Here is a 288,358-nt window from a genome sequence, read left to right as displayed (position 1 = left end):
ATAGCTACCGATAGGATGTTTGGTCATTTTAATAACATTCAAGAAATCATATGACCTTTCAGTTAGAGGTGCGTCTGGGAAGCCTAATGGTTAAAGGTCCTTTCGTCACGCTGAAACCCCGGGTTCTGTTCTCCACATCGGTATAATATGTGAAACCCTATTCTGATGTCCCCCAGCGTGGGCGGCGTAACACAAAACTCACTCAGGATGTGAGTTTAAAACTCATTTTAACTAAATCTTGAAATAGCAAAGTCGGATTAAATGGTAAATGGTATGACTCTAGGAAATGGCAGTGAGAGTTAATACTACGACAGAACAAGCCTCTACCTGTGCGTGAATACTGGACGGCAGTTGGGACTGGAACGGATTCGGTATTCACGGCAGATCCATGAAGGACATTACTATATGATGTGAAATGGACCCGTACAATGGGTATGTTCTTTATAACTGATTGCCATAATCAAGTAACTTTTTAGGCATTTAGAAGCTCGAGCAGTAAGGAAGGATAGCACTACATAGATGAACAACTTCTGCATCACAGTGAGAGCTGATGTGCTCTGCTCATGTCCTCTCACTGTGATGTAGAATTTGTTCATTTATACACATGTATCTTTACTCTTCCTTTTTTGCAATCACATTTCCGTCATGGCCAACGTTACAAAGGAAAATGAAAAAAGGCGGCATGTCTTATTTGGGGAATGGTTTGAGTAAATGGTACTCCGAAACGTCATGCTAACAAAATAAAGAAGGTGATATCCTGAAAATTCTTGAATCGTGTTAATCTCGCTTAAACACTATTCGAAGACCTTACGTTAAATCGGTACATTATCTGTGCTAACGGACCAGAACGAGAGAGAATAATAATATCTGATTTACCCAGAATATGATCTTCTCCTTAATGAAGGTATGAGTGTCTGTTTTACTGATGAAGCATATTAAGTAAGAGGTGTATGTTGTAGGGGAACACGCTGCAGCGGGCAATATTGATCTTTGCATAGCATTGGCAAATAGTATGATTCCACAGTGACAATGAGTGAGAGAGTGAGTTGCGTTTACGCCTCTATTTCAGCAATATCACACCAGAAATGGACTTCACACATTGTATAGGTAGGCATGAGGGGAATCGGAGTGACGAACCAACGCTTTAACCACTAGCTACAAGAAAGCTCCACAAAAGAATACGCACATGAACTGTATGAAAAGAAACACAGAATTTGCTCGAATGTGTTTGTCGGTATGTATTCCACAAGTTCATTCATCCAGCACTATTATGTCAAGGAGGATATGCATAGATTAAAGTTTTGGAATATGAGGAGCATGGTGTTTCGGGGTATTTAATTTTTTTTTTCATTCCTCAGGCCTTTCAAACAGTAACATAGATAAAATAACATTGTTTTCTGTCGGCTTGGAGTGCAGTGGGTTCATGTAATGGTTGAGCGTGATGTAAATCGTCTCTTCAGACTTGTCAAGACAAAGCTAACTTCAGCATCGTGAATCACCCGTCTAAAGAATGAAAGCACAATAGATAATATTGAGTCATAGGTTTTATTTGAAATTCAATCTTTATCACAGGCTTTGTGTTGGATACGTGCAAATGCGACAACGTTTATATATTTAAAATGACAGCACACGGAGACAAGTGATCTCCAGAGCCGGGTAGGTCAATGAACGGAGGGGCTGGGGTTGGGCAAAGGCGGGATGGAGCTAGGCTGGGATGGGACTAATGTGGGGTTTCTTGCGGTGGGTTGGTGAATGGGGGTGAGAAAACCGATGGTGGATGGAAACGGGGTATGGTTGAGATGGGTTTGATGAAGAAATGGGTGGGACGTCGGGTAGAGCTGAAGTCTGGACGCGTTAAAATAGTGCGAGGGGTCGGGTCGGAAGAGAGGGGTGGGGATAATGCGAGATAGAAGGTTACTGCGAGAAGGGTTGGGTTACCATTGTTAGGGTGGGGAGGGGAGGGTAATGAAAAGGTTGCACTGGACGACAAACGTTGATGAGAGAAAGATGATGAACGGAGGAAGAGCTCCTGTGAGATTACCATGTCCCAATACTGGATAAACAGTTGAATGTGAAAAGGTTGGAATGGAGGAATTATAGTACAGGTCGACTGGTATGAAGAGCAATGAACACTATCGGCTGCAGGAAAGAAGATTTTGAATATCGTCATTAAAGACAGACAGCCTTACAACAGACACAGTGGACAGATATGGAAACATACAAGCCAAGCATCATGAGGAGTATGACAACATGCTGGCAGAGTAGGTAGAGTAAATGTAAGAGCTGAAGATGTACGGGAAGAGGAATTCTGTTAAGTCGAGTATTATTGATATGGCAAAATTGAAGAAGCTACTGTAAAGCACCTCCCATTCAAAGGGAATAAAGATTCTGTACATGCGTGGGACTTTGGCAACTACTAGCTTAGAACAAGACCAAGGTTGCTGGATATATGTACACTATATACAACATGATCATAATACTTGATGACCCTTTCTGGTATCATCGTATAAATACTTTAGCCAATACAACGTGATTGTATGGCATAATCTAGCACCGTGTTTTGTTCATGATATGACAATACCAATCTATAGCACAATGTTTTGTCACACAGTCAATGGCAACGTTTTGATGAATTAGTTAGCTTAAGCCGATGTTAGATGACGCCTAAAGAAAGGGGTATTTCGCAAGGAATAAACTTCAATGAGATGTCTCTATAACACACGACTGGTGTTAATTTCAGTCATTAAACCAGTTCTTTGATGTAGTGTTATGACACAACATTCTGTCTTTCTCGTTATCTCTCTTCGCTGTCTCTCGCTCCGTCTCGCTTCAGCTAACGTCTGTCCAGGCAATGGTGTCGCCAAAGACCGATGGTTCCAGCCTGCCGGACTGTTATTCCTTTGGGGAGTCTGGGGTGAGACAAGGTGACGGTCCATTTCCCCTTCGCTTTGGTCTCCACGTTCGCCGGTGATCAGCATGACGGTGTAATCATCTTTGGGTGCTGTGCAGCACATTTTCATGATGTTTATTATGTCTAGCGGGACACGTCATTATTAGGATGACTATCAAAGTTTAACCTGCTTTGAAATGGTTTTGGACATATCACAGTCTTATCGGCTGGTCAGTGGATGACTGGCTGGCTCGTCACTTACAAACAAGGTTCAAAGGTTTGCCATTGTTATGTAAGAATATGAAAGTTCTCGAGCAAATTTCAGCTGTAGACTTCTTGACAGAATATTCGCCAAATCATTTTTATAACGTAACTGTCGCCTTTGTGAGTCAAAGGGATAAACATCTGGTCATGGAGCCCAGAAAAGTTAGATTGACCTTCCCCATCTCAGGACATGTCCATCTCCTCGCCCTTGACGACAACTGTCGTGTGATTGTACAACCCCTCCGCTATCAGCCGCATTGCCAGGGGGTTCTTGGAACCGGTGCTCTTTTTCAGCTTGGCGCGTTTATTCTGGAACCAGATTTTTACTTGGGATTCATTGAGATTCAGTTCGCGGGCTAATGACTGTCGTCGCTGTTCAGATAGGTAGTGGTTGTCGTCAAACTCTTGTCGGAGACGTTGTAGTTGTGCTGTAGAAAACGCCGTCCTTGGGCGCTTGTCGTCTTGTTTGTCAGTTTTCTTGCGAGGCTTACGACATCGTGGACCTATGGAGAAAGACACGAAATCGTTACGTGCTTAGCTAGGTTGTACATATAGGTTAATACTTGTAAGAGTGTCATCTTAAACAGACAACGATCCATAAAACACTGACATCGCAAATGTCATCATTATGCAGTACAAGTTTCAGATGAATTGCATCTTCCTAATTACCTTGATATGAGTTGATATGCTTGTAAAACTGTCCAGAACATACACCTCTCTCAGTCTGTTCGTTATGAAAATTGATACCTGTGTCAGGTCATTTACTTAGAAAATACTAAAACTAACATTGAAGAAATTCAAAAATTATGAAACTAAAATTATAGAATATTTTTCATTGTCATTGAAATCCCTAACTAAAACCCTTTTATATATGTTGCTAAAATAGCCAGATTAGACAGCCTCAAAATGTACACGCACGAATGACTACAAGGAACAACGTGTTTTGAAAGCAAAATGGAAATACATAAATTATATTGACCAACAATACGCATCGTCGCCTAACCAGTGTCGCTTGCCATATTATTGATTAATAAAACCATAATGCTCATTTAAACAACTTCCTTTCCACCACAGCGAGTTACATTCCGAGTGTGGTTTTCTTTCCACGACACGCGACGAGCCAGCAAACAAACTTCACAGGAAGTTTTAAAAACGATCAGTTTTAACTCCCGCCGAATTGCACAAAACACTAAGATCATGAATGTTAGCAAGGAAACGTTCTCGCCATGAGCATGACGGTATCAGCTTGACAAATGTTAACCAATTGAAGAAGCGATAAATGTTTGGGTTAGAAAGAAAAACAAGATAAACATATTAAATGAGGCGGACTAAAGCTCCGCGAGAAAACCTCTCCTAAGTCGGACTCAATGAGAGTTTCATTTCTGAGTGAACCTGAGACATATTTGTCGAAGCTGGTGTTGCGGAACAAACTTCACGCTTTAGTGGGGAACCTACGCAATCATTAAAGTTGATCAACTTGATAAATATTTAGGTAGGAAGAAAGAAACTGATAACGTTGGGTTTTGGTTTCTTTTGAAACTTCTGAATGATTTCCTCAGACTGAATGGAGTTTTAAAGCCTACTTTCGTTTGCAATGATATTTCATTCATAATTTAGGCACGCAAATTAGCTGGGGTTTCAGAGAATCAAGATCGCCATTTGAGATAAATATTATATTAATTTATTTACACAAACTGATGAAAACCAAACATCTCTGCAAATCCATAAGCTTAGAGCAGTATTGGCGTATTTGGAATATCGAAAGTATTAATATGGCAAGCATGTGTAGACGTTGTTTGTGATAATAATCTAATACTAAATTTCTAAGTATGAACAATAATATTTGAATTAATAAAAACAAATATTCACCTGACGATGGTCTGTCTGAATATCGGGTGCAGAAAACCCAGGCCGGCAGTTCGAATTTACCGGGGGACATGGGGATTCCTCCTTTAGGCTTGGTCACACTCGGGGGTGAGGCGATCTCCGGTGTCGTCACACATCTTGGGGACAGCGGGGGTGGAGAGGGTGTTGTCGACACCCGTCTTCCAAAGTCAGGTTTGAGAATTTCTTCGATGCTAAAATTTGTAATTTTTTTGCAAGGTCCGAGAGGCTGTTCGATTTCTGACATGTTCGCTTCTTTCTTAATATCAAGCCCGACCACCATTGTGAGGTAATACAGTGGAATTGTCGTGTAGAAGCCGTGAGACGTCGCAATGTGTACAAGGAGCTTCGTCGTACGCTATTTCATATAGCCGTGGTACACTATGAGGGCGGAGCCTAGGGGTGGCTAAGTGTCGGGACATCGACCAATGAAAACCGCGCATATCGTATAATCCCGCCCGCCCGGGGGAAGAGACAGGTCATCCGATCGCTTGAGCTCGCGAGAGAAGCGGTAGTGGACTGTTCCCATATTAGCGTCAACACTGGCCGAAAAACACTTCATCAATCAATTTTACCAATCGGAACTTTGATGTCTGGGGCTAATACAAAGATATCGCGACCAGGCGGGACCGATGTCTCGAGGGGTCGGAGATATTTGCTCAACTCTCTCACTTTAATGCTACACCTTGATCCAGTCTCGCCCAGAGCTATTGAACGTATCTATTTGCTTGTCTGTATATTTACCTGAACTTCTGTAATTGATCAGTGATCCCTAGTCGACCTTATTCAGTGATTAATTGATCTGTTATTGGTAATTTCCAATCCAATTGTTACACGTCCTGATTTCTCTGGCGTCTCCGACAAGTGAGCCGATGGGAAGTGCAATTATTGAGCTCCACTCAGCTGATGACTGGAATTACATGCGGGAATTTTTATATGCTGAAATATTTAGCAGATTAATAATGGTGTTTCCGGTTACTAATGCCAACTTTTCAACACAGATGGAGCAGAGAAAATCAGCGTTCCCCATTCTCACCGTGAGAATTAGTCTGATTACATTCCACAAGCTATCAAAGCCGTCTGTTGAGTATACATAGATTTGGGAAACCAATATCTTTGAACTAACATAACACTATTTTAAAAAAAGGTTTTAATACTGCTCTGTTAGTTTCAAAGATTGACTTTTCTGATTGAGCACATTCAGATGCTCTGTTTATGAACCTAGACAAAACATTAGCCGAAACAAAAAAAATGTTCCTCCTAAACGTTTCCATTTGTTAAAAACTTCTATCATCTTCGTTCAGATTTCTGTTTTGAAGATGCTAAAAATGGGAAAAATGTATGTTGCATTTGACAAAAAAAGTCACCTTCAATAAACGAACACAAGCGGGTATTTTGAAAAATAACAAACATGTAGTTGAAGGTAAAAACATCATACGCTGTCATTGTAAGAACAAGATATATTTAAAACAAAAACTACAATCACTTACTACAATGTACGATATTTTACACACCTAATAAAGGATGCTCACGTTTGTGTGAAAGTGTTGAGGTGCTAGTGTTATAGATACTGATGCTCTTCTATAGGATGGTAGACGGATAGGACACATGTATTATAGATTTTCTCGCATTCCCGTGTGTCTGGGATGTCCATCTAATATATCACTGTTTGTCCAATAATGGCGTGAAATCAGCTCATTATGACAGTCGCAGACAAGAAAAGTACCTCAGAAGAAACAGCCACATCCGGCACGTTCTGTCCATGCTGATGACCCGTATCTAATGACGTCATGCTGACGTGCAGGTCACATGATGATTGTATGCTGTATAGTGCTTATATTGATCGGACATATGCTGTTTTCCTGCAGGATGATGTGCATTAACTTCGTCTTATAAAGAAATTAACGAAACCATTTGATTATATTGGTAATAATAAAAGCAAATGTTTCAACATTCATCAGGGAAATATAAATAATGTAGAAGGTGTTTGTAAAGTAATTATCATTAGTATATTTTGTATAGAATGCAAACGAATTGAAAGTAATATAGCACTAGGACAATTTTGCCCGTTCATAGATAAAGAATAATAACAGACAATGCAAAAGACGCATTTTATACCACAGGAGATATTTTCACGAAGAGGCCTCTGGCCAAGGATTTCTAATACAATATCCGGCCGTGTAACAATTACATGTTGGGGGTGAAGAATATTGCCTTCATCAAGATAGACAGTACAATTACAACCATGAAATCAAGGCGACATCTAGCCTTTAATTAAAGCGAAATGAGAGATCCGGTTCTATTGACTACATTTACGAACATGAATCGCGTGGCGATGTCTGGAGAAAATGCCACACATAACGCAGATCACACAACAAGCAGGGCGTTCTTCCATTAGGCTGCTAGCACGCCATTTAATGTTCTTTGACGGTCGTGCAATTCCACAAGTGTAACAAAGTGTAACTTAATTCAACAATGTGTGACAGAACTGTGATGACGATAGGCTAATTACGACTTCAGCTGTTCTCTTCCATCACTTCCGGGTCACATTTGATTGAGCTATGAACTCCAAATGATAGCTTATTTGTAAACGAAATTGGCCTATTGACTATTATATCTTAAAACGATCAGGTATTTAAAAATGTTTGATACTTCAGTTATTCTATGGACTGGCAACTTTCGAAAATATCGCTGACAAATATATTTGCAGTAGTAACATTAGAATAACATATTTCAGTTCCTAACATATCTATCAATAGTTATTGGGGAGATTCTTGAAGTCCACTCGAAACGTACTGATGATGTTTGTGTCTATTCCACATATTCATTGACGGTTGAGTAATAGCGTTTTGAAGTTATCAGTGCTCCAAGATCAAATCTTTCCTCTGACATTTTATTACATATTTCAAATCTCCAACAAACTTTCTATGGATAACGTTTCAATTGATTTTTCCAGAACTTTGACTGTTCATTGTGTCTCACTTTAAGTAAACCAACAACGACTCAACAAATGTATAGTTATTGTGTCGTACTCTGTGTAATATCTTGATTGAGTTTATTTTAATTTTCAGAACACTTCCACCATTTAACTGATGCAGCTATATCACAAGTACCATACGTTTCTAAATCCAGTCGAACATTCGTATGCATTTTAGAACCTGGAAATGTACCGCACGTGCTGCTTCATGGTTGGTTATACGTACATATAATCACACAGATTTGGCAAAAATGGTACATCTTCGCTCGTCGGGTATATAGACGAAGAAAGGAAGCAGATGCATCCGTCCTATAGATGTTGTTCTTGCTCACTAACTCAACTTATTAATGTATATTTAGACATGGCAAACATTTCACTCTGTAAAACCTGTAAGTTAAGTCGTTTACCAACGTAAACATCTATCTTTAACATGAATTACCTTGTAACGATGGTATTCTGAAAGTCTACGCAATAGGGCCACTGCACTGATGATGACAGCTACTAAATCCCACACGAGAAACATCATTGCAAGCGTTATATATTTCATTGTCTCTGGAAACTAAACCCACTGTTTAAAACTAAACCCAAAGGAAGGTTCAGGAAAAAGAAAGGATTTTTTCCTTGGATGTCAGTCTTCCAGTGCTCTCTTACATATATTTCTCAAATGTGAAATGGAATCAAATGTATGATAATAAAAGTTAACATCCTGCTCCAGCACACAAAGAGCGTGATTCACGGATTTATTGTTTTGCGGACAGATGTAAATGCGCCAGGTGAAATAATAGGAAGCAATGATAGGAACTATACCCTCTCGCCCTTTGGTTACCCGATCAAGTTGTAGATTACAGAGAAATTGTCCAGTTTATATGTCATGGTTGTCGGCAACATGGCGCACCATAAACATATGGTACTTTTCGCGAGGCAATAAAATTGATTTGTTCCTGAACTCGTCAATTTTCTACATTTGAGTTGAAGGTAACCGCCAAATTATACGGAAATAAAATGGCGATATTCTCAATTATTTAATTCGTCATTAGAATGATAAAACGCCGGTCTTACCAACGACAGGTACTGGATAAAAGTCCAGGTATTGTTCATTGTTTATGTTCAGTCTTCAACAGGTTGTATCTTGATTAAACGACTACATTGTCTAAGTGCCGTGTTATATATTTGCATTGTAAATATCACATAAAGAGATTTAGTTTCCTGTGTGTTTGTGTTTGGGGGACGGATTTTGGACTTTACTGCTCGGCGCTTTGAGTTAATTACAAGGGAGGTAAATTGGTTAGCGGAGTGATACGCGAAAAGAAGAGATGTGATAGCGTTGTTTAACGTGAGATCTCCGACAGACAACGCGTGATAGGCCTGATTGCTTTCTCTGACGTTTCATGTATTCTGTGCTTACATACTAAAACAACTACCCGATGTACGTTGAAAAAGCAAGGGGCTAATTAAGAGCTTGTGGAAGTCAAATTTCCAATTCATCCGCAAACAGCAAGAACATAAGAAGAAAGTGCAGAGTGAAAACTAATATTATCTCATTTCTGTTTTTGTACCAAACGTCAAGCGTGTATATTCACAAGAAGAGTGTAGAGTTGTATGTAGAATGCAAAGCTTAAAGAAAATAGGAAATCAAAGCATTGCCCGGTGCGATTAAGTAAAACGCATTTTATACAGACAAAAAAGACTGTAGGCATTGTCCTCATCAATATTCCAGCAATATGGCGGCGGTCTCAAATTAATCGAGTCTGGACCAGGCAATCCGTTGATTAACATCATGAGCATCGATCTACGCAACTGGGACAAGTGTCGACCGAGCCGGCGAGCCTGACCACCCGATCCCGTTAGTCGCCATTGTTTGGAAGGTATTGATCTGGTATTCAGATCAAAAGTTTCATTAACATAAAACTAATCAGTACTTTACAAGACGTCGGTTATATTGTACAAATTATTGGCGACATTAAGGCCTTTTGATTGATAACAATCGTAAATTGATAGAAGAAATATAACCGATTTTTAATGTTTGTTGAAAACAAACCATTGTCACTGTTACAATACCGATAGCACTGTTTAGGAAGATTTAATTCGCATTAACGTTGTGTTCTTTGAATACATTTGCTTACAGATTTGCTTTCACAGAACCGTACACAAATTACAGTAATGACACACATAGCTGTCTGATAATGTTCGTTGTTAGAAGCAGTGGGGTACATGTTTTTAAGTTCTTGGTAGACGTCACTAACAAATGCAATGAATATCAGCTCCAGCTACAATAGTGCAAATACACGTTGAATGTAGTGTCTGTGAAATAGTTGAAATACATCCTACACTTAAGTTGATTGCAATCACGTATTACACCTTTTAACCAGTATACATATAATTACAGGTAGCCTCGCCAACGCCTAGCTGAAGACCTGACTGGGAATAAAGGGACAGGCCTGGGGCAGGGCGATTACTTCTACCCTCCCGTATTAAGATAGTGTCACTGATTAGAGAGGATACGAATAGCTTATCTACCTAGGCCTGGCATTTATGTACATCTCATTTATGGATAATTAGGCGTTAATCGCAGCACTTGGGACGTCCTTTTGTCTCTTACTAGTTGGTTAATGGGGTGGGGCTTTGGCGTGTTGAAGTATATCGTGAATCAGGATTGAGACTTGTTTTTGTTTTCTCTAATGCCAATGACCATTACTTATAACATACACAATCTATAATAACATAAAATGCGACAACACTAACGACAAAATTAATAATGTTGAAGAAGACGTTTACGGATAGACAACTTATTTATTGCATTTAAGTGGTCTATTGCAGTGAAAACGTTGTCATTCCATTCAATTTGTTCTTTGTCGCCATACCAGCTTCTATATGCCATTTAAACATGATGAAGTTGCCGCTAATAATAACAATAATTAATAGTATGTCCATTATAATGATATATAGAGATTATTGACCGCGTGTGTTTCCGTATCATTAATATCATATTATTAGGTATAAATATTGTATTATGCGAGTCTTTGCGAGCCTTAGGCGAGCATAATACATATTTTTATCCCTAATAATATGATATTAAAGATACGGAAACACACGAGGTCAATAATCTCTTTATCATATAATGTGATGCTTAAAAATAGTTTAAAAGTAGAGCAAATATTGTTTGCGTATGAATACATAGCACTGAAGCGAGGTCAAGGTCAGTGACCTTTCGCAACGGCGGCATATGATTGTGACCAGTCTCACATATAATCCAAACCTGAATATGAATTGCGGGAAGGAGGAGAATCTTTGTGACTTTTCTGGACATATCAATATCACTTTCTGATACCTGGCAAAATCGATTCGCCGTCTGCTTCGATTGATCGAACTCTCTGATTGATACTTTTCTCAGACGATTGCCTTTCATCCGAGTCTGATATTCTGTACCTTCTGTTTGAACAAAGTATTCAAAGTTTTCCAAAATTAATCACTGCAGTAATAACTCCAGCACCTCTATCGTCAACTCTGACAGAATCGCCAATATTGAACTTGGGGACAGCCAGGTTTGTTTACAAACTCACCCACGCAATGGAAAACCCCTCGAAAACTCCCGACGACGTCATCATTCAACGTTTACGTTGTATGGAGTTTTGTTAAAGCAGTTTTTCAGTTTTTTACCTAATTTGCATATTTATTAGATTTGGATACCGAGTTTATTAGATGGGTTTATTGCATCGATAACACTCTCCATTATATGATAACTGAAATTATCAACCCACTATCGAAATTTCCATTATGGCCGAAATTACCGATGATGACTGCGAACCTTAACAAATGATGATGATGATGATGATGGTGGTGGTGATGATGATGATGATATAGTACATGTTGGATGATCTGAGCCACAAGCATGATGTCTTCATAACATGCCAGTCTTGTGTGCATTGCAAAACTAAAACTTTGCCATCCGCGCGCAGCATATTTTCCTGTAGTCTCTTTACATGTAAAGAAGTCTTAATACAGCCATTCGGTTGTTTACCAACGCTTCATCAAATACGTGATGTTTACGTTTCTGTCAGTTGCAACATACCAAGTTACCTCTGATTATGAAATATGGAGAGAAACGACACAGACAGAAACGCCATTAGAACATATATTATTTACCTCTTTTCAAAGGAAAACGCAATGAACACCGTTAATACTTATCTCCGTTATAAATAAACAGAGGAAAGCAACTACAAAAAACTTAAGTATTTGATTTTGAAAATACAGGAAAACAATATCAACATTTTTGTTATTTACGTCTCTTAGACATGGTAGAAGGAAACTGCGAAAAGAAAAATTTATATATTTTTAAAAAAATTTCCCGACGTTCTTGAATTAACCAACTCGATACTTGAATGTCATCTTCTAGAGCCACCTACCAAGAAAATACAGATGCCCTGTTTTTCTCCCCCTGAACTTCCATTATGCCCTCCAATCCAAGGTTCATTATCATGGGTGCTGAACTAGCATCAGCTGGTGTGCATGACCGGCGACAAATTAGATTAAAACTTATCCTTGCGTAAGTTTCAATTCCTTTCATTACCTTCAGTAATATAAAACAAATATTTGTATTGCTGTTCATGATCTTGTAAAATTCAACGCGCTCTAAACGAGTATCCCTCAGAGATTAATCATTTTATCACGAACCTCACTTTAATCCACTAACCCTAAACGTTCTTAAATGATCACAAACTTGATATTAAAATAATATTTTCGAACGTTTCAAGCGGAAACTCTCCGAACCTTTTTGAGTCGTACGGAAATGCGCTTTCGAAAAGTTCTTCAAAACGGCTTATTTCTAAACTAATATTTAGCTAAGTATGAAAAAAGCGGGTGAGAATATTGGAGGTTATTAAGCAGGGAGACCGGTAGTTTGAGCGTGTAATGCATTCTACAGGGCTAAGCCGTATACTTTGTGTTTACAGCCTGTAGGCGCTGAACGGTGACGAGGAGACGATGCAAGCACGGTTGGGGTATGTAAAGTGGGAGGTGGGGGCTGGAGAAGAGGGGTTGGGAGGTGGATGTTTGATTTTTCTTTGATCGGATTTATAAATCTCAAATCTACAGCGATGTACGAAAAATTGTAAAGTGTAATTGCTGCACCTTACCCCATCCTCTTGAGAGGGTTCACAAAGTGTCAGTGCTGGTAGAGTGGTGGTGTGGGTAAAAGACTTCTTCGAGAAATGGATTCAGATAAGCGTTGTCTCTGGTTACGACAGTGTTGTATACGTAAGTGTGTATGGGTGTAATCTGCTTATCATACAGTGTGCTCGGAGTTAAGTGCTGCGCATCAAACAGTGTACTTGGCGTTAACTGCGTATCATAAGTGAATTTGGTCTGTCATCTGCGTATCATATAGTGCTCGCATAGTTTAATCTGCGTAACATGCAATGGGTATCTGCGCATCATGCGTACACACTGTTTTAGTTCTAGCACAAACAACGTGTTTTCACTACTTAAAATTCCTTTCCAATCTGCTAGTATGAATGATTTTTGTTCTTGTGCACGTTTGTCAGCTGCCGGGTACACGCGGACATGACTCTAAACTGAACAGTCTCTGCCTGATAACTAAAGGAAAACGTTGTATTAAAATCACTCAATCTTGTTTTAACCCGAATGCACGTGGAGTGATGATTTTGCAAACTATATGAATAAACATATTTTCCTTAAATCATTAAATGTGTATCATCAATCATAAACACTGGTCTCGACAGCTTTGTTGGACGAATACTTCTGGGGTGCAGTGGTCATGGTACTTGAAGCTTGCTGGCATTGTCGAACATTTAAAAGCTATATTAGCTGTGAACGATCTTGACAGTCAAAAGAGGCATTTGGTAAACTGTATCTTGTATCCATTTCTGATATTGATGGAATATTACCAAAAGCGACGTAAAACCTTATTCACTCACTCAAAATAGATATGAGCATCTATAGGAATTACTTATGAATAACCGTTCCTTACCTGAAGCCCATGTCTTGTATCCATTTCTGATATTGATGGAATATTGCCCAAGGTGATGTAAAACCTTATTTACTTACTCAGAAGAGATATGAGCATCTATAGGAATTAATTATGAATAACCGTTCCTTGCCTCACATTGTGTTTAGCCTAAACTACCTAAATTTTCAGTATCTTTTATTGCCTTACGCTGTCTCGGAACATCACTCTCCAAAGCTTAACAATTAACAAGCTCCAGGGATTCATGTTAAAGATATCTGTAACATACTTACAGACAATGCAGTGGAGCTCAACTCAATACAAACCACAACATGTCTGTTTCCCGTTTCTTATTTATGTGCTTTATTGTTGTGTGGAATAAACTTTTCCCCAAGAAGTATTATTTCAAACAAACACAATACAAAACTTTTTTTCACTCTCCCGTTTACCGCTATCACACATCTCGGGACACAAACAGTTATCTTTTTAACCAATTTTCTTGTGGAAAATGTTTTTTCCCCTTAAATTGTTTTCTCCCTTTCCATGAAATGGATTATGTCAACAATGTATCAATATTGTCCCGCCGACCCCCACAGTTTGACTACATCTAAATTGTGGAATAACCTAAGTTCACCGCTAAAGTGAAATAGGAGCTAGCTGAAAATAACTTGGGTAAAAAACTCGGAGTGATCCATAACACTGGCAATTAAAGTGTGAGGAACATGTGTAGAGGGAGCGGGCTGGGGAGCTATAACAAGTGTATCATGTAATTGGTTCATCACTCTAACATCCGAGAAGTCATTACATCACGGGAGGGGATGATGGGATGGGGAAGAAGAGTGAAAAAAAGTAAGGGAGGAATAAGAGAAGATGAAAATTGTGAACATAGAGAGAGAGAGTGAAGGAGTGAGTGTGTGTGTGTGTGTGAGACAGAGAGAGAGAGAGAGAGAGAGTTCCTTTAACTCAGTATGTGAGAGGTTCAACGGAGGGCGTATCGTAGTTAGACGTGTCGTGAACATTCCACATTTGTCGTCAGTGACAAATAAAATATCTATTGCCACTAAATATTTTGTACAGAGAAACTTTTTCCAGCTTTTATCCCACAAATATTACGACGGAGATCACAGCAATGGGGTGCACCCATGTGGGGAATCGAACCCTGACTTTACACGTGACGAGCGTCGTAATATAGTAGAGCATGTTGAAAATATTGAGTAATGGTGGAATTAAGCAGAAAGGGAGGATCACGGTAGAGAGGAAGAGTGAGAACGTGGTAAACAACGAATGAAAAGGAAGGAAGTGCAGAGAAATAAGCCAGCAAATGGGAAGAAAACTGGTGAGAACATAAGAGAGGAACTTGGTACAATTATCCATCATGTCTTGTCACTGTGTATGCTGGCGTGTGTAAATATTGAACTATCACTTACAGGACTTATGTACAGCCATACGAAAAACAGATAGTGATGATGGAGCTTTGAGCTGTCAGTGAGCCAGAGAGTTTCATCACATGCCTATCGCACGCACTCCGACGACAGAGGAAACACATCTCGTGCTGTCTCGCCAAATTCTCGCATGCAAGATAGATTCCATATGTTGCGCAACTAATCATAATGTTATCAGTAATTGCATCACCTTTACGCGTTTCGCTTCACGAGATTTACAAACTATTTTTCGTGTATACTTAACCAATTTTCTTTGATAGTCTTAGAAACTTTGGCGATAAAAAGAAACATTAGCGATTCAATATCTGACATAGAGGAAAAACGAACAACATTTCATCACGGGATATTAAACCGTTTTCCGGGTCTTTCCCCTTAGTTTTTCAGGAATCGCATTTAGTTCTGGATTTATAGGCGACACTGTCACTTTGATCTGTATCTAAGCAGAGATGAATATGTAAATTCATACAAAAAAGCAAATCTTTTTTAATATAACTCCTAGGCTGTCGGTTACCATTTTTGCGTTGACGAAATCATTCAAGTGACCGATTTTGAGATGGACATTAAATATGTTGCACACATCATATATTTGTTTTACTTAAAGAAACCCCGATCATTACATGTTGATCGCACTGCTTTCAAATAACGTCAGCGCAACATGGGGTAGCCAAATGAACAGCAGTTTCAGTCGCAACAGGAATAACAAAGGAGTTATACAGTTACTTCAAGACGCTCAATCCATTACAGCTGTCGCATTTCAGCTGCTGCAACAAATACGATCCACCACAACCAGTGAATTTCAACTACTGCAAACAGTACACCCCACTATAACTAGTGCCTCTCACACCGCTGGCCAGATGAGTACAATCAGTTGCAACTGTTGCAGCTCGGCTACTTTAACCAGTACAACATATCGCAACTGGTGCCTTTCAGCAACACCACGCAGTGTAATCTGTTTGAGCTCAAATCCTGCAACCAGTGCAATCTGTTGCGACTGTTGCCTCTCAGCTACACCAGCCATTACAATATATTGCAACTGTTGCCTCTCAGCTACACCAGTCAGTACAATATATTGCAACTGTTGCCTCTCAGCTACACCAGTCAGCACAGCACAAGATTTTGCATCTGTTGCCTCTCAGCTACACCAGTCAGCACAGCACAAGATTTTGCATCTGTTGCCTCTCAGCTAAACCAGTCAGCACAGCACAAGATTTTGCATCTGTTGCCTCTCAGCTGCACCAGTCAGCACAGCACAAGATTTTGCAACTGTTGCCTCTCAGCTACACCAGCCATTACAATATATTGCAACTGTTGCCTCTCAGCTACACCAGTCAGTACAATATATTGCAACTGTTGCCTCTCAGCTACACCAGTCAGCACAGCACAACATTTTGCAACTGTTGCCTCTCAGCTACACCTGCCAGTACAATCTATTGCAACTGTTTGCGTCTCAGCTACACCAGTCAGCTCAATCTATTTCAACTGTTGCAGCTCAGCTACACCAATCAACACAAGATATTGCAACTGTTGATTCTCAGTTACACCAGTCAGTACAATCTATTGCAACTGACAAAACCCGTCAAGCTGTTGCAACCTGTACGATAATGTAAAATAGTTTGGCGTTATTATAAAATGGCACAACTTTTAGGTTTGTACAACCATGGCAGCATGTACAGCGAGTCCAGTGTGTAAAACGTCAATACGACGTCTCAGCGGTTCCAGGACGCTGATACAACTTGGACCTCATCAGACATGTCCTTGCAGCAGTAGGTAAAGTCATCCACATTTACAATTCTGCTTCATCAGTAAAATGGATTAGTAAAAGGCCATGTGTACAGCCGATAATCCCCTTAGTCAAATCGACTCCAACTGCTCCCAGCACCATCTGTCGCCAGTAATAAGGGAGTTAACTCCGGTTCAATTACACGTCAGTGTGGGAGATGTATCGGTATAATTATCACCCATTAGCACGAGGTCGACAGCGAGGTCTAGTCACTTACAAAGTCCAAACCAAATGCCAACAATGGAAAAGTCCCAGGATAGCAAAACATGCTCCAGATGATTGTATTAAAAAATCTCCAGATGGAAACACAAGAACATGCAAGCAGACAGAAAATGGTAATGATAGTATTGGTCAGCACTGACTTCCAATGACGCATTCTTATATTTTTTCGTCAACACTTTTTCTAAGGCCTCTGTCGGCGGATGGTTGTTATTAAGTGGTGGTAATGTGTATAGTTCTGTGACATCGGTTTTGTACAGACCACTGATTTGGGTCGGAGAGTTTTTCATTTTAGGAACTGTGAATAAAGTGCTATAGTGGGTAATTCATGCGTGCAATATAAAGCAGAATTGGATAGGACACTAGTAGATGTACTTTCAGTAATCTCCCTCTTTCGCTGATGTTGGCGACGAGTGGAAGGATTCATGACCAGGATGGTGTATGCCGGTTGGCTTGTTGTTTCAGGATGGCATGACGAAATTGAGAGCACTTCACAGCATACATTTGGTTTCATATGTAGACACATACTAATGATGTGTTTATGCTAGTGACAGTTCCAGTGAAATGCTTTCACTTAGCATAAGGAGATATAGGCGTTCGTCAGCTGACTCCGGTTGTTTCAGAACGGCAAGATGAAATGGACAGCGCACCTAACAAGTGTACAGTTGGTTTCCAATGTTAGTGATAGTCCCAGAGACAGATACAAATGATGTGTTTATGCTAGTGAAGGCAGTGTCTCCGTTTCCAGTGAGATGCTTTCATTTAGCACAAGGAGATGTAGGCATCGCTCTTTTTTGGCAGCGCTGTAATCCCGCAGCAGTCAGGCAAGACTTCTGACTATGCCATTAACGAGTTTGCCACACGAGTAATCATCTCGAGTTGCCGTGTTTACCTTCCACTCACACCTTTACTCCGTCTCAAACTACACCATATCATAGCAAGATGAAACACTCATGGTCTGCCAGAAACATCACAGGCCCGAAAAAATGGCAACTTATTGAGATGTTTGCAGCGAAGCTTCGGAGCGGCAAATTATTGCATCTTTAGTTTGATGTTAAAACAATCGTGTAGGTTAAATATGAATCAGAGGATCTATATTAGGTGAAAATAAACATGCAAGATAAAGACGTGTTAGATCACCGGAGGTTTCGGTACTCGTACGTATGGCTGACTCAGTTCGTGTACAGAGTGTGGGCTTTTGGAGCACAAGTACAACGCCTGGTATCACAACTATTTAATATTTCTTCATAAACACGTGTTCACTACATAGCTGAAATAATATAATGAACTCTGCGTTTAGATTTATGGTAATGGATTATTGTTTTTGCTTATTTCACACTTTCTTCGTATATTGACATACCCAGAAATGCAACTTCATGTGACGCCCCGGAGCTAGCTATGGTTTAACCTGCAATGATGATGTTCATATGTGGCTAATGATGTGCTTATAGCAGAGTGGAGTACCTTGGTTACCTTTGATTGTCTGTTCTACCAACTTTTATTGCCAATAACGTTTCAAGATGGTAAAGAGATATATAGACTGCGTGAAGGTACAAAGGAGAAAGAATGTGGAGAACATGTCCAAATTTGACGTCAGTGACAAATAACATGTCTGGTGTAATTGATTATTTCCACTTGTGCTATACGTTCCCATGACTTGTTGTCACCAGATGGAGCCATATACACGAACTCCTGGTGCTATCAATTCTTGAAGCTAAGTGTACAGATGTTTATGCCATGCATGGACAGACTACGCATCATACTGCACAAGTAATTAAGTGTTGTATGCGAAGTGCGGCATTGTGTTTTGATACACGGCGTAACCTATATTCACAAAGTACATGCGACATATTTCTTCTCTGCTGTGTCATATTCCTAATTCAAACGTCAGAGTCGTGGAGCCATTAGTCCATTCAATCCTTGTGAGACAAATACGACAGTCACCTAAACTAACTGAGAGATCTTGTGTTATTGTTTGGCCTCCGCTTTCCTAACAACTGAATGTCTGCGAAATTTGTGTAAACTCTTAGTACCATGGCCATTCATACATAGTCCAATATGTTTACCATCGTGTGTCAGGGAAAACTAATGTTTGCCCATTTCGTGGTGAGTACAGCAGCTCATGGCCATTAGCCGACGGGAACATATACGTGGAACAACTGAAGTTCGGGTAATTTGTCAGAGATGACTAGCGTTTGAACACGTGCATGTTTGCTGCTGTTGATGGAGACAGTTAACATGGAGCCGGTATATCATTGGGATGTTACAAAATGTTTCTGTCGGTTCGTTCCTTCATCAGGCAGGAACATGTACCCATTTAAGACTTTACGCAACAATTACTAAACAACGTTGGAATGAGGATATGTTCAATACATATGTGAAACATTCGTTAATATGAAGTATTTCGAATAACATTTTTTCGTGGCAAACACGAGGAAAATATTGCCCTGTACGCGAAGATGGACCTACTGTGCGAACTCTTGAATTTTGTGAATTGAAGTTGATCAGCATTACAGTACTCAAAGTGAACCTCTTACCCTTTTCAGTATGGAATCCAAATGCATCGATATCGGTATAGTATTAAAAAAAAGAACAACGGTTTCAGCAAAATATTTGCATTTGTATTGGTTGAACCAGTAAAGAAGACAGAAGCAATTTGTCATCGAGTGTTGTTTGTCTTGGTGTAGCTTCTCTGTTTGGTGCACTGACTGCAGCTTGGTGCATATAATGATTATAACACTCACAGACTGTTATCGACATAATGCGGTAATCAAGCTGCATCATTGCCCAGTACATTTATACTTCTACATATGAACACTACAACAAATCGTGGTAAAGAAACATTAAGAGAACCAGTATCAAGGAATAGTTTGTTGTCAAATGCAGCACTTACCAAGCTTGTAGTCCTATGACTGGGAGTGTGAAAATAGTCTGCATGATACAATGAATCTATGATATAATGTTATGAATTGATCTCAGAATGGGATCAGAATCGACAAAGTTTGCGGCATCACTTTCATCTCACGTTCATCATAACTAATTTGGATGATTCCAATTTTTGTCCAAGTCACGCAAAAGACATTTAACATGCATCAACCTCTGAAACAACTTGACAGCTTTTTACAATATAATAGTTAGGTGCACAAACCCCCCTTAGTACCACCTTTGCACTCACGTCTTTTTTGACATAAATATTCGAATTTGTTTTGTATGATGGTAATATACACATCCCCCAATTGTTGGAAAGACTCGATTAACTGCAATCAAATAGACACGAACAAGTTAAGCAAAAATGTTGTTCACTAACATTATCAAAATACATGTTTTAGTGTTTGATGGGACAAATGACATGGGTTTAATGCCGCTTTGAACATGTTTAATGAATTTAACATTATATTTTGGCAAGCTCTCGAGGCAATTAATTTTATTTTGTCAGTTATTGTCGAAATGAGGCTGATTAGGACAGGAATCCAACATATACGTCTAATCTTTAGTTAATCGGAGTAACAGTTCCTGAAGCGCCATCTTGTAATCATAAAATTGATAACTGGTGGTTCCCAAATTAGTTGGTAATGTGTGAACATCAATCTGGAAGTAACAAGCACGTGTAGCACGACATGAACGTGCCAGACACAGTCTCGGACGCTCCTCTACCGTCCGTGTGTCCTGATAAATCGCATTAGCCATCTATCACAAGTCCACGTGACAGACGAGCGATAAGGCACACATCTCTCAGTATCGGGCCCTGATTAAGCGGCACCCATATTGATTTCTCTACTGATATTATCTCCAGTACCTACGGTGCATTTGCCCCGATTCTTACTTGTACTGAAAAAAGTTTTGCTTTGCATTTCAAGTGCAAAATAGTGAAAAATAGCTTTGTGCATTGTTATATACACCTGAAATATTTGTCCGCTGATGCGTCATCTTTGAATCTGAACGGTTCTGGTTTTCTGACAATGTGCAACATTAGAAAATATTCTTACCATGTCTGACGCCTGGGCAGGCCTCGACAAACGACGTCGATATTTCAATACGTTCACAGTATATTTTTGGATATTGACAGTAAAATCACTCATATACCTGCTAATAGTCAGCCAAAGGGTTGGGAGTTAATTCAGTATTACATATTGGTTTCTCCACAATGTCATTCCAATTCCAATTCTTCTCAGCTACCATATTATTGTGGCGGGCCCTACTTGGAGGAATCCAGGACCCCAAACTGCCAGAATTCACTACACGCGCAACTCTCGTACAATACTGCACGTGGTGACTCGAGCACCAGTGCTCGGGAAATAAACGGCCTGAGTTTGTCTAGTCTTTGTGGGAGGTCTATTGTCAGTAGAAATACAAACCAGGTTCCGTTATTTCTTAAACAAACCTGTTTCAATAATTACATATTGATAATAAGGACTGTTTATAAAAAGAAAATTTAGTAGGCCTTAATTAGTTTTCATATTCATAAGAAAATAATATCCACAACATGTTCTACTTGAAAATCTCAATAAAAGACTTCATATCAACACTTCTTGTATTACTAATGAGGATTCCTCATTCACGAACGTGGGCAGGAACTGTTTTATATGAACCGAAATCTCGAAGGATATACACCAGAGCGCCTTAACATAGTAAATTATGTTTTCTCAAACTACATTAAAAGAAAATCTTTTATATTTAAACTAAACGTATAAACCTGCAATGTATGCATCCAAAAAGCATCACTCGAAAACAAGAGTTGCAGCAACAGCAGCAATAGCATAATTTCTTTACGTACGCCAGCGACAACAAACAAGGCGGTGTAAGGTTACTCTAGAAATGCAGAGAAAACAATATCGAGTGTAGAATTCTGTTTATGATATAAACACGGATGCCTTTGACAGGTATATGTATATTTGTCTACAAATATGCTATGTGGGGTATATACAGAAGGCTCTATAAATCATATAAAGTTTCACATTATATTCGAGAATTGTAGGTCAACTATACAAGAGTTGCCATCATGATTTTCGATCATGTAAACTGTCCCTCATATACTGACGACGACCCCTGTGTCTCTGCGTTTCCCATCAGGCAGTGCGTGTAACGACAATGTTCCATAAACAAGTTGACATAACCTCTCCCCACCATCCAGATACAATCATGTATACGTTCTTCCTGTTTATTTTTCAAGGTTTAGAGAATATAAAACAACTCTTAGCGTCCCTTGCAGGAGGACTTGCGTCATGCTGGGTGAATTTAAAACAGATTATCAATGAACTTGAGTTATCTTACACAACTTTGGATCTGTGGATCCGATAACCATATTTTACTGTTGATCTGTTCTGGGCCTATTGAAAATACTTTCCCAGTCCGTTTGTGAATTTTGTGTTATTCCTAAATTTTAAAGATTTTTGTCTCTCCACAAATGTTATTAATGCATGAAGTAATGTATGGTCAGACTGAAGCTCAGTCCGAACAGATTACTCTGCTTTCATATATATATACCTTAAATGTTTCATGTAACACTAGAAACACATATATCGTTACGATTTGCAAGATCAGCATTTTTCAGTGATAAAGAGTTAAACATGTAGGAATAACGAAATGCATTCTTTATACACAAGTCATCGAGAACGGGGCATATCAGTTCTTAATTGTTAAAACGTTATTGGTGAAAGGGGGCATATTTACAAAAAAGGTTATTTTTCAAGAAAAATTGACAGGAAGAGTCCTTCCCTCGCCGCACCTTCCTACAAATCAATCATTGGTAAAAAAATATCAGTTTGTCATGTTTTGAAACGTTCGACCTCATTGTGCCACAAAATACAGTGCATTAACTGTGCTTTCATCAACTGAAGCTGTTGAACTTGTTCGGTTCTGCATCCAAGCCAGGTTCCCAGCAGAAAGATGTGCCCATTGACAGAACGGTTCTCTCATCAGCAAGAACAGTGAAGTAACACACCGATGAGAACGACGATTACATTCATGACACAAGTATTATCACCTTCACCAAAACGTGCAGGTAAAGAGTATAAATAGGTTCAGATCACTGTCATGAATGTATTCGCTGCTATCACAGCGTGTTTACTGCCAGTTACGGATAACATGTCCATAAAACAAGCCGCTGTGTTAACATATGTAGATAGTCAGTGCATACCTCAAGTGAATCATACAAAAAGATGAAAAGTTTCAAAGCAAATTCTAAAATTCTCAAGCGTTAAAGATTTTCATCAGTCATATATCCAAAGTTAATCTTCTACGCTCGGAATAGCAACTAAGCCTAATTCATGTTTGATAAGGATCAAGCATAGCAGGCATCGTTCCATCGCTTCCACCTTAAATTATGCGTTAAATTGGAGGCCATGGCTGGAAGAGGTAGCTGAGCACCACACCATAAAGCATACGTGCATGTGCCGTCGCACGTCCCGTATCAATGCAACGATAAAATTTCAACACAGGATTGTGGAAAGATTTGTGTCGGTTCTATTCAGACACGTTGATTCGAAATGCGAAAGTTGAAGTCCTTCAGACAAGTCAAATGGATGCCCGTTTCTTTGTCGTAATGTATATTTACTCATCGGGGATACTTCGGGTTATATAGGGTCATACGATGAAGAATGTCCCTGGGTCCCACTGCTGGCGTCCTTTAATTGACCGCATCGTCATTAGCATTACGTTAATCAGACAAGTCTTTCTTCTTATCTGAACAAGGGGTGCATATCTGATGGTACCACATCAGGTGAGCTTAGTAGCAGGGTAATGCATTGAGTTCAAAGCCACCTAACCATGCATGAATAGCTATTCGGATGCGTAGGTTCGGTTATGGTGGGTAAAGGCACTTTCGGAAAACAAATCTGAAGTGTTTAAACCTCACATTCTCATTCAGTTAGTGATCGTTAATGGCGTGACTGTTTGGGAGAGAGTGAACCAAAAGAGATTTTTTGGAACTGACAACTGACTTTGCCAACTTCAGGAGAGACGTTTTATGTTGCCATTTCTCCGCTGTTGGTCAATATGTTACTAGGCAACTCATTCGGTACCTCGTGGTAGTACTTCTGAATATAAAATAACACTGAACACGCATGATGCACGGAAATTTCAATGCAAATTGATAGAAAGGAGATAACTCTAAATCTCTTTTTCTTGTGTCTACTGCAAAATCTAACGATTAGCCATCGGACATATTTGCCTCGCATCCCAATCAATAGATTTTGATAAAACGTTCTAATGATTCACACAAGCTGGCTGAAGTGTACGATCCAATACCCATGCTTCAAACAGTTTAACATTAACATTGAGGTGTTCGGTGATATAAATATGTTGTTCACTGGTCCCTCGGGGCCAATGGCGTGATGTACTCTCGATACCCTCGGGCTCAGGGAACAAACATCGAGGGTACATCCACCTATGTCCCCCTCGTGACCAGTGAACAACGTATAATGTGTCTGCTTGAAAACGACCGATGTCAACATCTGGATTATATGGTCTAGTCTCGATCATTTTACGAACAACTGCCACAATTTACTTCGGGTGCTCAGACTCGCTAACTTTTTGCCATATGTCATGGAATCTCAATTGAGTAGAACGATGCTTATGCTGTTGATCACTGGGTTGTCTGTTACAGATTATTTGCAGACCCCACTATATAGCTGGAATAAAGGAGAGATGCGTAAAATAACCCACTCATTCACTCATTCTTTTGTTGAACAAATTGCTCGAAGGGGAAAGCGCTGTGTGGTAGAGCTCACTCGCTCGCTGTTTTCACTGTTGTTAAATACTGGTACTGGTGCTTGACAGTTGAGTGTCCATAAAACATCCACGAGTGTGCACGGCGTTTTTGTCAGAGACTATCCTGCAGAGAATGAGCAAGTTCCCCAATAAAATCCTCGTCAGGCTGCGTGCCCTCTCCACCATGACATAGACAGATGGTATGATATCTGCAGGAAACATGGCATTGAATATTACCTTTACACATAAAGAGCTTCCACATAAAAAGACCGTTGGTTGAGGACTTCTGAAGGGATATGAATATTGCCAGTGTTAAAAGCCCCACAACAATAAAAACTTGCAAATTGTCCATGGTGTGATACATGTATAAGGTGAATTTCATGGTGCTTTTTGTGTTTCTCGTTTTGGGAAGGAAAAATAAACATATTTTCTCTTGGTTTGTACTCATCTGGTAAAGTCATGTCACCGGCCATTTGCACCGAGGACTACTTTATCAATATGTCATCTGCTACATCAACAAAGATAATATGTCTATATACATTATCATGCATGCGGTGCTCACTGTGCGTGTTTTCTGTCCAATTCGTCATGGAGTCTGATTGTTGTCCATATGGAATCTGAGTGCTCAGCGCGAGAAGGGACTCGTTCGTCAGGTATAAACAGTGGTAATTGCTGCTCGCATGTATTCATATTTTGAAGCGTTAGTTCTTTCTCTACATCTATATTTCGACTGGGACAATGGCGGCTTGTTTGCGCTAAGTGCACATGAAAGCAAGTTCCTGGCACTGTTAAGCTTTTGCTGTGTATTTTGATAGGTTAGGTTTTTAGTTCTTGACAACTTAATGTTTCATTTGATTTTTGTTTGCTTTTGAAATGTTTATGTCCCAAATAGAACACAAGTAAAAGTACATTAACATAAGCAGGCCAAAACATATGTGAATAACATGCCAGAATAAACACCATGAAAACACCACTGAAAAGAATAATGTGCATATTTTGCCAACAGAACATTGCGATGTACATTATTCTCAGCGAGACTAGAATCACCTCAGTATTAACTGGGAACTAGAATAATCTCGAAATAACATAAATCTGAAATATAACTTCCACATGCTGCTGGACAGAGTTTATCAAATAATAGTAAGAAGACAACCCTGCATGCATCTCCATAAATCCCTTTTCGTCCTCTGTTTAAGCGTATACTACCTGTTCGGACAACAAGAGAACGCCGCCATAACGCTGGAATATTGCTGGAATATTGCTGAATGCGGGGTAAGACTAAACTCACTCACTCACTCGGACTTCCAGAACTTCCAATCATTGGATACCAATTGAAACCGGGCGCTGGAATAATATTCCAAGAGAAAATAGAACCTGTAAATTATGTGACTCCCCAGCATTTGCAGATGAGTTTCACTATATCTTTCGCTGTCCTGCCTTTAAAGAATCTAGGAAAATATTAATACCAACCAAATTATTGAAACACTCAAACATTGTATCGTATAAAATTTTGTTTACTTGTTTAGATTTTGATGTACTTAGCAAAGTTTGTGAATGTTATCTCTTCTGCTATAACAACTGTTAGGTAACAGACATGTCATATCATCAACTGATTTGTTATAATATATTGTCATACTCTGCCGCCATTTTGACTGTATGTAAAGATTGATGTGTGTACCATGTACTCTCATACCACCATTGGTGGTCTTTGGAGAAAAAATGAAGTTGAAGTTGTCAACATGTTCATGATATTTCGTCGCACTTGTGTGGCACAAGCTGATTTATTTTTGTATTTCTCATGATTGATTCTTTTATTATCCATGACCGTTGTTTAGAGTGGCATATAACCGGGGATGTAGGATACCAATCTTTGTTAACAGTCTATGTGTTTCTGTTTCAACTATACATTGAACAGTTGTTGTTTATATATCTGCGCAAATAGTGATGGTTCCAGGGAACGTGTGGTGAAAGTAAAACTAAATGAAGTGAAATGTATGTTCCCAGTGATAGAGTAAGCATAAATCTAGTATCTATCTGGTATCCGGCCTTTAACATTACCTATGTATCAGATAAAGAACTTCTCTAAGTTCAAGGACTTACCGGGAGAATTCAATGTGCATATCAGAGCAATTAACATTACTTTTCAATCAGGGAAAATGCCATTTGTATAATCATATAGTTACACAGAATAAATATCTGTCCATATCAGTGATATTAAAACTGCATACCTATCTTGAAGATTAACTCTATAGTTAATAAGTTGAATTAGTAAAATGTGTCTATATACATGTTTTTGAAATCACCTATGTATAATTCGGACTAGCTGTGTATTTAAAGAGTGAAACAGTCTATCTGTACAGTGCTATTACAATACTTTCTCTGTTGAGTTACAAGGTCAGTATACGGTCTATACGAATGCAGATTACATTACCAATGTATCAGGAGATAACCCTCTTTACATAAATACTGCTATAAGGGAAATGTGCAACAATCATGCAGCCCTATTTCGCTGATGTTATTTGTAAACAGGATGTAAATGGTTACACAATGCCGCCCTGGAGAAACCATCTCCTCTTTACGATTTCAGTGACTGTACACTACAAAGTTTGTATAATAGGCAATTCTTGCCATCCAAAGTTGAAAACCGTCCAGACTATCATTCACCTGAACCATTTAGAGAATCAACAACGCCATATCTCACTGAAGCAAGTGAATTTCGAGGTGTTTACAACTCAGAGGGCCATTTAGCCACGGCACGTATACCGGACATTGTCAATGATGCGATGTTCCGTTGTGCATCTCCAGAATACATCATGACATAAAACACACACAAAATGCCATTAACAAGTGTACATCCGCTGTGGACATGTGTTAACATTAGTAGGTTGGCCCGTGGCTGGAAATACAGAATGTTCACACCAGCCATCATGGATATGAATGCTTATATGAATACTCTATGTGAAAATATGGTCATATCATAAAGTATATACGCAATAAGTCACCTTTACATAACAGTGAAGTATCCTCATGTCTTCTGAATAGAACCTCATTACACCAGATGATACACCAAAACACAAACACACAGTTGCACTAGAATAAGAACATCATAGTATACCAGTACAGTCACTTCAACACAATAGCACAATACCACGATAACACTATAACCCTACAGCACAAGACTACCATGCTATTTTATTATTGTAAATAATATAAAAACAAAAATAATAAAAATATGATATAAAACAACACCATAGTACCACTTTCAAATTAATGAAAAACGGTGATACATAAAACGTGTAAATTCATCAGTCAGTCTTTATCCAGAATACAGGTACCCTGGACAAAGGAAAGAAAACCTACAGTACAAGGTCTGGAGAAGGGAGTGGTGGGATGTTACACGCTCATGCAGCTTCTTAGTTTATTCGCATGACTAATATACATGTAACGATATGATAGTTTCTGTACAGTCGTCATTATTTTTTAGATCGTTAACGTTTGGATTGTGGTAGAAATGGCCACTAAGATAGTTTGCTCTTAAATCAGTATACGTTATACATATACATTAAACGTAATAGTTATCCATAACCCATTACTCCCTACGAATTTTTTGTTCTCTTAAAACATCTACGTCCCTAAAATGTGTCTGTATAAATCTAACCTACATTGCCTTATGGTCATTTCGGAGATATTGTTAAAAGCTAAACGTAAAACCACATTCACTCACTCATTCAGTAAATACATAAATAATCCGTAGAAGCGGAAACCTTTTTTCCACTTTCGTAAGAAATGACGCCGCATTCTGACGCCGCATTCTGAAATATCACAAAATCACATGATCCACATGAAATCGTGAAATAGCATTTCTAAACTTCCGTAGGTTAGAATTTACAGTTTTGCAGCCTATAGACATGAAACGGAGAACACGTGTTAGGATGTGTGCATCATGTACGCTCATGCACATGTGCACACATACGCGATCATGTACATGCACACAAGGCCACTAATAAGGCAGCTGCATGTGTACATCTGATACACATTCAAATTTATGATCTGACCCAAGCCAAAACAAGCCGCGACATGAACATTGCGCTCAGGCATACTGTACACGTCAGCAAGACGCCAATAGGTTACAGTTTACTTCAAACACAGTTCGCGTTCATGCATCTTAAAAGACACCACGTGGTTCAAAGGAAACACAGCTCCGTCTCGTCGAACCGCGTGACCCGTGACGAGAACGTTATGTTGACGTCACGGTGCTGTGGCAGCGTGACAGGTGGACAAATACGACTTGGCGGGAATGGCTGAGCGTCAATGGGTCCCTGGAGGACGTTTTTTGTCACGCCAGTATTGCATGACATTCAGAGAACGGATGTTTTATTAGGGGAAACACTTCTAGACGTGTTCCATTGACACTAGTAATTGAAGTCGTCATGTTTTAAAACTTTATCCATTTCAAAATTTAAAAAAAAATAACATGTTAGGTTAGAATGAACATTATGAAATTTGAGAAATGAAGCCCTGTCAAGTTCATGAATGTATATGTAACCTAACTCTTTCTATAATAAACCATCATCTGCAAGCTACTGAACGTATAACCCTTTTCAACACTTGCTTGCAACAGTCATGCAAAGCATGCATTAGTTCAACTGTCTCTTGTCATTCCGTCAAACCATCAGGTCATACTATCAATTAAAATATTCATCCCCCCTATCTCCCATACCATCATCTAATTATATCTACAATTTACTTAATTATATATACAATTTACTTAATTATATATACAATTATAAGTATTCATTATCATTCAAATTGTACAAAATGTCATTTTCACGAAAAGGTGATTTATCCGGTGAGCAAATGTCACCTGCAAAGGCAGCTCAGTTGTTTACCTGAAGAAACCGGGAACATTTGATACAAATAGGAACAACAATTCCATCGGCATTGTCACTCGTCATCGTTTAATTTTCTTCATATATAGATGCCCATCTGCCTTCAGTCATCTGCATTTGTGTCTGCAAGTCTACATCCCAACCTGTCCTTCTTTTAACTGGTGACCAGTCTCGATCCTGCCATGCGTTTGTGTTTCAAGATAAGTATATATGTTACAGTCAGATTGTAAAATCAGTCATTTCGTGAAATGACCAAACATTTTAGTCATTTCGTGAAATAACGAAGATGGTCAGCCATTGCGCGTTATTTTGTGTAACAAAAATCAACTTACTTCAGTCATTTCATGCAAGTCCATTTAATAACTTAATCTACCAAAGTGGATCACCATTTCAGCATCACTTACTTGCACTAACAGTTAAATCAATTGTGGCAGCGACGATTGCACTTCGCCTTATCTTTGAAGCATTTGCCGTCCGTTTAACACTTGCTGTGACCAGAGCACCTCGCTCCTGTCCACCACATATACATACATGTAGATGAAATGAAATTTCATGAAAAGACTGGAGTATATTAATTGTTGCTACACGCTAAATGGCTGACCTCCTTAGTCATTTCATGACATGGCTGATTGTTTTTGGTAAATTTTATCATCTGACTGCAACATCTATAACTATGTACAAAACGTCAGCCAAACACATTCTCCTGCTGAAGCGATCATTAATGAGATGTGTTTGCCTGAAGTAAACGAAGATATCATACTAAATAAGAAATCAACCTAGTTTCACCAGTCTTATACCAGCAACAACAGATACTGGAAATTCAATTGGGTTAAACAGGAAATAATTGCTTGGTATGAACAGCTGGGTTTTGAAACTTAGATTCCCAAGTTGAAATGAAGGCTGAAATTGTAGTTGTGGTTAAACATGGACCCCGCTGTCAACGCATGTTTAATAAACAAACACCATTTTCCAAAAGAAAACACAAATTAAAACTATTCCGAAGTCATTTGAATTATTGCAAGTCCGATGATTGGTCTAGCACACGCCGGCGCCTGTAGGTGGCGTTCCGGAACAAAACAACTGCACGTGCAAAACATTAAAGGGAGACAAGGCCAGTTGAAAGACCCGCACATGTAATTACAGTGACATGAAATGTACAACATGTCGGGAATCGTAATCGGGAATAAATTGCCATGACTATCCTAAATGTTTGCTTTTCTTGTCCAAATTAACGAGTTACGGTTTCAAAGGCTGTAAGAAGTAAGAGTTGACATGCAGTTACTTCAACTAGGCTAATGATAGCTTACATAATAGACATGCTTCAATATGATGTGATAAATGGAACCATGTCAGCACTTTTCAACACTTCAGTGTGTATATTATTTTATTATGTTTGGAAGATATAAATACCCACGGTTTAGGTTTGAATCACGATGACAACATTTACTGTATAACTTGAAATATGACAGGTTGAAAGAACTCTAAATACTCTCAGCTACACAATAAGTACACGAACACGTGGTTTTATTTAACGAACATATTTGCGTTCTTGGTGATCATGGTTTTGGATTTGTGTAACACGATACTAGTACATTGTATATGTACTGGCATCCGCACCCGTCAAGTTTAGTTGCCAGCGTTTTAGACGTGTCTATTTCCATTAATTAATTTCACGATTTTCTTGTCTACTTCATGGATTGTGTATGTTCTGAAAATCCATGCCACTGGATACAAGGATATCATTTTTGACAGCTCATTGCAAATCGACAAAACAGTAATAACAGCTAAGACGTATAAATATGAAATTATAACATTATCTTACTATGTGAATATACTTAATATGTCCGAAGAAACCCTTAAGTATAAAATCTTATTCAGAGTTGCAGAAAGCAGGGATACATTACAACAGGGATAGGCCACTCGCTTGCTTTATTTAGCATTTGTACTAATTAACGTGTGCCTCGTCATTCTCCAAAGCACAACGTGACTTTGTTCGTTCCCATTGGAACTTCAGTTGTGTTTAACAGAACTTCAGCCAGTTTATTGTATCAGTCGGAATTTTACAATGATTGAATTATAGTAAGAATTAAGAGCAAGAATTATGTGAATGAATAAAAGAAATAAATAAAAAGAATAAAAGAAAGAAGTTCATCTGTGAATGAATGAAAGAATAAATGATACACCGCTGCCTTCTCTCCCAAAACATGTTAAAGAACGCAAAAGTATCGCGTTAACATCAGCTGTCCTTCTAAAAAATCTACTTTGAGACATTTTTGTTTACATTAATAATTAATTCAGATATATATTATTGTATGTGGGGAATGGAATGGACATTAACAAAATATTAACGGACACTGTCACACTGCCCTCAAACATAAATTGTAAAACTGTCACAAAGCGTTCTAAAACACCTTTCCAGTTTTGTCAAATAATAAGATCAACAAGACAGAAAGAAGTTATGGAATTATAACTCTCAAGCATCAATGGCGAATCAGATCAGATCGGCAATATGTCATATTTTTCACACACCTCAAATACACCCTAACATTTTGTTTTAGATTATGAAACTATCAGTATTGCTTGCAAACACATTTCACCTGATAGCATATTCCCCTGATATGAATTACAGGTGTATCTGAAAGATGTTTTGAAGAAATAACTAGAAACACTCAAACAATGGCGTGAAGCATTAAATGCCGGATCAGAACAGATCGACGAAATGTCATAGTTTTCACACACCTCAATTACACCCTAACATTTTTTAAAGTCATAAAGCTGTCACTATTACTTGCAAATACCTTTCAACTAAAGGTATGTTTTCCTTCTAAAAAATAAACGAATGTTTGAAAGAATTTTTATCGGCACAGTTTAGTCTATATTCGTGGTGAATCGAGAATAGGAGCCAGTGAGCTATAACATACCGACTTGAAACTTTGCTACAAATCTACTGTCCTAATACGGACACTAATACCAATTATTTAACTTAAACTGAAATCACAGAATAGTAAACCTATCTTCTACATGCTGGATTCAGCTGTTACAACACTCGGCGAACTTAATCAGCTCTTGAAAATAAACCGGGGTCAATCTTACATACTACGTTGCCACCATATTGGCTACACTGGTTACGTAACGACCCGAGACATGCGTTCAGCGGCTTTTGGAGGAGTTTCTTCTCCCCTCTCTATAAAGGCTCCCTGCAGAAAGGATTGAGCCCAAGCCACTGAGAACGGATGAGGATGGAACGAGGATAACTGCTTCATCAAATATTGAAACAGATATATGTTTGTTTGTATAAGTGTGCCAATAACTAAGAGCAGGGGTATATGTTTTGGTGAATGCAAAATCTCAAAAATAACGCATGTTATATTTGGGATTACGTGTTCTGGATTGTGTAAGGGCGAGAGATGCATGTTTTACAAGTTATTATTCTTTGGGTAATTGCCTGATGAAAGGTATGATATGTTCATAAGCATCATCAAAGTTAATAATATAAACTTAATTTTTGTACTAATAGTACATATGTCTCTCTTGTAAAGTATACGTAGTATGTATACAAACGTTGGAGAGCATTTGTAGGAATCCTAAATAAACATCCTTCAAAAGTAAGTAACTTTTGCGATGGATGTCACTCTACTAGAACGATTGTATAGATGGATTCTTAATGGCATAATTTTCTTTAATCAATGACATCACTATACTTCACCTGTCGGCCCCTCAAAGAAAGCAATCAAACACCTGCTGACAATAGATCAGCTTCATTTGTGGGTTACAAATCACTTGTTTTAAGAGAACAAAGTAACCGGCGATGAACTTCACGGGACCAGCACACCTGGAGGCGGAGTTGATACATTCACCTGTATAATGATTAGGGAAAGGTGAAAGTGCCCCCGGTCACGTGCCTCTGTCACCCCAAAACACATAGTCAAGTGATGGGATTGTCAGATGTAGTAAGTGTCATCACGGAAGTAAAGTGACTTCATCGTCATACATCTAGTTTTTGTTTATGGCTTTATTGTGCTTCATGAGTGAATGCGTTAATTATGTTACATATTAATCAGTGATAAGACAATCATGATCACAGGTGAACGCGAGATTCTGTTCTAATCAACAGAAGTATTCTCTCAAAATATTATTGGTAAAGTATAGCCCTGTTCTTCGCATATTGTCATTATTTATATCATTTTATATACTGTACATGTTCATATATTGTTGAGACCGAACACGAGGTACGGTATTTCTATTGATAATATGCAACTTGGGTTAACCTTACATTACAGTTATACAAAAGCTGGCAGTTGTATTGTGTGAAAGTATTTTTCAATAAAGTATGAGCCGCTTGTGAAGTAAACTTAATGAATTTTACAGATACAAGGGTTAGTGTTTTTCGTGGCAAGCAAAATATATAGAAGGACAAACAAATATTCACGTTCATATATCGTGTGTGTTGTGCTTCATAAATATTAGGAGAGGTTTCTTTTCATGTGTCTCCTTATTGTTTAATTTTTATTTGTTTCTGTTAATGTGTGGAATGCTGAAATTCTCCAACATACATTGCTGAGTACAGTCTAGTTTGAAGCGACGATTTAATACTTGGATAGTGGGGGGAGTATTGCAACAATTGCTTAAAAGCTATATGATCAATAAAATTAATTGCAACAGTAATGCTTTCAAACGTTTGTCGGGTGAGCAACTGATTTGCATTTGCATGTGTTTGTGACTGGTGCGGCAAGATACGTTATGATTTATTATGAACAAGAAGGCGAAAAAGGAAAATATTTTATTAATGTTTCAGAGGTTAAGATTCGGTGCATGACACGATTAAAAACGTGTTACATAGTATCTGGTCATTTGGCCGATCAGACACATGTAAACATATATCTCAGTAAAACATTTAAGATAAATAAAAATATATATTGCACTTACATCACAATTCTTGCGCACAAAAGAATATTCATGCATGCATCAAACTCACCCACACGCCCACAGACCCACACATCCACACATCCACACACCCACACGCCCACACACCCACACATCCACACATCCACACGCCCACACGCCCACCCTTCATTATGGCATCAGATATCACTATTTGACAGTCATTCATAAATACATACAGACGATATTTTCGGAATAGAACAATGGTCACTATGTTGTTGTATGTTATAATGAAGTCTTGTTGTTTTAATTAATCAATACCTCATTTCAGGCATTAAACGGCCTATATATTCACATTTGCTCCGTACATATCTGATTTATGGTAGTTATTTGTGAGTTATGTGTAGGAAGTGATGATGTGGCTATACCTTCAAACAAAGACGTAACGATGTACATATTTACGCTATTATCATACATATTTCACATATTCGTGTTGTTGTTGACTGTTACCACCATGCAATGTCATGAGACAGGTATGTCTGTGTAGTCACAAACCGCTGAATCACACCTTTAAAACACACACCGATCAATAATCAGTGATCAGTCTATCTCCTGCTGGAACAATACCCTCCGAGGGACTCCGTATACACCTAGCACAGATCAATTAACTAACCCCATCATAATTACAAGCGATTGCCTGACCTAATTACACCAGCATCCGTGGGAAGATGCGAGCTCTCCGTCTCCCGTCACTTCGGCTACTTCAGTCCACCAATCAGGTTGCATCTACGTCCACAAATGTCAATCATTAATTAATGACGCCATATTGCGATTGATCCCGTTGGGTGGCGCTGTAGGTACTAAGTACTGACGTGATTTCGGTACCCAGGGGAGTGAGGTGTTGAGAGCCCGGGGGTAGGGGATTGTTGGTTCCCTTCTATATCTCTACTAGCTTCTTATGGATATGACTTCATATCTCAGCTGATTATGCATGTTTAACTAGTTTAAGCAAGTTTGACATCCTGGTACAACATTGACAGATAGCGGCATACGTATTTCCATATATTGAATGATTAATGACATGTAGATTGCCCAGGTTAATGCTGAAAATAACACAGTTCACTTGGACTTGGCTGTTGAAAAAAAACTAACCCCCCCAAAAAAAACCCCAAAGAAAACAATGCAAAAATCCCAACAAAACAAAACCAAAAAAAAGGAGAAAAACTTAAAAAAAACCAAACAAACAAGCAAAAAACAAAACAAAAAACCCAAACAACAATAACAATTACAAAAAGAATGGAGCAATGCTACATTTCACAAACATTTTCACATGGGGGGCGAATACGAAGCATACGCGGCATGTGGTCTCACCTTAGTGTTTGTTTAAAATTCTGCCCAACAGTGAATGGATATTCGAGCGAATAAGTCATGTGACTGTTATCTTTATAGTGCCCTTCCAGCTTGTCGTAATCAGGGTAAGTCTGTATTGGTGCCTTGGGTTCGCACAAGTACATGTATTCAAACGCTTAATAAGTCATCATTCTGAATCGTTATTATTAATCCACTAAGTGTATTATCATCACAGTATATGGATCAGCCTGCAATTGCTTTTCTTTCTAACCTCCCTGGGGAATATATAGTTAAAGCTGCATGTGATGCACAGTTGAGGTTAAAGGTCACATTTCCTTCTCCTACCGAGTATCCATTTATTCCTTGGTGCAGTGATGCGCATTTATATCAAAGTTGTTTGACGATGGAGACGCCAAATGTCCTTCAGTTGTATCAGTGTTAGGTAGACCTGGGCCCTAGAAACTACCAGGAGTCAGGTTCTCGAATACGATCGGTCACCTACCCAATAACTCTTCACCAGCTCCCTCCCAACTGCTTAGCTTTGGGGAGTGATAGGGTAGTGTAGTGGTTAACGCCTACGCTCGTCACGCCGAAGACCCGGGTTCGATTCTGCACATGATTATAAAGTGTGAAGACCATTTCTGGTATCCTCCGTCGTGAAATTGCTGGAGTATTGCTAAAAGCGGTGTGATACCATTCGAACTCATTCACTCACTCCCTCACTCACTCAACAACTTTGTGACCTGCTCTGTGCGCAGCGCCACGTGACATCACCTGCTTAAACAGTTTTACATATCATTTGTCATAACACATAATATGCTGTAAGTACATGTATTCATAACATAAAAGGAATTACATGTATGATGCATATCTATCTATAGCATGTGTTTGTTGCGGGTAGTAAGGTGATACTGCCATTGTGTTTCGAAACATGTGGGAGAAATAACAGTCATATGTAAAGTAATACTAGTACTGCTATGCATAGTGATGTAATGATACACCTCCTTATTTACTATAAAGCTCCAATAGGACGTTATCTTCCTATTGGTATACTCATGAATAATAAAGCATACACAGACAAAGAATACTATGCATCAAAGTGAAGTCGACATTATCATAAAAATTTTGTGATAAATCTTTAACTATAGTTACCTTGATTATTTTAGGCTCATAGAACCTGTATGCTGTTAAATAATTGACTGACACTACACTGCCTCTCCATAAATAACGAAAATATAATCCGGTGTATGAGCGAGAAGACTTATCAGTTACACCTGAGTTATCTGTCCAATTCGTACAGATACAGCGGCCAATAAGCAAGATAAATTTCTCCTAACAGTAAAAGACGACAGGGTGCTTCCTCAGCGGTGGCGTATTAACTTCTTGTTAAACATAAAAGAATATAACAGCCATACACACGTCATTAAAGCAGCTTTCACCCTCGCCTGGCAAACTGTAGATTAATTTAACCCCTGTTAGAAGATGAGAGCGTCTTGCTACCGATAACAGCATAGTGATATCCTCAGTTAATTTAGATAACACTGTATTAGTTTCTGCTGACTGCCTCAGCGCCTCAGATCCCCTCCATGGTGACGAAACAGTCTTAATTTATAGGGATTTCGTCGTCGCTGAAGCATGGACGTTGGAACTAAATTATTTGTTGAATTAAAATCTCAGTGTTTGATAGCGGAATCAAAGAGGTTGGAGAGTGTGAGGCGTTTAGATTAGAGATATAAACAGTGGGGGAATGACTGTGAAGGAGACAGTAATAGAAGGGACACGATAACAAGACGGGCTTTATATCCAGTTGAGCCGGCAATGCCTTTGTCCCCTTGTCACATGTTTCAATTTGCCCTGTATAGCAATGGTTCTGATGTAAACATGTGCTCTGTTACAAGTGCATGTAAACCGTGATGTGGTACAGTATTCTTCCCAAGCACTGAGGTGGTGGTGTCCGGGACAACACGACTTTAATCTCAAGATTGTGAACAGTATAGTACACGCAATAGCTGATTAGTATAATTTTTTTGTGAATATTTTAAATCCTACAGAACATATATTATTTACATTAAGTTTGAAATATATATACAGAAAAGCCCTTTGGTATTTAGAAATGATACACGCAAGAGCATGAATTTGTCAGTGTCAACTTTTTTTATTTTAAAGAATTAATTTAAGAATATAAAAGTCGTGACTCTCTAAATGGAGAAGCTGACATCCATAAATTCTTGCCACTACATCCAAAAACGATTTTAACAAAATTTATATGGCTGAGATTTTGTAACGAAAAACGTTCCGTCCACAGAGCAAACAGCCAAATTATGTAGATATAAGAAAAGACGTGAAGTAGTGTTAAAATGATGAGCAAGATAATTCGACCTTTGTGTGACAGAATGTAAGCAGTTTTAAAAGTTAAAATAACCGAATATGTATATGTATACTAATACATATATATGCCAAGGTATGAACTATTTACAAATTCTACGTTTACATATAAAACTTATTTTACAAACGTGCTGATGGACCGAGGTCCCAATCAAAAGCTTGGTAGCGTATTTAGGTAAGCTTGGTCAACTACAAAATTAAAGTAATGTTTGGTCCGAGACATTATAACTGACCACATTGTGTTATGAAACCATTTTTATTCTTATAAACATCGGAATCGCTATATTTTTACACAGTTATCAGAATTTAAAATGACCTGACTAGATTTTCCGCTCCATTGATCACTTGATTGTCTGATTTTTTAACAGGCCGCCGTAGCACGTCAGGAGTACTCCTGGGCCTAAACACTTTTCTTTATCGACAAGGTGAAGGGTACTGGGAGAGGAGAACATGTTTACCCTTTTCGCAACCCCAGGGGCGGTATTCATAAAAGTTCTAAGAATTTTCTTAGGGTAAACAATTCTTAAATCCACCAAGAATTCTTAGTTTCCATAACAACGTTCTTAACTTGTAAGAAAACACTTAGACAAGTCATTTTGTTTTATACTTCTTAACTTTAAGAAACCTCATGACACCTAACTAGTTAAGAACATTCTTAGTTATCCATGGAAACGAAACGTCTTGCGCGCACCGCTAATACTGGTGATGTCATCATGCTTTCTTTACTTAGAAAATTCTAAGTTGTAAGACCATTTTAGCTAAGATTTTTTCTTAGTTTGGGTTAAGAGAGTATCTAAGAATTGTTCATAACCTAAGTGAAAAATTAAGAACATCCTTAAAAGCTTTATGAATACCGCACCTAGTGTTTTATTCCAGTGACCCATTCACTTTCCCTTTGAGACTAAACGGAACTTAGGTTTCCTAAAGAATTCTTAAGTTATATTTATTCACAATCTCCTCAGTCCTTGCACACGGCTTAAAAGCATATATATTCATAATCTATTACACAGATTAATATTGCTTAAAAGTAATCTCAACTATTCACAGAATATAATGAAATCGTCTACACATTTAATAAATACCGACAATTTCTCCAGTTTTCTCTTCGGGTTTGCTGCAAAAAAGCTGCGAATTCAGACGGCTGCAGTGTTGTGAGTTTTCACATTCTCAGAAATGTCGGCTCTGTAAATTGTATTGTATAAACTTCAGAAAAAGCCACTCAGCCCTTGCAGACATGGATAACAATCATTGCAAGAGTCAACTAACGGGATCAAGTGGTTAGGCTTTTACTGAATTGTTTGATGTATGTTGTCGAATCCGATTTGCGAACATCGATACTCATGTCAATCACTGAGTTATTTGGTTCAGACGTGGCCATATACAGATCACAGGCCACGTCTGAACAGGCCATACACACGAAGAGAAGCGTCCCTCAGCAACACCTTAGCTGCGATGACATTTTGTAATCTTTTTCTAAAACAAAGAATATCATTCAATTATAAACTTTGCAAAAGAGTCATTGAAATGTCTAGAAGCATTCTGTTTGTGTCTTCGTGGAGGGCTGTGTGAATATTTGTTTCATGTATTTATCAACATAACACCTGGAAATGTGAACAATTTCAAGAAACAGTTTGTAGAACGCCATGTGGAGAACAATGCTGTTTTTTTTTGTCGTGAGATCTGTCGTTGAAGTCGATTTAGATAAAAATCATCTAAGTTTGCCATCGGCCACAAAGCCTGGGATAGAGTTATCACAAGAAAACAATGACCTGATTGTTTTAACAATCACAATTGAAATATCGCTCGATGTGACGATGGCCCGTCTCACGAACATATTCTGTGACTCCACTTGCCTCTCTGGAAGTAAGTTTTTTTATCAGGTCACAGAGAAGTGCATGCAGGTGCTTCCGTGCACACACATCATGTACACGCGAGGAAGGTGCTGTAAGGCATCGGTGACCTAATCTGTTTGGGGCATTAGATGTGGAATTTCCGGGCACCAAAAACCACTGCCAAAGGCTGTTTTTCGGAACATTGAGGTGCCATTTTCATTGATCTGTGCCTCGTTGAACCGTTACAACAAGTACATGTGTAAACTGACCGTCTGAAACTAATGTTACAGTACTGTCATTAATTTGCTAACATTTGTAAACTATTTCTTACTATTCCTTTGTATTCGGTGTGAGCAGAATTACAAACATGGTAGCTACGCCGAACTGGACGAGTTGTGGTGATGTTGATGTGGCGTTCTACAGTCAAAGGGAGATAATTTTGCAAACGTGTGTCCCTTGCTTAGGACCAAAGCAATATTAACATCTATCGCGTGCGAGCATCACTTGATGGGAACAGTAATCGACATACCTATCAGTAAAACTATTTATACGAGAAAGATAGGGCGTATAAACGTGAGGCACCTTTGTACCCAGTCTAGCTTATTGGGTACATATTCTTTGCACGTTAGCCAGATGCGTCTTTTGCAAAATATGGGTTGAATTCCGAATGATGGTAACATAATCATGACCCGCTGCCTGACAGGAAACTCTGATAGAATGTCATATGCTGATGATATCTTTTAGGATATCTAGCTTTTAAATCCATCACAAAATCCATCATATTACAGTAATTGAAGCACTCCTAAAATAACCCAAAGCTCACAGTTGAGACCCGCCAAACATGTCCCAATTTGGGTGATTTCACCGCTTTTTCTGTCCCGACAAATTGTGTCCATTTTTGCAAATAATGATTGGTATTTCCCTTCAATTGATTGATGTGAGAGGACGTAGGTTGTGGTGGTTTAATTGTTGATTTAATCCTAAGGCATATATATTCGCTTTTCAGCGTTTCACACACACACATGAATACATACCGAAGCTGCAGTCTGTAGGATGATCGCGTTCAACAAAACGTACGTAAATTCAAGTGGAATTCAGATTTAATTTCCGAGTCTACTCATTGTGGCACTTGGGCCCGGGTGTACAAGGGATCGCGATGTTTTGTAGAACTTCTCCGCACACGTGCATGTGCAAGGGCTCGTGTCGTCATGGTAACTTGTCTTGATCCAGTTGAAAAGTGGAAACGTGCGTCACATTGAGGCTATGGCATAGTGTGGTCATAAACAACAACAACAACAACAACAACAACAACAACAACAACAACAACAACAACAAAAACAAAAACTAAACGAAAAACACAACTTGTGTTTTGGTTACAGTTCAACCTTAACCAGTGCCTTACTCGTAAACGGAAAGTACGTCACAGCGTAAAAAGTGTAGTAAATGTCATTTTCAAATTACAATATTGTGGGTTATAACAAGTGTTACGTATAACTCGTCTTCTACTTTGAGTATTGACTTTAACGAATGTGCATATGGATATGATGTTTTACTGCTTCGGTTATTGATATCTAATCATACTGTCTGTGATCAACCACCAATTAGTTCTGTCTTCAGTGTCTTACAGACGTTTCTAAGATATAAATAAGGTGGGCTCAGGACGACCATATTTGCAGATACATATATGTGCAATAGAACATGTTGCTCGGTTGATATGTCGCCAAAACACGACGCTGGCGGGCAATAAAGCTATCTGAAGTGTCATGTATATAGGTGATACACGTTCCCATCGAAACTACCAATGAGGACAACAGCTACACTGATGTAGATCTGGAGCTGTTACCGTCACACTCAGGTCAGAATGACCACATGCTTGGTCCAACAGAGACACGTCATTCTTTAGACATGAACTCTGGAGTGTTATATGGGGAAATATTTCTCACCAGCTCAGGGCAAAACTCATCTCTATACTGTTAAGGAGCAAGTGGCTATTAGTTCTAAACATGCTGTCGTTCAAATACTGAACTGTTTAAACATTTCAACAATACACTGCAGTATTGTTACAGATATCTGATCCGGCCCCACATCGCAGTGTTGTTACAGGTATCTGATCCGTCACAGCATTGCAGCATTGTTACAGATATCTGATCTGGCACTACACTGCAGATATTTGAACGATACTTATTTCTTCCAATCAATGTTTATATGCCAATTCTGAAATTCAGGGCAACAAACCACCATCTACCCATTGAGACCGGCCGCTGGGAGGGTATAACGAGTGAACATAGAACATGTAAGCTATGCGACTCCCCAGCAATAGCCGATATACTTCATTATTTACTGCGATGTAATTACTTTAATGATATTAGACTAAAATATATCCCTCCACGACACCTCAAATGGAAAAAACTTGGCTACCTTCCGCCAATTAATGTGTACAAATAAAACTGCAGAATTTAAAAAGCTGTCGATATTTATTAATTGCATAATTGTCCCAATTAGCAGAATTAAATCAAAATGAGTTGGATTTTGTGCCATGATACTCATAATTATATCCTCATTCATTTACAACCTCCAAAACACAGGAAAAGATGTATTTTGAGTGAAGGCAAATATTGGGCGCAAGACATTTTGGCCCTTGGGCGAGAGGTTTTGAAATCGCTCTCAGTTAGCGGAATTAAGCCAAAATAGGTTGAAATATTCTGTCATGATACTCATAAATGTACTTTCATTCACTTACATCCTCCAAAACATTGGAAAAGATGTATTTGGAGGGAAAGGAAATATTCTCGCCCATGGGTGAGATTTTGTTAAATCGCTCTAAATTAATGGAATTAAGTCAAAATAAGTTGAAATTTGTGTCATGGTACTTATGAACATACTTTCATCCATTCACAACCTCCAGAACATGGAAAAAGATGTATTTTGAGTAAAAGTAAATATTCTCATCCTTGGGCCAAATGTTTTTCTCCCATGGGCGAGACTTTTTTAAAAATCGCTCTAAATCAGCCGAATTAAGTCAAAATAAGCTTAATTTCACGATACTAATAAATATACTTTCATTTATTTCAAATGCAAAGCATGGAAAAAACATGTGTTTCCAGTGAAAGTAAATATTCTCGTCCATGGGTCATTTACAACCTCCAAAACATTTATTCTGGACGAAATTAAACATTTTCGCCCAAGGGCCTGCTTAATGGTCACTGTTAGCTAATGGGCATGCCCATGTGCGAGCGAGTTTAAATTTTGAGTTTTCGAAAAAAAATGTTTTATTTTTTCATCCTTAGCACATATACATAACAACTGCATGGTTATTTTTGCCAAATCCCTTGTGAGAGAGTGGCCACAGTGCGGAGAGTTTCTGGACTTTTGTGAGTCCTGAATTAAATTGTGACGTGTTCAGTATAATTACAGATATCTGATCCGGCACTACATTGCAGTATAGTTACAGATATCTGATCCGGCACAACCTTGCAGTGTAGTTACAGATATCTGATCCGGCACAACCTTGCAGTATTGTTACAGATATCTGATCCGGCCCCACACTGCATTATTGTTACAGATATCTGAGCTGTATTACAGGGAGTATTGTTATAGATGCTTTAGCCAGCATTACACACAATCCAGCCATGTGTGTTTGTGATATGCTGATATATATCAACCAAATCAGTGAGTCTGGCCACCTAATCTCGTACGTCGCCTCCTAGGACAACCATGGATGAGTGAAGATCAGGAGGCGATCAACAAGTCGAGACAACAGTAATCTTCAATAATTATTCTCAATCAGCACCAACGTTAAGATTTTCAGTAGATGTTGGCGACACGTTTTATGGAGGTGTCCGGTGAAAAGGATATCACCAGGTGTTGATCATCCTGTTTGTTATTATTACTGAGATTTTGATTACTAGTATTCAGAGTATCTAGTATTCAGAGAGAATTATATCAGCACTGGAAGATATCTCCACTACTCTAAGTCATTTTCGAGTGTTTTCTCAAGAGTACACCAGTCGGGAAGAATACGTTAACCTTTTTGCGAACGCCTGGTATCGTCACTATTTTACAGTGATTAATAGTGATTAATCTGAGCAAACACCTTCGATCATGGTATCGCATGGTGACAATCACGGGATTGTCTAGTCCAGACCCGATTTGTTTACAAACAATATCGTACAGCTCTAATTCCTGATGAGACAAATATTTAGTCACGATAAAGTCAAAATTGTACAATAGACGCTGCTTTCAGCCGATATTGTTTGATGGATGTGGAAATGGTTTTGTTGGTTTTAGTTGCTCACTACTGTCATTTGTTTCATTGTCTGATATGTAGGTTTCAGCGGCTACCTAGTCTCCCTCTTGTATTGCTTACCGTTGCTTTTTCGGTTTGTCCTTGAAACGTTCGTTGTTACATTGTTCAGTTTGTTGACTGGTGTTTGACACTGATAGTTTGAACGATTAATTGCAAATCTATATTTTGTGATTAATATTCTTTACTTTGAATAAAGCCTAATTTGAAATAAGGGGCGGACCATCTTAATCCAACGGATGACCGAGCAATACCCACAATGCAATAGTACTGTCTGAGAGAAAACTAACCAGACTGGATGACGGCTCGAGTGTTGGTATTTTTCAGTGCGTCTTAATGCTCACCCCTCCGCCAGTGGAGTTGGCTGACAATATTGTATTATGACAGGTGGATTGCTTCATTGAATCCACATCCAATAACATCCATCACGGATCTTTAGCTTGAGTCTTCTCAAAATCGCCTTGCAGTCAATATAAAAAAGCTTACCCCCGTACATTTTCGAGAAGTACTTGTGACAAGTGGAATTATTACATGTGAATCACCACACAAAAGTTGCAGAATCAGAAAAGAAACAGATCCAACTTGTTAATGATGTCCAGAGTCGTACAAAAAGCAAGGTGTCAAAACGCAAATATGATGTCAAATGGCATGCAATGTTATCTGACAAAACAAGATGGTGACGTTAAAGTGGAGGAAAAGCATTTAAGTCAAAGGGCTTCCCTGTTATACCAACTGTGATTGTCTCATCATAATCTGTTTCATTCTCTAAATGGATCGAAGGTGTTTGCTCAGATTGGGAAACAAAAGATATTTTAACCATGTGGGTTAACCTTATCTTTAGGAAACTAAATGGTAGCATATTTAAGTGCAAATATGATGACGATGACCCAGTGCAATTTGAAAGGAAGCGTGAAAGTCTGAGGTAGAATGTGTTTCGATTATCCTTCGGAATGTCATGCATCTAGGCTAAAAGCTCTTGCAATAATTGTCTGCTGTCAACTCTGACCCATAAGGTAAAGATATGGTTGCTATTTAGAAATTGCCTGATAATGGTTATGAGGAACAAGTACACTGACAACTTGATCAGTGGATACGGGATCTATTTTTCAGTTTGCTTGATGCTATGTGAAGGAAATAACTGCAAACATCATACACGGGAAGTTTGACGGGCGGTCGTCGAACACAGCATTTATCTAGTTACTGCATAAACAAATGAAGTCAGTTTCCAGCTACATGACCATGACGTAATCTGTAAATTATTGTATCGGTATATAAGGACGTGGGTCGTAGCCACCAAGGCAGTCACCATGTTTACATTCTCCTTGCTCTTCACTGGCTTCCTCACAGACACTCCGTTTCTGTCTGGGGTAGCCCTTAAATCAGAATGTGCAGTAGCCTGTGTGAACGACGCAAACTGCTCCTCATTCTTTTATGACGTGAACACACAGGCGTGTTACCTAGAGAAATATGTGTTCGTGTCCAGCGACAAGCTTCAGACTCGGAGTGATGTTCAATACTTTTCTCTGCTGAACGGTGAGTATTTTACCATCTAAGATGACAATCAGTAACTGGTGTCTGTTGAAAGAAGACATATGTAAACCTTTTCCACAATAATTTATAGGCAAATTATGAATTTCCAGAACAGCTGCATCAGTATGTTAAAATCGCCACGCAAATCATTTTGTAAGATAGTTTTATCTAATTAAATTAAAACCAAGGTCAAAACAAAGTATAAAAATGTCACGTATTGTGTGAAATCTACCACAAATACCTCCGAGGCTCAAAACCTTCTTAAATGACTAGAGTTTATAGACTAAACCCCTTAGAAGGGCAACGCCCTTTTAAGATAAATTTCATAAAAGAGGCGCAGTTGTACTGAGAAAGGATGAAAGGTGCTTTCACATCATGTAGGGTTTCAGTAATAGTCAGTCAGTGTCATCTGCGTTTTGCCAGGTGCTTGTCCTGCCAGCTACATATACAGTCGTTTCACAAACCAGTGTCTTAGGCGGTTTTGGTCTCCGATCATGACGTATCCAGCCGCAAAGACCCTGTGCATGGACAACTCGGGGCATCTCGCCTTTATTCGATCTCAGGAGGAGAACAGACAAGCTGCCATTGTTGCAAGGAGTAAGTCCATCTCATGTCTCGACTATCTTCAGGTTCATGATAATTGCAAGATCATGATCATACGCGGCACATGAATGAATGTTAGCTATTAGCAGCGCTGTGATCAGGAGTGACATTCTAGAAGCCATGATCATACCTTCATGTTTAACTTGTCATGCTAAATATTTTACTCGAGGATATATAAGTCTCAAAACATTCAAGCCCCTAGTATGGTGATCTACCTTCAGTAATCTATAAGGTGCTTTTATATTGTGTTGTTCTCTATTGTTAAACTGTTTTAGATTTGATTACTAGTTTTACGTTTCTATTTGTGATATTCTAGTTACTTTGTTGTCCTTCGTCGAGAGGTATTTGTAATTCACTCCATTTATTACTGATTCATACCCTGTTAAGTCACAATATGACTGAAATATTCCCTATGTGACTATAAATCTTAACTCACTCAGTCACTAGTCGACACCGCGTTCATCGGTCCGTCCGCCGTCCGTCCGTAATCATTTTGTCTCAGGATCATTAAAAAACCGCTCAATATATTTCAAAAGAAATTGGTAGGATTATCAAACAGAATCTAAAGTGGCGCCTTGTGCCGTTTACCGATATTTGTTGTTATATATTATGTATCCTGACTTACATGAATACGTTTTGGACTTGAGCACAATTTTAAAAACGTTAGATGTCTTTTAACAGAATTTAGCAGATATATGAACAGATATATGGTGCCTTTTGCTACTTGCGGATTTTTGTTATTTCCATATTTTTGACACGACTTTTCTCTAGACGAAACATTATGGATCGGCCTCGAACGTGACCCTGGTGACGAATGGCATTGGACAAATGGACAATCTCTTGGATCTTATGTCAACTGGAACTCCACTAGGATTGGCGATGATAGGATTTATGGCAAGATGTTTGGTTTTGGTAGATGGGGTACCTATGGCTCGACAGGGGCATTAAGAGCTCTGTGCGAGATAGATGTTTGACGCTTATGGCGATGCTCTAACGTGTTAGTGTAATATGTCATGTTATGTGTTGATGTACTATACGAAGTACACACCGTGTGGGGAGACGAAAATCTGTTTCTGTAAACATTGCCTGTCTGTCTATCTACCTGTCTCACTGTCTATATGTAGTGTGTGCGTGCGTGCGTGCGTGCGTGCGATCAAAAGTCTAGTACGGTGTACCTGCGCTGCAGTAGCCAGATGATACCAGAGAGGGCAATTCATAAGCATCCCTAATTACGTTCCTTTGGGAGGACGGTACCCGACTCAGCATCTTGACATTGTTCAGACATTTTGATATTGTATCTGTTTTGTCATTAATAAATGTTGCAAAGAAACAACTCTCCCAGTCATAATTTGACGTGAAGATTACACGCGAGGTCGAAACCACAAAACAGACATGCTGATGTTATTTTATTCTAAAGCAGATAAGAGCTGGTAAACACTGTCCGCATCCAAATTCGTCTTCAACACTAAAGAAAGAAATGCTAACAAAACACACCACAGAGTTCGTAGGCCGAACATCAGCATTTGAAGGAATCAACCAAAGGATGACTATAGCTGTCTCTGAATGATACTTCATCATGTTGCTACCGCAACATATATACAATTAGATCTGAAATATCTATTTCACATAAACTCATTGCTCCTTTTCAATATTCTAGGACTTCCACACAGAAATAGGTGAGTAATGTAGAGGAAACACTGCTTTTGTATTCTACGCCTGCCACTGGTGCAGTAAATACTAGCTATATAACATTTGGACTAAGCGTGAAGGTCCCGGGGTAGAACAGGTCTTCAGCAACCCATGCTTGCCATAACAGGCGACTATGCTTTTCGTAAGAAGCGACTAACGGGATCGGTTGGTCAGGCTCGCTGACTTGGTTGACACATGACATCGGTTCCCAATTGCGCAGATCGATGCTCATGTTGTTGATCACTGGATTGTCTGGTCCAGACTCGATTATTTACAGACAGTCGCCGTATAGCTGGAATATTGCTGAGTGCGGCGTAAAGCTAAACTCACTCACTCACATGATTTTACTGATGGGTGGCGCGAATTGGCTTCTGAAGCTTGGAGTTAAGTGAGGGTAATATTATCTAAACGTTGGCTGAAGTGTACGATCTGATACCCATGCTTCAGACAGTTCAACATTTGCATCGAGAATTCTGCGGGTAAGCTTAATTAGATGTACAAGTCAGCTGCCCAGCGCTTGATTGCCAAAATAGCACTCGAATACTTTTTGACATGGCATGCAAGGCACAAATAAACGCGTACATGGATATATTCGCATCTTCATAGACACTCGCTCCACTGGTTGTTCCACTGGAATGTGAGACGGAAGACACTTTACTCGATCGATCCACAGATATTGTTGCAGCCATTAATGATTGCCGTCCGTGGCTTGTGCAGGATACGGAAACCAGTTTTCTCATTTGAGAAAGTGCATTGTCATAAACATCGGTAAACATTATAGTGATGATGCTTTTTCAAAGAGAAAAATCAAACGTACTTATGAAATGCCGCTGTGACGTGTTGTCCTTTAAACATAAATATCAGCACGTTTTGTAATACACGTTAAACAAGAATACAAACAATATATCTATTGATCATAACATTCTAGATGAAAAGATGATGCATACTGTCGTAACTGACGACTGGGCTTCAGTAAACAATACCACAGTAATCTTCTGATTATGGTCGTTCCACATTGTAAGGGGAGACGGCAGCTCTGATGCTTTGTCCGTTGCAGGTTGGTAAGTCAAGGAGTGAGGGGTCGGAGGACCGTGACTCCTAACTAGCCACATAACATCCATGTACTAGCACACATACATTCAAGCATGAACGCAACACCAAGTTTATACTCACATAGCATTTCCTCTGACTCAGTTCATCTCTCTAACTACAACTTCATAGACAGGGTAGGCTCGTACAACACGGATCAACTGAGCGGCGTGGACTAGTTTCCGAGGATGTTGAGCCGCTCAACAAAATCTCTTATATGGTTTGAGTCTGACCTGATCTTGGTGTCATGTTTCAACTTGCCCTCATGAATAACGTGTCTCATCTGCAGCATCGTTTGGTCACTCACCCTGTTAAATGGATTTGTTATTGTAAGATTAATCTGTTCTGACTTTCATGACTGATATATGCATTGCCTTAGACTAAACGCCATTCTGTCTACATACCGTTACCTAACCGTTATGACGAGCAAACCTGAGAAGCTAAATTGTGAATCTGATGATTGTAAGGATGTATGTCAATCTAAAAAAGGGGGTGGTGGGGTAGCCTAGCGGTTAAAGCGTTCGCTCGTCACGCCGGGTTCGATTCCCCACGTGGGCACAATGTGTGAATCGCACATTTGGTGTCCCGGCCGTGATATTGCTAGAGTATTGCTAAAAAGCGGCTCACAACTGAACTCTCAATCACGACCTTAAAACAATGCTACAGAAAAAACAGACTGACCCTCAAGTTTATGCTTTGAGTGAATGCAGTGCCTGTTATCTGCATTGGATGCGAACGTGAGTTCAGTAGCTGCTTGACAGCTTTCATTCGATTCATTCACATAAACTGATATGTAGTTATAGTTTGCCTTCTTAACAGGACCGTAATTATAGATCTGTTATGCATGTTACATATTACATGTTAATATTCCCCTAGTTAATTGTCAGGACTGAGCTCGTGAAGCGATGTGGATAAGCCAATGTAGCTAGAAAGACTCTGTTGGTTTGTTGTTTAACACCGCATGCAGCAATATTCCAGCAATATGGCGTCGATCTGTAAATAATCGAGTCTGGATCCGACAATCCAGTGATCTACGTCACGAGCATCGGTCTACGTAACTGTAATACGATGACATATGTCAACCAAGTCACTGACCACCCAATGCCGTAAGTCACTGACCACCCAATGCTGTAAGTCACTAACCACCCAATGCCGTAAGTCACTGACCACCCAATGCCGTAAGTCACTGACCACCCAATCCCGTAAGTCGCCTCTTACGAGAAGCATGCATTACTGAAGATCAGTTCTAACCCGAATCCTTACGGACTGAAATTGGGGCATTGGGGCAACAACAACTGTCTAACTGCTAATTTGGAAACTGAAGCAATCTTCATTATTCTTTTCAAGCACCAACGTAACGATTTTCAGTAGATGTTGGTGACACTGTTCATGAATCTGTCCGGTTAGAGGAGATACATCAGGTGTTGATCATCCTGTTTGTCGTAAAATTTTGATTCAGATAGAATTCTCTCAGCATTAGAAGAAAACACTTCTCTGCTATAGAAGTCCAGTCAGTTTTACGTGGATTACATGTTCAAGAATATACCGACTCCACCACAGATTGTTCTTCATCAAAACACCATCACCGGATCTCGACGTTGCAGAAATTGATGTTGATGTGAAAGTGACAGCGACGACAGCATTATTGCTGCTCATTAATCGAAAGCTGCTTGAACTTTTACGATTTCGATTTCCAACAAGCCCTACAGGAATGTCTAGGGTATTTAATATCGATGAAAATAGATACGGTTGCTTCTAAGAAATGGAACCATAAAGGTTGTCCCTCTGCCCGTTAAATGCTTATGAAGAACAATACACTGAACACTTGGTCAATGGAAACGGGATCTGTTTTCCAGTTTGTCTGATGGTATCTGAAGGAAAGAGTGAGTGAGTTAATATTTAACGTCGCTTTAAAGGAAGGAAATGTCAACACCGGAAGTTGGACGGACGCTCAGCGAAAACAACTTTTATGTAGATAATGGATAAAACACTGAATTTTTTATTTGATGTCGGTACATAAGGACGTGCCATTGAGGCAGTCACCATGTTTACATTCTCCATGATCTTCACTGGCTAAATCGCAGACAAGTGACAACTATTTTAAATCACGAAATACGCAGGATCTTTTAGTAATATCGGTACTCATTTAATTATTACATTTCTAATTTTATTGATCTATAGAATAATTATAAATTGTTCTCGTCACGATATGGATGAAATATTGCCGATGTGACGATAACTATAAATTCACTCACACACTCACTCATTTATGACGTCAGCACTCTGGCTACTACCTGACCACTAGATACTACCTTGAGAAGTATGTTTACATTGTCAGGAGCCGTTCCACAATCGGAGTGATGTTCAGTTAATCTAGACTGGTATCCGACCGGGAAAGTCACACTTGAAATGTTGCCGCTAAAGACACATTCCAAGTACAAACCTCAGTGCTCCGAAGCGATCCGAAAGCTACAATAAGTAAGGGAATAAAAAAACTTTTTTTCATATAAGAGTCACCCACTGATCATAATGGATTGAAATTGTTTTATCAACTTGTCCTTTTGTTTGTTTAGTTACATGTATATGATGACGGCTTCTGTGTTTTATATGTTCAGATATAAAATGATGCATACTAATGAGTCATTCTATGGCAAAGGGCAATTTCAGCATTTGCTCTTAAGACAATTTTATTTCCTGTTTTGCATTATCTATGTCTTCATGTAAACTAGTTGGTTTCGTATGATTGTTATATTGCACCAACCGAGAAGTCTGAACAAGAATTTTCCATCAAAATTACTGCGACGTTTCAACTGTAAATAAAAATGTTTTTAGTATAAATGCAAATGGAAGAGTTATTGATGCCGAAGGTATTACCTAATACAGTTGTCAGAAATAGAAACAACACTGACCTGACCCTTGTATAAGTTAAGATGTTTGAAAGAAATAATTGGTTGTACATGTATATGTTATAAATAATTCAGAAAAGTACCTGCGTGAGACAGTTATTTTGCGTAATCTGGACTTTTCCCACGAACAGTTCAGCTGAATTTCTAGATTTTAAAAATGAATACTTCTCATTATTTATGGTAACATGGACTAGGTAACAGTGCATTATCGGGAGAGGCATACTCACACGACTACTCAACCATGCCCATTACCATTTTCAACTGTTTTTCTTAAAAGTGGCTTTGCCGGGCTAAAACTATCCAGAATAGGTGAAAAAAAGTCCAGGAGTGCCTCTGTCAACCGAGGCTAATTAGTTATTGCTGACAAATCATAGTTAATTGCATTTGAAGTGAGAGCATGACCTTTGTAATGTCACGAGTAACAAGACAAAAAGCACAGAGGTCTTCACAAACACGTTATCTGATTTTTATTTGCCTGATGCTATCTTCCAAAAAATTATGCAAAAGTCATAGTAGACAGTTAAGAGGGTGCTTAACGAAAAGGATATTTATCTAGCTAATGGATAAACTAATGTTGTCACTGTCTGACGTCAGTTTTGACTTGGAATACCACTATATAATGACGACAAGTGGTTGCTATTCAGGAATTCCCCCATGTTAACATTCTCCTTGCTGTTCACAGGGTACCTCTCAGACATTGTGGGTCCGTTCCTGTCTGGGGGCACCCTCAAATCAGAATGTGCATCGGCTTGTGTGAAGAACGCAAATTGCTCCTCATTTTTCTATGACACCAACACTCAGGAGTGTTACCTGGAGAAGTATGTGTACGTTGCTATGGACCAACTCTTCCAACAGAGTGGTGTTCAATACTATTCGCTGCTGAACAGTAAGTGATCCACCTTCGGAGATCATATTATTTTGAATCATAATTGTCGGCCTTCACAACAACACATGAAATCCATCGAAAGGCATATATTTCTCGGACTGTATAATTATACATCGATAATATAGAAGTCTACCTACTTTCTGTGTATAATATTTATATAGAAGTAAATGATTAAAATCCTTGATCCTTGATTATAGTACATAATTTACCATCTCAGATATAAAATAAAACACATTCAGGCCAAACTGTGACAACAGTGTAGTTTAAGTGCGATAACTGTCCTCACCTCTTCACCTTCTTAATTTCATGAATGCTGCAGGAAGAACTGACACTTTAGGAAAATATACATCTTCATCCTTTTCTCTTAAGGAACTGCTCAATCTAGCAATGAAGAATATTAATGTGATATGCAAGACTGTCAAAACGTGTTTATGCCACGTTCAAACATTTCAGGGAACCAAAATTTATGGCGAGTGACGAACCATTACATGATATTCATTACACTGAATTAAAAAATATATCCGTTTCATACAATTTTGGTAAATGTGGTTTGATAGGTTATGCAGCAATTTCGAGTACAGATTTAATCCCGAAATATTTAATGTGTGAAAATCTGGAAATAGATAAGTAAGACTAGTCTTGCACTTTCATATATTCCCTTATTCGTTTCCGTGAGTATGCTAGTATTTCATATACAAACAATTCTGTGAGAGGATTAAAACCTGAAACCTGGATAATATATTTCGCGGAGGCTATTTCAAAGACCTATGATAGACAGGCAATATGACCGACCCACAAAATAAACTGTCAGTAAATGTCTAGATTCTGAGAAATCCACTCCACAACATATCCTGTGCAATTTAATACACGTAACACACGATTCCTTGCAATGTATTTGTTCTCGTATATTGTGTGCCTATTGTGCCTAAACACTGTCATGTCGTGCATTTTTATAAAAAGAAGATTACTTAACCTAGTGAAAACCACGAGGAGTTCCCAATGTCGTCTTCCAGGTGCTTGTCCTGCCAGCTACGTCTACAGTCGTTTCACAAACCAGTGTCTCAGACGGTATTCGTCTCCGCAGATGAAGTTTCCAGCCGCCATGACACTCTGTCTGGAGAACTCGGGGCACCTCGCCTTCATTAGATCTAAAGAAGAGAACGACCAAGCTTCCATTGTTGCTAAGAGTAAGCGCAATTTATGACTCCACCTGGTCCTGTATACATACGAGACGCAAATGGACAAACCCATGGTATTAGATCTCTTTCTTTCTTCTTCAATTATACGGCGACTATACTTGTCGTAAGAGGCGACTAACGGAATCGAGTGGCCAGGCTTGCTGACTTGGTTGACATTTGTCATCGGTTCCTAATGGCGTAGATCGATGCTCATGCCCTTGGTCACTGGATCGTCTGGTTAAAACTCGTTTATTTACAGACCGTCGCCACATAGCTGAAATATTGCTGGTGCGGCGTAAAACCATTCTCACTCACTCACTCTTGCATTACCCTTATCCTTACTCATTATTCTCTCCATTCATCAAACCCTGTCCTTCGTCAAAATCGGCAAATTAGGTGCCAGGAGCAAATTGTCTTCCCAGCGAATTTGTTTGTAAGGACTTATGTGTATTGTTAAGGATACTCAACTATCAATAAGTAGTGTTTGCCGAGGTAGATATAGGCATCGCTCTGAACAACTCGCTCCCACAAAATGTTTTTTTCCAGAACCTCTATGTATACTATCCAAAAAGGAAACGCTTACAAGGATAAAAAAAGGCATCACCTCAATGTAACGGAAATAAATTTGGAGTGAGTTAAAATGCAACGTTACACCGGCAATATCTCAGCTATATCGTGACGAAAACAATTTATATCCGAAAAATGAAAACACGAAGAATGAAGAATTCTTTCATTGAAGAATGAAACCTGTCACGATGGACAGTAAATTTACCACGGTATCACAAATATGGTTTAAAACTAGCATGAAAAAGTAAAACATTATAGGAATTAGGCAGACAATACAATATGAAACACGGGCTATAGATCGCCAACGACAATAAATATTTACTTGAAACTGTAGAGAAAAGAGCGTGCACTGTCTGGGTATAGAAACTTTGAATACGTTAGGAAATCGGCATTTGTTTTGGAGGGTCAAGTCACTACGCCACCGAAAAGAATGCACGCAGGAAATTATAAATCTTCTGTTGCCAGGCCTTTGAATGACTGTTTGTCAGAGCACGATATTACGACTACAGCTCGCCACTACCAAACAGGCATGACAAAAGACCATCCCCTTACAGGCAGGCCTCCAGTCACCACTGTAAGACCAGCATCGGTATATCCGGGTACTACATTTGCCTGATCGTATTGCACAGGCGAGAGCACAGCAGTCAGAATGCCTGAACTTCCGGAGGATGTTCGGTCAATCTGTACGGAGCAGGCTTAGAGACTGGACAATATCACCATGACGCTCAACGTCTCTGTTATCTAAGATTATCCACTTTGTTGTCTAGACATTTCTTTCTTCAAAACCGATACAAAAATACACGTACTCAAGTCTGTTTGTGGACGGGTTATACGTGTTTGAAAATACAACATTTTCGCTACAGAATTCAGGACTATGCGTTTCATTTTTGAATAGTATATATTCACGTAATTCCGCGCAAAATATGAATATTATGAAAGTTCTACTGACAGGAAAATGAGTGCCTTTCTGCATTATTAATAGCATAATGCCGAATATACTACATCTTTTTAATACCAAATATATCACAAGGAAACACGTGAGGTTAATTGTCTCTTTATTATAATTATAATGCCATTCTTAAAATCACTGTAAAATGACGCAAGTCGTTCGTGAATTCATATGAAGATAATCGAGAATTCGCGTAAGAAAGGTGATGGTCGTTCATAAAAACCCCCGTACCCTTGCAAGGACGTCATCAATAAAATGTTAACGTTTTAGGATTCGCATGACTTGTATACAGTCTTGTGAAGGTAATTTGTGTATTGACCTAGTTTGCATATTTATAAGATTTGGAAACCAAGTTTAACAGAATGCCAACAGATAACACCCCCATCCCCACCCCTCTCTGTCATCGGTTTCCAGTCGCGCAGATCGATGCTCAGGATGTTGATCACTGGAATGTATGGTCCAGACTCGATTATTTACAGGCCGCCGCCATATAGCTGGAATATTGCTGAGTGCCGTGTAAAACTGAATTCGTGAATTTATTAGTTTCAAAATGTATATTTATAGAAAACAATCCTCTCACACTTGTTGGTTGTCTGTGTCTGTCTCACTCAGATAAGCTGTCTCTCCCGATGAGTTTTCAGATGACGTTGACTTTATGTACTTGCCCATGTGCTGTCCAGTCATTAAAGTCGAGAGAACAACCATTTTCATACCAACAGATGAAACCGTGTGGATTGGCCTCGAACGTGACACCGATGGTGAATGGCACTGGACAAATGGACATTCCCTTGGACCCTACATCAACTGGAATCAAACAAGACTCGATGATGAACAGATTTATGGCAGGATGTTTCCTCCTGGCAAATGGGGTGCGTACAGCGTGGATCGGGTATCAAGTGTTCTATGTGAGAATAGCGTTGTTGCGAATGACGATGCTCATAGATTTTAGAAAATATACATCATAAAACAGTGTGGTGATCCTAGGAACTACAATTCCTCATTAAATGCATTTGGGTGCATAATATCCCACTCGACAGGGTAACGTACCCCTTAGACATTTAAATACCGTATATGTATTTGTCCTGAATAAAGTCATCAATGTTGCAGAGACATCTACTCCGGTTATGTTTCGCAAAAATGACTTCCAAGATCTAGTTCACAAAACAGACATGCTAATATTCGGTTATTCTATAAACCTGACAAACAACAAAACAGAACATTCAGTCCTTCGAGGTTCATCGCTGTTCACATTCAAATTAGTTTTCTTTTAACAGAAAGGACCACAATGGTTCGAAAACGGTATTGCATTGGTGTTTTTCAGGACACAGTGGTGAAACTGTAGCTTAATATGAATCCATTGCTCATGCTGCTTGAACGTATTTACAGTTATTTACAATACCATGAACGAGGGATATCTCAGAGACCCATTGTCCACGTGTAGTGTTGAATACAATCACCGCCGTCAGATAACACACAACAAACCGTTCTCCTTTATATACTCACATCCAAACGAAACCTGGTACCCGCTAACTGAATGCGTGCATTTCAGTCTCGTGTCTGTAAATCCATTAGTAACATGAATCACATCACAGTGTAACATGAAGATAATTCTACTGACAATCACATCACAATGTAACATGCAGATAAATCTATTGACAAACACTTCACAAAATTTTATTAAGATTTATTGAACATTAAATGATGTATTGACGTACCAGGATTGGTGAAACAGCCAAGCGATAAAGACTTAACACTTTAGTAGACTTTCGGAGTGGTAAAAAAGCATCGTCAATAACAGGTGTGTCCTCCTTGAGCCTGGTGGCAAACACGTGTGCGCATTTATGACGTCAACCGTCTGATGCTGTTGCTGGGATTCTCTGCCACTCTTTTCTCAGCGCTTGAATCAACTACCCACGTGTTTGTGGAGTTGGTTGTCGTTGTCTGATACGGCGATCGAGGTGGTCCTAGAAGTGCTCGATTCTTGACATATCAGGAGACCTCGAAGGCCGTGATAGAATGTTGACGTTGCTGCAATCAAGAAAGTTCTGTAAAACAAGCAAAATGGGGCCTGGGGGCTGGAAGAGAGACCTCGCTGCTGTTGCTATAAGAACGGGAGAACAAACGGACTCGAAACGTGGTCGATGTAGCGTTGACCCACAAGCAAACTGTAGCGCAAATGGGGTTGCGCAGCATAGAGAAAATGACAAGTCTTCTTATATTCTAGCGAAGCGAGCAAACGTTGGCAACGAACTTTCCTCGCTTCGGATAGAAAAATATTTTTCATGTCAAGATAAAATATCGCCTCCATCAAAGGAACACTCTTATTTCCTCACTTTGTTGTGATCTCAGATTTCCTACCCTTTGCTGAATAATTACTCACGTGAAGCATGTTTTATTCAGTATTTTAAGCCCCTGCCAGCTTCCCGTTGAAAGGAGTGACGAAACAAGAATCAACAGAAATTAAAAAGGAATACCATATAGCCTAATTTCATCATGAACCTGTTTGAGTTTACTTGTCTTAATATCTGTCGTCGCTGTTGTTGGAATTTTCGTAACATTTATTCTACATAAAAACACTTCTAGCGTAATGGGTGAATGAAGCAGGGGAGGTAACTGTATATATTCCAGATGGAATAATACTCTCCTGTTCCTTCACACCGCTGAACCGGAAGCTGGAAGGGGGAAAGAACGTCTGATATACCACGAGCTGTGCTTAAAATGTTGAATAAAAATATTTCACGTGAGTAATTGTTCAACGTGGGGATGGAAATGTGAGAGCACAGCCCAGTGAAGAAATGGGTGTATACCTTTGATGGTGGCGATATTTTATTTTGACATGAAAAATATTTTTCGAACCGAAGCGAAGAAAGTACGTTGCTAACCAAGACTGGCCGTTTTCTCTATGTTGCGCAACCCATTTCCGCTACACTTGCCTGTTGTTGACCAGACAGTGTCTCGCCAAACAAAAGTGTAGTTGTCAGGCCTCCAGTTATCCCATATCATCACACTCTCTCCACCGAAAGGTTCGTGAATACTGCAGGCAACTATTCATTCGCCCACTCTCCGACAAACTCGTGTAATTCCGTGGTTATGGCGTCCCAAAAGATTTCCCTTTGCAAGTCACGTCTCTGCCAGCGTACGGGACGTACCCACTGTAATCTCTGCTGGCGATCCCACAGTGTAAAGAGTGAGTGCGTGAGTTGTGATGTTACATCGCATCCGCAATGTTATAGCTTCATAAAGCGATGAAAACAAGGTAATCAATACAAAAGATCTGTCGAAAAAGGACAAGAAAACCAACTAGTCTATCACAGAAACATACATTAAAAACAAGTAATTAAATCGAAAATAAAAATAGGCCATTGATCACCAACAACTGAAGGTAGATCACCAAATTAGGGACAACTGGGACTTACAGTGCCTCAGCTACCTGCATGAAGCCTTACTGGATTTACACCATCATTTCAGCCGTTTGCGATTGTTGGAAATAATTAGCCCAACGTAAAAAGAACAAAATGCTATGTTTTAAATATCTGGAAAGTTTGAATTTAGCTTTGATACTTTTGAGCCTTACGTACACTCTCAGGATGATCATAATTGTACGATACTTTAACCTCCATCGAGGATACAGTCACTTACAACCATAGTTGCTAATTCATACTATCATATTTAAAATACCATTTACCTATTTACATAATATACTATTAAAAAAAGTATCAAGTAATACTATTTTCTTTAAAAATTCAATTACTAAATGATAATTCATGTAATAAAAAAAGACCTTACCTGCTATGACATTGAAATATTTATCCTTTGTGATGGAAAAAATCAATACAGTCAAGCAGTATATGCTTGATCGTGATTCTTTCATCACGTGGGATACAAAATGGACGATCCTGACCTTTCAATAAGTATTCATAGGTATCTCTTGTGTGGCTAATACGACAACGTCTCATGATGACCTCTTCAAATCTAGACTGACAACCCAAGTACATACATAACCAATATAAGGTTTAGTACGTGTAATTTATTGATAACTACATGGGTGTCAAACGTCTTCTGCAGCAGATCAAGGACACAAGATCTGATGACAGCTTTATAATCAGAGTATGGCGTAAGGAGAGGTGTCACAGATTTGTTGAGTGCTGCCTTTGCAGCAAATTCCCGGAAATGCCAACGTGGCTGAGTAACCGTCAAAAAGAAGATGTCGTATTGGCATGTAGCAAGATCATTATAAAATTAGAAATATATATTTTAAAAGTGGATGTTTACATAATAAGTTTTTAATCGCCTGGAGACAAGAAAGAGAGTCTGTATAGATAATATAATGTTTATGTTTAGGGTGTCTAGGGTGAATATGCATTAAAATGCCTTTTGCTTCTGCTGTAAACATAGAGCTGTTTTCCGGTAAACGAGAAGAGATTGGTCTGGATCCAATGACAGTGGCAGAAGCAACCGTGCCACCTTGGCCCCATCTGTTTTGTATGTACTTTATTTACTTTTTAATTGGTTACATTCTTGTGTATATTGTAAATCATTAGTTTCTGATTTTTAAAATGGAGTTAATATTAGGTCAATTCGTGGCCTAACCATGTGCCTAGGAAGAGGAGAATGATGACAAGAAGCAGACACGTTTTCCATTTCAATGCCCGCAGAAGAAATAAATGTTTTATTGCGATTTTGAATATCAGAAGAGATTCTACAAGAGTATCACAATTTTATGCCAACATGGAAAGGACAAAGTGTTCTTACGCTGCACACAGGAGTGTTTCAAAACCAAAGTCCCTGAACAACTGAAGATCAACTTAAACTTATCCTCCTTAGGCTTAGATGAACCGAACAGAACCGAATTATATTTCAGTGACAGGCCTCCGGCCCAAAATACATATACCTCCATTGATACATAAGAAGAGCACATTTAAAGCTCAATATAGAGTTAAAAATGGATCCTTTGCACATCCAAACAAGTTACTACTAAGGTATTAGCACATGTGACGTCACGTGTGGCGTCAGTCAACAGCATAACCATTCTCTCTCTTTCTCTTTCACACACTAACTCACCCACTCACTTACTCTCTCCCTCATGGAACTATAAGCATACACCTTATGTACGGGCCTTTTTTCAGACGAAACGGTGTGGATCGGCCTTGAGCGTGTCCCGGGTGGTGAGTGGACCTGGACCAATGGACATTCCCCCGGAATACAACAAGTGGAATCCTACAGTGCTTGCAGATGGAACAATTTATGGCAAGATGTTTCCTTATGGCAGATGTGGGTGCCTATGGCCCGAATGGGAAAGTAAGAGCTCTCTCTGAGATTAATCTTGAGGCGAATGACAATGTTCTAAGGTGTTAGAAATAGGGATGATAATATGATAATTATTTTACAAACAGAAACCTTTTACAAATAATTTGACTACTTATTCATAGCAATGATAATCTTGCATTTGCTGCCATTCATTAAGAAATTGTCAAGTGTCAAAATTTAAAGTTACACGAATCTGAGTTCAATCAGAAAGAGTCATAATTCATCGATAAAGATAGAGAACAGATATGGGCTAAGGATGAAAGCCAAATCACAGTCAAACATATCCGAATACATACTATCACTACACTTGCTACGTAACACGATCCATACAAAGACATTTACCACCCCTTCATGTTGGCATGTACATGTGACGTATCTGCTGATTTGGTTGTACTGCCACATTTTTCACCCAGTGTATGAGTTAACTCACGGGTACCAGTGGCAAGTAATCAATGCCAAATCAGTTAGTACGAGTGAGTTGTTAATTATCTATCAATCAATGTCCAATATCCTCGGGGTAAAGCTTACAGCTGGTGCTTTCATTACAAAATGTCATTGGTACGTTTTCTTACTTTTAAACTTCTTTCTAAAATCGTGTTCCACTTTTTGACGTAACCACCACATTAATCTCTCATTACACGATGCGGTGAACTTCAATGAAAATTTTAGTGAAATAAAAAAGGTCTTCTTTCCGGGAAGACACCCACAACCGACCTTTTTTCGAAGACTAAATGCAAACAAAGCATCTAATAGCGTTCCTACTAAGTGGGTGTCGCATTAGTCTTGTATGGAACCGAACAAAGACTCAAATGTTTTTGGCAATGTGATTAAATTGTAGCTGTAATTTAAATTATGTTTTGATACATTGATCCGTAACTCACGTTACTGCAACATATATAACTGTTCCAGTTATAATTTGATGTGAAGATTACTCGTTATGTCTAAACCACGAAACATACATGCGTATGTTCTGTTGTCCTACAAGCAGCAAACCAGAGATTCCAGTTTATGAGGTTATGCTGAAAATACCTCCATAGCGTTTCCGAGCTAATTTTACATGAACATTGTAAGGTACCAATGACCAAACGGACAAAACATTTCTCATGATAACATGATTAAGCATGTACTGTTCACTTCCAAATACGTTTAATATGGTGGTTATCAGAAATCACCATGGTCTTCCGAAAAACGTTGTTGCTTTAGTATTTTTCACAGACCTCTGGGTGGATGGACATTTACAAAACATAAAGTACTGACACAAAATCACTCAATCACAAGGTATCGAAACAATTCGTTCTGATTTCAACCTGTCGTATGACTGTTTGAGTGTTGTGACTCTGTGACTTACTATTCTGTGTCAGTAATTTATGTTTCGTAAATGTCCATCCACCCAGTAAGTGAGAGTGGCCATGTTTCAATATCGAGGTTTGTGTTTTGTACCGTGATGACTTAATCTGAATGCGAACTGAGATTGTTTGGACGAGTGACAGCCGGTGTGGATCTAGGGCGATCTCATCCTCATTCTGGCGACATGGCGTCTTATTCTGAGCATTAGAATCCTCTGCCATTCCTTATGGAATGTCTGCGTCATTGCGCGCAGATTGTGAACAGGATAATCTCTAGCTTATGCGTGACATTAATTATAGTCCGAAAGTGAGTGAGTTCGTGAGTTGTGATTTACAGTCACATCGGCTGTATGTCAGCCATCCTTGCCTAAACAAGTCTTAATTTCACCGTAAATTCATGAAAATTATTAAAAAGCGTTCATATCAAGGCTCTTTGCGGAGCACGTTGATGTTGCGATGAATGAATGAGTGAATGAGTGAGTGAGTGTGGCTTTACGAAAATGGCTTTCCCACATTGTATCTATGTGGGGAGTGGAACTCAGGTTTTCGGCGTTACGATCGAACGCTTTAATCACTAGGCTCAGTTCAGAAATCTGTTTTGCACATAATGCAGTTTACGCCCTCTTTGCAACCCACAACGTTTGGGATGTGTGTGAAGCATGTGCTTTATGTGTATATTCCAGTGTGCGTGGTGTCTGGTCGCCTGTTTGGAACACAGCTATTAAAGTTTTAAAACTTGTTATTGGATACAGGTAGCATTTTATTTAATTAATGCACATGTATTTCTAACAGCATTCAAAATAGCACTTAGGAATTCAAAAGTATATGTATCCCCAATAAGGAAATTTCTCATACATGTACATCCACCACTTACATTAATTGATTCTGATCCCTTCTCGTCCTTTGAAAAGTTTGAAGCTTATATTCGCTATTGTGAAAAAGGGATGTGTGTTCCAATACGTCAATGTTTACCCTGGATTTCCTTGACAAAGCGCTTTCATGTCATTTATGTAACGCAGAACGTCTTTGGAGTGACTCAGTAATGTTGTCGGGTGGGGGGCACCGAGATTGGCTGACCACCTTCATGCGGAATTCAGTGGGCGGTACCACCGAGTCACTAGGCAAGACTACCGTCATGTGCAACATCCTAGGGGTACATACCACATGGACCTCGCGTTTTATTTCCCATGACAATGCAAGTGCACACAGAACTCGTATTGTTACCTTGTACCTCCAGCAGGAGAATATAACCACCCTACTTTGGTCAGCACTCCAGATTTTCCGCCCACAGAATGTGTCTGGTGTGTCCTTGAACGTCAAAAACGTCACCGTCAAACAGCATGTCCCTACAATGCAGAATGAAAGGGATCAAATGAATGAAAGTAACACATGAGCTAACCTCCTCGTATTGTTTTGAGAAGTTACGGATCATGGTCAGTCATGAAACAAAGTGTAGAGTCATCTGACGTACATTGACTTGCAATGAAAATCTCAGTCAGATGTCGTAGTTATCTCATGTCAGAAACACACCGCACACGTCTGAGCAGGTGTGATAATTTCTCACTGAATATCACTATTTGTTTTCACAATATGTATCCCATGAGTGGCACAACAACTATACAGAAAGTCTGTATGTGTCATTTTGATTCAGTTTTAGTCGCCACATACCACACATGGGTGGCTGACTACCAGTTCAAACCCGTTAGTGTGATAAACAGATTTCTTTACATACATCATTTTTATAACGCATTTTAATATTCTTTATAATACACTTAATACACAAACCAAATAGGGCCCTGTCGTTAGCTTTTGTTAAGCATGCGTTTTTTGGTGCTTTCAAGAAGACCATGGACAAAAAGTCATAAAACAGCACCGGTACGAAGTGTGGCTATAAACTTGGAATCACTGTTACACAATCATTGTTTAGAAACCACATGTATGGATGAATGAATTTGCTTGCATTTATCTATGCCATTGCTAACTGATATTGAAAGAAAACAAGCCATCAGACTGCTTGAAACCGGAACATCCCTGCGCAACGTTGGACAGAAGTTTAACGATGCAGAGGAGCACTATATACCCCTTACGGAGATGTTACAGTGTACTGTGTACAGTGTTAATCCAGCCACGTAACGTTTCCCTGGGAGAGGGGTCCCGGAATGATCTTCCATCAGGACAAAGCCAGACATATGTCGTAAGGGTGGTTCAGCAGTTCCTGCTCCATCACATCATTCCCTGACTTGCTAAATCCAAAGATCTGCCCCCTATTGAAAATGTCTGGGGCGAAACAGAGAGATTGGGGCGCTATCCAAATCCCTCAATCACACTCCATGGTCTGCAATAGATGCTTTCACAAATATGGGGGTTGCTGAAGTATTGTAAGAATATTTTCCTCCTGAGAGGGTACGTAAGTCCCAAAACTTTCAAAGTCTATTTAGCTCTATGCACATTTTAATTCGCAGAATATTATATTATGGTTAAATACCAGCACATTCGCCAATGGCTGAAGGGATGGCATAAATCCACCTAGGATCTATGACGGTTGCTAGAGTACTGTCAGTCCCCATGGACCTCAGAGTGGTGGTCTGCCTTCAGTTGTTGGCGATCCTCAGCCCTGATCTGATCTGAAATTTGGTTTAGAGATTTATAATAATTTTTCTTTCTTCATATTGTGATATTCTAGTCGGTTTTAATACCCTTCGTTTGGTTTTTATAATTTTCATGTATGTATTGTGCATTCTAAACTTGGTTTTGTCACTATATGGCTGAAATACGACCGGTGACTGCAAATGTTAACCCACTCACTCAATAGATACAGAACACCATTTTACAAGACTTTGTGACGTTTGAGTGACTCTATGAGGCGCATGTGTCAAACAGGTGCACACGTTCTCGACTATGTGAATTTCATGTTAACCGTTCATTCATTGTGACCTCATTAGGATGTGTTCGCCAGAAAAGTCTAAAATGTGCCATTTGGAATTCTATTTTGCAATGATTTTCTTGGAATCTTAGAAAAGTCTCATCATGAAAATAGCTGCTGACATATCCAACTTCAAATCAATCACATTAACGTTGGCCTTTGACTAGTATCCGTCAGAAAGCGATTAGTCTAGCATATGTGAAAACATTCTAGGAATGTTCTGTCAACACAAGCTAAATAGTTATGACTTCTAAATGATGTAGTTAATTGCATCCAAAATGTGTGAACGTGAAGGTTGTTCACGTTGTCACGAGAAACAAGGCAAAAATACTGAACCCTTGACAAACACATTATCCCATTCTATATTAGTCTTATACTTCTTTCAAAACAAGATGCAAAGGCTGAAACTGGCAGTTGAAAGGATGCGTAACGGATAGTGATATTTATCTCGTTATTGACCCAGATTGTTTATCCAATATCAAGCTGTCTGATGTATCTTTAAATTATGGTATCACGATATAAAGACGCCGAGTCGTTGCTACTTCGAAATCCACCATGCTGTCATTCTCTTTGCTCTTCATTGGATACCTCTCAGACACTGTGGGTCCGTTTCTGTCTGGGTCCACCCTCAGATCAGAATGTGCAGTAGCCTGTGTGAACAACGCAAATTGCTCCTCATTTTTCTATGACGTGAACACTCAGGCGTGTTACCTGGAGAAGTATGTGTACGTTGCTATGGACCAGCTCTATCATCAGAGGGGTGTTCAATACTATTCTCTGCTGAACGGTAAGTGATGTGCCTTTTCAGATCATAGTCTTTTAGTTCATAATTGTTAGCTTTGACAAAAACATCTAATCTCCTTGAAAGACATTTCTCTTGGACGAAAAATACGTTGATAATTTAGAACGGATATTATCCAATCTGCTCCCTCTATATGAATATTTATAAAGTTGTAAAAATAGCATTCCTATACATATTTCAACAATGGTAGGATACAATACATTATATCCTACATAAAGCAAAAAATACACAGGATAAACTGTGATAACAGTGTGGTTTAAGTGCGTTAACAGTCCTCTCTCCTTCCGTGTGTAACTCTCGTCACCGTCCTAAGTCCTGAGTGTGTAACACTGGCGTCTGCTGGAAAATATACATTCTCATGCTTTTCCAGTCTCTTTTAAGAAACTGCTCAGTCTGAAAGTATGGCATATTAATGTGATACGTAAGAGTGTCTCAGTGTAATATGTTCATGCCAATACATTATGCAAGCAATAGTGTAACTTTCGAAATCATAGAGAGATCTAAAATTAATAACAATGGTCTAAACATTAGATGGTATTCATTACTCTGAAATATGAAAACAATATCTCTCCATGCAAACTCGGAATAAAACAAGGTTTGGTAGGTGATTTTGGGTACAGATTTAACCCTGACCATTACGTTATGAATTTTCTGCAAGAGGATTTAAACCTGAACTTGGATTACATGAACAGAATTTAATAGGATTCCCACAATGATTTGCATTTAGTACATAGTGCGTCTAAGCACTGTCATATCCTGTATGTCTGGAAAAAGAGGGTTAAGTAAACTATGGAAGATTCGAAATTTATTTCCAAACGATAGGAGGTATCTCAAACATAACAGTGAGCCAACCGTGTTGTTCCAGAGGCTTGTCCTGCCGGCTACGTCTACTGTCGTTTCACAAACCAGTGTCTCAGGCTGCATTCATCTTCAAAGATGAAATATCCAGCCGCCAAGACACTCTGTCTGGAGAACTCGGGACATCTCGCCTTCATTATGGCTAAGGAAGAGAATGAACAAGCTTCAGTTGTTGCTGAGAGTAAGTTCAGTTTATAATATCGCCTGATGCTGTATGCATACGAGACTAACTGGGGCACACCTTTGGCATCACACTCGCCACTGCTTCTTTCTTTCCCCTTTCATTACATTCGCCCCAACTCGCTCTATTCATCTCTCTGCCTCGATCTCGTCCAAACGTGTTTCCAGTAGAAAGTTAGGGATGAACAAATAGATTAGCTGATAGGAGCATACTGTCTTCCCTGTGAACATGCTTGTATGGATTGTTTGTTATTTGATTTGTTGAGTAATGTTGTACAATACTCCAAAATGGATGTCGAGGGCAGATATATGTATGGGCAACGGTTTGAACAGCTCGCTCACACAGAAAGGAAAGAAAGGAAACCTCCTATCTATATATGTTCTATAAAGTAGTGCATAAAAAGCATTTCACAAAGTATACCCTCACCAATAACGAATATTGAGAACATTGAAACCTCTTGTGTAGAACTGGTCAACCTGGATTACTCAGCAAAAGAGTGAACAACTGTCTATATATCTACAGACAATACTGTATGGATCGGCCTTGAGCGTAATGACGGCGATGATGAATGGCACTGGGCAAACGGGCATTCCCTTGGACCCTACATCAACTTTAATCAAGCAAGCCTTGAAGATGAACAGATTTATGGCCGGATGTTTCCTTTAGGCAAATGGGGTGCATACAGCGCAAATGGGGTATTATTTACTCTATGTGAGATTGGTGTTGAGGGAAAGAGCAATGCTCTTATGTGTTGGGATATAAATTCTTAAAGTGAGTGAGTGAGTGAGTTTAGTTTTACGTCGCACTTAGCAATATTCCAGCTATATGGCGACGGTCTGTAAATAATCGAGTCTGGACCAGACAATCCAGTGATCAACAACATGAGCATCGATCTGCGCAATGGGGAACCGATGACATGTGTCAACCAAGTCAGCTAGTCTGACCACCCGATCCCGTTAGTCGCCTCTTACGACAAGCATAGTCACCTTTTATGGCAAGCATGGGTTGCTGAAGGCCTATTCTACCCCGGGACCTTCACGGGTCTATAAATTCTTAAAAGTGCCATTAACGTCTTGAATATAATTTTTACCATATAGGAAGGTTTGTTTCTATAAACAACATCTCCATGTGAATAATCCCTTCCACCTGTCCAGATGATTCTCAGGAAATACAATTGATCAGTATTCCTGATTCAGTTCATTTGGGTGCACAATGCACATAGTCTTGGCAGGATGGCAATGTACCTTACACATTTAGATATCGTGTCTGTATTTGTCCTGTATAAAGTCATCAATGTTAAAAGCAAATTTTAGTTATAATTTGATGTGAATATTACTAGTCAACGTCGCCTCTACAGATTAAAGAAGTTGTAAGTCCTTAAAAATATTGTTTCATTCTTCTCCCAAACTGCTAGAATTCCCATCAAAGAAATAAAAATTACTTCCTCGATCTATACCACAAATCAGTTATGCCAATAAGCGGTTATTCTATGAGTAATGGGAGCAGGTAAGCAGCAAAACTAAACATTCAGGATAATGTGTTTCATCTGATGTACACTGTTGCTTATCTGAAGCATATGTAATCTATAACTCATGTTACTTCAACATGTATACAGCTAGCTCCCAAACCCAAACAGGGAACGGGTCACATTTATTTTACTCATTGACTCATTGCCCACTTGGTTGCCATAATTTAATCACTTAGAAATGGATTGGCAAACAAGCCTGTATGGCTTATAATAATGCCTCTCCAAAACACATGTTTTGTTGACAAAATTATTCCACAGTCTGATTGTATTGGGTAGAAACGAACTGGCGTAATTTGTAGATCTGCATCTGATATTTTGGTAATTTTCGTTATTTCTAAGATTATAAATATTATTGTCAGATACATTCCCTGGACTAAGATCACAAAGAAAATCAGCAACCATGTGGTTTGCCATTTTATATAACAATGTTAATTTGGATCTTTCTCTTCTTTTCGCTGAGGAGGTTTGACGTGTCTCATTGTACTGCTTATCATGGCTCGTGCCTCTGACTGCACCGCATACCGTGCGTGTGGCATCTAAGTGAAGGTGTTCTAGTGACAAGGATTGCTCATTTGTGCAATTGTCCCAGAGATGACAACAATAAAATAATGGTAGAATAAAGGATAATTATTTGTGTTATATTGTTTCCAATGTTTTGCGTTACAGTCTATATTTAAAACTACGAAAACAATTAATCATGGGGCTAATTTTGCTGATCATTTCAATGATGTGGGAATGCCAAAATAATTTATCCTGAAAGGTAATACTTAAGTGTTTATGAGTCTGAATTTCTTTTTATGACCGTACCATTCATGGTGAGGGGAGGTTTTATAGAATGTTCAGTTTTACGTGAGAATTTAACAGGCTATTGAGGATTTTCATAGATATTGAATGTATTGTTAATTTTGATATTGTATGTATTGTTGAAATAAAACAAAAATGTAGAAAGACTTACTTTTTTACTACTACATTCAAGGGGTGTGTGTGTGTGTGTGTGTGTCTTATTTCACAGGGAACAAAATTTCAGGGACATCTATTGTCTTGAGGATTATTCCGCTTCAGTGACTTGTCCACCTAGAACAATAGGTGGTGGATAAACGAGAAGACCCCGGAGAAGTACGTGCATGTTGGATGTCAGGAGCTGCAGAACCGGAACGGCATTCAACACTGCTGAACAGTAAGTGACTTACCGTCTGAGATCCTATTCATGTAATTCACATTTCTTGGCTGTTTCTGTTTAAAACCAAAGACTTTTTTCTTTTTTAAAAAAAAAAAACCCCAAAAACTTCTCTACGTGAATTTGAAGCCAAATTTGCTTGATCTTGATTATGATTTTAAAAAAAAATCCGTGCTAGCTGACCACACCCAAGCCAGCCTTATCATCACATCCTATGGAACAGCATCGATATCTTGGAAATCAACCGAGCAGACTACATGATTAGGAAACTCCTTGAAGCCATTTATATCCAACGCTACAACCCCACCATGAATCGTGATAGTTACTATTTTATCTCCCAGCCTATCACTACCAAATCAAAGACCACCGTCGGTAATGCACCCAAGGCTTCCCTTTGTGCATTGTAATCACAACAACCCACTTACTAATTATCTCATTGTACCTCCACGTCACTAACTGCATAAACTCTGATCTAATCACAGTCGATCACTCTGTACATCAGCCTACTCTGCTCAGGTCACTTTCAGATATCCAATGTACATCAAGCTTGTTAATTGTATATACTCAGCAAGCACTAATGTATATATTCTTCACGTCTGTTGTATCGTTTGATAACGGCGTTAGTACCTTGGCCGAAATGTACCACTCACTGCAACAAAAAAGTTAAATATCGTAGAACGTGTTTTTCCTTGCTGGTAGTAGTTTTTTCAGTTGCTGATGGTGTCCTGGTTGCAGTTAAATTCTTGACAGCTGACCTTGTGAAGACTTCTTATTGCCCTGTCGTTTGAACAAGTCTGCATATTCATTGTGTTTTCTTTGGTTATTGCTTGCCTGCTCGGTCAAACATTCTTATGTATACCACAATTCTACGGACCAATGTCCCACAATTACGTTTTTCACGTTTCGAAAATGGCACGATTCGTACGATGGTTTCAGAAGCTGTGTCTTTACCTGGATCACGCTATGTTTTGCCGATTGTTTCCAACTCGGGTTCAAACCTCTACCGTCATTTTTGTTTTTAATAGTTACTTTAAAAGTGATAACTTTCTTTTGGACTGGTAGTTCGTGAGTGATGTAGAATGCACCCTGGTTGTGGTGCCACCCTGAATGTATTTGAATGCATTTTTCATGATATTGTGATTAAACATGTACTGTCCACATCCAAACACGTTTTCATGTAGAAAGCACCATGGCCTTCAGAAATATGATATGGTGTCTAAACTGTCGCTGAATTTAATACATGAATCATGCTATTTCACTTTATAATCATTTAGATCTTGAAGTCTTACATCTACTTCACAGAGACTTCACCCATCAAACCATCAACTTTTAAAAATATCTGAGATCTCAACATCAATTACACACTCATGTTTGTAGAATGATACTGATATTTATCATCAATTAAATCATACAGATAAGAGTCGCCGGTTTCCTAAAACGTCAGAAAGACGTTTGATAGGCTTCATATCAGGGCTTCCAGGAGGACACGTTAATATTTCAGTGAGCGAGTGAGTGTAGTTTACGCCGCTTTCAGCGATGTTCCAGCAATATCAAGAAATTGGAGGCAAGACATTAGGAAAAGAAGAGGGCAACTTATGCGAACTAATTGTGTTCTTTGTGATCTGTGTCTTTATGCATTCCAGTGATATCTGAATTACTTTCTAATACTCAGTTTTCCATTTACATTAATCATCATTCAATTCACGCAGTTAGAACCTATAATGGGTGCATGTAAAAGGTACATGACCAGGTACATTTTGACAAGGTATAATCATTATTCTGTCATAATATATATGCATGTCCTCGTATTGTCGAAATGGTAAATTTGCGATTTCTGATGAAAATGGAAATGGTTTTAAAGTGTACTTTTTGCCTGCATTTTGCCTTATATTTACCTGCATGGTCACCTTTTCACTATCACCATGTATCTGGAATTGATGGGTAGATCCTCATAGCGTATTCGGAATCTTACAATCTCTGTTTTTAATGAATATGACACGGCTTACATTTTGCATCTGACTCAGCCTAAATAGATGCTGCTGCTGCTGCTGCTGCTGCTGCTGCTGATGATGATGATGATGAAGAAGAAGAAAACATCAGCAATAGATTATTCCTGGTTTTGAAGAAACAATATTTCACGACCATTTATATCGATTAAAGCATTAATCATGCCTACTGAAAACATTTTAGGAATTTTCTGTAAACACCAACTATTACTGTTTGCTGAAATTCAACATAGTTAATTGCATTTAAAAGTGAGAACATGACATAAACACCGAAGTGATGTCTAATTTTTGTTTTGTTTGACGTTATCATTCAAAATACGACGTAAAATCGAAATACGCAGTTAAATAGATGCTTAACGAATTTAAATAGATGCTTAACGAATTTAAATAGATGCTTAACGGTTAGTCCTGTTTATGAATAATAAACATACTCAATATTAAACTGTCTGACGCAATTCATAACTTGGAATCACTAGATAAGAACGTTCAGTCCTTGCTGCTCAGGAAACCACAATGTTTACATTCTCCTTGCTCTTCACTGGGTACATCGTAGACACCCTGGGTCCCTTCCTGTCTGGGGCAATCCTCAAATCAGAATGTGCTGTAGCCTGTGTGAACAACGCAAACTGCTCCTCATTTTTCTATGACGTGAACACTCAGGAGTGTTACCTAGAGAAGTACGTGTATGCTGCAAGTCACCAGCTGCAGAACCGGAGTGGCATTCAATACTTTTCTCTACTGAACAGTAAGTGTTGTACCTTTTGAAATAATATTCTTTTAATTCATCATTGTTGGACTTGAAACTGACAGATGCTGAAGCCAAACTCTACGTATTAAGCAAGAAATTAAGCCCCATTTTCCTCGAATGAAATTAAACAGTCGGAGGCTGGACTCTTTTGAAAACATATAGTATTGGGCGAAATTCCTAACCCTATTTCATAATTTGAAATTGATAACACAAATAGATCTTTATAAAATTTCTTTTTTTGTCAAAAGGAATTTGTCCATGTCCTTGGTGACTAAGATTGACATGTGATTATTTCAACCATCGCGAAACAAAAGGTCGATATATCTTTTGAAAATATTTCACCAGAGGTGGCATATATTTTCGCTATATCCCAAATAAATTGGAAGATACATAGGCCAAACTGTGATATCAGTGTGGTTTATGAGCTGTATCTGTCATCTCGCCTTTTTTAGAGACCCGTGAGGAACGAGGTTAGATATGACCTTCAGCAACCAATGCTAGGCATAAGAGGAAGTCTCGCTGACATGTTTGACACCTCATCGTACCCCAGCCGTGTAGATTCACTGTTCAAGATTTTGGTCATTGGATTGTCTCGTTCAGACTCGATTATTCATAGACCGACGCCACATAATGCTTAATGCGGCGTTAACCTACTTACACATACCGTCCCGGTTTTTAGACGGGTTCTTCAACAGCCACTTCTCTCCTCTTGTTGAAGATAGAAACTGGCAGTTTTTACGCGAGTAAATGTTTAGTGGTTCAACTATTTACATTACTTGTAGAGTTTAATTTTCTGCAAAAGTACTGCCCCAACAAAATGGGACAATGTGCAGATAAATGAACTTAAATTATGTAATAAATTAGGCTTATGTGGTGGGAGATCAACCTCTAAAATCATGTAATTGACTCTTTTCATTTGTAGGCTTTCATGGAATACGACCAAACTGACTTTTACATGAAACTATGTGTATTAACAAACCGAAACTTTAACATTTCATGGGCATTCTTGATACCATAAAGTGTTTTCTGATGAACTACCATAGATGAAGTACCACAGTTGATGAATGCATTCACCACAAACACTTTCTGGGAAAGTTAAAACGTGGAACTAAGTGTAAAAGGAGATATGTTGCGATGTCTGTCTCAAAGACCACACGTAACTGACAGACTAACAATATGATTATAAATCTTCATGAAATGCCTAGGTTCTGTGAAATGCACTCCTCAACATATGCACATACATGTAGCAGCGGATTCCTAACAATGTTTCTTTTTCTAGAACACCGTGTGTCCTTGGTATCTAAAACATCATCTGTTGTGTATTTTGTATTCAAATTGACTTAATCAAACTAACGAAACACTGAAAAGTACATTCCAAGCCATAAGGAGTTTCACCAACATGTTTGTCAGAGCCAACTGTCTTCATCCAGATACGTGTCCTGCCAGCTACGTCTACTGTCGCTCCACAAACCAGTGTCTGAGGCTTTATTCATCCCCGAAGATGAAATTTCCAGCTGCCCAGAAACTGTGTGTAGAGAACTCGGGACATCTTGCCTACGTGAGATCTGAGGAAGAGAACGAACAAGCGTCCATTGTTGCGAATGGTAAGTATATTGTATATGCATACGAGACCATAGCAAACTGTCTTCCCTGCAAAGACCACAGTAGAAGAGTATGGTTGTTAGGCAAGATATAATTATTGAATAGTTTTCAGAACCTCTGCCTAAATTCAGTGGTGTAAAGTAGCACATAAATAAGAAGTTCACAAAGTATTCACGGGCCAAATACAAATATTGTGAAGGTTGTGTTCATATTTCTTGCACAGTATTAACAAACCTGAAGAAAAGTAGTCCTTGACACTCAAATACACGCAAATGTACATTGAGTGGAGCAGACATCCCGTTCTTATTGTTGAGCTGCTTAGTTTTCATAGTGCATAATTTATCCCTGTTCTTTGCCCTCTCCTTCTGTCTTTCTCGTGTGCTACTGGGTACTCACATCAAAATCGATAGAACGTCTGTTTTTCGCATACACAGACCAAGTTGTATGGATCGGCTTTGAGCGTAATGTCAAGGATGGTCAATGGTACTGGACAAATGGACATTTACTTGGATCCTACGCCAACTGGAATCCCACAAAGCTTGACGGTGAAGAGCTATACGGCAGGATGTTTAGCACTGGCAGATGGGGTGTCTATGGCCTGAATGGGCACGCATTAGCTCTGTGTGAAATTGACCTTGAGGAGAAGGACGATGCCCTTAGAGGTTAGGATGGTTGGGAATGTATAAATCCGCTCATTTGGATGCACAAAGCCCTCCTCAGTATGGTAAAATTGCTAAGGGACCATCGACTTGTAAATGTTGTAGCTGTAAGTGTCGTATGTAAAGTCATCGTTGTTGCAAAGAAACATCTAATCCACTTTCCAGCTCTTTGTAAAGCGTATACGCATAAGCTAAACATCAAAACAGATATACTTAATTTCTGTGTTGGAAAGCAGTAAAACAGTTGGAAAAGCAATAAAATAGCTGGAAAGCAATAAATCAGAAAATTTAGTTTTAGATTTGTGTTTCAGTTCTTTGACACACGTCGTTTGTCAAGCCAGGAACGTCTACCTGCAATTAGTATGTTGGGACAAATGAGGGCGTTGTGGCACAAACTCCTAAGATTTCACAGTCGGTATAAATTTTCGCCACCAGACATTTTTAATCATCCCCTGTCACAGATATGGGTAGACAAAGATTCACAGCCTGATGTTAACGGGCCACCAGTTGTTGTGACAATGATTATAAACCAGAGGGAAAAATTGATTTATTAGATATGTGAATTAACACTTGATATTTATATGAATAAACGTTTCTGTTATTGCAAGAATGTCAATATACAAAATGATTGCAAATGGATCATTTTAAACCTTTTCTATGGGACACATGCTAATGAAGACACAGTAAGAGAACAGTCAAAATGAATTCTGACAGACAATAACGTGTATGTTCACCATGAGCATTATTGCTGCAAGTTTTACAATTGCGCCTGGAAAAGCCAATTAAGACTCGCAAGAAGGTATTCCAGATCTGTGGAAGCACCTGGTGAAGATCCTGAAGCGTGGGTGGGGTCTACAGTCGTTGACTGCAGCAGACGTTGGTGACGTAATGTCAAATCTGTCATCTGGCAGGATGTCTAGCAAGTATCTCGTGTGCATCCAAACGCTGGCGAATAGTCCTTGGCGATTGACATCAGGGACTGGTCGGACTGTCAGTGTGAGAGTAGGAATCAAAGGGATTCAGAGGCAAAATGACCTACAGAAAAGGGACCCAGAAAATAAGGTGCATTTCCCCAAATCCCCTTTCCTAGACTTATTAGATTTGAAAACACACATTTAAAAGGAGCATAGGGTAGAATGAATATTGACACATCTGGAACATTATTGAGCATACCCAGCAAATGTTGCAAGGTTCTAGGAAGAGGATCAGGTGTATGTGATGAGACAAGAACGTCTATGTGTAACCCGTGAGCGTTGTACAATTAACATGTTTTTGCTGAACTCTCAAGCTTCCATCAGTTACACCAAGACGGAATCGGCTTTCCGATGCTTGTAAGTGATCATCGTTCAGCAGAGGGTGTTTCAGTTTTGCCTGGCCCTCCTTAGGCGATTCTGGACTCTAATCATAGAGGCCGAGCGAAATGATAACAACTGATGCTTCAGAACAGTGCTTGTGGTGAATGGTTGTCGTAGAGTAAGAATCAAAAGTACCTTGTACTCACTGTCTGATATAACATCCGCGGTCGTCCGGAACGTGGACGATCCTTCACCACTTTGGTTTCCCTGTATTTTCTGTTTTGTCGACTGACATCTGTAGTGGGCATTTCTTTCCTGACCAAGTGCTTGAAAGGATATACGAGAGTAAGCATTCCAACACTTTGCCATCGCTGGTCATCTGATTGTCTTCTTTGTACCATAGTGGCAGGAACATTATTGTGCATTGTAAGCCATGAAGACTAAATATCGACACATGGATACATGGGTTTACTTCTGGATATGCACCTCGGGGTGTGTTTGGTAGACCTCTCCGCCAGGTATCTTTATTGAAACACGTATCAACATACACAAGCTCAAATTGAACATAATTATGTTCGTGGTCGAAATATCTATGGCTGATGATCTTTTTTCCCGGCTGTATGTGCATGTGCGTGTGCGTGTGCGTGTGCGTGTGCGTGTGCGTGTGCGCGTGCGTGTGCGGAAGCGTCACATTGCTCTGTCCCTAAACTAATTTACTGTAGCAGGTAACTGGCACAATATATCATTGTGAGCATACATCGTCATCACACCGCAAATAGTCATGATCCAGAGTTTGAATCTGATGGTAAACACAGTATTGCTATGCATCAGTGTACACAAACGTTCTCCGATGCAATTCCTTACTGTGACATGTACCATACGTTCACTAGTTGTTTCACGTGAACACAAGACTAGCCTTTCCTGTATATATGACAGGTGCCACCGGTGGGATAGGATTCATTTAACTCTTCTCGAACGACTTGTATCGTCACTATTTGATAGTGATTGATAAATACATTGTCTCTTTTTATGTCAGTCACTGGATTGTCCGGTCCAGAACCTCTCCAATAGACAGTCTCTACGTCGAGGTCGATGAACCATCTCTTGCCTCACGACGTATAGAATTATCTTTACAATATATTACTAAACTATAGGTCTGTAGCATCTAAATCTGCCTTCAATCCCCTTCATTAGGATTATACAAGAAATCTTCTCTTTCCCCGCCTCTTGGCACAGAATTAAACCATTCATTTCTGCTGCATGCACTGAGCTGGAAAATACAGCGTCTTCCCGTTTTCTTTCTTCTTCTCCTTGGTAGTTAGTTCGACCAGAAGTTGACCTCACACTGAATAAAATAAACAGGAATAAATGTAGTAAATGTAGTAAATAAAGTAAATGTAGTACATACAAATAAATCCCTATTTACAGATGCGTCCAAGAATGGTTGCGCAGTTGCTTGTGCCACTGTTATTGGATCCAAAACAATTGGATCTTATTAATTGCTCAATAATACCTCTATTTTCACAGCAGAAGGTACCACGATCTTTTTCCCTTTACAATTATACGGCCAAACCTCGTAGACAAATATAGAAAGTCTCACATCTCTTTAAAAGAGCAGAGGAAAATGTTGCCCGCTGTAATCGAAGATTCTGGAACTACATAAAATCCCCTAGTACTCCCTCTGCTAGCTGTATCACATCTGGATTCAATGAATGGACTAACAGACCTGCAGATTGTCAACAGTGGGATCTCCAGAGTGAACGTGGCAAGATAGTCCTTCATACTGAAACATGATTCTCATTAACCTATTGAGACAATACCTTTTTAACCGTGAAAGTGAAAATAGACACCACAAACTAACACTGAATTCCAATTCCTTGTTTCATAAGAAAATGGTACTTACATATAAATTTCAAACTTTAACAACACCGTATTAGGGGAAAATACCTTAACTGTGAAATCACAGATTACACCCGTTTAATGAGATCGTAAAATGATTTACAATGCATCTGGCTCACCTGTTATGTTTTTTGGGGCTTATTCAGTGTAGTTCTGTGACACAAAATAAGACTGATATAATATCAGTTCCGTACCAAACCGCCAAACTCTTCTATCGACAGAGCCTCGTTTTGAGATTTCCATGCTTTTCAGGTTTCCGTTTGTCAGATCTCGTTGTACGACAGAGCACGTTGTTCGACATGTTTGCAAGGATTAGAAGGAGCAGTTAAATGAATTCGTCGAAACATTCTGGACTGGTTATAGCACGAAGTTGCGCAATAGAACGGACCCTAGTAAACAGGAAACGAGACTGTTCCGTAATCAGTGTTTGATGTTTGAATGCCTGGTCATTTCAAGAAAAATATTTCTTCATTACTGTGATCAGTTCACATAGGTGTATAGCACAAACAGCAGTTTGTATCTCGTTACTCGGTGACATCGCAGCACATAAACGTGTAATCAGGAAACTATGATAGGTTTGTGAAGAACGAACTTTATGTGTACATACAAGTAAGCTGAGCGGGTTAGACGGCTGACTTTGTGCTGGCGATTAGGTGCCTGACCCTGAGGGTGTGGATTCGAATCCCCGATGAGACTCAATTAAAAAAAGTGCAAGAATTTGTACTTTACTAAGAAAGTGTAATCACAGATATAACACATGCTAGTACAAATTTTGATTTGTACAATGTGTTCCCATGGTGTTTTTTCTGGTGCAGAATTGACCTGCATGATCACCTTTTCGTGAACGTCATGTACAATAACTATCCAATAATAATCAATACACATATCTTCATATAGTTGAAAGGGTACATTTGCGATTTCTGGTGACTATGGAAACGGTTTTCAAGCTTTCCTTGCATTTCACCTGCATGGCAACTTTTTGACGAACGTCGTGAACATCATTTTTCAATAACTGATGAACAAATGCTCAAGGAATTGTCGGAATCACACAGTCTTGATGTCTAATGAGTATGGACACACTTTACATTTTGCATATGACTCGCCTAAATAAATGCGAAGGCGAGGAGTGAGTGAGTAAGTTTACGTTGTTTTAGCAATATGCCAACAACATCACGGCTGAGGACACCAGATATATGCTTCACACACTGTAACCTAGGGAACCAATCTAGGGAATCAAACCCGGGACTTCAGCGAACCCATTAACCTCCAGTGAGTGAGTGAGTTATTATTTAACGGCACATCGACAATGTTTCAATCATAATGGGACGATCAGATGATGGTGGTGGTGGTGGGGTTGTGGCGGTGACACTGAAACCATCAAAAGAGAGGTCGATCCAAACCAAGTACATAATAGAACCTCACCTCCTGGAAAAAACTCCCGATCATCCGGCGGAAGCACTTTATCCAGCATAAATTGACCCTTGTAGGTATATCCCAAGCTCATTAAGTACGACTGAAATATGATATGGTTTATTGCATTTAAAAAAAAAGAAAGTTGTGTCGTTGCCTGGACAACATTTAAAAAGAAAGGAAATACCAAACTCTTGACAAACACATTACCTGATTTCTAGTTTGCATGATGCTATCTTTCAAAACACGATGATAAAATCGTATTTTCGATATGAAGTTACTTGAACACTTAACAAAAAGGATATTTATCCAGCTAATGGGTAAACAAACATGCTCAATATCTATCTCCCTCACATCATTCATAACTTGGGGTATTACTATATAACGGGGTCGAATCTTTGCTATTGTGGACACCACCACGTTTGGCATAATCTCTGTGCTCTTTACCGGGTACGTCTTAAACACCCTGGGTCCCTTCCTGTCTGGGGCCAACCTCAAAACAGAATGTGTACTAACCTGTGTGAACAACGTAAAGTGCTCCTCAGTTGTCTATGACACTCATTCGTGTTACCTGGAGAGGTATGTGTATGTTGCCAGGGACCAACTCCAGCTGGTGTTCAATACTAGTCGCCGCTGCACTGTAAGTGATGTACCTTCTGAGATCTTAATATTTTAATTCATGAATAATTTGTTGAGACACATCAAACCCTCCCGCAAATACTTTCTTGAAATATTGTTTCATGCCTACCTGTATTTTTTCACTGGATCCCTGAAACGCAGCATCAAAGCAAAATGGATTGCCCTAATCCGACTCTTGAATGTATATAAAATATATTTTGTGAAGACCATGTACATGTACTTCAAAATGGTGTCCTCGTTAAAATAAGAAGCGTCATTATCCGATTAAAAGAAGCACAAAAAGAGCAGTGTAAACAAAGTATAAGAAAGTCTCTCGGAATCACAACATCCACATATCTGAAACATTTTGATGAATCTTCTGAGATACCAACAGATACATAAAGATTAATATGTTTCGGAAGGTCTAGCTACGATCGCGAGCTAAGATATAATCCTTGATATTAGAATATAAATTTCAAGGACAGCACCCGACATACCAATTCTGTAGAAACAATACTTTCTAAAATTGTTGTGTACGGTTTAATCAAAGACCAAGCTTGAAACAAACTTCTTGATGAGCTGGTTTCGCACATGATAATCAGGGCATCTGGTGCATATGACAATCAGGGCATCTGGTGCATATGACAATCAGGGCATCTGGTGCACATGACAATCAGGGCATCTGGTACACATGACAATCAGGGCATCTGGTGCATGTGACAGACCAGCGGTGTTGCGAACAATAGCACAAACACATACACATCGCTACTCACACGCATATAATGCATAACAATTTAATATCATTTAATTAATTTTCTGAAACTGAAATAGCAGACACGAATGGTGACTGGTATTGATGATTCGTGAGCCTTCTGTTTTGGTTATCGGCTTTCTCAGCCGTCATGGAGAAATTGATAATGTGACGATAAAACGTGTACGTCTGTTGTCACTTAATATTCACTCATTCTTAGAATTTGCTGCTCGTAAAATTGCTGATGTCGTTAGACGACTAACAATTATTTTTCTTCATGTATTGATAAGTTTATATATTTTGGATTTTTTGGAACAGAGTTCCACTATAGTAAATCCTCATTAGATGTCTGGACGTGGATTAAAAACTTAATACAAGTATTGTTTCACCAATTTCAGTATGGCTTACACTGAGTCACCAGTTACCAAAGAGTCACCAGAAGCACTGGAACCGCCAAACAACGTCTGACAGGGTTTGATACGACTCAGTTGAAAATGGACCACGTTTTCGAGGCAATACAATCGCTGACATCAAAGTTTGAAGACATCTTCGCGTCAAACAAGGATATACACAATAAGTTGGAAACTGTTGATACCTCATTACAAAATATAATCAGAAAGCTGACTGATGTGGAAACTAGATGTGTGAGACTAGAAAACGAAAACAAACTTTTAAAGGCTGTATCACTAAGATGGAGGGTACAATTGATTACCTAGAAAATCATAGCAGACGCTCGAATGTGATATTTTACGGGATACCTAAGACAACTCGGAACGAGACATGGGATGATTGTGAATCTGCAGTTAGAACTGTGGTCAGGGACAAACTCGAGATGGATGACTTCCTTATATCAATCAGTCGAGCTCATTGGATAATGAACAGTAAAGCATCTTCTAAAAAACTCAAGGGCTCTTCGATGTGGATTGGCGAGGACTTCTCTCGTACTGTTCGTGAGATACGAAGGAAGCTGAAACCCATGATGATGGAGGCGAGGAGGCATGATCAGCGTGCTTATCGACGTCTCCATAAACTGATCATTGACAACTCCACGTACACATGGGATCTGGAGGGCGACTGTGTTATTGTTTTGAAGGATCAACCAATCAGAGGACGGGACGCGTGCACACGTGATAACTGTGGTGACACCAGTACCTCCTAGAGGTGTGGTCAGGCCCTGAGTGACACTGACATTAACACGATCTACACGTTCTCTACCCTGTCCTGGAATGTAAACGGGTTATCAAGTAAACTCAAAGACTGCGACTTTATATCTTTTGTCACAAGTTTTGATGTTTTTGGTTTTCTGGAAGTATGGGGTAGCTGTACACTGTCTGACATACAGGAGAAATTTCCCGATTACCTGATATACATGAATCATAGAGATTTTAACCATAGAGGAGGTGTAGCAGTCGGACTTCACCGATCTCTAGAACACGGCATACTTCAAGTAATAACCAGCTTCACCAATATAGTCTGTGTAGTTTTCGATAACACCGTGTTCAATCTACAAAACAATATTTTGTTCTGCTACGTGCATGTCCATCCTATTTACTCATCAGTAGCTACGGATACGAGACCTTGTAAAGGTATAGATTATTTAGAACAGTGTCTTACAGAGGTACTGACTGAGTACACTAACTGTGACGTCATTCTCCATTGCGATTTGAACGCGAGGACGGGCAGTCTGCAAAATTATATCATTGATGACAATAACAAATATATTCCAAGTATCGAAGATATGGACCATGTAACTGACTCTTTCAGCAAATCCAGATGTACTACTGGTGATGTTGTCAATGCGTATGGAGAAGATTTAATTAGGTTATGTTGTATGTTTGGTATACACATACTCAATGGTAGATTTCCCGGTGATCGTTCTGGATCGTACACATGTTGTAAGCATAATGACGCCAGCACGGTAGATTATATACTGTGTTCCACTGACTTATTTACCAATGTTGTTGACTTTAATATTCACACTAGAGATGATTCAGATCATTTCCCTCTCAGTGTGACATTTTCATTTCCCGATACACATCCAAAAGTGACTGATGATGCTAGTGCGAGTTGTAGAATACCTATGTTTTCATGGAGAGATGATTGCAGGGAGAGGTTTATTGATTGTTTACGTAATCTGTTAGCTGATTTCAGTGTAGACCAATGTGGTGAGTTGTTGAACCTGTGTATAGACTCTGCAGTGGAAAGACTTACGAACACTCTTCAAGTTTGCGCAGCTTGTTGTGGCTTACAGGCAAAACGGCATAACGCCCAACAACTCAGATCTAATTTATGGTACGATGACGATTGTGAAAAACTGAAAAAAACTAAAAGGTCATATTTGAATGAATTCAGGCTTTCTGGTGATAAAGATAAACTAATGAGTATTGTAAAATCAGGAATGCATACCGAAACACGTGTACGTGTAGAAAAAAGAAAGTAGAGTCTGATGCATATCAGATCAACGAACTTGTGAACCTATCTGCGAATAATGACAGCAAAAAGTTTTGGACTAGGGTCAAATCGTTGACATATTCTCGTAGCTAGTCCCCCAATATAACCTGCGTACAGTGGACAGAATATTATAAGGATGTATGTAATATTACTAATATTATTGTGGACACTGAGATGATCAATGTTGTTAGATAATATCGATGAATGTCTTGACCATGATACTGATGTTGATCATGATAATAATATTGACTGTATTCTGAACGATGACATCACCATGATGAGATTGAAGCTGCTGTAAAATGTCTAAAGCGTGGCAGGGCTGCAGGACCAGACGGTATCAAGGCTGAGATGATTATTTGCTGCGTTCGTCTTCTATGTCCGTATTTGTTACTTATCTTCAATAGAGCACTTGCGTCTGGCACGTATCCACGGGAGTGGTCAAAGGGTATTATTGTGCCTTTGCATAAGAAAGGTAGTGTTAACAATGTTGATAATTATAGGGGTATCTCGTTAATGGATGTTCTTGGTAAATTGTTTTGTATAGTAATAAATAACCGTCTTCAGCGATTCGCAGAAGTTTACGCTAAAATTCCCCAGGGACAAGCTGGGTTCCGTAAAGGTTACTCCACCACAGATAATGTATTTTCATTGCAATGTCTCATTCAAAAGTATCTTTCTAAAGGTGGTGGTCGTCTTTATTCTTTGTTTGTAGACTTTCGAAAGGCTTTTGATTCCGTTAACAGGACACTACTTTGGTACTCACTTTTCAGGCAAGGGATAAGAGGCAACTTAATCTCAGTGCTAAGGGATATGTATTCCAAAATATTGGTGTCAGTTCGCCATTCCCATCTGTCAATTGGTAGATATTTCGAGTCATTAAGTGGCGTACGTCAGGGTTGTATTTTAAGCCCGTTCCTCTTTGCGATGTTTATAACAGAATTTCAGGTTATACTGCAGAATTCAGGTCTAAGGGGTATCTTTGTGGGATCCGATTATGTTGACTTACTTCTGCTGCTGTTCACCGACGATCTTAATTTATTTGATGATACTGTCATAGGATTGAAGAGAAAGATAAATATTTCACATAGCTGCTGTAGCTCTTGGGGTCTGGAGGTTAATATGGATAAGACAGAGGTTTTGGTATTTCGCAACGGTGGGTTCCTTCGTTCCTATGAAAAATGGTTCTACAATGATATTCCAATCAAAACATCAACATACTATAATTACCTTGGTATTCTATTTTCTACTCGGTTGTCCTGGACAAAGTGCACACAAACTCTACTAGGTAAGGCCAGTAAGGCACTGTTCTCTCTGAAGGTATTATTTAATAAATACCCTAATGTAAAGTTAATGTTCAAATTATTTGATAGCAAAGTTAAACCAGTGTTACTATACGGCTCCAAAATCTGGGGATTTGAGGTAAGGAAATCGATCGAAATGTTTCATACTAATTTCTGTAAATATGTTGTTGGAGTTGGAAAACATGTCTCCAGTAATGGTATTTTAGCAGAATGTGGTAGATCAAATATCTATGTGGATTACTACCAAAGGTGTATCATGTATTGGTGTAAATTGTTAAGGATGTCTGAGGATCGTTACCCCAAACAGTGTTATTTACTTATGAAGAAATTAGATTCATCTGGTCGAGTGACTTGGGCGACATCTGTTAAATATCTTTTAAATGCTTATGGCTTCGGGTATGTATGGTATAGTCAGGATGTTGGTGATATTCCCCATTTCATTTCCCTTTTTAGGAAAAGACTTCTTGATTGTGATATGCAACGTATTCTCGGCAATATCAGAGAATCTGTCCATTTAAGATATCTTAAAGAAGTTAAGTCATTGTTAAATACTGAATATTATGTCAATCAAATAGCTATCAGAAGATATGTATGTTTGCTCAGACTACATGCACTTCCTTTGAGATGTAATATTCGAGATAAGAATTTTGATAAGATAAATAAAATGTGTGACTGTGGCTCGAAAGAAGATGAAATTCACTTCATGTTTGAATGCAAAGCATAATATGATTTTATTAGGGATAGGTATTTTCCATATTCTAGAATGGATAGCAAACAGACTAAATATTTTTGTTTCATAAGTAGCACTTGTATCCACACACTTTCTAACGGTTCTAAATATATTAAAGAAGCCCTTACTTTTAGAAATTCCATTACATCCTCTGCTACAAGTTAACTCAATTCCGTCTATGTAATTTGTTACTCTTTATGTTGTAAATTGTTTTCCTTATTGTACATGGGCCGAAATAAAGAAACTGAAACTGAAACTGAAACACTGAATGTCTTATGTGCCTAAAACACTTTGTTCTAGGTGGTATTATTAAATATATTGTTGCTAAACTAAACTGCTGGAGAAAGGAAAGTTACAACCGACTTCGCGTGACCAGAAAATATACAAAGTCGTATGTGAAGGTTATGACAATTATTGTAAAAGCAGTAATCTTTTTCCAATATTTTGACTGAAAATGCATCGTCTATGCTAGTCTTCGTAGAAGTTGTCTCAGATCACGAGCAGGATGCCCGAGAGATGTTCAGGGGATTTCATGTGTGGAGAACGCACTGACCAAGGCAACGCGCTGACGTCAACGTTGTGCACGTATTACCGCACAATTCTAGCGGTTTGAGGCCAGATTCAACATTGACATGAGATTGCCATGCGCTATGATCGCTTGAAATTGTGAACTTCATCAGCCGTTTGTCTGTAGAAACAGGAAGACATCCCTGGGTTACCTACTTGTTGGTTTCATCCAGTATTCACATAGTATTGTCATACTTTGTTCAGTGACAGGGAAGTAAAGTCTTTCTAAAATTATAAAGAGTTGAACTTGGTTGAACTGCCATTTTGGGTTCAATATGTCACTTACGATACACACAGAAATAACTAATGCAATACAGTAAAGATTACTTACCTTGCTAAACATTTGTGAAAGGTTTCGCGCCGCCTCTAGTAATATTCCAGCAATATCACGACGCGGGGGCCCCAGAAATGGGCTTCAAGCGCTGTACCCATGTGGGGAATAAAACCTGGGTCTTCGGCGTGACGAGCAAACCCTTTAACCACCGCCCATGATAAACAAGAACGTGACATAGAAAACAGCGACTGGCTCCTTAACATATCTGATGATCAGTTTGGGAAGACTCGTTAGAACAGGGGTCCTATATAGAAAGGGAGAAGAAACTCCTCCAAAAGCCGCTGAACGTATGTCTCAGGTCGTCACGTAAACAGTGTAGCTAAAATGGTAGCAGCGTAGTATTTAAGATTCAGACCGGTTCATTTTCAACAGCTGATTAAGTTCGCTGAGTGTTGTAACTACTCAAATCCTGCAGGAAGAAGATAGGTTAACTATCTTGTCTCTTCAGTTTGAGTCAAATAATCGGTATTAGTGTCCGTATTAGGACAGCAGATTTGTAGTAAAGTTTCAAGTCGGTAAGTTATAGCTTACTGGCTCCTATTCTCGATTCACCGCGAAGACAGACTAAACTGTGCCGATAAAAAACTTCTTTCACACATTCGTTTATTTTTTAGAAGGAACACATACCTTCAGTTGAAAGGTATTTGAAAGTAATAGTGAGAGTTTATGACTTCAAAAAAATGTTAGGGTGTCATTGAGGTGTGTGAAAAATATGACATTTCGCCGATCTGTTCTGATCCGCCATTGAAATGCTACACGCCATTTTTGAGTGTTTCTAGTTATTTCTTCAAAAAACATCTTTCACATACACCTTTAATTCATATGAGGGGAATATACTATCAGGTGAAATGTGTTTGCAAGTAATGGTGATAGTTTCATAATCTAAGAACGAATGTTAGGGTGTGTTTGAGGTGTGTGAAAAATATGATATATCGCCGGTCTGTTCTGATCCGCCATTAAAATGCTATACGCCGTTGTTTGAGTATTCCTAGTTACTTCCTCAAAAACATTTTTCACATACACCTTTAATTCATATTAGGGGAATATACTATCAGGTGAAATGTGTTTGCAAGTAATAGTGATAGTTTCATAATCTAAGAAAAAATGCTAGGGTGTATTTGAGGTGTGTGAAATATATGACATATTGCCGATCTGATCTGATTTGCCATTGATGCTTGAGAGTTATAGTTCCATAACTTCTTTCTTTCTTGTTGATCTTATTATTTGACAAAACTGGAGAGGTGTTTTAGAACGCTTTGAGACAGTTTTACACTATACTTTTGAGGGCAGTGTGACAGTGTCAGGTAACATTTTGTTAATGTCCATTCCATTCCCCACATGCAATATGATATCTGCATTAATTATTAATGTAAACAAAAATGTCTCAAAGCAGATCTTTTAAAAAGGACAGCTGATGTTAACACGTGTTCTCTCGATACTTTTGCGTTCTTTAACATGTTTTGGGATGGAAGGCCGCGGTGTATCATTTCTTATTTCATTCATTCACATATGTAGTTCTTTGTTTTATTCTTTTTCGTTCTTTCATTCATTCACAATAATTCTTGCTATTAATCCTTACTATAATTCATTCATTCATTCATTCATTGTAAAATTCCGACTGATACAATAAACTGGCTAAAGTTCTGTTAAACACAACTGAACTACGCTGTGTGCGTTGGAGCATGACGAGGCACACGTTAATTAGTACAAATGCTAAAGAAAGCAAGCGAGTGGCCTATCCCTGTTGTAGAACATCCCTGGTTAGAAGAAGCAACATATGGTATAAATCGAAGGTATAGAATAATGTCACTGACGCGGTGTCAGATTTTATCTGGTGCTAAGAAGATCCCGTCAGTGACAGGATGTAACTTTATGCTTTATATTAGTTTGTGTGACACCAAACCACTAGGGGCGAATTAGCCCTTCACACTTACAATGGTCCAAACTCTTCTCGTAATGAATTAATCAGTAGTGTTGGATTATCTTGTCTCGTATCGACGACTCGCCGCCGTATACCTAGAATACAGAGGGAAACAAGACCGCAGTAAGAGCGAGACAGATCACACACACACACACGTACACGCACACACATGCGTGCGCGCACACACACACGCATACACACAAACACACACACACATTTGTACCATGTATAGCGCCGGTATCCAGTACAACTGCTCAAAGGCGCTTTGTATTAAACCTCGATCATCGGAACACCGTATTTTCAAACTCAACTCCCATGACATAAAGAGATTATCATTATTCAAAATCCACCAGCATATTTGTAAATCACGCTATATATCTGTTACTATAAATAGTGATGTCCCTGCATAATACTACTCGATAAATATTACCCGTTGAGTTGATCGAACTTGACACTAGATCCTCCCTTGCATAGTCACAATTGGCATCATTCTCATAATGTAAACTAGCATTTCATCGGGAAATGCCAGTCGCAGTGTATTCATATAAATACACACTTTCCTAGGTTTTAAATAGTATCGGCAACAGGCATACTGCCACTGCAAACTTGCCTAGCAGGTTATACCAGTCGAAAAGAAAGCTGCGCGGAAACGAGCTGCAAGAACCAGTCAAGCGAAGCTATCCCGTTAGAAGTGTTGTGGAATGTGAACACAACTGACCCGACATCCACAATGTCTGCACCGGCAGAAGAAACGGAGAAGCCTGCATCCCCCAAAAGGAAGTCTGCGCTTGACGATACATTACTTCTGAATGTTGTAACGGAGTACTTTAAGCTAGCCGGTGTCGTTTTAGTGGTATGGTTTGTTGGCTATTTCGCTTTCTCCCCTAGTTGGCTTCTTCTGGGCCTGGTGGTGTATGTTTGGAAAGAGAAGCATACGCGTGAACAGAAACTGAAAATCGAGATCAACCAACGCACTGCCAGAGATGAAAAGACTGAGATCCTAGCCAGAGTAGAGGATCTCCCATCATGGGTAAGTTGGAAAAAAGTGCATGCTAGTTTCAAGGCTAACAGTAAAACATCATGACCGGTGTTCCATTCGGTTACCTCAACAGCGGTGAAGGTATAATTAACAATGCTGACGATTGTCCACGTTGTGGATGGTTATGGGTCGAACTGTTCGCAGTCCTGTATATACCTTGGCGCGAGTCCATTTTATCACTGTTTTGGATCATAGTTGAGGGTATATTTCGGTTTGTGTGATATTTTGTAGGGCGCTTCCGTGTGCTAAATTCGTGAACCAGGGTTGTCCAGTCGAATAGATGCCTGTCTCTAATTCCGTCACGCCCACCCAATGTTAGAGTGCACAGAGTACGCTTTTCGCATTCCTTACAAGGCCGTCAAGTTTGTCGCCAACAGATACAGTGCAGTAGACCTTCCGACATATTTGTCCTGCGATAGTGTCCATCGTGACAGCAGTAGCAGTCAACAGATTAGGAAGTTATGTCAAGCTGACCCTTGGGGCAACTGGACCACAATATACCTAAGTACTACGTCATGCTTGGCCGATCAAACCAGTCTGCCTGGGGCAGATTATATGAAGGCCATGATTATATGAAGCAGTTCCAAAATATATAAATACCCTATTTACAGAAAGTAAGATGTGTAAGCACAGCAATGTATGCACACATTGGTTGTATGCAGAATTAAGCTTTATGCCAATGTATTGATTGACTAATGGGGCTACTTTTGGCTGCATTACATATGTGTAATGACAAATCAAGCTGTAGAATGTATTATAAACTATGATGGATTATTTGTGCTGTTATATTTTGATCATATATGGGCAAAAGTAGATGCAGAACCTACGAATCAATACATTCATACAGATCATAATGAAGTATTTGTTCATGATCATGCTGTGATATACTCTCATTGTTTTCCATAAAAAATATTCTTTGTTAATGTTTATAACAACAGCAATAAAGCTGCAAAACAAACATTGTGAAATGAGTGAAACACAGGTTATTGTCTTCAAAGCCATGAAATAGTTGGTTATATATTGTCATGAAGTAAGAAACAACACTGTGATGTTGTCAGTTCCAAATGACACATCTGGTATGATTCACATGTTGCTGGTTTTGTTGACATGTCATCATTTGCTAGGTCAGTGCTCATGCTGTTGATCATTGGGTTGTCTGTTCCAGACTAGATAATTTGAAGACTATAACTATAGTTAACTATAGTAAAACTATATTCACTCACAATTCATATGATGACCACTGGATTGAATAAAGTGGTTCTGTTCAAATTCAGGCAGAATTGTTTAAGGTTCTTGAAAAATATTTCTTTCAATAATGTGTGGCTGTATTCATGTACTTGTCACAAGAATTTAGATGTCTTGTACGAGTGGCCCTAAGAGTGTGACTTGATACTTTATACTGGTTTGTCACCCAAAGCAACCTTTCATTACTTTCTGAGCAATGGCATGAATGCGATATTTACAAGACTAGCATACTTATTTCTAATTGGTTGTGCAAAGTTCAAGTGTAACTGAGTTTGTGGACAAGGGTGTTTCAGTGTAAACATGGTAAAATGTCTCGAGGGTTTTGTCAACACATCAATGGACTATAACTTTGGCCAAGACAATGGCATTATTAGTTTCCATTGTCTCCCCTACATCATACATCATATGAACTTTAAGTTCACAAAAATTTTGGACACTTATGGGGTACATGCAAGCAATGATTCCAATATAGCCTACTTACAACAGGATGTGCACTGGACTTAATAAACAGACTGAAATTACAGTTGGTCTTTCACATCACCTGCTTGTCACTGAAAGCAAGGGGGTCTGTGAGGCTGGACAGTGTGTGAAGACCACTCTAGAGTCATCCTGCGTCCAGGATGGAATATTGTTAAAAGCGATGTAATGTAAAACCACACTTACTCACTCATATAAGAATGGTAATCATGGTAATGGAATCTTGTGTACACACCCACTACCTGGCTTATTGTGTGTTATATCCCCTCTGTGTAGATAAATTCCCATGGTGTAAGAACACACCCACTGCCTGGCTTATTGTGTGTTATATCCAATCTGTGTAGATAAATTCCCATGGTGTAAGAACACACCCACTGCCTGGCTTATTGTGTGTTATATCCCCTCTGTGTAGATAAATTCCCATGGTGTAAGAACAAATTGCCACAATTCAGATATCAGAGAAACTAAATCTATTTACAACCTTTTACCGTAAAACTTGTAAACTAAGATGCTAATGCTGTTGTACAAAGAAATCTTAGCACTAGAAAGCACAAGGTCATTGGTACCTTAGCAAAGACTTATGACAGTCATAGCACTGAGGATGTGTAGATTGATGCTCATGCTGTTAATCTCTAGGTTGTCTGCTCCAGATTTGATTGTTTACAGCCTGCCACCATATACATGATATAGCTAGAGTATTGCTGAGAGCGGTGTCATACTAAACACCCCCACTGTGTCACTAAAGTGATTGGTAGTATGTTATAGTGAAGGAAACTGGAAATGAGAAAATGTTACGTGAGTTTGAGGGTGGGATGAATGTTACATGATACTGGTTGGGGGTTGGGGAGGCAGCTAAATAATATTGACAAATAATAATAAAATGACATTACACCACCGTGTAATACATGACCAGTTCACAAGTGGACCGTTATAACTACACTCATTTTGTTTTATTTAACAGAATAGAATGGTTAAATATGTTATGATTTTAAATGTTTGAGTGATAGTGACAAGTTTAATTTTTATCATCTTAGAGACCGAGATGTTCTTTTTAGGAGCCAAAACTGCGAACTTTTGTTGGACAAAGAGACAAAAGTATTTTATGTCATGATGGGTAGTCATTCGTTTAGAATGTGTGGTGTATATGTAGCCGTTATTGCTTTTCAGTACCATTTATAAATACAGTGGAAGCTGACAAAACTGGCATCTGTCCAATCCGGCAAGTTGTCATCATCAGCATAAAATCTTAATCCCATCCATAGCTTGTACATTTACCATCAGCTCTACAATCCAGCACTTTGTCTAACCTAGATTATTACTTCAGTCCCAGTGTGTGCCGGTTTAGACAGCTTCCACTGTAAAACTGTATTTCACTTAGTACATGTAATCTCTCATAACCTTCAGTAGGTGGCTCATAAGGAATATTTAGTTTTAATAAAACTATTGTTTTAAATTGTGGTGAGACTTAAATAAGATATCTGACTATATCAGCACATTATCATGATTATGTTGTTAAAAATGTGGTCACACAATACCGTGAGAGCTGAGTTTGTTCTTCTCTGTTTTGACAAGACCCTTTACATGACAAACATAGCTGAAATATATTTTTGGTCCCATGTTGTATTATGTTTGTTATGGAAAGTGATTCATTTGTCATCAAGGAATGATGTGTTTGCTGCCTCACCATCTGTCATCTCATGCATCACCCTCGACTGATGATACATTATGTAATCAGCGTTCAGGTAATACAGATGTCAACAAAGATTTGTTTATATTTCCAGGTATGTTTCCCGGATGTAGAAAGAGCAGAATGGTTGAACAAGGTACATTTTCTGAATTTATTTTTTGTGATGATTTGACATGGAGTTTTCCATGATTCATGAGGAATGATATCATGGTGTCATTTTGTACCAATCAAATTCAGTCAACAAATTGTAAAGCATGTTATTGTATGCATCTGCATGGTTGACGAACATGGCATGTTAGGGAAAGGACATCTGAGTATGAGGCATTTGAATCTGAACCTTCTTCAACACGTTAAACTTTTAGAAATAGGCCTTTTACTTCCATGTTTTTGTTGAAAATGCTGCTTATATTTCGATCTGTAAGATTCAAAAGTGGGTGTAAATGTTTTGTTAACATTCAAATTTTTTCATTTGCAAAATTTGAATTTATGAATGAACTTTTAAAGATGTCTGGGTGGTTTTCCTCGTTTTATGAACTTTGACCATGAAGACAGCACCCTGAATTAACGATCATCATGTCTCATTCTAAAGTTACTTATTTCAGGAGAGCAGTGGGGTAGTGTTGTGGTTAAAGTGTTCACTCATTGCACAAAAGAACTAGGTTTCCATTCCCCACATGAGAACAATGTGCGAAGCCCATTTCTGATGTTCCCTGTTGTGATATTACTGGAATATCGTTAAATGCCGTGTAAAACTAAACTCACTCACTCGATATAGTTAATGGATTCCAGAATGAAGCCATTTCAGTCAACCAGCTCTGCTACATACATTTTTTTATTGCCACAGATGATCGACCAGTTATGGCCATACATTGGGGATTATGTCGACAGACTTCTGAGGGAGTCCATCGAGCCCAAAATTCGCGAGAGTCTTCCAGCATCCCTCTCATCTTTCAAGTTCAGCAAGATTGACATTGGAGATATTGTGAGTCATCAAACAAAATGGTTATTAAGTCTCGCAGTGGTACTGCTAGTGTACTGGCTATTGACTAGTTATCACCGTGTTTTGGTAGTATTTACAATGTTACTCTGTCATTCGTTACATTAACGAAACAAAATTTATCGTGATACAGTCATATTCCGATGTGTTGAATCTCTGGGGACCAAGTAATAAATTCGACTTGTCAATGTATTTGAGACACAGGTATGCCTAAGGTGGTACACTAAATCAAATGGTTAGGACGACAAGTATTTCAAGGTATGCATAATATTCGACTTTCAAGACACTGGCATTAGACATCAGGATTTGACTGTATGTAGGTATTCACTGATGTGTCCAGCCTGTTAACTGCCATTGATCATGTTTTCATGTACTGTGGGAGGTTGGAGTCATGGCATTTGTATTACATTTCTAAAAACTATCTGTAACAGTTATCGCTATTCAGAATTTATCATGCAATTCATCAAATGATATATAATATATAATATAATGATATGTAATAATACATATATTTATATCATCCAGTAATTGAATACGAGACTATTTTAGTGTTTCTTTTACAATAGATTGAAACGGAGTGAAACCATTGATGACATATAAGCTTGAACATGCTTTTATACATCATTGGACATCCTCCCGACTTTAAATTTGTTTATACAGTTCATAACTTTATCTTTCATTTTTCTCTCTTGTTACTTACTGTGAATTTTCTTTTGCTGTGCTTTATTGTGGAAAAAAATACTGGAATTGTATTTGCACAGGTGTCATACTGATGTATTGGCAATAACTCTTACTCATCGATAACTGTTCGCCAGCCAATACTGGCTTTTAGACTTTTTGGGCTGGTAGTGTTTTTGCACCTTACAACCACTTACTTCATCTTTGGGAACATTATGAACTTTTTCGTTTGTGAAAAATAATTTTTACAGTTTAGATCAATTTACAAATGACAAAATTATAAGCTGCTGTTAAACCCTGCTAATCTTGGCCCCTTGCCCATGTGGAAATATTGATCTGAAAGGATATAAAATAAATGCATGAGAAATGTTTTTGGTCTGAAAGTCTGCTTACTGTGAATTTTCTTTTGCTGTGCCTTATTGTGGAAAAAATACTGGAATTGTAATTGCACAGGTGTCATACTGATGTATTGGCAGTAACTCTTACTCATCGATAACTCCAGCCAGTATTGATCTTAAAGGATATAAATGCATCAGAAACGTTTTTGATCTGAACGTCTGCTTTCTGGATTCAGACAGTGAATTCCATTTACCAACAGTGGAAACAACATGTGTTTTGTCCCTGATACCTGAGAGCTACCATGCTTGATGATGTTTGTTTTGCTGTTTCATCAGTTGTCTCTGAATATACAAGGAGGACTATAACTGAGTTGAGTAGTTAAATGGCTTTATTGTTGCCTCGGCCATCATTATTGTCATGATCCTAGGGTGACGTTTGAAATGTTTCTAAGAATCAAATTAAAAATGCAGTAAATTATTTATCTTGCTCGTTGATAATGATATAGAGGGCAGACAGTTTCAGATTTGAAAACCTATGGCAAATAACATTTCTTTTAAACTTGTGTTTTTGTAGCCACCCAGGATTGGTGGAGTGAAGGTGTACACCCAGAATGTGCGGAGAGATGAGATCTACATGGATTTGGAGATTGTGTAAGTGAACCCTATAAACCTCACACTACTGAATTTGAATCTGATGGTTACCATGGCTACGATGGAAGTGTCTGAATAGCTAATCCAGGAGTGATCTCATTAATGTGACAGCTTGAATGTTTGTTAACATTATCCAACATTAGTTTGCCAGATGATATTGTTCATGGATTCAAACACATTGAGAATTGAATTTACAATATACATTCCATACGCTTTCTGTGTGGTCTCTGAATAAAAATTGACTGTTGTGGCAAGACAGAATAACTATATCAATATAACTGATTCATGATTGATCTTTGAGTTCATGCTAGTGTCAAAGTGAGTAGTTTATATTGATAGCCCAATTCTGATGATACATCTAAAGCACCATTTGCCTGAAACAGATTCAGTTTAATGTAGAATCTTTTCTCATCTCATTTATAGACTATTTGAGAATATCAGTTTAAAAAGTTAAAATATATATTTCTCTTACAAGGTTTGATTCCCAAATATTTCAAATTTCAAATGAAATATTTCATTCCAGTTTCAGTTCCCTTCAGAACAAAAAGTGAAATTAATAAATTACAATCAAAATGATATATTTTCTCTCAAAATATGTATTCTTAAACCATTGTTAGATCATGTCTTTGACACGATGTGTTTAGATCTACACCATGCATTCAATTTATTGAACACAGCTTTAATGTCACTTGTTTTAATTGAAAAGGATTTACGAAGGCAATAATCAATATTAATCTGTAATTTAGGAAAGTGTCACTTTTGCTGATCTGTCTTAATAAAAATATTGAAATAAATATGCAAATTGATCATGTTTTTGGTGATGGTGAGAGGTATGTCGATACATATTAACCAGTCATGATCAGTCACAAATATTATGACTGATTCCTTGGTTACTATTTTCTACCAATCAGTTGTGGATAAAATCGATTATTCAAAACACCACAAATTTTTACTCAGTATCAGGGAAGTGTTTCAAGAGGTGGGCTCTGTTTGTTTCTTGCTATTATTGCCAGTTTTGTTTCTGAGTGGCTAGAACAATTAAGTTCCATGACAATCTGTCAGGACATGTTGCTTCTTCTACCTCACAGGTACAGCAGCGACTCCAACGTGGCTGTTCAGGTGAAGGGGATCAATGCTGGCATCAAAGACTTACAGGTGAGACAACGATGTATTCAACCTGGCAAATGTGTATCAAAATATTCTGGTATAACCAACAATTATTGTGCTGTTGTCGTGTTGAGAAAATACTAGTGATTGGTTGAGATGATGTTGACAAATGTCTGTTTCTCTTGTAGATTCATGGTATCATGCGGGTCATCTTCAAACCCCTCATCAGCAAGATGCCGTTGATGGGGGGCATATCCGTCTTCTTCCTCAACAACCCTGTGAGTATAACATGTAGCCGGATCTTGCAAGCATTTGTGAAAAATTGTGTTTTTCAAGATAATTGTCAGTCCAGTTGGTAAACATGGAAACAGAACAGCCTTTAGGCGTAAATAAAGCCAGAATTGCTGTTATTTATATATAATCCACTTAATTGTATTTATAAAAATGTGCATAGAACATGAGAAGGTTAAATCTTTATCAAGCATTTTCATCTGAAAATTCTGTGTTAAACAGACATGTCTCTATGAATTGTTGCTCATAAAGTAAATTTGCTGAATAGAATGAGTTTGAGTACTTCTTGGTAACATTTTGTTAAAACTGTTATGAAGACTTTGGATGACCCCGACGAGAACTATTATGGAAATTTGATAGTTTGATGTGCATGTTGAGAATCCAGCACAGATGGGTGCCTCCTGGGTGATGTTGATAATTTCTTATGACATCAACCACTAGTTCTCTCTACAGCAGGAACCATTCTAAGATGGACATTAAACCTATTTTACCCTCTTTATGAATTCATGAGTTTGATCTATAATCTTGAATGACTTTTTGTGGTTTGATGTCTTCTGTTACCCAACAGCCTTGACTGCTCTGAATAGTTTGAAATATTTTTCTGAACTTTGTTTTTTTTTAATTGATTGTCTTTGATTGCCTGTTTCACTTTCAGACTGTTGACTTCAACTTGACCAGCCTGGCCAATGCATTTGATCTTCCTGGTCTGAAGTATGTCTTCCTGTCATTGTGTTGCTCTATTTGCTGTGCATGTAATCAGTACAGAATGCTGTATTTACTTGGTGTGCATTTCATTACAGAAGCTCTTGGTTGAGTGGGGATAAAAGACATTAATCTTATCTTGAAAGTGTTTTGAAATGACTGTTTGGGTTAAATGCATTCCTGAAACTTGCTGCTTTTTTGTGTTTCCTTAAACCTGAAATTACTTCAAGGTCTTCCATGTTTCTCATTTGTTTATATTAATTTGCAAGAAACACTAAAAGTTTTTTTTTAACTTATTCTCCACATCTTAAAAACTTCAGTCAACTTATTTTATGTTACTATCTAACATATCTTTGCATGCTGTTTTTAAACGTGCATTATCTTTTTTTTATGTCGTGATTATGTTTTGTAATCAAAATGTCACTTTGCTCTGGGTTGAATGAAATTGTCAGAGTGTCCTTTGTTGTTTCTTCAGTCTGTGTTGTTCTGCTTGTCGTGGGGTCCACCCCAGCCTCAGTGATTTTAAGAGTTTTATACCGAGCATGCTCTCTGCTATGGAAAAAAATATATCTGCTTGATATTTGTTGTTCTCCAGTTATGTTTTACATCCCACTTTACATAAATAAATACTCTTCCATATATATATGACAGTAGTTTAAGATCAGTTATTTGAAGTGAAGATGGCCCTTGGATCATGGACAAGCTGTACACATTAAACATGGTATGTAATGTATAAGGTTAACATCTGTTTCTTGTTCATAGTGACATGCTGCACACAATTGTGATCGAGCAGATCGCCAACATCATGGTACTACCCAACCGCATCCCGATCTCTATGGTTGAAGGTCTGAACCTCAACAAGCTCCGCTACCCTCAACCACAGGTGAGGATCTCAAGTCACCCATGTGTTGCGGGATGTATAAGTTTGATGGTGTCTCTAGTACCAGGATGTGTGACAGTCTATCTAGTTTAAATAATGATTTGATCAACATTTTAGAAGTTGGTGAGTAAATAACTAAACATACAACTTCATGGATAATACTGTAAGACTCTACACTGAAACATTGCTCTGTGCATTAAATATTAAGTTGTTGCCAGTGAATTAGTACTGTTCCTCAATACCAGCTTCAGTTCACTTGTTTTCATGATCTGCCTGTTATGCTTCAGGGTGTGTTACGGATCCATCTACTGGAGGCCAAGGAACTGGTCAGGGCAGATATTGGGATGATGAAGAAGGGCAAGTCTGACCCCTATGCCATTGCTGTTGGTGAGTCCAGCTAACACCATGGTTACAGTTACATTAATTATGATAATTTTTCATGTTTTCTTCTACTCTTTCTTTTCACTACAAAATTATGTAAAGCTTGAATGTCATTGATACTTTACCTTATAGATGTTAAAAGATTATTGATCCCTTCATTAGTGATGTCATTATTGTTGATGATCCTGATTGTAACAATGATGTAAATGAAATAATCTGAGGGTTGAATTTTGTATTAAAACTTTGAATTATCACTTTGCCTTAATTTTCATTCTAGTTGGAGCTCAAACCTTCAAGACCAAAACCATCAATAACACCATCTGTCCTCAGTGGAACATGACGTATGAGGTAAGAGTAGAGGATGAATCAATCCCTGATGATTGGTGATGCTGTGTTATCATTAGCTTCATCAGCATCTGTTGCTTTTTAGCAATCAAGAAGGGGTAATCGAGTAGTTCATGATTCAGTTTGTCATTCAGTTTTGATACAGTATGCAGCCGATGTGGTGAGCTGTGTGTGTATTACTCGAATATTGCTGAAATGTAACAGAAGGATAGCCATGCGCTTGTGCCTGATGAACCTGTGACCATCCAGCTTAGTATAGATGTTCAGTAACCCACTTGCTTGTCACAAGAGACAACTATCAGGTCAGGTGGTCAGACTAGCAAATTTGCTTGAAACATGTCATCATGTCCCGAAGAGATCGATGCTAATGCTGTTGATCACTTGATTGTCTGGTCCAGACTCAATTGTTTACAGACTTTCGCCATATAGCTGGTATATTGCTGAGTGTGATGTAAAACTGAACTCACTCACTTACACTAATACAAGTGTCCTCATGAGCTCCACAAATAAACAGTCATTACTTTTTCAGCTTAGTAGTTTGAAAACATGCAAATTGTAGACAAGATCTCAAATATAGTTTAAAATTTGAAAAGGTCATTTTGCAAATGGATCATCAGTCCTTTTGTACAATTTTTGTTTTTGATTCAATTGATCTAGCTTTATGTACCATTTTAGCTTGATTAAGATATTCTATAGTTAAAAGTTACTCTTAGCTGTTTATTGTGCACCGTAATGTTTTGCAATGAATCGTGTCTCATCTTATCATGCTTCTGTTCACTGTGTTTGTTTGTTAGAAGATAACTCCATGAGATTTGTGTTAGATTTGGAAGTTTATTTGAAACATTTGATTGTCCACAGGCTATTGTGGATGTTGCGGAGGGACAGTGCCTGCAGGTGGACGTCTTGGACGATGACCCAGGGAGTAAGGATGACCCGCTGGGAAAGTATGTACTCACACTTACCTACATCTTCCGTTATCTTTCCGAACTTTTATAGAGCTGTGTGGAATTACTAATGGAAATACTGTTTGTGAAGCTCAGGTCTAAACTGCATCAAAGGCACATGATCTTTTGGTGACCTGAATCCCATGACAAATAGGCCACTTTTTTGTGTTTGCCATCACAACAGTAATAAGACATGTACCATCTCCTCACTTCCACTTTAATGTTGTGTTTTTACTTCCAGTGCTTCTGTTGACATATCTCATGTGTTTGAGAGGGGCATGGTGGATGAGGTAAGTTCCAACTACAACTTACGGTCACAGTTCAGAAGTACACCCCTCTTTTCCAAAACTTGCATGACAGTTTGAAGGGTATGTGTCAGTGTTTCACTGTGAACTTACAAAGTGTAAATGCCAGTATATTGTAGTGAACTTATAAAGTGTATGTGCCAGTACATGGTTATGAACTTATAATGGGTACTTGCCAGTATATCATTATGTTTCACTACTGACTAATGAAGAGTTCGGAATCCGTTTTCATAATCATAGGGAACACACAGAAGTAGAGTACATGCCAGTGCCTCCCTTTGAACTTATGAAGCATACTTGATTTTGTTTTAGTGGCTGCAGTTGGAGAATGTGAAGTCCGGGTTTGTCCATGTCCGTTTGCAGTGGCTGTACCTGGCCAACGACCCTCTGGAGTTGGACAGGGTGAGTGTTCTATGTTCTATGTTCTGTCACAACTATTGTTTTCTGATATATCTTACAACACGTACAATAAAAGAAATATCAAATGACGCTACTGCTTATAACCATACATGTGTAATTGCTTGAAAATTTTAAAAAATTCATAAATGTGCATAAAAATAACATTTTCAAAAATCTCACTTCTTGCTTCAGACACTTTGTGCATTAAATGGTTAATATTTCATTCTGAGCTGAAGGAGGTTTTAACAACATTTCATATGCTACAGAGTAACAAGATTTATGTAAACACATGCAGCCTCTGAAAATAAGATCTTTCACTTTTGTTTCGTTACGTCTTTTGTGTCTAGATCCTTTGCTGAATATCACCTTGATCAAAGTTTGATCAACCAGACAAAATAAGGTGCATAACTTTTGAGCCTTTTAGATGTCTGGTTTCCAAAATTGCTTTCTAAAACCACTCAGCTTTTGTTTGTTACAAACAAAACCCAGACAGAGAGCAGCTTATCCCTGTATTGTAGACACTTCTGGGTGTTGGTCCAGTTCTCTTAAGTAGATGAACATGAATATCCTTTTCTCATTGAGAACTTCCCCCTAACATTCAGCTAAAAAAAACTATTCAAAATGTTGTCATACGTGTACTGACAGTTGGGACACCTCAACAGTGATTGGCAAGAAAGCTCACCTGATATATGACCCACTAGATTTCTTATGTCCAAGGGTGGGTTTGTAAGGTCTTGGCAGAGACAGGTATCGAATTTGAGTGGAAGGTCTTATTTTTGTGAGATTTCAAGTTATGATCCCCGAGACTCCATAGTGTGAACATACTGGCAGTGAAGAATACAAGAAGAACTAGTGTGCATGAATAAATGTAGTTTGTCTAGCTGCACCTTCCTATCAGAGTAGCACCTCCCAGTGATCTAAAGATCCCTAGCGTATTGTTCCCAAACAGTTGGGATCATGCTATATTATTTAATTATTTTAAAACCTTTTCCCCAAACATTGTGAGATGGAACAAGACCATGGAAATGCTTTATTGTTTGTTTTTCTTTGAGTTAATTTTTATACTCTGCATTTTTGATGTATGTCTGCTGGCCTCACTTAAGAGTTTGCAGTGACTATCTTTTAACATGTTTACAATAAATCACTGGTCTGGTTTCTTTGTAAAGTGCCAATGTACTTTTAAATAAGTATTGTTCAATCTAAGCCCGAAGTAGGATTCTGGGAAGATGCAAAGAAAAACTTCCTGCAGTCTTGAGGCAACTGTATTGATGGTCAGCTGCACAAATTTTACAGTTTCAGGTTGACATTTTATCAACCACTGGTTTTCCTGTTCAGATTGTGATTACTTACAGGCCTGGGTGGAATATTGCTCATAGCAATGTATAGATAAATGAATAAACAGAATTGTCACTGTTTGTATTTTTAGATAAGAGTTGCCTCCCCTTTTTGTCCTGACATTCAGTTTAAGAGAAATGTCTTCCACACAAATTTGATTTAAGCATCAGTAGAGTTTTTCCAAGACATTATTGTAAATGCTGTGTTGCAATCCTCTAGTTTAGCCTAGATGTGTATTTTTAGCGCACTGCCCAAATATGTATCTGCTATATTGTGTAATGTGCTGCACATATTTATTTTGTTTTTTGTTTCCTCCGTGTCACACAACACTTCTGCTTGTGTCTTGTGGTAAGTTCTGTTATCACGTGTGATTGCTTGGCCATGATTTCATCTCTTTCACTTCATGTTGATTGCACAGATATAATGCTTTAACCGTACATAGCCATTATTGGAGTGGACTGGGCAATACAGTTACAAGCAAAGGATCGCTCACAGCCATCTTGCTCAAGTATATTACCCTATGAAATATTTTCAGGGTTTTGTTGCACAAGTTAAGCATTACCATGACCAGCTTTCTCAGAACAGAGATAATATTCTGAATTTTGATTCTTTGATGAGGTGATGATCAATTTCTTTATGTATGATAATTTTTTATACCTTCATCAAAAATAATTATAACATGACATGATAGACAAGGCTATTGCATTCCAGAGTGTCACCTGACACAAGATTCCTTGCTGAAGTCAGTTTGCCTGATCTTCAAGGTCTTCAGCATAGTACTATTGACCTTTTGGGTGTGTTCTTATGTTATCTGTGTTTGGGCTAGTAAGTATTGCTCCCCATGGAGCCACTCCAATAATGCTGCTACTGTACGTTGTTTATTACTGCTTGGAAATTGACGTGCAAACAAGCCTAATTGTCTTGTCTCTCATCCTAACATCAAGCAGTCACTTGTGGTTTTGTGTTATAAATTATTGTTAAATTGCTACAAATATTTCTTTGTCATGTTTATGCCTTATGTTTTGTTCATTATTAGAAAAATAGTGGTAGTGGATAGATTTTGAGTTTTATTTGTTCATAATTTTCCTTAGAGTAAAGGGAAATATCAATTCATAGATGTAATGGATTATTTAGTTATTTATGTTAATAATTTAGGAATTAGATCTAATTATAGATGTAGATTTTAAAAAAAAATATACAAATTAGTTTATTTATTCAAAGCACACAACAGAAGTACCAAGAATATTTTTCACTTGTTGATTGACATGAACAGGTGGTGATCTCTATGAGACGAATAATGATATGTCAGTCTGTCACAGACCATGTAATGGTGTGAGTCTGATCTACAACCAACCAACCAAATATCCTGAACCGACAGGGTGACTTCTTATATGTGTGGCTTTTCTATTTCTCTAACTCTGTGAAGGACTGTGGACTGTTTTGTTATCAAATAAGTATAAAATCACATAAAGGAAGTCAAGTATATTAACACAGTAATTAGGATTGTATTAATTCCCTTTTAGAACATTAATAACTGTAATCTGGGCTACAAAGGGAAAAATGTTTGAAACATCATGCATGGCATTAGAGTCATGGCATCTGGTTCCTGCAAATGTCAGATACTGACAAATTGATCATGATCTGCATTGCTACAAACAGAAGGAACCTGTGAAGATGGGGACAGGTGATTGACACAAATCACCGTATCCCAATAGCGTACATCGCTGCTCATGCTTTTGATCACTTGATTGCCTGATTCAGACTTGATTATTTAGACCGGTGCCATATGGCTGGAATATTGCTGAGAGCAGCGTAAAACCAAACTCACTCATTCAATCACCATCAGTAAGAAGAAATCTTGACCACTGCAGCATACCAAGCATTGACTTCAAAATGGAAGGTCAAACCGGATGTCACTTTGGTAGATGAGGTGTGACCACAAGGACATTGTCCTCTGTCAGATGATTGACATCTTTATTGGTTATAACTCAGTAGAGATACAGAAAATTGTGGGCAAATATCCAGCTCACATCTAAACAAATATACTTGACATACTTGTAGGACAGGCTACTTGGAAGGTCAATAAAGCTAGACACTTCAGTTATACAGTAGAGCAGGTGCTTGTAAATGGCATATTGATTTTCCTGTGGTTGAATATCTTATATTGCAATGTTCCAGATGTTGATTATTTGTTATTCACTGATATATGACAAATGGTTATAGCATGTTGATTACTTTCAGAGCACATTGCGACCTGTTATAAGCTTGTAACTTGGGTTGATGTGTAAAAATAGGAGTTTGTGGCATCAAGATACATTATGTTAATTTTGAGGCAGATCAATAAACAGCATTAACCGATTCTTATGTCGTGAAGACCCTATAATCCAGACTATATATGTTGAAAATTAACAATTATCAGAAGGGAATGAAGCTCTCCACACTGCTCTTTGTTGATAAAGATTTGTGCAGAGCGGACAGTTCAAATTGTATCATATTGTGTATCATTGCATGCATTACCTAGAAAAATATATGATCATGTACATGTGTCATACAACACACTAACAGTTTTGACATGAGACAGACAGTGCACAGTGTGCAGTTTGGTTTGGTTTTGCCTGACATGTCATACTGTCCTGCTTCTATGTAATACATGATAGTATGTTTGACAATGACATACTGACATTGTGTGACATGGTATATCATTGGGTATCACATAGTGAGTCATATCACCCAGCCAGTATGTCAGATATGACATGGTATTCATGGTATATGACAGTCAGTACAGTCATATGGTGTTTTATGACACATATATCACATGTCATACCATACAGCCTACATGTACTATGAGACAAAGACAGTTTGTGACTGAGAAAGACAAAGACAGTGTCATATGGTGTAGTATTGTACATATCACACAACATGTCATACTGCACTACCCACATGCATGTTGTAACAAAGACAGTAGTTTGTGACAAAGACAGACAGTACACTATGTGTCATGTGTTGTTATTGCACATATTGCACAACATGTCATACCATACAACCTACATGTATGATCCAGCAAAGACAATGTGAGGCTAAGACAGACAGTACACTATGTGTCATATGGCATTATTGCACATGTCATAGTATTTGACCTACATTTACGACAATATGGTACAAAGACAGACTGTACACTATGTGTCGTCCGGAGTTATTGCACATATCACGCAACATTTCAAACCATGCCGTTATTCTTTTGACAGCCATGACGTTCGGCACGCTATAAACAATGTGTCGCATATTGTAGTGTGTATGTACTATCATACCACCCTGCTTAAATGTGTGATCTAACACCCATTGTTGTCACATCTGATATATTATTGCACATACTACATCACCTACTATTCTTCCTGCATATATGAAAATAGCAAGGACAATGTATGATGAAGAAAATTCACTCTGTACCATATAACTACAGATATCCCACATTTCATACCATCCTGTGTGATATGTAACAATCTAACACAGCATGTGTGATGTCACATTGCAGTTTTCACTTAAGGAATTGGAAGTGAAATTAATGTAACTAAAAGTACCAAAGTAAGATTAGTAAATAACACTACTTTCAACTGATCAACATGATCAACATCAGATCAAGAGAGAGTTGTTGTCAATAATTCTTGTTAAGTTTTGATTTTTCATTTATATTCTTTTTGAGGCCAGACCTTTCCCCCCCTATTTGGGGGGTTATTTTAATGACAAAAATATAATGTATAATTTCAAATATATTTTTAATTCATATTGCAACTGATCATAATTTACTTTATGTTAAAGTTTTCAAGGAAGTTTTCTACAGGCTTAAATTGTACTTTTTCAGTGGTTTGGAAATACATCAAGAAAATGTTGGCTGAATCAGATAGCAACTTTTAAAAAAGTCTGGCTTCAGTATTCTTTAGAATTAGATGATCTCTGTTTCTAGTATTTGCTTGACTTCATTCAAGGAATCACTTTGAATAGTTTTCAAAATATGCTTGATTATAGATTTCATAGAAATTAATTTGTTATCATTTGTGGTATTTGTGTAAAGTTTACAGGCTAATTTGATTTTCTTTTTCATTCTTAATTTGCATGATATTTCTCTGAACAAATGCATTCATCCAATGTTTAAACAAATATTTTGCATTTATCACAATGCATGTATACTATTATCTGGGTAGTTGTTCCACCATCTGATTACTTGGGTATTCTGATTGTAGAATGGTCTGTTATTTCGGTATGGTGTCATGACGACCATGTTAGTGTATGAACATGGTGATGTGTTAAACAGTGCATCAGTATTTTCGTTGCAATATGTTAATGACCTTGACAGGCTGGCATAAATCTTGCACCTTATGATGACAGTTGAGGAGGAAATGTATTGCAGGGTTTTTTTGTTTTTTTTTCATCTTACCGTCTTTCACTAGGGAATATTTAATGCAAGGGGTGGTGGGGTAACATGGTAGGTAAAGTGTTTACTTGTCACATTGAGGAAGGTTCAATTTCCCACAATGTGTGAAGCACATTTCTGGTGTCTTACACCATGATATTACGGTGCATTGCTGAAGCTGTAAAAGCGACTTGAAACCAGTGTGACTTTCTCACTCACTGCTACATGATCTTATTCCTGTTAGTCAGAATGACATAGTGCGAGTTAATGGCACAGCAAGGTGTGATTATGTCTTTCAGTTAACTGAGTTCTAAGCTGTAACTTTGGCAAGAAACTGTTTGGAAAGAAGATCCTCTGTACTCTGTGCTTGTCAACATAGACTGCAAAAATGGGGCATTATTGTTAGTGCATGGCCAATACATGACCTGCCTGTTGTTGTACCTGGACAGGCTTGGTTGTTGCTCATGCTATCAATCACTAGACAAGGCAAGATTACTTGCCGGCAGCAGTCATATGGCTTGGATATTGCTGACTAAGGCAATTCACTCAATGTGTTGTACAATATTGGTTTGACTTCATTCATGGTTTTGGTAGTACAAGAGATCACATGAATAACAAACATGATAATAAGCATTACATAGAAACAAACTAGAGGTTGAAATTGTCTTAAAAATGAAGAATGTGTGTATTAGTGAACACATTTTATGCAAATTTGTTACTGAATTACAGTACAACTGGGGAAAATACCATGATGACAATTAGATGGTAATAGAGAGTCAACTGCAAAGGATTGCTTGCAAGGTTATATCACGCAACATCCGAGGGAAACACTGATTGTTTCACAGGACTTTTGAAAATTGTATAGATCTACATATATGCATCAGTGTAGTTATTTTTCAGTAATATTGCGTCATGGACTTGAGGTATTGTTGACAGCAGCTTTATTCCATATGTAAATGTCACAACAACTGTTTTTTAAAGCACAATTTTTTTTCAGTGTAATTGTGATAGCAACATAGTGCCCTTGTGTTACCATGACATCAATGAGTAAGAGATTGTGACCTTGACCTTATCTATAACGTCTGCCTTATGTCTGTCTCCAGATGGTCCAACAGGTACAGGAGGAGAGCAAGGATGATGACAGCGTGTCATCGTGTATCTTGCTGGTCAACCTCGACTCTGCCCGGGACCTTCCAGTAAGTCTTATCAACCTATTCCTAATATTCTGTCATTCCCTCAGTAAATATTGTGTTCACTCCCAACAGTAATTTAACATGTCTATGACGTAATGGCTGTTGAAGCATGTAACTTACATTGAAAGCATTATAACATAGGTTATGTCCAAAATGTGCTTGCCTGGCCTTTGAACTAATGCGCTCTGACATCGTCGCGGAGAACACTTTCTTTATCTAAATGCAACTTTTGTTCACATTAATAGAAAGTGTCTGAATCCAGGCCTGATCTTTTGAGGCCTGATCATTTATTGGTAAGACAACTAATGCTTTGCTAGGGCCTGCACAGATAGGTGGTGGGTAAAACACAACGTAATGTAAGATAGAATACTGTTGCATAGTTGTGCTGTTAACTTGCTAACTTGTATCCTGTTCGAAGGTGTTAAGGATTACCTGATGGGTTGTAACTGATTAACTAACATGACTACAGTATAATTAAGGAATCAGGTGTTCCTCAACTTCTGTAGTGTAGTATAGATGACCTTTTGCTGCTCTCTTATTTCTATTTCTTTTCTTTTGCTAATTTTGGAGAATGTAATTCTATACTGCATCACAGTTTGTCCAGCAACAATCCACTCATCTGTGATTATTCAGTAACAATCCAGTCATCCGTGGTTGTTCAGCATAAATCCAATTATATGTGATTGTTCAGCAACAATCCACTCATCTGTGATTGTTCAGCAGCAATCCACTCATCTGTGATTGTTCAGCAGCAATCCACTCATCTGTGATAGTTAAGCAACAATCCACTTATCTGTGATTGTTCCCCTCTACTCATGACAGTGACAGTAATGTCCTGATACGTTGCACAGTATGAAACAAAAACACTTCTAATAGTAATTTATGAAAGTAAATAAAGACCTGAGGTCCAAACAAAACATCACTAGCACATGAAGAGTTCGAAACCAGTAGTGTTTAATCTTTCCAATTTGATAATACAACTGTGCTTTCCAAAAGTTAACACGTCCTACATGTACAAGGTTCTACTGATATTTGACATCAAGCTTCTCAACTAACAGCATGCGATGTAGTATTACGAACATGAATTGTTGCAACCGATGTCTGTTTAGATAACACCACCCATGTCTGTTTAGATAACACGACACGATATGGGTATACACTGATGAACTGTTGCAGCGGACATTTTTAGGTTCTTTCTCAAGGGACATGACATGAATTATTTAGTTCAACACTGTGTGTTGGTAGATACTGAACTAAGATACTGAACTAACAGCCTCCACCTTGCTGCATATGGTAACGATTGATTCAAGTAGATGATATTTAGTTTATTTCTACCAGCATGGACAGACTTTGTGGTACAATGGTCATTGTAATAAATCATTTCTAGTTTTTATGTTGTTTTTGAGATAACCTTGACCCCACTAACTTGACCTTTGTCTGCAGGGCAGCCCTAAACGAGATGGGTATTGGGTAAATGTTGTGTTCTATTCCTGACTAACCTGAAGTATTTGTGTTGCTGTGATTGAAAGTTGTTGAAATAAGTAATGGAAACATTTTTTGCTGATTGGAATTTGTTGTTTGATTGGCACATTTGTATTAGTTCCACTCTAATGTTTAATTACATCATTCAGCATTCAAGCTGCCATAGAAATCCAATGCCCATAGGAACCATTTCGTTCTCTTCAAACCTTCATTATTTTCAACTAGAACTGCTTGTTTCAAGACACGAGACAAGAATTTAAGCCCATACTGTTTATGTGTGTAAGATTGATAGTTTCAGGATCAGCATGATGTTCAGCTATATTTAAATAAGTCAAATACCTCACCACAGAATCGTTGTGTTAATAAATGTAGATATGCTTGCTGAAGAAATATTCAGTTTGTCAAATTATTTCAGCCACATGTTTTTTCAGAATTTGTGAATAATTAGGTAGCCTTGACTTCATTAATGTCATATGGCTGCTACAATCAGTCTATACCAGGTGTTCATTTGTCAATGTCTTCTTTTACTTTGTCATACAGCAGTTATCTCCCTTATGAGTAGTTACATCACTATGAAATTGGAAGTAGTAATTAAATTTTGATATATATCATGGGTGATAACGTGGGATCAATTAAGGGAATGTTCTTTGGCTAGTAAATAGTCTATTTCACATGCTGTATAGAAGCCATGTTGAATTCTGGTGATATGGTTGCCTGTTGCTGTCTATAAAGAACAATGTACTTTAATCACCTCCTTTTATTGCTGTGTCTGTCAAATGGGAGTAAAAGTGAAAATATGACATCACAGGAGTATAGGTATGTAATATGAAAGAAGAAAAAGCCAGAATACATGATTTAGGTGACAGTCAAGCATTGGACTATCAGGCTGATTTGACATTGACTGACTTAGTCTGTAGAGATAGTATAATGGAAGGTTGTCAGCATGTGTTAACTGTGTTTAATCAGCACCTCTGTGTGACTTGGAAAAGGAATGTAACGATACAATGATGTTACCACTGTATCCTGTATCATCAGTGATCAGTGCCACAGTTCATACCACATTGTTTATTCTCTGTATCGTCACACACCTCTTTGTAGCAAAGTGTGCCACATGTTAGACGATGCACTTATCTTTGATTTCAGGCAGTAGTATATACACCAGAAAATTCTAAAGTGTGGAATAAGTTAGTGAGTGGACAACAAGGTCTTGAAATGGACAGGGGAGGTCATCTGGCAGGTCTGTTGGGAAAACAGCAACATCAGGGTGTGGGGTGGGGTGGGTTCTTGTGTGTTGTGGTGCCCTTTAGTGTATGTGTTGTGTGTGAGTGTGTCATGTTTTTGAGACCTCCCTTGCTCTCTGTGTGTAGGGGCTTTACCTCACTCTCTCCTGCCGTGATGTTCCTGGAATATTGCTAAAAGCAGTGTCATATCATACTCACTCAGTCACTCACTCACTGGCTTTACCTCTTGTTGTGTTGGGAGGATCATCGCTCTGTGTGTGTATGAACTATCCTTTGCTTTGTGGAAGTAGAGTGTGAGTGTTAATTCAAAGATCCACATGCTGTTGTTTTCCCTTTAAGACCTGTCAGGATGAATATGATTACCTTGTTTGTGGACTGGAGGTTGGGCTGCCTAGGGTTGGAACTGTTCCCCAAAACGGCAAACTGTCATATCAAGCTACAAAAAACATGGTACATGCCATTCTGTTATGGTATATACCTTGGATTTGACCTCTATCATTGCTACATTGACAAAGTATCACAGCTGTCAGGCTGAAAACAAAGTTGTGATTGAGAACTCATCCAGGGTATCTATTATGAACAAACAGAGGCATAATACCCTGGATTAATGAATATGACCCCAGGTGGAATATTGGCATGTGGTGTGAATCTATGATGTAAGCATGTCAGAGGATAGGACAAATGCTTCCCATGATGAAGGCATGATAGGACGTGAATGTGGTTGTTGCCGCATCAGGACAGGAACCTCTTCCTCTCCCTCCTTCCCTCCTTCCTCCCTTCTCCTCCTCCATCATCAGTTACATGGTAAGGGGTGTCTGCTTGGGTGATGGTCCTTCTCCCTCCCTGGATAGATCTTGAGGTTGGGCAGTATTGTGATTTGGGACTAAGTAATGAGCCAATGGTAGAATGCTTGCCACAATGCTCATGACACAATGATTCTGAGAGTATCAAGTCTCTCATATGCTTTTTGTTATGTTACTGCAAAGTTTCTATCATGTATGTATACATTCTCTATTTGTTTGTTTGTTTAGCTGCTAGTATTTGCACAGTCTTCAGTTCTGTACTTTCACTTTAATGTGTTAACTCTTCAGTAAGTCTTCACTGTAATGGTCACATAAATACTTTCTTTGATTCTTTGCAGTCCTTCATTTTATAGTTATTTGCTTTTTTTAATTTGCCTTTTTTTCATTAAACTAAAGAACTTGAAACAAATTACTGTTAGCCAGATAACACCAATATATATTTCATTTTCAGCAACTGACAAATGTTTGTACCATGTTTATTGTAATGGCAAAGGCCAACAGGTAATGTGGATGTATTAGGTAGCCTCACTTTGATACATGTTAGCCTCACTTTGATACATGTCAACCTCACTTTGATATGTAAACCTCATTCTGATAATCTCCCACTCTCTAGCGAGGAAAGAAGACCCTATCTGAACCATCCCCCCAAGTGTACCTGTACGTGGGCCAGAGCAAGCACAAGAGTGGGATAAAGGCCAACACCAATGAGCCTCGCTGGGAGGAGAACTTCCGCTTCCTCATCCACAACCCCAACTACCAGAACTTGGATGTGGAGGTGAGAAACCAAGGAAGAGTAGTTTTCGGTCTTGCTACTACTGTGGTAGATTTCATGATTTCTTTGTTGAGGAAAGATCTGTTGGTTTGGAGAGTTCTGGGAATATGTGTGATGATAATTTTCTAGATATTTAAATTTTCTCGTACAATTTATAAATACTACTCTTCAGGGGTGTGTGGATGTCACAGTTGTATACAGTGTATGAGGTGCTACATTATTTAATTAAGAGTTGTGTCCCTTTTCATTGAGAGTTGTGTTCCCTTGCCACACCATAAAACTATGACTGGAGGTTTGACTCTCGGTTTGCATATCTGTTTCCTTGTACTCCTATGATCTGCATCACAAGGGCCTTCCTCAGAGTGATATAATAGTGGGTGGAGTAAGGTTATATGCAGTGATCAAACCAGCTCACTTTGTCAGCCTTCTCATGACGGTGGGATAATCTAGTGGTTAAGGCACACTGACGCTCATTTCTGGTGTCCCCAGCCATGATATTGCTGGAATATTGTTTAAAGCAGCGTAAGTCACTCACTGACTCTGAACCCTCACAGCATGTACTTACACCTCTGTGCTAGGGATTCCCAATCCCGTGAGGCTTTAGTTTCTTTGCTGACGTGGTGAATGAAGTTGAGGTATACTGTCATCGGACGACCATACTTTTATGCTTACTGTCTCCCATGTGGCTGTAGGTGCGGGACAGCAAGAGTGACAAGGTGATAGGCGCCGTAACCATCAAGCTGAAGGAACTGTTGTCAGCTACAGACATGGTACTGGACCAGAAGTTCCCCCTCAAACAGAACGGCCCTGCTGGAATTCTGAACATGAGACTAGCTCTTAGGGTGAGACTAGAAACAGTTGTATGCACTTTCGTGTACTATATAATCAGTCATATTAGTTTTTGTGCACTGTCATGTTCATTGTCTTGTACATTATTATGTATAGTGTCTTATAGGCTTATGTGTGCTGTCATATACTAAGTCATATACACTGTCATATACCCTTATGTACACAGTCATATACTCTTATGTACACTGTCATATACTGTTTCATATACTGTCATTTACCCTATCATATACACTTATACACACTGTCATATACTCTTACGTACACTTCATATACACTTACATACCTATTCATATTAAGTGTACTGCCAAGCCAGAAGTTCTATTCTAAGTTTTCAACTTCTTGGTGAAGCTCATATCAAGTGTAAGTTAATAAGTCTAATAATTAATAACTGATGATTGTGTATGACTCAGTGAGACTAAAGAATTAGCTCTCCTCATGAAATAATATTTTGATGGTATTCTGTAGTTAGGAATTTTTTCAAATGACTTGGGAAGCAGTAATACAGTGATGCACATGTTACAGGTGCTTACTCCTAACTACAATGCTGATTGGCTGGATGAAAGCGAACCGCTTATCACTGAACCACCCCCCAAGAAGGAGGGTGAAGTCAAGGAGGGAGCTGGGGAGGCAGGAGGGTCACCTGCAGAGAAGAAACCTGAGGGGACATCGGTGGACAAGCCATCACAACCATCTCAGCCTGCTCCTGCTACAGATGAAGTGATTCCACCTGCGTCCAGTTCTGTGGATGTCGAGAGTAGTCTCCGGCAGAGAAAGGCACCACCCATGCAGCAGATGTAAGTTGCCTGAGATCAAGACATCTTGTATCTGTCCTGATACCTCTCCAGCTGAAGTGTAGTGTTGTGTTATCAACACAATACTCTAAAAGAAAGTGGTATGTTTCTCATTAGCAACTTCCTTCCAAAATGAAGTCGTTTGGGATTTTAGTAGCTGTTCACAATGGGACTACTTGAACTGGGAATTAAATGAACGTTCAGTGAGTAAAAATCCTAAAACATCCAAGTGGTGTTTAACAACTTTCCCATCATGTATTCTCTAGTACAGAGACTTATTTTGAGTGAAATTAGACAGTGTCAGATCTGAAGCACTTCACCCAGTTTTCACAGATGCTACCTGGCTAATCAAATATCTGGCTTATAAAATGTGTAGTGATACCGATATTTTGATGAGTAGGGTCCTGCTTGCTATGTTGAGTGCAGGTGTAAAGGTAAAGGTGAATCTTCCCAAAAGTGGAATCTTAACATTCATGGACCATAGATCAAACAACATTTTTGTACTTGTAAAACTCAATTCTTTTTACCATGTTTGGCATAGTATGCTTATATGCCTCAGTCAAGGATGAGCACTTATTGTATTGTGTCATGGCAGAGTTCAGGATCCAAGGGGGGAGTTTGGAAATGGACGTATCCAGATGACGTTCCGTTACAGCCCTCAGAGACAAACTCTCATCATCGTTGTGCACAAATGCGTGTAAGTAAACCACACTATTTACTCACATGTCCTTCAATGTACAAGATCTTATTTAGCTGAACACACAAAATCATATCGAAGAACATGTTCATTTAAATATTGATGAAACTGAATACACAAGGTCTTGCCAGAAATTGGTCATCTGCAACATGTTATTAGCATTTGTTCAATAAAGTACAGATTCTAGTCCTTTTTGTTTTTTAGTCCAGTCCAGCATTCAACCCACACTCTCAGTCAGGTACCAAATCACCAGTACACAGTCATCTGTCCAACTCGACCAGCCACCAAACTGGCTGTTTTTAGGCAGTTACTCTGTATCCCTCAAATTTACACAAGTGCAAATAGGATATGTCAAAATAACTCACTTTGGCCTAACTGAGCATTAAGTGGAATGCGTAAGAGGGTATCCAGAAAAGCATGTTTACTTGTTGAATCGGGCAAAACAATAGCTGCTGAAAATATTAAATCAGACATTAGATGGCAATTAGGTCGCTCAGCCGGGTATGACATTGGACCGTTGACTCACCTGGCATGAAATACATGCGCTGCCTTCTGGCACAAGGGGTCCTCTCAAAGACATGTTTTGCCTTTTCATGTGTGTTCATCGTCAGGGCTGGATGATGTCATATATATGTTAGGACATTCTGTGTACTTCCTTACTTTAATTCCCCAATAGAAGTATCATATCTTAGCATATGTCTTTATCTCCCAACCCGACCAACACGAGGAAGTTTAGCATATGCAACTTTTGAGATTACACTTTCTTAGTTGAGAACAGATTCTAAAACTTTTGAGGGGTTGAGTCCCATCTGATTTTCACACCCACACTCTGAAAAGTTCTGATGAACATGAAAGCACATTGTAGCATGGAACTAAACTTACTGACGGGACAGTCACAAAATTAAGAAATATCTCTTGGTTCTATTATTACAGGAACTTACGACCCTTCGACAGCGACAACCTGTCTGACCCCTATGTGCGTATGTACCTTTTGCCGGAGAAATCCAGCTCCTCACGGAGAAAGACGCAAGTCATCAAAGACAACCTGAACCCTGTGTTTGATGAGACGTGAGTAAACTATAACATGCTCCTTATATTCATTCTTGTTTCCTTGACATTTTGATATGATCTTACTAGATAACTTTGACATTTGGTCAGTTTTACCACAGTGTACAAAGAAATCCCAAATAGAGAATTACACATAAGTGTCTCCCATGATCAAATATCTCAGTACATGTTGAAGTACGAATATACAAGGCAAGGCTTACTGAAAAATGCTGTTCTTTACTCATCAAGAATGTGATGTACTTGAGACACAAGGGCAAGAGACTATTATCATTCAATGTCATTCTTACAAATTATTAAGGTTGTAATCATTGATGCAGAATTTAGTTCCTTTCCACTTTAATTTGCATTATGCATGTTTGCATGTAAATATTCATATCTGGGCCAGACAAACTGGTGCTTAATATTATGAGCAATATTACACACTGAGGGTGTATTTTGACCACAAGGAAGGTGGTCCTTGAAATGGGAACCTTTCATAATATGGGTGCTGAATTTTAACTCCTTACAAACAGAGAAAGCTCAAGAATATTATTAACTTTGTGTGAGTGAATATGGTTTCCAAGCTGCTTATAGCAATGCTCCAGCAGTGTCACGATGGGGGCTACCAGAAATGGGCTTCAGACATTGTACTCATGTGGGTAATTGAGCACGGACCTTTGGTATGATGAGCAAATGCTTTAGCCACTAAGCTGTTAACTTTGAAATGACAATAACTAGCAAATTTCAAAGTGCTTCCACAACTACATTACAGCTGGGAACAAAAAATGTTATGGCTCGTTTTAGAGAATGTATATGCTAGGCCTGTGTCCTTTCAGATCCGAATCATTTTCCATCACTATTCAGTGTTGTTCACTTTTTTCTGTTTTAGGTTTGAGTATCCAATTAGTCCGTCCGAGCTGCCCAATCGGTCACTGGAGATCTGTGTGAAGAATGAAGTTGGAGTGTTCTCCTCCAGCAAGAAGATCATGGGTGTCGTCAACCTTGAACTTAACAACCTGGACACGTCCAAGGCAATTACAGAGTGGTGAGTTACCTCCCTTTATCAAATTGGAGAGGCTTAAAATGCCAGAGCTAATATGGTTTGAATGTGGATCTGGAACATAATCAGGTTCAAGAGATCTTGGCTAAAACTGTGCTTGGCCTGATCTGGTTACATTGTGGAGCTGTTGGAGGATGGACAAAAGCAAGCTAAACAGCTACTGGTCTGCACATAATCTGAATAATACCTAATCTTGAGGAAGGCACCTTACTTTTGAGTTTTTGAATGTCTCATACAGGAACTCTCTAGCTTCAGTGCAGCCACTACCAGGTCTGATGGTAGATTTGAACTCATACCCAAAATGACAGTGTTTTAATCCTGGCTGCATCACACCAAAAGAATTTGTAATGCTGCTCTTGGGGGGTGAAATAAAGACTTGACATCTTGGGGTCAGTGTAATGTGCCTGAGATTGCTGTCCATATTAAACTGTATCATATTATCACCATAATACCATCAAAGCACACAAAAACACATGCATGATCATCCCTGTGTAGGTGCAATAGTCTTGGAGGAAAGGCACTTGCTCGTCACACGAAAGGCCTGGGTTTGATTTCCCACATATGTACAATGTGTGAAGCCCATTTCTGGTGTCCCCTTCCGTGATATTACTGACACATTCCTGAAAGTGACATAAACCATTCTAAGTCACTCACTCATCTTGCTTAATGTTCTGTGGTAAATTGGGTTGAGAATGAGGGTAATGTTCCATGGTTGTGATAACTCAGTATTGTTTAGTCACCATGAAGTAATGTGTAGTGTGAAAAGCATCTTTGCAATATTATCATTGAGCAGTAGTATCCCTAACTAAGAATGTTGCCTGAGAACTGACTGTTTCTTCAAATGACTGGATAGTGATATAATAGAGTGTAAAGGATACAATGGTGACTGTGTGATCCTTATGGTAACTATATCACAGGAGAGGACACCAGGAACATTGGAACCTTCATAGGGTTTCAGTATGATATTTGAATGCTCTGACCATGAGGCACACTATTCCAGTAACACTGGAAGAACCTTATCAGTCCATGTTCACATATGATGCCTGTCCTTAACAGTCTATATGACCTGCTTGTCAGAGAATGATATTTTCCTGAAGACTTTTCTGTAAAGGATTTGTATGTGGCAGGTGGCAGGATTATGATGTACCTGCATCAGTTTAATCTGTAGTGTAGAACCATTTTCAGTCCATGTTCACAAGGTAACAGTGTTTAATACCTGTGCTTTCTTGTGCCCTTAGGTTTGACTTGCGCCCCGAGGACAACACCGAGAAGATTTCCCTGGTGGAGTCTGACGTGTGACTTTCCAATATGGTGAAGTAAGGTGCTGAGGCAACGTTTTTTACTTGGTTCACAGATCGGATGCAAAATCAGATGTAAGTTCGCTTGAGAGGTTGCTCTGAGGTCTTTCAAACAGAAATTGCGATGAAAGAAAGTGATTTAAAATCTGAGAATCAAGTGAATAAATGGAAGTGCCTGACTGAGATGAATACTCTGTAGTGAGCAACATGCTGTCATCTGTCTGTCCAGTACTGCTACTGCTTATAATACTCCACACCTACAAAAGTGTCGGTAGTCTTACTGCACAGGTCTTCTATGTGACCTGTTTATCAATGAGATTTTCTTTAAGACTTTTCTGGAAAGGTCTTGTATGCAGCAGATGTCAGGGTGGTGAATTTGTAGTGAAGAACCATATATTCAGGTCCACAGCTGGTTGACCTATCGAACTGCTGAAGTAGGCATTTGGTATTCAGTAGTGCTGCCATCTTGTATACTGTGCATAGAATGTTCACCACCATATTTTCTTCTGCGATTTAGATCTCTACAGTGTTAGACTAATTGTCTATATTTCTGTCATTGTCCATTTTCTATGATGCTGGATGTCCATATTGCAGTTAATTATTAACAGGTCAGCTCATGCATCTATCTGCATTTTCTACTAAAATGTTGCGTCCAAGCTGGACTGTCATACTATATATATACTCACTTGTATATCAATATCTGGTCCTCCGTGTCAGCATAATCTTGTTTGTATTGTCCATCTTTTTTACAATTCTTGCTCCTCTTGATTTGCATCAGCATTATTTTTAACAACTTTAATTTTATTAAATCAGGTTTCAGTGATTCTTTACTTTTTCAACATGACTGTCATGTGGTTCAGAGGGTATTTGTGACTTGGCTGTATAAGCTTCAGAAATTCAGAGTTGTGTCCCTTTAGGCATACAGGAAACTTATGATCGTGGGTTCAATTCCCCAATTTACCATGGTTGTGTGACCAGGGTTGTCAGCACCATGGTAGACTTGATGATTTCACCAAAGTAGACTTATATTACTTCAGGCTTCCATCATCATGGGCCCTGACATCTAGCTGTAATACTATTTAAAGTTGTGGTATCATGGATTTCACGTGTGCCAGAAGAACATGAGCCCATTTGTCCATGAGATTGTAATGCTATGGCTACCAACTATGTTATTTTCAGAAGTATGATGACTTTCTGTAATAGGTGAGATCACAAGATCACAAGAACATGAATGGTATGCATTCTCTGTATCTTCAAGGCTTCAGTAAACTTACAGTAATGACTGGATCCATGCTGCCTGACTGGCAGACTGAGAAGCTAAGCAAATCAAATTTTTAAATGAAAATCAACAGCATCGAATTTGAAATCATGAGAACCATGTGTTGGACCGAGAGACTTGTGTAGGTTTAATGGGACCCCTTGAGATGTAGAGAAAGGTGCTGGTGTCCTGCATCACTGGTAACATTGATTCCCCTGCATATGAGATGGTTGTTAGTGTGCTCCTATCCCTATTATGTTGTCTGTGTTGTAGTGAATAGGTTGTGATGATGTAGAGACTTGGCGTTCTATTTGCTAACATCACATGGTGCATCCTTAATGTCTTTCATTGTGACATCAATGTTCCATCCTGTATGCTATATATGCAAACTGTGCCATTGTCCATTTAGGAACTCTATATTTTCAATGAAATATACTTAATATGAATGTGCATGAACAAAAAAGTAACTAATAATTATTTTATGAATGCTGAAATATCTTATGGTATTTTCGGAAAGTTGATGATTATGTGAATTGTGGTTATTGATATTCATTAGTATTAAATGTCTAGAATTTATAAACATCAATGAATAATCTAAAGGTTGAATGTTGTGGATACTTTCCTGAGTCTACATGAAACCTGTAGTTAGAATTTAATAATCCTATCTGCACTATCACCTTGATTGATAATTTGTGTCTGCAGTAGCTTCAATGTCAAGGTTTGAGACTTGACAATAGTCTCACTTTAATAATAAAAAGTCTATTTTATACCATGAAACAATATCAAAATGTGGTTTTCAAGTGATGTTTTTTCCTCCTAAATTATTTTAATAGCTTTTAAGACAGGTAGACACATATCATGTTTCTTTTCCAGTGCTCCTGAGACAGGTTGTCTGATACTATTTCTGTGATCTCATGCAACATATCATTGCTGACCTGTGACACAACTGCTTATAATTAGTACTTATTGGTGATAAACTACAATAAAGCACAGAAGGTGAGCTTGTGCTATAACACATGTTATTACCCAGTTTATTTATTCGCTATATAGAGTCGCTTGAGTAATGTATCATGTTCAGGTTTGCTGGATTGTTCATGCTGTTAGTGGTTATAGTGACTCTGACAGGGGTAATTCTTTGTAGGGATATTGCTCTTCTCAAACATGTACAGGCACTTCAAATAAAGTGTCTCATGAAACTGCAGAGAGAGCTATCACCATAACTGATGAGTCAAAATTAATAAGTCCTTGAGATTAAATTGTGAAAATGAATTTTTTGTTCTTGGAATTATCTCTGTTGAAAGTATGGATATATTATGGAATTATCCCTGTTGAAATTATGGATATATTATGATTGTCTTAGGATATTAGCATGTTGAACTGTTATATTATATGCTATATCTGTAAGGTCATGTAGCAGTGGCAAACGCTGGTTTGTGTTCTGCATGGCCTGGGATGTTTGTAATCATGATGAAATCAACAACTCGTCAGTTTCATGTCACATAGTGTATTATGTATTTGGGTCAAGTTCCTATGTCAATGCTCAGCTAAAATTAAAGCTGGCTTGATTGGTCAATCATTTCCATACATCACATCATGACATGTCGGTTTGTTCAATACATACGTATGAATAACATTTATTGATATTTTCGAAATACTCAATATGAATTACGAGCTTTAAATTAACAACATTGTGAAAATAATTTGGGCACTCTATACAGAGTTTTATCCTTCATCTGTAGCAGAATCAGCTGACTGGTTTCACAATCTGATCAGAATCTTTATTGTGTCTGCATCATACCTGTTTTTTTAGCTAAGTGAGACTTGTAGCACCTGCATTACTTGAGGTTTGTTGTGCATTAATCTGGCATGCTGATGTCTTGCATACTGAAGATATGCATAGCAACTTGTCCCAGATTCAGGGTATTAATATTTTGGAAATATTTAGTCTAATGCTACACTGACTGTGTTAATACAGACATGCTTTTCCTCTTGTCTTTCATCTAGTTTTATTTATAGGTGCTATTCTTGTTCAATATAGGTAAATGCTTGTGAGAGATGTACTGATAGAACATTCTTTCTGAGGACTCATCTGTGTTAGCTGGGTTAATTTGCTAAAATCTTTTGTTATATAATTATCATTTTGTAGCCAACAAATTGAATGTATTGTCAGGAAAAATCCCTTTGACAAATTTTTATTTTATATAATTTTTATTGTAGTTATATAAGTCAAAAGCGTTTGTTTTATTGCTACTTTCTGGTTGTGCCTTTTTGTTTTAACTTGTTACTACAGTCTAAATGTTAGTTTGTTTTCACTGACTACTGATTATGTAAATCATCTTTGTCAGTTTCAATGTAGTTTTACAATTTTTGTCCTCAGACCAGTGACTCTGAATCAGTCTACTGGGACTCCTTGTTGATCCAAATGTTTGTTAGTCTGGAAAAGTTCAGTAGGTATATAGTTCAGATATGCATGGTTTCACTGTGTTTCTAGATGGAAATATATACCCCAAGCCCTTTCCTGTAGTTGCCATATACTTGGTTGTCATTTGTTGAAGGTGTGGCAAAAAGTGTAAACATCTCTTGCAACAGAAAGAGGTTATGTCTTGCACCTGTCCTGAAGACAACTCAGAGGATCATTGTGTCCATGTAATCTGTCCTATGGAGGCTATAGGTGACACCCTAATAAAATACTCAATAATGTGTGTTGGAAGTTGTTGTTACTTACACAAGCTACATGTGGCAATATTGTGACATCACTGATGGATGGCCTTTGACACTATGTCACAAATGCGTCACACTTGCCTCGCTTGAAGCTGTCTTCAGTTATCAGTCTGACATGCTGTTACATAACTGAAATCCTGTTCACAATGACTTCATGAAAAGCAGCAAGACAGCTGCAGCGATGTGGTGTTTAGTGGCATATGGCATCACCCCCTGTCAAAGTGTAGAACTGAGCAATATAGCTCTACAAACGATTAAAATAAAAGTAAGAATTCTTAAGGCTACGGTTTCTTTCGAAAATCTAGGCCAGTGTTGCAGTTGTATGAAAGGACCATAGTGCTGAGACTGTCACAAGTCTATGTTAAGGTATGAAAGTTACGATCATTTTAGTGCTTACATCACCTTGTACAGCGGTACGTTAATGCTTTGCCATATCCAGTTATCCTACTTGTGATATCTGAAGGAATCTCTACAGAAATTCTTTGTGTGATTCCAAAGATATCATAAGCATCTCTTCATGAATTCAAATCGTGAAGATAGCTGTTTGCTAAAAGGTGAACAGCATAAACTCGGATTAGCTCACCTGAAACGGATGAAGTTAGAGATGAAATATTGATGACTGAATGTATACTGTTACCATGGTGAATAGTCGCATCAGGTCGCCTTTCTAGTGTAAAACAAGACGTCCAAGAAATGTTTTATGACCGCAAATAAGTAATTTGTATTTTATAAGCTTTTTATTTAAAAAGTAATGCTACAACAAAGATGAAGCCGTCTTAAGTGTAATATAAGAAAGAAATATGACATTGGATCAGTACAATAAAATGGTAGTGAAATTTGTAAACACTGCATAGTCAAACCGCTGTTAATAAACAAGATTTAATGTCAATACCAGAACGTATGCAAAATGGCTTTGTAAGAGATTTTTATATAATTTTATACTGTAGTATTACAGGGCGATTAATGATTCGGCAGGCGCCCTTAACACAACACTAACAACCAAATAGAGTATCGATATTAGGTAGTTAAAACAGCCGTCCTTTTGATATTTTGTGAAACGGATTTTATCCGTTAAAAATGTCCATCCCGAAAATCATAGAAAACAACAGTTTTCCTATGTTATTTAATTGTGCTTTGGACACAGCTGTGATAAACACGATGCAATTTTGTAAGTGCTAATAGGACAAAAAAAAACCTATTCTGTAGCAAACAAAACTATTAGCTCCATGTCCGGACCCCGAACTTCAGAATATTGAATGGTCTGTGTCATACAATGGATAGAGATGATGACCGCTGATAAATACCTAAACAAAGAAGTCAAAATAACAAAATATCTGATAATTCTCTATACTAAGTGACTTGTCTATGTATGTAATATTTTAAGAAAAACGATTCAAAATCAGTCAACTATCTGCAAAACTAAGAATCATCTTTTCACAAGAAAACATTGTTTCTGAAAGAAAAACAATGACATGGATGATTAAAAGAAATGGTTTCATTTCGTCCCATATCTTAATCACTGACTACAGAGGCTGATTTAATGTGTTCCTAACTATGGGAATGAATAAACGAAGATGACTTTCTCAGCTATGAAGACCACACATAAAATTGATTACATCTTTATAACCATATATGAACAACACTGTAAATGAAAACGCATACTGTCTTTTGTATAAATATAATGTGAAAATATAGAGTTGTTTTTAGATTGCACTAACCAAAATTCCTCTGAATATTAAGCATAACGAAATTACACTTCAGATGTTCAATCATCAGCGTGATGTGGCATGTGCAATGATTGATATGCCATAACTAGAAACAACAACAATATAGATTGCATGCATAATTTGATAAACGATTGTAATGATAACAGTATTGACAAATCTGGTATTTGGAAATATGATGTTATAAAATGAGTACACTTCCGTGTTGTTTCTTGCGGTGATGGAATTCATGGATGCGTTGGTTGCATCTTGATAACTGCATTGATCAACTTACAATACTGAGATCGGCTCATGATAAATGTTTTGATCAGGTTACAAAACAGATCGGCTCTTGATAATTGTATTGATCAGCTTACAAAACAGGGATCGGCTCTAGATATATGTATTGGCCAACGCACAAGACAGAGATCACCTCGACAAAATAGATCAAACGTTTAAAGTGTGAACTAGAGTTTTCACACATTCCAATTTATAGAAGAGTCAATCATTACGTGTTGGTTGCATCTTGATAATTGCTTTGATCAACTTACAAAGCAGCGATCAACTGGACTATCAGATGAAGCGTTTGAAGTAAGAACCATGTTTTCAGACATTCCAATACTTCCTCTTCATCTGCGTTGAATGTTATAGCCATCCGTTATCACCATTACACAATACACGTTAGTAAAAGATCAAACTGGGATCCATAACTGGATTTCACACTACACGTTCTCCATAGCAAATTTAAAGTTCAGGAAACTAAACTCACCTAACACTGTCCAAAGAACTGCAAGATCAACTACAATAAGCAAACAACTCGTCACTAAATCTCGTTAAAATTAGGTGTAATTGAAAAAACATATTTAATCCACTCGACAAGGTTACATTTTAAAACACCCGAACTATATATCACATAATGTCAATAACATACAGGACTATTTCTAATCTGAGTGAAAAGTGAACATCACATTCACAACATGTCAGTCTTATCGTGCCGAGGAATATTTCAGTAATCACTGAATAAGAAATATAACTGTTTTAGTATCAAAAGGGGAAAATACCTGCCAAACAACTGACTGTCTGTATAACTTAAAATGCTAAACACAGTATACGAAAACAACAGATTACCTTGAATAAGAGAATCAAATGAGAAATGTATATTCACCATAAATGATAAAACAAAAGGTGTGAGTACTTTCCCCCTAACTAAGTTACTACTATCATGAATATGCGAGTTCAGTTCACCATCTACAACAAAATGTGAATATACTATCCCCTTACGATGTCACTACTATGGATCAACGAAACGAACATTCACCCTATCTGTATATGTTATATACCGTTATAACCACCAGAAACAAATGAAACTGTCTACTGTTAATATAATACAGTAAAAGGATCCACAGATCAAAGCATGTGTACCTGTCTCATTGTTACTCGCGGTTACAATTGAGGTCGGCAATGAATGATACCAGCGGTTTCAGCAGACCACACGTCAGCGCTATGACTCAAATCTATATGTTTAAAAAAACCTGTTTGTTTACCTATGTTTTTCATAAAAAAGAATATTGCTACAAAAACTGCAAAAAGGACACATTATGTTTCACGAATGAAGATGGATGTATTTAGGGCTTCAGTCCTGCCACACAACGACGCACGTGTTACCCATGTGAGCTAACCATAGGCAAGTGTGATTGTTTAAAATTCCCTCTGGTCACACAGCAGAAATGGGTACCCGATAGGATAAGTCATGTGACTATTAACCCTGAAGCGCCTCACAGGCAACTAGCGTTATCTGGGATCAACATAAGATTGTATGTTAGCGCTTTGAGCATGTGTTCTGTACATGGCAAAGGCCCATTATACATTCACAGTTATTATCATAATGTACACTATTCATTCATGTCCACATCGCCTTGAAAACTTTTGACTCAACTGTTCTTATCTTTGAGCACCCGGTTCCTGTGCGAGTTATAGAGTACAGTATAATTCACAAATATATCCGTTGTTGGTTCATCTATTATCATCCAACAGTTTGTAGGTGATCAGCGATACTAGTGGTTGAGTTAATCCAATATTGAGACGTTGACATGCAATTGAGATCCTTGTATGGTCTGTAGTACTCAATGAGTTAGGGCCATTCAACATTATTCTCATGTTTAGACGCCTTTAGAATGACACTAAGCATTTTGTTTAAATGTTGGCACGTTCTGGCGATGTAGTTCTCGGAACTGAATGGTATATGTACACGCATGTATTGTTCAGTAAATGTTTATGGATATGTTTAATGGTATTCACTTTGCTACTATTGTTTATTGCTAATTGACCAGATGACCAGCTTCTGTGTAAGCCTTAAAAGATCATGTCTTGAGTATCTCGCATTCGTCAGAGCTGGGTGAATATGGAGGCGTTTCTTGACCGGCAAAATCCTGAACCTGTGACCGGTTGGTTTCTGTAAGAAACAAGAGTATTACTTACACCAACAGATATATAGGACTGATGGAGCATGATGAACTGTCTGAACGAATCTATGTAGTATGGGAAGTGAGAAGTGGAATAACTGTGTTATCTGTAACTGTGTTTATAGATATCATTACATGAACGTAATTTTCAAACATGTTTATTCGAATCGATTGTCAGATTCTTGTCAAATGTAATTTAAATTATCATGTAAAAATGTCATTTAAATTTTCCTTTAATATTCATAAAGTACCCCATCTGTACCTGCATTCTAAAACATAGGTAAAAAGAGAGTGATTGTAGCGAAATGTATTTCAGATTCTCCAGTTTAAATCTATCAGCGGAAAGGGTGCCGCCATCACACAGCTTATAAGTTCCTACAAAACGAATCACGAACTGACTAGTTCATTTGTGTATAAAGAAACGGCTAATTATAAAGGACTTTCGCTGTAGTTTTGGTATCTTTCAGGAAATACTTTCAATCTGAACCTAGTGTCAGTACGAAACACAGTTCTGTAACAACTTCTACATATTCCAAACCTCTCTTCACGAGGAAACACCATACATGGCCCTCATAGTCAGTCTCTGGTGACCAGGTCCCCTCACAGACCACGTGTTTCACACGTGCAGGAAGTGTTTTGCGCTGTGACATGTGTTTGCGGAAGGTATCAGTGACCATCGCGCGCGAACACAGCTTGTACTTTCTGAAAGAACAAAACACGCAAAATATGTGAAGGATTTAAATATATGCAGTACTTACTGTGAAATTCATTGTATCTTTTGTGTGTTAATTTTCTGACACATTTGGATCATGACAATTATCAATTATACGAGGGGATGTCAATAGGTTTTGAGCCTTGCTTAGAAAAACACAAAATATTGGTATGAACCACATTTATTTTTCAACATAGTCCCCTTGTGAGTCAAGACACTTGTTCCATCTTTTCTGCCAGGCGCTGATGCCATCTCTGTAGAAGGTGCTATTTTGGTCCTCAAACCAAGCCTCAGTAGCAGCAATAAGCTCATTATCATCCTGAAATCTACGACCACGCACGTGTTTCTTGAGATTTGGGACAGATGATAATCACTTGGTGCCAGGTCTGGAGAGTAGGGGGGATGCGGCAAGATTTCGTACCCGCATTCCTGGACAGCAGCGGCTGCAACGCGAGAGGTGTGTACTGGAGCATTGTCTTGATGTTGAAGGATACCACGTCTGATCTTGCCTCGGCACTTCTCCTTGATTGACTGTCGCACTTGCCTCAACAAGTTATCGTAATATTCCCCATTCATTGTTCTTCCTTTTGGTAAGTAATCTATGTGGATGACGTTTGTGCTATCCCAGAAGACTGTCGCCATTACCTTCTGCAGTGATCTGGAGGCTTTGAACTTTTCGGTCGTGGGAGAAGTGACACGTTTCCATTCCATGGATTCTTGTTTGCTTTCAGGATCATAGTGGTGGATCCAGGTTTCATCACAGGTTACTAGCCTACAGTGAAAATCTTCTGGATTCTTGTTGTATCTGGTTAGCATGGAGTTGCTTATAGTGACCCTTGTTTTCTTCATTTCATCTGTAAGCATTCTTGGCACCCATCTTGCGCACACCTTAGACATGACGAGATATTCATGAAGAATTGTCTCGATGGGTCCGTGTGAAATTCCTGTGGTCTCCTCTAACTCGTGGAGTGTGATTCGACGATTTCCCAGCACAAGTCTGTGCACTCTGTCAATGTTTTCCTGACTAGTGCTTGTTGTTGGGCGACCTGGACCGGGGTCATCTTCAAGACTCTCTCTACCATGCTTTAATTCATTGACCCATCGTTTGATGGTAGCAGATGAAGGGGACGACTTCCAATAAACTGCTGAAAGCCTTTCGTCAATGTTCTTCGCCGAGTTTCCTTCAAGAACTAAAAACTTAATTACTGCTCTATACTCAATTTTATTCATTTTCACTGCCGTGAGGGGGGTCTCTTTCTGTCAATGTGAGCTTTTCAATAACTTCTGAGAGCAGGATACCAAAACTTATATATCACATCAGCTACACCCCAAGGTTCAATGTGGTACCATAGACTGTGACACCTGGGTATGGAAAATGCTCAAGGGTCAAAACGTATTGACGTCCCCTCGTATAACAAGCAGTATAGCAGTACAAGCAGTTTAGAGACGTTAGGAGGATTCACTTCGTCCGACTTGTATTCACTTGAAAATGATTCTATGAAGCTACAGGGTTTACTCACATTGTCGGATATTCATCATGACAATGCATATACACTGGATATCCGGTAATGTTATTCTTAAACGCTGTTTGTCTTCCTGTTAAACTTAACCGGAATCTTCTCAATAGTGCGGTTTCATAAGGGCAGTGATAATGCTGAACAACAATTACAACTGTCAATATAATGTTTACATCTCCTTTAGACGATGGCGTAACTACTACATAGATATAAAGACAGTTACATACACGCAATATGACAATAACAGTGATCCCTGTACTTGCTGGAATATTTGCGCTCTGAGCAAGCGAAACTATTCTTTTCCATGAGACGTCACATTTGTTTACAGTCTGTCCTGTCATTATTTTACCAAATGCTTTACGATTCAACACAGAGACAAAACGGAAATTATACAAAATATATTTCAAAACGCAACAGCTTTAAATCCGGACATGGCCCTCGATACAAATATCAATTATCCCCGTAATTTTTGTGGAGTTTAACGACCAATTGCGACTTGATCTGCGATAACCTAGGTCGATGCATGTTAGTAAACACACAGTAGTAACTGTCTCACCAATGTTTTTGGATTTTTGTATGGATCATACTCTACAATTTTCATCGTCTGCCTTAAACCTGCCGAAATATGAATTTAATGAGGAAGTTCAAATACTACCGTAAATACAGGCTGGGGTGGAAACATACCACACCATTTAAGACCTTGGTTATCACGATTTACAGTATATAATGTTTTTGCCGGATATATGCATGTCTTTGATGTCACAAATGTTCGTAAATATACGTGTTTGGAGTAATTTAATAGACTCAGTATTATTTGTATGTGCTGTGTCTCCCACCTGACAGTTTTGCATAGGTCTGGCGACGAAGAAACAAGCAGTGTGCAACCTGATCTCTCCAGACGTGAAGCAACCTCCAGCATTAGAGCAGTGGAACCTGTGCCGGGCTCAGCTTTCACGGTTACCACATGCTTGTCAATATTTTGTGACAGCGCAGCGAACTGTCTTTGGGTCAGGAACCACGTCTGGGTGATATCAATGGTACCTTTGTCAGGGTTCAGTATCTGGACCACCTTTGTAGAGGATGCCACAGCAGCAAACGCCATGGTAATACTTGCGTATTTCACATCTGACATTGACAGAGACTCTGGGATACAGAAACAAGACGATTCTGTATGAATGCTGTCAAATGCATTCCTAAACTTTTCTGATGACGATATGTCGTCAGCTGTTACAACGCCATATAAAGCATTGAAGTTTTCATCTGTGAACTTTCGGACAGCTCTAATTAGGGCTTTGGCGACATAGATATTGTATTTGGAGATCGGATTTGTTTTATTGACATCTCCCTTGACAACAGTCAAAACCATCGGAGCGCAATGGGTCAGGATAACGCATGCGTCAAACATGACCTCACGAGGCTGTTTCATTTGAACATCGAGGTCAAGTGACACTCCAAGTGAAAGAGCAAGGTAGACCAATCCTGCCTTTCCAGAGGGGAATGTCTCTGCTATTCTTTTCTCCAAATTTGTCTGAACTTTGGACAGCTCTGCCATGTACGGAGGGTAAACATGCATCCGAAGTTTATCTGAAATTAAATGATGTAATTTGGTTAACAATTGTATATTCTTGAAACCAATCATTTGTATAAATGTCGTACACATGGTAAGTACATATAAAACCAAATGAAACCTTTTTGTCGGAGGTAGCGTGGTAATAGTCCTTTTAGCGTGACTATGTAATTTGGGATTGTAAAATAGAAGTATTCTCGCCTTGATATACCTACCTTTTGTAAGCAGGCCATGGATGTCCTTTAGAGCATTGTCCAGTTGCTTCACTGGTCTAGTAAAAATGTCACCACTGGGAAGCTTAACCACGTTGACGACGCTACTCTTCAGTTTTTCTTCATTCAAATACAAAAACATTTGCAGTTATTTTAAACAAACCGGGAAAATGTCCACTATAATAACGAAATATCTTTAAATATTGTCTCACATTTTACAAGAAGGTTTACTACAGCCAGATGTTACCATGTCATGAAGTAGAACTGGAAGAAGTCTATTATTCTATGATTACTGACCTTTCAAAGAAACTATTTCTTTACGAGGGCTTCTTGGTTTTGAAATGTATCCGTTCTGGACGTTCATTGCCTGGAAGATATACCCACCTATACATTGAATACAGTATGGTTAACAACCCTGTACACTTAAAAGAACCCACGAATCTGTTGGTATATGACCAGATGGTAACCACACAAATTGGCGTAAACACCTAGTTGTGGGTACAGAAACGTGCAATAAACTTGGACAAAGTACTACTATTAGTATGTGTCCCAGGCAACGCAATTGTGAACTGGGTACCTCGCCAGGATGAGAAGGCCACAATAATCTCGGTGCGCCTAGTGGCAGCATACTCCCCAGGGAGTTGAGACTGATAATACGGTAAGATGCTGAGACTGACATCCAACGAAAGGAAAACAAGTAGCCTTGAGTAAGGCCCTGTTGCAAGGATATGTACGCTACATATCCTATAATAAAGTTGTACGGAAATGTATTAATAACGGGACATTATATTGAAAGTTTAAGCGACATAATGTCACCATGTCCCTTTTGTTGATACCACATTTATACCATACTTTTATGTCACAGGTAACCGTAGCTATACTGGTACTAAGATAAGTTACAGACAGAGGCGGATATTGCTATTCAAATCTCACAGAAATTGATCATTTTTAAAACCCGAAGTTGAATCTAGTATTCTGCCAGTCATTAAAGCTATTACACGGTGATCTAAACAGACGGAGACCTGATCGTGTATATCGGTCGACAATGGCATGCTAATGCTCAACCGGGTCACCTCCAACCATTCAATTCACAACAGTGCAGGTGACTTGGAACCGCCTGCACCCCACACTTGTATGAAAGATGTGTAATACAATATTGCGTGTTCCCTTACCTTTCGCTGTTTCATTGCTTGTTATCGACGTGATATAAAAGTGTCAAACCATTTACAAAATGGAATCCGGATTATTTCCCCTTCCTTGATCGCGAATGACCTTGGTCCCTCTGCTTCATAGAAGACTAGCCCCTCAACGGCACTTGTGGCTACTTCGAGAACGTACTTGTTGTCCTTCGTGTGATGATTTGCAATGTGGACGAGGTCACTTGCGTCAATATTCAATTTCTTCCCATCGTACGAACAACAAAAGATGTCTGACTGCACCCTTCTTAACAGGTATATTTTGAGCTTTTCTAATTTTCTTTCTGACAGCGGTAAACCGTGGTCAACAAGATGTTTGGAAACATAACGTTTCCTTTCATATGTTCGATCCTCTTCTGATATTCCAAAGAAATATGAGCCACCTCGGTCGAGTTTAGAAAATGAAGTAATGTATTCACGAAGTCTTTGATCTTCCCAGATATACTTCTCAAGGGCAGGAATATCTCTCAGCAGTGATTTCAAATTCTTCTCCTCCCCTTTTTCTGCCTTGAAAGCCTTGTGTTGTACGTTCCTGGATTCGTGCAGCGATCGGTATTTCCTCTCGCCTCCACGTACCTGCGGTGTCTTGTGATTGAACGTTTTACGGATGCTCAGTAATGCCTGGATATTACAAGCTTGGGGGTCCTCGATCTTCCAGTCAAATGGGATCTTGGTCATAAAGTTTACAGTTACCACAGCTTGCTTCTTTGGCCTAACGGTTATGCTGATGAAATCATAATAATCTTTCAATTCTTCCTTGGCGTCCAGCCACTGTTTAGAGAAACAATCAGCAAAGAGACTCCCGTCATTGATCAGTTTCACTAAAAGATCGTCAGTGAATTCATTCAGTTTTCCAGGATATCTGTCTCTGCTGCTCAGTCCCACTAGGTGCACTAATAGAATCCCCCCGCCGGAATTTCGGAGCCCACAAACTCTTCTGAGAAACTGTTCCTTAAGTTTATTCTTCTCCACACGTTGTTCCTTAGAGAGACGTTCTTGTGGTGTGTGAATTCCTTTATACAACAGAGACACAGGGATATCGATGCACACGAAATTGCTCTCTTGAATACAATCTTTTGCTTTTCTACGAGCGTTTTTACACACTTGGCAGTTCGTCGATGTCACGAACCCAGAGCTTCGTGTGGTAGGTTTCGGAGGGTTCCGTACTTCTTGTCTTGACCGCTTAGGTGGTGGTTGTGCTATTACAGGCAATATATGAAAGAAAGTTATATATCTTTCAAGTGGTAAGAAAAAATCACACTAGCTGGAACCAGCTATCAATTTTCAAAATGTACCCATGAAATGCCAATAATATCACCAAAATCAACAATTTGTCTTAATGGTAGGAATGTTATTCATTTGTCCACACCAACTCGTCACCACTATTTCTGATATTAACATGGCGTAGACAAAAGAGCTGTTTGATCATATAAATATTGGTATTCTTAAGACAGTTGTTACATGGCAGCATGTATCTTAAACCATCTCTTTCCTTGTATGAAGTAAGCGGGCGTTACTGAAGATCAACTCTAGCCCGTAACACTAAACACACTCACTCACCCACTCATGATCACCATGCTGAGTCATATATGATGTTGTGAATTCTAAGCAAATGACACTAGCGCATGCGTAACTTAACTGGCCACATAATGGCGTCTGTCGTCACTAGTCGTGAACTCACCGCCTGTAACTCCCCTCCTTTTCCTCTCGTAGCTCATCTCCACCTAATTTAAAGGAAAACAAAACACCGATTATAAGAACACAGATAATAACAGATCGACAAAACGTTTCCGAAACTAGTTGGGTAGGATTTCGTGTAGTGCGTGTGAATACGTCCCCTCGTCTATTCTCACATGTATTGGGTCACTGTTGAACACTTGTCTGTCTTAAGCAAAGAAAGATTAATATTATACAACCTCTTACACTGAAATGAATACCTGTGTCCACATTGCACATCCGCATGTACACGTATGTCTGGAGTACGCATGCACTGGTGAGGGTACGACATATATTAATTACCTGCCTACTATCTATCTGTGCATGACAATCAGAGACGTCTTTCTATTCCTGAAAATGATCCATCAGTCACTGGGCATGTCTTTCATCCCAGTATCAATGCACGATATATGTCATGTACTTTTGCCAGGGACTGCCTCGTGATGGTATTGTTCATTCGGACTTCCTCGAGTAACGAAAGTACGTTTCTTGGTAAATCCTGCGAATTGTGTGTGTCTGTGCATTGTGTATGGGAGGGGATCCACCTACAGTTACTTGTCGTGTAATATGCGTTCCATGAACAGAACAGAATACTCTTGGGAACACAGAGTATAGACCGAGAGATACAGAACACACCTGGGAAAATAATACACGATGGAAGACACAGTATGAACCGGGGGATACAGAACACACATCTGAGAATAATTACATATTCGTGGGAACACGGGGATACAACACACACACTTGGGAACAGAATATACCTGGGAACACAGACAATATACCACGGGATACAGAACATATAACAGGGAACAGAATTCAGGTGGGAATACAGAATATAGACTGGAGGACACAAAATGCACACATGGGTACAGAATACACGTGTTAACACAGAATATCGACAGGGGATACAAAACACACACTTGGGAACAGGATACACGTGGAAATACAGGATATAGATTGGGGGACACAGAATGCACGCTAAACGAGCTTGAAAACGATGTAAGAATCTACCTAGAAACGTCGCACAACGTATTAAACAAGAAGTTGTAATCCATAAAGATTTATGTTTCATTACTGACTCACCAACTTCTAGAATGCCTATTAAACAAGTGATATACTGAACATTTCTTTTACACATTTATTGGAAAAATAAAAAAAAAAATTTTAAAAATCATAGCAACAATCTTATTGTTCTAATTATACTTACAACTGTAAACGCCAACTCTAAATTTTCAAAGTGATCGGCCGTTTGGCAGCCACATTCCATCAGAAGTCAAGGTCATTCGTACAACCCGTGTTGTGTGTCACGTGACAGTTTTGACGGGGTGTACGGTTCGCATACCCTGACAAATCCTCCTACATAGTTTCGTGTGCTTTGGTTTTTGATCAGTCAGAATTCAAAATTTACCTTTAGGGTGATAAACGTCAGAACACAGAATATGTACAGGGTTATACAGAAACTTGTATTTATAAAGCATCTGTCTCCCTGTCACCCCTGTAGTAGTATAGGGAATGGGGGTTCTGGACCACTTTCAAAAAAAGTCTCTACAACGCCTTATTTAGTAAATAAGGCGTTGGTTGGGCCCTTAGCTCTTGCTACTATTACCCCTACTACAATGTCACGTTTAACGTGTGTTGGTAGGAGGTAACACTGTGCCGTACGGTACGATCAATAATTCTTCTCTTACAAACCCCCTACCCGGCCTATGTCACGTTTATATCGATGAAACAGTTTAACGTGAACCGCCTATGATATCTTTGGTGTTCATAATAAAGGCTTGCTGGGCTTTTTGTATCCCCTGTTCTATGTACTTTTTTTTCTCGTCCTCGCTGATAGCAGACTTACGAGACTTGGATCGAATATCTTGTTTCATTACGTTATATTTTGTGAGTTCAGAGAGGATTGAACGAAACTCCTCTTCTGAGATCTTACTGTCAGAGAGTGCCGTGGAAATACGCTCACTCACTGTGTTGAGCTTTGCTTCGGCCAGAACCCTGATCTCGTCGTGTTTCAATACCTTACGATGCAGTCTGCGTGATACTAACTTAAGCGCCAACCCTAACACCCCTGCCACCCCAGCTGTTATTTCAATACCTAGCACTATAGGTGCAGCCACGATGGTAGCTAACAACCCAACACCTGCAGCCCCTAGTCCCATACTGGTTGCCATAAGGGTAGTGTCAGCCCCGTCCACGATATTGAAAGCTCTATGGTACTTTTTACATAGTGCTTTCCGCGTGTCACGGTCTTGTTCTAGTTGGCGTTTCACATCACATAACTGCCTCAAGCGGAACCCATCTACGGTTTCCAGCGTCTTCGCTACTTCCTCTACGACTGGGTACAGACCCATCCTATAATATATATTATGAAAGATATTTTAATTGGGTTTCAGTTAATAGTCTTTCAATGTATTTGAAGCTTACAAGGTGTAGATTATTATTCATGGTAATAGGTGAGAGGCTAATAGGATTTTTTGTTATAATAGAAACCCCACGGAGGCTTATTAAGTGGTTTATAGAACCCAGGGGGTCTATACCCGTGAGGGTTTTACGGGGGGGATTCCGTTGTATAACAATATGACAATATTTGCGTACGTGTTCGGTTTGCCAGCGTATTGTCAACCCGGGTAAAATTTGGTGTCCTCTTGAGGTGTTTACCTTGTCGTCTGAATACGCAAAGAAGACTTCTATGATGAGTGTGGAGGGGGAGAATATTCCATTAAAATACCAAGGGGGCCAAATACCATTGTGGACAAATGTTAATTTATTGTCTACTACTTCAGATATTAAATTATTTTTTGCGATATAAAAACCTGTATTGGCTGCTAATTTATTTAGCTCCGGAATGAAATCCCCGACCCAGATACCGTTGTTCCTAATCTTAGAGATCCACGCATCTGCGTCCATTGTGATATAAGGTGAGGCGAGTGTTAAGTTGATCAGCCATTTGGGCTCTTTAAAATCTGATAACGACACCCGTCTGTACACGTTGTCTTTGAAGTGCAGGATATATAAGGTGTCTTCCTCACCAGGCTGATCGAATCCCTCCGTATCTCCTAGGTCGTTAAGCGTAGTGTTGGGACGATGACTGGTCATTGTTATACTATTACGATATAATTTCCAACTGGTTTTCTGATAATAGTTCAGGGGTGAACTTCATACCCATGAAGTGTATGTTGTCAGGCAGGAAGATATTGGTTAGTGATATCTTGTTTTCCACGATCACGTTGACCCCCTGCAGACTGGTGTTGGAGCCGACGCCCACCCGCACGTAAACGTTGCAAACTTGATACTGGTGTCGTTTCCCCCACGCGAGTTTGATCCCCTTCACGATCTCGACATCATTCCCCGATGGTTCCCTAGGTAGACTTTGATGATCAGTGTTGAGTTTGCCGGTAGACTCTCTAGTATACTGACCACGCCTTCGAATTCAGACACCAACTGCAATTTCACGTTTTGTATGGCCGGTTTACTCGATAGCATGTGGGCTGCCATAGTGTCGAGTGGGCTGACGACTACGCTACGTCTCTGAGTTGGGACGTAAGCCACGAGCAGGGTTCCATTGTTCACGACTTTGTTTAGGTGGTTGTCTTTGTTATCCGTGAACACGTAGGGGGAGCCGAGCCTAATATTGAGAAACCAGTCGTTATCGGGTAACAACACCCACTTGTCATCTTCGGTGAAGACGAGCATATATGGCTTGTTTCGGGCGACGGTAGTGCTCTCAACATCGTCTAAGTCGAACAGTTTACCCCCGAACGATGGGTATATTATCCAGTTATTACCGGTGTTGACAAGGGCGTACTTAGTGTTGACTGTTGCTCTTGTGGTATCTACTATATCACTTAGGGCTCCACCGGAGGTGACTTCAATGCGTTTGTAAATGTTGTTTTTCAGTTGAAAGGCGTACGATTTACCATCTACTCCGGGAGCGTCGAAACCGCGCGTGTCTCCGAGGTCGGAGATCCCGATATTGACGCATTTTTTCACTCCGGGCCCTTGTGCGCTGGTCATTTTACATGAAGCGTTAAGCTGAGGTATCCTATATTTACAGGATTATGATTTATATCTAACACCGATATTATCAGCTCAGGTATGTTGCCCTGGATTAATCTCTTATACTGCCGTGGTGAAAACGACTCGGTTCTACCGTCGTTGTATTTCTCAGTTTTCACCGGCACTGCTCTCAGTATAGTGGAAGGGTGACCTCCTTGAATGTTGTACGTTGTGCTCACCTGACCGAGATGAATGTACAGCTCTCGGTACGGTACTAGATCGGGTAACTTCGTGCCTGTGACGGTTGTTGTTGGTTTTATTTCGTCAGGAGATATACCGAGTATCCTCGCTAATGGTCGGCCGAGCCTCAAGGGGTTTCTTCCGTTGTTGATTAACACCACTGTACCGTTTGAGTCGTTCATCTTGAGTTCGGCTCCCAGGGGTTTGAAGACCTCGTCGTTTAGAGAGCACACGCTGTAGTAGCAGTCAGTTATCTGGCTGCGAGTTCCACTGACGAACAGCTTATTGTTGCTGGCGTTGATGTTAGTCCATTGCGGTAGGTAGGTGATATCGCAGAGTGCGACTTCGAGTTGGCCTGACGTGTTATCGATCGCGTGCGTCAGCTGAACGGCCTCACCGCTCGTTATTCCTGGAAGTGTTATGTACATATTATAATATATAAATTATATATTATAATATGGACTTAGCACACTTGAAAATCGTGGTGGTAGGTAGTACGGGGTTTAAAGCAACCTTTATTAATATCTTTGAAAACTATATCGTGACCGTTAATAACGCGCAGGCGGTGGTAAACTGGAATCAAAACCCAATGCAGTTTTGGCAGAACCAACTCAACTTTGCTGTGTGGTGTGCGACGACAGGGTCGGGTGTGACACTAGACTACGGTATAGACGATCTGAGTAAGGCAGTCATTTTGTTTCATATTTATTATCAAACGAGACGAATATTGAAGGAAATAAGTGCTCCTCTTCCCCAAGATAAAGCGTGGAGTATGACGAATAACCCCTATGATAAACGCGCTTATGAACGTGTTTGTGGGGAGTTTGAGATTCCAACGAATAAAGACTTTCGCCTTCCTGGTGTGAAGCATGGTCTCGGTATAGTTTACGTGTACTTCTACAGGTCCGGAACATATATAGCCGGTTCTGCAGATGGTACATACAACCCAAACCGTCATACATTTACAGGTCCCACAACGAATGAAAAGATCCATGTCAGCTACATAAAGCAAACCAATCCTGATGCAGCCACAGCCTGGACTAAAATGATCTCAAAAGCATCAAAAGAATTCACTCGTGCTGGTACAATACGCTTGAACGACTCGATTCGAATGTACGTGTGGGCGCTGTTGGGTGCGCAGTCGATGACGCGTTCCAACATCCTCGGTAAGGGAACTGCTTTCGACGCTCAGAAACAGTTCGTTGCCAACGTTGAGGATGCTATCAATTCTCCAGTTGATCTCCCGCGGGCCATCGACCGCTACCAAAACGTGTTAGAATACGCCAGATCGAAAGTCAATTACGTGTTCGGCGTGGGGCTGTACATGGCTCCGAGTGATATGCAACTGAGAGTAAAAAAAGTGGTGGGTTATAACAACAAAATAGTCATAGCCACGGCGGATCAAAAGGTGGGTATCAACCCCGATATTAACACCCCCTATATCCCACACATCCCACCACGTGAAACGGGTATAGTGGCGCCGCCCCCGGAGTCTAAAGTTCAACCAACACCACAGGAGGTGGCCCCTCATATTCAGGAGCAGCATATTGATAGTAAAACGGCCCTGGTGGTTGGTGGGGTAGCTTTGGGACTTATTTGGTTAAAAATTTCTTAGCCGCTACGTACACCAGACCCGCCACGGCGACGATGGCTGCCCACAGGTTTTGACTGAGTCACGTGGCAGTTTTAGCCAGAGCGCCCAACAACCACGAGACGATGCTACCCAGGATGCCGGGAAGGGCTTCGGCGGCTTTACCAGCCAGTTTAGCTAGGCCTTCCCCGAGTTTTTTTTATCCAGTCTTTAACACCACCGCCGGGGGGTGTGGGGGGGAACTCCCACAGTACCCCCTGTCAGTGACACCACCAAGGTTGATATGATGAAACCCAATGCAGTCAGAATGCTGGCGATGGTGATCCCTTGCTCCCGGAACAATATCCGAATCCTGTCTGCTAACGTGGTGTCTCGGTAGAGGACTTGATTGATGGTTTCCCGCACACGGTTGGTCTGGGATCGAAGCTTTTCTTTGTAGCCGGACGCTGTCTCCAACCAGACCTGCCTTTCCTCTTCCAAATTACGTATTCGTTCCTCGATGGTGGCTTTCATAGACTCGTCCTCAGTTTCACCGAGTTTTTCCTTTTCATAGTTGATGTGGTCGTCTATCTCACTCACTTTGGCCGTGCTTTTCCAGAGCTGACCACGAATGGTTTGCATCAACAGGTCCAACCCCCGCAGTTCCCGAAAGGTAAGTTCGAAACCCGGGAAGGGCTTGTTCTCGTAGTCGGCCAACACCTTTTTAATATCATAAGCTTGCAGATCTTGACGGACCTTCGGGGGAATCTTAGGTCGCGCGCCACCGTAATCTATGAAACCTAGTTCATCGCGGATCAAGTCACTCCCATGTCGACTGCCCAGTGTTGATAAAGCAAGCGGTTCTCTCGTGCGTTTATTCACGAGATCGATCTCCGGGTGAGCCTTCAAACGCAGCGTGCCATTGCTATCGAGGGTAAACCTGGAATAGTCCCTTCCCAACGGCTTGAGTTTGGATTTATTTTCAACTGCGTTGTAATAATCGTCGACGGCGCCCTCCATGAGTGCGTCACCTGAGAATGAGGTCTCCTGCTCGGCCCCTGTATCATCCATAGTATAATCCCACATCTCCCCCATAGGTATGTCTTCAGCCATTATTTAGTATTAAAAATATATTTCATTTATATATAACAATGTACGGCAGAAAATTAGATCCTTTCAGAAGATTGAGAGAGCCATTAGGAGCCAGAGCCGTGCGCCAGTCGGTGACCATCACCAACAATCCCAGCAAGATAGACCAGAATCAAACTCTGCTGGTTAGATTTCCAAACCTTGGTGAGAATGACCTCATTGTACCTGGCACTGTTCGACTGGCGTTCAATATCACGTTGACCTCCGACAACGACAAACGCGAGCTAGTGCGGAACGTGGGTCGAGCTATCATCAAGAAAACGACCGTCAAGATCAGCGGTAACGAGGTGCTGAGCATCGACGACAGCGACGTGTTTCATTGCTACGGGGATCTCTTCAAAAGCGAGGGAGAACGAGTCAATGATGTGTACCAGGGCATCAGCAAATCAACCCGGTCGCGCATAGGGTATGCCTTCACGCCAGACCAGCTAGACAAGCTATCGGACGGTGAAAAGGCCATCGCTCGAGCATACGGGAATCGATTCTGCGTGCCGCTCAACTTCGAGTTGCTCACGGGACACGCGCCGTTTTACCAGGCCGCGCTGGGTGATAGGCTCGAATACGAGCTCACGTTTAACGACTATAGCAAAGTAGTGCGTACGCCGAACGGTGATGAGGCCAGTTATGCCATAGACAACATCTCTCTGGAGTTCGACATGGTCACTAGCCCGGAGCTGGCCAGGCAGGTTCGAAGCCAGTACTCTGGGAAGATGGCTATGCTGTACGATCGCGTACTGAGGCATAGATCAGTCGTGCGAGATAAGAGCGACACTGTGTGGAATATCAACCTGAACGTGCCGGCACGATCGATGAAAGGTATCCTGGTCGTCCCCGTGGAGGATTACGAGCCATTCCGGAGGGACAGCGAGAAGTTTTTCAACCCCGAGATTGAAAAGGTGGAAGTGACCATCGAGGGCATGCCCAACCAGCTATTCAGTCATGGTATGAGACCACACCAGCAGTGGGATGAGATAAAAAAGCTACCAGTGGGGGATTACATAACAAAGGACCTGGACCTCGGCTCCGTGCAGATCGGTGAATACCTGACCACCAAGTACGCCCTATGGTTGGACATGCGATCCACGGATGATGATAAACTGCATGGTAGCGGGCGCCGTATAGATAACGGCAGCGAAGGGATAACCATCCAGATTACTAAGAAGGCTCAACCCGCTGGTAAGTTGAAATTATATCTGTACGTTATTATGGACGCGCAACTTAATACAGACAATGGGAGATTCGTGCAAGCCATCTACTGACCTCCACCTCCCCACTGACCCACACTGCGCCATAGTGTGCGGGCAGACTGGCTGTGGGAAGACCGTTTTCGTGTTGGATATGTTGGAGGGTTACTACAAGGATGTGTTCGATAACATCGTTATCATGTGCCCTACTCTGAGCATGAATAAAACGTACGCGTGACCTTGGGTGATGACGGACCCGGACGTACACAAAATCGACCCTGGAACACGCCTGCAGGACTGGTTGAAAGCTCTTCACGAGAAATTTAAAGGGGAACCGACGCTGTTCATACTGGACGACTGCAGCGCTAATCGCGAGATAACAAAAAAGAGAGACATGCTATCGTACATGGCCTTCTCCGGCCGGCATGCAAATCACAGCGTCTGGGTGTTAACGCAGAAGTTCAACTTGGTGTTGAAAGACCTCAGGGAGCAGACGCGATGGGTGGCCATACTTCACTGCAAGGACATGGATTCGTTCGAGGAGTGTTTGAGAGAGAACGATGTGATGAGTAAATTAGAACGGGAACGGGTGAAGAAACAGCTCGCTGAAACTAAACACGCTAAGCTCGTGCTCAAGACCGACCAACCAGTAGCATATAGGGTGTGCTAAAGCTAAGCAAAGCTAAGCAAAGCTAAGCAAAGCTAAGCTAAAGCTAAGCAAATACTAAGTATAGCTATGATATTTGAAGTGTTTGTCGTGTGCAACTTAACCTTCATTTCTCTGTGTTTTGTCTGCATCGGGTATTATATAGTTAAAACTAAATCTTACTTGTTATATTATAAGATGGAGTGTGAGGAATTGCTCGAACAGTTGGTAGTGGATGATGACAAGCGAGAGAAACTGGTGGCGTTGGCTGTTGGCGGCAAAGCCAAACATTACTTTGGAGACTACACTCCGGATAAAATTCACAAAATGTCAGCCGAAGAAATCGATAAGCTGTACGCTAGATACGAGTCCCGGCTCGGAGCAGAAATGACAAAGACAATAGGATCGGCTATGACCCAGATATACACCGGTATTGTGTCATACTTCCTTCCCATTCCACCAGAGCGCCGACTTTATCTGTGGGAGGACCTCGAGAAAGACCCTTTTATCGAACACGCCGTGAGCTCTATCAGCTGCGAGCTGTACCACAAATATGGCATGTTGTTGGCTCCAGTGATGGCGGCGATTATCACGGCAAAGCATTGTCAATTTGAGAGAAAAAATAATAATAATAGTATAGATGGATGCTGCTCCCGAGGTGACGGTGGAGACCCCTCCCGAGGTGACGGTGGAGACCAGGGAACCAGTGGGGGAAGTGACCCCAGTGGGGGTACCCCCAACAGTAACCAGGCGGAAGAATCCTAAGTGAGTAGCTGCCGGTAAAAAACGGTGGTGTAACCAACATAAAATTATCAACCCCCGACTATTGTTGGCTGTAGGCGCTGCCGTGGTTATAACATGGTTATACGTGGGGGTACCCTCCCACAGTGAGCCCCCCAACAGTGAGGTGGTACCCCCCACTGTCGACCCGCATATCATGTTATAATTTAAATATTTTTATATCATATACATAATGTCTGAGGGGAAAACGTTCGTCAACGACGCATACCACGCCACAGTGGTCGCCAGTCTAGCCGTAGGGTACGCTCGGTTGACTAAAATGGTGCTTAAACAACCAACTATCAAGCTAGATTTCAACCTGCAGGATATGGGTATGCTCATAATGAACCTTGGTATGGCGATGGCCACAAAAGACATCCTAGTAAAACAAGGGATAATACCTGAAAATATAATGAAATGAATATAGGATGGCCACGATAGCTATGATGGTCGGTGGGGCGTTAGTGAATGCCCTGGCATTTTCCGGGAGTAATTTCCTCTTCTCGAAACTACGAGATGACCACGCGGCTGAAATACAGGAAGAAAGGAAGCGGCACGATCTCGCTACTGAGAAATTACAAAAGGCACAGGCCGAGTACGCTAAAAAACGCCTCCAGAGGATCGATTTTATTAACGAACAACTCCAGCGTGAAAACCATGCCGTTCAAACATTCAACGATGTCGATGAAGCAATGAAAGAATACTACCTACTAACTGGTAAACGATTGGAACCGCTCAATAAACCCACACTCGCTCAGTACTACACACCATCCAAGGGACAAATGAATCGTGAACTGGGCTTCATAGTGTTGGGTATAGCAGCTACTGCGTTGGTTGCGAAGCAATTAAATTAAATACCTATATAAGTAAACATGAGACCCGCTCCATACCGATGTGAATACAAACTTATGGGGAAGACCGAGGCCTGTGGTAGGAAATGCAGGACTAGGTTCTGTTGTTTCCATATGGGAAGTCCTAACTACACGTGTTCAGTGTGTGGTATCGGGGTTAAAGGACACTACTGTCTATGTAAAGCTCACGGAGCGAACGTAGTCAGACATCAACTCATCTACGAGAATAAAAAGGGCTACATAAAAGAACGTAGGCGACTGCTCAAGATAGACTCCAATTAGACATTGGTTAAGTTAGGTGTAAACACTATGACTACTGTACGCGAGCTTAAGCGGGTCGCAAAACAGAGAGGTGTGATCGGGTATTCTCGAATGCGGAAGTCAGCATTGTTGAGATTACTAGGTTTAGAAGCCCCTACGGTAAAACAATTAAAAGCTCAAGCAAAACAGCTTGGATACACGGGTTATTCAAAACTGGGGAGAGCCGGGTTAGTCGAATTGTTATCACATACCCCCGTAGCACGTCCCACTGTAAAACAACTGAAAGCCGAGGCACACGATTTGGGTTTAGGCGGGTATTCCCGTATGAGGAAACCACAACTTTTAGAATTATTACGACAGAATAGAGCTATTGACCTACAGTTCGTGCGCACTGAGCGCGCTGTAGGCAACTATTTGAGAGGTTGGCACATGCACGTTGATAGAAACATAGACATTACAGATATCAAGCCTCTGATAGCTGATAAGGTCAACCAGGAACTAAATAACCTAGGAAGTATCAAGTTTCAGATCACAGTGAAAATGTCGCTCGATAAGCAGGTTGGGAGTACCACTGAGTATGTTCAGCCTTACTTCTGAGGTAAACAAGAGGTTGTCACACATACAGAGACCATTGACGCATCAATCGATACCAGTTTTCAGCAGATACGAGAATACCTAGAACGCTACACACTTGGGGTCTGGGTGGGCTGTAGATAAAATCGATAATGTCTATCTAGACATAGCTAACTACGTGCCATTCAGAGGCGGGTCATACCTAGCCTTGCCCCCCTACTATAGGAACAAACATGCCATAGTAAACGTTAAGAATAGAGGAAACGATTGCCTGAGGTTAGCTATCAGGTCAGCCTTATTTCCAGCTGACACTCATTCAGATAGGCTTTCTAGCTATCCCCAAGACGATGGGCTCAACTGGGATGGTATAGATGAACCCACCCCCATATCCCAGATCACTAAAGTAGAAAAACAGAATAATCTGGCTATAAATATCTTTGGGCACGAAGGTAACACAACAATAGTACACAGGGTCAGCGGGGTGAAGGATCGCCAAGTTATCAATATATTCATGATCCAGCGAGGTGACAAGTATCACTACACATGGATAAAACACTTTAGCAGGCTGTTGTATGACCAATCGGCACACAGAGAAAAGACCCACTTCTGTGAACGATGCCTACATGGCTTCACACGAGCTGATTTATTAGAATCCCACCGGGAGGATTGTCAAGGTGTGGGGCAGACGGCCATACGAGTCGACATGCCTAAGGAAGGTGATAATATCCTAAAATTCGGTAACCACAAGAACCAAATGTCTGTGCCTTATATCATATACGCCGACTTCGAAGCCTTGGTTGTGGGAGAATCCCCCACATCCCCTAGTGGTGAGAGCTTCACCCACAAAACACAAGAGCATAAAGCCTGTGGGTTTGGATACATTGTCGTCCGTTGTGACGGGGAAACGAAAGCTCCGGTAGTGTATAGGGGCCCTGACGCGGCTGAAAGGTTTCTAAAGTGTTTGCAGGAGGAAGAAAAAATTATTAGGAATGCATTGTATAGAATCGCTCCCATGCGTATGACCCGAGTCGACAGGCTAGCTCACGCTAGTAGCACTAACTGTCACGTGTGTGACTCACCACTTAACGGTGATTCGGTGAGAGATCACTGCCACATAACTGGTAAGCATAGAGGCGCCGCTCACAGCGCGTGCAACCTCAAGCTTAAAATCAACCCTAAGACAATAAACATCCCCGTTGTCTTTCACAACTTGAGAGGGTACGACTCACACTTGATCATGCAGGCCATCGCGAAAATCGATGGTAATATAACGTGCATCCCCAACAACATGGAGAGATACATCTCCTTCAGCTTAAAAGGACTTAGGTTCATTGACTCGTTTCAGTTCCTCCTGTCGTCACTCGACAGTCTGGTCAAGGCCAACAATACCTCCCCTATTACCGATCGATACACAGACGCTGAGACTAGACCCCTGCTTATGAGGAAGGGTGTGTACCCCTATGAGTACATGGATAGTTGGGTCAAGTTCACCGAGACCAGACTACCCCTTATTGACTGCTTTTATAGCAAGCTGAATGAGGCGTCCGTCTCACGAGATGATTACTCGCACGCGACTAACGTATGGAATAAACTGGGTTGTAAGAACCTGGGTGATTATCACGACCTGTACTTGAGGACAGATGTACTGCTGTTAGCCGACGTGTTTGAGACGTTTAGGCGGACGTGTTTCAAGCAGTATAAACTCGACCCCGCATGGTATTACACCAGCCCAGGTCTGTCGTGGGACGCCTTGCTTAAAAAGACCGGAGTTAATTTGGAATTGCTCACAGATTACGACATGCACCTATTCATTGAGAAAGGCTTGCGAGGTGAGATTTCCATGGCATCCAAACGATACGCGAAAGCAAATAATCAATACGTGAAAGGTTACGATCCTAACAAGCCAACCAATCACATTCTCTACCTCGACGCAAACAACCTGTACGGCTGGGCCATGAGCCAGTATCTACCTACAGGGGGATTCGAATGGGTACCCCACGTTGATGTTATGGGGGTTGCACCAGATTCGAACAAAGGGTATATCCTCGAGGTTGACTTAGAGTATACCAAGGAATTACACACATCACACAACAGCTACCCCCTGGCCCCCGAACGTATGAGGGTTAACCCAGACTGGATGTCTGAGTACCAACATAACTTGTTAGGTGGGCGTGTGACAGACGTTGAAAAACTCGTTCCTAACTTAATGAATAAGACCAAGTACATCGTTCACTATCGCAACCTACATCTGTACCTGTCGTTGGGTATGAGGCTGACCAAAATACACAGGGTGCTCATGTTCGACCAGAGCCCATGGATGGAGCCCTACATCAGAATGAACACAGACCTACGAAAAAAAGCCACCAGTGATTTTGAGAAAAATCTCTACAAGCTCATGAACAACTCGGTGTTTGGTAAGACTATGGAGAACCTGAGGAAACGCGTGACCGTGAAGCTGGTTCGGTCGAGTGAGGAAGACAAGCTCAGGAGATTGATAGTCAGTCCGGCATTCAACCGTAGTAAGATATTCACAGACAACCTGGTTGCCCTACACATGAAGAAAAGCCACATAAAATTCAACCGGCCTGTTTACGTGGGGATGAGCATCCTCGATTTATCCAAACACCTGATGTACGACTTTTACTACAACGAGCTCAAGAAACAGTACGGTGACAGGTGTGAAGTGCTGTACACTGACACGGATTCCCTGCTGTTAGAAATTCGAACCGAGGACGTGTACGAGGACATGAAAAAACACCTCGATTTATACGACACCAGCGACTACCCTAAGACCCATACCATACACAGTACGGTAAATAAAAAGGTCCTAGGTAAGATGAAGGACGAGTGTGCTGGCACGCCCATAGCCGAGTACATAGGTTTGAGACCTAAGATGTACTCCATACTGAAAGCCGACAATAGTGAGATCCGGAAGGCTAAGGGGGTTAAGAAGTATGTGGTGAAACAACACATCAAACACGCCAGATTCAAGGAAGCCCTGTTCAAGACCCGTACCTTTAGGCATAAAATGAACACACTTAGAAGTGATGGACATAAGATATACGGACTGACTATAAACAAGACGTCCCTGTCGCCTATGGACACGAAACGTTGGATAGCTATTGATGGGATAAACACATACGCGTATGGACATGAAAAAATTTGAGGCTATTTACTACAGCCCGCGTGGGTACTGGAAAGGAGCTAGCGCAGTAGATAAGCTAGCTAAAATAGCGCGAGTACCCCCGGAGGAAGCCAAAGCGTGGCTTGAAAAACAAGCCCTGTGGCAGATCTACTTGCCGGCACCACGCTACGTGCCTAGAAGGAGGTTCGGTATTAACATACCTAATAGCGTTCACCAGGCAGACCTACTGTTCCTACCCCACGACAAGAGGTACAAGTATGCCTTAACCGTAGTGGACGTAGCCAGTCGTTACAAGGAAGCCGAACCCTTGACCACGAAAGATTCAGCCCAGGTAGCCAGAGGATTCGAACGCATATACAAACGCAGCCCGCTGACGTGGCCAACAGAGCTGCAAGTTGACCCCGGACGGGAGTTCATGGGTGCCGTGTCACAACTGCTAGCCAAACACGATACAAAGGTCAGGCGTGGCACGGCCGGAGCCCATCGCAGCCAAGCCATAGTTGAGAGATTTAATAGGACTTTGGCTGAGCGCTTGTTCGGCCATCAGTATGCTAGGGAGATGGCCACCCCTGGAAAACGATCGACTGAATGGGTCACGAGGTTACCCAAGGTGGTGTCGGCAATCAACCATGAAGTCACCCGTCTCACCGGTAAGAAACCGGCAGACGCTATCAAACTAAAATCAATAGTTGCAGAGTCGGCCGCTCCATTGCGTGGGAAGGAGAAACAGATACCAGATAGGGCCCTAGTGAGGTATCTATACCAGCCGGGGGAACACGAGGGTGATAGCCGTAAGCGGGCCACCGATCCTATATGGTCAGTCAAAACTTACAACATAGATAAAGTGGATATGAAAGTCGACGAACCTAACTTATACTACTTGAGGGATGGGCCGGGTAGGGGGTTTGTAAGAGAAGAATTATTGATCGTACCGTACGGCACAGTGTTACCTCCTACCAACACACGTTAAACGTGACATTGTAGTAGGGGTAATAGTAGCAAGAGCTAAGGGCCCAACCAACGCCTTATTTACTAAATAAGGCGTTGTAGAGACTTTTTTTGAAAGTGGTCCAGAACCCCCATTCCCTATACTACTCCTGTTTATACCGTACATATATACACACAAATGGCATGATAAAGTTCCAGATTTGTACTTAACCTTCATCTATATACAGATCATTTTGCCACGAAAGATCTACTTTACACTTCTTCTGCTGTTGCAACCCGTCGTCAGCATTTAGTCTCAGGTCAAGGGTGACTTGAGTAGTTAAAACTTAAGCAATTAATTGTCAACCTGTGACAAATTATTACAGCCTCTGAAATACAATAATATAGCTTAAATACGGCCTCCCATTTCCCGCTTGAGCTCCACAACTCTTTCTGATAACATGACATGATAGAGCTAAACGTCAAGAGTAGCAATTTTTACTAACTCTTCAACCGTCTTCATTGAAAATCAGTAGTGGGTCCATATCTTTCAGTATACACAGCAGACACATTGTATAATGATGACACTCATTTTAACCTCTGTCGATGTAGTCCAGGTAGGAGTATTACCTTTCTTTGCTATATTACTAACACAAACAGCTATGATAGCCGAGCCTAGAAAAACCTTCTTTTAACCTAAACACATGCAGGTGTGCACATAGACCTCTTACAGTAAAGTATGAACTGAACACAGGAACTGTTTTGAAAGGGATACACCATGTGCCTACAACGATTTAACCATCAATACAGTTATAATCTGGCTGGTTAAAAGCAGCTGTTTGACAAACATAAAGGAGGTCAGAGAGCAGGGACATATTGCTGCAAATCTACAGGCACGTAGGAAGCCACTTTTTCGATTAATCCCGATAGGTTGCAAAGTTTTATTTTTAGATAGTACTGACAGATTGCAAAGCCTTGTTTGCAACAATCATGCGGAAGTCCAGACTGTCTGTAATGCTAGATACAACCCTATTATCCAGTACCTCACTACGGTTGCATCTTCAGTCTTATCTTATCATAAAAACAGGATTATTCCATGAAGTATTTTACCCCCTTTTTCAACCCTGCATGAGAGATAAATACACCAGAGACCCACTAATATAGAAGGGGTTGGAGTGACAGGCTTCAGAGGCACTAACATACCGAAACCATTGACCTTCCTCTAATGCTTGTATGTTTGCTAAACCCTCATGTTTGACATTCTGGTCATGACTCTTGTAACAAAATGCAAGGCAAATGAATATTTCATTGTATAATATCATCGCTGCAAACTCACGCCTGCCCGACCGTCCGGGACGGTCAGTTATATAAAAATGCGCGCCCGATGGTCTTGGACAAATCCGACTCAAAGTACAATGTATAATGACTTAAGCCTTGACTGAAACAGAAATGAAAACATTAAGCTGTTTCACTTCACTTATTTACGTTCTTCTTATTTTTTCTTTATCCAGAAAATTCTGGACTGGCAACTTTCTAACCGGTCTGGTAGTTCTCTGTCTTGCTGAAGTTTAGGGAGTTTTATCTATGTTGCCATGACCCACCAGGGATATACGTCTGTTATTTGGTAGCCGAGAGCCACGATACGGTCCCATTACAGTCAAGGCACGACCCTGCTCGACTGTAACATCGACAACACCCGACCCCCAACACCACAACTCCAATCGTACACCTACTCAACCCTACCCCGGCTCAACCCTACCCAACTCCACCGTCCTTTAGCGGACTCTTCCGTGAGTCCTGCGTGGTTGTTTTGCAACACGCTGTTACTATTTTAGTAACGTGAACGAGGCAGTGAATTGCACATTTACAAATGTCAAAACTCTTATAAAATGGAAAAGAGAAAGCTTTGCCCTTGTCAATCATTTCTCGAAAAGGGTCGACCAGACGTGACTCGGTATATTGTAAATCGTCCTTGAATGCAGCCACCTAAAACTCTTAATAAGCATAATGTTATCAAAATTAGAAGAATAGCTGTCCAGTTGCAAATACGATGGCCAGATGCTGTCTTCTGCAAGTAAACTCTTACGGATTTTTCAGCTACAGTATATTATGTTTGACAGCGTACTTTTGAATTTTAAAACATGGGAAATATATACAGTATCATATGACAACAGTGATTAAAAACGCTTCCTCATTTCGTGTGGATTCACTTTACAGCGGGTTTAGTATAGACATTCTGTAGGTCTAGATGTGCACATCGGACAGTCCGGTACACCTGTTAAGAGGAAAACATGAATTATATGACATCATGAACGTGCATGTATCGCTAATGACACCTGATATAATGTGCAGTCTAAGACGAGACATTCGTTGTCTCAATACTGAGCAGCCGTCTGTGTACGGAAGATGTATGAGTAAATTGTGTGCTACATACGTGTCAGTCCAGAAAATAAACGTAAATGAAGTCCCCACATATCTCCGGTTGGGCACAGAACAACGGAAAACGTATTTAGTTCAAACGGTTTCCTAGAAAAGCGTTATCAGGTTTACCAGGAACTCAACTCACATTCCTAGAACTGCACCCCATATATGACGACCATTGAGCAGTGCTGACTGTACCTATTGCCTCTACCTAATGCAATCTGCCTGATTCTGAGAACTGCGCCGTATACATGTCAGTCAAGTCGCCGTCCTTAAACATGAGGTAGTGCTGTCTGTACCCATTGCCTCTCCTTAAAACAAAGCACTATTGCAGTAGTCAGTGATTAGTTGATGATGTAATTATGGACTAAATAACAGCAAACGAGCCCATATCAGCCATGGCTTTGCCATAGTACGTGTTGGGGTTATTTATAGACAAGCTTATCGAGCACGCTCATTTTTCCTAGTACCAGGTGTGTTCGATTAGATGAACAAATGATGTCCTGTCAGGCCAGTGAAAATACGTCAAGATCATACGGCCGGCCTGAACGTGTAAAATCTCGCCCTTTGCTGACAAAAGCTAGGACTGTTTCGTTTCCTACCGAGGGTGTAGTACTATCAAGCAATTATGTGATTGTTTTTGTATCGTACTGCTTATGTCATTCCAACCCTATAACAACTATTTGAAGAAAGTTTAGTTTATTTGAGTTTCGGTCTATGAACCTTGTCTTTGCTTGTCTGACCAACAGATCCCGAATATGATAATGAGGCATAAAAACTTATTGTTTATTGCATATAGAGCGACCTTTCGGTTTAGATTTATACCACGTAATCTAACTGAAAGCACGTTTCGCTTAGGGACTGTCCTTACTTTATAGTTGAAGCATGTATAATGTGAATAGCTCCTGCCCCCCTCCCCTCCCCTCTCCCCATCCATAATCCCCTTGAAACTTACGTAAAAGGAAAGTGAAAGATAAATTAATGACCCACAACAGAATGGGTGCCAAAGTAAAGTTTCTTCCCTGTCTCTCATTTTAGAAAGTCCGTGGTGCCATATTCTTGAAATATTTTGATTAATACCTTTTCCTTCCCCTTTCAACAACCGATGTATTCACAATTGGACATGACCTGTTAAAGATTGCTGTTTGGGGAAACAATCATTTAAGCTTGGGATAAATATCAAACAATTGCAGCTGTTATTGTCTTTCAAACAGGACAGTCAGTTACTGTTATGATAGCTTGAGACATTGAGGATTCGACGATTGTTTAGTTAACCACGTTATGTTTAATCCATACGAACACACACTGAACGGTCGAACCGATTGAAGACGCCGCGCAAATATGATTGGGTAATGCAAACTATGTTACAAAGATGAAGTCTCTCGGCATATATTTGGTATGATGATAGACAAAAGATTTAGGGGCCTCTCACAATTTATGGTTTTGAGGGGTGGGGTTGAGAGTTTCAGGGAGAAGCCTCTTCAATGTGAATGCCAATCACATTTATTTGGGTTATATTTCTGTCTACATTGTCTAATTTCGGCCTGCTTCCGGTTTCCCAAGTTAAAAGTTTCTTTGAGTCACGCTTGGTCGTGAAATAATAAAATAGGAAAGGGAATCATGACATTGTCAGTATTCTCCATCCGTCCATGTAAATTGTTTCTACTATTTTCATCGTTTCGGGTTTCCTTGTAAACTGTGTAAGCAGAGTTGCGTGATTGCACCGACGTTTGGTCACGCCTCCACCAACGACATAACAGCTGTATCACGATCATAATATCTCGTACGTAGTACTTAATATTTCCTGTAGAAGTCATCTCCACAACGCAGATTGTGATGAGTTTTCTTATGCCAGGAATGACAGCGTGTTTTGTCAATTTCGGAGATAAAAGTGATCTTTTACAAGTGCTTCGTGAAATGTTTGATCACTGTCTTCCGATCGCTCGGTAATAACAGGCAAAGATTTTGTTAAACACACACATATCCGTTGACACAAAATCAAGGTATTATTTGAAATAATGATGAACTGTATTTTTGATTGTTGTTCATCATTGCTGTAACAGTGTAAGGTGGCAAATATTAGGCTTGGTCAATGCAAGAATGTCTGACAAACTTTGGTTGTCGACTTGGTTGTCACATTTCGGCTACGAACAGACTGGTACAGAAACATCTGCAAATTAATACGGCCAAGGACATACTGAATGACTTCATGTGACGTTAGCGCTTAAGAGGTGACCACAGGATGGCGCAGTATTTAAAAGCATTTACAGTGTTGTTAAGATAATGAACAGTCAACTTTACAATTTACACGTTTCACGTGTTTTCTAGCATGCGTAACAAACGTAAATGATACGAATATAGGAGACGGACTTCAAGACCCCCGAAACCTCTTATGAGTGAGTTAATGTTTATCGTCACGATACTTCTTATCACCAGGGTTAAGTATGTCACATGTTTAATACATGGGTAAATACTATGCAATTGGTTATAGGTAACTAATGACACACTGGTTTAACATGTCTTTCAATGGTGCAAGTTGCTGTCTATTCTGTGTTAGGGCGTTTCCGCACGCGTCTGTCTACTGCATCCCACATGTGTTCGATCGTGAACATGTCTGGAGAACGTGCTGGCCACTGTAGAACGTATCACGTTGTTCCTCTCGTCGATGAACGACGAACAACTCGGGCCCAACGCAATCTGTGACGTCTGTGTTCAGGAATCAACACCTGCCCTTAAAAAGGTCTGTAATCTTTGATACCTGCTGCTCGAAGACGTCTTCCCACCGTGTGTCGACTGACGCGCTGGTCAAGGGAATTCGCCGCTGGTGACGGTACCAGTGGAGCATACTTATGGCCCTGTCACGATCAACTGCTGACAGTCGTGGCATATCTGTAGTGGTCTTTTTCAAACTGTATGTGTAACCTGTCCGCACACTATTTTCATACTCTTAGTGCAAGTGAACCTCAAAATCATGGTTCATACAATTTATCACTTCGACGTTTTATTCACGATGTGCACGTGAATTTCACAGCAGGTATCAATTTGCTGCGTCAGAGCGACATACTTCAGTGCATAACTTACCTACAAAATTATTTCTTTAAATTTTGAGAAATGGCAACCCTTGGTATGCTTTATTTTGCTAGTCAGTTTAGAACTGTCAAATGCCATTGCTTTGTCAGAGGATGCTTGTCCCCGCTTGAAGGAGCACGTGGGTGTGACAGATTTCAAACATGGCATTCCCAACATGGCAATGGCCAACAGCATAATGATCTATACCTGAACATCGCTTTAATGAAAGAAATTTTTACCATACGTTATATCTAGTTTGACATCCTTCAACTTCTAGGCTTCACTGTTGTGAAAGACTTTATATACATCATGTCACATGCATCATAAAGTGAATGAACAAGGATGTTTCTTTCAATAAAATGTATAACAGCACACGTTTCTGTTTTGGACGTCTCCTCAGCTTAAGAAGGAGGCTAACAGCATAGCTGCACAGATGTGTTCATATATATGTTTTGCAATGTTCTAAATCAAATAAGAACCTACAATGTGACGAAATGAAATGGACACCGCTGTTGCCTAGTGTGTAACAGATGAATAAGATTTCATAAAAGAATCTGGTCAGAATGAAGTCTGAAACGTATTCTCTGAACACACTACCAACACATCATGATTATGATTTGTAGATATGTGAATCTGGAGCTCCATGAAGTAGGGAAGGCCGTATCAGAGGGAGTATGTACATATACTAAAATGATTACTTTGGTGTTTTTGTTGTAGTGTTATATGTCAATAAAACATAATGATCAACAAAAGAAATGGGAAAAATGAACACGAACAGTGTATGGTTTCCGGTCGCTGCTAAACCTCCACAGTCAAGGACTCTTGCCACAGCAAAACTTCCATTAAAGTTCAAACATTGCTAAAGTGTAAAATGGTGTATGTACATCCGCTCTAGAAATGTCTAAAAGGGAGCACCTCAGACTTTCAGTTCTTTGATGCTGAAAGTGTCGAGGACAGTAGGGTAGTGGTTAAATCGTTCGCTCGTTAGCCAAAGACACGGGTTCTATACAATGCGTGAAGTCCATTTGTGGTGTCCATCGTGAATTTGCAGACATTCTCCTAAATGCGGCGTAAAACACTCACTCACTCACTCTACTTGGATAGAGAACGACCTACTGCCCGAGCCATGACTAGAAAATGTGCTCACCACGAAACCGAGGTATGCCGTGACTCGGCAAATGCTTTGAAACCACTTGTGGGATTAGTTCCATACAGCTATGGAAACCAAACTAAAAGAAGATAGGGTCCCTTGGGGTAGGAGAAATACCATAGATAGGTATAGACATCGAAATCCAGTTACCATTTCAGCATACATTGAAAGGCACACTAACTACTGTGGTCTATAGTAAAATGCACGGAGGCGTGGGTCAGCCAGGTTGCCCTTCGAAAGAAGAGTGCCGGTAAGTACAACTGGCAGCCTAGACACAACGGAATGTATGCTCCATAACTGCTGGTGACGTCGCTACTGTTGACAATAACACACCTCGAGGGTTATTGAAATACATGGATTTGATTCTCCACTTGTGTGCTGTGCACGAAGTCCATTTCTTGTGTCTCCCGCCATGATGTTGGTGGAATACTGCAGATTCCATCTCATATCCAAATGCAGACATATATATCAAGTGCAGCTGCTACCCATTTGGATTACAACGTCTATTACATTTTGAATATTGTCCTGTCGTATGTCAAAAGTGATCCAAAAGAGGTCTGAAAACTGTCTTTTGGATAGAGCTGGGTTAGTGCATGCGCTTGTTATTGGGCGAATGCATGTTGGGGGAAACAAGTGGAGTACATCAGTTCCGTTTTGGCGAGCCATTATCCTGGGTCGCTCTGCCTCACATGAAGATGAAACGTTGGTAGCTGTTCTCGCAGATATGCCACCAGTAACGTCTATTTTATTTGTAAGCATATTGTGTTACATTTTGCACGAGTCACGTTAGATTTACACCGCTTTTAGCAATAGTCCAGCATTATCACGGCGCTTGCATCAGGAAGCTGAGTATAATTAGTATATGAAGCCATACTTACGCCCTTTTAAATCTCTGTAAAGAAATCAAGCACAACCATCCAATTGTGCCGATGACACATCGTATACATACTTCTTGATCCATGGGGCATGTCTTGCAAAATGTAGTGTCCATATGATTTAAAGACAAGTCGCCAAAAATGTAAGCAAATGCACCCTGAAACACATTGTAAAACGTTCGATTTCCTTATTTATCTACGTAAAATAAGAGGGTAAGGCATTCATGGTGGATGGTTGGATGGATGCATGTATATATTTTATAAATATGCGGGTGCATTACGGAATCCTCACAGTTGATTGTAATGATAATACGAAGGGTATCTAAAGCGCACCTTTCTTTCAGTTATCCTGCTCCAAGTGAACAAATTAAGATGAGCATTAATTGCTTGCTTGTTTAAAGAAGTCACTTTTTAGTAGATATTTGAATGTCTGGTAGTCGGAACTGGATCGGATGAATTGAGGGACGCCATTCCGTTCTTTTGCAGTAGCATAGGAAAAGTCCATATCTAGCTTGTTAGACTTTGGTGATAACAAGAAAGTGCTGACTCTCAGATATCAGAGGTCTAGAAGGTACATAAGCCTAAAGAAGGTCTGAGAACTAGACGGGACGAGTGTTAGTCATGTATGCAAGACAGTGGAGGTCTTCAGAGTTGGTGTGAGTTGAGGGCATTAGTTCTTTTAACATTTGACCTCGTGCTATGACAAACCACATAATCTCTACCAAATGGTGTCGAAATGATATAGAACAAACACCTTCTTTTGAATTGAAAAGAAGCCCGAAGGAAATAGGAAATTCTTCAATTGAGAAAAAAAAACCCAGATTTCCAGGGTATTTGAACGTTTACATCATAGAAGGGACAGGGCGAAAGTGTCATTTTCATGTTTTTCAGGGAATATTATACAGACTGTCTCCAAAGATGCAGTGTGTGTGATAAAATGAAGAACAAACATGTCTGACGCCATACGAACGGTGACCTCAGGGACAAGTTTAGTCGCTAGTATATCTTTAGACAGTTTGTTCGTACACATTCGGCTCAAGGCTGTAGAAGTGTTAAAATGCACCAGTGAGTGAGTGAGTTTAGTTTTACGCCACACTCAGCAATAGTCCAGCTGTATGGCGGCGGTCTGTAAATAATCGAGTCTGGACCAGACAATCCAGTGATCAACAGCATGAGCATTGATCTGCACAACTGGGAACCGATGACGTGCCAACCAAGTCAGCGAGCCTGACCACCCGATTCGGTTAGTCGCCTCTTACGACAAACAGAGTCGTTTTTTATGGCAAGCATGGGTTGCTGAAGGCCTATTCTACCCAGGACAATGTACTAGTGAAAGGTAGGAAAAATGAAACGTGTTCATCAGCTCCCTGTCTGGTAAGATGAGTGAAAACTTAATCGCCATGTGTCACTGCTTGTTGAATTTTAATTAATATGTAGTAGGCAGCTGGTACGTTACCCTGCATGGCGTTAACGTTTATATAAATATGCGTTGTTTGTGTGCACTGATGCACTTCTCAAAGCGTCATGGTAGGATGGAATACGTCAGTAAATCAGAACCTGTACTGAATAGCAAGATGGGCGAGCCTGAAGACCATTTATCTCCTTTAGAGGAAAACAGGGCACTTAATGGTCACTCCACTGCATATTCTAAGGTATCACATGAAAACTCACCCTTGCTGGACTCCCTAGGGAACATCCAGTGCTACAAGCAAAGGTGGTATGTATTGACCGTGTTCTCCTATGCTGCACTTCTTCAGACAGCCACGTGGAACACTTTCGGACCTATTGCTCAGTCAGCTAAGGCTGTGTTCGGGTGGTCGGATGCCAATGTAGGCATGTTGAGCAACTGGGGTAATATCCTGTTCGTTGTATTCATGTTTCCGATGGCCTGGTTGATGGATGTTAAAGGTAGGGGATTCTCCTTATCTGCCTTCATGAAAGTTTCAGAAGGAACGCAATTGTTTAGTACAATCGACTGTTCATAGTGACACTTTTAAATTCATGCATTTCATATTTATGTCGGGGCGGTGGGGTAGTTTAGTGGTTAAAGCCTTGGCTTGTCACGCCGAAGACACGGGTTCGATTCAACACATGGGTGCAATGTGTGAAGCCCATTTCTGGTTTCCGCCGCCGTGATATTGCTGGAATATTGCTAAAAGCGGCGTAAAATCAAACTCACACCGTGTGATTTGTTTCTAGTATTCTACACAGACACAGACAAAAAATTACGCCCTCACACACAAAGACTCTTCGTCTGGCAGATCGCCTCCCAATGACAGCTCTTTAATAAAAGCAGTAACTGCTGTTTGCTGCTGTTGTATTAAACTACATGATCTAACCGTCGTTTTGTAAATGTAAATTGCTATCATTCACAGACATATGATTTCGTAATCTTTTGGAAAACTATGATACGATGTATATATTAGTCGCGATAATTAACTAAATTTAAGGGGTGTCTATCGTACTCTAGGACTTCGGGTATCCATGTTGTTGTGCGCCGTGACGATGGTGTTGATGACGGCCATACGATGCATCACCAGTAAACCAGCACCAGCGACATGGTCAGTACCAGATGGTGTGATGATACATGTGACTCAAATACCGTTATGCCGAACTTTGATTTGTCGAACATGCAGTTGTCTGGAAGTAAAGAAACGGTCCCATCATAGCCCTTAGTTAGACTGGTTTGTTGTTGTCCAATGCCGCACTCAGCTATTTCCCAGCTATATAGCAGCTGTATGTAAATAACTCAGTCTGGACCAGACAATCTAGTGATCAACCAGCATGAGCATGAGCATCATCCTACGCAACTGGAATACACTGACGTGTCAAACACGTCAGCGAGCCTGACCACCCGGTCTCGTTAGTAGCCTCTTACGACAACACTGAGTTGCTGAAGACGAATTCTAACGTGTACCTTCACGGGCCTCTTAACATTGGAACCAGTTTGAAGGCTATATACAACTTCGTATTTATTTACTTAGGTCAACACAACTGTCTTTGATTGTAAATATGATGTGATAATTCAGTCTATTTTACATGCGGCGCCCAGTGTACCTCATACAAACCGTATAAATGAGAGGCCCTTTTGACAGTGCAATGTACGTTGTATATGGCTTTCAAGTGGATCATACGGGAGGCTACGTTATGTTTATCTTGAATAAGAATAAGACTCCTGAATAAGTCACACATTCTAATCTCCAGTGTGGTGTGCGTTAACAAATACTTACACCACATTCGTTTTGTTTTTGCTGAACCAGAGGTATCTAAACTGTTTATGTGTGAGTATATAACATATTATCATCCAGTGTAGTTTCAGATGAAAGACTAGGCAGCCATGATCCCATGCATGCTGTCGTTAATTAGTGTTTGCCTTATACACACTTGTTATCAAGAGTAACGAACCAATATTTTTATACTGAATGGCAAATAAACCGGTTGAGAAGGTACTCCACGATGTATTTTGTTTATAAATATTGTGAAATGAGGAAATTTGGTCTTCCATAATTATTTTCGTTGCACGGTTTGCGGACAAGAACTTTCCTACGCTGCGCTGACTAGTAGGATCAATATCCTACGAAAATAGCAAGACTGTATTGTCTAAATAATTCATCAGCAAATTTCACACAAATGGTCACGGAGGAATTCTAGTATTTCAAACATAAATTTTCAGTAAACTTGAGATAATGTTTGCTTTCATGTTTCATAATTTGCCCTGAACTTTTGAACTGCATGTGTGTTCACTCCCAAATATATAATAGATCAGCAACGTTCACGTATCTCCCCATGGATGTTAGATAGGGCTTCAAAACCCAGTATGATGGACTGCACATTTCCGATTGTAGAGTCAGCCCAAAAGTTAATAGTAGTGATGGTTTAGGTATATATTGTTTTATTCATTACTTCAGCAACGCATTTTCTATCAACCCATTACAAACTCGTCGTTTCTTAAATTCTGCGATTTTTATCCTGTAACCATGTTGTGTCGATGTTACTGTCAGGTTGATAAACATCGCAGCGATGATAAATGGTTTGGCTAGCACGGTGCCATTCGCTGGCCCCGCCCTCCTGTCAGTCACGTGGTTTCCCCCAAAGGAGAGGGCCACTGCAACAGCCGTGTCGGCTATCTTCAGCTTGGTAAGTTGCGTAAGTCAAAGGGGAACAAAGAAGAAATATACATGTGTAGTCACTTAGCATACGGTTATGTTTATTGGGATACTAATGGTTGAATGTGGTTCTGATTGTTCAATTTGCTCGTATGACACGAGAGGTGTTGGTTAGATTGAATTAGAGTGGCCTCCCTTGTTTTAGAATGGTTCAGAATCACACCTGATCCATTGAAGGAGACACTGTTAACAACTCGGTTTAGAGGTGGAAGGTTCTTGTGTAATGACTTGTTCACAGTTTTGAATAAATAACGACAAAAGAGCATTTTTGTCAAAGGAAACGCTACCCAAAACATAGTTCCTTGATGCCATCCGCTGTGACATTGTTCTAAATGTTTAAAGGGAATATATTCTGGAAGGATTTTCCAATAACTCTATAACTTGGCATGAGACATATCAACATGCTCAGGGTGGACATGATTAATATCGGTAAGCTCCGTATTGTCGGCCATTTTTCTAGAGGAACTTCCTTTATTTTATGCACTGACATTTATGAATGGGCCTGGTAGATATGGCGTTTATGACCCATTGGGATGCCTGGCTCAGTACACTGAAAACTTGGTTTCGTTATTCGTCAATATACTTCTTGTCATGAGTAAGTGATCCTCAAAATATAGAAGTTGACATCCATAAATGCTGGCTTCTAAATGTCGTTGAAACACTTTTTATTGAAGACAATTCCGAATCTGATGACTTACGTATGTTCCCGTGGTTTTTGGATGAATAATTTCCCCGCCGTTGCATGCATCTGTAACACGTGACACTATAAGTTCACCGCATCGTAAACATTTCGTTTCATTACTATTTAATGATCATTCACAGACGCATAGTAATGATTCATTTGGAATAGATGAAAGGTACTGCTTTCATTTTTATGATTGTGTAGATAGTTTGGTCTCTGTTATATCTTCTCTACCTTGTGTCCACAGGGCCGCTGTTTGTGCCTCAACCGGACGAACTACCCATGAACATGACCTACGTTCTAACTACAAGGCAAGAAGGAGGACACTCTGCCTGTCTGTCTGTTCATATAGATAAGTCATTTGTTGAATGTAAGCAGGTCCCCCATCCCCTCTATACCCACGCCTCACGTGAGCCCTCAATTAGTGATCTCACTACTCCACGGAGATAGGGTGGAAGAGATTTGGGACTTAATGTGCAATCCAATCCGTTCATTTCTATATGTCCCCTGGTCTGCACTCCACCCGTCCACATGTTGTTACCGCATTCTATGTATCTATCTACCTGTCTGTCGCCATTATCATATTTGCTGTAATGGTGCCATGTTGCAGTTCGTCACGTCTTGTCAACTCCAGTGGGTTTAGTCTGACGCCAGCCGCTAACATATCCGAGGTGAGAGGCGGCATCATGAGACTCATGTATACAGGTGATCAACGTTTCCCTTAAATCAAACTGGTTGTACATGCCACAGTGACTCCATATCACAATATTAACCGGCCACCTCTATAGCGCTGAACTCGACCTGCATGGGCATGCTCTACTAGCATAACACATGGTGGACATTATTTGCCCGGATAACCCGAGCTGCCAAGAGTACTAGAAGATTAATAAGCATACGACTTACCCCATGGGGTACCCATTTTCTGCTGGGTGAACAGAAGCAGTTTTCATCAAACCCACCTGCCTAAGGCGAGACCACTGTGATTCCTTGTGGGCAGGACAGTAGTCCTATACACGCTCATGAGTCAAGTGAGTGAGTGAGTGAGTTAATATTTAACGTCACATCGGCAATATTTCAGCCATATCGTGACGGGAACAAACCACTGAAAAGGAATATATGTGTGTTATAAAACCTGTCGACAAAGGACAGTAAAACAACTACAGTATCACAATTTGAATTAAAACTAGCTTGGAAAGTTAAAACTAATATCAATATTCAGACAATACAATATAAAAACAGGCTATAGATCGCCAGCAACAGAAGGTAGATCACCATACTAGGAACCATGGGGACTTACAGTACCTTTGCTACCTGCATGGACCCTAGTTGGATTTACACCATCCCTTCAGCCGCTGGCGAGTGTACAATATGCTAGCCAAAATTAAAACAACAGGAATACTACGATTAAAAGCCTGGTAGACTTAAATTTACTATGAATGTTTTTGGACTTACGTACCCTCTCAGGAGGACAATAATTTTACAATACTTCAACCCCCTTTGAGGGTACAGTCACTAACAATTCTAGTTACGAATCCAAACTACCAATTATTAAAATACATCTTTTTACAGAAACATATTGCTCACAATTCAATCAAAAAATCAATTTCTTTTAAAAAACCAGTAATTAAATGAAAACTAACGCTGGTAAAAAGATCCTTCATCGTTTTAACTGTAAAATACATATCCCTTGTGATGGAGAATTCGACACAGTCAAGCAGAATATGCTTGACCGTGACTCTCTCATCACAAGGGATACAAAATGGAGGATCCTCACCTTTTAACAGGTATGCATGGGTATACCTTGTATGACCAATACGACATCGTCGTAGTATGACCTCTTCAAATCTGGACTGACAACCCAAGTGGGTATAACCAATGTAAGGTTTTATCTCATGTAATTTATTTATACCAACTTGGGTGTCCCACTTCTTCTGCATCAGATCACGGATATAAGATCTAATGGTAGCTTTATAATCAGTGTAGGGAATAAGAAGTGGTGTCACAGATTTGTTGAGTGCTGCCTTTGCAGCAAGATCGGCCATTGCGTTACCAGAAATGCCTACATGGCTGGGTATCCAACAGAAGACGATGTCGCATTGGCCAGTAGCAAGATTATTATACAGTTCAATAATTTCTATTAAAAGTGGATGTTTACAAGAAAGATTTTTAATAGCCTGAAGGCAAGAAAGAGAGTCGGAATAGATTATATACTGTTTACGTTTCGGGTGTCTTTGAATATATTTAAGAGCTGTTAATATGGCGTTAGCTTCTGCTGTAAAAATAGAACTATTATCTGGTAATTTAGAAGATATTGTTCTGGATCCAATGACAGTGGCACAAGCCACTGCACCACCGTCCTTGGATCCATCTGTAAATAAGGGTTTGTAATTGCTATATTGATGTTTTAATTGATGATATTCTTGTTTATATTGTAAGTCATTTGTTTCTGATTTTTGAAATGATGTTAAGGTTAGGTCAACTTGTGGCCTAACCAATTGCCAAGGAGGAGAAGAAAGAAGACGGGAAGGCGATATACTTTCCAGCTCAATGCCAGCAGAAGAAATAAATGGTTTAATTCTGTGCCCAAGAGGGGGGACAAGAGACGACTTTTTGTTATACAAATCCTCATAAAGCGGATTGTACACACAGTTATAGGCAGGGTTAGATTCGTTAGAATATAATTTAGTAATGTATTGTAAAGACAATTGTATACGACGTTGAGTAAGAGATGGTTCATCGGCCTCAACGTAAAGACTATCAATAGGTGACGTTCTGAAAGACCCAAGACAAAGTCTTAGACCTTGATGGTGGACAGAATCAAGAAGTTTAAGGTTGCTTTTGCAGGCTCCACCATATACGATGGAGCCATAATCGAGTTTCGAACGGACCAGTGATCGATATAGGTGTAAGAGGGTAGCCTGATCCCCTCCCCACTTTTAGTTGGAAATAACTTTCAACAAGTCAAGAGCCTTCAGGCATTTAGTTTTAAGAGATTTAATATGAGGCAGAAATGTTAAGTGGGAGTCAAAGATTAGGCCCAAGAACTTGGCCTCCTTTACAACTTTGATGGGAGTGCCATCTAGAGATAGTTCAGGGTCCTTATGTGGCTTATATTTTCTGCAAAAATGTATACAATTAGTTTTGGATTTAGAAAATTTAAAGCCGTTTTCAAGACACCATTTATTTATTTTGTTTAAACAAAGCTGCAGTTGCCGTTCAATGGTATGCATATTTTTACCACGACAAGAAATATTAAAATCATCCACAAATAACGATCCATCAATTGAATCGTTTAAAACTTTTGATAAACTATTTATCTTGATGCTAAAAAGTGTGACAGACAGAATACTGCCTTGTGGAACACCCTGATCCTGATTGTAATGATCAGACAGGGTAGAACCCACTCGAACTTGAAACTGTCTGTCATTTAAAAAGTTGGCTATAAATTGAGGTAAACGACCTCGCAAGCCGAAGTCATGTAAGTCTCGTAAAATACCATATTTCCAGGTTGTGTCATATGCTTTTTCGAGATCAAAAAAGATAGACACAGCATGTTGTTTATTAATTAGTGCGTTTTTAACAAATGATTCTAAACGCACTAAGTGATCGACAGTACTTCTGTTTTTGCGGAAACCACACTGTATATCAGTTATAAGGTTATTTGTTTCCAAGTACCAAACAAGTCGATTATTTATCATGCGTTCCATGGTCTTGCAAACACAGCTAGTTAGTGAAATAGGTCGATAATTGGATGGATCCGTATGATCACGTCCAGGTTTAGGTATTGGTACTACTATGGCGTCACGCCATGACGGAGGAAAGTTACTCGATGTCCAAATATCATCAAAATTATTGAGAAGAGTTTCTAGGCAGGATTCTGGTAAGTGCTTCAGGAGTTGATAATGTATGTTATCAGCTCCAGTAGCAGTGTCATGAGCTTGATCAAGAGCAGTATGGAGTTCATGAATAGAAAAAGTTTCATTATAATCTTCCCCATTATCAGAATTGAAATTAATAGTTTTCTTTTCTTCTTGTTTTTGATATTGCTGGAATTTTGGTACATAATTGGAAGAGGAAGATTGTTTAGCAAGGGTTTCACCTAGTTTATTAGCAATATCTGATTTATCAGTAAGCAATTGATCTCCATGTTTAAGATGATGGACAGTAGATTTAGTACCTTTACTTTTAATTTTCTGGACCATGTTCCATACCTTGGACATGGGTGTCCGAGAATTTATTTTAGATACATAATTTTGCCAAGATTGGCGTTTATTCTGTTTAAAGGTACGCCGTGCTTTAGCATTTAAAATTTTAAATCTATTTAAATTATTCACCAGAGGGTGGCGACGGAAATAATGTTCTGCTTTTTTCCTTGCCTTTCTAGCCTGTTTGCATTCATCGTTGAACCATGGTTTTCGAATATGTGGAACTGCAGAAGACTTTGGGATACACTCATCAGCAATGTCAATGAGTACATCTGAAAAACATTTGATAGCATCAGGAGCAGTAATAAAACGTTCGGGATTAAGTTTGCCAGTACAGAGAGATTCATATAGAGCCCAGTTGGCCGTTTTACAATTCCATCGTGATGATGGAGGTACATCAGAGGGGCTCACAGGTTTTAGTATTGTAGGGAAATGGTCGCTCCCACACAAGTCATCGTGAACCGACCATTCAAATTCATTTAAGAGATTAGAGTCAGTAACTGATAAATCAAGAGCTGAATATGTCCCTGTGCCAGGATGTAAATATGTATGTGATCCGTCATTGTAAATACAGAGATCATTATTTGAAAGAAAATCCTCAAGTAATTTACCTTTGGTGTTCGTAGTAGGACCACCCCAGAGTGGGTTATGGCCATTGAAATCGCCCATGATTATACAGGGTTTAGGAAGTTCATTGTAAAGAGCTTGTAGATTTCGTAAGCCATGGTTAGTTATGTAGATTTCATCATCCGAGCTCCCCACCCACCACGGAGTATCACAAGGACGATGCTAAAGCAAGCGGGCCTCCAGCTTGCAGCACCAAGGATACCCGGATGATATACTCCAGTAGAAGAATTAGAAATAATTAGTCTACCAGATTGGCCCATGAACCATCGCCTTCTGGCATAAGACTCTAGGCAAAGTTCAAAGCAACATAATTCAACATCAAACATGTTTTAGACATTAGAGCCAAGACCAAAATCAATCAAAATCAGTTCCAAATCATACTTGTGCAATGATAAATAAATTTATAATCTATGCACAGGGCTTGGCATGACCAGCCGATTGGTTGAACCGGGCCCATTCAACCTCCCGTCTAGGTGAAGTAAGGGTCGAAGGGGTGTGTTGAGCAAAGGGAACGCGGTCACAGGCCCCCAGTGCCCTCAACCCCCAGACTCCCGTCCTCCACCGACACAGGGCCGCAACCCACGGCAAACGGGTTGGTGGACCAAATATGCCCCCGGATCCACACGGGGGGTTGGCGAGCACTTAGCGTTACCCAGCACCCACCACGAGGAGGTGGCTCGCCACGGGTGCCTCATGAGTCAAGCTGCCCTAGAGGCATTTTAAAGGTCACATGCAACGTAAAACACAACTTTGCAGATTCTGGTACCTTTCACTATGCATTTACCGAAACAAATCATAAAAAATGCCAATTCAACCTATAAAGTTGAAAAAAAACGCGATGAAAAAAAAGCCCGCGAAATCGGAGTTCAAACGTTTCACTAAATTCCCCCCCCCCCCCCCCCCCCCCCCCCGCCGGGGGGAAAACTGGTTTCAGGTTAGCGGAGCTTGAAACAGTATGCATGCCCAGCGTCTGAGGTTGTGAGCAGTAGTCTAATCTTGGTTGTGTACACAAACAAGTAAATAATCTACTCGTTACGTAAAAAAAACTTGTTGATTGTGGTAAGCAGTCCCTGTCACAGAGAAAGCTCAGTGTCTGGTATATTCACACCTATATGTCTGCCTGCCTGTCTGCTAAAGACAACATGCAATACACAGCTTCGATCATTGACCACTTAACACCTATCAGACTATACGACATAAAGAAAATAAGTTGATTTATGACTCGTGCACCCGAGTCCCGTCTCTGCCACATTATGTAATTAGGCACGTGTGATACACATGACATGTTTTTATGTCTGTGGGTTGCAAACAAACTACATTCACTTTTTTCGGATGACTGGATCTGACGGAAACTGGTGCAAACTCTTGTCAGTTTCAAGTCCTGCTTTGTACTTGGACGAATGACAGATTCCAGCCACGCAGTAGTTTACCATCTCTACTGACATGATTTTTGATTGGATCTAGCGCAAATTCAGAGAACATGTATTTTCCAAACCCAACATCTCTATATACATTCTTCATGGATAACGACTTCATTTAGTGTATATGATTTTGTTTGACAGCAGTATATGAATCCATACTGAAACGACGCATCAAGTACACAAAAAGAAGTTGTTATCCATACAGAATCTTACTTTCTTGTGACTGGCTACACTTCTAAACTGCCCATCAAACAGATCATCTTTCTGTACACACAATGAACCCTCAGCATGTCAGCAAATGAAACAGCCAATCGGAAGCCGTCGTTACACTTGAGTGCACATCTACCCGCTATGACTGGGTTCGGTCTCCCGAGGGCTTCGTTTCGAGGGAAGTAAGCCCAAGTACAAAATATTGCACTTTTGAATCGCGATTGTACGCTTATAATTTTGTTTATTTGTTTTTTTTAAAGCAGCAATGTATATTATATGTCATGAATAAGTGATAAATGTGTTTTAATAATGTTTGATTTTTTTGTTGCATGTGACCTTTAACCATGTTCAATGTATTTCCCGTATCAGTATCCTTCCTCTCCGGCAATGCATGCACGACTCCTCATTCGTTCGTTGTGGTAGTCCTGTGTTTAAAGAATTCTGTCATATCACTGAGTTCGATTTCCGCAGAGATGGAATTTGTGAAGCCCCATGTAGCCGCCTCACAAATTGCATAGATGTTTGCTGTCACAAGCTGCAGTTTGGAGAATAATTTACTCCAAGAATAACAGTTTCTAAAACGAGTGACATTTTAATCTTTTCCTGAGAGTAGTATTAGTAATACCGCTACTGTTATTGTAACTGAATTTACTCTGATGGATGCAGAATGTGCTGCCTGTGTCCTGCTGCTGGTCATGGTGGTGGTGTACTTCCCCGCCAAACCTCCGTCTCCCCCAAGTCTCACAGCTTCCATAGAGAGGACAAGCTACCTGCGAGGGATCAAAGGACTGTTCACGTAAGACTTGACAGATGTGTCCCAGTTGCGTTTGTAACTAATCGAGTCTGGACCAGACAATCGAGTGATCACCACCATGAGCATCGATATGCACAACTGGAAACCGATGACATGTGTCAACCAAGTCAGCGAGTCTGAACACCCAATCCAGTTAGTCGCCTCTTCCGACAAACATACTTTTTGGGGTTTTGATGTGTTGGCCAGTTTCCATATGTTATTTAGTAACGCCGTCGGTTCAAAATGCATCCCCGTGCTTCGAATACTGGATAGCACCCGGAAATTGACCAACACATGATGTTTATCTCCTTAGTAAAATGCATTGTAATGCATCCCGTGGAATCTGTATACGTGACATGTATCTGTTGTGATGTCATAAATTGCTTTGGGGAGGTTATCTGGATTGGTGATTAAATGCTAAAGAGCTGTGACTCAAGCTGGTCCGCCCCACACTGTATCATTCAATTGTCTGTACTATATGCAGGAATAAAGACTTCTGGATGATAATGCTGGCCTTTAGTGTCCCAACAGGAGTCTACATGGCATTTGGGACTGTACTGGATGTGGTGCTGAACAGTGTCCATGTAACACAGGTAAAAATGATAATTACATTCCACGTGTCTTCATTAACATTGTTGCAATGTCACTGAAAGCGCCTTAACTCTCCGTAACAAGAACTTGTGGAATCTTCAACAGCTATTGTCTTTCAGGAACATGCTGGTTGGATTGGCTTTTACTCCACAATGGGCGCTTGTGTAGCTGCGCTGCTTTTGTCCAGGTAGGTACAAATATGTCAGGATGGGCTGTGAGACAGAACATGTGACAAATATCATGAATGTATTTACAATTTATGCAATATCTGACATAGTGATTGTAACAATTAGGTATAATCTCTCTTGCTATGTTTACCGCTGAGGTTGCTGAAAGCTGTGAATTTTACTTCAAGGGTCGCCGATCTATATCTGCCGCATTTGAAGAAAAAGATGCTGTTGGTCCTATTCGTCTTAGCAACAACCGCCACGCTGTGGTTTGTCCTAATCCGTCTGTCTGTCATCCCCTTTAGTATGGGTGAGTGCATATGTGAATATTGTATCTAATGGTATCCGGAACTGCACATCAAAGATACTTTGGAAGACATGATTAGTATAGCATCACTGCTTCTCACAAATCAATACTCAGATCGTGATCAGCTATCCAGAGATACATGTGAGTTTCAGTGTTGTGTTACACAGAAGTGGGAAGTAACACAAACTGACTGTGTCAATTCAAAGCACCAGAGTTTAGGGCAGTGGTGCACATTTCAGTCTCCCTTACATATGGGACCTGTGCAGCGTCTGTCACCGATGGGATAGGGACAAATGTGGGCTCAGCTTATTACAGGACAATAATCACCAACTGGCTGGCTGGTCGTGTTCTGGTATAGTCGTTGCAGTTCCAGTTCATGGTGATGAAGAGGGATGTCTAACGGCCTTCTATGTAATATAGACGCGATTTATCACTGATGTTTTTATCGTACCTATTACTTACTGGCATCATGTTGACAATGTATAGTCTGCAAATAAAACATGTTGACTGTAGAAACATAGCAAATACTGTCAGTAAATATATCAGAAAGTCGTGACTTGACTTGTTTACATTGTACAACATGTGCATGTGTGGCAGCTGGTGCAAACAGAGCGCGCTCAAAAATGGCAAGAGTCACTCTGTATCGGTAATATCCTCCACGACCTTTCATGACAATGACAAAGGTCGTTATGTCATTCTTGCTATAGTTCAAAAGTGTATCAGCTGGAGTGAGTGAGTTTAGTTTTACACCACACTCAGCAATATTCCAGCTATATGGAGGCGGTCTGTAAATAATCGAGTCTGGACCAGACAATCCAGTGATCAACAACATGAACATCGATCTGCTCAATTGAGAACCGATGACATGTGTCAACCAAGTCAGCGAGTCTGACCATCCGATCCCGACAGTCGCCCCTTACGACAAGCATAGTCGCCTTTTATGGCAAGCATGGGTTGCTGAAGGCCTATTCTACCCCGACCTTCATATCAGTTGGAACGGTCGTTAGGAATAGGTTGGGTGGTCGAGATGACCATGGCAGCGTGAACTAGCTATGAAAACGGCCACCACCGACGTTCATGCATTTGATGCCGTATCCCATTGCACTCAACATTGACCAAAGAACACACACATATATATATATATATATATATGTGTGTGTGTGTGTGTGTGTGTGTGTGTGTGTGTGTGTGTGTGTGTGTGTGTGTGTGTGTGTGTGTGTGTGTGTGTGTGTGTGTGTGTGTGTGTGTGTAATATGAAAATAGTCAGTCCTTTGGTCAATGTTGAGTGCAGTCATTGGGGTACGGCATCAAATGCATGAACGTCGGTGGTGGACGTTTTCATAGCTAGTTCAAGCTGCCATGGTCATCTTGACCACCCAACCTATTCCTAACGACCGTTCCAACTGATATGCTGGAAACCATCCATATTTCCTGTTTGCCTATTTCTGTTTAGCTTGATTGAACTGATTCTCCGCCACCAGCCTCGCTGTACCTGTCCTCCATCTTGATGGGAGTCTTCATCAGTGCTTCTATACCTCTGTTCTACGAGCTTGGGTGTGAGGCGTCTTATCCAATTGCTGAGGGCGTAACGGTCGGTGTTCTCACCCTGGCTAACAACTTGACAGGTGTCGTCTTTCTGTCTGTCATGCAGATTCCAGGAATAGGTATACCTCCCTAATTTCACCCCAGCCTCTGGATTTTGGTCCAGTACTGCTATGTAACGCATGATGATGAAACGTTTTAAGACCAAGGATCATAAACTAGGGTCAAGTTTTCATTTTTGAACACTTGTATCGTCTACACGTATTTCAAAACTGCTTGACTGGACATACACTGACACTGTTCGGTTTATACATTACTGAATACACTATAAGTAACTTTTGGGGAAGGAAAATAAGAAACGTTATAATGAAAGCAGGGTGATATAAAAAGAACCCTACAAAAGCCACGGGTTTGACGTTGGATTAATATTTAAAATTGCCATTGTGAATAAAGTCGGGAAAAGCCAGCTTCAAAATATTCTAATCTGAATTTTTTGCAGGTGTTGGATGGATGGACTGGGTCATCCTGGGGTCTGTAGCAGTTGCACTTCCCCTACTTCTGTTATTCCAAGAGAACTATACTCGGAGTGGCATTGACAGAAAAGAAAGCATTGTTCCTGCTGCGTCGATTGATGCCAACACTAAAGCTGATTAATAGGAAACGTAATTCCTTCTCCTTCAATACTGATCATTTGTATCACGATGTAGTTAAGGAGGAGTATCAGTTCCTCGTCACTGTGGAATATTCTGACACTAAACTGATTCAAAATTGGAGGGACGATTCCCTCAACGTCATTATATCGGACTATCAACCACCAGAGGGAGTTGTTTCAAAGGTGCAGACCCGCAACTCTTGTCACTGTTGTCTTCATGCAAATTTCACAAATCTGTCAATGGCCTTCGAGATTTCTGGATTTCCAGAGCGTCTGTACAATGAGCTAGACAGAAGTATATGTCACTTTCAAAATACGCCACAGAGCCAATAGCCAAACGGAGAAATCAACGGGACAAAATCCAAGTGTCAAGGAGGTGGAGCTCACTGATAACAGCTTCGGCGATTCCTCGTGGAAGAACTTTTGACGGGTCAATCTGATTTAGTATTGTGTTTTTATTTCCATTGTAGGTGACTGTCACCATAATATGTTTTATCCTTGCATCGATTAAAAAAAATAAAACATGCACATTATATTGCACACAGTAATGACTGAAAATAAGCGTTTCTGTCTTTAAAGTAGTACCTGATGACTGAAATACATTTACCTTGGTTTACGTTGTTGGATAGCTTTTTTGTCAACGGGCAAGAATTGTCTTTATCACTTTATTTCTTTTTTATTCTGATGCATCATTCACACACGTTTAACGAGTCATTTGTATTTCATAGTAAGGGAATTGACAAGGTCATTTTCTATGTACATAAATTGCGACAAGACGACCAAAATGTAACGAAATTGTCGTATTTGCAATGAGAGTATGCATTAAATTTATGTAACTGATAATTGTTATTCAGTTTTTGTTTCAGGCTAGCGAGGAAGGTGCAATGTTTGCTACCTTTCTAGATTATACGAATTCTTTAGTTCATATGAAAATGAAATTCAGCACATCTTTTCTTCTCTCTCGGAATCCGAGCGTAATGGTTTCTGCGTTTAATGCTTCCAACTTCTAAAAATAAATGCCACTCAGACAAGTGTAATAGACATTTCCAACATATTGGTGTGATTTGTAACAACTGCATCTGACCTTCAGCTCACGTGTGTCGTAACTGAAGAATAGCGGATGTTCTTGATCAGTGACTCAGCTGTCTTATGGATTGCATCAGTTCAGGACCTTCCACACCAACTGAACCACCACCACCACCACCACCACCACCACCACCACCAACAACAACAACAACAACAACAACAACAACAACAACAACAACAACAACAACAACAACAACAAAAATACAAGATAATTTTACAATAACGCTGTAAATAGTTATCAAAAATTGCCAGTTGGTCTTCTTTCTAGGCATGCCATTTTTCATCTTTTTGTCAAAGAAGAATACTTAGGGAAAATGTGCAGGAGCAAGTCCTTACACCAACAGACAAATGTCCTGGTAAATCATACAGTTCCGTAAATAGTCAAACAGTCGTATATAATGTTGATTATATTTGGCTTTAAAGTGTATATGCGTGATTGTGAGTATCAGAGTTTTCCTTCATCACAACAACATCGATATGTCTCCATAGTGATGAGACAAAACCCTTTCCACATCCATGAGAAACACATGTACAATCACACCTGTCCAATCGAGACACAGTATGAAACTTAAACCCATAACTTCACCAATAAGAGGAGAAGGGGTATTCAATAACACTTTCAGGATGTTTGATGGCTTCTTGTCAGCCAGCTTTAATATCGGTATTGATGGACACAGGGCCATCCTCGCCGGGTTCTGGTACAATAATCTCTTGTGTGTCGATGTCAGTCCTAGTGTAATTCTCTGTGAACAACAGAAGAAGAGGGACGGCAACTGCTACGGAGCCCAGCATGGCCCAGTTCATCCACACAGTACCTACAGGATAAACAGAACTAAAAACTATTTGATTTTGAGTTTACGCCATTGTTGAATTTGCGATTTACATAATATTCAAAACGGGACAAAATGCGTCTTCCAACTTATATTCTGTATGATCGTTGGAGCTGGGTACAGACAATTTAGGTATATCATTGTTTGTACTCATGTTTCACATAGCCCAATGGTCAATTCCTTCAATGCTCAATGATAATCTGTTCAAGGAATGCACAGCTGGATATGACTTTGGGGAAAGCATGTTTACCTAATTTTGGGATCTGTAGCACAGACAGAAAGATGACCAGACAGAAAGATGACCAGACAGGTGTAGTCTGGCGTAATCAAAATGAGTCTCAACATTTCAATCATTATTAACGTTGAAGTTGATTGCTATTTAAGAGTCGTGGGTTGCTGAAGATCAATTCTAACCCGGTCAAATGTGAAGTAAAGTTTACGTCTCCAAGGCTTTCTGCCAGACTGGCCTTACCTTGACATCAGTAATGCTGCTATACAACCACCTATCGTGCCATAAAACCCCATCCAACCAGCATGGTACTGAAAGACAATAATAGAATGTTCTCTAGTTCTTAAAGACTTGGTTTCGTTCTTATTTTCAGTGTTTTCAGGGATGAGGTGTATGAGTCAGAAACAAAGTCTAGTAATATGGGGATGGAGCGTATATGGAAATGGCACTGTTATATAGAACGTCGTTTCAGTAATCATGTTTAAAAAGTTAAGGGTAGTTTCTGCATATAAATTATACTTGAAGATATGTCAAAGGATACATGGTCTTGTAATTGCATTGACGTACACAGAAAACAGTATAATGCATATCCAGCTTTTAACCAGCCAGTGTCTGACAATGTGCGGTTGAAACAACTGATCGAGATTGTTTGCCAGTCTCGCTTGCAATTCATAGTATATTCCATAGACGTTCAATTTATGTGCAGGTCTGCCATGACTTGCGATAATCTTTTGAAATATCATAGAACAACATGAACAGAAATACTTATTACCTGTGATATTCCGACACTGTTCAGGACAACATCCAATACAGCTCCAAACACCACGTAAACTCCCGATGGTATACTGAAGGCCACCATTATCACCCAGAAGCGTCTATGCCTGCACACCAGACAAAAATAGACACATGAATGCCACAAGAGAGTCGCGCTGACCTGAAGACCATCATGCGTTGGACCCGTGAAGATCCGGGGAAGAATTGGTCTTCAGCAACTCATGCTTGCCATAAAAGGCGACTCTTCTTGTCGTAATGGGCGACTAACGGGATTGGATGGTCAGACTCGCTGACTTGGTTGACACAGGTCATCGGTTCTCAATTGCGCAGATCGATGCTCATGCTATTGATGCTCATGCACTCGATTGCCAGGCCCAGACTCGATAATTTACAGACCGCCGCCATATAGCTGGAATATACGCATTTGCGATACCTCGAAATCAAGGTAGCAAGCATGACACCCATATCCGTTGGCCGACTGTTCTGACAAGAAGGCGTTACTAAAGATCAACGCTAACTAAGATCTTCAAGGGTCTTGCTCAAAGGATTGCAGCGCACATAGTCCAATTCCGGTGACCTAAAATCACATTCAGTGTGGTTTATGACATTCTTTTCATAGCCTTCAAGTCATCAAAATTATGCTCTTAGCTGAGTGAAGAGGGAGTTTGGAACTGAACACCACTAATAATTTCGTGTTGGTTAGACAGCCAACTATCTTACGTGAATAGTCCCTTGATCCCATGCAGGTAGCTTGTCCTCTCTATGGACGCTGTGAGACTAGGGGGAGATGGAGGCTTGGCGGGGAAATACATCACCACCAGTAGCAGCAGCAGGACACAAGCAGCACATTCTGTTTTCACCACAATTAATACGTTATAACAATTCAGTCGTGCTATTTCGATGAAACCATCCTCAAGAAAAAACTTAAATGAACACAAGCAGATACCCATACTAGTTCTAGAAGTAATTGTCGAAAGAGTATGCATGTTTGTCCCAAGAGAAGGGTATGCAAGGGTTTATTCAGTACACAATATATGTGGGAGACTTCTAGCGTGGGCTTCAGAAATGGCATCCATGCTGAAACGGAACAGAGCGATGTGATAACGAAATGCTTCAACTGTCTGGACCAACCACTGGAGACCACTGAGGGAGACCACTGAAAACCGACATATTTACAGATTAAAATGACATCTTCTATTTATGATATTTATTAACATTTTGATTAACTGCATGGAGGAAACGTTGATCACCTGTATACATGAGTCTCATGATGCCGCCTCTCACCTCGGATATGTTAGCGGCTGGCGTCAGACTGAACCCACTGGAGTTGATGCGACTTGACGAACTGCAACAAAGGACGACGGGATAATGGCATAGGTGGTTCATGTCCACACACAGGGGACAATGAGAAGTGAATATGTGGCGCTGCTTACTTTGAAAGTAGTAGGTGAGTCATGTTCAAGGCTTGTTCATCTGGCTGTGGCACCAAGAGCGGCACTGAAAATGAAATGATTACTGGAAACGGGTGTGACACAGCTTTGAAATGGAATGTTTAATTCGTCATCAGAAGAAAGAACAGAATTCGCTAGGAGATCCAGACATCCAGCGTCTTTTTCATTTCAACATTTGACAAACCTCGACAGACTGGGAATAATCTGTCGTCCTCAACTCGCTGAGGGACTCCTGAAGAGTACACGAGTTACCCTCAAATTCGTAAACCGTGTTTTTACCAATCGTGAGCCATGACTCACTATTAATCATCGCAGAAGTTTAGACTTTGATCACACAACCCTGTCGTCTCCGGTGTTCTTTGCACTCTTACAATACAGTGTCATCTGTTATTTGTTACATATTATGTGTCGGTTTTTGGTATCGATCGGTTACCATCACTAGCTACATTTTCGTATTTATTTAATGATCGTCAGAGAAGTCTAATTTTCACGTTACGGTCAGTTACACATTCCTGTATTTCATGAAGGTGTGTGATCCTTCTAAGGCAATACAGTGTCTATCTAATGTTCATCTGAAAGTGCCTATTTCCGGAACTTACGTCACGATTTCGGATAAAAGTTTGAAACAACTGATATAGAAGATATCAAAGCAAATGCCTGCATACTTTTTCTTGTAGAATTATAAGTACTGTATATTGATTTGATCCTCACCAATGATGAAGCCCACGGATACGCCGACGTAGGTGGAGATAGCTGACACTGCCGTTGCAGTGGCCCTCTGATTGGGAGGAAACCATGTAGCAGAGAGGAGGGCGGGGCCAGCGAATGGTACAGTGCCAGCCACGCCAACTACTAATGCTGCGATGTTCATCAACCTGGGACAGAAGCATTCTCACAATATCACACAACATGCCTCACAGATGGTAGATAACATATCCATTGATCTGTGTGTCTGTTTATTGGTGGCTTGCTCTGAATGCTGCATTACGAAAGGACGAAGGTGAAATGTCCAATGTACGATAATTCCTGTACACACTGTTGACATTCTGTGACTTCAATGGGAATCATCTACTTAAATGCTCCAATGGTTTCAGTAGTGATTAAGTTAAAATTTTACATCGTATAGGCAATATTACAGCTTGAAAACAAGGGAATGAATTAACAATATATGCCGACAAAGAGCAGTAAAAGCAACTAGCCTATCACAGATTCAAAAGTAGTCATGAAATCTAAAATACTTCAACTACAGAAGACGATACAATATAAAAACAGTCTATATATCGCCAACAGGTCCCACCAGCGCACATAAACAAGTTTTTTCACAGTAATAGTTCACGAGGACAATGTTCAAGGTTACCTTTGTTAATACAGGGTCACGTATAAAATACACTGCATCGATTAATAGGCTGTTGGCTTGAGTTTCTTTAAAATGCAGTCTTGAGTCTGATAGAATGCACTGAAGCGTCACATTTAATATCCACTGGATTGTGTTTCAATTTTTAATCACATTGCCATGGTGTCACAAGTGTTCTGTATTCACTACAGCGGTACTGACCATGTGGCTGGCACTGGGTCACTGGTGATGCATCTTATGGCGGTAGTTAACACCAGCAGCACAGAGCACAACAGCATCGATACCCGTAGTCCTGGAGTGAGAGGGTGGCGAAATAAGCCTTAAAGGTCACATAGCTGAACATTTGTAGCTAATCATCATGATCTAAAACATGCATGAATATGAAAGGATGATTTCAATCATAACAGGGACGTGTAGTAAAATCTGAGCGACAATCCAACTACAGTTAAAACTGCTTGTCATAATAAACCAGTAGTAACATTATATGCATCAAGGTAACTTCTGTAAATGGTATGTATATGATAACCGTGACAGCTAAGTACGTTATGCACATAGTTCTTCGCTACAGTGGATTTCTTTGGACTGATGACCTTTCCCTCAATAGCGCTGTCACTGTCACCGCAGAATGGTTGCACACAGTGCAAAAATCACGTTGTACATCCATAGATGTAATTTATAAGCCTGAGTATCAACTTATCTTGTATCCATGACTATGAATCAGTTGCAAGCCATCTTAATCACATTCTAAAGGCACATGACATAGATACATATGAATCCTATAGTTCCTACAGTGAGTGATTTGGGTTTTACAACGCTTGCAGCAATATTCCGGTGATATCACGGTGGCGGACACCAGAAACGGGCTTCATACATTTTACGCATGTGGAGAATTGAACCCAGAGCTTCGGCGCGAAGGATGAACGCATTAACCACAAGGCTCCCTGACCGACCCATTAACACACATACTATGAGTCGTTCAAGTAAACATTGTTACGGGTCGATTTCTAAATTGTAACAATAACTTGAACTACAAACACTAAAGAATTCAGTGAGGAACAAACAAAGAATATTCAAATGCTATACGATTAACAACTTTACAGGTCATTACATAATACAGCAATGTTCGTACAATGACAGTATGGATTGCAGTGTCAGTACAACATTCATTTAGTATACAATAATGTTAGAAAATATAGGTTATCACGCACGTGTGTTTTGTAATGGTTAATATCCTCATAATGAATAGACATGTTTTTTCCTAATACAGGGTATTAACCATCGAAAATACATACGAGTGCGATAACCTATCCATGATATAATGTCACTTATATTTTAAAAAATGCGAATTGTCACAAATCATAAACCTTAATTTCGAAAGTTTTTTATGTTAAAGCACATATTGTTGTCATCAAATCTTTCTTTGAATTTTCTTGGATCTGTACCGCAACCAGGGCCGAGAACCTGGACACGATCGCCGATAGATGGGCATGAGGCCATGATTGTTTATACTGAGAACGTCGTCCCTAAAGTTTGTATATGACCTCTCCAGTTTGCATCGATATTCGCATATGACCCCAAAGAATACCGAAAATATCGATTGCTTTATCTTGCAGAGAACGCTATCCACTGTATGATAACACTAAATATTAGGCTCTCGCTGGATATCAATGGTGAAAAGATTATCACACATGTGGCTGGATTTTGTTATCATGAAAGATGATAAAAACAAGTGCTTGTCCTTGACATGGCGTTATTAAAAGCTTCAACACATTCAGTACTAAGTATACTTAATCTACCCCGTTCAGTCAGCTTATATTATTATTGACTACCAGGCCAATATAACCAACATGCCTTTGCCACCTGCTGGAAAAATAACAGTAACAACGTAATGAGATTACAAACACCTTGAATTACTCGGCCATGTATTACTGGTGATTACTAAGTGCATTCTTATAATGCAGACGACAATGACCCGTAATAGTTTGAGAGATTCACCGAGAACAGATCCTTACCTTTGACATCCATCAACCAGGCCATTGGAAACATGAATACAATGTACACAATATTCCCCCAGTTGTTCAACATGCCTATATTGGCATCTGACCACCCGAACAGAGCCTTAACTGACTGAGCAATAGGTCCGAAAGTGTTCCATACGGCTGCTTGAAGTAGAGCAGCAAACGAGAACACCATCAGAACATACCACCTTCTCTTGTAAGACTGAATGTTCCGCCAACAGGGCAGAGTCTTCTGATGCCTTCGGGGATGCCATGGAGACTTTACGTACGCTGAGTGCCTTGTTTTCTTTATCTGATTTGGATAAGGAGGGTACCTGGTCATCAACATCCTCCCCATCCATCATTTCGTCGTTCAGAGCTGGATCTGTTGTGTTGGCGCGTTCCATCTTGTCATGGGGCTTGACTTTGCTATTGACTGACCGAGTTACTTGACTGCACTCATACACATAGAAGGCACCTGACGTTATCACATACAAGGTAATAGATCTGTAAGTGCCCAGGGAATGATTCACCTTTACACGATGAAGCCATTAACAACGGCCTATATATGTATGGTCAACACCTTGTAATCACCCAACAACGGAGGTGTATTACTGATGCGCATCGATCTCTTTTGCAAGCAGGTTTACTTGATTTGATGGTTGAAGAGCGGCTTTCATAAAACTAATCAAGCTGTGGACGGTGGACATGTGGACATGTATTGTACGTGCTTTTCGAAGTCGTGAACGTTTAAGCATGCATGTGTTTGTCTGTTTCAACTGGGCCATTTGAAATGCATGTTAATTAGATAACCACAACTTAAGCGGGTATTGTTACATGCTGGTCACAAAGTGACTGTAGACACACATCAAATAAATGACGCAGCTAACAAGGATATATCGCCATCTTGTAAAGGTGGGATTTAACAGCTCATTTCAGCCTGCTTTACCTCGTTCATATGTTAAACACATGCGATGATAAACAAATTGCAAATGCGTTTGAGATCCCTGAGAGCACTAATTTACATGACAGATGTTTAAACCCCAAATCCAATGAAGAAATGGTTAAAGACTATAAAAGCATTTGCGTGAAGGGAAAACTGATATCGATGAACTGATATGATAACGATCGAATAATGGTGACACAAGGTCAGTCGCAAGGTCGATCACAAGGTCAGTCCACCTGCATCAGGTTTCACATACGAGATATCTTGTAGACGACAGAAAGGAGTGTAAACATTTTAAAGTATTTCGAACACTGGTTGAACCAAACGGAATCTACACCTATGTATTTTAAGATGAATCTGATGCATACGAAAATAAGACATTCGCCATTTCAAATATTGGTCGACACACTGAATTACAAATTTAGCTTTTTGTCGTTATTCAGTTATAAGGAACTTTTAAAAAATCTCGTTGTTGATGACATTGGATTTTTCAATTAAATGTCCATGTATTACTAGCAGAACATGGTAATGGATTCCAACGCTGCACAGAAACAAGTAATGATTATGATGGAAGTAAAATACCAGTATTTATAAATAGCAAAAACTATTCTTAAAAAACCCCAAAGAATATCAGCAACACCTATGGCATAGACGTACACGTAAACATCAATATGCCCTACTCATTTATAGTTACATGAATTGTGGTGTTTGTAACCAATGTATTTGAAACCAATGTCTATTAGGGCATCTGTGAAAATAAACGAAATAAATGCAAAAGTAGCAGGCACCAAAATCATTAATAATTAATGGTTGCTTTCAAATATAATGTTTACATCACCGAATGGTGTGGCAATTAATAATTTTACATTTCAAGGCCAGTAAACCTCAATCAGGATTCATATATGAGAAAATAGTTCCAACTTTACAGAAGAACGGCGAAAAGGGGAGACATTTCAAATTATCTCAAATGTTGACCGAACCAAACTGAATTTATACCAAGGCATTGCATGTTGGAATGGTATTTGCTGTATTAGAAAATAAAGTCGTTTGCTAGTACATAGGTACACCTCTATTGATACTGGAACATGCGCCATTTTCAGCCATTGCCTTACAGTCAGCGTGTCCCCCAAAGCAAACAAACTAAGACAAGTGACTGAAAATGTTTCTGGACCAGAAAAAAGGACTTAACCGACATCAAGGGGTCTCATGACAGTTTGATTGATATTAAATCAAACTTTGATTTATGCATTAAATCCTTTTGGTATATCGGCACTGAGGTCTGCAAGAATACCAGTTTGACCCTGAACACCGAGTGCTTCATATATACTACACAACTATCCGTTACATCAATTTCGTAATCGCAAAGTTTCTGTGACATTAGACCAATTCATGGAAATTGATATGTACGCTTTTTTAGCTGATAAAATAGCACATGCTTTATTATGAACAGTGATCAACACAAATCGGCACACTTTGTATTATTGTTACACTTCATGGTGTAATTTGTCACAATATACCGATTATCAGTAGCTTTCTGAAGAATATTTATTGACTTGTTACTGATGGAAACCTAATGTAACTATATGTGATTTTAACTCTCTCGTAAGTTTGATTCTGTAGGTATATAGGTCATTTATCTTACCTTACCCTTCTCCTCTTGATGCTAAAATCACAGGCTGTTGCATTTGGCAATGTTTCCGTCGCAAAACCACAAAGACTCCACACTCTCTGTGATCACGTTCCCTTCCAGTGAAGATATTTGTTGAAAGAGTGGGATAGCATGTACATGTGCCATGAATATCACGTGAACGAATGTGATGTAATCTTACATCTATAGCACCGACATGTTGACATTATCCCCACTCCATCTGACGCTGTCATTGACGAAGATGACAGAACTTCATCAGTTTCTCCTCTATGATAAATTATTCCGAGTGTGTTGGGGATGACAGAAACTTGGATACAATGGTCAGCATGCGTGCGTCTTTCAAGCCACTCACCAAGCAGACTGTTTTTGGACATTTCTTTCAACGCAAGTGTCTGAGTTTCGATCGGTATGTGTAATACTATGAATAATCTATCTCGACATTGTATGCATTGATTGATTGTTATGTTAATATTCAAAATGTTATGTCTACAAACTGTACTGAAGTCATTTGATACATGTGTATGTTCGTATGTTCTTGTCTCAGTATGTCGAGGGGAAGTAACTCTACTGAGGCAGTGTTTGTTTCAGTAGTCCGTACGTTTCACTATCCGAACGTTTTTCATTAAATACAGAAGTGTCCGGATAAACGTGGTGCAGCACCGTGCATTGAACTAGAGATGTTATTTAGACTAATTTAGTGCTTTATTCAAATATTTCGCCACAGATGGGTTGTTTTAATTTTCTCACAGCTGGTGTATCTCCTCAGGTAAATGTGATTATTCCCGGTCTTTCTATAAATGCAACAGGTCGGATAGTACATGTGTATTTTTCATATACTGCTTGAACCAACTACAAGCCTATACATTTATTAATAGGTTCACAAAGCGTATTTCCATTGGACCAGAACATAGCAAAAAATCGTTTGAAACAAACAACAACAATAAGAAAATTACAACGTACTCTCATAAAAACGTGAAAGACGTAAGTAGTCATCAACAAGTACCATCTGGTCGTTATTCTTGGTGTACATGTTTTCATGTTTATGACAGAAGAGCGAGAAGCAAAACTTCGGATTTAAATGAAATTTACCTGTCTTAAAACTTTATCTCCTACGTATTACATAGATTATATTTTGCTCGTGATTCTGTCACTGGATCGACAGCACATGTGTGATTGAGGGTGTTATAGCTTTTCTTCATAACAACCTGTTTGTAAATCCCAGTGGCGGATGCAACAAAACCTTTCCACATCAATGAGATACACAGTTCAAATCACACTAGTACCACAGAGTCACCAGTCAGCTGCGAGTTTGATATGTGTTTGTTGCTGGCCATGATACATATATCTTAGAACAGATATTTGAAGTATACAGAGAACTTGGAATGATGGCTAACAATGTTATAATAATTGCATTTATGCATGGATAACAGCTTTTCCCAAAAAAGCATTATAAATGTTTATTTAGGGCGGACATCTGTACGAACATGTGCCTTTTCTTGGCTGCTAAAGAAAGAGGAAATTTACACAGATTTCTTGAGATTACACCCTTTGAGAGAACACTGTTTCCTACACCGTCTTGTAGCCACACTTCACTAAAAATGTATCTGAATAATAATGATTTACCGTTTAAAGTCTAACAAGACTTGTCATTTTCACTTGCAAGTTAAAAGGAGTAGTTGATTACACTATTAGAATGTTTGAGGTTTCTTGTCAACTAGCTTTAATGTCAGTATTGATCGACACAGCACCATCCACATCAGGCTCTGGAACAATAATGTCTTGTGTGTCGATATCAGTCCTAGTATAATTCTCTGTGAACAACAGAAGAAGAGGAACGGTAACTGCTACGGAGCCCAACATGGCCCAGTTCATCCACTGAACACCTGCAAATGGTCAACAATAAAAATAACTATTTGGTTCTTATTCTAGAGCCATCTTCAACTTTTGGGAACTTTCTTACTTTGCAATGATTGGGACAATCAAAATATATCTCAACAATATATCTCAATCATCATTAACGTTGAAAGTAATTGTATAATTATAATTGTATAATTTGAGCATGTCATTGCTTGTGTCCGAAGTTTACCTATTTGGGGGATCTGCAGCACAGAAAGGAAGATGACACCAGTCAGGTTGTTAGCCAGGGTGAGGACACCAACCGTCACTCCTTCGGCAATTGGATAAGACGCTTCACATCCCAGCTCGAAGAATAACGGTACGGAAGCATTGATGAAGACTCCCATCAAGATGGAGGACAGGTACATCGACACTGACAGAAGAGAGTCAATTCAACCAAGCTTTACTTAGGTCGTAGGTCATGGTCTATTTCTACTTGATTATCAATATGAATGTTAGCAAAGGGTGAATGTATATGTGGATTTGACGAGCGAGACAGAGACAACCCACATCAAGATGCAGGTGCAGTGACAGACGTAGAGGAGAATGGACTTGATGTTCGCGTCAACATGAAAACTAGTTTTGCAATGTGTTACAAAACTACACTCTAACGCATCTAACCCTGTATATAACTGTGTCTTCAATCATCTTCTCTTATTCCGACTCCTGGTCTCAGAATTAAGCCATTTATCGCTGCTGTTGGCTTTGACCTGGAAAAGATACCTTCTTTCTTCTGCTCCTTGACAAATGGTTAGACCACGAGTTGACCCAACATTGACTACATTTGAAAAATCAGAAACTAATGATTTACAATATAAAGAATATAATCAACTACAAAGTAGATATAATATTTACGAAGACTTATCTACAGTTGCCTAAGGATGGTGGCACAGTAGCTTGTGCCACTGTCAATGGACCCAGAACAATATATTCTAGACTATCGGATAGCAGCTCGATTTTTACAACAGAGGCAAATGCCATATTAACTGCTCTTAAGCATATTGAAAGACACCCTAAACATGATATATAATCTATTCAGACTCTCTTTCTTGCCGTCAGGTCATTAAAAATGTAACGTGTAAACATCCACTTTTAATAGAAATGATTAAATTCTATAATGATCTTGTTACTAGCCAATACAACGTCGTATTTTGATGGTTACCCAGCCATCAAAAGGCATTTCTGGGAATAGAATGGCCGATCTTGCTGCCTAGACAGAAACCACTTCTTATTCCATACTCAGATTATACAGCACTCACTAGATCCTATATCCGTGATCTGATGCAAAAGGAGTGGGACACCCAAATAGGTGTGAATAAATTACATGCAATAAAACATTGTGTTGGTTATACCTACTTGGGTTGTCAGTCCAGATTTGAGGAGGTCATCATGCGGCGATGCCGTATTTGTCACACAAGATATACTCATGAATACTTATTGAAAGGTGCGGCTCCTACGTTCTCCATCCCTTGTGATGAAAGCATGTCTTGCTTGACTGTGTTGAATATTAAAATTAAATCACGAACTATGAAGGATCTTTTCAAAAATGTCAGTTATCATTTAATTATTCCGTTTTCAAAAAAATGGATTTGTTAAATGACCTAAATAATTGATGCACTGTAAACTTATTGTCCTCCTGAGAGGGTACGTAAGTCTCATAACGTTTGAAGTAAATTTAAACTTACCAAGAGTTTTAGACGTAGTATTCTTCTATTTTAATTGTGGTTAGCATTTTTTACAATCGCCAGCAGCTTAAGGGGTGGTGTAAATCCAACTAGGGTCCATGTAGGTAGCAAAGGTACTGTAAGTCCCATGGTCCCTAGACTGGTGATCTACTTTTTGTTGTTGCCTATCTATAGCCTGGTTTCATTTTGTATTGTCCATATGGTAATATTAGTTTTAAATCGAACTGTCATATTCTTGTTGTTTTACTGTCCTTCGTCGACAGGTTTTTGTGATATACAGATATTCCATTTCAATGCTAAATGTTCTCATCACAGTATGACTGAAATATTGCCGATATGACGTTAAATATTAACTCACTCACTTACTTAGGTCAACATGAAAATGAGGCACAGAATCTTTAAGGAGAATGGTCTGCCATTTCACAAAGCGTTTCAGGAACATTTTCGGTAAATAGGACAAAAATGTTCATTGGTATAACGAATGCCATGATTACGACAGCGAGGTGTCTGTTACACACTTTAGTATATACACCCATATTTTGCCTATTTACATACAATATTCACAGATTTCCTCACCCAAATTGAAGGGGATGTAGGACAGGCAAAGTAAGACAAACCAGGCAGTGGCGCCTGTTGCTAAGACGAACAGCAGCAAGAGCATCATCTTTATGTGGCGTAGAAACAGGTCAGAGATCCTGAAATAAAGAAAATAATCGATAGTCTTGACAGTTGGAATGTTTGAATGTTAACGACCAATGAGTCAAGTGTGGAATTTGTTCGTTCTTTAACGCCGCAGTAAGCAATATTCCAGACGTATGGCGGCCGTCGTTAAATAATCGTGCCTTGTTCAAACAATCTGTCAGTCGCCCTTACGACAAGCATCGGTTGCTGAAGACCACAAATCGTGTCTTTTCCAAGCACTCCAGAGAACAACAGCATGAACATCGACCTACGCAGTTAGGGTAAAAGAGCCGGCCAAGTCAGCGAGTCTGACCCTGCGATTACGTCAGTCGTCCCTTTCAACTAGTATGGGCTGTTGATGACCACTTCTAATTCAGATCTTCATGGGTCAGGTGTTAATTAAAGCTTAAATCATAAAAGGTCTTTCTGACAGAATTGGCCTTACCTTGACATCAGTAATGCTGCTACACCACCACCTATCATGCCATAAAAACCCATCCAACCAGCATGGTACTGCAAGACAATAGTAGAAATTTTTCCAGTTCATCTTGAAGAGTTGTTGTCCTTATCAAGTTAAGTAATGTTTCAGGAAATAATCGAGTCTGGACCACACAATCCAGTGACCAAAAACATGAGCATCGATCTGCGCAATTGCGAACCGATGACATGTGTCAACCAAGTGAGCGAGTCTGACCACCCGATCCGATACTCGCCTCTTACGACAAGCATAGTCGCCTTTCATGGCAAGCATGGGTTGCCGAAGGCCTATTCTCCCCCGGACCTTCATGAGTTTATATATATAGAATTACGCATTATTAACCATGTTCCAACTGCTGAAAGTAGTTTCTGCAATATTGAGTCCTGTTTGAAGATCTGCCGAAGGATTCATGATTTTGTGATATATTGATGTAAATACGAAGAGGAATTAGTATACTGTCCATCCACATTTCAACAAGTCTGGCGATGACAACGTGCAGTTTCAAACAACAGATCGAGATTGTTTGCTCGCTTCCAATTCATCGTATATTCCATAGACGTTCAATTTATATCGAGGGATGCCATGTTAAGATCTTTTGAAATACCAAAGAACAACCTAAATTAGAAAGTGTTATTACCTGTGATATACCGACAGCGTTCAGGACGACATCCAATACAGCTCCAAACGCGAGGTAAACTCCCGTTGGTACACTAAAGGCCGTCATTATCACCCAGAAGCGTCTATGCCTGCATCAGACACACACAAAAACAAAATGACACAAGACAGTCGCGCTGATCTGAAGACCATCATACGTTGATCATCATGTTTGTGTCTGTTGTTTTGGTGTGAGCTCTCTCGCTCTTTTCGCGGCCGTGTTTGCGCGTGTGTGCCTGTGTATGTATGTGTGTGTGAACCCCTAGGTCTCCTCGATCGTTGACAAGTTTTAAAATGTACCTTTTTTTATGTAGCAGGGCGTGGAGTCATCCCACAGATGACATCCTTACCTTGTCAGCTTGCTGACGGGGTTAACCTCTTTGGTCATGTGGACAAGGCGTCCGACTTCGGATCGGAAGGTCCGTCGTTCGGATCCCAGCACGGGACTCGGAAATTTTGTGGCCGCTACATTGGCGCCCAACGTGGGGCTGAGCACGTTCATATCATATTTGAACAAAATAAGCCTCAGTACCCAACTATGCGGCCCGGAACGTGCCTTCTGTTGACGGGGGAGTATGTAGCAGGGCGTGGAGTCATCCCACAGATGACATCCTTACCTTGTCAGCTTGCTGACGGGGTTAACCTCTTTGGTCATGTGGACAAGGCGTCCGACTTCGGATCGGAAGGTCCGTCGTTCGGATCCCAGCACGGGACTCGGAAATTTTGTGGCCGCTACATTGGCGCCCAACGTGGGGCTGAGCACGTTCATATCATATTTGAACAAAATAAGCCTCAGTACCCAACTATGCGGCCCGGGACGTGCCTTCTGTTGACGGGGGAGTATGTAGCAGGGCGTGGAGTCATCCCACAGATGACATCCTTACCTTGTCAGCTTGCTGACGGGGTTAACCTCTTTGGTCATGTGGACAAGGCGTCCGACTTCGGATCAGAAGGTCCGTCGTTCGGATCCCAGCACGGGACTCGGAAATTTTGTGGCCGCTACATTTAGATAAAAAGAGTATTTAATACTTGACTCATACTTATTGCTTATCTCCCCTTTTCCTCGATGTATAGTGTAAAGCTTTGTCCACTGTTCCCCCAAATAATGTTACAGTACAGATCACTCACTCCAAATGGAGCCGTTCCCATGTAGGGATAGAGTGGACGCTACGTCTGAGACTTATTGCGGATTGGAGGTCCTTGGCGTATCTAGCCCTGCTGCCTAACAGGTTCTCAGAATCGCTGCTCTCGGCCAAATGAGATCATTGTTTTCTAGATACTTCTGGAGACGAAAAGGGTGATATAGGGATGGGCAGCTTCCTGACTTTCCTTCTTCTCTTCAGTTACATCTTCAAAGCTCTGATCGGTCATAATGATAAGTCCTGTGTATCATCAGCAAGTATGGATGATAGTGAAGGGATGAGGAACTACCTGTATCAGGCTCCCCTGGGAGCTGGTTCTTGACAGTGGTCCTAGATGAACTACAGGATGATCTTAAAATCTTGTTGGGTTATAGTCAATTGCATGAATCACATATATCCTACCGGCCATGGCAGGTGCTAGGAAGAACAACGCCTACTAAGAGAACAGCTCAAAGTCTGTTTGATGAAGGAATTCACTCTCGCAGATCTTCTAACAGCTGAGGACTCTAGCTGAGTGTCCTCTTCTAGTAAGTCAGTTAGTAATGCGTGAAACTGGGAGCTTTCGAGTTTCACATGAGGTTGTCCGTCTGCGTTGAAGGCGTCTCTGTACCAGCACTTTAGGTTCTAAAATCGGTGTACTCTCAGAGAAGGATAGTTCGCCTGCTTCGGATAAAAATCTTTCACCAAAACTGCCAAGGTTACTATAGCAGTACCTATAGGCGATTATCCCTATAGCTTAAGTTAGAATCTGCACAGACCTTAATTCTCGACGAAGTTTAATATTGTAAAAACAAAACAACATACTTAACATATACAACATCTTATGAAAAAGAAAATACAGCCCCTCAAAGACAAATTTAAATTTGAAATTTCTGTAGTAACAACCATTAAGTTTAGTTTTAGTATGTAGAAAATTAAATTGGTTCTGCATAAAAAATCGATGTCACTCACTGTCAAACACTTAGGCTTCCAATATATTCCAGTGCATATCAGAATGTTGCAGTACAATTAATTTGCGAATACACAGCCTTAGTTTCCACTGTTCCTCGGAAGAAAGGGGCGATAAGCAATTAGGATGAGTCATGATAAGGAAAAAACATATTTCAGACTAGGCACAAATGCACCACTTTGGGTCGCCTTCTCCCTAACAAGACTTAATATCCACAAAAAAGTGATTCATGGCCATGGAAAAGATACAGTGAGTAATTGCTCAGTTCACAATGAAAATCCGTAGCCGTATTGCGGGGGTTAGATTATTCTTACGTGAACAGTCCTTTGATCCCTCGCAGGTAGCTTGTCCTTTCTATGGAAGCTGTGAGACTTGGGGGAGACGGAGGCTTGGCGGGGAAGTATACCACCACCAACAGCAGCAGCAGCACACACGCTGCACATTCTGTATCCATCACAGTTACGTATTTAGTAGCAACAATTTAGTCGTGCTTTTACCGAGATATCATCCACATGAAGAGCATTAAAAGAACACTCGGATATGTGTTATAGAATGTAATTGTCATAAGCGTATAACTGTGAGTCCAAATAGCATGATAAGGGATACATTGCATAATGCAACATCTATGCAATATATGAGAAAATCTGTACTAGGCTCCACAAAATACATCCATATGGAAACTGAACAGGGTGACGTGATAGGAGAACACTTCAACCGGCTGGGCCAACCAAACAAGTTGGTGAAGAGACGTGTGAAAAGGCATATTTACAGATTAAAATTGCATCCTATCTTTAAAATATTTAACAACAGTTTGATTCAGTGCATGGAGGAAACGTTGATCACCTATATACATGAGTCTCATGATGCCGCTTCTAACCTCGGATATGTTAGCCGCTGGCGTCAGATTGAACCCAGTAGAGTTAATGAGACTTGACGAACTGCAACAAGGAACGAACAGATAATGATATAGGTGGTTCATGTCGAAACGCATAAGATAAGGGGAAGCTGAGCGAATGTGTTCCGGTTCTTACTTTAATTGTCGTATGTCCGTCATGTTCAGTGATGGTTCATTCGGCTGTGGTACCACTAGCGGGCCTGTAAACACAGATAATTAGGGAAATGTGTATGACACAACTTTGAATTAGTTGGGTAAGTAACAGCGACAAAACCAAGGTTGATTTTTGCTCTCGTTTTGGACAGTTGACAGTTTTGAGCACTACTGATCAAACAATGACGTTCAATTCAGACGTTTGGAATACAGGCGCCCGTAGGTGGCAGACGTGTACCTCCTGGATAACACATTACAGAAGGTATTGCGAATTCGAACCTGAGACTAGCTGGTCACGATGGTTAAGAAAGGAAACTTTGTTTACACAATACCGTCTCTTTGCACTTCTTAGTCAAGCTCTATATGTTCTCTTCACAAAGTATTATATTGGTCTGGAGGAGATTCAGCGATAGAGCCGTGATTTTGATGTCGATTTCGGTGTTGTGATCAAATATTGAATAACGTGTCGTCACAACGTGAAGATCTGTTGGCTTGAGGTAGCCTCTCTTTTAAGTCTGTCCCAGTGTGTAATTTGAAGACAGATTCAAATGTTTATGCATGGGTCCACGTTAGTTCACTCAGAGTATTCTTGATAGACGGTGTCTGGAGGAGTCAGACTAAAGCAACACGTCTATCTCAACTTCTCGCATACATGTTTTACCAATAGTGGAAACACAACTCGTTATCACAGCAAGCGTTTACATTTTGACTGCACAAGTCATATTTTGTGTCCACCGCAGTGAAACAGCTGAAATATTCCAAAAACAAATGGCGTAAAACCCAACTCAATAACTCCTGTCATCTTTCCTTTCGATGCTAGTGCTGTTGATCACTGGATTGTCAGGTGCAGACTCAATTATTTACAGACCGCCACCATATAGCTTGAATATTGCTGAGTACGACGTAAAATTAAACTCACTCACTCACTCTTTCCTTTTTTACACCTTATGCATGTAGAGAGTTCGTTATTTGTCAAGTAACATCTTACCCTTCCATTTTCATTTCGATCAGTTGCCTTCACTATACTGTTCCAACTTTATTTTAATTATCTCGTATTTGCGAAGCCAATGAGGAATCAATGATTGAGAAAAAAGAGTTTTCTAATTACCCTCGATGTCTTTAGGGTACAATACCGGGGCATAATTTCATTCAGATTTATGTCGCGATTTCAAGGAATGTTTGAAACAACTGAGGATTTCTACTCACCAATGATAAAGCCCACTGATAATCCAATGTAGCTAGAGATAGTTGACACGGCTGTTGCAGTGGCCCTCTGGTTGGGGGGAAACCACGTGGCTGAGAAAAGGGCGGGGCCGGCATTAGGTACCGTACCAGCAACGCCAGCTACTAATGCTGCCGTGTTCATCAACCTGGGACCAGAACTATCGTACTATCACAAGACATATCTCACAACCTTTAGGAAGTATATACACGATTTTGTTTGAAATATTTGTTTTCTGGGTCCTGTCTCACAACCAAACAGATGTAAATGTTCAAACTATGATTATGTTAACAGGCACTGTTTGTTGTAGACATAAGAAAGATTCTGTTTATTCGTGTAAGCATCTTTACTTTTTTCGTTATTTTTGTTATCATGATGATAATACACCACAGTCTCGCTTCTTGTGCTTGTTGTTGTCTTCGTCTTTGTGGTTGGTTCAAAGGTTTTCTACCAATTTCAACAGTATTTACCACCCAGAAATATTCCCCAAGTTACTCCATGATGCTATCCAGAAAAATAAAGTATCTCGGATTACGTTTTTAGATAAAATACATTTACTTTGGCTTTAGTTGTGACAAACTAACAATACAAATACTTGCATAATGCCACATGTCTAAGTTGAGTTCATGACAGGTTCTTAAATTGTTTCCGCATGAATGATAAAAGAAAAAAACCCTGAAATTCCTATTCGTCCAAAACCCAAATATGAGGATACTATCCACAAATAACAATCAAACCACGTCTGTAGCTATCTTATATATGCCTGCACATTTTTAAGTCTTAATTTAACAGATTTAAGTATATTCTGTAAATATAACATATTAACATGTTGCTCACCACACGAAATTAAACTTTCAAAATTTGTAACAAAAATGTGTACTATCTCAATTACAAAGAAATGCACATTAAATCGGTGTTAAATACCACAGAATATCAATAGCAAACTTAAGACTAGATATTATATATCATCTAAGACGCCATACATTATGTTGTCATCTATACCATGTTATATTCACACACATACATATGCTATAACCATAAATATGCATTGAACCTGTTCAACTAAACATGTTATAAACACTGTCCCGTCACCTATGATTGTCACACATGAAAAATACACTGTATTTCCAAATATGCTGCTCTCTAGAATTTGTGTCAGAATGCATCAGGTAGTCGTTACATTTAACATCCACAATGGATTTTGTTTCAGTTTTTAATCATAAATCATATTTGCTAGGGTGACACAAGTGTTACGGATTCTTCATTCACTAAAGCGGTACTGACCATGTGGCTGGCACTGGGTCACTGGTGATGCATCTTATGGCGGTAGTTAACACCAGCAGCACAGAGCACAACAGCATCGATACCCGTAGTCCTGGAGTGAGAGAGTGGCGAAATACGCCTTAAAACTAAGATAGCTGACATTTGTAGCTGACCATTATGTAGTCCTATCCAAAAAATAGTCATAAGCAACAATTATTTTCAGCGTAGCATGTTTATCAATCTCGATAGCGATTGTTTTCCTGCATGCTACTGATAGGTAAATATTCAAAGAAATGGACGTCAAATTGATTTATCTGCAAGGTCAACTGTTCTTAATCCCACTGAATATGCTTGGGACATTATTGGAAGTCATGTTTAAAAGGCTTCATGACTTTTGGACGAACCTGAACTTTCAGAGTGAATGGCAGAACATTTCACAACACCAACTTTAAATGCTCATTTGGTCAATGCAATGACGTGCCGAAGCTTGCATTTGGTCAATGCAATGACGTGCCGAAGCTTGCATTCGTTCTCAGGGCGGTAATAGGTGCTACTGACCACTGCCCCATTGTTCAATTTAGTGCTTTTACGTCGCCGATGAACCCAGAATCAGCTGGGATGTTTTCGAAAATACACTTACACGAACGCCGAAGAGCGTTTTCCGCCATAATGGATAGTGTTTACAAAATCACGTTTCGAGAAGGCCGGTATTGAGACGCCTATTACTAATACGTACTCGAACTTTAATAACAACCTTTTGTTCGATCAATGCAGCACATTTTGCATTTTGTGTCACCTTTCCATTGCATATTTACATGATTTGCAATTTCAATAAATGAAAATGTAATGAGACTAAATATTTGTGTTGAGTAAATAAAACTTTGTATGAGGAGTATGTATTGATATTTAAGGATGCATGAAAGGAAGACATCGATGATAACAGAAACTGCTTGTAAAACCTTAGCAACATCGCAACTGTTGCAAACAATAGTGCTTGGGGTGATCTCGCGTGCAAGTTATTTTTTGTAAATTGTGTGGATGTGTATGTGAGAATATACGTATTTTCGAGACCGATATATCAAAGCACCTGCTCACCATCACAAAGTCATCGTGTTATACAATTCATGCAACGTGTCTTCCATTTTCAGAAAGTGGTCAGAAACGCTGACAGTTTGGGTTTATATTTGCAGTTTTAAAAAACCTCATACAAAACATAACACATGTTTGGCTACTTTTTGAAAGGAAATTGTGTGTTTTCGGCATATATGGCCTACCAAGTGACACTTACAGAGGAGTGCGGGAAGTTCTTTATTTGGACTACCAGTTGTACAAGATTCATGTAGGGCGCCACGGTGGCTGAGTGAGAGTTGGGGATTTAGATTGTTTTTCCAAATCCAGATGGAGCTTAACCCCAAAAGTATCGCTAACTGTTCTTAACTAACAAAGCGTAAACCGTAATTAATGCGCGCATCGATTGTTAGATGCAATTATAAAATTTATATATGGCATTTTGAAGTTGGTATGGTTAAAGAGAGACACTTTTCTGTACATTCACAGTGAAAATCTATGGAAAGACAAGTGTTTGCTTCAGGGTAGTGTTATTATCAAGGCACTGACATCGCACTCGTTGTAAGAAATAGGTTGTATACCCATAGATTTACTTCCCTTGAATATCAGCTTATCTTATCCGTGTGACTTTCGGTCGCAAGCCATCCTAATCAAATCCTACAGATACAGTTCAGAGTGACACCTGAACTCAGTAGTTCCTGTCCTAAATGCAGTTCATGTATATTGTTAAACTATGAATTCCAAATCGAAACAATATCTTCATCTGGAAACCGCAGGAATTCAGTGTGAAACTAACAAACATATGTTTAAGAGTTAAGACAACATGCCATAATATGCTGAATTACTCCTGTCCTGTTCCATACACGTCCATTGATATTGTTTTTTATGTTAATATAACTAACAAACGTCATCTACAGGACACAATACGATTGCAAACACTTGTTTACAATGGATTATTCTGCCAAACATCTTATGCTTACATAAGGCAGTTTGTGAATAGTCATTGAACCATAGCTGTATTTTTGTTAAAGATTCATCGAGAACAAATCCTTACCTTTGACATCCATCAACCAAGCGATTGGAAACATGAATACAACGTACACAATATTCCCCCAGTTGTTCAGCATGCCTATATTAGCATCTGACCATCCAAACACAGCCTTAGCTGACTGAGCAATAGGTCCGAAAGTGTTCCACACGGCAGTCTGAAGTAGTGCAGCATAGGCGAACACCACCAAAACATACCACCGGCGTTTGTAACACGTAGTGTTCCTTGATGAGTCCAGCAGTGGGGAATTTTCATCTAATGCCCCGGATGCCATGGAGACTTCATTGGGTACCTTCTTTTCTTTGTCAGAGTTAACTAACGAAGGTAGATGCCCATCAACATGCTCCCCATCCATTTTGTTTTCCTGAACTAGGTCTGTTGTGGTGGCTTCCTCCATCCTGTCATCAGGCTTGACTCAACAGTAGACTGACCGAGGTCTTCACAGTGCCCATACACATGAAAGTATCTCTAACGTTATCAGTAGCCAGGCACGATATCTGTATCAAGGTCGCCAGCAAGTGGTTCAACTTTGAATGATGACGCCGTTAAATCGCGGTCAGCCTTCAGCAACAGTGATGCACCACAGACACTGATCATAATCAAAACATCATTCCAATTCCGTGAGGTTTGAGCAGATTTTTTGTCCAAGCAATACAAAATGTTGTTTAACAAACTATCATTACAATATTGACACACTTCACTGTTTGTTACGACCGAGGTGTGTGGAGAAAGGGACAGCCAGGTGTTCGAGAAGCACGCGTGCAAATGACGACAAATTTATTTTTTCATTAATCTGTGCTGTGCTGTCTCCATCCTTTCTCACAGACCTGATAGATCCTTAAAATACCTTTGTATTTTAGGACAGAAATTCTGCAAAAGTCTCACCGCCCTGTTGGCTGGAAAACAATTACCAAAACCTTATTGAAACAGGGTACAGGTAGTCGATCAATAACGCCACACCTTGATTCCATGCGTTACTATTAATGTGCGTGCATTTAAATATTCATAATATCACCATTACGTGAAGTCTCTTTGGTGTGTATCAACAGAAAAATGTTGAGTGAATATTTGCTTTAATGGTGTCAAAATATTTAGTTTGTCCTGTTAATGGTACAACTAAACTGAAACACCCAGAGTTATCACAGCGATTTGTTTCATTTCACACATCAATACGCGACCAAACAAAATAACGACGAATATGGTTACCTCTTTTTTCTTAGCCATCAGTTTAGTATCCAAGTATTTATTAATTATTACTCATGAGATTGTGTGTAAAGACCAAAATTGATTAACAACACAGCATAGATTCCGTCATGAACAAAGTTTCTACACTTGAAGGACGACACACATTAGTTCTCCGAAACACAATTTCAGATATTTTCCAACTTGTGCATCATAGCCGTTGACTGATAACCATATCAAGTATTGCAAGCATCTTGTGTTTGGTGACCTTGTCGACATTGGCGTCAGATGACAAATATTTCATTGTCTCAAAGCAAAAGTGTCTCAAAGCCTCCAGGCGAGATGCTTGCATTAATGATTGAAGCGTTCAGTCCATTGTGATATCGTCCATTTTGATGGTTGTAGTAACTGTTTCAAATTCTAACATTAATTATATTCTGTGATAATATAGGTACTGTACAATCCATCAAAACAGTATAAGCATAACTCTAAGTATACCTACAATTAAATTTACAACTAGCTCTCGTGACAATACAACTGACATATTCTGTGACGTTAAATCGAAATGAGGCGGTTAGATGGCCTTTTGGTTAATGCAAGGTACACCAAAGACCCGGGTTCTTTTCCCACATGGGTACAATGTGTGAAGCCCATATGTCTGGTGTCCCCCGCCATTGTATTGCTGGAATGTTGCTAAAGCGGCATAAGTCTAGACTCACTAAATTCACTCCCAATTCATGTCTTTGGACTAACGGTGTGTTCGGTTCCTGCTATCCTGCTGTTTACCTTTGAGTACTTAAGTAATTGTCAGAAGAGGTTCACCAAGAACAACTTTCATACTGCAATGACATAGAACTTCTGAGGCAATCAGTGTGATGACATTTAAATAGCAACTCAAGATACTTTTACGACACTGCCATAATGTCATAACTATATCTTTATTAATTGTGTTAATTGCATCATGTTGATAAATGTACACAACGAACTTAGTTAAGCACCCCTAACACACTTCACGATTGACTGGACAGCGGTCTTAACCCTTGAAACATATCTGCTGACGTTATTGGTCGTCGTGTGCGTCAAAGGGATCATTCCGTACAGAACCTGGCCCAGTTGGAAGCTGCTTTACACGAGGAATGGCGTAGACTGCCCATTCAGAGGGTTAAGAGGCTGACAAAGGGTGTGAGGAGGAGAGTGTTGACTGCTACGTGGAAGTTACACTCAATATTGGCCCGGAATCGTGTAAGACACGGAAAATGACACATCTCCACATTCACATGTGAATTCAGCATTAAACATTCGGAGCCATACTTGTACAGACATGGTCTTGTATGAAAATCTGTTGTGTCTTTTGTTGTTGTTGTTGTTTGGGGTTTTTTTTGTTTGCCTGTTTGTTTTGTTGTTTTTTAATGAGCAATTATCATCACAAAATCGATATGGATTCCAATCATTTTGTCGTTGTTTATGAGTAAAGGTGAGTAAAGGTGAGTAAAGGTCAGAAAAACTCACGTGGTCACCACGAGAAGTTTTATGTACGTGCTGAAAATCTATCATTGCTAAAATACAGGCAATAATGTGCATATTACACATTTGGGATACCAGCACATCCAAGACAGGGATGCACACGTACGATCCTGAAACAACGCACATCGGCAACTGACTCATGGTTGCATCATTTTAAGCAACCGTAATCTTCTAAAAACAAAACATGTTGTTCTCAAAACATGTTGTCATCGTATTGCATAGTGATAACCGCTGGATTGTCTTGCTTTGTTTACAAACAACATCGTACAGCTGTAATACTGATGAAACAAACAGTCACAGGTGTACCATCAACTCTGCTTTTAGCAGAGATTTCTTATGAGGAAAGGGTTTTGTTGCTTCGATTTCGGTAATGCCATCAGAGAGTAACATGTTGATTTCGACCTACCATAATCGGATTCTCAGTTAGGTAGCTTGACCTGAAACCAGGACAGGTGACGTCACAAGTGTATGACGTCATGTCAAACAGTCCGATGCCACATAACCGTAAAGGCCCTTTAAAGAATAACAAACTAAACTCAGTACAGTACAGTTATACTAGCATCAATGTCCACTGGTAAAGTAACCAATTCACTAATCTTCGGCCTGTCAAAAATGTTTTCAGAAACACAATATCGGTTGACTTTCAAGTTTGGATTGATCCATGCGACGCACCCTGTTCAGATTCAGGAACGACGACCTTGTGTGTGTCAATGTCAGTTCGGGCATAGTTTTCTTTGAAGAGTAGAAGCAGGGGAGCGGCAATTGCTGCGGAACCCAGCATGGCCCAGTTCATCCAATCAACACCTGCAAAACAAGAGGACTTAATATGTTCGTGGTTGATGTCAGAGTGACATTCATAGTTACATTATGACCATTAAGATGAACTTAAAAGGTGCCCATGTGCAGAATGCATCCAATGTGACGTTTATACTTAAGGTGAACATATGACACATGTATATGCAAGTATGTGTTAATGATGGGGAACAGTATTTTGCTTTGATGAGTGCCTGACATTTGTACTTTTCTTTCAGATATCAGGATATTTTAGTGTAATTCTCCTTAATCGCAGTCATATACGTCTACATCATACTTCAAATTTTCTAAAATCGTTTTATTGCATGCTATTATTGATTAAATTATTCCTACAGACGTAAAATCATGTATTTTAGTACCGATCAAAATTTGTCTCCCCATCATAAACGTTAACCTGGCATGCTGTTATGTCAAATCTGAAAACTCCAATACACATCGGCATAAATGTAGTTAATGGTCTGTTTGTCTGAACCCGATTATAAACTGTGAACGTTTCAATACAGGTAAAACATTTCTACTATCCGCTTTACTTATTGCTGCCACATGTATTCGACACAATGCCTGACACATTTTCAATGACTAATGTTGATCCAACACCAATACCATTCGTGAGCTTACGTGAGAAGTAAACATGGCGGTTTACCTATATTCGGTATTTGCAGGACAGAGAGGAACAAGACCCCAGTCAGGTTGTTGGCGAGGGTAAGAACACCAGTTGTCGTCCCCTCGGAGATGGGATAAGACGCTTCACATCCCATCTCGTAGAACAGGGGAACCGAGCTATTGATGAAGATCCCCATCATGATGAAAGACAAGTACAACGACACTGGAAGAGAATGGGTGAGTGGTTGTACGTCGCGGTTAGCAATATTCCAGCAATATCATCGCGAGTGACGCCAGTAAAAAGTGGGCTATACACACTGTACCTATGTGGGGAATGGAACAAGGAATGTGACAAGCGAAAGTTTTAACTAATAGGAAATGCCCCCACGCTGATGTAAGAGACGATGGAGAGGTTTGTCGCACACTGAAACCGATTCAATATGTTGTATGCATCTTTACCATTGTGGTACACGTGTGGCATCTCGACCTGTTCGAATGCTTACATACAACATGTCCTGACTCACCTATACTGAAGGAGATGAAAGACAAACGGGTCAGCACAAACCAGAGCGTGGCTGTTGTTGCGAAGACAAATAGGACCAACAACATCAACTTCATGTGACGTTGAAACAGATCAGCAATCCTAGAAGTAAAGAACACAGCATTAAACAAATTATTATCAACTGGCTGATTACACACCAGATCAAACCTGCCAAGCGATTGAGTAAGTGAAGGATTTTAGGTCTCTTTTAGCAATATTCCAGTACAATTACGGCGGGGGAACATCTGAAATTGGCGTCATACATTATTTGTTCCATTCGAGTGAGTCAGTGAGTGAGTGAGTGAGTTTGGTTTTACGCCGCTTTTAGCAATATTCCAGCAATATCACGGCGGGGGACACAAGAAAATGGGCTTCACACATTGTACCCATGTGGGGAATCGAACCCGGGTCTTTGGCGTGACGAGCGAACGCTTTAACCACTAGGCTACCCCACCACCCCTGTTCCATTCGAGGAAGCGAACCTAAGCCTTCGGTGTGACTAACGGGTGCTTTGTTAACTAAGCTATTGCATCGACTCTCAGTGTGTCAAAAATACACCACGATGGGCGTTGGCTGAATTATCGAACTTTGTTGTACATTCTGTCTTAAACAGTATACTGACATACATACCTGGACATCAACAGTGCCGCTATGCAGCCACCAACTGTGGCATAAAAACCCATCCAACCAGCTTGATACTAAAAGAAAGAGGAAATACCAAAAGAGCCGATTCATGCTGAACAAGCTTATGCCATTTCAATATGCCAGGAAATATAAATCCCCGGTAAGGTGTTTTGAAAATACATTTTTCGGTGGCTATATTATCGATCCGCCATCATTACCTGTGATATTCCAACACCGTTCAACACCAGATCCAGAAAAGCTCCGAACACACCAAATACACCCGTCGGGACACTATAGGCCACCAGGATTATCAGGAAGCGTTTTTGCCTGCACAATGAAACACATTAAACTTAAATGGTTCAAGTCAAATACTTCTCTGAGCATCAAATGGTCGGTCATCAGTTCATCGATCTCAAAGAAAGACATTACGTTATGAACGGCGTGCTAGAAGTATTTTGTCGGTTCGATGCCCAGATTGGCAGATATTGTTTGTATAAATTATATATTGCACCAAACGGCCTTCAGGGCAAATCCTACACACGCAAGGTATGTTAATCTTTGCATTATATTTGTAGGATTTGCAACTGCTACATCGAATCATCCAGAATGATGGTAATTTGAACAAGGAAAAGACATTCGACAAAAGCTAAACCAGTAGCATTTTTGTAGGGTCTTCTTTTGTCGTTTTAGCTGTTGTTGGAATGTATTAATATGTATTATGTTCAGTCGATTGCATATGTATAAATGCGCTGTAAACATTAAAAAGATAAAATCGGTGCCAGCTGAACCATCAGCACAAAGGTTAACCAAAGTTCTGCTACCGACAGTGTGGAGATCTGTCGGGAACACACTATCACTATTAAAATAGATGACAACTACAACCATCTTACGTGAATAGTCCCTTTAGCCCTTTGAGATAACTCGTCCTCGCCATGGAAGCTGTGAGACTGGGAGGAGACGGAGGCTTGGCGGGGAAGTACACCACCACCAACAGTAGCAACAGCACACACGCTGCACATTCTGTATGGTACATAATGATGCAGATAACAGAAGGGAGATAATATTGTCATAAGAGACATGACATGACAGACTGAAAAATAATGATTTTAGAATCCTTTAGTTTAACGTAAGACTAAACGTAAGAGAAGCAACGTTTCCGTAATAAAACAATCTTTGTTCAAGTCACCAAAATGGATTCACAAACGCGACCCAGGAAATCCAATGTGGCGACGAACGTGTATATAGCAAGACAGAGCTAAATACCTTTTGCGGTTTAATATCGTCTAACTATACGGTTTAATTCGGTGCATGGAGGAAACGTTGATCACCTGTGTACATGAGCCTCATGATGCCGCCTCTCACCTCGGATATGTTAGCGGCTGGCGTCAGATTGAATGCAGTGGAGTTCATCTCATCTGACGAGCTACAACAAGGAACGGCCACCGTGGTTAGGTGAATTCGTTACAAAATGGCTAGGTTTTTTAAACGGATATTTTGTTTGTCGCAACAGTGAAACGTTCCTTACTTTATGGAAAGTATGACCGTCATGTTCAAGGGTTGTTCTTCTGGTTGTGGAACCAAGAGCGGTCCTACAAGTAAAATGTATTTGCATCACAATGCTGTATAGATCATTATGAAGTGATCGGTTACCCTAAAGATCACGTTCAAATGGCATCACTAGTCTCTCTGCCACTGAAGCAAAGATCTCAAACACAGTGATCGGTAATTCTAATATGAAACAATACAACTAAAGGTTGTAAAGAATGTCGATACACACGCTGTCACTGGCAGTCAAGGAAATTACTTATAAATCATGAAATCTGTTTCCGTGGATATCCGAGGCTAGTTATTCTCTGGCCCTTACGTTACGTGACTAACTGCTCAATGCGAACTATTGTTTCGGAAATCAGTGTACCGAATGTGGAATGGAAACGATGATCACCCAGTGGGTAATTGTGCGATCAGTATTTGATGACATAAATTCCCGAGGACGCAACAGTCTTGTTCAAAGTCTTCAACAGCCCCACTAAAGTTGTTCTCACCACTACTAACATTTCACGCAAGTTCTTGAAAAACATGCGCATTTAATCTATGCGCATTGAATCTCCCCAAATCTGTTTCTGTCCATCTGGACCATCTCGAGGTGAACTGTACAGAAGTTTCGATGGACATAATTTGAGACAATTTCTGATATGCCGATTATTTACAAACGCTTTATTCACCAATGATGAAGCTGACAGACAGGCCGAGGTAGGTGAAAATAGTTGACACGGCTGTCGCTGTGGCCCTCTGTTTGGGGGGAAACCATGTGGCTGAGAGGAGGGCGGGGCCGGCGAATGGCAGAGTACCAGCCACGCCATTCACAATAGCGGCGATGTTCATCAGCCTGAGAAAAGATGACAAACAGATCACTTTTTACAGCATAATGTGATAATGTGATTAGATATAATGAGTGATGGCCTTAGTTATAACGAAGGGTGAATATGATGCAGCATTAATCAAGCATACGATTTTATGAAAAGTGACCTGTTCGCAATCAGTAATATTAGGCTAGCTGGCCTCTTTCTCTAAATAATCGAATCTGGACAAGACAAGCCAGTGATCAACAGTGTGAACATTAATCTACTCAACTGGGATACGATGACGTGTGACAAACAAGACAGCGAGCGCGACCGCCCGATCTCCTCTTACCACAAGCATGAGTTCTTGAAGATCAGTTCTAACCCGGGTCTTCACGGCTCGTACAAATAGGCAGACTGCTGGTCGGTCTTATGTACCACTACATATAACCGATGAAATGTGTCGACCAAGCCAGCGCCTCTTACGACAAGCATAGTCGCGTTTTATGGCAAGCATGGGTTGCTGAAGGCCCATTCTACTCCAGACCTTCATGGGACCATTATATAAAGAAATGTAGAGGGTCTTATGTAATATTACACACAACCTGCACAAAGTTGTTTGCTATTTGATACATTTGAGTGTATATTTTTGTGATACTGACCATGTCGCCGGTACTGGCTCACTAGTGATGCATCGTATGCCTGACAAAAACACCATCAGCCCAGAGCACAACAGCATTGATACCCGTAGTCCTAGAGAGAGACAGGTAAATATGTCTTAATGTTCAAAGAAACCTTTGTTAAAGAGTTGATGAGAAGAGAAGGGGTGAGTTCACATATAAACACCAACATTTTGAGAAACATTTTCCTGTTGTTACTTTTTATAAAAGGGATTTATTTTTACAAGGATTTGATAAGTTAAAAATTGTCTATGACTTGGCCTATACATTGTATTTGATTTTGAATGTTCCAATAAATGTGGAATAAAAACTCATATAGTGTAATTTCCAGACAAAGTCTGGAATGCTTTATTAATAAAATTTCCGTCACTTCTGTTGTGTTGATGTCAGCTATATTGGTCGTCAAGCGGAAGTAGAGCGGCATTGTTGTGTCCGGGTGCACTGAAGCGGTCATAAAATCAGACAAATCTTTTCAATCATAATAGACTTTGTCTAATTTAATTGACTGTCCAATCAAATGCGAGTATTTCGCGTAGTCGTGATAGAATGTCGATTGTCTAGCAAGGTAATAAATACAAAACATCTGACAAATCTTCTACGTGCTTTAGAGTCCAGCAACACTAGCTTATCTTATCTTAAGTACTTTGATTCACGGAGACAACCTAATCAAGTCATGCAAGTATATGTCAGACTAGCCTGTCTCGCAGTCTTTAAACATATACCATGCACATGTTTCCTTCCGCCAATTTTGGTAATGCTGAAACTCTACATGAAACATATCAATATTGTTCATATATATTTTATCAGAATAGTATTGGTAGGTTCAGGTTTAGCAGTTGAGTTTTAATAAAGACGTGCTCACTGCGTATTGTAATAACGACATATCGATCTAATATATGAGCATACACATACGTTTTGTCAAGTTTTACATCAAGGAGAGACCCCTACCTTTAACGTCCATCAACCAGGCCATTGGAAACATTGATATCATATACACTATATTTGCCCAGTTGGTCATCATGCCAACATTGGCATCCGACCACCCGAACACAGCCTTAGCTGACTGAGCAATAGGTCCGAAAGTGTTCCATATGACGGTGTGAAGAAGAGCAGAATAGGAGAACACCATCAGAACATACCACCGGCTCTTGTAGGACTTAATGTGCCTCCTGGAGTCCAACAAGGGAGAGAGTTCATCCGATTCATTCGGAAACTCATTGGATGTTGTGTATCCGTTACCTACACCGTTTTTCCCTGTACTAGGTAGATGATCTTCAACACCATGCTTCTCCTCCATGTTGCTGTTCAGACGTGGTAGTGATTACCATCGGTTTCCATCGTGACATGAGGCTGGACTCTGTATCCACAGCTGACTGTACAAGTCATTCAGTACACGCATGCATCTTGTTTCAGTCGTTATCGTCTGATAATTCACTGTCACATTGGGATGCTTTCCGAGCTTTGATACCTGGTATTGAATCTCACTATCTCTTGCACAGCTGGTTCTGAAACGTATGATGTCCATCCTCATAGCCTCATAGGGCAGGACATTCTTGAACACCAGATGTCATTCCGGATTTTCAGTGGTCCATGGATTCAAACTTTTATTGCAGCATTTTTCTCTATTAGAGCAAACGGAACTGGTTGCTGGGGATAGGTCAGACTTGATATTATTTTGCATGAGTGAGTGACGAGTGAGTATAGTTTAGGACACATTTAGCATTATTTCAGCAATATTACGGCGGGGGACACCAGAAATGGGCTTCGCGCGTTGCACCCATATGAAGGGTTTTATCTAAACTACCAGGCAAAAGAAAGTTATCACTTTTAAATCAGTTGTACAGAAAACACAAAGATGGAAACAGATTTGATCCCACGCAGACAATATTCGCCCAAATGCAATGATCTATCGTTTTCTTTCCGTGAGTTCTTTTTGTCAGGGGCGATGGTTTAAATATTCGCTCGTCACGTCAGGATTCGATTCCCAACATGGATACAATGTGTGAAGCCCATCTGAGGAGGTCCCTGTCGTGGTATTGCTGGAATATTGCTAAACGCGGCATAAAACTATACTCACTATTTTTGACAGGTGGTTAAGCTAGGATGGCGTTGGGAAGGTGGTGAAGGCGAGAGACGAAATGGGTTGCCATTGTTTTAAAGATTATTGCACGTTCATTCCTTCAAGGGGTTTGGTCAGGGGATTAAACCACCAATATTCTGCTATTTGGGAAGTCTATCTGCTTGACCAATGAGTGAGCAATATTCCAGCTATATGGCGGCGGTCTGTAAATAATGGAGTCTGGATCAGACAATCCAGTGATCAACAACATGAACATCGATCTGCACAATTGGGAAACGATGACATGCGTCAACCAAGTCAGCTAGTCACATCACGACATGAGTTGCCGCCTTTTATGGGTCGCTAAAGGCCTATGCTACCCCGGGACCTTCACGGGTCTTGACCAAGGAGGCGAACATATTTGAGATAAGAAGATGAAGCATAAACCAGTGTTTCATCTGAATGTTAATAGTGTTAATATGCCCCACTATGCAGAACATATTGGTAATTATGTTTATTGTAGTTTTCTGTTTCAGTTGATGGCTTCAGATCGGTTTGTCTGTTCGGCACCGGAGAGGCACAAAATATGACAGCAACTGCTGAACATATGTTGGTTTTGATTGAAACAAATAATTGAAATTATTTTAGAAGACCCAGTGACAAGGGAGATTCTGAGGCCGGAAAAAGTAGACTCGTTTAGTTTGGAGCTTCCGCATAAAATTGAATTACAGAATACAGGGAAAACCGTGTGGTTGACGGACTTTGATACAAACTAATAGGACATATGAACGTGTTTATATGATGTGGTGTATTTCATCCCAGGAAGTGCTTCACTAACTGCATGGTTGTCAAAACTGCATGGTTGTCAAAACTGCACTACGCTCAACTGTCTTCTCTTGGCCAGTCAATCAACATACCTTGTTAATGTCATAGTTAAAGATTCATAAAAGAACCTGTACCACGAAAGTGAAATATAATACATCGCATGGCCTGTAGATGGAACATTTTGAAAGCATTTGGAGAGTAAGAATCTTTATGGATAACAACTTCTTTATTACATATGATGCGACGTTTATCGTCAGCGGACTCCTTTACCGCCAACTCCAGTAACTTCTGTACTAAACTCCGGAAAATAACCGAAGCTGATTAGATCCTAAGTTATGATGTTGTGGACCTCTTCACAATTGTCCCCATACACGAAACTGCAAATCCTCCGACGACCCATGCTTTGAATTGGAAACACCCCTTGACACCAACCTCACCATTGACTCCACCATTGCCTTGACCTCTGCCTGCATCACTTCGACATAATTCACCTGGGGAGACGACTACTACGAACAAGTCCACGGCCTGGGCTCCCCTCTGTCCCCATTACTCACATAAATCTACATACACCCTCAGCACCTCAACCATCCAACCTACTTGCTGGTACAGAAAGGTTGGCGACACCTTTGTCATCCTACGTCAAGACCAAGACCCAGCTACCCTCCTGCAACACCTCAACCAACAGAACCCCTGATCCAGTTCACTTTAGAAACAGAAACAAATGGCCATCTTCCCTTTCTAGATGTCCTTGTAAAGAGAACCCCAGATAACAAGACAAAAACCAGTGTCTACAGAAAGCCAATCCACTCTGACCAATACATTCATTTCGACTCCAACCACCCCTTGAAAACCAAAACTGGAATCATCTCTACCCTCACCAGACGGACCATAAACCTCTCCTCCAACAGTCCTACTGCAGAAATAGAGCACCTCCGCCATGTTTTCAACAAGTTCAATCACTACCCGCCAAAGTTAGTTGATAAAATTATCAGATCCACACTCCATCCAACAAGAAACGAGGCCACCAACAAACCTGAACCAGCACCTATTCGCATCTCTTTGCTCTTCATTGGAAAAACCTCCAACCACATCAGCCGTCTCCTAAAGCAAAAAACAGGCATTGAAACCTACTTTACCTGCTCTACATCACTGAAAAGCCTCCTGAAAGCTAATGGAAGAAACACCTCTAAACACCATCAGCTACCGAAAGGTGTCGTCTACAAAATCAACTGCGACTGTGGCAAAGTGTATGTAGGTGAAACCTCCCTGCCCATAAACATCAGAATCAAACAACATTTATCATCTACAACTAAATCAGATCGAAAATCAGCAATATCCGACCACATCATCAAATGTCCCAACCACAGCATAATTTGGGACAATGTAAAGATATTATCCAAAAACCAAAAGGACTTCACCCCAAGAAAACTGACAGAAGCAGTTCAAATCCGGAGACACAAGCCCTCAATAAACTGAGATCAGGGATATCTCATCCCAACTGCATACAATGAACAGATCAGAGCTCACCAGCCATCATTACTAATTGCCCTATCAGCCATGTATGCTTTGTTTCGGCTACATTCACCACTGACTTCCTCTTATTGTCAGATCATCACCATGCACCATCCATTATTGTTGTTGTTAATCCCCGCTTTGATTCATACCTGGATGTTGTTATTGCTTTATCCCTGTTCATGTATATAAGTCTATTCTGTGCTGTATTACTTCACTCTTGGTTGACAACGGTATATGCATCCATACCGAAACGTCGCATCATATGCAATAAAGAAGCCGTTATCCATAAAAAATCTTACTCTCTTATTACTCACCAGCTTCTAAAAATGCCAATCAAACAAAGCATTTGGAGTTGACTACTTAGTAAGGAATATCCAGCATTATTTCAGACTTTTCTTAACTTTTGTTTATGCTTAGTTAACACTGATACGTTTTCGCATGTTTTCTTTGAACCGCAAAAGTGAAAAGTTTCCTAGTTTTTACTCAGAGGTTGATGGTAGGCGTGAATCATTTCGCGTGGAGCCCTAATAACATATATTACGGTTCCAAAGAAAGAACTGATACGTGGAGGTTTTCGTGTCAGTCGCACTGAGAAGACTGACGTTGAAAAAAATGAAGTTTTTTTTTCTTTTTCTTGACCCTGAGAGAAGTACACTAGAGTATAGACGAAAACAACAGGAGCATTCACTTGTTGAAGTTCTATACGCTTGCCACAAAGAGCAGATAACAAAGTTGTAAATCCCGACAGAAAAGCCAGAAAAGTTGCGAATAGTTAGGGGAATTCCGAAAATCATCTCTCGGGAAGCAGTCTTAGAAGACGATGAGAGTTTGTGATTTCCCTGAATCCGTTTCAAGTAGTCGAAAATGAGGTTCCAAAGAGGTCGACCATCGTTGCATAGCATATCTTGTTAAGTGATAAAGTTCTGGTTTGTTTACAAACAGGAGTTTACTGTTACTACGTGTAAGTTCTTTCTAGCTTTTCGAAGAACATGGACAAAGGTGCTCAGATTTCCAATGCAAAAAGATATGTGGAGCGACACAGCCAAACGGTTCTACTTTGGTCATATTAAGTCATTTAAATGGATTAACGAAACATTCATTATACCTATATGTATTCTACCCATTCTAAACCTGTATTCGAGGCTTCTATCCCATGTGTTCTATGCTCTTTCGCAAGTGGATAGTTATGTCATCCATTGTGTACACACACACACACACACACACTTGTGGTACTTCTCATATACCTTTGTCTGAAGCACATTGTTCAATTATTTTCACGTGTTGCATGTGTTTGTATTTTTTCATATTTGATTATATTTGAAAATACTGAATAATGTTCTACTTTTGTGTTAGTGTGTAAATAATATGCAGACCTTTATGGACTATCAACTCTGCACATGCATATGACCGGTTGTAGCGTTACTAAATACCATCCAATGAGACAACAAACCAAAATATGTGATTTATTAACTTACAACAGCGATGCAATAGCATTGTCAACCACCAGTGTAAACACCAAGAACAGCCTCCCACAAGGGATTACCTGTTTACATCAATATGGCTAAAAGATCTAATGAGTACACTAGTGAAATATCATCCTGTGTCTTGTTTTAATGCTCGTACAAACAGTCAAAACAGTCATGTATCTCTTCATATCGTGTTTGTGAATTATGTCATTGCTTTTACACATTTCTCAGTCACCATTACACCAAAGGCAGTGTGGCGTAAAATCAAACACATCGCGCAGCTGACTCTTGTATGGAATTTAACCCTAGGAGATCACAAGACATGTGTTCGATAACATATCTGCAAGTAACGGTTTTATCTACATTGGGACCGCAGTGTCAACAAGGTCGGAATGAACGTGACAAGCGAATGACGTCGTATCAAACATAGCGGTTCCATAATATATATACAAGCTAACAAAATGACACCTGTCTGGACAGTTCACTAGACCAGTAAACCTTTACTCCGTTTATCCCATTACCGGGGTCTCACGCCGTGATCTGGCTGCAATATTGATAAAACTAACTAACTCATGCGTGATCACTCTCACACTCCTTGTAGACTGCAAGGAGATACACACCAACACCAAGCACCTGTTCACCGGTCATCTGCCTTTCAACATATTCTGTCAGTATGTGCAATGCTTTCCTGTCAACCAACTTAAGTGTTGGTATTGATCGACGAAACACCATGTGGATCAGATTCTGGAACAATTATCCTGTGTGTGTCGATGTCAGTCCTTGTGTATTTCTCTTTGAACAACAGAAGAAGAGGAACGGCTACTGCTACAGAGCCCAGAGTCGCCCAGGGCATCCACACAACGCCTGCAACAGATACGGCGGCACATTGGAATATAATGGTTGATACTGCAGTCACATTTACCTCGAAATAGTTAGCTATAAGATTACATACATGTGGAAACTCTTTTGACTCAATGACAATTTGAAAGTAAATTTCAGAAGTTCATACTTAAGGTCACACATGCAAGATATACATTTACTTTTTCTGATACATGCAAATGTGCTTGATTTTGTATGTTTGGGCGTGCGCATTACTTTTTGTATGCGCAGAGCTCCAGGTCTACGAACTATGCAACAACTGATACAGAGGCTCAACCTTATCGAAATCCTTTAGATATGAGTTCTACGAAAAGTTGTCTCGTTTTACACAACGGCAGAAGTCTGTTTTTGTGGAATTCTGTTTATGCAGGTTTTGTTGTTGTTGTTTTTTAAATGTATTTTGGAAATGTTTCATAAAGCTGGCAATTCTGTATTTGGTGTACAAAAATATTATCATATTTGTAAAACGTTCACGCATGAGTTTGTCATAGCATATGTTTCACCATCACAATAGTAAAACGCTGGAATCACGTTATTGAACGTGAAGATACCAATGCGCTTTGCTTCTACGGGTGGTCCTGATATTTCAGAATACGTTTATGGATACGGTATCAGGAAAGATGGCATCTGAAGTGATCGGATTATGCAATAAAACTCTGGACTAACGCAAACTACTTATAGCAGTCACGTCACGACCTTACGGAGATGTGGAGACTCGGGGTTACCTATTCTTGGGATCTGCAGTACTGACAGAAAGATGACACCAGACAGGTTGTTGGCAATGGTCAGGACACCGACCGTCACTCCCTCAGCAATTGGATAAGACGCCTCGCACCCCAGCTCGAAGAACAGAGGTATAGTAGCATTGATGAAGACTCCCATCAAGATACAGGACAGGTACAGCGACCCTGATGGAGGAGAATCAGATTGACTATGTTTTACCAAGTTCGAATGCCACACTCAGTTTCTATTTTCATATATATGATTTTCAGCTAAATGTGTGTATGTGGACTTGACTTGGCATGAATTAGTTTCTATGTTGTTTAACGCCGCATTCCAGTTATATGTTGGCGGTCTGCACATAATCTAGTCTGTGTCAGACAATCGAGTGATTGAACTTTGAAGCTGGGATACGGTAACGTGTCATCCAAGCCAGAGGACCTGACCACCTGATCCCGCTGGCTGGCTACTATCCCGGATATTCACGGGTACGGAAGTATTTACGGCGGCCGTCATGGAGATACAGGTACACTGACAATGGGAGAGTAGAATGCAAGATGCGAGCAGACGATTATCAGTTAGTTCGTCTGATTCCACTTGTTCAACGGGCAGATGCTTGTCTACAAAATAACATACACACAGAGTGTCTCCACATGATCGTACGGTAAATGTCACAATATACATCAACTCACCTAGATTTACGGGGATAAAGGACATGCGCAGCAGAACAAACCAGACACTGGCGGCTGTTCCTGAGACGGACAGGAACAGGAGCATCATCTTCATGTGACGTAGAAACTGATCCGCAATCCTTGAAACAGAGAACACAGAGTTGGACAACAGTTGTTGGTTTCGAGCGTAACCTGAGCGTCGCTGCAGTCAACTCTAGCACGTCGATAAGATAAACGATAGGTCTTTGCAATATATTTTTTTGCATCGCATGCGTTATGCCGACATACATATACACACCTGGACATCAGAAGAGCCGAAACACAGCCACCAACCGTGGAATAAAACCCAATCCATCCAGCTTGGTACTGAATGAAAATAGTGGAGAGGATAGTGGTGATTACACTTCATGAAACTTCACATCCAACACACCGAATGTACAGTTTAGAAATGTAATGTTTCACGTCTCTGTCAGTAATATCTCAGCAATAACAAGGTGGGTAACACAGTTAAAGGTCAATGCAACATTTCTATGTGTAAATTCACCAAAACTGTACGACAGACGTGTAAATGTAAAATCATCGATTCTGGACCAAACAATCCCGTGATCAGCACCACGAGGATCGATCTACGTAATCAGAAACCCATAACATGTGTCAACCAAGTCAAGGAGCCTGACCAACCGATCTCTTTAGTCACCTCTTACGACACTGAAGACACTTGGTTGCTGAAGATCAATTTTAGCAAGGATCTTCACAGGTATCCCAAACCCACAGATCACTTGTATACACAAGGTAATGTTTATGCTGCAATTTTGTCATTTTTGCCGTCATTACCACCATCATTACCTGCGTCACTCCGACACCATCCAGGACCATGTCCAGTGCAGCCCCCAAACCGCCAAATACTCCCGTCGGGACACTGTAGGCGACCAGTATCACCAGGAAACGTTTATGTCTGCACAATTAAAAATAGCCCTTAAAGATATTTCATGTGATAATTCAGTTACACACGAGAGTTTAATTGCAGCTACACTATCACCTCAGCAGTTCAACAATCACAATGTGACGCATTCGTTTTGGTCCTGGGTTAGAAACCCACATTTGCTTCAGATTTGTTAACAACATATTCTTCTTCGAGATTTCACTGGTGATATATGAACTGGTGATAAACAATAAAGAATTGCGACGCTTCAAAAATACTGTTATTTTATTTGCAGCTGTATATGTCGAAATGAGATGCACATCCAACAGTGCACGATAATCCTGTCTATCCAGTTCAATCGCAGGATTCAGCACTGAAGGTAAACCCAATCAGGATACTGACTGTAATTTTTTAAGGCTTTGCAACGTCGCTCTTGGCAATATTCAGGCATTATCATGCTGGGGGGTAACAGAAATGGACTTCACACATTGTACTATGTGGAGAATCGGTCTTTAGTGGGGCCAGTGGACGCTTTAATCACAAGACTACCCCATCCACACACAGGCAGTAAGGAGCTCAGTGTCTCGTGTGAGTAGCACTTTTGAAAAAGATCAACGACAGTCTTACTTGAAAAGTCCTTTGATCCCATGCAGGTAGCTCGTCCTGTCTATGGACGCTGTGAGACTTGGTGGAGACGGGGGCTTGGCGGGGAAGTACACCACCACCAACAGCAGCAGCAGCACACACGCCGCACATTCTGTATACAACAAAGATGTGGAGTACAGCGACAAACAATCCATACATAATCTTCAATTTACCATATTAAGCATAATGCATGGTTCAGACAGGGGTGTTCATTGATACTGAGAGAAAGTATCGTCGTCAGAAGAATATAATGCATCACAAACACACGCACAGTGAAATAATGTCACCATTAGAGGCATCAATCGGATATCCAGTGTCTTATTCACACTGGAAGGAAATATCGCCCTTAGAAGCTTAATTCATGACAACCACACTGACACTCATCCCTGTAGTGATATACACCAATTTATAAGATGCAGACTTACGAATAAACTCAAATATTTGAGGCATGTCCACAATCTCTTCAAAGGCACCAAAAAGTATCTTCAGAAATTGTCTATCTCCGGAAATTAAAGATCCGGACTAGAAGCCATGTTTGTGAAAGGCGAGTCATTGTAAAGGGGTTGGCTGGTCAAGCTCGCCTCCTGGTTGACACATGTCATTGTATCCCACTTGCGTAGATTGATGATTTTGATAACTGGATTGTCTGGTTTCAGACTCGACTAGCTACAAACCGCCGCTATACAGCTTTGCGTAAAGCTAAGGTCATTCACTCATAAATTGTATCCATGTTGGAATAGAACCCGGATGTTTCCATATTGCAATGATGCACATTAAACACAGGACAAAACATATACATACATTACGAGGTAGAGAAATAGTAAATACGATTAACAAAAAAAAATATTAACGAGGTACTCGTATCTCTTAACAGTTGGAGGCTGGGGAAACGTTGATCACCTGTGTACATGAGTCTCATGATGCCGCCTCTCACCTCGGATATGTTAGCGGCTGGCGTCAGACTGAACCCACTGGAGTTCATCTCACTTGACGAACTGTAATTCACATCATTAGGCTTTAGCTTTAAGGATAGCTGTGACAGCAATTATTGGCCAAACTGACATGTCTGTTGCACTCTGAAGGAGAACCAAGGCCTTTGGATGGACAATGCGGTTATCATACAAGTGATGATAACAGTATTAGTTTGCAAAAATGAAGTTGGCTATCCTTAGGACTTGGCCTTCCATCATCTTTACAAATTCTAACATGTTTCTCAAAGAAGATATTGCACTCTTGTCAACTGTGTGAAATCGTTAGTGCGGCACACCCTTTAATTCCTATGTTGCAATTGTGCAATCATTATTTCCGCAAGATGAAGAGAATATTTCTGGTATATGGCCAATGTTAAAACGACTATCAAATATTTTTATATTTAGTGACTAAGCGAAGCAACAAGCTACAGTTTATTTTGTGAAGTCATATTCAGTACAAGTGTTTTAGAAATAGAATGGATGCGTTTCTTACTTTAAAGAAATCATGTCTGTCATGTTCAGGGATGGTTCCTCTGGTTGCGGCACCATGAACGGACCTGCAGATACACATAACTGTACACAATATAAAACTGTCCTCCATATGAGATACGAGAAATTAGATACACCGAACCATGTAAGAGCAGTATCATTAATCCTCAAAGATATTTTAAAAGAATCATTCTTTCTTTGTTTGGCTGTCTAATCCCCGTGAAGCACCCTTGTCCATCCTTTGTTGATTGTATTGAGTAATAATTGTATGCAGGTTCTTAAGGATAATATTTATCAATTATATAATAAATTATGCATCTCAAGTCTGTGTATGACCTTCAGAAGCTGAAATATTCAGAACCGGAACTGCGTTTTCGATGCACCGTGCACAATTGATGATGTAAGTGTGAATGTAAACCCACCAATGATGAAACTGACTGACATGCCAATGGAGCTGGAGATAGTTGACACGGCTGTTGCAGTGGCCCTCTGTTTAGGGGGGAACCACGTGGCTGAGAGGAGGGCGGGGCCAGCGACTGGTACAGTGCTAGTTACTCCATTCACAATAGCTGCAACGTTTATCAACCTGAGAAGAAGATGTAAGCCGTCGAGCATTGGGACGAACATTCATAATGTCCTAAGGTAACAGAAAGGTAAGTGTTGGTGTGTGTTGCTTCACTGTTTTGTTACTAATAGAAATATGTTATGTGCCGTTCTCCGCACTAGAAATACGACTTGTGGTAAAATATGTATGTGCTGGAAATGTTAGCACATGAAGTACATACAGCGGCGGTGTATACGTACTGACCATGTGGCTGGCTCTGGGTCGCTCGTGATGCATCTTATGGACGTCATAAACACCATCGTCACGCTGCACAGCAACATGGATACCCGAAGGCCTAGAATGAGGAAGTGACGTCAATACATTCAAAGCTCACCTGCAGGTCACCGTGGGACAAATTTGCAATAAAATTGCAAATAAAATAAGTCCGCAAGCACATTTCCGGAATGATGCGCTTGTCCTATAACATAATAACATAATATCTGAAAGGTGAGCACATTTATATGTGAGTGAGTGAGTGAGTGAGTGAGTTTAGTTTTACGCCGCACTCAGCAAAAGTCCAGTTATATGGTGGCGGTCTGTAAATAATCGAGTCTGGACCAGACAATCCAGTGATCAACAACATAAGCATCGATCTGCACAGCTGGGAACCGATGACATGTGTCAACAAAGTCAGCGAGCCTGACCACCCGATCCCGTTAGTCGCCTCTTACGACAAGCATAGTCGCCTTTTATGGCAAGCATGGGTTGCTGAAGGCCTATTGTACCCCGGGACCTTCACGGGTCGCATTTATATGTAATACATACCAAATAACTAAAACAACCACCAAACAGACCTTCCTTTGTCCATGCAGTGTTTCTAAGTACATTTCATTGACGTGGAAGAGAGTTTATCGTACCCGTCTTGAATAACCTATCATTTTACTATTTATTCCACTCGTCTGTCACATTTGTCTGATATCTGATTCCAGTAATGTTCATGAGGACAATACTGACGCACATAGTCGTTAGAAATATTTTAATTCACATATATCAAGGTTCCACAAGAACTGTCTCGCTGCTGTATTGGCAATGATATGTGACTGACAAAGAAAGAAAATACATTTTTCTCACATACGTAACACAAGTGTGAGGACCTTGGACATAAGAATTTCCTTGAGCGACATGTTTAGAAGTTGTAGTATCAGATAAGGTCAAGCCTCAAGGATGAATAACTTCTTTATTCAGGCGAGTCAGGTCTCTCCCCCTGTAAAGAAGTTGCCCATCCAGTAAGTTTGTCTTTATATGGGAAATTATGTTCAACAGCATGGCAACTGCTGATGTATTCGGTTGCTGTGAATAGTATTGACTGACAAGGTATCTAACAAGGCGAAACGTAATTCTGTACAGAGAGTGACACTATCTTCTGTTATGTACAAAACTGTGAAACATTGGTGTTATCTGTTATCAATTATAACTGAGTTGCGGAGGAGACATAGCGTAGGGACGCCTCGGGACATCAGTGGAATTGCAGAGCACCCGTGAGGGAATTTAATATACAGTTTATATAATCTAAAACAACGGTGCCATAGGGCGACGCATGACAGTAGTATCGATGTCGTCATCATGTGTATGGCGTCACAGTGAGTGACAACAGTCTACACATTTAGCTGTCTACACCTTTTGTTTTCTACACATTTAGTTATTGTTGAATAGTTTCAGCAATATTCCAGCTGCAAGGCGGTACACTGTGAATAATCGCGTCTGAACCACACAGTCCAGTGATCAACAACATGAGCATCGATCTACGCTCATCGGACCCGATGACGCGTTAACCAAGTCAACGAGCCTGGCAACCCAGTACCGTTTGTTGCCTCTTACAACACGCACGGATTACTGGAGATCGGTTCAAACCTGTGTATCACTTGTAACGAATGAGGCGGTTTCAATATTCAACATTTTATACTATACAACTGAGAGTATATTATACATACCTTTGACATCCATCAACCAGGCAACTGGGAACATACATAGAATGTATACAATATTCCCCCAGTTGTTCAACATGCCTAAACTGGCATTCGACCACCCGAACACAGCCTTAGCTGACTGAGCAATGGGTCCGAATGTGTTCCACACTCCTGACTGAAGAAACGCAGCATACGAGAACACAGCGAGAACATACCACCGTCGTCTGTAGGACTTAATGTTCCTCGTGGAGTCCAGCAAGGGACAGTCCTCGTCTGCTACCTTCTGGGATGAGTTGGGGCTGTGTGCTGTTCGTACTCTGTTTCCACCAACCACAGGTAGATCATCAATACACTCCTTGTCCTCCATCTTGCTACTCCGAACTGTCTGACTGAGGGCGGGCAACAGCTCTCCTCACTTCAAAACCACTGACCGAGCTAATTCCAAAGGGTCAAACGGTCATCGTCTCGCTCTACCAGAGTGTGATTGCGTCACAATAGTGAAGCCATATCGGATAACCGTATTACTCAACACGTGCCTTAGACTTCACAAGTATGCAACGCCCTAGATATGGCGTTGCTGACACACTGATCTACATAGTCGCACAGTGTTCTCGTATCAGTCTGTGTTACAGTACTAATCAAAAGTAAATAGCGGCATCATTCCCTGTAGGTTTTACTGAAGCGTGACGGATCGGTGGCTAGTATCAAAGCAAGATGCGATTAAAGCACCTTTTACGTCTTTCTGAGCTGGATGGCTTCCCGCGGCGAGGTAAACTGACATCTTACATTCCGAATGTGAGTGACTGAGTTCTACGCCGCAATATTCCAACTAATATTCTAGACCAGACAGTCCAGTGATCAACAGCATGAGTACCGATCGACAAAATTCGGAAACGATGACATGAGTCAACCAAGTAAACAAGTCCGATCACCCGATCCAGTTAGTCGTTTCTTACGACAATCGCGGGTCACTGAAAATAATTTCAAACCTTTCATAGTTACGGGTGCGGCAGATAAAGAAAGCAGATATTGGAATACTGAGGTCCCTTTTGGTATACAGTTTTGTAGATTTTTTTGTCATTCTCAGTGTCCATGCACAGCTGGAACCTTTTTAAAAAGCATGTTGAAACTGACTATATTCATTGATGGACATTTATACAAATATCCGTCATAATACAGCTCTGTTCTATATGTAAACCAACAGCAGTGTCGTGTTGTGGTCCTCGTTCCTGAGCTGCACCTGGGTCAGTGATTACCAGTTCGACAGTATGTGCATATGTGTGTTGCTTACGCTTAATCCCAAAGGTGATACCACAAATTTGTGCAACTGGGTTACAACCTATTTTGTCAGTGCTGATGTCAATAGCGTTCATCCGCAGATCATAATATGACTTTATTGACCATATGACAGTGAAATCATGTAAATGGATATTTGAGCATCAGTGAGTGAGTGAGAGAATAAGCTTTAGATTTACGACGTCGTCTTTTTTACAATACTACAGCAAAATGTCTACCAGCAAGGCATTATATTTATCGTTTATCCTGTGTTTCACGTTCAGTTGAATGACCAACAACTGAAAATTGAAGATCGCTTCAGTTAGTAAATAAAACGGTTTTTTGTGTAATATTGCATTGCCTTGTTGGCGTGCAGCAGTAGTGTAGGCGACGGTATGAGGCAGTTAGTGCTATATTTGGTGAGGGACATGACTTACGACACAAGGCCTGGAAATGCAGCCAGGTTTAAACTGAACACTGGCATATCGTGGGTGAACTAAAAAAGTGTTTGTTATAAAGTGAAAATAAACAAATACAAACAGAGCAGGTCAACTGTTAAACAGGCTCGTGTTATTAAGGTTCTGTTTTGAACTAATATATACAATCTGATGATAACAAGTGTGCGTTTTGAACAAATCGCTTGCAAAATGTGATTCATGTATGCATGTGTCCATGACGTATTGGCCACTAAAGATGTTTGCATCCTAAATTTGTTTGGAATTGTTAAGAAACAAATTGTCAGATTACAAAACATACTATACACGATAATACGTAAGTGCAATCCATGCCATACAGTTTATATGTTTGGGTTGGAGGGCATTATCAAACAGAAATGTGTGACTAAATGACTAAAAGACAACACGTTACCCAAAATGATCAACAGTATAAGCTCCGCTTCATTTCATTGCCCTGAGAAAGACAAATTTCAGAAATATGATATGCCGTTTGTTGAAGCTGCCCGGTATTGATGCGGGGCTACTAAGAAATGGCACCATAAAGTATATTCCACAGTCTTATCCATGTTAAAATTATGTTGATGGTTTGTTTGTTACACATGACATAATCGCGTCAAAATGTCGCGATGTCGCACTGTCGCGATAGTATGCATTTAACAAATTGACTGAAACGCGACACGCGACAATGCGACAAAATGTATGTCGCATTGTCGCGTTGTCGCCCTTTTTGTTATCGGTGCGCATGTGTAGAAAGTCAATTAATCTACGCATGCGCAGAAAATGTTATACTCTATTCCAGACTTCACTGGTCTTTCGTTACCTCCAATAGTTTTTTAAAATGAAGTAGTGCTCGAAATGGCAATGGGCCTTCTCTTCTTGAACTTAATGCAAATCTGTCTTTATTGTTTTACATATTGCAAATGTATTTAGCCAGTCAAGTGTGTTCTGGCAGCAAAACGAATTAGTAGCGCAACTATTCATTGTAATCATGGGGCACTGTACCCCTGCCATTCAAAGGCGGGGCAATTTGCTGAGCAGAGTTAGTCTCTTAGTCACACCAGATAGTTATTATCATACGTTCGAATACCAGCACCATACACATTAATCACTTTGGAGATTTCGATGGCAGGTTGTGATTACAGGTTGTGAAAAACTAAAATATTGTTAAAATTCAAGCCACATCGGCAAATTCATCAGGTGGTGTGCTCGAATGGGTCACTATGTTCCATAATGTGGCTCCTGACAGTTTCGTGGTACAGTCCTGTCCGACGCTGATGAATTTGTCTGAGATCTGCCTCTGTTCAGCCAGCAGTGGATGGATACCAAGTAGAATGAGATATCACTTAACCATCCGTCACCTCAATGACAGTGTAGGTCGGCTTTGAACGTGATAATTGGAAAACGCCTTACAAATGGACTGTTAGCAGTAGGATATTAGAAACAATGACATCACTTTGTAGAGTTGCGTACACTTGTAGTGCCAGAAACCAGCTTTCCCTCCCTCACTCCTCTCACTCTTCTCGCCGCTCCACTCCACTCACCCAAAGATTATTGGTATAAATAGCACGGTATTTCTTTACAATGATGTATTGTGATGCCCGTTTTCATTTCCGTTTGAATCCTATATTATCAATCCAGCACATAGCCTGATTCACAATATGCCTCATAAGTTTTTCAGACGAATACTATATCCAGCGATACACATGTACTTGTATCGTTTCAAACCTACGGCTGCTATATCAAAAAATAATTTCAGCAAAAGGGTCAGTCTGAATAGAACCATTCCGTTAAGCAACCACACTCAACCACTCTGGACCACGCGGCTAGATGTACGTTCATTTATTATTGTTCTGATTTCGATCCCTGACTATCTGAACCCTTTAACAATATCGAAGAATAATCATGCTTGAGATAGTTTTTTTGTTTACATTCCGCCGTAACTAATAAAAGTTTGATGAAATGTCGCATTCACGCATTGCCGCGCGTCGCGCTTTGTTAAAATATTGACCACAGCATGTATGATAAGATATTGACTAAAACGCGACACGCGACAATGCGACAACGCGACAATGTCCCTTCTCGGATTCCATAGAAGACAGTGAAAAAATGTGGTAATATCTTATGTAAACGACGCCTAAGAAATGATCAATGTAGCATTGTAGCTAAAGCGATATAAGCTGGTTTGAAGGTGTTAGGAATAATGAGATCACAGACCATACGTCAGTCACCTGAGCCCGAGGCACATCCCTCGGTGTGTGGTCTCCTGTGTGTGGTGTGTGGTATAATTATACAGTATGGTTCAAAATTATTGAGAATAGCTAAAGCATTTCATATTATTAAACTAGAACAAATCAGATAAAATTGAATGTATTGTGAAAGTGAACTGACCTTTTCATGTTGTGTAGGTAACAATTTAATATTTTATCAAGTCTCCTTGAGCTTCACGGCACAGTCTAAGACGGGTAGGCATACTTCCTATCAGAGATGTTAGTGTCTCGTGAGTTATGCTGTCCCAGTATCGGACTACTTCTCTCTTCATGTCTTCAATTTTTGTCAACCCCATTTGATTCACACATTCCTTCATCATCCCCGAAATGTTCTCAATGGGCTTTAAGTCAGGACTATATGCAGGAAATGGTAATGCAGTCACATTTTTCTCCTGAAACCACTGCTTGGCATGTTTTGCGGTGTGTTTAGGATCATTATCTTGCTGCAAAATCCAGTCATTTCCATAAAACACATGTGCACTTGGAAGGAGAAAATTATCTAATATGTTAGTGTAGCGTTGACTTGTCAGATTTCCCTCAAACACACACAGCGGGGTCGTTCCTAATAAGGATATCCCTCCCCATACATGAAACTTTGGGCTGTATTTAGGTCGTGATACAACGGTGCTGACGCAGACTTTGTCCATATTTTCACATTATTGGGATATACCCATATTGAGCTTTCATCAGTAAAAATCACATTTTCCCAGTCAAAGTTTTCATGTGCCAAACACCACTCAACACGCCTGTCTTTATGTTCTTGTTTCATGAGAGGAGAAGGAATTCCAGTCTTTTTCTCCCATCCAAGATCAATCAAATTTGTTCTAACTGTAGATTTTGATACAACTGTTGATCCCCTTTCTACCATTTCATACCTGATGTTGCAGATACTTGCCCTTTGCTTTTTAGACGCTAAAATTCCCAGCCGGACGCGATCTGAGAAGTCCAATTTTCTGGGTCTCCCTGCTCCTTTCTGGTGCCCAAAATCCTTTCCCTCTTTAAAATTCTTCCTAATCCTATACACAGTAGAAAGAGGAGTTCCTGTTCTCTCTGCCAATGTATTTACATCATCAATTCCTTGATTACACAACTCAAAAATCAACCTTCTTTTATCCTCAGCAGACATTGTTGACAGTGCTGAGGAAAATGACGTCTGCTACAAATTCAGGGGAGGTAACTCTAATTGTACTATACTCAGTAGGCCAAGATGAGTTACCTCCCTTATACCATTACTTAGTTTTAAGTATCAGTGAATCAGTTGAGGTGTTATATTAGGATAGCTCAAAGTAAGAAGAAAAATTCTCAATAATTATGAACCAGACTATATGTGTTTATGTTTATACATGTAACATGTAAGTATGGTATCCGAAAAGGGACATTGTCGCGTTGTCGCGCGCGACAATGCGACAACGCGACATATTTTGACAGAGAAAATGTTATTCAAAACGCGACAAATTGGCGAAATGTCGCATTGTCGCTTTGTCGCTTTGTCGCGATTTGGTTAATTTTGCTTGTTTTTGAAAGGGCGACAACGCGACAATGTCCCTTCTCGGATTCCATAAAAATGCAATAACACGAAGCATTAGAACAGACAACATACACCTCTCTGTAGTTTATAAATATATTTTGAATGCGACATGTCTTCATAGTCACAAAGGTCTTGATACATGTTTTAGTTTTACTTGTCAGTTTTCCGTTTTTCATGTTTTGCGATATTTGCGGCCGAGTGTGTGAGTTTAGTTTTACGTCGTTGTCAGCAATATTCCAACTATATCGGGAGTCTGGACCAGACAGTCCAGTAATCAATATCAGAAGCATCGATCTAGGAAACTGGGATACGAGGACATGTGTCAACCAAGTCAACGAGCCTGTCCACCCGACTTCTTTTACGACAAACGTTGGTTACTGAAGATCCATTCTAAACATGATTTTCACGGATCAAATGTATCTGAACGCAAGTACTTGGGAAATGGTGTTGACTCATGTAACTTGAAGTACATTGATTTATCCTTGTTTGAAATATACCGTTTCCGAACAGGAATGTGAAGAGCCATTTACAAAAAGGCGCACATAGAAATATTGTAAATATTTTGTTTACTGTATATAGTGAACAGAGGTCTTGATTGCTGCTGGGTGAGTTTAGTTGTAGGTCGCTTTTAACAATATTTTAGCAATATCACTCAGGTAATTGGCTTCACACACTGGGGAATCGAACTGTAACGAGTGAGGTTAAAACCACGAGGCTACCCCATCGCCCCTTATGAGAAAGTAAAGAAAGTGCATTTAGAAGTGCAGCTGAAAGAAATATATGTTTGTTTTGCTTGTAGTTGTGTAGATTATAATCACTTATATTTGTGAAAGGACAACTGCAGTTGGAATACCTGATAAAATATCTTACGAAAGGGTCATATTTGCAGCAAAGAAAACCTCATGACACACTGCTTGACGGTACACAGTGAGTGAGTTTGGTTTAACGCCGTTTTAAACAGTATTCCAGCAATATCACGGCGGGGCACCAGAAATACACTTCACATATGATACCAATGCGGGGAACCTCGCGACACCTTGTCTTCGGCATGACGAGCTAGCTGTTTAACCACAAGGCTACGTATCCCACCGAACCGTCAACACAGTATGTATCAAATATATCCCATGTCACGGGGTCACGGCTGTCCCAAGTAGAAAAAACACAGGAAGGAGAACTTCTGTTGTGGAAAGCGTCGAGAATATGGAATGCAACATTAGGAAGATGTGTAATGGCTAACAGATGACAACTGACGGACTATCAGGCATGGCAATCATACAATAGTATAAATAACATTCTTTTTAAGTGTCGTTTTTAGCGTAAGTTCCTTTCGTTTGGTGATAATATAAGTGGGATATATCCTGCCTAAACGTATTGGTACTTAAAGCAATCATGAAAGAATAATACCGAGACTTCTTGCACCTTCTTTCCTTTATTGTGATCTGGGACAACACATATATTACATAAGTCCGTTTGATAAAATAATAAAACAACCAAATAATAAAAGTGATTTTGATGCATGAAATGTATATAAAATATGATACAGTTTATAACAGATAAGCACTTTTCTCAATGACCATTCAAATTGATAATGTGAAAGTATAGTATATGCGGTAGTGACCTATCTGATGTTGTAGAACTCATCAGACGCATCTGGATCTAATATTTTCAAGGACTTAAACTTATAATGGTGTCATGGTAAGGCATAATACTATACTGAAAGTCCCTTTTGAGGAATTTAGACTCCTTTCACCCTGGGAACTTGATGTTAACACTACCCTGAATCACTTCACACTGGAAACGTGTTAACACCAGCATGAATCATTTCACCCTGGGGACTTGTTGTTAACACCAGCATGAATCATTTCACATTGGGAAGTTGGAGTTAACTCCACCCTGAATATTTCGCCTTGAGAATGTGGTGGTAACACCACCGGAATCATTTCACCATGGGAACTTGGTATTAACACTACCCTGAATCAGTTCGCCCGGGAACCTGGTGTAAACGCTACCCTGAATCACTTTAAGTCGAGAATCACCCACTGGTTGAGGTGTATGCAGCAGCTTTAATGTTGCATACACTGCCCTGAATACACCCTGTGAAAAAGCACGTGTTCACAGTATCCTGTAGTATCACGAATGAGTAGTACATGTGTATACATACCGACATACAATTTTAAATAATCATCTCACACTGACGTCTCCATGGGATTGCGTGTTCCCCTATAATGGGAATACACTTTGTGAAGGCATCACGTAGTCTACCTGATCTTAGTGAAAGGTCAGCGACTGGAAGTACCAGTACCACACCTCTCTCAGTGTACCCGTGTCTTCATCTTGAAACACTAAGACACTCTACCGAGTGTGTCGAGGTATGTATTTTAAGAGTGGTATATGTATTGCCACGCCCCATATCACATGGCATGAATCACAATCAGCTTACAAAATAGGAACAAATTGATTGGGTTGGGTTTCCTTACTTCTAGATATATTGTGGATGGCTGTTCATCACCTAGATTCGGTGTTTTCTGTCTGTGGTTCACTATTAGTTGGCGTTTGTTGAGGTATATCCTTCGTGTCTAAGTTGGTCCGAGGATAATGAGCTTTGAAGACTACAAGTAGTGGTATGGCGAATATCACTGTGCCAAGGAGACACCAGTTCATCCATACGACACCTGGAATATGACATCATAATAATGAATAAACATGAATATGATAAAGCACAACACAAAATATTACATAAATGCCGGTATGCCAGTATTACCAGTATGACTTAGTGTAAGATGTAACTGTGCCTATGAATCAAGAATTGATCAAATATTTCAATATTTAGGATATTTGTTCATGGACCGAGCCAGAAATGCATTAGTACGCAAAGTGAAACACAACGGTAAGACGAAACCGACAAAATATATTTGATTATGTTACCGTGTCAGTTAAGTAATTTCTTTAGCATCCATACAAAGGGTATTTGTACGAACGCATGCCATTATACAATACAATTGTAACGAATATGAGGATATAACGAAATGGTTATTGAGAGGCTCCAAGCACAAGCCGTATATTTTAGCCCAAACGCCTGTGATGAATGCGTTTATAACAAACAAAGACTAATGCTCCCATTTAATTCCCCATGACCATAGTTTACAGTATCTTATATCATCAGTTCAGTTACAATTGACTTGTCCAAGCATTTAGGAAGTAGCTGACAAGTCAAACTCACGGTCCTGGGAAGCTTCTCATCTGACTGGACTCTTTTCCAATTTATATGTGTTCATTTCTTACTATCAAAATGATATATACTGGACAAAATAAGCTAGGGATATTGGTATTTATATGATTGATATATCATCAGTGTGTCCGCAATGAATAAATAGATCATTATTCATAATTTCAAAATTTACATACATCCCTAACTATTTTTGTCCAGTATATATTCGGAGACTAAGCGTAAGTAGCTGACCTATATGCGGTATCATGAGGACAGACAGGAAGATGATTCCGGCCAAGTTGTTCATGGAGGTCAGCATCCCAGCCGTCACGCCCTCGGCTATAGGGTAAGACGCTTCACACCCCAACTCGTAGAACAGCGGTATAGAGCCATTGATGAACACGCCAACCAGTATGGACGATATGTAGAGGTACACTGGTAGAAGGGATACGATAGAAAAATGTCTATATTACCCTTGTAGAGTGGCATGAGAAAACATGTAGTAGTGTTTCTGAAAATCTTGCTGTAAAGTGTAATATTGGAATATTTGTTAATATGTGATTAAATCTGGTGAAAGGCGACTCACTCATGCTGAAGGGGATGAAGGACAGACGCAGCAGGACGAACCAGATCGTAGATGCTGCAGCCAGGAGGAAGAGGAACAGCAGCAGGCACTTCATCCGGTACATCAAAATGTCGGCGATCCTGGAGTGAGTGAGTAAGTGAGTGAGTGAGTGAGTAAGTCAGTACATTTATTTAAACGGTTGGGCGAAGTCATACAACTGTCAGGTTATTACCGATCCTTGATTCAGGCAGACAAACCTGTCACTGATGAAACGTGCACCTGTATTTAGGTATATGTTCTGGATATCCGTGTAGATATGACTATTCCTGGTAGTAACTAACGTTGACCAGTGTCACCCATATCTCTATATTCTGTGCTTGTGGACCTAAGAACACCTCTGGAGTTGAACCCTATTTAAACTTTGATAACCCATTGGCGTGTGTCTTCTTAAGCGAAAGGTCACCTTTCTCAAACCATTTTGTATCACTTCCATACCTCTTCGATCGGGTTCATGGTTATTGTCTGATCGGCATTCTAGGAGCTGGCTGTCAAAATTGAAACATGATATGGACAACTTGTTCTTAATGACATACATCAAAGTTTCGATGTAGATTATTACACTTTTTGCCTGGTGTGTAAGAATCTACACAGAAACGTCGCGCGATGCAATGAATCGAAGGTTGTATTTTTCATTTTCATTTTCAGCAACAAGGGGCTCATGATCAGAAACGATCATATGTTTCTATTGTGACTGTACCTTGACATAATCAGCGCCGCAAAACAACCACCAATCGTGGCATAGAACCCAATCCAGCCGGCATGATTCTGAAACAGTAACGTGCGATTGTGTACTGCGGATACTTCTGTACCCGGTGTGTAGCGTGGACAATGCAGGGGCAGATAACCCTTCTTGTAATGCCTAACAATTTCTGATTGAACATGTAAATGACATGTAAATTGGGTTGGAGTATATTTTAAAGTTTTTGCTCTCAGAAGTGATACTTACAACTGACTTTAGTGATATTGCCGCGTTTGAATCTTAGCCGAAAGAACACTAAACTTATATCCCTTGTTTAACTATACGATACGCACGTAAAATGTCTAGAGGTCTATAGCTACCTGTCACGTGACTTTATTTGAAAATCGGCTCATATTTTTTTCTCAAACAAATTATTTTGAATATTTCAAGATATACAAGGAGGTCGGTATCTACCTGTGTTATTCCTAAGCCGTTGAGGTTTACGTCGATGACTGCGCTAAAGGCACTGTAAACACCAGCTGGGATGCTGTACGCGGTTAGAATCAAAAGGAACCGTCTGTGTCTGGAATTTCAAGGTTTTTTGTCTTTACGTAATAGTGTGATCATTCTTATTGAGAAACTGCAACATTGTATGCAGACATCGCTATATTAATCAAACTAAATAAATGTTCTCAATAGTGTATCTGACTTTCGGTATTATTGAGCATATGAACCTCGCACTGGCATCGTCTTACACAGAAAGAGCAATGGCAGTTGGGCGTAACATATGTTTCTGGACATTCGTTTTGTCTCGTATTTTGAGGGGCGCTGAAGGCCCGGGTTCGATTCCCCACATGGGCACAATGTGTGAAGTCCATTTCCGATGTTCCCCGCCACGATGTTGCTGGAATATTGATAAAAACGGTGAAAACCCTATACTCACTCTCGTATTTTGACGTCCCAGTAGAAAGACTTCTGCAGCATTCATACGAAACATATATCATATATGTTTACTTGTGAAAAGAAAGAGAAATGCGAAATAATCGTTCACAGATAGTTATTCATGTGAGACAAGAAACAAAGTGGTAAATGAATTTCGACCCATCACTAACTTCAGTGACTTTAAAACACCATCTTACGTGAAAAGTCCCTTGAGCCCATCTAGGTAGCTTGTCCTCTCTATGGAAGCTGTGACACTAGGGGGAGACGGGGGCTTGGCGGGGAAGTACACCACCACCAACAGCAGCAGCAGCACACTCGCCGCACATTCTGTTGGTAAACACAAGTGAGTCGGTGAGATTTTACGTTTTGTTGAGGGACACAAGCCTTGATTCACACATCATAAACATGTATATTGGGTATAGAACAACTGGAGAACATAATATCTTTTAATGGCAAGTTTTTTAAATATGCTTCAGCTCCAGAAATCAAGCCCTTCTGAAGGTGAGATGGGATGTGGATGAGAAAAAGATGTTTACATCACTTCAAGCAATATTCCTGACTCACGAGAGTACTGTTAACTCTTGTATCATGATACAGCTGCAGTGTTTGGCTGGGAAGAAACTGGACATTTGAAGGGAGTCAAGCATTTTAACACACATTCAGTGATACATTGTGGCATGTACAGGGTGAAACGCATCCACTGAAATCATAGTAAACCTTAGGCTTTACACCAGATGCTGATCAGCACACTCTCATAATGGATCAATGTGTGACAACGACCACAATGTCGCGCGGTTTGGTCACAGCTGGGAAGCTGATTTTCCTGTTGTCCTACACCAGCTGCATACTGAAAAGCACTCACACCGATCCCCATCTAGTCTTGCACGAAGGGCACTCCCGGCAGGGTAATCATCTTGCAAGGTAGCGTGGGCGTGAACAACACCAAGAAACGCTAAGAGCAAAATTTACCGATAACGTTCAGATGTTCAAGAGCACGTGATCAAAGCAATTGATTATCCCTGTCTACACAGAGAAAAAGTGACTTAAGCTATACGCACCTACATACATAAGCCTCATGATACCGTCTCTTTCCGCTGCAAGGTCAGTGGCCGTGGAGTGGACATAGACCCCTTCATCATTGAGGACTGATGTGCTGCAAACATATATATATGTCACAATGCATCTTTGGTTATAGGGTGTGGTTTGAACAGTAGAAGTATATATTACTGAAGTGAAACGTAACGGTAGGGTTCTGAAAGGTAACGTAAAATAATTGGAAACGATTTGAAACTAACACGAAAACACTTCAGTATTCATGAGATATATACGTTTTGCGTTAAGAACCTCAGTAGATCAGTGCACCTAATTATGTTTTGTTCAACTTGTTATTTTAAGTAAATCCATTAAAGAAACGACGACGTTGTGACATTAAACTCAATCTGTAAGTGAAATATCATTTTCCTCAGTACCAGCACCATAACCGACATTCATACTGTCACCATGTATTCGTGCAAGCGCAGCCGACCTATTTCTGGATTCTGCTTGCATTCTTGCTGGTTCATCAACTTTGTAAATGGCATGGCAGTGGTTCCGAAAATTGAATTTTTTTCACCGCCAGTACATTTCAATGAAACCCATGCTTGAATGATAAACATATTTGGTTCAAACAAACCTAATCGTTATTTTAAAGAACTTCAAATTGTGGTATTTTCAACTCATACTAATAAAGTTTTCTCAGTTTATTCGACGTCGACATGACCGAGGTCGTCCCTTGATGGAGTGCTTTTCTAATCCTCAAACTGAAAACACCCAGTGTTTATCTCCTAAATACATTATGGTCAATAATTCTACAAAACTTCAAACACTATCCTGAGACCTAATACAAACACAAACGAACAGATCTTACTTGACATGAACCGTTTGGCCCACACTCAAAAAAGACCCGCCAGGTTCTGGCACCAGGAGGGGACCTGCAAACAAGAAAAACATGGCGTAGGATTTGATGAAACTATACGTAATTATGTAATGCTGCTTTGTATGTATCACTGACCAACAGGACCCGTGAAGGTCCCGGGGTAGAATGGACCTTCAACAATCCATGCTTGCCGTAAAAGGCGACTATGCTTGTCGTAAGAGGCGACTAACGGGATCGGATGGTCAGGCTCGCTGACTTGGTTGACACATGTCATCGGTCCCCATTTGGGCAGATCGATGCTCATGTTGTTGATCACTGGACTGTCTGGCAGCCGCCATATAGCTGGAATATTGCTGAATGTGGCGTAAAACTAAACTCACTCACTCACACACCAATAGTACTGCTTTATGAGAGTATATATTGGAGTCTACGAGAGTGAGAGAGAGGAGGGTTAGGTCAGAAAAGATGTAATGTAGCTATCAAGTACATGACCAACAACGAACACTTTCTCGATATATCTATCTTGTGACTCGCAGTGTATCATAAATGCCTGTATTAGCATATTTGGTTCCACTGAAATGTCCACGAAAAAAACCCTATGTGTTGGTAGCTCACATGTGCGTTTGTGACATTGGAGCTTCCTGTTTTCTGATGAAAGCAATCGTGGTCACCTGCCTTCACTTCCATATGGACCACACGTTACCGAATGGTGTGATATTTACTATAGGACGGTTGCATTTTTCATTCTATGGCTACAATTAATTGCTTTTGTGATGTGTTGAATTAGAAATTCAAAGATGATTTATGCAAAGATATGTAAGGGAATTACCGAGTTTGAAAAATAATGTTCAACAATCGTTCAACTTACCAATGATGAAGCCAACAGACATGCCAAAGTAGAAGAAGACAGTGGACACGGCTGTAGCAGTGGCCCTCTGTTTGGGGGGAAACCACGTGGCTGAGAGGAGGGCAGGGCCGGCCATGGGTACAGTGCCAGCCACACCATTCATCACGGATGAGATATTTATCAACCTGGTAAAAGGAGAATCATATCTGTTGAAGAAGATTTTGTATAGGATAAATATATAGATATGTATAGGTTCTTATTTAGAACATTTAACAACTGTTAACGTGGACTGTTGGCGAAATACGACGAACACCTATAAATCTCTCCTGGTTCACTGTGACGTTTACGTCTTTCAAGGCCGATTTGCCTTCGGAATTGCCATACATTTCAAAACAAAAAATTCGTCAGTCACGTCGAAGACTCGGTTTCGATTCCCCGCGTGGGTGCAATGTGTGAAGCTCATTTCTGGTGTCCTCTGTAGTGAAATATTGCTAAAAGTGGCGTAAAACTAAATTCCTTCACACTAAGAAAAGCTGGAAGATGCTCCGTCAAAGCTTAGTACATTATTTAATACACCTTTGCAGGGTTTTGGGCCGATCATGTAATATTCTGGGTTAAGGTTCAGGGATGCGAGGGCCTGGGTTTGTCCTACACAGAATATGTTTCTTACGTAATTAAAATGATACCTCAGTTTTTTACGAGCTAAAACCTACGAGAACCTTTGTTTACAGCTTCGTGTTTTTCGAAATATCAAGCATGTCCAGGAAACGATTTGTTCTTTGTAAAACCCGTGAAATGATAATTTATTCCAGAATGTTTGGGGATTCTGTGGCAGACGAAGGTGTACCTTTCAATAACACTAAAATATATGTAAGATATAAAATTAATTAACATGAACTTCATCGTGAACTACACAGTATGCAACAGATTGTGATTGCCAGAGCTGGCCGGCAATGCCCTTAGCTCGTCACGGTCCCTAGTCTAATGATAATCAAACTTGTGATTTGTATAGGACGTTTTCAGTAAAGCCAATGAGTTTAATAGTAACAAATACATTGTATATCCAATTCCTAATGCACGGCTATGTTTCAATTATCTAAAAACACAACCTGCTAATGGGGTCTGTTTAGGAACACATCTACGCGTCCATTACAGCGAGTTTGTTGTTGTACTGGGGCAACATACGTTGCTGATTTTGATTTGGCGCCTGTTTGCATTCCATTTTGTTCTGAACATGGCTGTAAAATGAGCGAATATAATTTAGCTTTCCATATTGTAATCATGCAAAATAATTATGCGTATGAATGCAGGCGGAATTCAACTGCAAATAGATATGTGTATGATTCATTGTCATGTTGAAACGCAAAAGTGATTCTCGACATTGAATCCGATTATACTGCACCCAAACAGTCATACATTGCCATCACAGAACTTACAGGTAGAGAGCCAGCCTCTGATGGGACACTCATCAATGGGAACATTTAACACAGTGTGGTATTTAACATAAAGTATATGGGTGCCGGGTAGCCTTGAGGTTATTACATTTCCAGGACAGGTCGAAGGCCCTGGTTCGATTCCTCACAGATACAGTGCGTGAAGTCCATTTCTGGTGTCCCAGAATATTAATTACTCGTCACTGTCATCTGATACCCCATCAGTGTCATCTGATGCCCCATCAGTGTCATCTGATACCTCATCAGTGTCATCTAATACCCCATCAGTGTCATCTGATACCCCATCGGTGTCTTCTGATGCCCCATCAGTGTCATCTGATACCTCATTAGTGTCATCTAATACCCCATCAGTGTCATCTGATGCCCCATCAGTGTCATCTGATACCTCATCAGTGTCATCTAATACCCCATCAGTGTCATCTGATACCCCATCGGTGTCTTCTGATGCCCCATCAGTGTCATCTGATACCTCATTAGTGTCATCTAATACCCCATCAGTGTCATCTGATACCCCATCGGTGTCTTCTGATACCCCATCAGTGTCATCTGATAACCGATCCTTGTACTCTCTCGATTACCTGTCTCTTTGTGAAGCCCCAAATCTCTGACCCATACAATAAAACGGGAATGATTTTAGAGTCAATAATCTTTAAAACACTATTAAAGGAGATAGTTCGGTATTTTCGCCAAATTTTCTGTATTGGAAAAAGCGCTTTAGTGGCTTGCAGAGCTAAGGTTTCACAGGCTTTGGACCAACATAGTCTAGACGAAAATACAATTCCAAGATATTATAGTAAGTTACAATCTGCATTTCAGATCCCCTATGATACCATTTCTCGACTGATTTCAGGTAACCTCCATTCCTAAACACAATAATATTTGACTTTTCTAAATTAACCTCACGTCCCCACTTTCTGCAACAATTAGCAAGGGCATCGAGTTTTCTCTATAAACCAATAACAGTTGAATCAATCAAAGAGATGTCATCAGCAAACATTAACGTAATAATTTCTTCAACGTTTCCGGTCACATGTATACCCTTTAATCCTAGCTGTCTAAATTCGTTAGAAAGTTCGTTAATAAAAGAAATGAACAGTACATGACTAAGCACGCATCCTTGCGTAAACCAGAGGCTGTGTCAAACACAACTGATCTACTAGTACTGGATCTAATACAGGCTTTCACCTGGTTATACATACTATTCAAAATATAAAAGAACTTACCACGAACACCTCATGTATGCAATAAATACAATCGTTTATGCCTGTCTAGCAGGTGGAAGGCCTTACGAAAATCTATAAAGACTGCGTAAAATCGGTGCTTAGGCTTCCTCAAATATTTCTGGCATAGGGATTGCAACACAAAAATATTTATCAAACGTTGAATGATCCTCTCTGAAGCCTGAGTGTCCCTCACATATTACCCTATTTACCTCCAGCCAAAGCTTAAGTCTTGCTTCAAGAACTGATGTAAATGTTTTCCCCATTACATTAAGTAAAGAGATACCCCTGTAATTATCTGATACCCATCAGTGTCATCTAATACCCCATCAGTGTCATCTGATAACCGATCAGTTTCACCACTGTCATCTGATAACCCATCATTATCACAGTGTCATTTTATACCCCATCAGTGTCATCTGAAAACCCATCAGTGTCATCTGAAAACCCATCAGTGTCACAGTGTCATCTGATGCCCCATCAGTGTCATCTGATTCCCCATCAGTGTCATCTGATAACCGATCAGTGTCATAGTGTCATCTGATGCCCCATCAGTGTCATCTGAAAACCCATCAGTGTCATCTGAAAACCCATCAGTGTCACAGTGTCATCTGATGCCCCATCAGTGTCATCTGATTCCCCATCAGTGTCATCTGATAACCGATCAGTGTCATAGTGTCATCTGATGCCCCATCAGTGTCATCTGATAACCGATCAGTTTCACCACTGTCATCTGATAACCCATCATTATCACAGTGTCATTTTATACCCCATCAGTGTCATCTGAAAAACCATCAGTGTCACAGTGTCATCTGATGCCCCATCAGTGTCATCTGAAAACCCATCAGTGTCATCTGAAAACCCATCAGTGTCACAGTGTCATCTGATGCCCCATCAGTGTCATCTGATGCCCCATCAGTGTCATCTGATAACCGATCAGTGTCATAGTGTCATCTGATGCCCCATCAGTGTCATCTGATAACCCATCAGTGTCATCTGATACCTGATCAGTGTCACAGTGTCATCTGATAACCGATCAGTGTCACCAGTGTCATTTTATACCCCATCAGTGTCATCTGATGTCCAGTCGGTGTCATCTGAGTTATGTTTTTGGATTGTGTCAATTTTTCACGATATTGGCGATTCTACTTCACTTCACACTTCTCCCTAACAGACACTTATCTTTCTTCACAAATGTACACTAAAATGTTCCAGATATATAAACTGCAGTGTTCTATTAACATGCATCATATGAATATTCTAAATTACTAACAACTACCTGACGAGGACTAAAAAGAAGAATTGTCCTAAAACATTGCATTAAACCTTCTAATTGTCAAATCAGCCCACACTCTGGAACACTGAAGGGGACATTCACTGTCAGATATATTTGACTAAGTTTATAAATAAGTTTTTGCATTCAACAATTTAGAAGGTCACAAAAACAAAATATGGCTACAGCGTCTATATTTAGAGGTTGGGCAGTCCACAAAATCAAACTTATAACATCAAACTGAAAATTAAGATACTGATTCATTATCGAAAAAGTCCGCTGCACTACATTAACTTCTCTGATTATAGGCCAGTCGGCCACATATGGTATTAAGTGAGTTTCGATTTAGTATCAAGTTTTTGTGCAACTCTACCCACATGCTCCACTGAAACTCTGTGTAATGATCTATAAAAATGTCATGGCTATCGATCTACAGAAGAAACACGTGTTTATAATTAACGTTTCAACTTAAAATTAGATGATCGTACTTTTACACTCACCATGTGGCTCGTACTGGTTCACTCGTAATGCACCTTATTGACGTTGCCAACACCGACAGCACTGCACACATGAGCATCGACGTCCTCAGACCTACAGACGGAAAGAATAACCACCAGTCAAGTTCTCAAAGTACGAAGGATATTATATCACTTACGCTTTGTGTCTTTTGACGACAAGGTTTCTTAGCTACTCGGATACTTAAACCTTCTGGGACTGGGATAGCCTAGTGGTTAAAGCGTTCGCTTGTCACGCTTGTTCGATTCAGTGTTTGCAATACTTTTATTTACCAGCTGGCCATCAGGCCCTGAATGAAATCTGCAGGTCCATTTGGTTAAAGTCAAACCAATAAAAACAAAGTAGACTACATTGTACCCAAACTGATTCTACAACATCAAGCAAACACTGGTGAGTTTTTAGCTGTTTGACTGTTGTTGACATTCCTACGTCAAAGCGCTGAAATACCTGGATGTGAAACTGTAAATCATCGTAACACGATGGATCGTGGATGATCCGAACGTTACTAAAGAAAAAAAGGATGAAACATCAGAGTTAAAAACATAATCGACATATAATTTACGGAAGGTCATAAGGGCCTGCACATATCTGAAACTCCCGGCCCGATACAATACCAACCGGCGCTGGGCTTCCGGGCCCGCAGTTATTTCGATCGCTGGTTCGATTCCCCACATGGTTACAATGTGTGAAGCCTATTTCTGGTGTCCCCAGCTGGAATATTGCTAAAAGCGGCGTAAAAGCATACTCTCTGACTCTAACATTCACTTGCGATAGTCGTAGGGTTATGATCGGTTTGTAGAGCAGAGCATAGTAAGTGTTTCTACAATCAGATATCTGCCTAAGCGAAGGGGTATTTCAGATAAACCCCGGGTATCTTTAGTAAGAAGCTTCAAAGTATGTCACGGTTGCTGAATACGCTACATCCTGGCTGGGATTCAACCCTAAAAGTACTAGCATCTGACTGAGAACGTGTGATCCTAAGTAAACATGTGGTACTTCAGGTTAGTTTCGCTTTAATATTATCGAGTAATTGCGCTCCTTGCAATGGTAGAAAACAAATGTCCGGTTTCTGATATCTCAAACCTGTTTGACAGGAAGATGGAGGTGATATTTATTTCACAGGCAGCTGGACACCATACAAGTAACGGAAATCAAGTATACTAAGTCAATTCAAACTAGCTCCGCATCTGTCTATGATATATACATTATGTTCCATCAGTCTAATACGGGGTAACGTTTTCCTCAATTTGGTCAATACAATTAAATTTGATATTGGCGCTAATATTGGAAGTATGACTGGGATGACATTTCTAGTTATCTTTTACAATAACGTACCCAGAATATGTATCGAACTTCTGTACATGGATTTCACTCTGTGAAACATTTCCATTCCACACAATAAGCTCCCATATATATATTTACAGATTTAAATCAACTTAAGTATTCTTGTAAAACATACAAATGGTCTTATTGTGATTTCTTAGCTACAAGCAACTACTTCCAATGTTTGTTGTATGAGAGACAATAAAAAGACATGCACAAACCTTTGACGTCCATCAGCCAAGCCACGGGAAACATGAAAATAAAATAGCCAATATTCCCAGCATTGTAAAACAGAGCTATGTGTCCGTCTTTCCACCCGAACACAGCCTTAGCTGACTGGGCAATAGGCCCGAATGTGTTCCACACAGCTGATAGAAGGAGGGCAGAATACGCGAAGACGCCCAGAACATACCACCGACGTTTATAAGACTTGATTTCTCTCGTGGAGTCCAATAAGGAGCTGTTTTCCTTCGGGGACGATTTGCTAGGAGTGTCCTTGCTCTGGTCAGTCTGTATAGGTTGTTCCGAGGCTTGAGATTTCTGGTGAGGTTCAGTATCTGCCATGTTGTACCTTCATGTCGAGTGTGTTCGGATCTTTCTTGAACTCATTTTGGTCAGCAAGCTGTTGCAATTCTTGCTATGTTGGCGTCAATGGTTTCAATCGATGATATCACATATGTGAAACGTGTAACACTAGGCTGATGTGCCTCCGTCAAATGTATATATTTGAATATTTAATGTAGCTAATAACGATTCTTCAGTTGCTTTCAAAAATCGAATTTCACATCAGTGAAGATTATTGGAATGTGTTGATAGTAGAGCATACTCTCCTCAAGAGGTACGTAGAGAATGTTTCAAGTGCAACCGCCTGTAGCCGAACACCATCACTCTTTCACAACTACCATGTAGACAGAAAGTTGTCAAATGTTTTTAATCGTTTAGCTGTCGACAAACCTGATCGTTTAACCTTCAATCCAATGATAATCATCCACGGATTTGACGCTTTCTAGTACACATCTGCCCCTGATGCATTTCAGCCACACACATATCTATCGATCTTTTTGAACGAACACTTTGTTACGTGGATACTTGATCTGTTCGAGGCCGAATGTTGCACCGACTCTGATAGAAGTTTACAGTTTTCACTATTTTTATTACAGATCTATTGATTATATCATTTCTTTAGAAACTACACTTGGCGTTAACAACGGCCATTGTAGTACAGGACATATTTACGGTAATTTGAGGTAGATTACCACAGTAGTATATCCGCTTGACATAGTTTTCGCCCTACAAGCTGTGTGCGATAGCCACCTGCTGCAACATCCTTGAGTGCTTAACACTGATGGTCATCAAAATACGATTAATCATCAACTGAGTTTATGATCACAATCAGCAGCCGCAATACAATATATACCATTCTATGTTTGCAGAGGGTCAGGTCTTCACAATATCGAAAAAACAACCAGAAAAAGTAAATTGAAATCATGGTAACAAACGTAGCTGTTCAATTTTATGATGAGCGGACAGAGGTTTACGGCGATGCATGAGGGGTTTTGTTTGTGTTATTGTTGTGTCCTATCGTCCTCAGGAATAGTCCAGCCATGTGGCGACGGTCTGTAAATAGTCCAGCCCGGACAAGACGATCCAGTGATCAACATCTTCTTAACAATCTGAATATCTGAACGTCCAATCTTTTAAAAAAACCCACAAGGCATTATGTAGGCATACATTTAATACATAAGGATTTTAGAACGCAAATATGTGTCATAAAAAGGTGCCAGCATGCGGGTGGGAGATAGACACTTAATTGATGTCCCTAAAAAAATACTTTGCAAAACAGCGAAAACGTGACGACAAACGCCATGCGGGCACGAAAGCAGAGCGAGTGAAAATGTGAAAGTTAGGTAACTCATGACTAGGATAACAAAATACATTTTTATCGTGGTAAAATATTACGACATATAATTGGTCCTCATATTTGTGTGCACCATTGCGAAGAAAATAATGTATCTTGAGTGTCAAAGACCTCCTTTGATGACAAAAGGACAGACTACGCGACTTTTCAGCCACGCGAGGCTCAGACAATGGCCACGGAGTACAATCATTCGAATCTCACCCACATCCCATCCAGGCCAGTTCTTTTTGGGTTAACGATCACATCAATTGGCCAAATCAGGACAGGGAACAGGACTCGAGTATTTCCTGTCCTGACTTCCCAGTTTTGCCAGTTTTCCTTGACCTAGTGAAGACACCCAGGATTCTTGATTCTATAGAGTTTTGGGGCAGCTTTATCAAGGCTTTGGGTTGAATCAGTACTGATAAAAGAAGCAAGAGAAATGTCCTACACACGTGTGCAGTGACAGATGTGAAGGGATAGGTATGCGCTTACTCCGTGGGTGAGTACATGACGCTTATGCTGACGCAATCGTGCTCGAACTCTTCGTAACAAGGTGGGTGATACCTCTGTTAAGGTGCTCACGTGTCACAATTATGTAATGGGTTTAATTTCACTGGGGAACAATTAGGAATGACCAGTTTTGACTTGTGAGTTTAGTTTTACAACACCTTTAGTCAATACCAGGGAGGAGGACACAAGATATTTACTGCACATATTGTACCCTTGTGGGGAACTGAACACGGACCTTCATCAAACGAGCGAACACGTTAACCCCTACGCTACCCCACCCACACGGTAGGGCCCGTCGTACCACTGACAGTGTGTCTTTCACGTCAAAGCATCTGTTTCAGTGGGGAATCGTGCAGATGCATAAAATACAATGTCAATAAATCTACATATGATTGAGAATACATCTGCTCTGTATTGAGATGAGAAGGGTAACGAAGGCGATAAACACACCCACCATACAGTAGCCTGATCGATCTGTCTTACTCAGTGTGCATCAATGGTGATGACAGTTTGCACACTTATTCACGCAGCTGGCAAATCAAAACAGTGCCACCTGTCGGTGTTGTTGGGATGGTTGCTCTACCTAATAAGGTGCTATGGGGAAGTGAATATTACAAATATATTTTGTCAGAACCAGATAAATGTTTTTCGGCGTTTTTGGCTACATTTCTTCACGTCTGGGGTCGTATTCTAAATAACCTTATCGATATGTTAAATAAATATACTTTTCCATGTTGAATTCCAACATGTAGGGAATGGTTGCCGGCGACAAAACGTTTGAAAACAGAAACGTTTAAGAAAAAGGTAATATTACACTAACACGCACGTGCATCGACCTAGAGCTATCACGGCCGCCCAGGATCCTGTTGAGACATTGTTCAAATACCACAACCGCATCATCAACAACAATCAATCCCTGGACTGCGCCAAATCTCCGATCCAACAATGCTCAATTACCTATTGGAAGACAGACTATTTACCAGAGGACCAGTTCAACGTCACGTGGTCACGTCGTTCCCTCCATAAACATCAACGGTTGATCTTTGGGACTTCCTCCAGCAAAACAATGTCCAGGTGTTAACTATCTCGATCACCCGATTTGTCTACCATTGAACATCTCTGGGATATTCTTGACCGGCGCTTGCCCCAGCGTAATCCGCCACCTCAAACACTACAAGACACACAGCACTTCAGCAAGAGTATCAAAACATTCTTCAAGATAGCATTCAGTATCTCCTTCTGAGGGTCACCGCTACCAATCTGTTATCGATGTTCATGGTGGTCATACAAGATACTGACATACTACTCTAACCAAGAGGCTTTAACAGCCCCCTGTGTTTTTACCAAACACGTAAACACGTTCTGGATATAGTTTCTATTTTGAAGAGTATATAGCACAAAATATAATGCGACACATACAGGGTTCTCGAGTGGCACTAAGTTTGCTTAGAATCTGAAAATGGCAATAAGGCCATAACGTATTGTCAACATGCTTTCTAAAGAGTTATGGGTTTGTGACCAATTGGAGAAGTTTCTTTCTGAAAATATATGAAGCATCATCTTATTGGATTTAACAAATCAGATACATGGGTGAGGCACATTGGTGTATAACGCTTACCCGGAACTGTTTTGGCGATTTCTATAGTAAACTAGACAATAACTAGTAGACAGATGATACGAACATGGATAGCAACTGACACCACACACATACAGGAGAGGACCACATTCATACAGGTGATATAGACACACAAGCATACAGGACAGACAGATACAACATATATACACATGAAACAGATACCACATACATACAGGTGATATAGACACACAAGCATACAGGACAGACAGATACAACATATATACACATGAAACAGATACCACATTCATACAGGTGATATAGACACACAAGCATACAGGACAGACAGAGACAACATGTATACACATGAAACAGATACCACATACATACAGGTGATATAGACACACAAGCATACAGAACAGACAGATACAACATATATACACATGAAACAGATACCACATTCATACAGGTGATATAGACACACAAGCATACAGGACAGACAGATACAACATATATACACATGAAACAGATACCACATTCATACAGGTGATATAGACACACAAGCATACAGGACAGATAGAGACAACATATATACACATGAAACAGATACCACATACATACAGGTGATATAGACACACAAGCATACAGAACAGACAGATACAACATATATACACATGAAACAGATACCACATACATACAGGTGATATAGACACACAAGCATACAGAACAGACAGATACAACATATATACACATGAAACAGATACCACATTCATACAGGTGATATAGACACACAAGCATACAGGACAGACAGATACAACATATATACACATGAAACAGATACCACATACATACAGGTCATATAGACACACAAGCATACAGGACAGACAGATACAACATATATACACATGAAACAGATACCACATTCATACAGGTGATATAGACACACAAGCATACAGGACAGACAGATACAACATATATACACATGAAACAGATACCACATTCATACAGGTGATATAGACACACAAGCATACAGGACAGACATATACAACATATATACACATGAAACAGGTACCACATACATACAGGTGATATAGACACACAAGCAAACAGGACAGACAGAGACAACATATATACACATGAAACAGATACCACATTCATACAGGTGATATAGACACACAAGCATACAGGACAGACAGATACAACATATATACACATGAAACAGATACCACATTCATACAGGTGATATAGACACACAAGCATACAGGACAGACAGAGACAACATATATACACATGAAACAGATACCACATACATACAGGTGATATAGACACACAAACATACAGGACAGACAGATACAACATATATACACATGAAACAGATACCACATTCATACAGGTGATATAGACACACAAGCATACAGGACAGACATATACAACATATATACACATGAAACAGGTACCACATACATACAGGTGATATAGACACACAAGCATACAGGACAGACAGAGACAACATATATACACATGAAACAGATACCACATTCATACAGGTGATATAGACACACAAGCATACAGGACAGACAGATACAACATATATACACATGAAACAGATACCACATTCATACAGGTGATATAGACACACAAGCATACAGGACAGACAGATACAACATCTATACACATGAAAGAGATACCACATACATACAGGTGAGACAAACACCATACACATACAGGTGATACAGACACACACACATACATACAGGACAGACAGATACAACATACATGCAGGTGATACAGACACACATACATGCAGGTGAGACAGACACACATGCATATAGGTGAGACAGATACAACATAAATACAGGAGAGACAGATACAACGTACACACAGGAGAGACACACCATACATACAGGAGAGACAGATACAACAAATGCGGGTGATACAGATACAACATACACACAGATGATACAGATACAACATACATACAGGAGAGTCAGACACACATACATACAGGAGAGTCCGAAACAATATACATACAGGAGAGACAGGTACAACATACATGCAGTTGATACAGATACAACATACATACAGATGATACAGATACACACACAGGAGCGACAGATGCAACATACATACAGGAGAGACAGATACAACATACATGCAGGAGAGACAGATACAACATACATGCAGGTGATACAGATACACATACATACATACATACATACATACATACATACATACATACAGGAGAGACATATACAACATACATGCAGGAGAGACAGATACAGCATACATGCAGGTGATACAGAGACAGACATAGGAGTGACAGATGCAACATACATACAGGAGAGGCAGATACAACATACATACAGGAGAGACAAATACAACATACATGCAGGTGATACAGACACACATACATACAGGTGAGACAAACACCATACACATACAGGTGATACAGACACACATACATACAGGAGAGTCAGATACATACAGGTGAGACAGACACCACACACATACAGGTGAGACAGACACCACATACACACAGGAGAGACAGAAACCACATACACACAGGTGAGACAGACGTCAGATACATACAGGTGAGAGAAACACCACACATATACAGATGAGACAGAGACCACATACACACAGGTGAGACAGATACCACATACAGGTGAGACAAGCACCACATACATACAGGTGATACAGACACCACATACACAGGGGATACAGAAACCACATACACACAGGTGAGACAGACGTCAGATACATACAGGTGAGAGAAACACCATACATATACAGATGAGACAGAGACCACATACACACAGGTGAGACAGATACCACATACAGGTGAGACAAGCACCACATACATACAGGTGATACAGACACCACATACACAGGGGATACAGAAACCACATACACACAGGTGAGACAGACGCCAGATGCATGCAGGTGAGAGAAACACCACATATATACAGTTGAGACAGACACCACACACAAACAGGTGAGACAGACACCACATACAACAAGGTTTTGCCGGCTTAATAAATGCCTTGACTGCAACATCTCACAATCTGGACGAACCCTTTGCAGCGCGCTTTCGGAAGAGAAACTGCGAATCCGAAGGACCTGGGTTAGAACAGTGGCTGCCAACGTGTTGCAGCTGTCGGGATTCACGCGGTCGCAATCGTTAATAACAGTCAGACCTCAATAAAATTCTATTGAATGTTAACAAATTCTGGCAATCGACTTTTTTTTATATAACTCACGCTGTGACTAGTTTGCGTTGTATGAGTATGCAATGACATCGAATCGCGCAATGTATAATTTGTAAATGCGAGCTAAATGGAACTCTACTACCGGGTGCAAACCATTCAATAATCGCTTTCTGTGCATGGCCCTGATATTTGATACAGTCAAATCAACTGTTGATACAGCCGTCTGAAAAATATTAAAGGATGATGGACGAATGAAGCAAAATCTATACCTCCTATTTCCCCAAATGATGTAGTCAGTAAGCGAATTTAGTTTTATGCCGCACTCAACAACAATCTAGCAACATGAAGGCGGTCTGTAAATAATCCAGTCGGTACAAGAAAATCCAGTGATCAACAGTATGAGCATCGATCTACGCAACTGCGATAAGATAACATGTGTCAACAAGTCAGCAAGCTTGACCACCCGATCCCGTTAGTCGCCTCTTACGACAAGCATAGGTTACTGAGGGTCAGTTCTTACCCAGATCTTCAAAGGTCTCAAAGGATGTAGGCTTTACATGGCTGAAGAATAGTGTTTAATACATTGGTCAAACTGGTCAATCGGTTTGTACAAAAACTTTTCATTCGTTCCAATGTGGTTGTTTTGGATCTTTATATCGACGCAAAGAGGAATGTCTAGTCCGGAAGTAAAAATAAACAATGTCGTATTATGTTACTCTGAGAGTGTTAGAGGTGATTGCTTTCAGGCAAATAAAAAGTTGTTGTCACGTGACTGTCATATTGTGTCATGAAACCTTTTGCACACGGCTCCCACCTATCATCACCGCGTGAGCCTCTTAAGTCCCTAGATGCTAAACAGACACACAGGTGAAAACACAGCTTTGACATGGCAACCTTCTTTTTGGAGATTGTTCTAATTGTGACTATTTTTTCGTCAGCGTTCCGTCTGGACGTTTCAGGTGTGGACAACCACGGTCATGGTAGAGTTAACGTGTTTCATCAACTTCTCGCCTCTTTAAACATCACAGACAGTGATAACCTCAGTTCGGCCAAGACTGAGGAATTCCTGAAAGTAGTATTTCACAGATTTAAATGCCAGTCGACCAGACCGGGGCCATGTGACGATTCTGTGGTAAGTAGTGAGACCTTCTGGTTTATTATTTTTTTAAAAAACAAAAGCAGCAAAAAAACAAAGACAAAAAAACAAAAAACAAAACAAACAAAGAATACTCTCTTAAACTTTTGGGAAGCTATAAACGACATCTAAAGAGAGAGAAACTAGTTAATTCACAGCACTGGATAAATGCGACGAAACCCTTTCATTGGGTATATCTTGTTAATGACAGACAATAACCAGTCTCGAATATTAGACGAAATATGATGGCTCATGACTTTAACCACTGACTACACTACTAAGTTTTTCAGACTACAGTGTTGAACAGAATTTAGGCAATAATTTCACTCACAGTATTGATGAAGGCAATATGTGATAATTTTGGACAGTTGATTATAATGTGTAATAAGGTGTATTCGACTATGTGAATATTGGAAGTTTGTGTAAGGTGAACTCCAGGATGTCTCTATGCGCGAGGATGGTTAGTTTTTCTTCACTCATATTCTGTATTTTTATATAATATGGATTTAAATGACATCGGCAGTAGTGATTAGTTTGTTAGTAAAGTACCAGGGACAAAGAGTAACACGTCTCGATCATCGGATTCAATTGCACGTAAACTTTTAATGAAAGGATTACCGACTATCAGTGATGACACCAGGTGTTCACAGGTGGCGGTATGTAAACAAAGCAGACAGTCAAGTGATCCAGTCACATGTATTCGCGTTTACTGGAATGGATGAAACAAAAAACGATGTGATACTTATCTTTGTAAAGGGCATAGACTGCATACTTAGAGGGTAAAATGATCAGTGATATTAACTCGTTTCGTTCTGCCTTAGGCGCACCGTTACAGTTTGTCAGCAAATGAAATAATTTCAAACTTTTGTGTTTTGTGAGTAATACGTTGGTGTTAATTGTGTTCTGTCTGAACACGAGAACCCGGATAGAGGTGGGAATGTACATTCTGAACATGCAAAGGTTAGAGCGAACGTGCGATCTCCCGCGCCCTGGCTCGGACATGCACCATCGTCGTGAGTAAATATTCGGACATCAACGGCCGTTACGGTCGCCGCGGGGCCGATTACCAATGCAAGGACAAATGCTACCGACGTGTTGGATTTGAAGGGGAATTAGACTTTTCACGCTTGGAATATTTACTTATCAAAGAGCCCTCTGTCTTTGTCACGTTCTACAGGAAGTACGAGAGCATTAAGGTTCATGTAGACATATAAACTGCTTAGATAACAAAGATTTACAAAAGACCTGTGTGTGAGTTACAGATGAAGATAGCTTTTCTTTGTTATCAGTGTAGCTATGAAATGCAATGTTGATTGTAACATATGTTCCGAAGCACCTTTAAATTTCAGCACCGAACTTTCACGCGTAGAGGGTTTCTATGCGGAGGTCACGTGACACTGGGGTGAACAATCAGGTGTACAAAATCGTGACCTTGGGATAGTTATCCCGTCCAGACTACCGAACTCATCTGTGCACCATATAGTAATGTACTGTGTGATAGACATGGTTGTCTCCACGTCACATGGCAGGTGCGCTCCTCACATTGCACTTCAAACATTGAATCCCATAAATCTGACCTTGTCGTCGAAAATGCTTTCATTTGAAGCATAAACACCAAACATCCACATGCTATATAACGTGTTTCGTTTTGATCGGAATCCATCACCTCTCAGCATTGGTCACTGTACGTGAAGTAACTCTAGTTGTGACGTGGACAACATGCCGCGTTGCAGTTTACCGGTCACCACCACCACCACCACCAGCACTACTACTACTCCTACTACTACTACTACTACTACTACTGCTGCTGCTGCTGCTGCTGCTGCTGCTGCTGCTGCTGCTGCTGCTGCTGCTGCTACTTCTACTACTACTACAACTGTTGCTACTACTTCCACTTTTACTACTATACCACTACTTATACTAATACTAATACTAATACTACCACCACTACTACTGCTACTACTACTACTACTACTACTACTACTACTACTACTACCACTTCTGGAAATGTGTATCTTCCATTTAATCTACTATCGTTTACAGTTTCTTCCAACATGTGGGATGGGACTATACGTAACTCAGTTCACACAATGCAGTCACGTAAAAGAGTCACATTCATTCATGTTGAGATTTTAAGAAAATAATTCGTAAACCACACGTAAGGGCTTGACTTCAGGAGCGTCATGTTTGCTTGAACGTTGACGTTGATATCTTACGTAAACAAGTTGATCTTCTGCCAAGTAGGTGTTTGACCTACTGAAGTAACCTCTCGACCCACAAATTAAAGATGTTTTATCATTCACAGCCTATAAGATTTTGCATAATTCGCGATCACCTCTCGAAGACTTGATTTTCGTCAGATGTCACGTCTTTAAAGGTCACATGTTAAAAGGTTGTAGGAAGTGAGTGATTTCCTTGTTTGCCGTTCGGCGGCGACCGTGACAGGACGGTGTTGGGAGAGATACCCCAGTTTACAACTTCTTCCTGCGTGGCAACATAGCTCCCGGCCCCTACATCAACAGAAGATTTGACTTTTGGCTCGACAGGAATATGATGCAATCCCATACAAACATTTACCCGAAAACGTGGTCTTTGATTCTTTAAACATTCTTTATATTTCCCCTCCTATATCAAACTGACATGCCATGATGTAAAACTACTGAAAGCAGCTTAAAACAATATTCACCCACTCTCTATGTATATTTCGATTTCATAATAATTATACACAGGAATAGTTAAGTTTCTGCTGGCACAGTATCATGTTACATATCAAGTTAGCAACACCTCTAATCCTTACACCTGTAGTAAGGAGCCATCTACTTCGTACACCTCTTGTAAGATTCCGTTTTAATAACACCTGTAGTAAGGTGGCATTCTAATCCGTACACCTCTTGTAAGATTCCGTTTTAATAACACCTGTAGTAAGGTGCCATTCTAATCAATATACCTCTTGTAAGATTACGTTTTATTGACACCTGTAATAAGGAACAGTCCTGGTCCATACGCGAGTGGTAAGCAACCTAATTAATCAGTGCACCAAGAATAAGAAATCACAATAATTTTTTACTCCAGTTGTAAGTATATCTTATACAATTCTAACTCGACCACCCATAGCCTGACACGCTGTGACGCTACTGGGTGAGTGAGGTATAGTTTTACGCCGTACTCCGCAATGTTCCCGAGTCTGGACAGGACAATCCAGTGATCAACAGCATGAGCATCGATCGGCGCAACCAATGACATGGGTCAACCAAATCAGTGAGCCAGTGAAATATCAACAAGCTAAATGAATGATAATTGTACCCGGAAAATGTACATATACATATATTCTATAACCATATGACACGACAGATAAAATAAATATAATAAATTAGACATATTTTAAATTCGCGGCTTCCGTGGTTTTAGATGCATGAAGTGTTCGCTGTAATATGTTCACATATATATGAACATATTACAGCGAAGAGTTCATGCATCTACTTCATGCATCTAAAAACACGTCAGCTGCTAACGCGTTAATGCGATATATCCCGGATTAGACACGTACCCAAACAAAAACAAGACAAACATATGCATATACATGTTCATATCTGCGACAGACATAGATGAAATATGACCCCATAAAGCTGCATGCTTATACCGCAGCATTAGTCTGTGCAAAACAACGGACAGCTCAGAAGTCCTATTTACCACGATGACGTCATAATATATGCACTGTTGACTAACGTCATTTGGAAAGTTAATCCGAACAAAGCTGGAACGTGATTCCATTCTGATAAAAATCTTTAAGACTGCTAGGGCTGAACTGAAGTTTTCTATTGAATGTGTTTTAACACAGTTTCTCAGTGACTCAAACAGTCGCGTTACACACGAAGGCCAACTCATCCTCGGTTCAGTCATGAAGTCTGAGGGTTTTATTTGTTCTCGTATGTCTAAGATCATAAATAAAGAGCATAATTTCACATTTTGCAGCCTTCCTCTAAATTGCAGTTACAGTTCAGGGTGTATTTGGTTAGGTAAGGTCGATGAAAAATACATTGTCACATTGGTATCATCTTTGTTCAAGTTGCATCAAAACATACCGTCAATGCGGAAATAAACACAACTCATTCTGTCAATACATGCAGGCGAATCCTTGTAGTGTGATAAGTGCTTTATGTATGATATCGTTTATATCGCCAGTGTCTGAAAGTCTCGGGTTTGTTCTCTGTCCTGGGTGCTGACATGACCCAGGGTCTGACAGAGGAGCAGTTCCACAACGCCACCGTCGTCATCTTCTACTACATCTACAGCATCACCAACTACTGTCGACAGAATGTCAGTCCGGAAACCAACACGTTTGAGTATTATCTCCAGACTGTTCACAGCATCTTCTCCAAGGAAGGTGATGGAGATATGGAGGCGGGGAGTATTGCACATGCCCTGGAACACATTGCAAAGTCAGTTATACTGGAAGACTCTCAAGAGGACCTTCATCAACACCATGGCCACCTCGTGCATGCCAAGGAGGTGTCAGTGCTGGAGGAGCAGGTATACTTATCAAATGTTTATAATGGGTAGGTAAGGGTCATTTGCGGATAAATATGCAATATATGAACGCAAGTAGGTGATTCTTTATCTTCTTTGAAACAATAAAGGTGTCATCTTCGTCACCCATCGAGTCAAAAGAAGCTATCTGGAATAATTATTGGGAAAATTGTCATCGGTATCAAAATAATGATCAAAGATTCAGAAAATGAATTTGATCTTGGACACAACTGATGCCCTATGCTAACAACGATAAACACATAATTTCTGTAACAGTTTAGAGATGTCTCTAGCGTGATGAGTGTCCATTTTCTGTTATTTCTGTGGCTTTGGGTCCTTTTCCAAATTCAATTACCATGTTTCACAAAGTTTGCGAGTAGATTTCCTTTGATATAGGAAAGTTATAATTGTACCCGTCTGGCCGATGTATTGCTGTCCAAGGCGCTGATTGGCTAATTATGTGAAAATAATTGTCTCTTTGTCTCTATAGCATTTATCACTATCTCAAGATATGAATGTTAATTTGAACAATGTTCCATGTGTTGTATTTGGGGTTACACTTTCTTAGTAAAGTACAAATACTAGACTGCTACCGTTGTTCACTCTTGTCACTGTCCAATCTCTGACCCGACGACGTAGTTCAAGGGTCATTTGTCAAGTTCAGGTACTGCATGTCAGAATTTGAATACTGTTCTCCACATACGATTTGAAAGTGGGGATGGGAAATGTCCTGTAATAGTCATCGAATCATCGCCTCTATCTAGCATAAGATATTAATGCTTTTGTTGACGATAAAAAGAAATAAATTTAATGCAACAATTGTTATAAAGGTAGCATGTGGGGTATTTTTGATGTTTCGATGTAAACAAATACGCAAAGATATCTGTATGACGACACTACTCGGTCACGTTATCAGTTTCACACTACATGGATGTCGAGTATGGATGTCGAGTATGGGAGATGAGAACGGTAGAAAATGGATAAACCAAAGCGTGAACAGCATAGCGGGACCCGGATGTGTGTCACGTTGCTCCCGCCTCCTGTGTCTTTAACTCAGTTTGTAAGGTGCACGGTAACCTATGAAACGCATAAGATTTAACTTTTCTCTTCAGTGTGTGAGCGCAGACGCAGCATTCTACCAGCTTGGTGTGGAGAGTGAGAATATTAAAGGAGACAAACTTGCAGATATCACCACCTTCATTGTTTACCATCTTCTTGAGGGTAAGTCTTGATATGAAAGACCGCGTGTTTCGCCTACCGACGGGCAACGCATGCGCACTGCGAGTCAGTAGTTACGCTACTAATTAAATTCGTTCATACTACAACAAATGTACTTCCTTGAACTCGATGTCCTTGTGTTCCTTATCTGTTCGTTTCTCAGTGCTTTTCTTAATACTTTTATTTGGCGTGTTTTTCTTACTAAACATAGTCTCAAATTTTGTTAGTGTGGTGTCATAGTATGCATGTTTATATTTTGCAGGGTCGGCAATCAAGGAGACGTGTCGTCTGCTCCCATCAAAGCAGATCATCCTCAATGACCTCTTTGTTCGTCTCAATGCCTCCAACAGCACCATCACGGACACAGGTACCTACATTAAATCATATTACAATGTCTCGATTCTTTTTCCACAAGCAGAAATACGAACAAATACCATTCTTTATATCCGTATCCATTTACACCCCACATCCACCCCCAATGTTGTGACCCTGGGAATCGACATTTGAAATATTCATTAAAACTAATGTCGTTGAGTGACAGCTAGGGACAACTTACTGAACTTGCTTAACGTACGTTGTCAAGTGACAATCACAACTTACGATTACAGAGTTGAGTGCCCTGCTCGTCAAGCTACACTTGGAGGGTGAGCAAAAGGACCACTCAGGGAACCAGGAAAGGAACGCGGGGGGAGATCACATCCATGCAGATGCTGTTCGGGGGCTGACACATGTTCATGAAAATCACGACCGTACAACAGTGCTGGTAGGTTGAGGCATGTTTTGGTGCTGTCCTTTCCGTCTCTATGCGGATACCTAGTGTCTGAAAATAAGTATTTTTGGTAGAAACAAAATTGATGCAACGAAAATAAACATCGGTCAGATGGGAAATTCTGAACATGACCCTGCAGAAAACCTAGAGTTGCCTTTTGGCTCTTCAACTTGAGACAGGACTACAACAGGGCTAAAGAAATAATATGTTTTAAGGACGGTGAGACAGACAAATGTGTCCTCCGTAGACTCCGCTGGCCATGAGTAGCTCGGTGACTGGAAGATTACGTGCGTAGATCGTTGCTCGTATTGTCGATAGCTTGATTATCTGGTCCAGATTCGGTTATCCGGATTCTGGAACATCACGTTGATTTTGTCTTCGAACAACAAATATATTCAGTGCATCATACGTTTCAGTGATGTAGGAGCACAGACATCTTGTTACTTACAAATGTAATATAGACCGGTAAATCGATGTCATGGCCCCCCGATATCTAATCACTGCGCCTGTGCTATTGTTTTATTGATGTATTTTTCATACATCACTTGCACCTTTACTCACATTTAAAGGTCACCAAAAAGTGTTTCACTGCCGGTGAGATAAAAGCAATCAGCGGTTTGGGCCATAATGACGTCATTACTAAGGGCAAGTTTGTGGAGCTGTGCCCCACCCTGGTGTATATGCAAGTGGCGGGGTCGTGTGTCTCCACCCCAAACTCCACGCATGGACCCACCGCCACCATGACAGAACGTAAGTCTTACCATACCTTTTGTAAAACGCCACATTACCAGCCATAGAGTAAGTCTGAGGTCATATCCCAGAAAGGAACGTCACACAAGTTGACATGAGAATCGTGGCAGAAGTAAGTTTCGGAATTAACCTTCAGGAAAAGTACCCGCAACCAGTCATGGCGTCCCTAGGGGACGGAGGTCTGTGCGTCCTTACCTATGTTCGTAACACCACGTGCACATAGCCAGCTGTGCTCACTAATGTATAACGTACGTACGGGTCTATTCTAGCAGAGTGACTCTAACAGGTGTTGTAGATTATCCCTGATACCAGGGTTTAAAAGTTACGCTTTTACCACGGTACTGAACGCCCTTCGGTGCGACCCGTTTCGGTTCGGCATATGGGGAAAATCCGGCCCTCAAGCAAAGAAATACGTATATGTTTTACAAACTGGTTCGATTTCTAGCTGTTTTAGAAAAGTATAAAATGGCGTTACTTTTTGTGTTATTGCTTGACGGTATACCGAACCCAAGGCAAAATACCGCGATTCTGCTAATACCGAGGCACTCTGTTGCACTGCTAGTCTATCCCACAGAGTGCATGTATGTACATACAAGGGGCTCCGTATATCCTGTGGTATACAACAAAACCAGTTATGATGTCCATGGCTAGAACATACGCATTTGAATGGTTATAAGTCAAACAGTTACTATACCCTCTTCAAATTCTGAGTCAAACAATCATTTTCTGCAGGTTACGGGTACGGCTCCTTGGCTACTCTGATTATCTGCTTCTGCGCCGTGCTGGGCGCCATCCTCTTCCCCCTCCCAAAGGGCACCTCTCATGAGGCATTCATGTCCGTCTTCCTCGGTCTCGCTGTCGGCACGTTGTTTACAGACGCCATTTTGCATCTCATACCTGAGGTGAGTTGTTTACATGGGTACCTCGGAGAAGTAGTTTGTACACATTATTACTGATTTCATCGTAATTCAGTACGTGATGCATTTTCTGAGCCTTTGATTTGAATAGTATCAATCCTTTCTGTCAGGCTTTCGGCCTTCACGACCACGGAGATGAGCATGCGCACAATCAATCTTCCGGTCCAGTGATAGAGGAATATACTTGGTATGCTGTTGCGCTTATAGCGGGTGAGACACGCTTTATTGGTTAATATCATCGTAATTTTACAAATCCTCGGTAAGGATATCCACATATAGTAAGGATAACACACGACTAGGGGATACAGTGAGAATGCAAACGTGATGGGGAGTGGAGAAATTTCATTTTAACGTCATTATCATACATTATTTCCTGCAGGAAAGGCAAAACACATCCCTGATAAGGAACACTGAAAACGTGAAAACAATCAAATTTATGTGATTTTCGACTAGAAGCTCCAGAGACAGTCAACAGAATAACCCTTGACTAATTGGGTATTTCTGTCGAATGTCTTAGTTGCGATAGAAAAACCCTTCAACAGGATGACGTCACAGAGCTAGGTTAATGCGTCTCAACCAATGCGGCATGTATACGTACATGCTTCACACAAGGTGCCCATAAAGCCCTACCGCCATTAACGTTGAAGAACTTCACACCTCCTTTGAATTGTAATAGAAACATGTGATGTTTGGAGTTGATTGGAGTTGAACAGATTTGCCGCGCACTTTACAGAAGTATTGCTGTCCACATATCAAATGCTGCTCCTTCACTTCCCCTTAAATCCATTGTTGAAGTGTGTCTATATTTAGTCAACTCATAAATGTGACTTTTTATTAATCACGGAAATCATCCATGAATTATCTATGTTGAAGCCTCGGTGTGCACAGCAGGCTACCTATTCTCGAAACGTTCGTAGCCCTACGAATGTCTGAAGCCCATTCTTAACACACTGGTTACGATCAAGTTAAGAATTCTTAACGTTACGTACGTTTCGAGAATAAGGGCCCTGGGCGAGGTTATGACTAGAACGCCATTTTTTCCGGTTTCGCGCCATCTAAAACCACGTTGTGTTCCAAACGAGGTTTAAAATAGTGTCTGCATCAAGTGTGTGTGTTTGTGTGGGGAGTGGTTGGAGGACGAAGCGTGGGCGCGTTAAGTATTGATTGTCGAAGCTGTGAGATAAGAAAACTGAACTTAAATCAAATTAATGACCTGTCTAGCACTCCATCTGACTTCTGTTTAACATATTCTTAAATGGCAGGTACCTATGGCTTCTATCTGATCGAATCTTTCATGGTGATCCTTGGAACCGGACACACGGTAATGACTCTTTGTTGCTTGTTATGCTTGACTTGTACACTTACCCACCAGCCTCCAAAAAACTGTCAGGTTTGGCTGGACTTCATTGTCATTTACGTCAGATATTTTACTCCACCAATATAATCTCTGAATAAAGATCTGACAGTACGTCCATCGGAGGTCACGTCAGGTGAACTTTCTAATCAGCTGATCAGCCAATCAGCAACGAGATATTTAAATTTTCGGTGTGACTAAGCCGAGCATTAAGACCATGATATGTGATTTCTGAGTCTCGAAGTTTCAAAAGGTTAGTAATAAAGAGTATGAAATAAAGGGGGCCACAGCAACCACATAAGAAATGTATGTGTGGTCCCAAGTAGATAAACAAGAGAATGCGGTGAAATTGTTTCCGTTTTCTGACAAACCAGTTACAGTGACTTTTTAAGTGATATTTATGAGCTTTGTATGTTGTTTGGTCTAATACCGAATATTATGATTGGAGAAGTCCTTGATATAATTTAGATATAGTAATGAAAATCCGTCCTCGAAGTATGTCAGTGTGTGTTGAAGGCATAGTGTAATAGTGAAAGTCGACTTCCGTGCAGTACACAGCCATTGTATTCTTTGATTCCAGCATTCTCACAATCACTCCTCTGTAGAACTGAACCAAATTGCTGTTGATCATGTAAGTATTCACAATCCTTACATCAATGTTCGCTGTATTTGTATCAGTGACTGAATGAGTTTTTACGCTGAATTTAGCAATATCAGAAGAGATTAATGGGTTTCATATATTGTACTCATGTTTGAAATCGAACCCGGGCGTTCGGTGTAATGAGCAAGCGCTATAACACTAGGTTCAGTAGGAGATGGGACGGCTTGGTAGCCTAATGGTGACAGCGTCCGCTCGTCACGCTGAAGCCCGGCGTTCGAATCTCCACATTGCTACAATGTGTGAAGCCCATTTCTGATGTCTTCTGCCATGTTATTGCTGAAACATTGCTAAAAGCGGCGTAAAACCATACTCACTCACTGGGAGCGGAATGAGTTTAACACTCGCCCACCACGTCGTTGATGATGCATTTTGTGTGCACTGCGATCTGTAACCAAACAAAGCAAACAATAAAATACAACCCATACCATTGTCGATATTCTTCATGCACGCTTTCTATGTTTTGGTATGGATGCTCATACTCGCCCTGTACGCAAGTAGATAAAAAGAATATAAACTTACTATGTCTTTACTGTGACGTTCTAGAAGCAACCCTATCAAGAGTAAAGAGTTTCACTGCCACAATATATTTTCGTTTCAGAAAAAAGAAACAAAAGAAATTATCGGGAAAGAGAGCCCACGGGAGTCATCTTGTACGTAAAACAGAATGTAGAGGGTTCGGGGTGTATATGAGAGAGAGTAACAGTAAGAAAAAGGTGCCGACATTCCAAACGACCTTAGTCGGATCGAAGCTATGATTCTGTGGAGAGAGGGAACTATGTATCTAGGGGTCCGTTTTACGGCAGTTATGACATGATTACCTATTATGTATTAGGCTTATACCATTGGAATATAACCACTGTGTTTACCTACTTTTGTTCAATAGAACCCAACACTTCAAAGTAAACATACTGAGGTAAATCTCCGCAACCTACTACATAAGGTAATATTAGCATATTAATGGTCTTTCTGTACCACCAGCCTGACCAGTGTGAATGGCAAGGTACTCGATCAAATTATATTCTGGAGTGTTACCAATATGGTTGGGTTTCTTTTAGCCTTTTCAACCCTTGCCTTAATGGTGATAATCGGGGACGGCATTCACAACTTCGCCGACGGTCTTGTGGTTGGCGCCGCCTTCAGTCTCAGCGTCACAAGCGGCATCACCACTAGCATCGCCATCTTCTGTCATGAACTGCCACACGAACTGGGTAAGTAATATGAATGAGTGAGTTTTTACGCCGCACTCAGCTATGTGGCGCGGTCTGTATTATTCGAGTCTGGACCAAACAATCCAACGATCAACGGTATGAGCATCGATCTACGCGACTGGGATACGATGACATGTGTCAGCCTACTCAGCAAGCCATACCACCCGACTCTGTTAGTCGCCTATTACAAGAAGAGTCGCGTTTTAAGGCTTTTCACGATCTTTAAAAGCCAAGCGAGATGTAAACAGTCGTAGTTGGTAGTGACGTGTTAGAGCATTATATCAAATGCAGTTCGTATATTATTAGCAATATGGTCACACACGTGAACTGAATGAAGAATATGTTGTTCACAATAAGGTAGCATGGACGAGTAAAAAGTGTCGAGCAGCGAACAAGTCGAATATTGTCTCAGCTCCCAAAGTTATTGAGATAACGGTACACTACTAAAATCACAGGACTAACTGACCGAAGAAGTGAGGTGTCATTTTGAACAGTATTTTGTATGTGAGCTTAACATGTAAGGAAGTCCCGAAATGGTTTGGACCAGGTCGAATAATGTGATGACTGGCCTGCTGGACGCAACCCAAAGCATCAAATGTCAGCATCTCATACGATAAATATTGGCACTGAGACTTTTTAAATATAAGATCTAAATTTTACATTTAATTCTATTGTCACAGGCGACTTCGCAGTTCTACTGGCAAGCGGAATGTCATACAAGAGCGCCCTGTGCTGGAATTTCGTGTCTGCCCTGACGGCGTTTCTTGGACTGTATATTGGATTATCTGTCTCAGCAGACCCGCTGGTTCGACGGTGGATATTCGCTGTCACTGCCGGGATGTTCCTGTATATAGCACTGGTCGATCTGGTCAGTTACAACCCATATCGTTTCATTTTAATGGAGAAGGAAAATGCCTCATTGATGACATACTGATGTTGGTATTCCGTCACGTTGCATGTTTCGTTTGTATCACGGCGTGTCGGTTTAAGTGGGAGGAATGTTGGTAGTGGTATTAGTCTCGGGTACTTGAAACTTTTAAAGTTTACTACGGAAAAAAAAATATTTATCAATGAAATTTTGTGCGTGAGTGCGAGCGTGCGAGCGTGCGAGCGTGCGAGCGTGCGTGTGTGTTGGGGAATGGAGTTCGGACTGACCAGCTGATTATGTTCCAGGGACGCAGCTTCTAATAGTGTGAGGTTAGTCTGTCGCCACGTTTTAGCAATTATTCTAGCAATATCACGGCGGGGGACAAAAGAAATAGGCTTCTCACATTTACCCATGACGCAAGGGTCATCGGCTATCACAACTTATCTACGCAATACACGACTTAAAACCACGCAGGTAACAAATATCGGTTTCATTTTTAAATATGTCCCCATTTGCTATGCGGTTGTGTCTCAAAATATATGAAATTCAGCATATCTGTGGAACACACATCAGTGTAACATCACACAAACAGAGCTCATTTCTCAAATCAACACTATCCTGTGGCACTTGTACAAAAAATATACGTACACCTTTGCAGTTACCGTCTCTCATCAACAACGTGTCGAGAAACCGGAAGCTGGTGTTTGCGATGCATAATGTTGGGATGTTGTCAGGGTTTCTCTGTATGCTACTCATCGCCATGTATGAAGAGAAGATCTCTATTTGAGGTAAGACGGACCACCGTTCTCGACTACAGTCCCAACTAGCTTTAGACGGCGGGCGAAAAATATTGAAAAGCATTTTTTCGCTAATTGACTAAGTTGTTGATGGAAGGTACATGGCTAATAGCTACACCTACCATCCATGCAAAGTCTTAATTTCATCCACCACTACCATTTCCGTTCGTATTGCTGCCGTTGCTACTTCTGTGCTACAGCCTCTAGTGTAGTGGATAGTTCATCTGTCCAGAGAGCGGACGTTTGGTGGTTCGACGAAGCACAGACGTTATACCACAAGACATAAGACACGATACTTGTTGTTACTTTGCACGGTGTTCTTATTACGGGGACTAAACATGAATTAGCCGGACTGGTGTCAGGATAATTATCTCGTTGGGTTTGCTCGTCACAGTGTGAATCAATGGTCAACCCGGATTTATACCTCATCCACTCCACCTGCTGCTGCTACTGCTATCAGTCCGTCGTTCAGACCACACAAACTCTTGATAACAAGTTGATTTCCCATTCAACTAGCCGTAGCCGATAAATATCCGTCCAATTTTCTATTGTGTAGAAATAGTTTTGCAATTTGCTTAGCTTCCAATGCAATTCTAATGACAGCTTAGTATAGATTATTTCGACAAAAGTCAAAATCGGATAAATGATTTTAAATTACCTTATTCCCAGATTTAGCCTCCAATGACAATAAGATTTTAAAAGATTTATTTGTGCCCAAACTCTTAATACTTTTGGACTTCTTACATTTGTACGAAAATAGTTTGGCAGGTACTCGGTACACTCTTTACCTACTAAAGAAATCGTATTACGGCCTAGGTTGGACCAAGGCTTTATGCAACCTTATATGTACGCTTCAAAAAGGAGACGTTTCCTGGCGAATGTGAACATTTTCCATGTGACTTCATTAAAGGCTTGGGGTGGAGGGTTAGTCTACTCAAAATATAACTCCACCGTCCCAGTCCATTTCGACAAGGGTGGAAACTGGTCTTGTCACTTTAACATATATTATATTTGATATTATATTTTATCAGTAATTGTGGTATTGTGTGTTGACAGTTACCTCCCTTGCCTTTTAGTGACGGATGCACATTCTCCTTATGCACTAAACAGTTGTTTTACATTGCAGTGTTAACGATGTGGGAGTGAGTATATTGCACAAGACGTGGAGATCTCGCCAGAAGACATAATACCTCACACGTGGTTCCGTCAAACACTGTGAAGAAGTTACCGTATCAAAGATTATATACTAACCATAGTACCTCGGTTTAACCAGGGATAACAATCTGTATATAGTCTCCATGATTTAACGCACAATGTTTAACATTCCGTTCTAATGATTCGATGACTGGTAAGGAATGTATTACTTGATGACAGGCATACCTCTTAAGGTGGAATTGAGATGTATTTTAGGGTCCTATCGAATTATCTTAGCTGTGTCTAATTTTGTACCAACTACTTCAAGGCTACATATTAGTTATTAGTGTTTCGCCATGTTTTGTGTATGTTGGTTTGACACGGACCTCTTCTTGCTATGAAGTATGAAGAGGGTAATATGAATATCACAAGGTTTGTGCCTTGACTGCATCAGTGCCCACTGACTACGTTCTTGGTGCATTTATGAAAAAAATCTCATTCGTTGTTTCCTGTAATAGTAAGTTAAGGCAGCACAGAACATTACAACCTTTGCGATTATTTTCTATTCACACGTATATACAGAGAGAGAAACGTTTCTGTAATATTCAATAAATTATTCTTATTTTACTTTTTCAAAATAAACTCTGTCATATGACCTTTTTTCTTTATGCATACATTTGCTTTACCTTTAGGAGCGAAATAGATTATGAAAAGTATGCGAATCGAGTAAAAATAATTTTTGTTTTCTGATATTGTGTCGTATGGTTATCGAAGGTAAAATTTCTGTGTTGTTTCTTTCTTTTGTTATTGGACCCGTGAAGGTCCCGGGGTAGAATAGGCCTTCAGCAACCCATGCTTGCCATAAAAGGCGACTCAGCTTGTCGTAAGAGGCGACTAACGGGATCGGGTGGTCAGACTCGCTGACTTGGTTGACGCATGTCATCGGTTCCCAATTGCGCAGATCGATGCTCATGTTGTTGATCACTGGATTGTCTGGTCCAGACTCGATTATTTACAGACCGCCACCATATAGCTGTAATATTGCTGAGTGCGGCGTAAAACTAAACTCACTCACTCACTCACTCTTTTGTTATTGTACCGCGCGATATTAACATGGGTATTGGTTTTCAAAAAGGTAGGTCAAAATATTCTCAATTTGTATTAATCGAGGCTGATAAACGCCCGGTCTTCAAATTTACAACGATACCTCTATAATTGTTTCATTGATATTTTAGAAGTTGATGGATAATAGAAAAGTATAATGCTTTATGATGATAACTTCTTTATTTCTATGATGCGACGTTTCGATGTAGCTTCTCATACCGTTTTCAAACAAGAGTAATGCAACAGAGCACAGAACCGGCTTTTATACATATAACAGGCATTCAGTAAGACAACATCAAGGAATGCATTATGGGGATTAACAATAACAACAATGGGATTGGTAATAATACAGTAACAAAGCAAGGAGGCCAGTGTTGAGGAGGCGGAACAAGGTACAGATAGGGGATGCAGTATGAATTGGGAGGAAGCCAGAGTAGAACTGGGTATACATAACAGATGGGGTGGGCAGTAATACAATGATAATAGGAGGAAGCCTGCGTACACGTATGCGTGCACATGTTCATAGTAAAGCTCTAACAAAAACACAGTTTAAAGGATGACATGCAGCGCAGATGACGAAGTGATCGATAATAATGGTCTGTTAACCAGAAACCGCACAATAGGACCAGTACAAATATGTTTTCTTGAATTGTGTGTAGCGTCAGTCCAATATTCCAGCAATGTTATTGACAGCCAACCTCATTCGTAACTACTCGTCTCTCTCCGTGACCTGCTTGCCGGAATGACAAGAGTAGTTACGAATGAACCAACCTCAGAGAAATTTCAGTACATCTTTTGATGATATTTTCCACACGTTACTTTATCGCATAGACATGGTAATGGAGTAAAGCATCTGATGATGAAATTGGTTGTCAACGTATGTGGTAATGTGTATATACTGTGATGTGTGTATATAACATGTTTCTCTGTTTATTCATGACAATTTAATAAAACTAGCTTACAACAAATATCTTAAACTTTTACTCTGTGTAACTGGGTCTGTGGGAATGCATGATTTTTACTCAACACGTTGTTTTAAACGTAGTTTAGTCACAGAGAAAAAGATTATGGATTATTTAGACTCCCGCAACTGAAGATGACAGATAGTGGACAAGAAAGTAGTACAAGTGAAAAGAGATAGCGCTAATACACAATAATAATGTGCTATACAAATCGTTTTGTCTCGCTGGTGAAGGACTTCCCTAACTTGAATATGTTTGACTCAACTTATTATGCTGGTATCATATCATATGAACCACTAGTATTTATTTATTATGCTTGGCGAGAACGTTTATGGACAAAATGTCAAAAAAAAACTATGTATACGCTAAACTGAAAAAAATCGGTTCTTTATTTCTGTAGTGTCGCGACCGGTTAAACGAATCTGAACGATCCCAGCCAGTTTCCTTCTGTCAAGGCGCGTCTTCTCTTCATGCTTCGGAAAGTCGGATCGCTGACCTGACCCAGTCAATCGCGTGTGTAGTGTTCGGGATTGCCTCACCCACAACACGCATTGCCTCATAGCCAGCTCGAGCGCCATATTACGATAGGCCTGCGATCCGACATTTGCTGTGCGTAGCTCAAGCGGGAGGCGATGCTAGTTTCGGATCGCCTGCCGCTGGGAACCGCGTTGTTATCGAGTGATTCAATAACGGTCATCAGCGAGATACTCTCGGGGTGTTGAGTGGCATGTTGCAACACGCGGAGTAAACTTCTCGGATTTCTTACGACTAATAGCATAGCGTCAGCACAAAGCGTTCAGAGATGCAGCCGTGCTCCTCTGCGAGGAAGAGTGACGGAAACCTACCGTGTGACAACTTGGGGAGGCACTGAGTGTGTATACACACACTCCTGCCGCTTGAGGTCCGCGTTTGCCCGCGGATCCGAAATTAACATTTTCTACTTCGCGCTGTTACACAGATCCGAAACTATTCCAAAATCCGATTTATCACACACAGCGTTCACGCCAAGTCAATTGTTCTCGCTGTTCGCTCGCTCGCTGACGTGTAGTGAGCATAACAGCGGCGAACCGGCCAATCAATAGCGACTTTACAACAAGCAGACGTTTGTATACAAAATCACTATAGTGTTCAGATAGCCATCTTAATGAAGATACAATGATATAGTCAGTCGCTAAGTTTGTTTGGGTTTTTTTAAGATAACAGTGGGGCAGAATAAAAAGGATAACGAAGTGACAGATTTCATAAGGATGCAGACGCACTATTAAACATTAGATAATATCTGCAAGGAGTCGTCGGATTATGAGGTCCTGAATTTTAGAGGGTCATGATAGTGTTTCGTTTGAAGTAAGCAATGCTCTCAACAGTCTGCGTATGAAGTGCAGTGCTCGCATGCATATATTCACTACCAAGGGAGTTGAGTTTGATATTACAATGTGCCTTTGAGATTGACATCCAATGTTCGAAGGGAAAAATAACAACGCCTTTAGCAAGCACTAGTTGCGTGGATATGCGCTATATAAATATCCTATAATATTTATGATAAGCAACGCATGGGAAACTTCGTTTTACGGGGTTTTGAAGCAGACCTATCTAATGATTTACCGCTTTTGCAACCATGGATGACTGTAAGGTTTGTTACTATAGACCAGACACAAAACAACAGTCAAACAACGCAATGTTGTTGGTTTGTTGGGGTTTTTTTGACAACACAAGCCGTGCTTATGGTGACTGCAGCATAACGAGAAAAGATGATCGGGGAGTGAATGACCGACTGAGTAAAGTTTTATGCTATTAGCAATATTCCAGCAATATCACGGCGGGTAACAGCAGAAAAAGGCTTCTTCAGACATCTGGCAATCAAACCCGGCTCTATGGCGTGACGAACGAACGCTCTAACGCTACCTCGCCGTCCCTGTGTGATCAAGGCTAGCTGACTTGGTTGCTGCATACTCCATATCGCACCTACATATTTCAGTGTTCTTGTTGTCAACCACTGAACTGTGCGACCTAGAGTCGATTTGTTTCTAACCACCGCCTTAAAGCTGCTATCTGGCAAAGCGGTGATATTACGACGGGAAAATCGTGCACATACCTGTGTCGTCGAAGCTGCAAGCACGAACTTTTAAGACACCATCCATATTCGATCTGGCAACCTTAGATTTTCACCTCATCGTAATTTAAATCACAGGCAAACTGTAGCGCAAATGGGATTGCGCAGCATAGAGAATATGACAAGTCTTCTTATATGGGAGCGAGCAAAGGCTGGCAAAGTGCTTTCATCGCTTCTGTTCGAAAAATATTTTTCACGTCCAAATAAAATATCGCCACCGTCAAAGCTACACTTCCATTTCCTCACTTGGCTGTGCTCTTACATTTCCTACCCCATGTTTAGTAATTATTCACGTGAAATATGGTTTATTCAACATTTTAAGCGCCACTCATGGTATTCATATCGTTCTTCGCCTCTATTACCCCTGCCACCTTCCAACTGAACGGAGTGACGGAGCATGAATAATCAGAAATTAAAAGGAAATACCACATTGCTTAATTTTATCGTGAACCTGTTTATTTGTCTTATCTGTCGTCGCTATTGCTTGAATGTTCGTAACATTTATTCTGCATAAAAAACACTTCTGACGTATGGGTGAATGATGCAGGGGAGGTAACTGTAAGTATTCCATATAGAATAATACCCTCCTGTTCCTTCGCCCGGAAGCTGGAAGGGGGAATGGAGGCGAAGAACGGTCTGATCTACCACGAGTTGAGCTTAAAATGTTGAATAGAAAATATTTCACGTGATTAATTGTTCAACATGGGGTTGGAAACGTGAGAGCACAACCCAGTGAAGAAATGGGTATATACATTTGATGGTGGCGATATTTTGTTTTGACATGAAACATTTTTGTCGAACTAAAGCGAGGAAAGGACGTTGCCAACCTTTGCTCGCTTCGTAAAGAAGGATAGTCATTTTGTCTAAGCTGCGCAGCCCATTTGCATTACAGTTTGCCTGTGTTTAAATACAGAGCTGTCTAAAAAATTTAATGGTAAAGACACGATTCACCTTAACCCGCATTATGCCAACTTTTAATGGTAAAGACGTGACTTCTGGTGTGAAAAATGCCTTCTCCACCAGTGGGGTCAATGCGCTCTTGGAATCCTTATGTCTTTTCTTTTTTTTTTTGTTTTATATCTGCAAAAAATCCGTCTGTTGTTTTCGTTGATATTGTAGGGAGAATGTACGATAAAACGAAGGGTGATTTTACACAAAACGAGACATACTTTAACTACATTGTGGATACATTTATCAAACAGGACGCAGTGTGGTTTGTAATAAATGTACTAACGTCTTGCTCATTGCGCAATGTGCATGCAAGTATTTTTTTTAGCAATTTCGCGAATATAAATTCTGTTCTTTAAGTGGCCTTATAGAAGTTGGTATGATGAGGATGAAGACTTTTATGGCTAGACAACATCTTTCTTCATCCTCCTCCGCGAGTATTGTGGTAAAAATGCACACTTGTGATTTTGTCCAGTTTCCGATGAGGTGGAATTTAAAGAAATCAACAAAATCGTCTGTCTTTTCACCGACATGCGTAAATGGCGTTTCTGCGGACGCCTTTGTTGGTATGAATTACCCGTTACGGCGCGTTGGCTTATGAGCTGGTTCCACCGGTCTTACAATTAATTTCGCTCTAATCTTCGATTATTTACGTAGCCCGCAGCCCTCAACATAATAATGGAAGGGGTACTTTCTTAAAATAGAACACTACCAGTACGACTTGTTTCCCACTGTTACATCGAGTTATACCAAGCCTCACCGAAGCGTGTCGTTATCTCCCACCCTGGGTCACCTGAATAGAGGGGGCATGCAAGGAAGTGTACTCGGTCTTTCCTTATGACAAACAGGTTTGTAGAGTCCGACACGCGGCGAAGGAAAGTGTACATACCGGTGTTGTCTGTGTGTACGAGGGGTTGGGTCCTCACGGGCTTCACCCGAGACAGTCGAACTATACCCTTGCTGTTTGAATGCACGTTTTGTGATTCATTTTCAAGTTGGAACAGATCTGTGTTGAACTGAGCACAGGTAGGAGTGTTGAAATAGAGTGTTCGTTGCTTCTGTGTGTAAATATTACATCAGTAATACAGGTGAAAAGACGCATGTAGATAGGACAGAACCTGTGGATCTAACTAGAGGATTAATACTAGAGGATGGTACTGTACTGCATGACCGTACCTAGGGTAGTGAGCTGAAGAAGTATATTTTAGACTGAACCAGTCTGGCTTGTCTGTGGTGTACACGTGTATATCAACGCGTCATACAGGAGTATGATAATACGAACTGAAGAGGTTCGTGACTGAATTCCTGTCTACACACCACATGCTTAAAAAGCTTCACGTCAGTGCATAGAAGAAGACAGAATTGATACCTGAACGTTGTGATAATTCTCCGTAATTTGGCTAATAGCACAGGTGTCACGTATCTTTCACCTGTATATTCATTGAATCACAACCGAGTGTTTCTCCAGTGTTTTTCACCTACATCCACCGCCTCACGCCGTCATGTCTGGAGGATGCATACTGTCCCTATTTATCCTTGCCTGTGTCGGCCTGTGCTCGGGGGAGAAGGTGCTGCTAATTGTACTCGGGGGATTCCGGTGGGACTACTTCAACATCCATACATACGACGTGCACGGCTTCAGCAAGGTGTTCGAAAAGGGTGTAAAAGCTGATCATCTCATCCCTTCATTTCCGACCCTCACCTACCCAAATATCTACTCCATTGTCACAGGTAATCTATGCTTCCTTATTCAGTTGTACAATCCTTATTACCTACTTATTCCTGTGATATGGTAATGTATTTACTAGTTCAGTGTGTTTCAAATATTGCCTGCTATGTAGCTTCATACTCACTCGACGTCTGTGTCTGATCAGTTGAAGTGTGATTTAGATGTATGTGCATACGTGGTTTAAAGCATGTAATAATTTCCGATTTATTCAGGTCTGTACCCTGAGAATCACGGTGTGATCAGCGACGAGATGTGGGACCCGGAAATGGAGAGACTGTTTTCCAAGGGAGATTATTCTGAGTTTCTTAAACCCTACTGGTGGGACATGGGGGAGCCTGTGTGGGTTACCGCAGCAAGGCAGGTGCGTTGTATACCTACACTATTCACCCGATACTGATACTATCGTTAATCAAACCTTGCGATTTTCTAGTAAATATACTTATATTTGTGTTAGTAACGCGTTATAAAAATGCTAGTTGTAATGTAAATGCACATTTAAATATAAAATCAAGCATTGACCCAAAGAACTGTGTTGATTTATCATAGTTACGCATATACTGGAGGGAAATAGCGTTACAAAATGAAGTGCTTTTGTCGACCTAACATCCTCATTATTATAACACATTCTTACTATTTTTAGTGTCATCGATTTTCAACGATTCATTCGTGCGGTTTTTTTGTATTGTATATACTCTTAGTGGATATGTTTTCGCAGATTGTCAGGTTCGGTTGCATTACAAAATCAGCTCATTTATGGCATATACTCACTCACTCACTCACTCACTCATACAAACTGGCAACCCACCCACAAACTCAGTCACTCAACCACCCACGAACTCAGTCACTCACTGACTCACTCACTCATTCTGCCACAGGGTAAGACGTCCTACATGTTCAACTGGCCAGGCTGCGATGCCACCATCAGGTCACTACAGCCCACGTTCTGTGTCCCACACGCTGACGCCACACCTGACCTGACGCCTGACCTTGAGAAATTTGTGCATTTCAAGCGCCAGGGTTTGGAGCTGCTCAAGAATAATACAGCGGATTTCGTTGGTAAGGATATATAACAGCTATGCTACTTGAGTATTGCGAATAGTTGTGTAAAGGACGAGTACTAGTATTCTGAAGCAATGACTTAAGGTTCTTTGGGGTCGATTAACTTTTCAGACTGGTTTCCTTTGTGTTTATTCTGTGATGCCTTCAAGTATAGTCAAGTGACACCTTTTCTCAACATATTTCGTGCAAAATTTACAAAAAGATTAAACATTACGCAAAGTGCCGCCGTCCGTCTACAGGCGTAAATGAGTAATATTGAACAATCATTCTTTTCATCTTGTATAATCTGACCGAGCTATGAATAGTATCCCTGAAGGCACGGCTTGTTAATTGCAGGTATTTACTTCGAGGTGTCGAATTACGTCACCCACCTATACACCCCAGGTAGCCAGGAATCTAAAGGTGAGTCTGAAAGGGTTAAGTTGACTTTGGGTAGTGGTTGAACAAGGGAGCAAGATACTTCTGTGCAATGATCATTACACGTTACATACAAGTATGTAACATTTTGCGTTCGCGGAATGGGGGAATGACTGGTTGTGGTGGGTGACTGGGATTTTTGTCTATGAAAATATTTATTCAAACCTGCCATTCTTGTCGTAAGGAGAGGACTCAAGCAAGTTTTGTCCATTTTGCTTTTCAAAGTAAAACGTGGGAACAAAACGATATTTTAGATCATAACTTCTCACACCACAATTCCCCGTTTGTCATACCTAATCGGAAATCCTAAAATGCTTTAATAGAAAATGTGATAAACCGAGAAACATATTATATTAATTAATGCTTCACACCTTAATATCAAAGTTCAGACTTTGTCCTTATAATAAATGTACAACATCTAACCCGGTAGGGAATATGAGACACTCTAGAGTAATGACAAAAACAATATGAAATTGTGAAATGTGAATATTGTAAATATAAGTAAATATATTGAGTTCGAATGACGCTCACGTAACAGGCCATGTACCTACATGTATATACATGGAGACATCTTTTTATGACAGACTGGGGATTCAAGTAGTGATTACAAACAGATTTTTTTTATGAAAGCTGATAAATATAACTAATACTAATCAATGTAATGTTTCCAAGTTACTGAAAACGTTCAGGAGATACGTCATTCAGAGTATCCTCACACTGACGCCACAGACCTACGGAAGAACATCACTGAAGCACCATTAAAATACACAGAGTTTTCACATGACGTGTTTGTTCGCTCCAACACAGGTCTGAGTAGATGGCTTGACAACGAATTCGACAAACTTGTTCACGACATCGACGGCGACGAGCTGGAGTACGACGTGAACGTCCTGGTTGCTTCTGACCACGGTGTCGCAGACATCTCCAAGAAGAAGGTCGTCAACATAACGGCTGTTCTTGTGCCAGATGACGTTGACCACATAGTAGGTCACGGGGCTATTGTCAGCGTCTGGCCGAAGACGGGCAAGGTCCAGCAGGTAGCTAGGTTGTACACATCTGGGGGTACTGTGTTATATATTATGTTAGGCCATCATAGATCGAAGCCATATTGATACAGCACACACTGGATATATACTCATGGAAATTAATAAAGGAACACACGAAAGTGCAAGTGTTCCTATACTCTTTTTCATGTTTCTTGCCATGCTATAGATTGCATTGTGTTTGAAATCTGTAAACAGATAAAGGATCACTTGTACTTTTATGCTTTCCCTAATCCGTTTCCATGAATTTATAATATATGTATATGTTACCACATAGTAGGTCACGGGGCTAAGGGAAAACATGAAAGTACAAGTGATATATATAGGTGCGATGCCACCCCACGAAGTCCACGGTAGTCGTGTAACCCGACAATATTAGTTGAGGTCATAGTCCTATGATGGTTGCCTACATCAAGGCTGTAAGCCTGCCCATGTGGTCTTTGCGCCTATTTTGTTGTTTTTCTTTCAACGCATCTGTAATATTGGAGCATGACTAGATACAAACTCCTTGTAATTCTTGAAACCAGGTTTTCACGACTCGTCAATAATAGTCTCTAAATATCTGAGGGCTGCTTTACCATTCGGAAAAGTCCATTTCTCACAAGAGGCATCTTTGGGGACAGACTGTCACCTGTCATGGACACGCGTGTAGCGTTCTGATGCATATCTCCTTTCTACAGGTGTATGATAAGTTGAAGGACTACAACGAAAACGTTGAGGTGTTTCTGAAGGACGACATCCCAGACGCATGGCACTACAGAGACAACATCCGGGTCGCACCAGTCACCCTCGTAGCCAAGCTTGGCTGGATGATAGCTACAGTAAGTACTACGTTCATCGCCCACGTTTGAATCATCATTTTGTGTATAATATGGGCATTATGTCATTATGCAGTCGATGACAGCGATGAATTTTGTAAGCCACTGAATTGAAACTATAATTATTGCCATTCGGATATTCGTGGCAATGGTGATTTCATACGACGGAAACCATAAGTTAAATGCTCAAGCCTCAACATTGTTTCATAAAACACCACTTAAATTGCATGGTACAAAACTATAAACATATCACGTTCCTGGAATATGATTCGAGAACGTCTTGTAGTTATATGAAGTACATGCTTGCGCCCAACTACCTATCGAACGCTACACATTGTATGTCTTGTTTTCACCAGCCTGACCAAGGACTGCCCAAGAGTGACCGAGGTCGTCGGTTCCGCAGCTATGAAGGCTACGACAACAAAGAGGTCAAGATGAGGGCAACGTTCTTCGGGTTCGGACCCAGTGAGTATTGTCACTTGAAAAACAGACGTCGTTAGAGTCCACTCAGCCATGTTTAGAGTGTTGAAACTCACGCCGTTAACTATTCAGCTGCTCTATTGTCTCAGTTGATGATGGCATAGTACCCTTGTGTTTCAGTGAATACCTAGACTAAATGGTATCTTAATAATAGGAGGTCGTTGTATAGTTGGATACGACGGATTCATGATGACAGTGTGTCATTATATCACGAATTGATCGATAAATTCTATGTATTTTTGTGTCTACATATCTGCAGGAAGTGTTGCATTCTTTCCTTCCAGGGTCCTCTTTCATAAATCACTAAGGTGGTCGTAAGTCACTAATATAAGGTAACCTTAGTCCAGTGTTAAAGAATGGAAGTCAAGTCTAACCTTAGTAAAGGTTGCTTCGTGAAAGGAGTCACAAGCCAATAGTCATGTCAGTAATTATTCTACAACCTTATCCCGGGTGCACAAACCCGGACTGAATAATACCCTTCGGCCATCGCCATATAGCACACCTTCTGTGCTTGCTTTATTGCCTCTCCACTAAATAGAAACCATAACTAAAGACAGACCTTTACATCTGAATTGACCTACAGAGACCTGCGGAGTTCGTGGTCAGCCCCCGAGGACAGAACATACCGTCTGTGCGACTCTTTATACACTGCAAATGAATTTCACTGTTTATTTGAAACGACTGTTTAAGCTATATGTACTTGGCCACTGAACATGTGCTATGCTCTCCCAGACTAAAACGTATCAGGACACTTTATAAATGTATTTCTTGTTTTCTCGTTGCCCATTACTGATATAGAAGGATAATGTTTGTGTTCCGTTTCGTCACCTGTAATTATGAAGACAGAGGAACATATTCTACAAAGTGTCTGTACAAAAGTTGCCGACGGGACTTGACATTGGCCATGGTCTGGGTTCAAATTCAACACTGGTACAACGTATGAATATCATCCCCAGTTATTGCTTGAAAATATTCAAAGCTAACTACCAATATTCCTCTCCATTACCCATATGTTTTGTTCAAAATATTCCTTCTTTCTTCAGATTTAAAGCAAGGCTACACCTTGCCATCTATAGAAAACGTAAACCTCTATCAACTGATGTGTCGAATTTTACGCATCACTGCCGCGCCGAACAACGGCACCTGGAGCAACGTCGAGGCGGCGTTTATCAAGATCCCTTACCGACCCCTCATTACTTGGAAGAGAACCTTCACCTACGGACCAGTCCTGGCTTTCGTTTTGGTGGCCGCCATTATCTACTATGTCAAGTTCCGGAAACACAGCGACAAACATAAAGAAGTTTGATGGAGGACGCATAGTAGTCGATTAAGTACAAGTCCTACTACTCGATACGTCCAGGTACAGAGGCCCATATTTTTATGAACTCTTAAACAGCTTTACAGAATCCATCGGTTCATGCTTTCTGATGTAGCATACCTGTATTGACTTTTTTAAGTGTCCAGGTTAAAGTATAGTGACACCACAAATACGTTGTTGCAACATTCTGTAATAACCTTTATTGGTGGTGACCTGTGACTGATTTCAGGGTGTGAGATCTCCCTGACATTGCTGGAAAATTGCTTACGTCACCATTAAAACTACAGACTCTTACTCAGGCAAGGTCCAGTCAGTTACTTAATACAAACGTGTTCTAAAACGTTGCCTAGATATAGGTTATGAACCATCCTCTGCACACAGGGGTGATTTATGTAGCTTTCAACTATATACTGTGTTCATCCTTCAAGTCAGTCCCACGTCTATCTTGTATATTAATGTTTTTATTATGTCACTGACGTAACGTGTTTGTATATTTGTAATTTTAATCTTTGAATGATTATAAATATATATCACCTTTAGTATCCACTGGTTTACCATGAGCATCAAATTAAACACACTGCGTCTTCGACAACATCACTGCATTAGAACAAAATGTATCACCTTGCTGATACAAGGTGAATGACGTCAAATGGATCATGATATCAAACCCGATTTGAGGTGATGATCGCTGTAACAAGGGAGGTAACTCGCATCCTTGTTCAGATTTTACCACACTTCTATAAGCAAGGACTGGGGATCGTGCTGAAACTGCGACCTTTCTCGCAGATACCCACGTTATTAACGTATATTCACTGATAGCCATGTCTTTATCCGCTTCACAGCTTCTGGTTTGAAACACAAGTGATGTTTTACAAATAAATAGTTTTTATTCCCATCGAAAATAGAGATAGAAATAATACCCAGTTTCTTTAATGTATGCATTACAAAATATCTGACAACAAATATATGTATCTAATAATCCAGAATTTAGGAAAATAGAACAAAGTTGAGCACAACCACCAGAACGACGACAAGCGAGTTCAAATATATCACCGATGACGATGTCTCGGCCAGCATGCCGCTAACGTTGTCCCACGTGCCGTTGTGGGGTGATGGAGTGACGTCGACGATTTTGCACATCACCTGGTACAAGTCTGTGACCCTTAAGGGGACAGTCACCTCGTTCTTACGGAACGCTGAAATAAAAAGTCAGGAACATAAAAAATAATCATCATCAAATCATCGTCGTCTTCATCATCGTCATCATCTGTATGTCACCCATCCCACTATTGTAGAAATCCTTCGCAAATTTGGTGAATATGGATTTCCCATATTGTATTGATTGTATGTATTGATATAGTAACGAATGTTTGTTATACAGGAAGACTGAGCTGTGTAATGTGATGATTGTAGAGCGTCTCGTGCCGAAATTAATTGGTGCTCATGACATTAACCACTTGTTCGCATGGCCCCAATTTGATAATTGATTATCAATAATTGATTATCACACAGACTGAGCAGTGCTGACCGCCATGTAAAATAAGAACATTCACTTTTTTCCTGCTTTGAACCTACATTATCTATATCCTTAACTGTAAAACATATTCCACTATTCGGTTCAACGTATATATTTATTTGGATACAGAAATTCGTTATCTCACTCAGGTTGTGCTCTTGCATAATGATCATATTGATTGAGAGGGAACACATACACATGTTCAACGTATCATTCACGCACCTGGTCCAGTTGCTATAAATATGCCCCTCATATCTGGTTCAGTGTTGTCGTATCCATGTGTGCCCTGAAGGGGAGTCATAGTAGCAGAGGAGGCAGGGAAATGGGGGTATTTAGGCTGGAAGATAAAAATGAGCATATTCACGGCACCTACCTTATAACACATACGGAGAATTAGTTCTATAACATGTAGATTGTAAAATCTTTCATTTCCATGCCTATCTTCTTCACAGTTCATGGTACTTTTCGGATATGTAGTTCGAATAGATTTTTATTCTTTCTAATCAAAAATAGTGTTAAAGAATTAGGTTTAATGTATATTGACATAGGATTTTAGTAAAGATCTGAGGAGGTCCTATCACAAATGACACATAAGCCACGATTCGACCACTGAAGTGTCAGGATAAAGCAAATAATGAATTGATAACTCACAATGAGAATGGTCCACCCCAGGTCCGCTACTGCCAGCAGAGGTGGAGTGAGTCGACCGTTCTTTAAATACCATCTTTCTGGAATGTCTTCTTTCTTGTAAACTTTCAGGTGCTCGGAGATCCCAGAGAGCCTTTCATACAGCTGGACATCGCATAATAAATACACATTACTGTAGAGAAAATAAGGGTCACAAGGCATGGGGCACAGTACACAATTCACTTTATCATGGTCAGACTCGCTGACTTACATGAATACTTGCAATGATGGTGTGCGAATAATAAGTTATTTGCTTTTAACGCCTTAGTTGACTGCTCCACTGATTTTATTGTAACGATCCTCGGCAGGTGGATACGCTGACACCCAATCAGCCAAGTTACGGTGCCTGACCAACCGATCCACAAAGGGGCCATACGGCAAACATAGATAGATGGGATCTATTGCGACCCTTCATGTTGTAGTCGTTTGTGTCTGAAAAACTTCCTTTCCACTATCTACCTACACGCACCTGCTCCAGCCTCCCAGGTCGAGGCCATATCAAGACAGGGGTCCCGCTGTCCATAGTGATGAGGACGTCTTCTGGACTCAGCTCCCTGGTCAAATCTATAGTCCTTGTAGGAGAAATGGAGGTCATACCGTGATCAGACGCAATCATGACATTGACCTTGTCAGTCAGACCACGTCGGTCAAGGTCGTCCACTAGGAAGGCGAGTTGAGCATCAAGGTCACGTAAAAAGCCCATCACTAACAAACTGTAAGGTCCACTTCGATGTCCGTACTTGTCTGCCAACTCGTAATAAATACCTGCAAACACAGAATACGTGTCAGTGACATTTGCGTAAGTTTAATGACGTAATACACTTTGATAAAGGCGAATCTTTAGGCCCTATAGTTGACGTAAAGAGCGATGTGAACAATGTTTACAGTTACATCGGAGCATCTCATCTTGATGAAGGAGCACGGAAGGATATTGACATGGAAGGGGACGCAGGTGTCCGATGTGTATCTCACGTGGCTGACAAAAATGGAGACAGAAACTGTGCGACGTTAATATTCAGACCCATTTTCATAAATTTATGGCGTGCCAGAAGATTAAGTGCTACGTTGATACCGAGCCAACTTACCCCATTGGCGAGGGGAATATTGCTGAGTGCGACATTTAACAACAACCGAACCTGCAAAATCTGCCTTGTCCTCCTCAAGCTTATTCAGTGCGTCTGTAATGGCGCCAAGTGTGTCGTCGATGGTGGGGGGCCTGTTTGGGTACTTCTGGCACTGGGTAGGACGAAGTCCCCGGATCTCAACCTCACAGCCGCACCAGTAGTACATGTAAGTCCTCTTACCCTGGAGCAAAAAAATGGATATATGTGGGAGGGAATACTGTGTAAAATTCGCCATTATTTGGGATGATGTAGAACCGGAATGAGGACAGACCAAAGGGTTATGTTCTACATCCGAAACATGTCATTAAAACAAAATATCTTTTGTTGATGTTTAATTTAATCAACGGAATTTCGAGCAGCAAACAGTCGACAAAACCTTGCAGACATGCGTAGACGATGGTGTTCTACCCTAGCTGTGTACCAACCTGTCTTGTCGCAGTGGTCATGGCGTTCTACACCCTCGCTGTTCTATACACACTCGCTGTTCTACATCCTCATCTGTCCTGCTGCAGGGATCATGGTGTTCTACACCCTCGCTGTTCCATATACCCTCGCTGTACTGCACACCCTCATCTGTCTTGTTGCAGTGAACATGACGTTCTACATGCTCGCTGTTCTATACACTCTCGCTGTTCTACACCCTTACCTGTTTTGCTGTAGTGATTAAGGTTTCCTACACGCTCGCTCTTCTACACCCTCGCTGTTCACACATCCTAGCCCGCTCTTCCACATCCTCACCTGTTTTGTTGCAGTGATCATGGTGTTCTACACCCTCGCTGTGTACCCACCTGTCGCGTTGCAGTGATCCAGAAAGGGTCTCCACCATCCCACCAATGTGCGTTGTACTGGTCCGGGTTAGTGCCGATAAGAAATGACTCGTTCCTCACGATATCATACATGTAGTTGCCGACCATGCCGTGACTCTCACAATGAAGGCCTGTTGGGGAATTATTGCATATATCTTATAAAACCTTTCAAATTATCAAGGCATCGTTTACACATCACTGTCAACACACAGGTTCGGGTGATGTTTTCTCTTTCATATGCAACATATACATGTGATAATCTATCACAATGTTTCAGAGACTAAACGTTAGTGTGCTGGTGCTGGTAAATGTTAGTAAAGGCGGCGATATTCAGTGGAAACCGCCTAAGTATATATCCGCAGTTCCGTTACCAAATATAAACTCAATGAGAACTGTGTACGTGGCCTTAAAGGAAGGCCTGCTCGATCTCCAGATAGTACTGCCATAAATCCGCAAGACAAAACCGTTGTATAACAATTAAACACTCACGTCACGTAAACTAATACCAGTGAACAGACTAACGTGCATGCATAATACAAGTTTGCTGTTTACTCAAGTCAAGTTTATACACTTTACAATTCGTTTACTTAAACAAATGACTTTAAACAAATATTAAATGAAACGTACACAACCAAAACGAATATTCTGTTTAAAGTAATGTTGCAAATATGAACAAAATATGGTAAAAAGTGCAACACATTGCGCCTAATTGCTATCTTTCTGGCACCAACGTATTGTGTTCCTACATAGCCTTTAGAGAGATTAAAATGTAAATTTGAAATGGAGGCTATTGCATTTTAGTAACTTGCAGATATGTCATCCATATAAAAGGTTGTCCTGACACAAATGACAGGGAATATTATATAGATAGTATCAGTAATGTATGTATGTTTACATTGGTGACTATGATATTCGATGGTAACGGTGTTTACCAATATAGTATAACCTTAGTTTTCAACAAGATTCATATTTTTTGTGTTATCTGTCACGTGGGACAGAAGTACTCTATACGAACAAACACAGTATATAACACCGAGATCGCACGCCGTCAGTCCTCGGTATGATTCATTTGTCATGAGTGTGTCACGATACTGACGTCATGTCACTATCGTATCCAAACTAAACAACAAGATACTCTTGATATACACCATTCGCGTGTCTGGTCAAGATTCCAATAATATCGTTCGACATCGTATAATTTCAACCTTGCGGCATTCAACAATAACCAATCAAGGGAACAACCTTCCTGCTTTGAACTGAAGATTGGAATTAAAATGATCCACTGTATGATAAGTTGATAATGAGTGATAAAGAGCTGCTGCACTAACTTTGAATGAGGGTGAAAACCATACACAACCTGTGAATGAGCGAGTGAGTTGGGGTTGAAGAAGCAGGGAAGAAGAAAAGGGAGAAGACGAAAAGGGCTCCGCATATTTTGGGGGATCGAATCCGGGGCAGTCGACGAACAAAATGCTCACACCACGTGCACTAATTCTAGTATCGTACCAAATAGGACAGTATGACTTAAATAATGGCGATGTATCAAAAAGCGACTCACCACATTACAAGCAAGAAGTGATGGACGCTTAGTTAACGCAACCACAGTGTAAGATGTCACTTAAGGGATCAACTTGCATAGAAATACGTTGCCCGCCAATGTACCTGTCTCTTTAAACAAGGAATGATCATTTCTGTTATAGTAATACATAGCGGTTGCTGTCAGTTTACTTGCAATACAGTTGACCTACATGTATATGTGCAGGTCATTACGTTAGAACTAAGAAAATATAACACATTTAATATGAGACACACTTTCTCAGTAACGTATAGATTTTAGTATTTATGTTGGTTTGAGTCCCATCCGGGATTCGAACTCACACCCTTAGGCACCGAATAGCCAGCACACAAAGTCAGCCATCGAACTCACCCGCCCACCGCAGCTTCCACAAAAATGGACATCGGCCAACTGGTACGATAGTGAAGACCACGGACTTTGTGCTCAGAGAAAGCGTAATCCCCAATATAGCTTGTGTTACATTTCTAAATGTCGTTGAGTTCGATCTACTATTGTGTCCACCCGGGAAGGTCCCGGGGTAGAATAGACCTTCAGAAACCCATGCTTGCCATAAAAGGCGACTATGCTTGTCGTAAGAGGCGACTAACGGGATCGGGTGGTCAGGCTCGGTTGACACATGTCATCGGTTCCCAATTGCGCAGATCGATGTTCATGTTGTTGATCACTGAATTGTCTGGTACAGACTCGATTATTTATAGACCGCCGCCATGGAATATTGCTGAGTGTGGCGTAAATCTAAACTCACTAAATCACTCACTCACGCACTCGTAAGAAAATATGGTAATTAGTAATAGATATATACCGGAAGTAGCAAGTGGGATGGGAAAGAATGCTCTGTCTCTATTCAAAACCTATTCCATCATGTATACAGACTTTCGTCTTGATAGTACCTCGCACGGCTGAAACGATATGATATATGATAGATATGAATAACTGTCTGTAAGGCAGCAGCCTATCTCCTACAATGTGAAACAGATAAGATGCAAGACATAAACGCTTCTTTCTTCACCCTGTATCAACACAGGATTTAAACTTATAACTAAAACAGCTGTTTGTTGGCAGAAAGAACGCGGAAATGACAGCGTGGATGGAAAAACGCTAGCGTTTTACATCTGGGCGATAAAGTTGAGCAGAGTTGGGTGCCATCTCTCTGCAAGATAGAATAACACTATGATTATGGTTCATGCGTCCGATATAGAATCAAGTCGGTGGGTCCCGACTAGCAAGAAGTATTTCTGTAATAGCTACTGTTACTGGAGCCTTCACACTATGCAAAAATACAATCTGAGACCCAAGGACCTGTTCAACCGACAGTGATCAAAGATTACCTGTTTGAAAATGATTGGATCTCGAACTGCAGGCGCGACTGGAAAAACGATAACATGGTTAGTGCATTTCCAAAGTTTAAAAAAAACACTGACAACCAGGTTTATTTTTGTTTGTGCGTGCGTTAGAAAGTAACGTCGCTGGCAGTTATGGGCAGAGGGCATCATGATAACGTTTGTTCTCAGAAGACAGAGAGTTATATAAACGCGTTATGGGGAAATGATTGTGGGCTGGGTTCTGGTTTTCAGCAAAACAGGATAATATAATCTACCAAGTTTTTTATCCTTCATCCACAGTCTCTTATAGCAGTAGTAGTGAGTGAGGTCTTACGCCATGTATAGCAAATTAATATTCCTGCAATATAACGGCGGGGAGCACCAGGGATGGGCTTCACACCATTGTACCCAACTGGGATACGATGACAAGTGTCAACTAAGTCATTGAGCCTGCCCACCCGATCCTGTTAGTTGCTTCTGTTGACAAGTATAGTTACTGAAGATCAATTCTAAATAACCAGCATCTTCACGGGTCTCTTCCATGATGATAACAGCAGAATCAGTTCCGACTGTTATGAGCATGTGAATTTAATCGCTGATAATGCAAAGTGTTCGCAGGATTAACTAGAGTTTCCTTCACACCGATTGTACTAGTCATAAACACATGTAGAGGCAAGTCAATTCCTTACCTAAACACAGGAACATACATGTGGCACAAGCCAATATAAGCAGCGACATCGTTGTCGGTATTTCCTCAAGTTACCGTTGGCATTATGAATTGGTTTTTGAAAAGAATATCACTGAAAAAACGTGGCTACCACCCAAAATGCCTGTTAGTGCCCGTAAACTGCTTCTGTGTCCGTATGTTAAACGTAATAAAGTGGATAACAGTAAATACCTGACCGCGTTATTTCCGTCTCAGGTGATGGAGGTAGCAATCAGTGACTGACAGACACGGGACGGGTCTAGCTACAGGTCATCATCGTTTGTCTTCTTTCCTGACTTGTCTGATAACATTTTCGGCGGCTCAAACATGATGGATTCAAGTCGTATTTTTCGTTTCGCTCACACATCCCAATCTTTACAGTAACCAGGTTAGAAGGTCTCCCACACAAAGAAGTGGAGTCGCACTGAGGTTAGTGAGATGTCCACGACAGTGTCTTTCCTCTTATGACGAATGAGCCAAATTTTACGCCTCTGTTACCAATAATCTAACAACTCTACAATACTTGGCGTGGGACACTGAAAATAGGCTGCAGACATTGCAACCATGCTAGGAACTCAACACAAGCTTATAACGTGACGGACGAAGAACCTCGGAAAGGAAACATTGTTAAATAAACGTTTCCAGTTTTCAAGATTCGAGCATAGAGTTGGTCATCAATCAAAATACCATTCTAGATGCAGTCTGCAAGGTTATACACACTCGAGAGATGCCAAACAGATCTGATCATATACGCAGCATAATCATTGCTCTGGCAACACCCCATTCTCATGTAAGGGCGGGGTTACTGTCCTTAAAGTATAATCATGCAATATAATGCAATAGACTTCCTTCATTTTCTCTTCCTACATATTCTAGACTTGCATGGGCTTTCTTAGATATATTTTTTCAGAGTCTGCATGACAGACTAGGGCTATCCATAAAGGTTATCATATGTGAAAACAGGTAAGACTCCATTCGCATCGGAAGCCATACGCTGGAAATAGAGAGATTTCCTTCACCAAGCGTTAGCCAGTACATCATCGTAAATGGCTTACAGGTCAGCGTCTGGCGTTATGCCTTGTTGCAAACAGGTAGCTTAAATGATAGGAAATTGGGATCTGATAGAAAAACGTTCAACGACACGAGTCTGTAATCAGGCAGAAGGGCGTGGAATGGTACAGACACCCACAGCCATCTGTCTGCTATTTATTAAGTGTATATCTAGGCGTACCTAATATACAATGACACAGTAGCACTTTGGGGAAATATTTTTGGTTAGCCGGTTCCGGCCCCGTAATACCACCTGTCCGCGGTCTCAGCGCCCTCTGTCCTCCTCCATCACAGGAGGTAGTGATGGGGAGAACCATCAACAGACTAGCGTTAATGGAGGCAAACAACTGTCTAGAGCGACAACTTAAACAATCACAGCAGAACGTTATTTATTGCACGGACCCGCCTTTTATAAAGGGAAAAAAGGGCGCTTTTTTAACCCGCAAACAGTTCCTTTTACAAGAATCAGCTTTGGCCTGTTTGCTTCCAAGGTACTGTATACGCCTCCAAACAACTGTCTAGAGCGACAACTTAAACAATCACAGCAGAACGTTATTTATTGCACGGACCCGCCTTTTATAAAGGGAAAAAAGGGCGCTTTTTTAACCCGCAAACAGTTCCTTTTACAAGAATCAGCTTTGGCCTGTTTGCTTCCAAGGTACTGTATACCGCACGATGCAAACAGTGAGTTGGACAAACAGCAAAGGTTAAGATACATGCACTTGAACAACGGATTAGCTCCATGACTCACAACAATGCACATAAAATTAAACCTATGTGGCTTTCTACACGTTCTAAGATATTTTCACAAACTATAACCACTGTGGCAAGCTAGGCGCTCTAAGACATTTCCCCGAAATATCATCACTGTAGCTAGCTACACGCTCTAAGAGATGTCCACAACATACAACCCCTGTGACTAGCTACACGTTCGGTATTTTCAAAAAAATATAACTTCTGTGACTAGATACACGTTCTAAGATATTCCGACCAAATATTACTACTGTGGATAGCCACACTTTTACAACATATATAAACTGAGGCCCAATCAGTTTTTTTGCGATGATAAAACAGAAAGAAGGCCTTCCTAAAAGCTCTACAAAAGTCCTTTCAGCAGGGCCTTGCCAGGTGCTGATAATTTAGCGATAGTGTTCATTACAAGCTGTATTTATTCGGAAAACTGGAACTTCAAGGGATGTCTTCTTACATCGATTGAATCAACAAAACAATGGGCTTTTCCTGTGATAAGTGTCGATATTTCACGCAGGGTCTAGAATCTTGTTTCGTTTATTCGCGTTAATGACAGCAGATTCATTAGTCTTGACAAATGGAGGACCACTGCACTGAGATTTCTATCAGATCTGGACACCTTCACGCAGAGATATGGCGCCTAGGAATTATAGTCTTACCCTACTCTCGTAGGAATTCCGACCACCCTTCATCGATTCTGTCCCAGGGCATCTAGCAGAGCACCGGGGTCTGGATCCGATCCCACGACAGGTGCTCGCTGTCCCGGGGGTGCTACCTTGCTCCCCTGTGGCTCCTCCGACGACTGCACGGGGTAAGATGATAGGTAGGTAAATAAACACTAACTATTCAGGATTATTGGAGGAAGAATGTTCAATGTTTAGAAAGGTCGGGAAAACAATATCCTTAGGCTCTGTGTTACTGATAGGGTCAAACGGTGACCACATTGACCATCGCTGCCTGGCGATAGATGCACGTGGAACACGTGCCACTATAATAAATGAGTTAAAGGTCGTAGACACAATATTTGGTGCTGGTTTTTCTTCAAATTACCTTTTGCATAGACCTTTCGTCTCTTTGTGTAAAATCGTCTTACACTTATTTTGATGTTATCTTATCCGTTGTGATATGTTTTATATTTTCGATGTTACCGTTGTTAGCTTCACACTAGTCTGTCTCGCAGTCCCTGAACCACATTTTCCTTACAACCAGCCCTTTCTGCTATGCTAAAATCCTATATGAAGCAAGTCTAGACTTCCCCAGGTTATCTGCATCTCCTAACTCAGTGAGGCCCTCTTCCATTTAAATGGGTTTATTTGATCTTATCTAAGTTGTATGTTCAGGGATTAAGATTTAGTATAGCTTCATACGTTTGATGGCTGGTTTTACGAAAATAGTTGCATCTGGTTCCAGGTTCCAGCGTTAATATGGACAATAAGTAACTGACACAAAGTTCAAAACGGCGTAAACCCTACTTACACACCCTTTCTATGACACTTTGTTTATCCGCTACTGTACGGTTTTCCTTAATCGTGTTTAATGCTTCACAGAACAGTTAATGAGTGTCATACTTTGGCAGTTCATTCCATATATCCAGGACACAAGCAAATTACTGAGAACCGAACACGCCAAAGGGTTTGAGGGAAATGCCCTGAGACATTCATTCCAAGGAAATGCACTGTCTGATTTGGCTGTTGCATGAACGATTAAATGTCTGCACACAAGTCACGACTGGCCTGACCTCTGTGGCCTTGGCACCTGCTAAACTCATGCTCTGTCACGCGTTACGTGATTAACATGTTCTCAAATATCAACAATGTTTATTCAGTCAACAAACATCAAGACTCTACGGCAATATTGTTTTGACATCGTATCATACATATATCTAGCTGAAGAAGGTTATCATCGAAATATTTAAGTTGAACTTGTCGCTGCAATGATCCGAATCCTACAATTGCGTTAGTCTAGTTCAGTATGCCAGAATTACGTCACGATGGGCGTTCCTCGAAAAGTACAGAGTCTGTTCCACATGGTGAGCTTTTGTGTTAACTTTAAGACAATGACAGCAAGCACATGTCCTTACTACAGTAAGATAGCAGCAAGAAAATTGCCCATGTAAGAACTGCATGGTAACAGATGCTGCGCTTAGTTGCAGCATGAGTGAGTTTACTTCTACGCTGCACTTAGCAACATTCCAGCTATATGGGGGCGGTCTGTAAATAATTGAGTCTGGACCAGACATTACAGTGATCAACAACATGAACATTGATCTACGCAACTGGGTTACGATGACATGTGTCAACCAAGTCAGCGAGCCTGACCACCCAATCCCGTTAGCCGCCTCTTACGACAAGCATAGTCGCCATTTGTGGCAGTCATGGGTTGCTGAAGACCTGCTCTTTCCCAGACCATAAGAACACGAACACTACTCTCGTAACAACGGTATGATAAACCAAGTCGCGAGTCTGACCACCCAATCCCGTTAGCCGCCTCTTACGACAAGCATAGTCGCCATTTGTGGCAGTCATGGGTTGCTGAAGACCTGCTCTTTCCCAGACCATAAGAACACGAACACTACTCTCGTAACAACTGTAAACCATGTGACCACATATCTGTTTCAATTCTTGTGTTATTACGTAATGATAATAACACGACGGTATGATAAAACACGACAACATCTACTACTGTCAGTGTATTAATCCATGAGAAGAATGGCAAGAATACATTACAAACGGTACTGGTGTCACTGTTCTTGTGTTACTACATTATGATAACACGAATACAATAATGATATTACTACATTATGATAATAACACGAATACAATAATGATATTACTACATTATGATAATAACACGAATACAATAATGATGTAATAACGCTTACATCTTTACGGCGACATATACTGAATAAAATAACGTAGGGAAATTAGTATTTTTATGTCTAATATATTATCAGTGGCTCAATGAATAAATACGTCATTATTCATGATTTAAAAATTTATCGCGAACTATTTGGGACCAGTATGCTTATGTTCAGTCTTTGGAGTACTACAGCTAGTATGCCAGTTTCGTTATGATTGGGGATATATATTATGATAGTATGAATATTGTCGTCCCAAGATGTGTACACACTGCTTAAAGTTTCAGTCTTTGCACACTACGATATGATAACACATACGCAGTTCTCACTACTATGGTCACTACTATGTATTACAAGGGGGTAAGCGCAGTAGCTGGAACAGTGAAACAAATGCATGTAAGGTACGTGATGAGCGTGAACTTAGAGCAACCCTCCGTGTTCTCGGTGTTTCATTTGAAGTGCATACCCCCTTGTAATACAAATCAGTAATACCGATTTGAAACTAGGATCGTTTGCTAACAACATTTACCCTCAGTGGAATAAAAGTCTGAGATTTAAATTTTCAAATGGCAAAGCAAAATTATGGATATTACCAATCTGAATTTCACTTTATCTGATTTACGTTTTCGCTTAACGTGAAACCCATAGGTAAGTTTTCACCACAAACAGACTTCATGTTCCGACACCGTATGACAGTGTGCTACTGCATTCATTACTGATGTGGCATCTCAGTGAGACAATACGTATGCTCTATGCTGTCAGATATATTGCCCTCACAGTCTCTCTGTTTGGTAACACGTTGTCATTGTGACACAACAGTTAGTAAGTGAGTTGAGTTTCACTCCGCACTCAACAATATTTCAGTTATATGGCGGCGGTCTGTAAATAATCGAGGCTGGACTAGACATTCCGGTGGTCAACAGCTTAAACATCGATCTGCACAACTGGGAACCGATGTCATGTGTCAACGAGGTCAGCGAGCCTGACCACCCGATCCCGTTAGTCACCTCTTACGAGAAGCATTGTCGCCTTTTATAGCAATTATGTGTTGCTGAAGGCCTATTCTATATGAACCTTCCCGGGTGGACACAATAGTAGATCGCACTCAAGTTTTCCATTTTATACAATACTATGATAACACTCACATTTGCCTTTATACAGTATTATGATAACACTCATATTTCCACGATGATACAATACTTTCCTTATGATGCATTTTTATGATAACACCCATGTTTTCCTCATGGTACAATTCTGGTATGATAACACACATTTCCCATACCATGGGATGATAATTTTCTCAATTTCCTTACCCTGCAGCTGGACTACGATAACACTCACATTTTCCGTATGATACATTATTATTGATAACACTCGCGAGTTCCTCTTGGTTTAATACTAGTATGATAACACTCACTTTTGCCATGACATTCACATTTTCCTGATGATGCTATGATATGATAACACATTTTTATCATAATATCATGGTATGATATCACACATTTTCCCTATGATATATGATTACCTACGAGTATGTTACCCTAGCGTGAAATTTCAGATTCGTCACGTGGTAAAGGCACGGGTGGCCCAGTTGAGAATCGTCATGTGTGAACTCTAAAAACTTAATAACGTCGGATCGAATTCCATGTAGACCTGAACATGTTTTTGAAGAGCTAAACGTCCAGAGACCGGCTTCCCTTTGGTCTCACCTCCCACATTCGGCCGAGACGTCGTGATGTAAATGGACGATACTCTGCAAAGTGGAGTCAATCCCAACTCATTCACTCATTTCTTGAACGGTTGTTGTATCAGTTCCACCTTTCCTCCCAACAACATTATGGTCGCTATCTACCTCTACCTAAATACCATACAATATCTGACATGCTACTGCTTGTATCGCATGAACCATTGTATGTGAACACGTGCCGAAAGTCGATATAATGCCATAACATTTAGATGGAATTCAAAACCAGGAATGTTCCAAGAATTCTCCAGGAGTCATGAGAGAGGGTCGGGGCGAGTTACGGGGCAGCTGGCACCAGTTGTCGGGAATGACTCGGATGATGCGGACGAGGGCTGCTTGGGGGAAAGGAAGTGATCACTTTTCAATGATTCAGTTATCCCATGTCTGGATCCCATATCCGAGTCACGTGACTCCGTTCCAGACGTCACCTGGTGTCTGGCCCAGGTAACCGATCTGAGTATTAACTGACATATCGCAAGGGCATCACATGTTGAACGAGGAGGTACAAGGCACCGATAAAATGTATTCTAACGTGCACCAAATGGTATCGTTTTATTTGTGACCTGGGAAATATAGATAGGCAAAGAGCCAGTTTCAAACGGAAAACACAATCCGTATATCATCATGTACCCAACAGCACAAAAGTGTATATTGTAATCTCCGGTAGGCAATGACGGAGGGTGATCTTCGCAGGAAGGTATATATATATATATATATATAAGTAGGGGTGCATATACCCTATGCAGTAATAGTAGATAAGAGAGTGTCTGCTGTGATATGGTAATAGTATATAAAGATCTCTCCCTGCACCCTGATGCAATGATAGTACGTACTGTAACGTCTCGTGTTTTCTGACACAGTAAAGCAGCAAGTCACGTACCTCACCTGTCAATGTTGGTAGTAACGTATCTCACATGTAGCTGTTGGTAGTAACGTATCTCACCTGTAGTTGTGGATAGTAACTTATCTCACCTGTCATTGTTGGTAGTAACGTATCTCACCTGTCAGCATTGGTAGTAAAGTATCTCACATGTAGGTGTTGGTAGTAACGTATCTAACATGTAGGTGTTGGTAGTAACGTATCTAACATATAGTTGTTTTTAGTAACGTATCGAACATGTAGTTGTTGGTAGTAACGTATCTCACCTGTCATTGTAGTAACGTGTGTCACCTGTACTAAGGAAGTAGTAAAGGTGATACAGTCTTTCCTGTCCTGATACAATCGTAACAAGTAGTAACTAGTGTCACCTGTCCTGATACAGTAATAGTAAATGTGATAAAGTCTCACCTGTCCTAATAAGTAATAACAGTTTGTAACGTGTCTCACCAGTCTTGATAAAGTAATAGTTAATGGAATAAAGTTTCACCTGGTTTGATTAATAACAGCAGGTACCAACGCGTCTTAGCTACCCTAATAAGTAATAACAGGTCGAAACGCGTCTCACCTGGCCTGATACAGTAATATCAGGTAATATCGTGTGTTACCTGTCCTGATAAGTAACAGCAGGTAGTAACGTGGCTAACCTGTCTTCAACAGTAATAACAGGTAGTAATGCGTCTCATCAGTTGCGATAAATAATAGATAGAAATACGTCTCATATGACCTTATGCCATAGTCGTTGGTGGTTACGTGTCTCACATATCCTGATATACTGTGCACATGTAGTTATGAGTCTCACCTGCAGTGGTTCAACAAAGTAGAGAGTATTGTGTCTCACCTGTCATTATGCTATAGTAGTTTGGGTAGGATGTTGTCGGAAAGTCGGGCTGTAAGTATTCGGCACGTACCCCAGTACGCATGATTCGGCGAAATCCATCCTCCCCGAAACCGTCGTAGTCCAGGTAGTCCCATCTCATGCCGTCCACCAACAACACTATGAGCTTCTGGGACTCGCATCGCAGGAGAGTGGGGAGACAGGCAGCGGTTAAGAAGAGTACGAGTGAGAGGCCCCGCGCCATGCTGGGCCGAGACTGGCCGGCTGCTGAGGAGTCGGGAGGAGGAATGAGCCTCGGTAGTCTTGGGCTCGCTTTAAAATCTATCTTGTGCTTGATCGAAATATAAACTCATCCTGTCGTTTAAAAAAACGTCTGTTTGCGTAGCAAGCTGGCTTAACGGGTTATATGTAACATTGAAATATAACTACAGGATGTGTGCTTTTCTGAACATGATCTTGTTTTTGTAAAAGGTCACAGGCGAGGTTTCTGCTCTGGAAATGTAATACAATCAGAGAATATTAAAACTCAAATATAAATGAGGAAGGTTGGGTACATATTAATGATTAATTATATTTCCCAAATATGGTTTTTAATGGTACTGTGTACGATCGATCAACAGAACACCACGAACACTTGACTATACGTTTCCACCTTTCTGTGTTCAAAGGCGGAATACCGATGGCAGATATTGTTAGACTATCAAGCAATGGTAGATATTGTTAGACGAACAAGCAATGGTAGATATTGTTAGACGAACAAGCAATGGTAGATATTGTTAGACGAACAAGCAATGATTTTGATAGGGTGAAAATCACTAACAGTTTAGCTATTTTTATAGAAGAAAGACCAATGGCACATTTGCCTAGAACAGCCAGTGGCAGACTGGGGTAGATGAACCGTCAGAAGTAGATATGGCTAGATGTACAACCATGGCAGTGTACATAAGGCTAGATATATAATCAATGGTAGTTGTTTGGTCACCTACGCAAAAATCTGTGGTCTTGCGTTCAGAGAATGGTCACAGAAATGTGGCACAACAAACCGTTTTGGGTGTCAGTGATGTACCGTTGTGCATTCAAATCCCGAGCACAGATTTTCAGTTGTTACGAGAGTGTGCTTTCTGTAATTTGTATTATCATTGATTAAGTGATAGTTATCATTGGGTCACAATGTTTAGAGTTTTGTGTGTGAATTGTGGGTCACTGTTCATATCATACATGTTCAATGGCAATAGTATTTTTTATCGACAAGCCTTCTTGATAGCGCTCCGGTTACTTGCCCTTGGCAATCTATTGTTTACTTCCTGTTCGAGAAAGTTCTAAGTGAATGACGAAACATCACGCTGTGCTGGAATGTTCCCGACACGGCGTCATGGTATATAAATGCTGGTTGGTGTGTAGAGGGATACACACGGGCTTACACCCGGAATTGCTGGAATTGTGTGCCTGTGTCTATCGCCGCCTGTTGGTCAACAACATCATATTCCAGATTGACACTTCTGTGCCTGACTGCTCACTGTAGAAACATTCTTCAGTTAGGATATCTGATCTCACTATAAAATGCCCAGATTCTGGTGTGTTGATATTATATATTTGTGACCCATAGCCTTATGTGTTGTGCATATGCAGTGTTTCTACAGCACCAAACACGAGTTCGGCAATCATTCATTAAGTAAATAGATTTCGTGCGACCACTGATCTTCCCCGTGACCTCTAATTCTAGTGAGTTTAACACCATCCAAACACTGTC

The 288,358-nt window shown here is 40.2% G+C and overlaps 15 protein-coding genes and 1 pseudogene across 17 annotated transcripts; 8 read left to right on the top strand and 8 right to left on the bottom strand.

Annotated features, from left to right (window-relative positions):
* Nucleotides 1-1,531: 1,531 nt before the first annotated feature.
* Nucleotides 1,532-5,396, bottom strand: LOC137298917 (homeobox protein E30-like). Its single transcript, XM_067831289.1, has 2 exons — nucleotides 5,024-5,396; nucleotides 1,532-3,657 (listed from the first exon to the last, which is right to left on the bottom strand). The coding sequence occupies exons 1-2, from the start codon at nucleotides 5,319-5,321 to the stop codon at nucleotides 3,338-3,340; spliced, it is 618 nt and encodes a 205-aa protein (XP_067687390.1). The 5' UTR covers nucleotides 5,322-5,396; the 3' UTR covers nucleotides 1,532-3,337.
* Nucleotides 5,397-46,072: 40,676 nt separating this feature from the next.
* Nucleotides 46,073-47,872, top strand: LOC137298747 (uncharacterized). Its single transcript, XM_067831022.1, has 3 exons — nucleotides 46,073-46,298; nucleotides 46,719-46,892; nucleotides 47,670-47,872. The coding sequence occupies exons 1-3, from the start codon at nucleotides 46,073-46,075 to the stop codon at nucleotides 47,870-47,872; spliced, it is 603 nt and encodes a 200-aa protein (XP_067687123.1).
* A 5,364-nt stretch (nucleotides 47,873-53,236) lies between these two features.
* Nucleotides 53,237-57,111, top strand: LOC137298746 (collectin-12-like). The gene is made up of 3 exons (XM_067831021.1): nucleotides 53,237-53,468; nucleotides 54,482-54,655; nucleotides 56,882-57,111. The coding sequence occupies exons 1-3, from the start codon at nucleotides 53,237-53,239 to the stop codon at nucleotides 57,109-57,111; spliced, it is 636 nt and encodes a 211-aa protein (XP_067687122.1).
* Nucleotides 57,112-66,293: 9,182 nt separating this feature from the next.
* On the top strand, nucleotides 66,294-68,349 carry LOC137298744 (collectin-12-like). The gene is made up of 3 exons (XM_067831020.1): nucleotides 66,294-66,525; nucleotides 67,406-67,579; nucleotides 68,102-68,349. The coding sequence occupies exons 1-3, from the start codon at nucleotides 66,294-66,296 to the stop codon at nucleotides 68,347-68,349; spliced, it is 654 nt and encodes a 217-aa protein (XP_067687121.1).
* Nucleotides 68,350-72,803: 4,454 nt separating this feature from the next.
* On the top strand, nucleotides 72,804-75,307 carry LOC137298743 (collectin-12-like). The gene is made up of 3 exons (XM_067831019.1): nucleotides 72,804-73,035; nucleotides 74,469-74,642; nucleotides 75,075-75,307. The coding sequence occupies exons 1-3, from the start codon at nucleotides 72,804-72,806 to the stop codon at nucleotides 75,305-75,307; spliced, it is 639 nt and encodes a 212-aa protein (XP_067687120.1).
* Nucleotides 75,308-89,214: 13,907 nt separating this feature from the next.
* LOC137297871 (extended synaptotagmin-2-like) lies at nucleotides 89,215-121,978 on the top strand. Its single transcript, XM_067829840.1, has 21 exons — nucleotides 89,215-89,606; nucleotides 93,119-93,160; nucleotides 93,869-94,006; nucleotides 95,612-95,688; nucleotides 96,777-96,843; nucleotides 96,984-97,073; nucleotides 97,742-97,797; nucleotides 98,551-98,671; nucleotides 98,956-99,055; nucleotides 99,327-99,397; nucleotides 100,253-100,338; nucleotides 100,580-100,628; nucleotides 100,956-101,045; nucleotides 107,889-107,981; nucleotides 112,118-112,279; nucleotides 112,969-113,118; nucleotides 113,648-113,919; nucleotides 114,512-114,613; nucleotides 115,547-115,681; nucleotides 116,550-116,705; nucleotides 117,959-121,978. The coding sequence occupies exons 1-21, from the start codon at nucleotides 89,307-89,309 to the stop codon at nucleotides 118,017-118,019; spliced, it is 2,418 nt and encodes an 805-aa protein (XP_067685941.1). The 5' UTR covers nucleotides 89,215-89,306; the 3' UTR covers nucleotides 118,020-121,978.
* Nucleotides 121,979-122,715: 737 nt separating this feature from the next.
* Nucleotides 122,716-150,928, bottom strand: LOC137298380 (uncharacterized). Of its 2 annotated transcripts, XM_067830631.1 has the most exons (6): nucleotides 131,343-131,704; nucleotides 130,468-130,537; nucleotides 130,174-130,290; nucleotides 129,228-129,975; nucleotides 126,701-126,864; nucleotides 122,716-126,152 (listed from the first exon to the last, which is right to left on the bottom strand). In XM_067830631.1, exons 1-6 carry the CDS (start codon nucleotides 131,355-131,357, stop codon nucleotides 126,061-126,063), a joined length of 1,206 nt encoding a protein of 401 aa, XP_067686732.1. In that variant the 5' UTR covers nucleotides 131,358-131,704; the 3' UTR covers nucleotides 122,716-126,060. The 2 variants fall into 2 exon arrangements, with proteins under 2 accessions (XP_067686732.1, XP_067686731.1); XM_067830630.1 differs by lacking the exons at nucleotides 122,716-126,152; nucleotides 126,701-126,864; nucleotides 129,228-129,975; nucleotides 130,174-130,290 and adding exons at nucleotides 133,048-133,090; nucleotides 150,839-150,928 and having other exon boundaries at nucleotides 131,343-132,565.
* A 6,523-nt stretch (nucleotides 150,929-157,451) lies between these two features.
* LOC137298742 (solute carrier family 49 member 4 homolog) lies at nucleotides 157,452-171,284 on the top strand. Its single transcript, XM_067831018.1, has 11 exons — nucleotides 157,452-157,827; nucleotides 158,390-158,480; nucleotides 159,921-160,056; nucleotides 160,972-161,078; nucleotides 161,378-161,472; nucleotides 167,897-168,026; nucleotides 168,508-168,616; nucleotides 168,734-168,801; nucleotides 168,970-169,091; nucleotides 170,570-170,752; nucleotides 171,130-171,284. Exons 1-11 carry the CDS (start codon nucleotides 157,452-157,454, stop codon nucleotides 171,282-171,284), a joined length of 1,572 nt encoding a protein of 523 aa, XP_067687119.1.
* A 1,286-nt stretch (nucleotides 171,285-172,570) lies between these two features.
* On the bottom strand, nucleotides 172,571-179,410 carry LOC137298741 (solute carrier family 49 member 4-like; annotated as a pseudogene).
* A 3,618-nt stretch (nucleotides 179,411-183,028) lies between these two features.
* LOC137298549 (solute carrier family 49 member 4 homolog) lies at nucleotides 183,029-195,200 on the bottom strand. The gene is made up of 11 exons (XM_067830850.1): nucleotides 194,738-195,200; nucleotides 192,637-192,727; nucleotides 191,337-191,500; nucleotides 190,114-190,177; nucleotides 189,926-190,020; nucleotides 189,397-189,526; nucleotides 186,975-187,083; nucleotides 186,305-186,372; nucleotides 185,755-185,873; nucleotides 183,684-183,866; nucleotides 183,029-183,480 (listed from the first exon to the last, which is right to left on the bottom strand). The coding sequence occupies exons 1-11, from the start codon at nucleotides 195,126-195,128 to the stop codon at nucleotides 183,308-183,310; spliced, it is 1,587 nt and encodes a 528-aa protein (XP_067686951.1). The 5' UTR covers nucleotides 195,129-195,200; the 3' UTR covers nucleotides 183,029-183,307.
* A 2,223-nt stretch (nucleotides 195,201-197,423) lies between these two features.
* On the bottom strand, nucleotides 197,424-204,520 carry LOC137298240 (solute carrier family 49 member 4 homolog). Of its 2 annotated transcripts, none has more exons than XM_067830413.1 (11): nucleotides 203,986-204,520; nucleotides 203,020-203,110; nucleotides 202,241-202,404; nucleotides 201,544-201,607; nucleotides 201,347-201,441; nucleotides 200,909-201,038; nucleotides 200,237-200,345; nucleotides 200,025-200,092; nucleotides 199,378-199,496; nucleotides 198,894-199,076; nucleotides 197,424-198,241 (listed from the first exon to the last, which is right to left on the bottom strand). In XM_067830413.1, exons 1-11 carry the CDS (start codon nucleotides 204,332-204,334, stop codon nucleotides 198,081-198,083), a joined length of 1,533 nt encoding a protein of 510 aa, XP_067686514.1. In that variant the 5' UTR covers nucleotides 204,335-204,520; the 3' UTR covers nucleotides 197,424-198,080. The 2 variants fall into 2 exon arrangements, with proteins under 2 accessions (XP_067686514.1, XP_067686515.1); XM_067830414.1 differs by having other exon boundaries at nucleotides 204,177-204,383.
* Nucleotides 204,521-208,883: 4,363 nt separating this feature from the next.
* Nucleotides 208,884-217,340, bottom strand: LOC137298241 (solute carrier family 49 member 4 homolog). The gene is made up of 11 exons (XM_067830415.1): nucleotides 216,735-217,340; nucleotides 215,008-215,098; nucleotides 214,622-214,785; nucleotides 214,204-214,267; nucleotides 213,640-213,734; nucleotides 212,722-212,851; nucleotides 212,019-212,127; nucleotides 211,471-211,538; nucleotides 211,194-211,312; nucleotides 210,507-210,689; nucleotides 208,884-209,766 (listed from the first exon to the last, which is right to left on the bottom strand). The coding sequence occupies exons 1-11, from the start codon at nucleotides 217,075-217,077 to the stop codon at nucleotides 209,603-209,605; spliced, it is 1,530 nt and encodes a 509-aa protein (XP_067686516.1). The 5' UTR covers nucleotides 217,078-217,340; the 3' UTR covers nucleotides 208,884-209,602.
* Nucleotides 217,341-223,648: 6,308 nt separating this feature from the next.
* On the bottom strand, nucleotides 223,649-237,361 carry LOC137299031 (solute carrier family 49 member 4 homolog). Its single transcript, XM_067831505.1, has 11 exons — nucleotides 236,459-237,361; nucleotides 234,899-234,989; nucleotides 230,473-230,636; nucleotides 229,596-229,659; nucleotides 228,748-228,842; nucleotides 227,887-228,016; nucleotides 227,222-227,330; nucleotides 226,766-226,833; nucleotides 226,030-226,148; nucleotides 225,696-225,878; nucleotides 223,649-224,907 (listed from the first exon to the last, which is right to left on the bottom strand). The coding sequence occupies exons 1-11, from the start codon at nucleotides 236,799-236,801 to the stop codon at nucleotides 224,741-224,743; spliced, it is 1,533 nt and encodes a 510-aa protein (XP_067687606.1). The 5' UTR covers nucleotides 236,802-237,361; the 3' UTR covers nucleotides 223,649-224,740.
* Nucleotides 237,362-244,315: 6,954 nt separating this feature from the next.
* LOC137299197 (zinc transporter ZIP4-like) lies at nucleotides 244,316-257,623 on the top strand. Its single transcript, XM_067831772.1, has 14 exons — nucleotides 244,316-244,558; nucleotides 248,747-249,094; nucleotides 250,204-250,312; nucleotides 250,572-250,676; nucleotides 250,918-251,072; nucleotides 251,648-251,828; nucleotides 252,561-252,730; nucleotides 252,856-252,955; nucleotides 254,008-254,066; nucleotides 254,680-254,730; nucleotides 255,359-255,410; nucleotides 255,816-255,968; nucleotides 256,649-256,836; nucleotides 257,495-257,623. Exons 1-14 carry the CDS (start codon nucleotides 244,316-244,318, stop codon nucleotides 257,621-257,623), a joined length of 2,043 nt encoding a protein of 680 aa, XP_067687873.1.
* Nucleotides 257,624-264,637: 7,014 nt separating this feature from the next.
* LOC137298940 (glycerophosphocholine cholinephosphodiesterase ENPP6-like) lies at nucleotides 264,638-271,349 on the top strand. The gene is made up of 8 exons (XM_067831326.1): nucleotides 264,638-265,622; nucleotides 265,833-265,981; nucleotides 266,496-266,676; nucleotides 267,016-267,081; nucleotides 267,904-268,133; nucleotides 268,820-268,960; nucleotides 269,314-269,422; nucleotides 270,481-271,349. The coding sequence occupies exons 1-8, from the start codon at nucleotides 265,394-265,396 to the stop codon at nucleotides 270,741-270,743; spliced, it is 1,368 nt and encodes a 455-aa protein (XP_067687427.1). The 5' UTR covers nucleotides 264,638-265,393; the 3' UTR covers nucleotides 270,744-271,349.
* Nucleotides 271,350-271,669: 320 nt separating this feature from the next.
* On the bottom strand, nucleotides 271,670-286,879 carry LOC137298372 (glycerophosphocholine cholinephosphodiesterase ENPP6-like). The gene is made up of 7 exons (XM_067830594.1): nucleotides 286,612-286,879; nucleotides 274,871-275,019; nucleotides 274,095-274,263; nucleotides 273,428-273,723; nucleotides 272,923-273,063; nucleotides 272,494-272,608; nucleotides 271,670-271,951 (listed from the first exon to the last, which is right to left on the bottom strand). Exons 1-7 carry the CDS (start codon nucleotides 286,850-286,852, stop codon nucleotides 271,743-271,745), a joined length of 1,320 nt encoding a protein of 439 aa, XP_067686695.1. The 5' UTR covers nucleotides 286,853-286,879; the 3' UTR covers nucleotides 271,670-271,742.
* Between the last annotated feature and the right edge of the window lie 1,479 nt (nucleotides 286,880-288,358).

Source organism: Haliotis asinina, chromosome 10 (assembly GCF_037392515.1).
Source record: "Haliotis asinina isolate JCU_RB_2024 chromosome 10, JCU_Hal_asi_v2, whole genome shotgun sequence".
NCBI lineage: Eukaryota > Metazoa > Mollusca > Gastropoda > Lepetellida > Haliotidae > Haliotis > Haliotis asinina.
This window is presented reverse-complemented; position numbering and strand designations above follow the sequence as displayed.

What these genes read in the sequence shown, in the direction of transcription:
- LOC137298917 (XM_067831289.1), bottom strand. Translation starts at nt 5,321, where the DNA reads ATGGTGGTCGGGCTTGATATTAAGAAAGAAGCGAACATGTCAGAAATC. An exon ending in TTCAGACAGACCATCGTCAG is followed by an intron (nt 3,658 to 5,023) that starts GTGAATATTTGT and finishes CTTTCTCCATAG; the next exon opens with GTCCACGATGTCGTAAGCCT.
- LOC137298747 (XM_067831022.1), top strand. Translation starts at nt 46,073, where the DNA reads ATGTTTACATTCTCCTTGCTCTTCACTGGCTTCCTCACAGACACTCCG. An exon ending in ATACTTTTCTCTGCTGAACG is followed by an intron (nt 46,299 to 46,718) that starts GTGAGTATTTTA and finishes GCGTTTTGCCAG; the next exon opens with GTGCTTGTCCTGCCAGCTAC. An exon ending in AGCTGCCATTGTTGCAAGGA is followed by an intron (nt 46,893 to 47,669) that starts GTAAGTCCATCT and finishes ACTTTTCTCTAG; the next exon opens with ACGAAACATTATGGATCGGC.
- LOC137298746 (XM_067831021.1), top strand. Translation starts at nt 53,237, where the DNA reads ATGTTAACATTCTCCTTGCTGTTCACAGGGTACCTCTCAGACATTGTG. An exon ending in ATACTATTCGCTGCTGAACA is followed by an intron (nt 53,469 to 54,481) that starts GTAAGTGATCCA and finishes GTCGTCTTCCAG; the next exon opens with GTGCTTGTCCTGCCAGCTAC. An exon ending in AGCTTCCATTGTTGCTAAGA is followed by an intron (nt 54,656 to 56,881) that starts GTAAGCGCAATT and finishes TCATACCAACAG; the next exon opens with ATGAAACCGTGTGGATTGGC.
- LOC137298744 (XM_067831020.1), top strand. Translation starts at nt 66,294, where the DNA reads ATGCTGTCATTCTCTTTGCTCTTCATTGGATACCTCTCAGACACTGTG. An exon ending in ATACTATTCTCTGCTGAACG is followed by an intron (nt 66,526 to 67,405) that starts GTAAGTGATGTG and finishes GTGTTGTTCCAG; the next exon opens with AGGCTTGTCCTGCCGGCTAC. An exon ending in AGCTTCAGTTGTTGCTGAGA is followed by an intron (nt 67,580 to 68,101) that starts GTAAGTTCAGTT and finishes ATATATCTACAG; the next exon opens with ACAATACTGTATGGATCGGC.
- LOC137298743 (XM_067831019.1), top strand. Translation starts at nt 72,804, where the DNA reads ATGTTTACATTCTCCTTGCTCTTCACTGGGTACATCGTAGACACCCTG. An exon ending in ATACTTTTCTCTACTGAACA is followed by an intron (nt 73,036 to 74,468) that starts GTAAGTGTTGTA and finishes GTCTTCATCCAG; the next exon opens with ATACGTGTCCTGCCAGCTAC. An exon ending in AGCGTCCATTGTTGCGAATG is followed by an intron (nt 74,643 to 75,074) that starts GTAAGTATATTG and finishes TCGCATACACAG; the next exon opens with ACCAAGTTGTATGGATCGGC.
- LOC137297871 (XM_067829840.1), top strand. Translation starts at nt 89,307, where the DNA reads ATGTCTGCACCGGCAGAAGAAACGGAGAAGCCTGCATCCCCCAAAAGG. An exon ending in TAGAGGATCTCCCATCATGG is followed by an intron (nt 89,607 to 93,118) that starts GTAAGTTGGAAA and finishes TTATATTTCCAG; the next exon opens with GTATGTTTCCCGGATGTAGA. An exon ending in AACCCTGTGTTTGATGAGAC is followed by an intron (nt 115,682 to 116,549) that starts GTGAGTAAACTA and finishes TTTCTGTTTTAG; the next exon opens with GTTTGAGTATCCAATTAGTC.
- LOC137298380 (XM_067830630.1), bottom strand. Translation starts at nt 133,084, where the DNA reads ATGAGCTACGAGAGGAAAAGGAGGGGAGTTACAGGCG. An exon ending in AAGGAGGGGAGTTACAGGCG is followed by an intron (nt 132,566 to 133,047) that starts GTGAGTTCACGA and finishes TGCCTGTAATAG; the next exon opens with CACAACCACCACCTAAGCGG.
- LOC137298742 (XM_067831018.1), top strand. Translation starts at nt 157,452, where the DNA reads ATGGAATACGTCAGTAAATCAGAACCTGTACTGAATAGCAAGATGGGC. An exon ending in GGGATCAAAGGACTGTTCAC is followed by an intron (nt 168,027 to 168,507) that starts GTAAGACTTGAC and finishes TACTATATGCAG; the next exon opens with GAATAAAGACTTCTGGATGA. An exon ending in TGTCATCCCCTTTAGTATGG is followed by an intron (nt 169,092 to 170,569) that starts GTGAGTGCATAT and finishes CTCCGCCACCAG; the next exon opens with CCTCGCTGTACCTGTCCTCC.
- LOC137298549 (XM_067830850.1), bottom strand. Translation starts at nt 195,128, where the DNA reads ATGGAGGAAGCCACCACAACAGACCTAGTTCAGGAAAACAAAATGGAT. An exon ending in CATGAGACTCATGTATATAG is followed by an intron (nt 189,527 to 189,925) that starts GTGATCAACGTT and finishes TGATGGATACAG; the next exon opens with AATGTGCAGCGTGTGTGCTG. An exon ending in CTACATCCCCTTCAATTTGG is followed by an intron (nt 183,867 to 185,754) that starts GTGAGGAAATCT and finishes CTCTTCTGTCAG; the next exon opens with TGTCGATGTACCTGTCCTCC.
- LOC137298240 (XM_067830413.1), bottom strand. Translation starts at nt 204,334, where the DNA reads ATGGAGGAGAAGCATGGTGTTGAAGATCATCTACCTAGTACAGGGAAA. An exon ending in GAGCCAGTACCGGCGACATG is followed by an intron (nt 202,405 to 203,019) that starts GTCAGTATCACA and finishes ATCTTTTCTCAG; the next exon opens with GCTGATGAACATCGCCGCTA. An exon ending in ACGGTGTTGGAATATCACAG is followed by an intron (nt 200,093 to 200,236) that starts GTAATGATGGCG and finishes TCTTTCTTTTAG; the next exon opens with TATCAAGCTGGTTGGATGGG.
- LOC137298241 (XM_067830415.1), bottom strand. Translation starts at nt 217,077, where the DNA reads ATGGAGGACAAGGAGTGTATTGATGATCTACCTGTGGTTGGTGGAAAC. An exon ending in TCGGCTCTTCTGATGTCCAG is followed by an intron (nt 211,313 to 211,470) that starts GTGTGTATATGT and finishes CTCTGTTTCAAG; the next exon opens with GATTGCGGATCAGTTTCTAC. An exon ending in ACTGCAGATCCCAAGAATAG is followed by an intron (nt 209,767 to 210,506) that starts GTAACCCCGAGT and finishes TATCTGTTGCAG; the next exon opens with GCGTTGTGTGGATGCCCTGG.
- LOC137299031 (XM_067831505.1), bottom strand. Translation starts at nt 236,801, where the DNA reads ATGGCAGATACTGAACCTCACCAGAAATCTCAAGCCTCGGAACAACCT. An exon ending in GGGCTCAAGGGACTTTTCAC is followed by an intron (nt 227,331 to 227,886) that starts GTAAGATGGTGT and finishes TTGAAATTCCAG; the next exon opens with ACACAGACGGTTCCTTTTGA. An exon ending in CCTCATGATACCGCATATAG is followed by an intron (nt 224,908 to 225,695) that starts GTCAGCTACTTA and finishes GTCATATTCCAG; the next exon opens with GTGTCGTATGGATGAACTGG.
- LOC137299197 (XM_067831772.1), top strand. Translation starts at nt 244,316, where the DNA reads ATGGCAACCTTCTTTTTGGAGATTGTTCTAATTGTGACTATTTTTTCG. An exon ending in TGCTGTTGCGCTTATAGCGG is followed by an intron (nt 252,956 to 254,007) that starts GTGAGACACGCT and finishes CTTAAATGGCAG; the next exon opens with GTACCTATGGCTTCTATCTG. An exon ending in TGAACTGCCACACGAACTGG is followed by an intron (nt 255,969 to 256,648) that starts GTAAGTAATATG and finishes CTATTGTCACAG; the next exon opens with GCGACTTCGCAGTTCTACTG.
- LOC137298940 (XM_067831326.1), top strand. Translation starts at nt 265,394, where the DNA reads ATGTCTGGAGGATGCATACTGTCCCTATTTATCCTTGCCTGTGTCGGC. An exon ending in TAATACAGCGGATTTCGTTG is followed by an intron (nt 266,677 to 267,015) that starts GTAAGGATATAT and finishes TGTTAATTGCAG; the next exon opens with GTATTTACTTCGAGGTGTCG. An exon ending in AGGTAGCCAGGAATCTAAAG is followed by an intron (nt 267,082 to 267,903) that starts GTGAGTCTGAAA and finishes GCTCCAACACAG; the next exon opens with GTCTGAGTAGATGGCTTGAC.
- LOC137298372 (XM_067830594.1), bottom strand. Translation starts at nt 286,852, where the DNA reads ATGGCGCGGGGCCTCTCACTCGTACTCTTCTTAACCGCTGCCTGTCTC. An exon ending in GGATCACTGCAACGCGACAG is followed by an intron (nt 274,264 to 274,870) that starts GTGGGTACACAG and finishes TTTTTGCTCCAG; the next exon opens with GGTAAGAGGACTTACATGTA. An exon ending in GGACAAGGCAGATTTTGCAG is followed by an intron (nt 273,724 to 274,094) that starts GTTCGGTTGTTG and finishes CTGTGTTTGCAG; the next exon opens with GTATTTATTACGAGTTGGCA.